The 280000-nt window shown below is 42.5% G+C and overlaps 2 protein-coding genes across 2 annotated transcripts; both read left to right on the top strand.

Moving 5' to 3' along the window:
* The first annotated feature begins 47224 nt into the window (after window positions 1–47224).
* Window positions 47225–97344, top strand: Lemd3 (LEM domain containing 3). Its single transcript, XM_052753469.1, has 13 exons — window positions 47225–49127; window positions 72728–72765; window positions 75657–75723; window positions 78137–78204; window positions 90182–90261; window positions 90351–90496; window positions 91521–91622; window positions 91733–91835; window positions 92469–92647; window positions 94072–94153; window positions 94778–94883; window positions 94977–95055; window positions 95273–97344. The coding sequence occupies exons 1-13, from the start codon at window positions 47354–47356 to the stop codon at window positions 95434–95436; spliced, it is 2988 nt and encodes a 995-aa protein (XP_052609429.1). The 5' UTR covers window positions 47225–47353; the 3' UTR covers window positions 95437–97344.
* A 27060-nt stretch (window positions 97345–124404) lies between these two features.
* On the top strand, window positions 124405–249582 carry Msrb3 (methionine sulfoxide reductase B3). Its single transcript, XM_052753467.1, has 7 exons — window positions 124405–124519; window positions 152289–152416; window positions 170994–171102; window positions 172708–172785; window positions 197593–197621; window positions 239558–239655; window positions 246400–249582. Exons 2-7 carry the CDS (start codon window positions 152341–152343, stop codon window positions 246580–246582), a joined length of 573 nt encoding a protein of 190 aa, XP_052609427.1. The 5' UTR covers window positions 124405–124519; window positions 152289–152340; the 3' UTR covers window positions 246583–249582.
* Window positions 249583–280000: the final 30418 nt, after the last annotated feature.

Below are 280000 nucleotides of genomic sequence, written 5' to 3'. Positions count from 1 at the left end.
ACATATAACTACAAATAAGCAGAATATGGCAACTTTTGACAGAAGTTCGAAGACGAAATCTGGCACCTAGAATTCTGAGCATTTTTTTCCATTTATCATTCATTCAAAACACCCTTAGGAGCTTGATATGTGCATTGTTCAGGCACAGGAATAGGAAGGCAACTTTGAAAGAAAGATGAGGGTGATTTTCCCCTGGGGAGTGGCCTTTCTGTAGCCAGGCCCAGGCTAGAATTATCTTGGTAGCTACAGGTGTTGGCGTGGAAACTGGGCACGTCAATAATACCTGAGTTACATTTGTAGCACACTACTGTGGAAAGGAAGTCTCACAAAAAGAAATAAAAAAGAGCCAAGTATTATGCATAATTTAGTTTTGTTTTTAGAATATATATCATACACAGAATAATACACAGACGAGACTTATCTATCAATCTATGTTCATATTTAGTTCTATATACCATCTGGAAGATGCTACACTATGAAATTTCCAGTGGGCGTCTCTGGAGCATGAAAGAGGGACCAGAAAATGACTTTCCCTTCATGTGCTCGTAGGACCTTCCTAATAAGATGCTCCTTTAGTTAAAAATATTTTTGAGAAAAGTGCTGTTTCTTTTGTGCTTCCCCAAGTCGGCAGCTGTCACCTGCCCAGGCATGCCCCTCCCCTTACACACTTGATCATCTGAGGACTGTGCGTCCCCACACATGACAGCTCATTACCGAAGCGCACACAGTCTGAGCACCCCTCATCACCCCACCAGCCGTCTGGCTCTGCTCGTCTCCGTGGTGCCATTGCCAAGCAACTTTGCATAGCTTGTCTTCCGCAAATCACGCCCAAAATTTCTTGTTTTCCCATGCTGTTTCATCCCCATGATATTTTAACAAAACCATTTTTTTATGATAAGGGGGGAAGTGGGAAATGATTCCACTGCCTGATATTAGAGGCAGAGTAAAACAAATTGGGATAACTTTTTCTTTTTACATAAAATGTTTTAACTTTTTAATTATGTTTTTTATCATCAAAACAATTTTAAATGTAAGTATATTTCAATCATATTCTTCCTCTCCCCCAAGCCCTTCCGATCCTCTCCTCCTCCCTAGACAACCAACTTGAAGTGTTTTTTTCCAAAAACCCAATACAATAACAAACTCTTTAAAACCAAGAAAACAAAATAAAACCACCACCACCACCCCCAAAATCCCACCAAACTGTAACCAAATAAAAACACACAAAGGAAACCGTGAAGTCCATTTAGTCAAGTCCGTTTTATGTTAGTCAATTACTCCTTAACACAAGGCCTGAATGGAATGGTTGATATACTCAGTGTCGCTCTGTTGGAGAAAACTGATTTCCCCTCTGCCTACAAGTTTTACATCAAAGAGGAAGGATGCTGTTTGGGGGGGTTTTCCATTCATCCTCAGCATGAAACTTCTAAAGTTAAAAAAAAAAAGTCAGTCCTCACATTACAGTGCCACCTGTGTTTGCTAAGAAGGAAAGAGAAAAACGAAACAAAACTGGCTTTCTTAAAAACAAAACAAAACAAAACAAAGCAAAACAAAACACTGTTTCCATTCCTAGGGAACTGTGCAAGGGAACTGTAAGGACTGGGAATGCACGTCCCCTGTGTTTTTATAAGGTGTTTGGAACAGTTCAAGGCTGTGACTTGGCTGTTAAAGGGTCTTGGTTTGGTTTGGTTGTCCTTTGTCATTTATATTATATTATGTAGCTTTCTGGAATGGCTTTGGTGAACATTAACATCTACAAATAGTCTGCTTATTGTAGACAATTAAAATAGCTAAGTGGGGGGAGATTAATAAAAGACTTTAATGTGGATAGCATTCAAATATTACGTGTCAAAATGATAAATTAACAGCTCTTTAAATTTTCTTGCCAAACAGTTAATCCGTCAATAAAGCTACACATAAGTAGAAATAACCAAACATGTAAATAATCACTGGCTGATACATATGCTAAGATCGTGCGGTTTAAATCAGTGTATATGGTTTTCTAAAAGAAAAACCAAATAAACATTAGGTTAATGAGTTTGCTTATGGTAACTGCCACTGGAATTGGATGAAAATCAAATGACTTGAAACATAAAACCAAAATCTTCCTTTGTGGATTGTAAACTGAACCATGGATTTCGAGGTGGGATGAAGGTAGTTCACGCCCAAACTGCAGAATTCCAACATCTACGGCACACTGTCAATCTCTGGGTGTGCTCCCATGGCAACCACTCATATGTGAGTTTGCCATTCTGTCCACCATCAACTTAAAATTGGTTGTTTCTATGATATACATGTCTACATAGAAGGGAAGGGATTTGTGGAGGTATCAGAACTGTACTGGTTATGAATACTAATAAGATGATTATGGAAGTGAGACTTCCTCTGTCAGCTATAACGGAGGAAATGATACTGTGCTCACCGTCCTATGAAAAACAACTAGAAAACAAGACAACTTTTTTTAATTGTCTTAAGACATTGGACAACAGATAGCACAATACTGTAGACTTGAAACTGAAGGAAACAAAGTATTTAAGTGTTGGAAGGCATTGCTGGCTGGTCAGAGGTCACAGTCTACCACGTGGAGGACTCCCTCCCCAGCAAAGCTTCCTGCTCCCTGCCCAGCCTTATCTGGAGGATGTCTCCAGGCCCAGGATGCCTGACTTATCTCAAGAGTGATCCTTGACACAGTTCCCTGCAAACGTTCCTCCCCTGACGACCCACATGGTAAATAGGTGAGTGCTCTAGCCAATAGTCAATAGGGCCAAGCTTTCTCTATTCCAGCTACATGATAGAGTGTGCCACTTACTGCAAGGGTTTGTCCCCAGGCTCCCCAATCCTGTCTGTTCCTTATACTCTGGAATAAAGTTGAGCTGATTCACTGAAGTCTGACTCCTGGAGGGCTGTCTTCGTTCACACCCACAGCCGTTTTCAACCCTGTTCCCTCCACCCTCGTGGACCAAGGGCAGCCAATGATCTGGAGGAAGAATTGGAACCACATTCAAATCCAAGGGTTTTAAAGGCATATCCCTGATTACATACAGTGTGGGGCAATGGATCCACAGATAGCAAATACGTCTCCAAGGAGAACAAGATGGAACGGAGGCATAAGAGTTCTATAACAAAAGCCTTAGAGGAGAGAGCTATGTAAGAAAAGAAAGCAAGGAGAGAGGAAGAGACAACTCAGGATAAGAGTCTTGCCTCTATGAAAACCAAGCTGAGAACACACGGGCAGAAACTTCACATGGTTGCTTAATGGTTGGGATACTGTAAGATGAAAAACCCCCAGATCTCCTTCAGAGCTAGGAGGAACTGAGCTCTTAACAAGCCATGTGAAGAGACCTCACTGAATACTGAAGGCACTGGGAGAGACTCCGGGAAAATACTTTCTTTCTTTCTTCTTCTTCTTCTTCTTTATTTTTTTTTTAAATTTATTTATTATGTAGAGTGTTCTGCTTGCATGTCTGCCTGCAGGCCAGAAGAGGGCACCAGATCTCACTACAGATGGCTGTGAGCCACCATGTGGTAGCTGGGAATTGAACTCAGGAGCTCTGGAAGAGCAGTCAGTGCTCTTAACCTCTGAGCCATCTCTCAAGCCCGGAAAATACTTTCTTAATGGTAGGATTAAGCTAACTTTATAGCAGCGGTTCTCAACCTGTGGATCATGACCCCCACATGGGTCACATATCAGATATTTACTTTACGATTCATAACAGTAGCAAAATTATAGTTATGAAATGGCACAAAAATAATTTTATGGCTGGGGCGGGGGGTGTCACCACAACATGATTAAAGGATGCAGCACTAGGAAGGTTGAGGACCACTACTCTATAGTAAAGCTTGTTATACTAGGTTTATCCTAACAAAACTTCAGATTCAAAAGGGGCTTCATGGGAGACTACTTGCCTACCACGTGTAAGGAAGGCCCTGAGCTTAAAAAAAAAAAAAAAAAAAAAAAAAAAAGTAATCAAAAGCATCAAGTTGATCTTCAAGTCATTCCCTGAAAAAAGACTTGAAGGCTTTCAAGAGAGCTGGGGAGCTGATTCAGCAGTTGAAAGCACTCTCTGCTCCCCCAGAAAATCGGGGTTTGGTTCCTAGGACCCATATCATGGTTCACAACTGGCTGTCTAACTCCTATTCCAGGGAATCGAGCACCCTCTTCTGAAGTATGTCCACACATGCAGGGATAACATGCACACACATGCAGTTCAGAGACATTAAAGACACATTCTGCAATCTGGGCATTTGGAAGCTAACATTTACGATGTCTAGTGTTTAATAAAGTGATTGGCTAGGTAAGGAAGCAGGAAAAAACCAGTGCCTATAAGAGGGGACAAGCAAGTATGGTGATATTTTACTTGTACTGAAATGTGACTTTATTTGTATGTTAATAAATAAAGTTGCCTGGGGGTCAGAGCTAATAGCAAGCCATAGCAGAAACTGGGCGGTGGTGGTGCACACCTGCTGTGGGATGTTCTGTATGGCAAATGTGTTGCTGATTAGTCAATAAATAAAACACTGATTGGCCATTGGCTAGGCAGGAAGTGTAGGCGGGACAAGGAGGAGAATAAAGCTGGGAAATGGAAGGCTGAGTCAGAGAGACACTGCCAGCCGCCACGATGACAAACAGCATGTGAAGATGCCGGTAAGCCATTGAGCCATGTGGCAAGGTATAGATGAATGGAAATGGATTAATTTAAGCTGTAAGAACAGTTAGCAAGAAGCCTGCCACGGCCATACAGTTTGTAACCAATATAAGTCTCTGTGTTTACTTGGTCGGGTCTGAGTGGCTGTGGGACTGGCAGGTGAGAGAGATTTGTCCTGACTGTGGGCCAGGCAGGAAAACTCTAGCTACACACGCCTTTAATCCCAGTACTTGGTAGGCAGAGCTAGGCAGATCTCTGTGTGTTCAAGGATACAGCCAGCATTGGAGACCCACGCCTTTAATCTCAATACCAACCATAGAAGACCTTGGAGGTCTGTACAGACAGGCAGTGATGAGGAGGTCATGTGGTTGGGTTTACAACCAATGAGAAGGCAGAATAGGAAGTCTATATAAAAAAAAAGACAAACAGACAGGAAGTAGCTCTTGCTGAAGAGGACAGCAGCAGCAGTGAAGGGTAAGGTTTTTAGCTCTGACCTCTGTGGGCTTTCATCTCTGCATTGGCTCTGTGTTTCTTATTAACAAGATGGTTACATCTACAAGCAAGTCCCGTGTTGCTTGTTCAGACAAACGCAAGAAAGGGCAGAGACAACGGGATTCACGGGCGAGGACTGTCCGTCACTTTTTGAAATACACTGAAGATCGTTGAGGAAGACAAATACAATCATGACAGAGAGCAGATGTGAAGACTACGTAACTAAAACCTCTACCATCTGATTCCCTTAGAGCCTTTCTTATTTAAAATAATAATCAAGCCGTGGTGGCACACATCTTTAATCCCAGCCCTCTGGCAGCAGAAGGAGGAGGATCTCTGAGTTCAAGGCCAGCCTGGGCTACAGAGTGAGTTTTAGGACAGCCAGGGCTACATAGAGAAACCCTGTCTTGAAAAACCAAAAATCAATCAATCAATCAACTCCATAATCAGATGGTTTTATGTTTGTTTGTGGGAGAATGATTCTCTTGCTGGGTGTTTTGTTTTCTCCACCACTCACATTTGTTTTTTATGGCCAATGTTCAAATGCAGTTTGTATGAAAAGATTTTAAAGTGCCCAAATTGTCACTCACTAGAGTAGATTTTTTTTTCTGCTGTGGTGTCAATATTATACAATGAGATTGTATGAAGTGTGGTCAGTCTGACTGTTGACACACAAATCACGTTTATAGATAAACTGTAGTGTTTTTTTTAAGCCTTTATGCTGATAACTGCAATATCTGAAGTGAAAATTTGAAAACTTTCATTGAATTCGCTCAAGAGTAGATCAGATACATCAAACATCACATGTTCATACTTATAATCTTCAAGAGCAATTGTAAGTCTTCCAATACAGATGATCATGAAAATCTCCATACTAGTACACAAAGAAAAGGTCACTGGACTTGAAAACATAAGTGTTTGAAATTACCCGAACTGAATCCTAGAAAAGGAAAAAAGACTGGTGGGTGGAGCTCAGTGGTCTGTAAGACAACATCAAACAGACTTTCTTACAGGTGATTGGAGTCCCAGGACAAGGGAGGGCAGAAAGAGAGAAATTTGTTTGAGACAAAGAATGCCAGAAACCTTTCCAAAGTAGATGAGAAGTGTAGTCATAGATCCAAGGGACTTGTCAGATCCGACAAGAGCAACATGAAGAGAACGATACCGAAGCACATGCTACTTGAATTACTAAAAACAAATAAAAAAATCTAAAAGGCAAGTAGAGAAAGAAAATGAGAGCGAGAGAGCGCGCGCGCGCAAAAGAGAGAGAGAGAGAGAGAGAGATTTTTTTTTTTTTTTTTTTTTTTTTTTTGGTTTTTCGAGACAGGGTTTCTCTGTGTAGCTTTGCGCCTTTCCTGGAACTCACTTGGTAGCCCAGGCTGGCCTCGAACTCACAGAGATCCGCCTGGCTCTGCCTCCCGAGTGCTGGGATTAAAGGCGTGCGCCACCACCGCCCGGCTGAGAGAGAGATTCTTTGCAAGCCTTAAAAGATCTGCCTGGCTGAAACTTTCATGATGCCAATGCAAACTCTAAAAAATCCAACCTAAAACTCTCTAGGTGAAAAGCCTTTTAAAATAATAACATGCAATTAAGTGGGGGGAACTCGTCACCAGAAGACCCCGACTATAAGGAAGAATTAAAGGGAATCACCATGCAGGAAGGAAATGATACCAGAGGGAAAGCAGACACGCTGAGCAGGTCGATAAACACAAAACCATCTTTTACCTTTTAAAAGTTTCCTTTAAAAAAAAATCAGCTCTTTAAAGATCAAGAACAGCGCATTGTGACATTCATCATGCGTTACAGTTGAGGATGCTGCGACAATAACACAGCGTGAGAAAAGGAAACAGATGTGCACAGATGTGCACTTCTGCAAGGTCCTTCACTCTATGTGTGACACAGAACAAAGCTGCGTGCGATTCAAGCATAAGAAGACTATTTTAAATCCTAGGGGAAAGAAAACAGTGGAGCAAAGCTAATAACTGAGATTAAGCTGGATACTAAAAAGCATGTAATTAGTCAAATAGAGGAAATGAAAAAGGAACAGACCAGATATGACAAAATGCTAGGGTCAAGGGTGACGATGTTGGTAAACGCATGAACTTCAGGTATCTGTACATTCCGTTTAAAAAGCAGAGATAAGCAGACTGAAGTTTTAAAAATGAAGACTCAGCAATACTGTCTACAAAAACAAGGGGCCGGGGGGACCCTTACTTAATATTATCATTTGTGTGTGTGTGTGTGTGTGTGTGTGTGTGTTAGAGTGTCTTTTGGTGGAGTTCTTCATTCTTTTTGTTTTTAGGAGAGGGTCACCTTGTGTAGGTCAGGTTGGCCTGTACCTTGATCTGTCACTGAGTGGGCCTTGTAGGCATGATCTTTCCACTTCAGCCTTCACGGTGTTGGAACCATAGGGGCAAGTAGTGGAAAGAGTGTTGTAACTATTTTAAGATTCATAGACTGACTCCTTCCCGTAATCCCAGCACTTCAGAGGCTGAGACAGGAGCATTGTGGTGAGTTTGAAAACAGTCTGGGCTGTAGTGTGAGATTCTGCCTCAAAACAGAGAACAAAAGCATAAAATGTCTCTGCTGAGTTAAAGGTAAAAGCTGGAAAAAATACACACCAGGCCAACACTATTCATAAGGATGCTGAAGTGACTGTGGGTACCAGGACTCAACCAACTCCAGGACAAGAAAGATTAGCAGAGATAGTTGATGATGCTGGAGATGAACATTTGGCAGTTTATTATGCTAGTCCCTCTACTTTTGTGTATGCTTACTAGTTCCTTTTTAAAAAAGAACGTCAAAAATTAAAAGGAGAAAAATATGCATTCAGACAAAGGCTAAAGCTTCTGTCCAGGGATAGGGTCCTTGCCTTGCATGTACAAGGGTCTGTGTTCAATCCCCAGTACACAAAGAAAACCAAACAAGTAAATAAAATCGTAGGGAGTGTAGACTCAATGTAACTGTCACTTATTTCTATTCATTTTTATATAAAAATAGCTTTTACTATGCTTTACATTAACAGCCTCATCCTCTAGAGATTAGCTCTTTCCTTTATTTATTTATTTTTTAACTCTAGTCTCCCTTGTAACGATTATGACACACACATTTTTGAGACAGTAACACTTACGGACATTCGGGAAGGTTCATATTTGTCTCAGAATGCAGATATCAGTTATGGAAATCTGTGAGAGGCTCTCAGCTCTTGGAGTTCCCAGAGTTACTACGTGTTGAAGTATTGTTGGTAGCTCATTATTCATATTTTTAATACATCACAACATAACCAATATTTCCTCCTTTCTTCCTCCCTCCCTCCCTCCCTCTCCCCTTCCCTTCTCTTTCTGCAAAACAAAGAAGCAGTTTGAAAAACCAGCTCATCACTTACATAACAATACAGCACAAGAGAATCACCACACAAATGGCATTTAGCAGCCTGCAAAAGAGATGTTATGACTAAACTTCCTTTTTGCCCATTATGTATCATCCTCACAAGGGTTTTGTATAATTTATCACAGTTAGATATTATTCCTAGCCTTAGGCAGTTTTCTGTAGATAAGTACTCAGCTATCACCTTCATATTTAGAAATCAGAAACAAAATATGTCTATACATATTCTCTTCTAATTCACCAGTTATCGCCTAAATTTCCATTAAGAACTGAGGACTAAACAGATTTTTGCCAAATTTACACTAGGCATAGAGCATTTATCATAGCTTTAATATTTTGCATTTTTATGGAACAATACAAAAACACGTTTGCATGGTAATACGCCAACATTTATTGAGCAAATAGCATATGCCAGGCATTTTCATGGGCAGTGTTTTATTTGTTTTAATTTATAAGCTGGCTTGCTTGAACAGGGGTTTTAACGTGTTCTAAGAAATATCACATGATTGGACTGCAGACATTTTGCAAACCTGGGGAGAGCATCCTTTCCCAGTTAGGGAAAAGGCTTGGCCTTCCTTCCTTCCTTCCTTCCTTCCTTCCTTCCTTCCTTCCTTCCTTCCTTCCTCCCTCCCTCCCTCCCTCCCTCCCTCCCTCTCTCTCTCTCTCTCTCTCTCTCTCTCTCTCTCTCTCTCTCTCTCTCTCTCTCTCTCTCTTTCTCTCTGCCCCTCACCTAATTTATTTTTGAGACAGGGTCTTACTCTGTAGCTCTGACTGTCCTGGAACTCACCATGTAGACCTGGCTGGCTTGGAACTCACAGAGATCCGCCTGCCTCTGCCTCCCGAGTGCTGGGATTAAAGGTGTGAGACACTATGCCCCACATTTGACCTTCCAGATGCTTGCCCTATTCACATCCTGTCTGGGCTAGAATTACCTGGAGCTCTTCTTAAAACCTTGCTAAGGTTTTAAGAGGACCTCCAGGGCACTGAAGCATGCCATCATGACTCAGAGACTCCACCTTGTAGCATGCACACCAGGTTTTCTCCAGCACAGCACGCAGCTCACGGGTCATCTTCTGTTACGTTGTCCCCACAGCTCAGGTCAGTAGAGCCATGGGGCTCTGACCTTGCAACACTTTGGGTACACTCCCCACTGAAGGCCTCCGCAGCATCTTCTATTCCCTGTATCTGTAACACTCACTCCCAGACATTCCCCGTATCTGTAACACTCACTCCCAGACATTCCCCACCCTTGTCCCTTCACAGGGCGACCATATTCTCACATTTAGAATTCCCTGGCTCTGTAAAGCCATGCCTCTTCCCTGCTCTGGTCCTCCATCTCCCTTTCCTGCTTTAGTTGGATCAAAAGCATGTATTTCTACTCTTTTACTTAGGCCGTTGTTGATTCTCCCTTTCTCTAATCTCCCATCGCCCCGCCCTCAAAACTTCCTTCTGCTCTGCCCACTGCTACATTCTCAGAACCCAGGACCGGGCCTCACACTGGACTGAGAAACATGTCTGTTGGAAGCTAAGAAACTAGAGACAGGCCTTTGGCGTGGGTGTGGGGATGATTTTAGGGAGACAGGGACAGCACAGCATAGCAAAATTGACCGTCGAAAGGGATAATAGTGGGAGAAGGGTTCAAACAGGTCATGGGGATGGGGAACAAAAGGACGGAGGAAGTCTTAACAGGCATGAAATGTGCATGAAGAAAGTACTTGGGAACCTAGGCTCCTGCAAGTCAAGAACAAAAATATAATGAAAGCAGACAGTAAAATATACATGCTGTTAAAGAGCTGGGGTGGGAGAGCCGGTTGACCTGAGCTCATGGGAGCTCACAGACTTTAGACCCACAGCTGGGGAGCCTGCACAGGACCGACCTAGGCCTCTGCGTGTGGGTGACAGCTGTGTAGCTTGGTCTGTCTGTGGGGCCCCTAGCAGTGGGACCAGGTGCATGAGCTGGATTTTTGGAACCTATTCCTTATGGTGGGACGCTTCACTCAACCTTCATATAGGGGGAAGGCATATCAACTTGATACGCCATGCTTTGTTGACTCCCATGGGAGACCTTACCCTTTCTGAGGAGTGAATGTATGTGTTGAGGGGGGGAGTAGAAAAGAGGTTAAGGGTGGGAATAGGAGGAGAGGAGAGGGGAGAAACTGGTTGGTATGTAAAATAAATTTAAAAATTTAATAATAAAAAAACTAAGAATGGGGCTGGGGAGATGGCTCAGAGGTTAAGAACACTGGCTGCTCTTCCAGAGGTCCTGAGTTCAATTCCCAGCAACCACGTGGTGGCTCACAACCATCTATCATGAGATCTGGTGCCCCCTTCTGGCCTGCAGGGATACACGCAGACAGAGCACTGTATACATAATTAATAAATAAATCTTTAAAAAAAAAAAAAAAAAAAAACTAAGAATGGTGTGGGGAAATGGGTGGGATTGGGATGCATGATGTGAAATCTACAAAGAATCAATAAAAGCTTTTTTAAAAAGGTACTAGGGTGGGTTATATGCTGGGAGCTAAAGGTTTAAGAGGGGATGGGGGCCAATGGGGTGGGAAAAGGAAGGGTAAAAGTAAGTTAACCAAAACTAAGGATGTATGAGGAAGCCTTATGAAACCCCACTGGTTTGTAAGCTAGTCAAAACATGTATCTTTTCAAAAAGAAGTGTGAACAGGGATATCCAATATTAGTGAGCAATGCTACCACCAGAAGACACGGGATATTAAATGAAAATCTCAGTGCTAGGCCTGGGTTACCTCCTACAAGGCATTGGTCTGGGAGGCCCCAGAGGTTCCCTGAGCAACTCAGGTGATGGCCCTGGCTTTTGGTTGCCCACCAATATCACTAGATGGTTAAGACACCGCGGTTGAAGACAATACTCTGCTAACAGGACTCAGAGAAACCAATCTTGAACATACCAGGACTCTTTCTCCTTGATGGCTAGCTTTTACGGTGCTGGAAGGTGCTATGGAAGCTGTGGCTGAAGAGAAGACATCAAGTGTTAGGCCCTGCACGTGATAACACCAACCTGTGAGGCGAGACAGCGCCACTTGTGCCGTAGCGGCCAGACTGTTCGTGGGGGTAAACAACCCCTTTCTTGGTTGAGTTTGAGGCCGCCTCCACGGGAAGACGTTTATGCCTGGTACTGTAAATGTGGTCAAAAACATGGTTTGGGGAAGTTATAGGTCCTAAGAACCTATTGGTTTTGTTTTTTTCTAACTGGCCATCGTACTGGCTATTTTTTTTTTAAGATTTATTTATCAATTTATTATGTATGCAGTGTTCTCCCTGCGTGTACACCTGCAGGCCAGAAGAGGGCACCAGATCTCATTACGGATGGTTGTGAACCACCACGTGGTTGCTGGGAGTTGAACTCAGGACCTCAGAAAGAACAGCCAGTGCTCTTAACCGCTGAGCCATCTCTCCAGGCCCGCACTGGCTATTTTTATGTCAACTTGACACAAGCTCGAGTCATCTGAGAGGAGGGAACCTCAACTGAGAAAATACCTCCATAAGATCAGGGTGTAGGCAATCCCGTAGGGCATTTTCTTTTTCTCCTTTTTTCTTTTCTTTTTTCTTTTTTTGGTTTTGTTTTGGTTTGGTTTGGTTTTTCAAGACAGGGTTTCTCTGTGTAGCTTTGCGCCTTTCCTGGAACTCACATTTTTTATTCATCTATTTATTTTACATCCTGGGCCACAGCGTCCCCCACATCCTCCCCTCCCAGTTCCTCCCCCTGTCCTCCCCCCATTCTCCCCTCCACCCTATTCCCACCCCCTAATCCCCTCCTCTTCCATCTCCATCCAGGAAAGGATAGGTCTCCCATGAGCATCAGTAAAACATGGCATATCAAACTGCAGTAAAACTAAGCACCTCCCCATGTATTAAGGCTGGGCAAGGCGACCCAGTACGAAGAGTAAGATCCCAAAAGCCAGTAAAAGAGTCAGAGACAGCCCCTGTTCCTACTGTTAGGAGTCCCACAAGGTTAGCTTACAAACTAATGGGGTTTCATAAGGCTTCTTCATACATCCTTAGTTTTGGTTAACCTACCCCTATATGCTACACAACTGGAACACACATGCAGAGTGCCTAGGTCAGTCCCATGCAGGCTCCCTTGTCTGTTCAGTCTCTGTGAGCCCCTGTGAGTCCAGGTTAGTTGACTGTGTGGGCCTTCCCGTGGTGTCCTTGACTCCTCTGGCTTCTACACTCCTTTTTCCTCCTCCTTCGCAGGCTTCCTGTAGGGTACTTTCTTAATTAATGGTTGATGTGATGAAGGAATGATTAGTGAATGATGTTGGGTGGGGCCATCCCTGGGCTGGCGGTCCTGGGTTCTCTAAGAAAGCAGGTTGAGCAAGCCATGAGGAGCAAGCCAGTAAGCAGCACCCCTCAATGGCCTCTGCGTCAGTTGCCGGCCCTGTTTGAATGCCTCTCCTGACTTCGTTCGGTGATGATCTTGTGTGGAATCATAAGCCAAACAAACATTTTCCTCTCCAACTTTTGTTCATGGTGTTTTATCACAGCAATAGTCAACCTGATGAAGACTGCCAGGCTGTCAAACTACCTTCTAAACATACATACTTATTTCCATAGATTTGTGCTGCTCTCAACCTTGGTCAGAAAAGCTTATTTCGGCTTGTAGTGGTTAATGCAGGCTCGTCATTGCTCAACGTGCTGACAATAAGCAATTGTGAGTGAAATTGTGTGTGTGGGGGGGGGGGAAGCATCTCAGCCATATATACAACACCTCTATCAACTCCATGTCTGACCGAGGCTCAGGGAGCATCCAAGAGGAGGCAACAGAAGGAATTCAAGAGCCAGAAGATGGGGAGGGGTGATGAGAAATGGCCTCCTCTGGATAGGACATGGCTGTTACAGGAACTCACAAGTAATCACAGCTCTGATTGTTTGCACAAGATCAAACCAGTTAAAAATTCTAGCATGGAGGGGGAAGGGGTCCTCGGGTCCCACCCCTAACCGAGGAACTATTGGCAGTTTCTTATCAAAGACTATGGGGGTCCAGCCCCTCCATAGTCCCCTCCCAGGGTCCAGGAAGAATCTACAACCAGCTGATAATTAATCTTTGATGAAAAGAAATGAATCTATGCACACGAAACTCCTTAGTTCATACACTTTATTATTCTGTGTCAGTTCTCTCTCTGCAAGCTTCTATTCTGCTCTCACGCCTAGCTCCTTTCTTGCCTGATTTCTCTATATTTATCTACTGTCCCCTCTGGGTTCTATCTTAATTCCTTCATCTAGTTCTGTCCCTTCTAGGTTCTCATCCATCTAGTTCTTTCCCATATCAGCTCCTCTCCCATCTCCTTCTCTCTCACCTTGTTCTTCCTCATCTTGTTCTTCCCCATCTGGCTCTTCCTCATCTTCCATCTCATTCCTCTAGTACTCTCTTCTAGCCCTTCAATCTAGTTCTTCCCCATCTCAGTTTGTTCCTCTCAAGTTCTTATCCGTCTAGTTCTTCCATTCTCTTCTCTCTTCTCTGTCCCCTTGTGCCCCGGAAGTCCTGGTATATACACACTTACATGGAGTAATCCCTTGGCAGTGCAAAGCCAGGCTTTCAGGGTCAAATGGAGGGGTGATAAGAACACAAAGAGGGGCAATAACTGTTAATTATCATTTGCAACCCCAAAGGGAAGTGACTAATGGGGAAATGAATTAACTAAAGGCTAAATTCAGGTAATATCTAAGAAAAGGGATCTTATGGGCTCAACTATAATCTTAAACGTATTTGGTAGAAAATGTTAAGAATCTGTAAGTTGCGCTGGGCAGTGGGGGTGCATGCCTTTAATCCCAGCACTCGGGAGGCAGAGCCAGGCAGATCTCTGTGAGTTCGAGGCCAGCCTAGTCTATAGAGCAAGATCCAGGACAGCCAGGGCTACACAGAAAAACCCTGTCACAAAAAAAAAAAAAAAAAAAAAAAAAAAAAAAAAAAAGATTCTATAAGTTGCTAGGTCAATGGGAGAAAATAAAACTGTCTTCTTTTTTCCTGTGGCTCCTATCTATCCAAGCTATCTGCCGTTTTTCTGCAGGGTGGGGAAAGTGTGCTCAGTCTCTAGGCAATCTATGTACAGCTAGATGCCTCTGGTGATAGTTAAAGGGAGATCTGGAACTAGAGGTAAGATATGGGAAAGGAGGAAGTTAAGCTTAATTGGCACATCCGCCAGGCCTTCTCAAATGCATAGTCTGGATGCTTAAGTCTATTCTTAGAGAGTACAGAGGTATCTCTGATAAGGTACTTTCCTTCGTCTGGGATGGACCTGGCCGGATGCTGCCAATGACGATAATTACAGGGAGGCTTGAAGTGGGGTTCTGGCTGAGCATAGCTATCAGTACAGAGGGTTATCTAAATATTCCTTTAGTAGAGGGGAAATGGTGCCCAATCAATGATGGGAAAGCTACAACAGCACACAAGAGACTCATAGCAGGGAACGGCTGATAATCCAAAACCAAATATCACCATGCCTCCTTGAGCCTCAGCTCAGCTTGACCTCTGGACGGCCCTTGGCTTCTTCCAAGTATTAGCTTTGTCATAATCAGCTGAAATCCTACTTTGTATATTTTTGCGGCTGGCAGCAGTTGCTGGCTGGGGGGAGAGCAGTGGGTAAGGGGATATAATTTTTCCTTAGGGGTGTGGCCACTGGTAGGTTTCCCAAAACCTGGTGGAAGGCTCCACACGCATGTGCATAGAGACAGCACTGACGGGATTCAATGGGTTAAAAAATAAGAACAGGTAATAAAAATAAGCATTAAAAGCGCAGACACACCACCACCTCAAGTGCCTTGTGGAAAAACGGCACGTGACGTTTCATGTTGTCTTTATCCCTGCCCTAGGGAGATGGGCAGGGGCCACTGCAAAGAGGACAACACACAGATACATCTTGGAATCTGAACCTGTCATTGTTAAAAGTATGTTTTATGGCTTTAAACAGTTTTGTCATAAAACACAATAAAAAAAATAATAAGCCGCGGGGCCAAAATATTTACTAAGTAGGATTGAATTCTGACTAAAACTAGTAAAGGAGGAAGTACTAAATCAAGGGGTGATTGTTTCCAAGAAAAAAAATGACACCCCACAAAATGCCCCTAGTACGACTGCCCCTTCTCCCCAAGTCAATTCAAATATCAAGACAACCTGTTGGAACAGAAGACATTCTTACCCTTGGCCTGAAAGCGCCAGCTTCAGAGAGTCCACAGCTGAACAACACGCCATAAGCTTCCCACCAGCTTTTCTGTAAGGTAATACCTTTGATGTCCGACTTACGATAACCGTTGCCTAGATTACTTCACAGGAATTTGAAGGTCACCTTTGTCGAAAATACTGTCTTTTCTACGAGGCCTTCAGAGAGCTGATGGGTGACTGAACCGTGAGGAGAGGTTCGGCATCTGTGCCTTCATGCTCTCTGGGACCCCTCTGTTTTCCTAACCCACAGGACAGAGCCGATTCAGCCCTGCATGTAGACACATTGTCCTGCCCTACAGCATAGGGTGTGTGCGGTCTAATTGATGGTTATGATAAACGGCGCTGGTGGCAGTGCTGGTTACTGGCGGATAGGTCACGGGCCACGGCCACGACTACCAGAGTTATAAAGAGCTTTATTAGAAAGAAAGAGGGGATAGGAGGGAGCCAGGCCTGGTGGGGGAGGGGAGCAGGGGAGGGGGGGAGGGAGCAGAGCAGAGAGAAAACACAGAAAGAGAAGGGTGGGGGTCCGCGTCCGGCTTTTTAAGACAGGGATTCCCGCCGATGATGCTGATGATGTAAGATGTAAGGCACGGGACCCCGAGCTGCCACGTACAGAATCCTAACACTAATGCCTGTCCGAGCCATGAGCGTTTTTTCTGCTCTGCCCTCGTGCTTCTCATCAGCTGAAGCATATGAAGTTGCTCATTCTTATCTAAAAGCCAAGAGCAAGACAGGAAGCCAGGTCATTTAAGCCGGATGACGACATGAGCTGCGAGAGTAATTAAGCAGCTCCTGGGTTGAGTCAACCGCCATCAACCCATAACCTTGATGGCTGGGATACTTAGGCACAAGAAGAAGAAGAAGAATGTCTTTTGAAAAACTGACCATGACCAGTGGACAAAGAGAAGACTTTGTCCACACCAGAAGAGCGGTCAGCATCACCTGCTCCCTCTGCTAGGTAAGAATCCTGGTCAATCTTTTAGATCAGTCTTAGCCCCCTTCTACTTGAGACCTCATGCCCCAATAAAGAGGCCTCGCCTGTCTTGTTCACAATATATGGTTCGACCTTATTTCTACTGTTTCCGTCATACGACCCTATTGTCTGGTATCACTGCCATATGTTTTTTTTCCCTCTGCCTAATTTTTCTAGGGTTATCTCCCTCTTGTATACGATAAATACATTCTATCCCACTGAGCATCTTGCTACTCATTTCCACCCGCAATTCTACATCTGTCGTCCTTGTCTTCTGTTGCTCTTAACTCCACCAAAACTTCCTCCTAAGCTCCCCTCAGGAAGAAAGGGGTGAGAGTAGACCACATTTCCCACTGTTAGATCTTTGTTCTCTGCCCAGCTCCTTTCATATAAAAGTAGATAGATTAGGGCCGGAGCAATAGCTTAACAGTTCTTGCGAAAGACCCAAGTTCACTTCCCAAGCACCCATGTTGGATGGCTCATCACTACCTTTACCTCCAGCTCCAGGGAATGTGATACCCTCTTCTGGTCCCCGTGGGCACCCTCACACAATGGCACACACATGAAGAAACAAACAAAAACAGGATTGTATCTATGCAAAGGCAGATATCTGTCTGCCTGCCTTAAGTGACAGACAGACATCTGTGCATTTACATTCGAGAATTTGTATAGGCTTGGATATTAGACATCCTTTCTCCTAAAACATTTCTATTAGTTCCACCCTGAGTTTCTCAGCCGCTGTCCATCTCTCTGTCCCACCAGGCTTGAGGTGCCTGCCAGGTTCTCTCTCCATGTGTTTATTCTCCTCCCTCTCACAGACTTCCTCATTATTATTTTCTACTCATTTTTCCATCAGACACAATGTAGCCATTTCTTTTTTGTTGTTGTTGTTGTTGTTTTGGGTTTTTGTTTGTTTGTTTGTTTTTTGAGACAGGGTTTCTCTGTGTAGCTTTGTGCCTCTCCTGGAACTCACATGGTAGCCCAGGCTGGCCTCGAACTCACAGAGATCCACCTGGCTCTGCCTCCCCAGTGCTGGGATTAAAGGCGTGCGCCACCACCGCCCGGCACCATTTCTTTAATGTATCTACTTCTGACACTTTTTATTTCCAACTCTTTGATAAGACACTTTTCCCACATGAAAACGGCGGTCCATCTTCTCTGATCGCGAGACTACGGTCAGAACTGTGGTGACAGCTATAGACATAATTTTTCTCCGATTAAAGATACATAAAGAAGGAAAGGAGATTAAGTGGCCTGTCCGTGATAGAGTGTCTGGGAACCAGAATTAAAACTATGATCAGTGCTCTCTTAATTTCTTAAAATGTTAATAAAGAAGTCCTGGGTTAGATAGAAATTGACATGGCATTTCCCAGTGGAAGGTAGCCCCCTCTCCAGCCATGTTCAGATTTGCTCATAATTGTGAGTTAGCTTAACATTTTCCATTATATCAAACTTTAATAAAGGCTAAAATACCGTATGCTGAGAAACTGTAATTTTAGTTATATGGGGTGTATTAGTTTCTATAACGGCAATGCTTTTGAGTAACCATAAGTTTAGGGAAATAGGTGATTATAGCCAAAAATCATGTGGCATTTACCAGGAGGCAGGCACTAAGCAGTCTAGCTGTGTTAGAGTTAGCAACTCATACTCTTTGTGACAGCCCTCGGAAATAAGAATTATTATCGTCTCCATTTTTCTAATTAAGGTCTTGTAGTCAGTAAGTGGTGGAGATTGGTTTTTAAGGCAGGTGGACTGCCGCCGGAGTATGTGCTCTTAATAATTTGTAATGCAAAGAACCCATCCCTCTGTTCAATGCTTGCCACGTTCTGAGGATTCACTATCTGCCACACTATCCGAGAGCCTTGCTTATTGAGTTCGATCATTCTTGCTGCTATCACAGTGTGCCTGAGACTGAGTAGAAGAATTTGATTCTTGATGGTTCTAGAGGCTGTAAAAATTAAGGTCAAGACATAAGCAAGTTCAGTGTCTGCTGGGGGTCAGCTCCCTGCCTCCAAGATGACACCTTGAATATGGCATACTTATTTTTTGAACAATAAATATGGGAAAAGGGAGCTAGGTAGTTTCTTCAGGCTATTTATTTATTTTTTTTTATTTTTTTTATTTATTTTTTTTTTTTGAGACAGGGTTTCTCTGTGTAGTTTTGGTGCCTGTCCTAGATCTCACTCTATAAACCAGGCTGGCCTTGAACTCATGGAGATCCACCTGGCTCTGCCTCCCGATTGCTGAGATTGAAGGCATGTGCCACTGCTGCCCAGCTTCTTCAGGCCATTTTATATTAACATGGATTCGTGAGAGAAGGGCCCTTTCCCCAATTTCTTTCTAACTTCACCCCCTTTAATGTTATCAACTGATAATTAAGTTTCAATGCATGAATTTGGGGAGATTCAGACTATAGCATATGAGTTGTTTCATTTAATTCTTACAAAGTCCTGGTAAGGTGGGTAATATTAATGATGGTTTATTTATTTTTTTTTTATTTATTTATTTTTTTTTATTATTAATTTATTTTGCAATACAATTCAGTTCTACATATCAGCCACGGATTCCCTTGTTCTCCCCCAATGATGGTTTATAAAGATAAAACCTAAGGCTCACAGACAGTGAATACTCAAATCAGCTTGTGGAGCTAAGATTTGAACCTGTGTTGTACTTACAAGGTCGTACTCTCTTATCGGGTTACATGGTGCATAAATAAACATACACATTGTCTTAGTTGCTGTTTTACTGCTGCGAAGAGACACCATGACCAAGGCAATTTATATAAAAGAAAACATTTAATTTAGCAAGAATTCTACTAGACCAGCAGCCCGAGCCACTGCTTGTTAAAGTGCCATGAGTTTAGAGGGTTTCTTCTTCATGAAAAACAATGTAGTTAATCCCAGCTCTTGGGAGGCAGAGGCAGGTGGATCTCTGTGAGTTCAAGGCTAGCCTGGACTACAAAGTTCTAGGACAGCCAGGGATACACAGAGAAACCCTGTCTCTAAAAACAAATAAAAAAAGAAAGGAAGAAAAAGAAGGAGAGAGGGAAGGAGGGAGGGAGGGAGGGATGAAAGAAGTAATAAGGAGTTTGACAGCTCATTTTCTGATTCAGAAATTCTCCATCTACGGATTGGGCAGGCTCTCTTCTGGTCCCTTCACTGTCTTCTTCTGCACCGTCTGTGGGTTAGATTCATAGGCTTCCTTGTTCTGCAGCTTTAAGCTGGATTTAGCTAAGGAAGGCACTGAAGAAATGGTACCCAGAGGGGATTCCACTCTTAACCATTCTGAGTGAAGGTACTTCCTCCCTCACGCGCTCTCCCCTGAGGCACAGTTCTAGGAGGCTTTGTGTTTCCAAGCCTACAATTCTCAGACTTCAGCATGCCACAGTCATCGGGCAGCCATTTTTTCCTCTGATTCATAGTATGATTTTGGACCCGTTTCTAAGAGGTCCTAGGTTCCAGGTGTTGCCAAGTGTGGCTTGTCTGCGAGACTGAACCAGAGAAGTTCAGGTTGGAGGTGTGGTTCCCTTTGGACAAAGCCTCTTCCTCAGCTGAGTCTCTCTTCCTGGCCTAATGGCATTGTAACCTTCTCCTCCTTTAGGCCCAGGGTGGTAAAGGCTCTGAGTGTCTCACCGTTCCTCGCTGATGACCTTAGCCCTGTTCCTACCTCTTATGAGTCGTGCCTTCACTTGAGTCTCTTGATTTGAATATATCACTGGTTTTCTGTGAAAATGCTGGTTGATGTAGGGATTTATTCAGAGTAAATTATCAAAGATAGGACATATCCCAAATGGGCAAGGGGGTTCTTTGTAATAGCAAAACCACTGGAAACAAGATACATGATCAACAGTGGGGGACTGATGAAACATTATGCAATTATGGACTCCTAACTGGATAACTGGCACATGTTCATGATTCAGTGTTCAAACAATAAAATACAAACCCATATTTAACAGGAGTACCCCTAACTTTGTAAATGCTGTATATGGTTCATGTAGATGGACGTTTCTCTCCTGCCTGCCTGTTTACAAATACCTGGCAGCCACTTCCCAAATAATTGACTTGGAGGCTTAATATTCCTTATAAATGCTCAGCTGATAGCTCAGGCTTATTACTAACTAGCTCTAACACTTATATTAGCCCATAATTCTTATCTATGTTTAGCCCCGTGGCTTGGTGCCTTTTCTCAATACAGTATTTTCATTTTGCTTTTCTGCAAGTTTACCAGCAACTCTCTGACTCTGCCCTTCTCCTTCCCATCATCCTTAGTTCCTGCCTGGCTACTGGCCAATCAGCGTTTTATTAAACCAGTTTGAGTGACAAATCTTTACAGTGTACAAGAGGATTATTCCACAGCAGGTTCAAGTTGAGATAAAATTGCATAGAAGTTAAGTGACAATGGTGATGTACTTGGGCTGAAGGAAGATTTTATGTTCAGATATATTTTTCTTATTGATAATTTTGAACTATAGATCCATATCTCATTTAGATTTCTTTCCCCCTTATTTACAGCTCATTTCTGTACATACTGAGTAATAAATAGAAATATGCTTAAATATAGAAGAATTAGAATTCTAACATGAAATTATGTCACAGCCTCATTTTATAGAACTCCTTTTAAATATGTAGCTCTCACAAGTACTTACCGAGAGTCTGTTCTGAAAGAATTTACAGTCTAGCAAGGCACATGTGATGGAATGCAGGCTATGAGAAAGAACACAGTTGGAATTACAGCACTGTAATTTGAGTCTGGGCTATGTCATAACTGTGATTAAGTGGTCTGTGAAATTTTTTGCAAGGGATGTAGTGGACCTAAATTATAAAGCTCAATTAAGTAAACTTAGGGCTCCGTGGTATAGTAAGTATGCATTTACTGATTCAGACTTAACTTAAATTTGCCTGCCCTTGTAAAGCTCATCTAGTTCAGGGTAGACGCACATGTTGTTCTCACCACATCTACATAATTATAAATTTTATCATATTGGCCATATGTAGATAAATATTGAAAAACAAGAGCTGATGGTTAAGACATTTGCTGAAGGAAGCGGTAGGCAAAAAGTAAAGCCAGATTTACAGAGTACTCGTGTGTATTGCCAACAGCAGGGTGGTAGGATCTACCAGGGACTGTTCGGAGTACGACGGTGCCCCCCGCATGTCCCATCTGCCAGATGTGGAGCTACGGGATTTAATGCTTGTCTTGCTTGGATTCAGCTTTCCATTGTCCAATCTTTTCATGCCATTTCCCCATTCCTGCCTTTGCAATGGGAATACTATATGTCACTATGTATCAGAAGTACACAACTTTCTTTTTTATTTTAGAGGGACTCCGTAGAGACTTGGGACTTCTAAACAGTGTTGAGACTACTGAGACTACGGGACTTTAGACGTTAGACTGAACATAGTTTGCGTCATGAGATGTCTGTGAGCATTGGAGGCCGGAGGCGGAAGGTTATTGTTTGAGTATGAAATGACCATCACAGACTCATGTTTTGAATTGTTGGTTCCCGTCTTGTGACATTATTTTGAAAGCTGTGGAAGCTTTAAGAGAGGAGGGGCTGAATGGCAGAGGTAGGTCACTGGGAGCAGACCGACTCAAGGGTCTCGCCTGCCTGGGCCTTCTGTTTGGTGGCCCGTGGCTTGTCAACAGCGGCTGCCTCCTCATCCTGCTGCCACAGATGCAACTGTGTCACCTTACCACGTGATGGGATGGCACTTCTCTAAAACAATAAGCCAAATTAAACCTTTGCAAAGCGTTTAGTCACCGTGATGCTAAAGTAACTAACACAGTCTCTTGTGATAGTTTTATAATTTACCACCCAAGTCCATGTACTCAAGAGGTCATTTTTTTCCCTATTAATGGATGTTGACACCCTGACTTTTAAAAATTGGCTGTAGATGAATTGGATTGATGCCCCTGTTGTGTGTGGCTGTGCTTAATGTCACCACACGGCTGTGATTACTGTAGCTTTGCAATGATCCTGAGAATGGGAAGTCTGCTTCCTCTACTCAGTTTTCCCTTTTCAATACTGTTTTGACCCTTTTGGGTTCTTCACATTTTCATATGAACTTAGGTTAGGCTCGAGACTTTGGTAGCGCTTACGTTAAGTCTATAAACCAACATATGAAGTATTTTGTCCTTTTCTTCTTTCTCTGTTTTATAATATGGCTAGAATATATGACTTCATGATTCTCTTGTTTAAATTTTGTTGAAATCATCTCCAAAATCCATGTACTTAATAATGTCCAAAGATATTTGAAAATAAAAATCTATAATCGCTTATGTGTATATGCGAACATATATATTATATGGTTATCTTTTAAATGATATCACTTAAATCTTTGCATTTTTCTTTACTTGACATGTAAATTTATACAAAGGAGTTGTTTATAGTTTTCATTATAGTGGATTTTAAAAAATCTATATTTATAACAAGTTGTATGTATTTCCGAACTGTGTGCTTAGATTATCAACATATAGCTAGTGTATCTTCGCAGTTACTTAGGCTTTTTTCAATCCAGTGATTTGAGGACATACTATATTCATTTAAAAGTTCTTCATAACACTAAATTTCTGCTTTTTTCTTTCTTATTATATTTTTTATTATTTAAAACAATTTCAAATTTAAATATACTTTGATCATTTATTTCCCCTCCCCCAAGACCTTCCAGATCCTCTCCCCCTCCCTACCCACCCATATTTAAGTTCTTTCTCAAAGCGGAAAAACATCAAACAAAAACCCAATACAACAACAGAATCTCCCAAAACAAAGAAAAAAAATAAAACAATACCCCAAAAGAAAATAAAAAGACAGGAAAGTATAACCAAATAAAAGCACACACACACACAAAACTGTGGAGTCCATTATATGTTGGTCAACTACTCCTGAACAGGAGGCCTGCCCCAGAATGGTGGACATACCCAGTGTCACTCCATTGGTGAAAACCCATTATGAATTTCTGTTTTAATGATTGACGACAGCAGTGACTCGACGTTCTTTGAAAAAGATAATGAAATCAGAAGTTCTTTCCATTCCTTTCCTCTGGCCTCCTCTTCATGACTGCCAACCTTGAAATCATCTAGGCTCCTATTTCTGGAAAATTAACTTTTATAGTGTTTATCAATAATTAATTAGTCATAGTTATAACTCACATTTTCCTTTATTGTGATAATTAATACATGGAGGATTCTTGGCATGGTCCCCTGAGCACACTAATTACTTGACAGTGTCTACAGGGATGATGGTGAGGGCCATCAATACCCAGGGACTTTTTCTCTACGGGCTTTATTTTGGTGACCTCATCAATAGCTCTTGCTAACGCTGCTATCTGGGTGATTTATGACTCCTAGTAGTGGCTGCCAGCTCCCATGATTATTTTCAGATTCTATCACCATCTAAATGTTCCACCCAAGCACCAAGCTTCCCTAATTTCTGTTGACAAAACAAATACTCTCCTTGTTTCTGACTCGAGCATTGCTTCTCCTGTCTTCTTGCCTGCAGCCCTCACTATGTGGTGGGCCCAGGACTGAAGTGTGCCGGTGCCCAAGTTAACATCTACATCCCTCTACTGCTGTGCCCCTGATGCCCGGGTGAGTCCCGTGAAAACTTATGAAGATGCCGCTTCACCTTCCTCTTTCATTTTCCCCCCAGTGATTTGTTAGTTTTTGTTATTATTATTATTATGTATAAGTATGTATGCGTGTGGTGGGTGCCCTCGGTGGTCAGGAGATTGCCTGATGCTAGAATTACAAACAGTTGTGAGCCGCCATGTGGCTTCTGGGAATCGAACTCAGGTCCTCTGCAAGAGCAGCAAGTGCTCTTAACATCGACGCCATCTCTCCAGCCCTTCTAGTTTCTTGTTTGCTTGTTTACCTAGTACTGAGTTAGACTTCTAGGTTTCCTCTTTTATCTGGGGGGGTTTCTTTTTCCTTCAACTGTTCTTGCAGCTCAATCCTCCTTAAACAGAAGACCAAACGTGCATTTGTTATACTTTGCGTAACAGGCATCTTGCTTTGAGCACAAGTTCAGTTAGTTCCTTCAGCTTTCCACTCCATGTTTTTCTGGACCTGAATCTAACCTGCATTAGCAATCATGCTGCTTCATGAATGCTCTGCCTCGGTTAGATGTACAGATTCCTTTCTGAAATCTTCCAATGCTTTCTAAACTCTTGGACTTTATCATTCATCTGACTCTGATCATAAAGCTTTCTGGAGCCATCTCTGCCTGTCATAACCCTGAATAAACTTCCAGGATCTCCTTTCAAAGCTCTCCATCCCCATGCCTGTCATCCAGCATTTAAGAGATGTGGTGGTTTGAATGAGAATGGCCGGGGTCAGGGATTTAGCTCAGTGGTAGAGCGCTTGCCTAGCAATTGCAAGGCCCTGGGTTCAGTCCTCAGCTCTGGCCTCCATAGGCTCACATGTTTGAATGATTGGTCCCCAGCTGGTGGAATTGTTTGGGAAGGATTAGGAGGTGTGGCCTTTGTCAGAGAAAGAATGTCAGTGGGGGTGGGCTTTGAGGTTTCAAAAGCCCTCCTATCCCAGTTGACTCTCTCTGCCTCAGCTTTCAGATAAAATGTGAGCTCTCAGCTACTGCTCCAGCAGCACCACGCCTTGCCTACGTGCTGGCTTGGTCCTGGCCATGATGGTCATGGACTCACCCTTTGACACTGTAAGCAAACCCCTAAATTAAATGCTTTATAAGTTACCTTGATTATATATATATATGAAAAGTAAATAAGACAAGTTTAAGCAAATGGATTGCTTTGAGTTCGAGGCCAGCCTGAGCTAAAGAGTAAGACTCTTTCTCAACAAACAGACAAGCAAACAAACCAGCAAGCACAACTCAGCCATAAATCTTCGGTTAACATGGCATTCTATGGTGTGCCCTTTCCCTAAGTTTCCATAACATGACATATGTCTCTCATAATGATAAAAATATTTTTTGCTCTAGATTACAGATTTTTAGAATTCTTTTAATCTTTCACAAGATTGTAAGATGCTTGTCCTGTTTACTTTAGTACAACACATTTCACGACATTGCTCTCAATAGACATTTGTAGATCGTAACAAAGACTCCATGATTAAAGACCAAGCGATTCCTCTTCCAAGCAGAGATGCCATGAACACTGCTGTCTGCATGCCCAAGAACGAAGGGAGGCCTGCACCTTGTATATGTGCAAAGACACTTTAAGTGAATTAAAATTTAAATGTATGACTCCAAACCATATACATATTAGCAGAAATCATAAGAGAAAGCTTTTTTGTAAGGTCTCATTGTATAACTTTGGCTGGCCTTGAAGTCACAGAGATTCACCTGCCTCTGCTTCTGAAGTCATGTGATTAAAGGTGCTCACTTTTCATATGACATTTGCACTATTATTTGGGCACTAAAACCGTGTTCAACAAAATGTGAACAGACAAATGGGATTGCCTCAAGCTAAAAGACAAAGGAAGAAATAAATAGAGTAAGAAGGTAGCCCACGGGGCATGAGACACCATTTTATAGCTATTTATCTTATGAGGTGATTATACGTGAAATAGATCTGGAACTTAATGACCCAGCAACTCAAAACCAAATGGCCAGACTAGAAATAGTCAAAGGACTCAATAGAGATTTCTCAGTTTTATACATGAAGAATTATCAATTTGACGTGTGTTGTCCAAGTAGTAGGGAATGGTCTGAAATACTAACTTTTGAAAGGGGCAAAGGATGAAAATTTGACATAAAACTGGGAAGATGTAAGAGAGGAGAGAAGAAAAGTCTATTTTAACAGCAGTCACATGAATAACCTTCCCAACATCTCTTGTCTTGACTAGGTCCCCCATAGCAACTAGGTGTAGATGAATTGCTAAACGGTCTTATTAATAAAAACAAAACAAAACAAAAAACAAACAAACAAACAAAAAACAAACAAACACAGAGCCAGAAATTGGGGTTAAAGCCTGAGAGATCAGAGGAATAGGAAAAGCCACAGTTCACCTCATCTTACCAACTCTGCAGCTTCCAAAGAGACCTACTTCCTGTCTACCCACGCCTATATGCCTTTCTGTTCTGCCAACTCATGTCCTCTCTGCCCAGTTACATCACTTCCTCTTTCAGCCCAGCTCTGTCACTTCCTGTCTGTCTGTACAGATCTCCAGACCTTTATGGTTAGTGCTCGGATTTAAGTACCAAGTAAATACAGCAAGTCCAAAGATACAGGGACACATGGGTTTATATCAGTGCAGGAAAAAAAGGGATATGATTATTTGCTCCTGGGGGAGTATCATCTGGGGATTAGGCAGGGATATGGCAAATGCCTGTGGAGGTAGGTACATAGCATGACCCTATCTTAAAATACAAAAATAATCCTGGTGGTGGTGGTGGTGGTGGTGGTGGTGGTGGTGGTGGTGGTGGCACATGCCTTTAATCCCAGCACTCGGGAGGCAGAGCCAGGTGGATCTCTGTGAGTTCGAGGCCAGCCTAGTCTACAGAAAGAGATCCAGGAAAGGCACAAAGCTACACAGAGAAACCCCACTTCGAAAAACAAAATAAATAAATAAATAAATAATGAAATTAATAAACTGGGACATAGTTTAATGATTGGAAACATGTATACTATGTAGCTAGGTCTTTTGTGGTTTAAATCAACATTATTAAGATAGAAATTTCATATAATAAAAGACAACAATTGAAATATTCTCTTGGATATATTTTGACAAAAAAAATCATGTATAATGTATCCATTGCTCCAACGAAGATAGAGACATTTTTCAGTATCCCCAAACATGCCCCTTGGTTGTTACTCCTTCTCTACCCATCACCAAAGGCATTCTGCTTTTTAGTCCTAATTTTTCATTAAATTTTTTTTTTTTTGTTGAATCATGCGATGTGTACTCATTTATGCTGGGCTTATGTAATTTAAAATGCTTTTGAAGTATGTCTAGAGCAATGTCCATGTATAAGTAGGCAAATACTTAGGGTTAATGAGTGGTTGAAGCAAAGTTATGTTTAGCGGTTCCACTAAAGTCTATTTATACGTTATCCCGTTGCTAGACACTGCCACCACATTTTGCCTGCCATGAATAAAGCTGTTGTGAACATTCATAGTTAAGTCTCTGTGTGGATATCTGTTTTCATTTCTCTTGGGCAAATTCCCAGAAGCAGAACTGCTAGGCTATATAGTAACTTCCAAAATGGCGTCCGAGGTGGGTGTAGCATTGGACATTCCCTCCAGCAACACATAAAAGTATTTACTGTTCCATATCCTTACCAATATTTGGTATGGCTGATTTTTAAAACTACCCATTCTAGTTGCTATACAGTGGTATTTCATCATGCTTTAACTTGTATTATTATCATAATTACTAATGTTCGTATTGCTATACGATTACTGACCATTTGTATATCAACTTGTGAGGTTCAAATACGTGGCTCATTTTAATTGGGCCATCCACCACCTTCTTACTGAACTATTAGACATTTGAGATACCAGGTCATTATCAGATTTACGTGCTGTGAGTAGTTTCTCCAAGCCTGTGGTTTGCTTTATCATTTTATTAAAAGTGATGTTAAAATGATAGTTTTTTTTTTTAGCTATAGCATCATCTAATTTCTCTATTTATTTATTTTGTTTTTTGTGATAGCATTTCTCTTCATAGCCTTATGTCCTGGAACTCACTCTGTAGACCAGGCTGGCCTCAAACTTGGAGATCCACCTGCCTCTGCCTCCTGAGTGCTGGGATTAAAGGCATGAGCCATCACCACCTGGCTTAATTTGCCAATTTTTAAGAAATGACCAGAGCTGTAAAAACTCTAGCTTTAAGAAAACACAAGACTCAGCTTTGCTTTTAGCCTGTCTGCTGCTTAGACACTTGTCAACTGTGGGGCGGATTTAGCATCCAGGCAAATCTTATCAAAGTCCAACAGTAAGCTAGCTACTTCTATTTATGTTAAAACTGACATTTAGATGGTGTGTACCACGTCAAAGACAGTGTGCTCGATACTTTATATAATAGTTCATTTAATTCATATGGAAAGCATTGCTGAAGAGGAATCTCTGTTAGTAGTATAGAGCCACCCACGTGCTATCAATAACAAACTAGACCTTGACTTCAAAGTCCTTAGATGTAGAACCAACTCAGCATCCTAAGAAATCTTCACATTCTTCACAGTGGCAGGGATGCTTACCTATGATATTCTCTAAGAGCATTGCATTTCGATTTGTGTTTGGGTGTGTTGGGCATTGGAGCTCATTTGTGTGTATGTGTGATGCGAAAGATTAAAATTCATTTCTCAGCTCTGCATACCTAGTTGTCCCCTGCGGGATTTGTCAAAAAGACGACCCTTTCCCCATTGTATTGCCTTGGCAATTTTCTGAAGAATCAATGTACCACGTGTGTGCTCTAATTCCAGAAACAGTGTTCTGTTCCATTGATCTTTGCCTCTGTTCAGATGCCAGTACCTCATGACATTGGCTGTGTTAACTTCTGACAATGTCTTCAGATCAGGTAGTATAAGGCATCCAACGCTGTGGGTGATTAGGTTCTTTTCTATTGCTGTGATTAAACACCATGACCAAAGCAACTTATAGAAGGAAGGCTTTATTTGGGGCTTATGTTTCTGGAGGGTTAGAGTCAATGATGGCGGAGCAAAGGCATGGTATCAGGAGCAGCTGAGAGCTCACATCTTGAACTGCCAGCAGGAAGCAGAGAGCGCTAACTAGAAACAGCTGGAGCCTTTCATTTGTTTGTTTGTTTGTTTGTTTGAGATAGGGTCTGTCTGTGTGGCCTTGGCTGGCCTGAAACTCACTCTGTAGACTGGGCTGACCTCAAACTCATAGAGATCTGCCTGCTTCTGCCTCCTGAGTGTTGGGATTAAAAGGATGTATCACCACACCAGGCTGGTCATCCCAGTAGCCCAATAGCCCCACTCCCAAGTGGCATAGGATACACCTCTTATCCTCCCCAAAGAGCCACCAACTAGTGACTGAGCATTCAAATGCCAAGACAGAAGGACATCTTATTCAAAATGCCACAGGCTTCCCCCCGACCCCCAGCATTAGTTTGAGCACTTTAAGACTTTGAATTTCCATGTAAATTTTGAATCAGATTAGAAATACTCAGTTTAGAAAACCTGCTGGGATTTTGATTAGGCCTGCATTGGCCTTAAAGGCCAGTTTGGGAAGGACAGTCATTTTAGTAATAGTAGTGGTTTCCAACACGATGAAACTCTTAATTTAGTTAGGTCGTCTCTTAGGAATACTTCACAATTTTCTGTTTTAAGCTATTATTCAGTGTGTGTGTGTGTGTGTGTGTGTGTGTGTGTGTGTGTGTGTGTGTGTAGGAATGTGTGTCTCAGAGTATATGTGGGGGTCAGAGGGCAACTTCTCAGGAGTTAGTCACCTCCTTCCATACATCACTTCTGGGCACTGAACTCGAGTCTTCAGGATTGGTGGCCAGTGCCTCTATTTGCTAACCATCTCACTAGCCTTATCTGGAAATGTTAAGTGTACATATATTATGTATATTTTTAAAAATCTGCCCTTGAATAGTTCATGTTCTCTAACTATATTGTAAATGGTATTTTTAAGTTACAATTGACATTAACTTCTGAAAGCAGCTCATGGCTTACATGAGAAAAAAATTGAAAATTGTCTTTGGACTTGCTGTATTTACTTGGTACTTGAAATGTTTTCTGTCCTTGGGGATTCCAGATGATTTGTCATGCACAGAATCATATTATTCCTTTTTAAAATTAAATATTTTAATGTAGCAAGCAGTGGGACTCACTATGGTGTTTTCATACATCGGCACCGTTATGCTTTGCTCTACTTTCCCCCCAGCTCTTCCTTTGCTACCCATCTCCTTCTGCATTAATACCCTCACTAGGATTTCCACTACTCACGAGCATGGTGTGCAGAACATGACGGTCAGCACTTATTTCCATTTCTTTCTCCCGTGGCTTTCTGTAGTCCAGCAGGTGGAAAACTAAATACTAAAATTTCCGGACATTTTTGTTCCCAGAGTTCTACATTTGATGGATTACCATCGGTGAGATCCAGCTCCACACGTTTAGGACACGGCCATGCTCTTCCTCCTCCTTATAGTCCTCTACTGAGGGCAGGTGTAGTTGGTTGCGGGCACATGGTGGTCTCCGCAACGCAGAGTTCTTAGTTTCGTGCATGCTAAGAGGCTCTGTAGCGGCAGCAGAAGCAGGCTTGAACTTCCTGTATTACAGTCACAGCACCTGCTTGACTTTGTTTTTAACTTGAAGAGTTCTAAGGGTAGATTCTCAGTTCCCTACCTTCCTAATTATAGCAGAGGAGATGGCTCCCCAGAGACAGTAGTGTCATGAGTCTTGATCTTGGCTTATCATGACTCTGGCATTTCTGGTGACTTTTGTAATGACTGAATTCCTTTCTATTTATTTGGTTTTTTACTTTTTATTTTTAAGGCATGGTCTCACCATGTAGCCCTGGCTAGGCTGTAACTCTCTATGTAGACCAGGCTGACCTCGAATTCACGGAAATCCCTCTGTGTCTGCCTCCAGAGTGCTGGTACTAAAGGTGTGTGCCACCATGCCTGGCTAATTCTTGTTACTGAATCTGTTTTAAATAGTTCGGTCTCGATTTCCAGTATCGAACTCTGACTAATACGCGTGGTCAGGACAGTTATTCCGCAAAAGTCTAGGTAGCCAGTTATTAGCAGAGATAAAGAAAAATGGTCAATAGTTAAAAAAAAAAAAAAAAATTGAACTGACGGGGAGACAGGTTGACCAGGGTCTCAAAGGGAAGCCAAAGCACTTTCCCTGCTCCCATGGTACCAGAGTCCCCGGTTCACAACAGGCTTCGTGTTGAGGTGGGAACTGTCATCCTGGGGCTCTTAAGGTTTCCACAGCTCCTATGTCTCAGAGCACACTTAGCCTCGAAGAACAGAATGATCTTTACTGTGCTCTGTGACCAAGAAAGACGGTACCTTCACTCAGGATGAAGCTACCTTAGCGAGGACAATTAGAGGGAGCCAGGGGCTTGGAAGTGTGGCAGTTCACAATCTGAGACAATTATTGGAAGATAAGTAAAAGACAAAGTTGCTTTATCATGGGTATCTATATATGTTTGTACATACATTCAATAGCCCATGTTGTCAAATAGTTAAGAACTTTAAATGTCTTTTCCTACAGAGAACCCTAAGTAGCCAGTTATATAACCCCTTTGTAGACACCTCACCAACAACAATATTCCAGCTCCTGCTTCCACTTGAGTTCTTCAAGTGACAAGGGATTTATTATGTCACCAACTCAGTTAGTCCATTCCTCCAAGTCATCAGGACATATTTTTATGTCCACTATAAAATACTTCTCCGTGATTTTTCTGCTTGAGAGTAAGCGTTCAGTCTCTTGCTACTCATTTCAGAGCATGTCTGGCATCTCACACAATACCTCAGCTCCTCTCCCTTAGGGAGTGACATCTCTTCTATCATATAGGGTTTTCTTTGGAGAAGACCTGTAGGGGTGCCTCCCACTGGGAACCCTCATGAAATCAGGCATGTGACCTAGGCTTGGCCAGCTGTTCAGTGTGTTGGTCATTATTCTGTTACTGCTGTGACCATGCAGCTCATGGGAGGAGCAGTTTATTTTGGCTCACAGTTTTAGGGGTACAGTCCATACGGCAAAGAAGGCATGGTGATGTTTAAGCCAGCAGGAGTGTGTGGCTGACACTGCTCACATCTCAATGGACCGGGACTCAGAAAAAAGGGCAATGCTGTTGCTCAGCTTTCTTTCTTTTGTTTGTTTTAATTAATTTATTTTTTTTTTAATCAGTCAGGACTCTATCCTATGGGAGGGCATGGCCCTTGTTCAGGATGTGTCTTCTCCCCGTGGTTAATCCTCTTTCAAAACAAGAATGCGAACGTTAGCCAAAGCTGTGTCTCATTAAAGTCCTACTCATTTCTCAAACTGATCGAGTTAACAATGATTGCATTCAAACTGAGATTAGATGGCTGCGTCTGAAATAAACAGTAACCAAGGTAACACACATTGATTTGGAGGCAGAAAGTACAGCAATTGTCTCATAACCAGAATGTGCAAGACCTCGGTGTTGAGGGACCTCCAATTAATACCGTTTTCTCAAGATTGAGTTTCAAGATTAAAAATATCAAGAAAGGTAGATGATGAATCTTGCTGGTTAGAATGGGAAGAACTCAGTTGAGCCGAACGAAGGAATGCCAACAAGACTTAAAGCTAAGGAAGACATAACGCCAAGGGACTCTTCAAGCCGGAGGTTCGAGTCGGTCTGTTCTCCTTTTCTAGTTAGTGAGACGTCTCATTGTAATAATGTAATACCAGTTTTATTCTTTGCAATTTATATTGCTCTTTTCCTTTTGAAATTCTATGTTTCTGACAGTTACGAATCTTTTCTCCTGTGTCAAATGTTAAGACAGAAGAGAGGAGAGGAGAGGAGAGGAGAGGAGAGGAGAGGAGAGGAGAGGAGAGGAGAGAGGGAGAAGAGGGGAGAGGGAGAAGAGGGGAGAAGGAGAAGAGGGGAGGGAAGGAGAGAGGAGGAGAGGAGAGGAGAGGGGAGGGGAGGGGAGAGGGAGAAGAGGGGAGGGGAGGAGAGAGGAAGGGAGGACAGGAGAGGAGAGGGGAGGGGAGGAGGAGGGAAGAGGGAGGGAGGAGAGGGGAGAGGAAGGGAGGATAGAAGGAGAGGAGGACAGAGGGAAGGAGGGGAGAGAAAAATGTAGTCAAGAGTGAGTTCTAGGACAACCAGGCTACACAGAGAGAACCTACTGAAAAACTGAGAGACAGACAGAGAGAGAGAGAGAGAGAGAGAGAGAGAGAGAGAGAGAGAGAGAGAGAGAGAGACTGAGAACTGCCCCTTGCTATTATTTAACTTTGAGAGATAGACCAGATAAGAAGTAACTTTTAATGAGGGTGACACCTAGCTGGTGGTGAGATGGAGGGAGACCAGGAGAGTGTGCTATGTTGAAAGCTGCCTCCTCAAAGGAAGGAGGGGGATGGGGAGGAGAGAGGAGAGGGGAGGAGAGGGGAGGAGAGAAAACAATACAGGTGAATTCCACCCTTCCATGCCAGGTCCCCTTCCTCACTCCCCCCAGGGGTCCTGGAGCTATGCTCTGGACCACAGAGATTTAAAACATTTATATTTATATATATATATGGACAGGATCTCACTCTACAGCTTGGTCTAGCCTGGAACTGACAGGGATCCACCTGCCTCTGCTTCTGGAGTGCTGGGATTAAGGGTGTGCGCCGCCATGCCTGGTATATGTTCTATGTTTTTAACTCTATGAAGCACATTCCGAATTCTAATTATATCCCTGATGCAGACACTTCTTTTTTCCTCCACCTTTCTCACCCTGCCCTAAGCAGCTCTCAACTCTTGCCGGGATTGTTGCCATAACTCTTCTGGTTTGTCTGCATGCGTCTGCCATGCCTACTCTCCACAGCATACTCTCAGTGGAACGGCCATGGCAATGTCTTGAAAACGTGTTTTGACACGTGGCTGTTCCCCTCGCTACCTATAACCTTCACCGTGGCTCCCAACCCTCTCAGATACCAGTCAATGTCTCTACAGTCACCAGAAGATGGTTCTTACTCTGTGAATATAGAAAACACCCAACTAATTTTAATTGGGTGAATTAGAACCTTCTGATTATTTCCTAATTAATAGGCTAACCCTACAGATGCTTTTGAGGATATAGCTTGCAGATTTCTACTCTGGCCAGCTTCCACACACACCTTTTACTTTTATTTATTTATTTATTTGTTTGTTTGTTTGTTTATTTAGTTTTTTTTCAGACAGGGTTTCTCTGTGTAGTTTTGGTGTTTGTTTGTTTGTTTGTTTGTTTATTTATTTATTTATTTTTCAAGACAGGGTTTCTCTGTGTAGTTTTGGTACCTGTCCTGGATCTTGCTCTGTAGACCAGGCTGGCCTTGAACTCACAGAGATCCGCCTGGCTCTGCCTCCTGAGTGCTGGGATTAAAGGCGTGCACCACCACCGCCTGGCTTTTTTTTTTTTAAGATTTATTTATTTATTATGTACAGTGTTCTGCCTGCATGTATGCCTGCATGCCAGAAAAGGGCACCAGATCTCATTATAGATGGTTGTGAGCAACCATGTGGTTGCTGGGAATTGAACTCAGGTCCTCTGGAAGAACAGCCAGTGCTCTTAACCTCTGAGCCATCTCTCCAGCCCCTTTCAGTGTTCTTAAAATGGCACCAAAACCCAAGCAATGTGATGCTTTCCCCCTAAAGCCTCTGAGCCCCCAGCTTAGGCTCAATTTGCTTTGTGGCCACATTTCACATCATTGAATCATGATATTTCCAGTGAATGAAAATATCCACATCTTCACCCTGGGCAGGGAACCTGAGAGATCTGTTTGTCCTCACTTTCTCAGTGCTAAGAGGACAGACATGCCACCTTGTCCCCCACACCTTTTTTTTTTAAAATTGAGTTCTGAGCAAACGTCATGCTTAGAAGTAAAGCTTTTTACCCCTGAGCTATCACTCTAGTCCTGTGTTCTTTTTCTTTAGAGTAAATCTGCACAGCGTCGAGGACTGCTGTGTAAGTGGTATACCTGGATTTGAGTCTCAATAACTAGTTAAGTGGCATTAGACAATTAATATAATCTGATAGGTTTTATTTTCTCAACCTAAACATTGATAGATCTTACTGACATATTAAGATGAATCTCAGCTCTTAGAATTGAAAAGAGTTCCGCTGTGAGTCACACAAGAATATTATGCACCTTATTTACACATTCATCTTCCTCAAGATACACTTCTGCTTGCTTTTAAAATGGGTGAGATGCTGTTGGTTGTTTTTGCTCTTTGGGAGGTCCACCACCAAGCTCCAAAATAATTCACACAAGGAGGCTTATTATTACTTATGAATGCCTGGCCTTGCCTTGTTTCTTGCCAGCTTTTCTGAACTTTAAATTATCCCATCATCTTTTTCCTCTGGGCTTTTTCCTTTTCTTACTTCTGTATATCTTACTTTCACTCTTACTCTGTGACTGGCTGTGTGGCTGGGTAGCTGGGTAGCTGGCCCCTACCATCCTCCTCTCCTGTTCTCCTGCTCTTTCTTCTTTTCCTCCAAGATTTCTCCTTCTATTAATTCTCTCTGCCTGCCAGCCCCGCCTATCCTTTCTCCTGCCTCACTAATGGCCGTTCAGCTCTTCATTAGACCATCAGGTGTTTTAGGCAGGCACAGTAACACAGCTTCACAGAGTTAAACAAATGCAACATAAAAGAATACAGCACATCTTTGCATCCTTAAACAAATGTTGCACAGCATAAACAAATGTAACGCTTCTTAAAATAACATTCTACAACCTTGAGATGTTTGTGTTGCTTTTCCAACAGGAGCAGAGGTTCCATCCATGGAAGAGAGTGTAGTTCTAAAGGAGTCCTAAAACATCCCACTGATACAAACTAGGTTTAGCTCAAACAACCATGGGCTAAAACTAGAAAGAATCTTTCACTTACCAAATATTAATTTTTGTAGCTCAGCTCTCTACCCCAAACTTGAGTTAAAGACTTTAATAATAATCACAAATCTCTCTAAAATGAACATAACTAACCTTTTCTTTTGAAATTTAAAAAATGCAGACAGTAGTGATCATTTAGGAAAAAATGTATCATTTGGATTTTTATGCAGAAAGAATCAAAATGTCACAAAGAGACCTTAAGTGGTGACTGATAGAAAAGAATGGCAGGTTGGGACATCAGTTCAAGTTCATTTTGTGCAGCTTATTTTTAGTGAAAACATGATTAAATATATGAGATGATTAAAATAGATGTTAGTCAGAACCCTACTATTTTAAGTCAATGATTAAATGTTTTTAAACTTTTCTTTCTTTATGATTATTATATTAGTAGTGTGTGTGTGGGTGTGGGTGTGTTATGGCAATTTTATGGAATTGGTTCTCCCCTACTTTTACATGGGTTTGGGGGTCAAACTCAGGGTGTCAGGATTGCACAGTGAGCTGTGTTGTGTCAACTTGACACAAGCTAGAGTCATTTGGGAAGAGGGAACCTCAGTCGAGGAAATGCCCCTACCAGACTGGCATGCAGGCAAGCCTGTGGGGGGCATTTTCTTAATCAGTGATTGATGTGGGAGGGCCCAACCCTTTGTGGGTGAGGCCATCTCTGGACAAGTGGCCCTAGAGTTTATAAGAAAGCAGGCTGAGCAAGCCTTCGAGAGCAAGCCAGTAAGCAGCACTCCTCCATGGCCTCTGCCTCAGTTCCTGCCTTGAGTTCCTGCCCTGACTTTGATTTATGATGGACTGTCATAGAAGTGCGAGCTAAACAAACCCTTTCCTCCCCAAGTTCCTCTTGTTCTTGCTGTTTTATCAAGCAACAGGAACCTAACTAGGATTCACAGCAAGTGCCTTTATCTGCTGAGCTATTTTTCTGCCCTCTAAATGCTTCTCACTGCTTCTTAATTAACAGACAGACATTTGAGTGATTTAATGTTGTGGGAGTCATTGCACTTGGACTTTGGTGGAGAGTCCAGTATCCACAGGATGAGTACTTGACTGAAGAGAAATTTCCAAATTTTGCGTTAGTAGCTTTCTACATAGCACTCTCCTGGTCTCCCTCCGGCTCACCACCAGCTAGGTGTTGCCCTCATTAAAGTTCTCTCTTATCTTGTCTCTCAATGTTAAATAACAGCAAGGATCCGTTCTCAGTCCTCTTCTCCCTCTCTCTTTTTCCTTTTGGTTTTTCAATAGAGGTTTTCTCTGTGTAGCCCTGGTTGTCCTAGACCTCTCTCTCTCTGTAGACCAGGCTGGCCTCAAACTCAGAGATCCACCTGCCTCTGATACCTGAGTTCTGAGATTAAAGGTGTGTGCCACCACTGCCTGGCCCTTTTCTCTTTTCTAATCTTGTAATTTCTACAACTTTAAAATTGTGCTCTGTGATGCTGACATTCATGTCCAGTTCCTTCCCTTACCCCCTCCCAGCTCTGCACTCAGTAAACAGCTGCTTCTAGAGTCCCCTTATTTGGTAATCACAAACATCCCAAATCCAAACGCATCTCTGAACTCCTCGGGAGGTCCCTGTAATAGACTGTGACACCTAAGTAAATAGTGTCTCTTTTTCTCTGGACACTCAGCCTAAAACTATGCAGTCATTGCTGATTCCTTCTGAAGACATCCTTGCCGGGGATCCATGACTCATCTGAAAGCAGACTGCTTTACACTGTCTCAAAAACTGGAGGTGGGGGGAGAAGAGAAGGTGTGCCAATGGGTACAAAGTTACAGTTGGATGGGAGCAGTGAGTTCTGACGCGCTCCTACACAGCAGGGTCAGGGAAGTTCGGATAGCGAGTACTGCGTACTTCAAACAGCTGTAAGAAAGGCTTTTTAATGTTTTCACTGTTAAGAAAAGACAAATGTTTGAGGAGACAGATACTGATAACTTGATTTAAAGATTACACTATGTATACATGTATTGAAACATCAAATGGTATCCCATAAATATGGGAACTTTTAATGATTTTATGGATCAGTCAAACAAACAAACAAACAAACAAACAAACAAACAAACAAACAAACTGAAACTGAAGCCAGGCATGGTGGTACATCTGTGGAGTTCCACCACTTCCAAGGCAAAGGTAGAAGGGCTGAGTTTGAAATCAGCTTGGATACTATGTAGCTAGATCCAGTCTCAAGATAAATTTTTAAAAAGTAAAGTGAAGTGGATAAAAATATATCCAGACTCCGATGCCTCTCACTCCATCCCACTACCATAACACTCTAAAGCATGGGTGGTGGTGGCGCATGCTTTTAATCCCAGCACTCAGGAGGCAGAGCCAGGCGGATCTCTGTGAGTTCGAGGCCAGCCTGGGCTACAGAGTGAGTTCCAGGAAAGGCTCAAAGCTACACAGAGAAACCCTGTCTCGAAAGAACCAACCAACCAACCAACCAACAAACAAAACAACAACAACAAACCACTCTAAAGCAAAACCCTTTTCAGAATCTTTGTGTGGTAGTTTGACTAGGAATGGCCCCATAGACTCAAGTATTGAATCCCATAGGGAGTGGCACTATTAGTAGGGTGTTGAAGTAGATGCGGCCTTGTTAGAGGAAGCTTGTCACAAACGTCCTTGTTAGATGAAGTTTGCTGTGGGATGTCTTTCTGTACGCTGTTGAATATGTGTTGCTACGATTGGTTAATAAAGAAGCTGCTCTGGCCTATGGCGAGTCAGGTTATAGCCAGGTAGGAAATCTAAGAGAGAGAGAAAAAAAAAAAAAAAAGAAAGGAGAGGTGGAGGAGACACTAACCGCCACCAAAGGAGAAGCAAGATGCCAGCAGACCGGTAAAGAAAGCCATGGAACATGGGGCAAAACATAGATGAATAGAAATGGGTTAATTAAAATATAAGAGCTAGCTAGCAAGAGGCCTGCCATAGACCATACAGTTTGCAATTAATATTAAGCCTCTGAATTATTATTTTATAAGTGGCTGAGGGACTGTGGGGCTGGGAAGGACCTGAGGAACTCTGGATGGAAGTGGCAGGTGAGGTGGGAGAAACCTTCCAGCTACAGTGGAGGTTGCCTAAGGCGCCTTCTGACTGGTTTAATAAAGAGCTAAATGGCCAGTAGCTAGGCAGGTGAGAATAGGTTGGACTCCCGGGGGTGGGGGAGAGAGGAACTCAGGGTTAGAATCTAAATTCGCCAGGGAGACACTGAGGAGTTGTTGGAAGTACAGAATGGACAGGTAAAAAGCCACATGGCAGAATGTAGATTAATAGAAACAGGTTAAGTTATAAGAGCTAGGTGGGAACAAGCCTAAGTTAAAGGCCAAGCTTTCATAATTCTTAATAAGTCTCCATGTCATTATTGGGGAGCTGGCGGTCCCAAAGAAAGTCTGACAAGAAAGTCCTACTACAGGCATGGTGTCTCTTCACAGCAAGAAAATCCCAATGTCATTTTGTAACAGGTAGTACCCTCTGTAAGTGTTGAATAATCAACACAGCTGTGTTGTTATCTGCTGAACAAGCAATAAGTTAGAATCAGGAAGGATGAAACTTTCCAAAAGACACAGAGAGCTGAGGGCAGAGACAGGGCAAGTTATGTATTTCTATATAAAACCCCACAACCCTAAGCAGTTAAGAAGGTGCTTCAAATGCTTTGCATCTGGGAGGCAGCTTGGTAGTTAAATCACTGTACTTCCACAGCACATTTTATAGATGAAGGAACCCAAAGCAAACGATCCAGGAACTCACTCCGGGAAATCTGAGTGAGACTGTGGTGGGCTGAAATGAAGTGAACAGGCAGCTCAGGGGCTGAGAACCCAAGAGTGGTTTTGAATTGTGGTCCTCATTTGCTTCTCAGAGGACAAATTACAGAAAATTCCTAAGTCTTAGTTTTCCCGTCTATAAAACTATGGTATTCATTTTTTCCCCCCTCAGAGTGGGTATAAAGGTGAAACGGCCTAATAAAGGATTTTTCTAGGCTATGGGCAGCATAAAAAAATGACTGCAGTGAGTGGTAGAAACGGAAACAGGGCCCGAATGTGACACTGAGACCCTCATCCATCCTTCTTCAATGTGAAATGTTCCCCGTCCCTTTTTGCGTATGATTGAGGCAATTTACTCGCCTGCCTAGTTACAGTGGGATATAAATATCAACCGTGGCATATGTGTGCTGTTTACTTGAATCCCATGACGGCTCCTCACCTGTTTGAGTTATATATAGAAAAGTAAGACAGATGCTCTCACGACAAAACTTTCTTGGCAAATTCTCACGCGCACATAGGATAAGAATTTTGTCTAACATTTCTTAATACCATGCTGTAGTTCTAGTACGTTGATTCTGGCGTCTTCCTTAGAAGTGTTAGCATTTAAACAGAAGTTGAGCAATTCAAAAGAGAAATACCAGGAACTTTGTAGACTAAAAACTAGCAAACACATCCTTGAGGCACTTCACGAAGAGTTCCAGCGATAACATCGATACAATATTGTGTTGCTTTTTGGATCCCCTGGAGAGTGGGTGATTATGCCTTTATATTTCCGTGTTCTCTTTCTAGCTGCTGCATGTAGCAACAGGACGGAAGAGACAAGGCAGTTGTCAAAAGCTTTTGTCTTCCTCCTCGCCCCCTTACAGATCCCTTCCTCTTCAGTGTGGATTAGAAGAGTGGGCATGCCTTGCCCCCAGGCGGTCACTTTACCTGTAAAGATACTGGGGAACCCTTGAAATGGTGGGGAGAGCTCTTCTAACCAGGCTGTACCCCTCAGCTTCCAGCAGGGCCTCGTGAAACTTGTTCCTCTCAACATCTGCTCAAGGGACCTTAGCAATTAGGAATAAGCCTATTTCCCAGGCGGTGCCCCCCCCCACCCCCGCCCCCGCCCCGTATGTGTTGGTCAACCCCGCTGCCCTGTGTACATTCCCTCCACCCTTAGTAGTACAACCTCACCATCACAAGCTTTGCCCTGAAAGATTAGCTAAGGTCCTTCCGGCACTCTCCGCCTCACTGGCTTCTCATCTCCAATCTTCTTGAGTCATCTTCTGTCTCGACATTGCCGGGGACCACTTAAGCACCCCTCCCTATTCAAACCTACCTCTGCTGCCGCCCGTCTGCCCCTAAGCCCCCCTGACCTTGCTAGTTTTTCCTTAGCGCCAACGACTCTTGCCTAGCCAATGTGCCATCCAGCTCATCCCTCTTCTTGCCACTCTGGGCACACTTTCAGGACTTGGGAGTAGTAGACTGAGACATTGCTGATGTTGTCATCATCAATTAATCTCTCTCACTGGGTCTCAGATCAGCTTGCTCCCCTTTCAGGAGAAACTCGATTCTTTGGCTGTTTTGGTTCTTGAATTGATGGGGTGGATCTAGCTCTCCTGGATTCAGCTAACAGAGGGTTGTGTGCCCTCCTCCAGGAACACTGCTTCAAGAAGGGACCTGAAGACTCAGGGAACCTGGCTCAAAAAATTCAATACCGGATTTCCTCTGCCTGCAGGACAGGCTCTTGGTCCCCTCCCATCCTGGCTCCTCCCCCCAGTCACTTCTTTCCTCCTTGCTATCCTCATACTTAGCTTACCCTGTCTGCTCAACGTTTGACATAAATTCCTCTTGGATCGAATCACTGCCGTCCCTTGGTCCACCCCGCAGGATGGAGTAAAACCAACACTTAGAGTCACTACAGGCTCCCAAACTTCCAAATGATGTATTTTCTTCCAGCCAGCCAGAAAACAACCCCCCCACCAATGTCTGTAATAAAATCCCCACCAGAACCAGGGCCATAAAACAAGCCCCAAGGCATCAAGAAACTTGCTGCCCATGGAATTCTGGGAAGCAGCCAAACCCCATCACATACCCTGGAGGCTAGAGGTGAGCTTACTCTGTAATAATTTGCTCTCCAGGTAATTATTCCAGCCCTGTTGAAAGTGGGCACTCACTCCCAGGAGAAGGTATGAATATATTCATGGGAGCTCTGCTCTTGCAACCCCTACACATCCCGCTGCTCTACCAATACTGAACTGCCCACACTAAGATACTAAGGAATTAAACACATAAACTGGTGGGAACAAATCGTTTTCAAACCATAGCAGTTCGTTATGAAAAACCCAAGCTTCAGTTTGTTAGATAAAAACTCTAGTTGTTGGGACAGTAGCAGGCTAATGTCTTCCTTTCTCTCTTCTTTCATTAACACATTCATAAATTTTTGTCATCCTCAAAAATTCCAATATATAATTACCATGTGATTTTTTTATTCCATTCCAAAGTACATCCTCAAAATATTTGAAAATAGATACTTAAAAAAAAAACAACCAATGTTTATGATAACATTACGAATAGCAAGCAGATGTAGAAACATCCCAAATGCTGGTCAATGGATGAGTAAATAAAATGTTACATGCTCATATAATGAAATATTATCATATAAAGAGATGTTACAACATGGATAAATCTCAAAAACATTATGCTGAATGAAGGGAGTTGGGTAAATGGTCACATAACTTTGCATTCTACTCACATAGAATATTCAGAAGAGTTATATCCACAGAGGCCAGAGACTGATAATGGTTGTCTGGAGGCAGGGGAAGAAGGAAATGGGGAGTGAGTTTTTCTTAAGTTCAGGGTCTCCTTTGGGAGTGATGAAAGTATTTTGGGGACTAGAGTTGATAGTTGTACAGTACTGTTGTTGGTTGTTGCTGCTCTTCTGGGGGCCCCCATCACCTAGCTCCCAAATAAATCACATGGAGGCTTATTCTTAATTATAAATGCCTGGTCTTAGCTTGGCTTGTTTCTAGCCAGCTTTCCTTAAATTATCCCAGCTACCTTTTTCCTCTGGGCTTTTCCCTTTTCTTACTTCTGTATATCTTACTTTCACTCTTAGTCTGTGGCTGGCTGGGTGGCTGAGTGGCTGGCCCCTAGCATCCTCCTCTCCTTGTTCTCTTACCCCTTCTCTTTTCTCTTCCTATATATTCTCTCTGCCTGCCAGCCCCGCCTATCCTTTCTCCTGCCTCACTATTGGCTGTTCAGCTCTTTATTAGACCATCAGGTGTTTTAGACAGGCAAAGTAACACAGCTTCACAGAGTTAAACAAATGCAACATAAAGGAATGCAACACAGCCTTGCATCATTAAAGTCGGTGTTCCACAGCATAAACACATCTTATTTTTTATTTTTTATTTTTTTGAGACAGGGTTTCTCTGTGTAGCTTTGCGCCTTTCCTGGAACTCACTTGGTAGCCCAGGCTGGCCTCGAACTCACAGAGATCCGCCTGCCTCTGCCTCCCGAGTGCTGGGATTAGTAACACATCTTAAAATAATATTCTACAGCACAGTACTGTGAGTGTCTTAAGTGCCATTTGTATACTTTAAAATGGCCAATTTTATGTTTGTGAATTTCATTTTAGTAAGAAAAATGAACCAAAATCAAAACTAAATCTATTGATCTGGAAAAAAACAGAACTATGTTTAGTACTAGGACCAGAAAGGATAGTCTTCTAGGAAATAAACCACAAGTGGTATCTTTGATTATAATATTAGGTTCCAAAAATTCTATTCAAAGTTGTTCGGTGAAAGCTGATGCCAAGATTGTACAGGATAGCTGATCATAAGTGCCTCCCTCAGTCAAATTTTTTGGAAGCCATGGAGCCCAGTAAGTTTAAGATTGTATTCCCTGTCAAGTATCTGGGTGCAGTTAAGATACAGCTCCATGCTTTAACACTCAGCCAGTCTGGAAGCTGGAGTAAGATCCATTTGGCAAATAAGCCACAAGTCACAGATGATCAGTGACAGGGCCGGGGTTGGGAAGGTTCTCCCGAGGAAGTGTTGTGTCTGTTTAAACACCCAAACCAAGGGGAGTTACAACCCCATAGAGTTCCCTACGATAAACCACACCCTCAGCATCTTCCAAGAAAGGATTTTGTTGTTGTTTGTTTTGTAGACCAAATGAGATCCTGTTTATAAAACTTCTTCTAAGTGCCAGGTGATGGTGGCACACGCCTTTAATCCCAGCATTAGGGCCGCAGAGCCAGGCGGATCTCTGTGAATTCGAGGTTAGCCTGGTCTACAGAGTGAGTTCTAGGAAAGGCTCCAAAGCTACACAGAGAAACCCTGTCTCAAAAAACAAAAAAACAAAACAAACCCACCCCACAAAAACCCCATCTTGTAAAACATAAATTTGCATATTAGTGTAATTGCTGTGTTTTATTTATTTATTTACTTTTTTTTTTTTCAGAACTGAGGACTGAACCCAGGGCCTTGTGCTTGCTAGGCAAGCGCTCTACCACTGAGCTAAATCCCCAACCCTGGCCATGTTTTATTAATGTGTGGCAGTAACCAACATGCAAACACCCTACTTGGATGTCATTTTCAGATACTATGTATTATTCATTGTTCTCATAAACATTTCTTAAATATTAGTTGTTTGCTGAGAAGGGAAGGCAATATGTCAGCATTTTTTTTTTTTTAATTTTTTTTTTTTTTTTTTTTTTTTTTTTTGGTTTTTCGAGACAGGGTTTCTCTGCAGCTTTGCGCCTTTCCTGGGACTCACTTGGTAGCCCAGGCTGGCCTCGAACTCACAGAGATCCGCCTGGCTCTGCCTCCCGAGTGCTGGGATTAAAGGCGTGCGCCACCACCGCCCGGCCTAATATGTCAGCATTTTAAAAGAATAAACTGAGATTCTGAGAACCTAAGATTTGCACTTGGGTATGTAACTTGGAGAACGAAGACCTTTAGTTCCTAGTTCATTCAAAACCCCAAAATTATGGTTACTAACACCTTTGATCAGCATCAACTCACAATGTGATCAATATCTTGGGCGAACTTTGAATAATTCTATTCCTGTCGTATGGTAGTGTTTTGATTGTTGTTTCATGGAATTACCAGGACCCATACTACTAAAAGAGACACACAAGCTGACCAACTTCGCATTGCTAACATGCACTGAGTATAATATTGTGCATTAGGCATGGCACTAAGTATCTCATGGACATTTAATCCCGGAGACAGTCATCTGTGGAGGATTTTGTATACACAGAAACAGCAACTTACCCAGAGTTAGAGATGGAAATATAAGTTGTCCAGCAGTCCTTGCAAGAGTATATTTAAAAGCTCAGGACAGTTGAGGTAGGATCAATAGATACTGTATTAGTTACTTGACACAGTCCTCAAACAAAATGTCTGGCTATAGGGACTTAAGAGTTTATTTTGCCTTAGAGTTTGTGGCCAAAGGTCACGGCAGACAAGGAATGAAGCCTGAGGTAGCTGATCATGTTGCAACCATGGTCAGGAAGCCGAAAGTTATGGATGTTTTGTGCTCTGTTCCCTTTCTCCTTTTCATCCCGTCTAGTATCCAAGGCCATTGAACGGGTTAAGGTGGGTCTTCTCACATCAATTAATCAAACCTAGATAATCCCTTACAGGCATGTCTAGATGCGTGTCTCCTAGGTGATGTTCACATCCAGTCAGGTTGACATCGTTAGCCATCACAGACAACCTGGAATTCAGATCTGAGCCAACAGAGTGGAGAATGAATGAATGTTGAACTAAGATGAAAACAGAAAATAAAATATCCAGTTTTATGCAACACCAAAGCCCCCAGGTGAACCACTTTGCTCTACTGAGGCCCAGTAAATTTGTGATCATTTCATTTCCCACTCCAAAACTTAAGGTAATAAACTTGGATCATTATAAGTACTATGAGATAGTGTCAGATAACTCTTGTAAGTGCTTAACAGTCATAAACTCAAGGCCATTTGTGACATTTAAAGTCTCAGTGATAAAGAAAAAAGGGAAGTGGTCTTTCATAGGAAAGCTTTGTTTTGAAGACAAAACAAGATTTCCTAGAAATCAAGAATTGAGGTTAATGGCTTTCTTTTTTTTTTTCTGATGTGGGATGCTGGGTATTGAAAAGCTAGTATCTAGGCTTGTGACTAAACTATTCTGTATAGATGTTTTTATGTTATAGGGTAAAGCAATTCAGATTAAAAAAAAAACTATTGTAATGTTTCATACATAGTCCTAGGATTGCCTACTAGCTTCGAGGGCTTAAGTACTCAAAAAAATATTACTTATGTCAGGATTTAAGAAAAGGGAAGCACTCTTTAATAAAATTGTTTCTTTGGGGGAAAGTTTATCGACCTTGCCAGGCATCTTTCCTGCGCCCCACATTTTAATCTCAAATTCTATTATAGCGTGTGGCTCACCACCTCATTCCACACATGTGTCCTGTGCTTCTAGGGTTGAAAACGATAGACCCCAAGTTCCTCTGCACATGGAGCTTACCCGCAAAGGGGGCAATAGCGTATTTCAAAATAAATCTATATTAATTATGTTTGGATAGGTGCTGGGAGAGCAGGAGAATGGTGAGCTTGTCTTCCTTCAGCCGAAATGAATCGGATGACAGACTCTTTCATTTCTCCATGACTTTTGAAAGGTCATCATCCTACTCAGAAAACAAACAACAAACAAAAACCCAAATAAATAAATAAATAAATAAATAAATAAATAAATAAATAAATAAATAAATGAATGAATGAATAAGTAAATAAATAAATAAACCGAACAAAGTTACTACTAAAGAGCAGCTATGACTTTGGACAACTTGTACTGTGAACGATCTCTTCCATTTCTTCCAAGAGAAGTCTCTGAAAAGGCACCGAGAGAAAAGTCACTTAAAGAAAAGACACGGAAAGCCAAAAATCTCTCCGATCTCGACTCTCGGGTGTCCTCGGCAGCGGGGATCCGAACCGGCCAAGCGTCGTCGCCATGAACTTCAGGGCGGATGTCCTTTCCCCGCCCGCTGCCCCGTGGCGGGAGCCCCGGGGTGGGGTGGGGATGAGGGGTGGTGGGGGTGTGGGAAGAGGTCAAGGTGTGGGTTGCGAAAAGGGGCGACCGGGGGCGCGGAGCGGTGACCGGGACAGCCGCCGCCGCCACCCTCCGGGGGCCCGGGTGGGGTGGGGTGGCGGGGACACGCGGGCGAGCGCGCGGGCGAGCGGCCACGCCGGGGCCCGTGCGAGCCGCTCGCCCGCCCGCCGGCCGGCTCAGGTGGCGCTTTCCCGCTCAGGTGAGCTCCTCCCGCGCCTCCCATTGGCCGAGGCGGCCGCGGCGCTGGCGAAGGGGCGACGCAGCCCCGGTCTAGTTCAGGGTCTAGGGCGGCGCGTCACTTCCGGTAGCGCGGAGCTTGTAAAACACCCTGGAGAGAAAATGGCGGCGGCGGCGGCAGCGGCAGCAGCGGCGCCTCCGTCGCAGCCGCAGCCGCAGCAGCCGCAGCAGCCGCTTTCCGACGAAGAGCTTTTCCATCAGCTCCGCCGTTACGGCTTGTCTCCGGGCCCGGTGACGGAGAGCACCCGGCCGGTCTACCTCAAGAAGCTGAAGAAGCTTCGCGAGGAAGAGCAGCCGCCGCCGCTGCAGTCGCAGTCGCCGCCGCAGCCGCCGCTGCTGCAACCGCAGCCGCCGCAGCACCGGGCGGGGGGCCGCGGCCACAAGACGCGGAACAGTAATAACAATAACACGGCCGCCGCCGCCGCCGCCACGGTCGCGGTCGCGGGCTCGGCGGCGGCGGCGGCGGGGATGGGACTCCGGCCGGGCTCGGGGGACCTCTCGTACTTACGGACCCCGGCGGGCCTCGGGCGGCTGTCGGCCTCGGGGCCGGAGAGTTCCGGGGCCGCGGCGGCGGCGGCGGCGGCCGTCGTCCCCAAAGTGCTGCTGGGCTTCAGCTCGGACGAGTCGGACGTGGAGGCCAGTCCCCGGGAGCAGGCCGGCGGCGGCGGCGGCTCGCGGAGGGACCGGGCTGCGCTCCACTACCGCGGCGGGCTCCGCGCGGCCCCGGCGCCCCTGGCCTCGGGCGAGGGGACCCACAGCCACTCGGGCGAGCGGAGGAAGCCCCACTCGTGGTGGGGGACGCGGAGGCCCGGCGTCCTCGAACCGTCGTCGTCGGGGAACGACGGTGCCGCGGCCGCCGCCGCCGCCGCCGCCGCGGAGGACGGGGACGAGGACGGGGCGGACGGCGGCGGCGGCGGCGGCGAGAGGGATCCCGAGGCCGACGAGCCGCGGTGGGCGAGCCGAGCGGTGAACGGCAGCCGGCTCCTGGCGTACAGCTGCCGGGAGCACTACTCGGACTCGGAGGAAGAGGACGACGACGACGACGAGGACGACGTGGTCGGGGCCTCCTCCTCCTCCTCCTCCTCCTCCGGCGGCGGCGGCGGCAGACAGGTATTAAAGGACGACTCCCTGGCCCGGCATCGACCCAGACGGAGCCATCATAGTAAGCCTTTCTCGGCGGCGGCGGCGCTGACGGCTAAATCTGGCGGCAGCCGGCAGGAGACTCCGGTTCAGGGAGGGGGAGGACTGGCGATGAATGACAGGGCGGCGGCCGCGGCGGCGGCTGCTGCGGCGGCCGCCGCCGCCGCCACCGGGAGTCTAGACAGGAGCCGAACCCTGGAGGAGGCGGCGGCGGCGGCCGAGCCGGGAGGAGGAGGAGGAGGAGGAGGGTGCGAGCGGGTGGACTCCAGCCCCGTTCCTCGGTACCGTGCGGGCGCGAAGAAGCTGGCCCCGCCGGGTCCCGACATGGACTCCTCCACCCTGGAGTCGCCCACGGGGTCCCTGCTCAAAACCAATAACCACATCGGCGGTGGCGCCTTCGGCGGCGTGGATCCCCCCAGCGTCTACCCCAACAACAGCCTCCCTCCCGGTGCCGCCGCCGCCGCCGCCGCCCCGACTTCACTCAGGATCAATCACGCCAATCACACCGGCGCCAATCACACCTACCTGAAGCACGCGTACGGCAAGCCCAAGCTGTGCGAGCCCGAAGAGGAACTTCTCCAGCAGTTTAAACGGGAAGAGGTGTCCCCGACGGGGACCTTCAGTGCTCACTACTTGTCCATGTTTCTCCTGACTGCCGCCTGCCTGTTCTTCCTCATATTGGGACTGACTTACCTAGGAATGAGAGGGACGGGAGTCCCCGAGGACGGAGGTCTCAGTAAGTATTAAGTGATCCCGGAGGGCCCAGGGTCTCAAAGGCAGCGTTGCTGCTGCTGGTGACCTTTACCTGCAAGGAAAGGGTGTAACAACCAAAATGCTACAGGATACACCACGCATCATCTTTCTTTTGAGAAGGAACAGGATTACCAGTGTCAGAGTGGTATCTTAGGACTGGTTTTTAAGTTTTTCTGCACGGTGTGGTGTTAAATTCAAAACAGCTTATCGAAGAAGGAAATAGTACGGGGTAAAAGGCACTTGAGTGTCTTAATTTCTTTTTAGTTTTAAATAACTGCAGATGTCATTTGCTCGTGAGGTTTGGAATATTACCATTTTTAAGCAGGGCCATACATGCGATGTTTTCTTTTTTCAATGCGTTATGAATGAAGAGCATGATGTACAGTTTGTTGAAGTTGTGGTACACACAATATAGGTAGTTGTCTAATTTCTTTAAAGAGAATGTGTTGTGAAGGCAGCAGGGCGCACCTCTTTTTTTTTTTTTTTTTTTTTTTTTTTTGGTTTTTCGAGACAGGGTTTCTCTGTGTAGCTTTGCGCCTTTCCTGGAACTCACTCTGGTAGTCCAGGCTGGCCTCGAACTCACAGAGATCCGCCTGGCTCTGCCTCCGGAGTGCTGGGATTAAAGGCGTGCGCCACCACTGCCCGGCAGGGCGAACCTCTTAATTGACTCTTAATTGACTTCTCAGTCCAAAGCCCCTCCCCTTCCACCCGTGAAGAAAGTCATGGTAACTTGGCACGTGGATCTTGGGATCAGCTTTACTTGGCAAATGACTGTAGGCAGGTGTGTGCATTCATTAAGCTAGAGTCTGTACTGAGTACTGAGTGATCAAGACAACAGTAATAGGTCAAACCATTCAGAGAAGATAACCGTTGTATGTTCCGTGAAGACACAAGGATGAAGTCATTGGGGTGTGCTATTTCAGATTGCGTGGTCAGAGGGGTACTGTTGGAGGTAGACATAACGTGGGGCAAAATAACCCAAAAAGGAGCATTGTAGAGAGAGGGCCATCTGGCCAGGGATGGCCAGAAGGGAAAGGACTTGAATGGGGCCAGAGACTTGCTGGAGGTTCCTGTGGTTGGAACTTCCTGTTCCTCATGTGGAAAACCATGCGAATATTGACTAGGATGAGGTTTATTAAGATTGGACATAAATTAGTGGATAATGGACTGTTATGTTTCTTCCCATTTCCCCTGAAGATTTTCTCCTAATGTGGATTTACAGTACCATGATTTGTATTTATAAAGCTGGCTTACTATATAGTTTATTTCAGAATAATGGGATGGATGCAGTTAGCGGAGTCAGTAGTGGGAGCTTTGATTTCAGTATAACCAAGTCCAAGGTAGTAAATACATAAATGACCACAATATTGTTTAATTACAGGCTTGCAAGAGCAGCCCTTGCTTTAATTGGCTCTCTGGGAGTGAGAGTGATGTACTGTGTCCTGCCTTAAATATTTGAGAGGGAAACACTAGCACTCTGGAAGTCAGACTCTGAAGTTAAATGACATTACGTGACAGTGGTACCTGCTTTTGCATGTTTTTCTGACCCTGTGTCATTTATCTGGCCGTTATCTGAACCCCAAGTGCTCTACATGGAGTGTCTTACCTAGTCTTCCCAACAGCTCTCAGAGAAAGGGATTGTCTATATCTATTATCTAAGAGTAGAAATATCTGCCAGCTTTGTAGTTGTGAGGGTCAAATGAGATGATTAAGCATGAGATGATATTTATTTAGAGGTTCAGATGACATTTGCTGTATTTTTGGTAAATTACAGTTTGTATGTGAGAAATAGTTATTAATGTAAGTTATGTTTACTGTGTTTTTTAATCTGTTAACATTTAACATCATTAATTCTGTTAGACACACCTTGGAGCCGTTGATGCAGTGGTTGAGTCACAGTATGAGGAATCACTTTGGTACTTGACATACTGTAAACCAAGGTAGAGAGAAGTGCCTGCTAGTTCTGCCAGTCTGCTAGTCTGCTCACCTAATGGCATTAGGGTTTTCAGAGTGACTGTTTTCACTCCTTATGTTCTGAATCTTTTGTCGTATTTTAATGTTTAGCCGTAGCATTCATTGGTCAAATAGTATGTTTAAGTTTTACTTTAAGCAATAATTTCACCAGAAGATTGTAGGGCTATATGTGACCATAAGCTTCTATTAGTTACCATTTAAATTACATAATGTATAATGGTCTTTTCAATGTTTTTTTTTAAAGTACAAAGTTCTTAAGTATTTTGGTCTTTGCAATTTTTTCATTAGTATCTTAATGAAACTACTTTTACTCATTACATTTCTGAGTTTGCTTTCATGTCTGTAGAGTTAGGTGTCGGCTAAGATGAGCTAAGCTTTACCAATTCCAAGGTTAGCATTTTAACTCTAAGCTGCTATCAGAACAGCTCACACGTTAGCCTTCAATAAGACTGTCCTACAGATGATTGAATCATGACAGCTCACTAAAAGAAAAGAGAGAACAGACTAGATTGCCTATTGTAGACTCGTGGTTATTATTTAAAAATCATTCTTCAACTACAAAAGACATGATTTTTGTAAACAATCTCCCCCCCCCCCCCCCCCCCAGACAGGGTTTCTCTGTGTAGCTTTGCGCCTCTCCTGGAACTCACTTGGTAGACCAGGCTGGCCTCGAACTCACAGAGATCCGCCTGGCTCTGCCTGATTTTTGTAAACAATTTGAAGAGAGATGAAGCACAAGATGAGTATAATTATATATCCCCTCTTCCTAATTTCATACCCATTCCTGGTCATTTATCACAGCAACAATAGCTCCTTCCAGAACTTTCTTCATACTTTCCATGTAAATTTAGGTGGGTTGATTTTCATCCAGATTGTGTGTGTAAGTTGTACTGTAAGTGCCTACCAGGCCGTTAGCTTTTAAACCAAGTTGAGGGTTGAACAGTATGTGGTTATGTGGCAGATGAGATTGCCTTCAGAGCCGACATCCCAGAGAGAAAGATGGACAAGTGAAAATAAGAATTTATTATTACGTTAGCCCAAGGAAATGCTGGTGTCTCTAGGTATGTGGAGGCGGGGTGGGAGTATGTAATCCTGCGTACAGGGAGGCAGGGCCTCTCTGAGGAGGTGACACATGACCCAGGATCTGAATGGCCTGGAGGGTTAGCCATCGACAAGAGGAGCACTCTGGCAGATGGAGCAGGTTGAAGGGGCAGGAAGAGTGGCCAGTGTGGCTGGGACTGTGAACGTGAGGGCGCCAGCACATGGTGCAGTCAGTTTGGGCATGGGTGAAGTCTTCACAGAAGAGTCTGAATTTTAAGTGACATCATTCTGTATGTGTTAAGCAACTTGTACTTTCATTTACCATTATATCATAGGTGTCTTTTCCATGTCCTGATTTAAGTGTAAAGATATATTTTAAACATTTCTCTCACCACAGGTCCTTTTCTTATCCTGTAAAGTGCTAAAATCTGTGCTATCCTAAAAATGTTCATTTCTATATTCTACCCTAGCTGCTGCTCTCTTCTCAGCCAAGACATTCATTCTTTCCTTCTCCGCTCGTCATTTAAGTTTTGTCTGCCCCCCCCCCCCCCCCATTCTCCTGTCGTCCGTCAGCGGGTCACCAGTTACCTAGCTTCCAGTTCACTTCCTTGGATCACTCAGGGCACTGCCAGCGCCCTTGGATGTCCACTCCTACAAACCTGCCCATGGCCGCCACTGTCCCCCAGTTTTCGTCCTGGCATCTGCCTCTGCTGTCATAGGTTTAGTCTGTGGAATTTCATCTTCGGTGCTGTCCGTCCGTTATACACCCCTCGGGTTCCCGTTCTCACCCGGGAACGACCTCTCTCTCTGTATTCTCTCATAACTGTCTCTTCCGAAGGCTGGACTTAACTCTGTGGTTATTGCATGTCTTCCGAATGTCCCAAGAACCAGCACCGTCTGGCATTCCCTGTCCTGTCCCCTTGCTTTTGCCCCTCTTCTGTTTTGATAACGGTGCTTCCATACATACATACCTACCCAGAGCTCGAGAGAGAACTTGCTTTTGCTTGGTTCCTTCCTTCCCTTCATCTCCTTTCCTGATCGATTTGGATGTCTAGTAACTCTAGCCTCCATGCATCTTTCGAATCTTTGTTGTTGTGATTGTTGTTTGGTTTTTTTGAGACAAGGTTTGTCAGCGTAGCCCTGGCTGTCCTGAAACTCTGTAGCCCAGGCTGGCCTTGAACTCACAGAGATCCACCTGCCTCTGCCTCCCGAGTGCTGGGATTAAAGGCGTGCACCAGCCCCGCCCGGCTCACTCTTTGTGTCTATCACTTCTGCTTTTAGGTTAGTTTGGCCTGAACTCATGATAACCTCAGAGCCCCTGCATCTAGGTAGTGCCCTTCCAGTGTTTCCCTGCAGAGCAGTATTTCCAAAGCATGCATGTGCCTAGTCTCTCGCTACAAGTTACTCGGTGACTTTCTCTTCCTTACTGGCCGAAGTGAAATTTGGCTAAAGTGTCCTGAGGTTACACTCGTCCTTTCTACTGCCTTCATTTCCTCCTAGTCATTGAGTGTGTAATGGCATTTTGTGTCTTTGGACATATTATTCCCTTCCTTGGGAATAGTTTCTTTTCCTCTCTACTGTTTATTCTTGAAAGTGTGCTTTGTGAACACTTCATCCTGTTTATCCAAGTTTGGACCAGTACTTTGTGCCCAAATAAGAGCTTCTGCATCCTTCACAGCATTTGTTACACTATATGATGTGTGAGTCTACCATGGCAGGCAGATTATACTCCTTCAGTTAATCTTCCTGTAGGTCAGGTACAGGCTTTATCATTCAGTTTTAGGTTTGAATTTCAGTTCTCTCTCTGTTCTGTGACTTTACTAGAAATATACTTGTCTCATGTTAAAAAATGAGAGTGTTTGATACCTCCCCTGGGTGGCTTTAAGTGATAAATGAGATAATGCATGTCAGATGTTTAGTGTTATTAAAGAGGATAGAAATCGCTGTAGTATCCTTGGGCCACAAATTTGTGACCCAGTCAGTGTTGAATAAATGATCACATATAAAGTACCCAGCACAGGCCCTCTGTATGTGTAGGTTTGACAGCCGTAGATTTAACCAAAAATATTTGACAGAAATTATCATCTAAACAGGTACTTTGTTGTTGCCTAAACAGTACGGTACAATGACTGTTTATATAGCAATTAACATAAATTTATGTGATAGTTGTATTTATGTACTTTGTGTGTATATATATTATATAAACATGTACTTTGTTATTGCCTAACAGTATGGTACATTGTTTATATAGCAATTGACATAAATTTATGTCATGATTTATATTCAATTATTTATGTAGTAGTCTTCATTAAAAGTATTGTAGAGATGATCTAGAGTACAGAAGTGGATGAATGGAAGCTATATATAAATACTATGCCATTTTACATGACAATTTTCAGTCTAGGAGCCCCAGCCTTCATTTGAACTGAACTACTGTAAATCTACACTGATGAGCACATTGTGTATCAGTTATTAGTTACTCCCATAGAGTGTATAAAAGTAACCCATCCCCACAGAAATTTGGACTACATCAAGTTCAGTCATAGGACGTTGTTAAGAAACAGGTAATTATGTGACAAGTACCATGCTTTAATAAATGGGGGAGAATTCACTGTATCAGTGACAATATCAGAGGCCTGAAGTCCAAGTTTGGCCAAGGTCAGTAGGTTAAGCAGTGGGAGCCCATGGAGGGCAGAGCAGAGAGCTGCCATGGTGAGGTTACATTGTTTCTCTGGTAATGGAGTGACAAGTTAGAGTAACAGAGACAAGGGGCTGGATGTTAGGAAACTTAGGTAATTGGGGATTGACTAGGGCTTAAGAGAATTGTTTTGAAGAAAGAAATCTGCTTGTTGCTTGTTCTTGATTTTCTGTATTCAGAATCAGAATTTGTGATCCTGAGTCTAAGTGACTTAGGAAGATTGACACCATGGAGAAGGGTTAGAGATGCAGAGGGGAGGGCTCTTGTTTGGGAAAACAGTGGTGTGGAGAAAATGCCTTTTATTTAGGAGTGTCTTTTGAGTTCAGTGGAACTGCCCTGTGGGTTACTGTAGAAACACTGGGATAAAGAAGCTAAGAGACATATGGGCAAGGACTGTTTCACAAAGTTGATTACTTGGTAAGGAAACAATCTTTTTAGACCTCCTAAGAATATTCCTGTAAATCACAGATGTTTGGATATACCAGTTTGATGATGTTAGAAATTAAAAATCTGCTCTGTGAGAATGTCTTTCTTTTGAAAATTATCTGTAGAATAATTTAAAATTAGAAACCATCAGTGAGAACTTGTTTATCCTCATGGAAGTAAGTGGTTTGAGGTCACACTGGCGGAGAGAACTTGTGTGTACAAATTGGCCCTTTAACTTGCTAGCTTTTGAACTAAAGCTAAGTTAGGTACTGTAATCCTCAGCATCCTCATTGTGAAGTAGACCAAAGTGGGGATAACAAGGAATGCATGTAAAGTGAAGCTTGGTACGTGGCCGTAGTAATCACAACATTAACCCTGTGTGTGCTGTGTTTCAGACAAAACCCTCATTAATCCTCATGTAGCTGCTTCCCTGCTGTAGAGATGGACAGACAGCGGAAGGTTAAGGAACTTGCTCAGGGTCATGCAGCAGTCCTGTATGGACAGGATAGTCAACATGCTAGATTGCCTTTATGTGTGTAAGGACATAAGTATTCATTCAGTCCATCTTCTCTGTGACTGTTAGCCAGAAAACTATGAAGAGTTGTGGGTGGGTTAAACAGATTGGTGTGTGCAATCCCAGAACTGCTAAAAATGATCTCTCAACTGTTAGGGATTGTGTGGGACCACTTACTCTCACCTAAGATTAATTCATAGATATGTGGGGAAGAGGTGTCTGCTATATATAACACAAACTGTAGTACTTAATAGATACAGCTATAATAAGATTTCTAACTTTTGAAATACTTATGCAGTTATAAAACTGGTGGGAAAGTAGTGGTCTTATCATATAGATTACCAGTATCAAACTAATTGTTTTCTAGGGTTTATCTTTAAGTGGTAGAGTTTTAGATACATAGCATATGTGGTTTTCCTTTTTAACTAAACTTTGTGTTGTCCATTTATTTTTATGTTTGTCTTCATGGATAGGAAATGTTCTACATCAACGGTTCTCAACCTGACAGTCACATGTCAGATATCCTGCATAGCAGATATTTATATTACAGTTCATAACAGTAGCAAATGTTATGAAGTAGGAATGAAATAATTTTATGGTTGGGGGTCATAACAACACAAAGAACTGTATTAGAGGGTCGCAGCATTAGGAAGGTTGAGAACCACCGGTCTACAGTATTGATATACACTTTAAAAATTAGATGTTTTTATGAATCCTCAGAGTTGTGAGGACTTTGGGTATGGTTACTATGCAACAGTGTTTGGATTTGTATATTGTAATTTTTGAAACATAACTTTAAAAAATAGTTTCTGCACATTTGAGTGCCTTATGGTAAAGCTCACCACAACATGCACTCTGTATAAAGGAGGAGTTGGATAATTCCACTGCTAAGTGTTAGTGTGGGTTGATCATTCCTTCAACCTCTTTTTGGTACCACAGTTTCTCAAGTGAGAATTGCATCTATACATCACACAATTTTAATGTGGATATTATTTCATGCAAGCTTTTAGAAGTAAGTTTTTTTTTGAAGAAACATGGAGAATAAATGTGCCCCAAATGAAAATGTTATAAATCTGAACATTTACTGCTAAGTTCAAGATGTTCTAGAAGTATTCTTATGCTTATGACAAAATGTCTTGTTTTTTTAATTATCGTTTCAATTGTCCCTTTTAGAATTTAAAGACTTAGTTGATAAGAGGGAACATTAAGAACTGTGTGTGGATGATTTAGTTTTTATGAGAATAGTTGCTGCTATCCCTGTGAGGAACTGGGATGCAGAAGAAATGAGGAGTGCGTGTGTGGGTGAGGGTCCTGCAGCTGAGTGTTAGCTAGGCCCTGGAGCTCCAGCCCAACGGAGCTGCTGCCTCCTGCCTCCTGCCTCACTATCAGGTAGCTGTGGTCGCTGGGGCTCAGCGGCTGCCAGTGTGTGGGTAAGGAAGTTACTCAGAACCCTGGAGCCTTGATGCTTATATCTGTCAGTTGAAAGCAGTCAAATAAGCCTGTGTCCAGCCAGTGACTTTTCTAGGGAATTTTACATAAGTGATTTAGAGAAACTTGAGGTTATGAAGCTGTACTTCTTTTTTTTTTTTTTTTGGTTTTTTTCGAGACAGGGTTTCTCTGTGTAGCTTTGCGCCTTTCCTGGAACTCGCTTTGGAGACCAGGCTGGCCTCGAACTCACAGAGATCCGCCTGGCTCTGCCTCCCGAGTGCTGGGATTAAAGGCGTGCGCCACCACCGCCCGGCGAAGCTGTACTTCTAATATTGTAAGGTAGAGTTCTCCGGCTATAGTAGTATAACTTAAGACACTCTTGTTAATTAAGCTCATAAGTAATGAAACATTGGTTAAATTTATAGTCCTTGATACTTTTAAACTTGCCTCTTATACTATCTGAGTAGATAAAAGGGAGCTATGGTTTCATATCAGTCACCTAATTAATGCCTTCCTTATTTCCCAGACTGAAGAACCTTTTATTTTTATAGTTATATTATTGTGATACATCATAAAATACAACCAGCAGCTAGATTTTAATGGTGCTGACCACCAGAAGGTAGACTTGCAAGTCAGAGAGATGGTACATTAATGTAAAATGCAGAACTGAATTTGAGGCAGAAAATAGATTTAAAAATGTAGGTGGGTGTTTTACTCAGATTCTTTAAAGGAACAGAACTAATAGAATGTACCTTTTAAAAAGGAATTATCCGATTGGCTCACATGACAGTGGCTGGGTAGTCCAACAGTAGCTGTTTTCATGCTAGGAAGGCCAAGGACCCGCAGCTGCTCCCTCAGAGCTCATTGCCTCCCTCAGCAGTCCCAGCCTGGCACTGAAGGCCTGGAGGCCACCCGAGCTGCTGCTGTGCAGTCCGGCTGGAAGGCCTACGATGCTGCGGTCCCTGGTAAGCAGAGGACAGTAGCAACCACAGCGGCAGCATGATCGATGCATTCACCAGCAAGGAACAAGGCAGCCAGGCAAAGCAGCACTTTTCCCTCTCTTTATATCTAGGCTGCAACCTAAGGTGCTGCCTGCCCACTTTAGGGGAGGATCGTCCTCCCTACTTCTCCTTCCTGGAAATGCCCTCCTAGACATGGCGCAGCTGGATCTTAGGGGAAGCGTCTGCTACTGTTAGCTGAGGAATAGTACCAAACAAGTGTTTGCTTCTTAGATGCTCTTCTGATAAAGCAGGATGAGTTTTCTTATACCAAAGTGGGAAGGTGAAGTTTGTCCCAGTGCATACACAGTCCTAAGTTAGAAGGAATTTAAAGTGCATTAATATCTCCAGTCTCCTAGATAATTTGTATGAGACATATAATGACAGTTTCATTCCATTTTGAATTTGAAATATCAATGTTGTGATTTATTTGACCAGAATCATTCAGTAGAAATATAATATAAGTAATATATTCAGTCAAAACTTTTTAGTAGCCACATTAAGGTATAAAAGGAAATGGGTAAACTGAATACTAGTAATTAACTTTACTTAATCTAGTATAGCTAGAAAGTCACTTTTGACATAACCAGTGTAGAAGTTGCTGATGAAATATTTTATGTGCTTTTTTGGTGTGTACTAGGATTCAAAATCAGGGAGTCTTACACATAGTATAACTCAACAGACTAGTGACATTTCCAGGGTTCAGTAGACACGTGTGGTTAGGAGATCTAGACTTCCCTGAGTTACATTATTGGTTTAGTTAGATCTCATGATTACTAATTCTGGGATGATTACAATGTGCCATGCACTTGCTTCTATATAATCTTACAGTTAATCTTTCTAGTAATATGATGTAGGTCTTGTTATCAATTTACAGATACAAATAATGGCATACAGAGTTCTTTGCTAAGTGGGATCTGCAACTCTTCTGATCTTAAAACCCTTGTTCTATTTTCTATGCTGCACTAGTTTAGAACACAGACAGAGACAGGGCAGGCGGGTGAGTGGCGTTCCGTTCTGTCCTGTGCTGTTTTGACTCAGAGACTCTAATACTTGACTTTATTGCTCCTTATACTAAGTAAGGCACCGAATGCCTCTTGGCTTGACGTTCCAGTACTGCTCCCACCCACTCTCATATTATTGGGGATAGTCCTCTATGCTTATGTTACCATTTCCAGTTTAAATTGCTTTCTATTCCTCTTGAAACGAGACATAGAAATGAGACATGGCCTTTCCAGGCGGACTCATAATTAGTGAGAGGAGGGAGAAGTCAGCTCTTGTTGGAAGAGAGAAAACTAATGACCAGTGAGTGAGGCTTGTGTCGGGTAAAGGGTTAACTTGGTCAGTATTTTGAGAAAGACTTCTGGGAAGCTGTCACTCACCATGTTGAGTTATAGACATTTTATATCGTTTTGTAGTGTAGTATGTAGCAGCCTCTTGTACAAAGAGGAAAAACAGGCAATGTCTCCTTTTTGCACTGGTCAAAAATCATGAATTATGTGTAAGACATCTTTAACTTGGAATTCCCACTTTACTATGGGGCGGTGACTACGGCTTAGCAGTAGGGCATTTGCCTTGGGTCTGAGGTCTGAGGTCAGTGTCAGCACGCCAAACAAAGTGGGAACGGATAGCAGTATTCTTCTGGTGATAGGTCACAGCTTGCTCGCTTTTTTCTTTTGCGTTCTTTCTCCCTTTGCTTCTTGTGTGTTTGTTTGATGTGTATCTGTGTACCACGTGCATGCCTGCTGCCCAAGAGGCCTGGGATCCCCTGGATCTAGAAATGAGATGTTCATGAGCCACCTTTTCGGGGCTGAGAATTAAACCCAGGTCCTCTGCAGGAGCAACAAGTGTTCTAACTGCTGAGCCAACTCTCATTCTTTCCTAAAGCAAACACCTATGTTGTTTAATAATTTTTGTTAGTTTCTATAGAGATTTAAAATAGACGCCGAGTTTCATCACTTACTGCTTAGTTATGAAAGTGTAGTATGAGTCCTAGAGGAAAATAAATAAAAATATGTGAGCATGCTATTTGAATTTAAATGTTTTAAAACTAGAGTATAATAGGGTGTACAGTTTGGTAAAAAGCAAGCGTATCACTTCAAGTGGAAGATTCTAGTCTTCTAGCTAGAGCAGATATTATGTGAATATAGTAAATAGCTTGTTTTATACTTTACAAGACTCTTCATAGATGTTCTTACACAGTTAACTCTACCCGTCTGTTACAAAGGTTCTGTGCCCACCCCATTTATATATGAGGATTGTGGTTCTTGAGAGGAAAGGATAGAGCTGAGGAATAAAAGCTTCTAAAGTTAAAATCATTTTTGCCGTATAGACCATCTTGGATTTTGAAGGAGTTTCAGAGTTGTACACTGCTTTTTGCAGAGGAGAAATTTGGGAGGACTTTGTTTATCGAAGTCTCTTCCGGTGTAAGGACAGCTGTAAGAAACCGAGGCTTCAGCCGGGCAGGGGTGGCACCTTTCATCCCAGCACTTGGGAGGCAGAGGCAGGTGGATCTCTGTGAGTTCAAGGCCAGCCTGGTCTACAGAGGGAGATCCAGGACAGGGCGGGGGGCGGGGGGGGGGGGGGGGGGGGGGGGGGGGGGGGGGGGGGGGGGGGGGAGGAGAGGGAGAGAGGGAGGAGAGAGAGAAGAAAGAATGCGCCCCCTAAAAAACAAAAGAAACTGAGGGTTTTACTGTAACTGTGGGTTTGTAATTATAAACATTTAATGGTGACTTTGTTCAAGGGGCCCTAGGTCTATGTATGTATGCCTCTGTCTCTTGAGTACTGAAATGTTTAGCTTTTGCTTACATTATTTAGTTCTTAAAACTAACAGCTGAGGGGTCCACGATGGGCATGCCACAGACACCTGCTACCTCCAGCCTTACTCGAGAAACTTCTCTTTGCAGTGCGTGTTGGTGAGTGCTAAGACTCTTGGCTGTTCAAAGAGGGACAGTGAATGTTCAGCCTTAAGCAGCTCACCTCTGCCATCCCCTTGGAATGTCACAGAGAAGGGATGGAGAGCAGTAAGAGTCAGAAGGTGGAGAGAAGGGCATGGGGCGGCAACTCAGGCATGAACTCACGGCAGCTGCTCTTGCTTCATTGCCCTGCACAAGAGTGGACCTGAAAATAGTCCAGGGGGGCGGGGGGAAGAGCTCAGGAAAACCCTCTCCCTCCTCAACTGTGGGCTCCCGAATGATTCGGAGAAGAGTCCTGTCTTCTTCAGGGGGTACCCACAGGCGAGCCCACCAGGCTCCATTGGCTAGTTGCATACCCATGTTTACAGAGACCACCCTGGTTGAACTCAGGGGGTCACAAAACACAACAAGAGGCCTGGAAAAGACCCGGTGGGGAGGCTTGACAGGAGTGGTAGGGAGCTAAGAGAGGATGGAGCTGAGAGTAATCAATGTATTTCATGGACGAAATTGCTGAGGAACAAATGCGGTTAACCCCAAGTCCAGTACAACAAAGCCCCCAGCAGCTGTATTCTGTCGTCGTTCTTGTTCTTTAGATGAGGAAAGAGAATCTTTGGAAGGTTAAGAGACTCTCTGAGGTGTGTGTGTGGCAGAACCAAGGTTTGAGTACAGATAATCCTACCAAGTGTCTTTATCCTGTGACATAAGGGGGTTTTAGTGATGGACATCCCATAGTGGACGGTGTAAAGGGACAGAAACTAAATTAGTTTTAAATCCAGGATTTTAAGGTTGCTTGCTTAGACTTTAGAGAATACAGTATTAGCCATGTTGATTTGTTCAGAGTACCGTTATGCAACTGGCAAGTTCAGTTCTTGTGTGTGGTGATTCCATGAAGTTAAGCTCTGGAAATCAGAGCATAAAGCAGAGACTGAACATGGTCAGAAATGCAGAAATGCAGTTGAAAACTCCTTAGATGTGGAGGCTCCATATGGTCTCAGAAAGGCCACTTTTTCCTTTCAATGCTAGATTAGGTTCTTCTAATACCCGAGGAAGCTTTACAACAGTTGGACTTACTTCACCATTAAGGTCACATCTGGAATCTGAGGTATTCCATAAAAGCTCTGTGGGAATAAAAGGAGCTGAAGGAACAACACAGTGCTAAAAAGCTCCACAGAGTAAAGTTTACTTGAACAAAGAAAAATTCATGAGTTGGGTGGTATTCAGAACCCGAAGAGACTTGGGGAGCTTCAGTCTACACTGAAGTCAAGGCCAGCCTGGGCAATGCTGTCTTTTATTTTTATTTCATTTTTTCTTTTTCTTTTTATTCTTATGTAGTAAATCCCACTCATCCCTTGCCTGGTGTATAAGAAGGCAATTGACTTAAAATAATACATTTTTATTTATTCTTTGAGAATTTTATACATGCTTATGATGTATCTTGATCATATCCACCCCAATCCTTTTTCCCTGTCTCAATTTCATGTCTAGTCTTCCTTTTCTTCATTTTCTTCCCAATTTTTCTTTCTCCGTTCACTTTCCTCCCTGCTGAGTCCAGTTAGTATTGCCCATATGCTCATGGGTCTAGTTCAGTCACTGGAACATGAGCAACCTACCAGGGACCACACCCCTGAAGAAAACTGACTCCTCCTAGCTGTCTTCAACTGCCAATAGCTCTTCAGCTAGGGGTGGGCCTTTGTGAGCACTTCGTCCACATGGTCCATGCTGTGGTGTTGACTGCTTTGATCTTGTGCGTATCTTACACAGACAACCACAGCTGCTGAGAGTTCATGAGCCTAACGGCCCAGCCATGTCCAGAAGACACTGTGCAGCAGTCCTCCCAAACTTTGGTCTCTTACAGTCTTTCTGCTCCTTTTTCCGTGATACTCCCATAGCACCGATGTGGGTGGAGCAATAAAAAGGTGTCATTTATGGTTGAGCATGCCACAGACAATTATAGGCCGAGTTGTATAAGGCTATCCTCTGGAGCATGAGTAACTAACTCATCAGTAGCTACATCTTCCACTTTCTTTCCACTGGAAGCCCTCAGCTGCCTGAGCTCCCCTGGTCAGGTGGGGCCGGGAGCCCTCCTCCACTGATAGCTGATGTCGATGTGCTCATCCTGTACAGGCCCTCTGTAGGCAACCGCAGTTACTGTGAGTTGTTCATGAGTGCCCTAGCCATAGGCAGCTCTGAGATGGATTGTCGTGGCTTTTCTCCCCAGTCATCCAGCTCTTAGAGTCTTCCACACTTCTTGGCTGTTCCCTGAATCTTAAAGGAGGTAATAAGGGCATCCCATCTAAAGCTAAGCTCTCAACAGCCACTCACTCTAAGCACCTTGACCATGATTCTCTGAATTAGCTGGCAGCCATTGCAAAAAGATGTTTCTTTGATCCAGGTTGAGGGCACCATGAGAAGTAGGTTCATTTCTAGGGCCTTGACCTCCCTGGTCATGGAAATTTGACCAAGAACTTTCTCCTGCACGTGGACCTCAGATCCCATCAGAAATCAGTTGGTTGCTCCCCTAACAGCCATACCACCTTCGCACCAGTGAGCACCCTTGCCTGGCGGGTTGGTAATGTTGTGTGCACAGTGCAGAGCCGAGAGCAATCCTTGTTTAGTTTGTTTTTTCCTCCAGCTGCCTGCATGTAGCAACTTCAGGCACTCTGAAGACTAGCCAGCAGGGGTGAAGCTTCCCATTCAGTTCCAGCCTGCTTTATCTAGATTCTGCAACCAAGGTGTGGGGCGTCTTTAGCGGTAGGGTCTTATCATCCCACTCCGTTGGGCAACCAAGGGCAGTGGCCATAATCTGTCTAGTTTTGAGGGTCTCTGTCGCCTTGCTAGCCAATAACACAGGGAGGTGTTCTACAGCAGGCACTGAGATTTTCATTTAATAACCCATGGCTTCAGGGTTAGCATTGTCCACCCATGCATGGTATATCTTTTCAGTCTTTGAAAAATCGTATGTTTAATTAATGTATAAAGTAGTGAGTTTCTATGTGACTGTGACCTTAATTTTTGTTAACTCCCTCCATGTACTCCATTCTCTCCACCTTTCGCCTTATTCCTGTTAAAAACTTGCAACACTCAGTTGTCCCCTCTCTCTGTTCCATGTCACATGCATTCTACCATCCCTGCCCCCAGGGCCTCTAATTCACATCCACTGCCGTCCCTGTGTCCCTTTCAGGTCTAGACATTTCAAGTTAAAACTAACAATTCCAAACTGTCATCTACAGTTGAGAGAAAACGTGTCGGCGTTTGACTTTCTGGGGTGGCTAGGTTACCTCAGTGCAGTATTTTCCAGTTCCAGCCATCTTCTCGCATGTTTTATTTAATTTTTCTTTATAGCTGAGTAAAATTCCATTGTGTACATGTACCGCTTTTTCATTATGCATTTCTTAGTTGATGAACATCTAGGCTGGTTCCATTTTCTAGCTTTTGTGAGTAGAGCTTTGTTGTCAAAAACCTGCGCTACATAATATTTGGTTGAAATGTTCTTTCTACATTGTTAGCTCTGACTTGCTGTTCTGTAGCAGATTTTATACCTGTGACACCCGTGTTCATGACAGATGTTGATATGGGAACTCCTTATAATAATGTCTGGTTTGGGTGTGAAGAGTAGTAGTCTGTCTTCTGAAGGGTAGCATAGACAGTTGGTATAAATTCTTCAAATTTTTAGTAAGATTCCAGTAAACTCACCTAGGCCTGGTGTTTTCTGTTTTGGGAAGTTATTAATTACTGATTGAGTTTCATTTTATTTTCACTCATTCCTTTCCTGATGTGCTTCATTTCTTTAGGTCCAAGTTCTGAACCTGAATCTTTCTTTTTTAGACAGGGTTACTTCTCTGTGTAGCTTTGTGCCTTTCCTGGAACTCACTCTGTAGCCCAGGCTGGCCTTGAACTCACAGAGATCCTCCTGCCTCTGCCTCCGAGTGCTGGGATTAAAGGCGTGCGCCACCACCGCCCAGCATATAGCTTTTTTTTTTTTTTTTTTTTGGTTTTTTGAGACAGGGTTTCTGTGTAGTTTTGGCGTCTGTCTTGGATCTCTTCAGTTTTATGGAGAACGGTTTACCCTGTGATATCACTTCTGTTGTGGCAGTAAGAAGAGTTAAGTTTTTTGGTTTAACAGAGTAATAACCTCAAATTTTCTCATAGGTCAGACTAAAAGCAGATTTTTGGTAGTATTAAACATCACCCATAAGTATTTCTTGTTTTGCTTTGTAAAATCGATTTTAAAGTAAAATGTTTATTTGTGTTTATATTTCCTGTATAACACATGAAAGTCTCAAACGAAGTAGGACTAGGCATGTCCCATTGCCTAGTCCTAGCTGCTCACAGTTCTGTGTTTGCTCTGTAAGAGCTCATCTTTGTTTTCTTTAGTTGTCCTTCTGTTTTGTTTTGTTTATGTAATTTTGTAATAGATCCCAGACCTGAGCACAATCATAATGTGAAATTTATGAGTAATTTCAATTACAGTTCGTAACTAATTTTTATCTGTTATTTCTTTTAAAAAGAGAAAATCTTCCAGGCATAGTTTCCCTGTGGCCCCAAGGTGACTTTCAGTTTGTTAACCTGTACTGGATGCGTGCCACCAGGCCCAGGAATCTGTTTCTGTTTTGAGCAAACACGTGACTTCCTGGTGATCATAAGGTTGAAATGGACCATAGTATTCTCTATCATGTATAGAGAATAAGAGCTAACCAAATTCAAACAGTGTAATTGGCCTTTTAAATCCTTGAGTACAGTTTTTCTGTTTTCTTTGTATTGTTAGGATTTGATACTCACATTTAAGCACTCTTTATTTTATAAAATCACTATAAACTCTTATTTGGAAGACACATGAGATTATTGCCTCTCTTAACACAGAGACAAGTGGAAAACTTGTCCCATGGAATATGTGAGCTGAGAACCTTTGCCCTTTTCCTTTTGTGTCATGAATCAACTACTTTAGGTCTGTACCTTTGGTTTCCAGGTCGGTAAATAGGCTGCAGGGCCATTTGTGACTAGAGTAAAGGGAGTGGAGTGTTCCCTGAAAGGAAGTCTTAGAGGAGTGGACTGTAAATGACCTCTGATGTAAGTATACGTTAACTGTCTGTGCTGTGGACTGAGCATGTTTAATAGGGCCAAGAGTAATCGTCAAATTGTCAGGAAACAAATATGTAATTACTGTTGCAAAAGAATGTCCTGCCTTGTTCACTGTCCCTTTTTAGATCCATCTGCCTGACGGTGGCATTCAGAAGTGCTTGCCACACAGGTGCTGTGTTCTTCAGCTGTTGGAAACATTCCCTCTTCTCCCCCTCCCTTTTACATATAGTCAGGCCATATAATCCCACTCACGTTAGAGATGGGATTCGCAGATTTGAATGTCTCTATATAGAAAGATACAGCTCAGAGAGGTGATTGTAACTTAGGTGGCTAATGTTACTGCTTAGATGACTGTTTCCTAGGACTCAGAGCTGGTGTCAGCTTACAGAGTTCCACAGCTGGAAGTGGCTGCCTCCGAAAGGCAGTAATCTCATGTGTCTAGAGTCATTGCTCTGCAGAACGAACCGAGAGGAGGGAGGGCCTAGCTTTGCTCTCAAGTCCTATAACTAAGCGTAGCTGGTGGCATAGAGCAGAGACTTGTTTGGTAATATCTTATGTTCAGAGATAAAGCTGCATGATGTATCACAATACTGAGTCCATAAGTTACGGTTTCTAAAAACTGATGTCACATGGTTAGTGCCAAGGGCAGTCCTGTGAACGAGGTGCTTTTGTCAGAGAGAGGGCTGTGTCTTCATGGGACACGCCACTGATAGGATACACTTTCCTACATTGCAGGTAGAGAGCTCGGCATTGAGGAGAACTTATTGGGAGGTGTTTTCCTCACCTGAGAGCCAGCAGCATGCCTCCAACAGCAGGCTCCCAGCCACATTTCTTGTTTTTAATGTGTTGTAGCATAAAGAGATTAAAGTTTAATAACTCAAAATCAGAAAGTGCTACAGAAAAATGCCCTTTGCAGTTTTTTCTGTTGTTGTTGTTTGGTTGGTTTTTGGAGACAAGATTTTCTCTGTGTAGCTCTGGCTATCTTTTTTTTTTTTTTTGGTTTTTTTTTTTTTTTGGTTTTTCGAGACAGGGTTTCTCTGTGTAGCTTTGCGCCTTTCCTGGAACTCGCTTTGGAGACCAGGCTGGCCTCGAACTCACAGAGATCCGCCTGGCTCTGCCTCCCGAGTGCTGGGATTAAAGGCGTGCGCCACCACCGCCCGGTGCTCTGGCTATCTTTGAACTCACCTTGTAGACCAGGCTGGCCTCAGACTCAGAGAACTGCCTGCCTCTGCTGGGATTAAAGGTGTGCACCACCACTGCCCAGCTATTCTTTGCTTTTTAAACAAAGTAAAAAATACTTGAATTTTAGTAGTTTTTATATTGAGAAGTACATAGTTTTTGTAGTCAGATATAGATTTTAATTTTGTCTTGAATTCTGTTTACTAACATGTCTATCTCAAGGAAGTAGCCTAGCCTTTCATGGGTCAGTATCTCTGAACAGAATGTAGTAATACATTCTCTAAAACTGTGGTGTTGTATTAAATGAGGTGCTTTTAAAGTATGTGTCAGCCAGATTATGCCTGGTACAAGAGCTCTACAGTGCGATTCCTTTTACTTGAGAGAGGCTTGTACAGTGTCAGCATGCCTGGACCTTTGTGCTGTTAGTGAAGCTCTAATCTAGGAGACTTGAACCTTAAGTTCGTCATGTCTGTAAGCACCAATTTCTCCACGATGTCAAGATAGGAAGAGGGTTTTGTGGTCTTGTTGGGAAAGGAAGAAGCACCAAATAGTTAACTGTCTGGTTGTAAAGATATTGAGACTACCAGGGGGTCTGAGATGAGGAAAGTCACGGTGAGTTACAGGACTTCCACACTTTCGTGTTGTGGCTGCAGACTGGACACTCAGGGTCTGAGATGAGGACAGTCACGGTGAGTTACAGGACTTCCACACCTTTGTGTTGTGGCTGCAGACTGGACACTCAGGGTCTGAGATGAGGACAGTCACGGTGAGTTACAGGACTTCCACACCTCGTGTTGTGGCTGCAGACTGGACACTCAGGGTCTGAGATGAGGACAGTCACGGTGAGTTACAGGACTTCCATACCTTCATGTTGTGGCTGCAGACTGGACACTCAAGGCAGAGAAAGAAAGGAGAGCAGAGTATGAAAATTACCAGAAGCAAATGTCTAGAATTTTCCTGGGAAAAAACATCTTTCTGTGTTCTATAATTTGCTTTAATTGCAGATACATAGACTAGAAAATGTCAGTGCACAGCAAAGCTAATTGTGTTGATCAAGAAAACGCTGGAGGAAAGCACTCAGTATACCCTTTGCTCTTTTCCAGGTTTGTGAGTAGATGTTTATTCACTATGCTTAGGACTCTTAGAATTACCCAGAAAGACTTGCTCCTTATTATAGGAGCTAGATAAGAAATGCTTCTAGTTTTCTGAAGTTTCTGTCTTTGAGTAAATAAAAAATGTTTAAGACTTACTTGCTGATCCTTTAAATCGTCTTACAACCTGACTTAAGTTTCTTACTACTTGCTGTCTGTTCCTCTGTAGAATATTCTGGCTGTCCTGGCTTCTTTCCATCCCAGGAGTAACATACCAGACATGTGACTACCTTCCAGCCTTTGTGTACTTGGCCCTTCTTTCTGCGTCTGACCTTCAAATTTCAGATATTCCCATGGCGCGGTCCTCAGGTGTCTATTGAAATGCAGGCTGAGGGTGGCATCCTCCGGTTATCTTACATAGAACAGCTTCTTCCCACCTCAGTCAAGATGCTGCTTCCATCCCCAGTACTTAGACCTACCTGGCTCGAATGTGGTTTTAGCATTTACTTGTTCGTTGTCTCTTAGAATCTGTAGAACCGAAGCCCACAAGGGCAGTGCGCTCCACTGTCAACTTGACACAAGCCTAGACGTACCTGGGAAGAGGGAATCTCAATGAAGGGATTGCCTCTATCGGATTGTCCTGTGGGCACGGCTGTGGGCTCAGCTTCTTGCCTGCCCCCTGGAGCGGTGCCATCCTCGGGTAGGTGGGCCTGGGCTGTGTATAAGAAAGGTAGCTTGAGGAAGCCAGGAAGCAGCGTTCCTTCCTTCATGATCCCGGCTTCCTAAAGGATGGACTGTGACCTGTAAGCCAGATAAACCTCCCGTTCGGGTTGCTTTAGTCTGTTTTCTCACAGCTACAGAGATTAAACTAGGACACATATATTGATTTATTCAGTGCTCATGTTTACATTGTCTAGCATGTAATATTCAAAGCACTTAGTAACCCACGTGGAGTCCTTTTGAAAGGTCATTAGCTTATTTGGTTAAGAATAGTACATACTCTGAAGTATACCAGCTCATAGATGTGGTTATAATTTATTCTGGTTAGGAATTAAGAGTCGCTGATTATGCATAACGTCCACAGATAACTGGTAAAGGAATTCTTTATTAAGGAATTATTGAGGAGAACAGCTCACTAACCCAGGAGAAGGCAGATCCGTCGCAGCATGCTGGGAGGCTGAGAGCTGCTCCTGCTCTGCTTCCCACTGCCTGAGTCAGTCTCCACTGTCCAAGAATGTGAGCGAGCGAGCGAGCGAAGGGGCCCCACGTACTGCTCTTCAGGATTTAAGCTAGCCAAGAGGCCACGCCCTAGGGGCTGGCTCCCCAAGGTCATAGGTGGAACAAATGCCCACTACAGGCTGATAAATGTTCAGCCTAAAAACTGGAAAAAGTTTACATTTAATGAAAGGTTTGACAAAACAGTGTTTTTGAAATGGTAACAGAAATTTGGAGAAGGGAAATAAAAACATGTCTTGTTAAATTTATAAGCTGAAATTTAGTTCTTTGTGGCAAAATGTGATGGGAAAGTATTGGAAGATTTTGAGGATCAAAATTAAACATATTAGGAAATTGATTTGTAGTCATGAGTTCAGTTTAAAGGAAAGATAAGTCATTTAAGGATAGGTACAAGAAGAGTTTGGTGTATCTGAAGTTTGAAATAACCTGAACCAGGAAGTAGAGAGGAAATGGCCAAACCAGGAGAATTTGAGAAAAAGCAGTGATGTGAAACTGTTGGGAGGCATAGAGTTGAAGGCAGGAAGTTTGGAGAGGGCTTCATGGCTGGCTGTGCCCTTGGGATGGCAGTGTGACTCTGGGGTACACATGGCTGGCTGTGCCCTAGGGATGGCAGTGTGACCGTGCTTGGCACGGTCACTGCTCTGGGGTACAACTGCGAACTGTAATTCATCCCGTTCTCCTAGAGAAGAGGAGGCCAGCTAGTCCAGTGATAGAGTTCTGCTGTCAGATACTCTTGAAATAGGGTCTTGTTTACAGTTAAATAGGTCACTATTGATAAGAAGGTTTGTGGGGTTTTAAACATGGTAATTCTTTTTCTCCTGAAAGACCTGACAGTTCCAATGAGGTGTATTGGTGTTTTAAAAATACTAAAATGGTTTGAGGGGAGAAAGATGTGTGAACATACCTCTTTCATGAGCTTGAGGACTTAACTTATTGTTAGTAATTGCTGTGCTTGGATAGAGTTTCCTTTTCAAACTTAACCACAAGGCTATATTTTACTCTACTCTTAATTCAATTTAGCATGTGTCAATTGTTGGCATAAAAACATTGATCTAAGGGCAGAAAGAGGCCCCCTGGCTTTCAGATGTGTTAGTTCTCAGTGTTGGCCTTGCTGCGCAAATCTAGGCTGTAAAAGGCAGCAGTAGTTTTCAACAGCCTGTTATCTGTTACCCCACCCTCCTGCCTTCCCAGTCCTCCTGATCCCCTCCTCCCGCTTCCCTGTAATTTAACACTAGACTCTGACAGCGCGGGGTAGCGTGTACCGGAGTAGCGTGTGTACCCTGTGGATGTAGTGTGGTGGGTTTAGCTTAGCCAGCAGGAAGCCTTTCCGAGCACTCACTGCTTGGCTCCATTCATACAAATGGGACAAACACCTGGTTTCAGTTGAGAGGCTCCTAGAAGAGCAGCAGTCTGGTGACGTACCACTCCTGATTTACATACAGTTCTGCTGTCACACACACACACACACACACACACACACACACACACACACACACACACACACATACACATACACACACTTGAGCTGGTTTCCCATTGGATGGTGACAAAGAGCACTTTCATAACAAGTAAGTGGGAAAGTGCTATAGCAGGGCTTTCTTCAAAGACTTTAGAACTTGTATTTTCAGGGCTGCATTTTTTTATGTTTTAAAACTTGTTTTTTTAGTATTACTTGACCAACTTATTTTAAGATTGATAAAACATTTTTGGTAGTGTATTAAGCTTTATTTCAAAGTGTTCAGATGTAACATTAAAATTTAATGCTACTTAAAAGTAGTTTTGCAACCCATGTGTTTCGATTTTTTAATTTAATATTTAAGATGTTACTTCTTTTTCCTTCTCCTGTTTTGAGAACTTCTGGTTTTCTATCTTTCAAGAATACTTCTTTCCCACTGTCGACACCTTTTTTGTTGTATGGAGACAGACCATTTGGAAAATCTGGTCACAGCATGTACTCCCCCCCCCCCCATTGCTTTTTAATTACACCTTGTCAAAATGGTCTTGAACATGAACTTTCTTAGAATCAGGCAGTTCCTGGTTCCTATGGAACTTCCTGTTTTCTTGAATAAAAATAGAAAAGCATCTCAGAAAGGAAATCTGGTCAGTGTGAACGACTTTATGAGATCAGCTGGACTATGTAAGCTGAATAAAATGTGTAGAAGTCTTCAAGTGTCTGTGAACTTTGAATATTTTTGTATAGAATAAAATAGGTGATATGGGAAGAAGTTCTGAGTAACTGTGAGAGATGGTATATATTTAGCATTGTAATCTGGCATTGTATTTTGGGGAGATTTTAGGTAGAGAAAAATAATATGCATGGAATTCCTATAAATTCCCTATATAATACTTGATTGTCAGATGCTGACATCGAATTGTCATCTGCTTTGATCTGTCTGTGTTCTCCTTGCATTTTTCTAGAGGTTAGCGAAGAGTCAGGTTTGTTTGTTTTCTTTTTTGGTAGATATTAGAAGTTCGAATCCCAGTAGAATTACTTCGTGTTGAAGTACCAAGTGAAGTTAGAAACATGATATAGTTAGTAATGATAAATGGGTAGTAAATATTGAGCCCCTAGTGGGTGATAGCTACGACTTTGACAGGCATTTTACGGGGATTATTACCTGGTTTCATCCTTGCAGCAGCTGTGTAAGGTGTGGGCCATTGTTCCCTCCCCTTCATAGGAAGATTATAGAGTGACCAGGTCATGAAGTTGAGGAGGTATTGCTAAATACTGTATGGAGATTTGAGTCACTGATTCATCGTTGCACCAGAACTCTGGCTTTCAGTCGTGATGGAGAAAGACGATGAACTTCAAGTGAGGATGACTAGCATAGTCAGTCATTCCTTTCCAGCTGTCTCCGTCGGTTTGTTTACATTTGTTTGCGTATGTGTTTTAGTTTAACTGCAGTGTATGCAGTGTATGCTGGCTTCTCAGGGTACGTGTGAGGAGGATTTAAATTCTTGAGTGATGCTAATAGTTCTCTTTTTTCTTTCTTTTCCTTGATAGTAAAAAACCCCTTTGATGAAACATTTGGAAAAATACAAGTAAGTAAAAAATCATAATGCTTATAATTTATGTCATGCTTTAAGTGATGAAAAGATTAAAGTGACTGTAAACTAAGAAAGTAGCTTTCTAAGGCCCTTTAGTTAGAAGCATTATGTTTTCTCATTCTGGGTATTCCTACCTAAAGTATAACGAAGTCTGACCTAGAGCTCCTCCTAAAACTGAAGTGTTTATTGCTTTAAAAGACAATGGCCCCATCCAGTGGGCATGGCATGCCATCCCTGACCTGGTTCTTATACTTAAGTAAGCATGCCTTGTTCCAGGTTGTCTGACGCCTTAGCAGGTGTTTCTGCTGTCCTTCCTTTGCCTCTTTGGATCTTTGTTCTGTTGGCGTGTTGACCCATCAGGAAAGCAAGGGTTTAAAAGGAAGCAGCAAGGCTTTTGAAAGATTCTTCCTCAAAGGGGGATGTAATAACTTAACCAAAATTTATTTACGTCAAAGTATTTTTGCTTGCCATATTATAGACACTTTGGATAGTTAGATGTTTAAAGCTGATGTGTATGTTATAGTACATAATTCTCTGCTAATTTTTTGTTATAGGAACTGACCATTACATAGATCTGTATCAAAAGCTAATTGTTTTATTCAAGGTCATGTAATAAAGCACAGTCAGACCTGTAGAATATTATTTCAGACTGTTAGGAGTGGAGCTTTGGAATAATTCTGTTCAGTATATTCTGTAGTGAAGACATTTGTTTGCAATGCATTTGACAACTGAGTCTTAAAAATGTGATAGTGTCATAATCGAGGCTTGGTACAATGGAGTCATGGAACCTTGGAAATACAAAACTATTTGCTTTAGTCATTTGTAATATCACAGAGTCGGTTTAAGAATCTTGGGTTTCAGCCCCAGCTTTTACTTTTTGGTGTTTGAATTATTGTATGTTTCTTTTTTTTTTTCTTTTCTTTTATCTCTTTTTGTGAGAGAGTCTTGTTATATAGCCCAACCTGGTCTTAGATTTGCTATTCTCCTGTCTTGGTCTCCTTGTCCTGGGATTACAGGTATAAACCACTATGCTCTGCACTTCGAACTTTGGGTTTTTAATTTTGTGTGAAGATAGGAATTGCCTTGATTCATAATGACATACAGATGAAGTCGGCAGAGGGTGATGTGGCAAAAAGCTTAGAAGCAAGCTGTCACCTGGAGGGATGACTCCTTTGTCATCATGAGACATCATCATCATGAGACATGGGGTGGGAATGTGGAGCCTTTTGTGAATTTGCTTCTTCCTGCCGTCACTGATCAAACTTGTTTTCTTTGTTTCCTGGACATGGATGTGGGGACAGAAGGAGAGATGGGTTTTGTGTCTCTAGACATGTGCATGTCACATTCTACACCTTCTCTGTGGGCATATTCATCCAGAAATCCTGTTCTCTCGGGCTCTTCAGACAAAAGGAAGTCGTGAAGACAGCCCCTGATACTCTTCTCGGGGTTAGAGTCTCTCACCTCCCTCATCACTTACTCTGCTTATCTTAGTTGCAGTTGTTCTTAAATTTGGATATCACTGGGTAGACTGCTCGATAGATTACATAGACCATGCCATGTTTACTCCAGATCATTTCTACCTTCTGGTCAGTAGTACTCCAGTCATACACGAGTCTGTCGACTTTTCTCCTGAATTTTCAGAATAAAGGCAAACTCTTTCTTCCTATCTAGGGTTCTATGGCAGTTGATTCCGAGCTGCTTCTCCTTCCCTTTGCTTCTGTTTATGGAAGAACTGTAGCCCGTGCTTCCGTGCTTCTTCTCTGCCTCTGCTTGTGCTGTGCCCTCTACCTGGAGTGATGTTCCAGTCCTCTCTTCCTGTCCACCCAGTGCTAATGCTCTGTTCCACAGATGGGCTTTCGCCTACCCCCCTGTTAGCACTGCCCTTGGCAGCTCTAATGGGATACCCGCATGGTGGCGGTCATGATCTTGGGACTAGGAGTACCTTGTTCATTGTGTCTCACTTAGCTCTGAGAAAACAGGTCTTTACTCCTTCATTGACTGCTTCACATTAATGGTTGGTAACTATATACAGGGTCATCTTGAAAGAAAGTCTAGGACAGGGTTATATCAGAGTCTTACTGTGATTGAGTCAGATTAAAACAAACCATGGAGAGTGGCTCAGCAGCTAAAAGCCCTTGACAGCAAGCATGACAGCCTGAGTTTGAACATACATGGTGGAAGGAGAGAAGTAGTTCCTGTTACTTGTTCTCTGATGTACATGGGGTGTGCCCATGTGTGTGCAACCCATATGTGTGTACACAATATGTGTGTACACAAATGAAACCAATCACTCCAACACAGAAGTAGATATATGTGTGTGTGTATGTATGTATGTATGTATGTATGTATGTATATATGTATGTATATATATATGTATAGGAACACACATTATATGCAATGTAGAATTGGAAGGATTGCTGTGATGACTGGGGGGGGCGTTATGTGTGAGATCCTTCTTTGTAATTTCTTTTTACTAAGATGTTCTATTTTTAATTTGTGTCTCTGTGTGTGTCTGTATGTGCACATAAGTACTGGTGCCTGCTGAGGCCAGAGACAGCAATTCCTCTGGAACTGGAGTTACAAAAGGCTGTAAGCTGCCTGATGTGGGTGCAGGGATTGAACTCTGGCCCCCGGAAGAAAAACTCTTAAATCACTGAGCCACCTCTCCAGCCCCCTGGGTCAACTTAATAGTCCTCAAGAAAGTAAAATACTTAATAGTGATAATTTGTGATAAGATTCCTTAAAATATAGTAGCTATTGTTTCCATATGGATTTGTCTCTCAGATTATGTAGCTTTAGCCATTTTAGCTTGATTTCCTCTTTTAAATAATTATAGACATTTTTTCTTGGAATTGGTATTTTATAATAACTCTTTTTAATTTTAGGAAAGTGAAAAAAATCTTCTGATGAGCACATTATACAAACTTCATGATCGATTGGCCCAGCTTGCAGGTATTATTTTGGCCTTCATTGTCTCCCAAACCATTTCTAGAGTTATCTGTGTGCGTGTGCATGCTCTGTGAGTAGAAGTAGTCCTGCCTTAGTGCAGACTTGTATTTATCCAGTAGTCTTCTTTGGAGATTTTTACAAGAAATTCATACAGATGTAATTGAGGCTGTTTTTCTGCTTGCCATATATCTTAGATATAATTTTGTATATTGTGTAAATAGTGACAAATTCTGAAGGCTTAAGTAGTTGCATTGGATAAGCAGTGGTTAATTAAAATCTTGGGTAGATACAGAGGTATAGATTTTCTTTTGGTAATTATGCAGTTGTTTTTCTGTAGTTACAGTAAATGCAGTATTCTGTCTTTAGTTGACTCTTCTCGTACTGCTCTTGTTAGGTCTGTTAGAGTGCTCAGGTATCAACACACCCGCAGTCTGAATAATTTAATGAAAATAATTAAATGAGTCCTTACTAAGTTTGATATTTGCAAGCAGTATCTGCAAAACTACTGTAGCATATCTGCTTATCCAATTCAGTATATAAATTTTTAACATTTTATGTATAATCTGAAAGAAGTGGCTTTGGATTCCTTCTTATAAGCAGTACAGGAAACATAAAAGCAGAGCCTTCCAGCCTCTGCAGGAGCAGACTGCTGTGTGCAAGTGAGGTCTTTGGCAGAAGTCTAGGGACAGGTGTGGTGACTCCTCTCGTTAAATGGAAGTACTTAAGATCCTGAGGTTTGTTTCCTGTGTCTTACCTATCTTGCTCTTTGAATCCAAACTTTTGCTTGGTTTTTTAGGTTTGTAATTCTGTGTACATCATTAAATGCTTTCTTTGTCCTGATTGATCTGCCTTTGCTAGTGACATTTATTTGGTATGGTTTAGCACTTGGGAGTAGGTTGACTATATTCCATAGCTAAGAAATCTTAATGTTGCTGACTTAAGCCTGGATGGCTCTCGGTAGCAATTTTATAAAGTATGGTCTGTGGTTTACTAAATCAGCACACAAGGGCTGCTTTTGAAGATGTAGATTTCCTCCCCCAGAGTGGCGGTTGGCAAGTTTTTTCCCATAAAGTGCCCATAGTAAATATTTTAGGCCGGCTTTGTGGACTAGACGGCCTCTGTTACTCCTGCTTTATTTTGCTGCTATAGCATGCAAGTAACCGTAAATAGTGTATTAATCAATTAGCTTGACTATATATATTTATATATATATATATTTATATATATATATTTATATATATATATATATATAGATCCATCCCAGGGAAACTTCATTTATAAATAGCAGCAGCAGGCCACATTTGGCCCTGGGCTGTCTTCTTATGACTTGTGTTCTGGCTCTGTAGAATCTGAGTCTCTGAGAAAGCATTGTAAAGTTTAAAGATGTGTTTATCCAGCAGGTATCTCTCCTCTTATCTAACTACCACCAGTACAGCCTGGCTCCTTGAGCAGACTCCTACGTGAGAACATTCTTTCCCTATGGAAAGATTGGGCAGGATTGCACGTTAGTTATTAGAACTTGATGTTGTTGGTTTGTTTTTTCTTTTTTTTGAGATAGGGTTTCTCTGCACAGCCCTGGCTGTCCTGGAATTCACTCTGTAGACCAGACTGGCCTCCAACTCAGAGATCTGTGTGCCGCTGCCTCCCGAGTGCTGGGATTAAGGGCGTGTGCCACCACATCCAGCTTATATTTTTTTGGCTGAAGAAGGTATTTTTAAACTACTTGAAAATAATAGGGCAGCAAAAAACGTAAAACTGAATTTTAGTATGAAGAAAAATATCTCTAATAACCACATGTAGTCTGGAAAAAATGCTTTGAATTCTGTTCAGTTATATTAAAGAAGAAAGTGATTTTCTCTAACTTTTATAACACACCCCTTTATAAAAACCAAGGCATAGGTTCCTAGGTAGAAATGTCGGCCTGGTTTCACTGTTGATCTGTGCTAAGTGATTTTCAGGGTGTCGCTCCTGCCAGCGATGAGCTTGGCTGTCCTCTGAAAGCAGATGTGTCTTAGTGCAGTTCTAAGTTCAGACTCACTGACTCTGGGGGTTATTAGCTTTACGAAGTGGTGTATAAGTTAGCAAAGAGAATTTTCTGAATGTTCTGAATGACAGCCTTCAGAGTGACACTGTGCCTGTGTTGCCTACAGTTCAAAACAGAGAGGAAGGTGTTCTTAAGTAGACCAAAGTTCATTTAAAAGTAGTGCTTCACTTGAAGGCAGTTGTTTGCATTAGATACTGGATTGTTCTAGAAAACATAAGTAACGTTCATCAGTCTTCACTGATTATATACATACATATATATGATTTTCTATGTAAAATGGTGTCATTTGTAAAATATTTTAAATTCTGTTTCTTTCTTTTTCTCTTTTTTTGATATTGTACTTACTCCACATCAACATGCCCATCTTTTCAGGAGATCATGAATGCGGCAGTTCCAGTCAAAGAATGCTTTCCGTCCAGGAGGCAGCTGCGTATTTAAAAGTAAGCAGTGAATCAGAACTGTAGCCGGATCCTTCAGGTTTCTAGATCTGTACCACTGCCAGAAGTATTGAGCATTTGACTACTTTAATTGTGCTGCTTAAGGCGCGGTTGTTATATCTTTCTATAACGCGTTTCCGTATCTGCATTCAGTCCTGTGTCACCCCTACCTTCAGGTTTGTCTCTTCTTCCTGTTACTCTACCTGAGTGCTTCTCACCCTTCCCAATGCTGCGACCCTTTATTACAGTGCCTCATGGTGTGGGGACCCCAGCCAGAACATGATTGTCGTTGCTACTTCATCACTGAAATTTTGTTACTGTTATGAATTATGATGTAAATGTCTGTGTTTTCTGATGGTTTGGGGGAGTTGTGACTCACAAGTTGAGAACCACTGATCTATTCACTTGTCCATTTGTTTACATATATACATGTATTGTTGGCTAGGTTCCTGGTAAGAGAGAGAACGTGTGGGGTTTTTATTTCTGTTATTGTGGCTATAAAGCTGATTGAAGTGTATTTATGTCTAAGGATATAAAGCTAATTGTTTCTCTAGTTCTACATCTGCCATGGATTTGACAAAACAATGTCATGATTGCTTTTGGTGAATAAGTGCATAAAATGGATTTGATACTGTGAGTGTAATTGATGTAAAGCTCTGAAGCCTCCATTCTGAATACCTATTCTAACTGTAGAAGTTCATTGAGTTGTAAAGACTTTGTGTATGGTTAATTTTGGCGTGATGTTTTTATTATTTGCAGCGGGTTTTTTTTTTTTTTTTTGCTATTGTAATAATAAAGTTTATAAAATTACAAAAAGCAGTCTTACCGTTTAGTATCGTGTAAGCAGATATAATAAAAGAAAGTTGGAAGTTTTTAGTGTTTTAGAAACTGTGTATAAGGAAATGCACATAAATGTGTAAAGAGCATGGATACTAACTAGGCACTGTGATGCACACCGGTGCTCAGAGCTGCCTGGTAGGCTGGAGCAGGGGAATTGCTTGGATCCCAGGTGTTGAGGAAAGCCTGGGCAGCTTAGTGAGACCCTGTCTTAAGAGAACAGAAAGGGAGAGGGACATTTAGACAGAATTAAGACAGGTGGGGAGCAGGCAAGAAAGCAAGTGAGCAGCTAGTCATTTGTTCCTGGTCTGCCTAGATCAGCTTAATCTCAGGACTAGGAAGACGTGTAGGTGAATTTTCTGAGCTGTTACAAGTCATCCCTGGAACTAGTTGAAAAATACTAGAAGGTTATAGATGGAAAATGCCATTCTGATTTGTGAGAGGGAAAAATGGAATTTAAAAATCATACTGGAAAGTTTTCTGACGGTCCAGTTCCATGCAGATAACCCCATAAAGATGTGAATGCTTGCAAACTGAAATGTGATCTAGCTTGCAGGTGGCTGTGTGGGTTCAGTGTGAACAAGCGTCCTTTCTCCTGCAACACACTCCCCCCCCCCCCCCGTCAAATATCATGGTTTTCAAAAGTAACACGAATTCTTTCCTAGTACTATTTTACGTGTATGTACAGTACAGTGTGGTAGCTGTATCCACGTTGTTACGTATCCAGTCTCTAGTAGGACATTTCATTTCATGTGACCGAAACCCTGTGCTCACTGCACAAGAGTCACCTACTGTCCTCCTTTAGATTGTGACAGCCACTGTTCGGTTTTCTGAATTGCCTTTGCCGTATTAGCTAGCTTATATAAGTAGGCTCATTGATCTTTCTCTCTGTCTGACTTACTTCATTGAACATAATGTCTTCTAAGGCCTGTCCCTGTTATAGCATGTGATAGTAGTTTTCTTTTTATTATACCTTTGTCATACGTTTTGAAGTCAAAAAGTTTATAGGAAGTACTTTACCCACCAGGCTATCTCTCCTAACACTCAGTATCTGCCATGTGTGCATATAGGTGCTTCAGGAGGCCAGAAGAGGGGGTGTTATGTCCCTGGGAGCAGGAGTTACAGGTGTTAGGAACCACCTGGTGTAGGTGCTGGGAACTGGGCTTGGGTCCTTTGGAAGAGTATCAAATGCTCTTACCCGCTGAGCCATCTCTCCAGTCCCTTAAGATTGTTTTTATTTCTATGTTTGCAATAAGTGACATTGGCATTACGGTAGGATTGATTGAAGCTGCGTTGCCTCGGGAAATAGAGACATTTTGTCACAAGCCCTCCAGTCCATGAACATTCGATGGCTTTTTATTTGTCTTCCTTTCTTTCAGCACCGTTTTGTGGGTTTGGTATATGTATTTTTTCACCACCTCTAAGTTTTTTCTTAGGTATTTCATTCTTTATGAGGCTATTGTAAGCAAAATTGTTTTCTTCATTTCCTGTTGAGATTGTTTGCTGTTAGTTGATTTTTGTACCCTGCAAGTTTGAATTCATTTACTCTAAGATGACTTTGATATAGAATCTTTAGAGGTTTTTATGTAGATGATTATACCATTCGTGAAAAAAGATACATTTCGGATTTTAAAATTTCTTGCAAAATTACTCGACTAGAGTTTCTAGTGCTGTGTTGAATAGCAGTGGTGAGAGTGATTCCTGCCTCCTTTCTGATCTTAGAGAACACAGTTCTTCACTATTGAGTATGACTGTTATGTGGCCTTTTTGTAGACCTCCGTCACATTGACATTTTCCCTTTTACTCCTGCTCTGTTTTGACTCATTCTTGAAGGCATGTTGAGTTTTCTCGTGCCTTTTCTGCATCTGCTGAAATACTCATGTGGTGTAAACATGTTTATTTATTTTTTATTGAGACTTCAATATGAGTATGGTATAACAACACATGAATACTAATTGTAATTAACAAGGTAATATAAGACCCAGATAATAATGTGGTTTTTTAATTTTTTGATCTGTTGAAGGGTGATCTCATTGATATTTTCTGTGTTGAGATGTCTTTGTATCATAGAATCCTCATTTTCTGATATTTTGTTGAGGATATTTGTGTCTTTATTCATCAATATTATTCTGAATTTTCATATCCTGTCTGTCTACTTTGATAATAAAAATCAGTTTGGAGGCTTGGGAGATGATTCAGTGGATAAAGGCACTTGCCACCGAGCCTGATGACCTGAGTTCAGTCCCTGGGACTCACGAGGTGGACGGAGAGTCCTCTACTGCCACATGTGAGCCATTGAATGTCCATGTCCGTGCATACGTGTGTACACACAATAAATAAATATATAAATAAATGTGAGCATTTTTTAATTAACTAAGGTTGGAAATGTTCCTTCCTCGTCATTTTTTGAAGAATTTGAGGTTAGTATTAATTTTCTCTGATGAAGTAAGTAATAAAACTAGAAATAGAGTCTCCTTTCATACTTGCCCAGGACCACGTGAGTCAGTGCCCTAGCACGAATGGAGACGCGCACACGAAGCCTCACCCCTATTTGAATAGTTATAGGCAGTTAACTGACTCTCCTTCCCTCAGCCGTTTCCTTCAGGTACAAGCTCCCTGATAGGTTCTCCATGACCAAGCGGTTAGCTCTGAACCCAAGTACACATGGGCAATGTTAATAAATTACACTACAATGTTCAATAAATTACACTCAAAATTTTTAGAGGGGGATGAGTTTGAGAGGGGGATTTGTAGAGGGACAGGGGAAGAGTTAGAGAGGGGAGGGAGAGGTAGGATGATGAAAACATACTGTACTCATGTATGAAATTCTCAAAAGAGGAAAAACATGGATCGTGTTCTCTGGGTGAACTGGTTGTGTCTGTTAGTGATGTAGCATTTAAGCCGTCGTCTTCCTTGATGACCCTTGTCTGGGTGTTGGGTCCATCTGTGAAAGTTGGGTCTAGTTGCTGTCTCCTGTCAACTAGTAGGTTGCTGTTTCTCCCTTCGGTTCTGCCATTGACTCCTTCATAGATGTGAGTCCTCCAGTGTCCATATGTCAGTCTAACCGCTGTGTTGTCTAAGTGGATTGAGCTGCTTATCAGGGTAGGACGTTCTGCCTTGTCTCAGATTTGTTAAAGCAGTCACCCGTGTTCCTTAGTTACCCATTTGCATGGAGTCTCTCTCTCTCTTTTCTCCTTCTCAGCCTGTGTGTATGCCCTTAGATCTAAAGTGGGGTTCTTGTACTGAGTTGTTGGTGGTCGGATGCTCTTCATTCATTTAGTCTCCAGTGTGTCTGAGGTTGCTTCCGTTTTCACCTGATGTCCATTACTAATGGAGACACTGGACTTTGGCTGTTGTTTCTGGTCACTGGAAAGTGTGGAAACTCTGTCTGGAAAACTTGTTGCCCTCTTCTGCATTCTCTTGTATAAGATTTTTGTAGTGAAATGCTTTCATTGCTTCTGCAGTGATTGTCCTTTATCTTTTATGTTATCAGTGCCGTGGAGTGTGTCCTTTAGAATGTATGTCCCTTAATAGTTATAGCTCTTCAACATTCTTACAGCTTTGAAGACATGGTTTTGTTTTTTTAAATTTGTTTGCTGGAGTTTGAAGTGATTCATGCATAGCTCACCATCACAGTGCTCTGTATTTGTTTTATGTGTACCTTTATAAGTGAGCTTTATACTTATATGCTTTTATATTGCTACTTGCATCTTTCTTTTAATATTAGATGCTTTTTGGCTTTTCTTGTAAGGCAATTTTAATAGTATTGAACTTTGCAAACCTTTTATGGGAAATATGGTTTTTGAAGGTTAGTTTTCTGGATATGGTATTCCCAGTTGACAGGGAATTTTTTCTTCCTCTTTCCGCACTTTGTATACTTCATCTTACTTTCTTCTTTGAAGATTTCTGCCCCCCCCCCCCCAGTCTGTCGATTGCATAGGTAGGTTCCCTATGCAATGAGTAGCTTTTATCTTTTTCAATTTTTCTTTGCCTTTTCATATTTGATGATAATGGTTTGTGTGTGTGGGGGGGGTTAATGTGCATGAGGGAGGAGAGAGGTCAACATTATCTTCCTTGGTAGCCCCCTGCTTTCTGTGAAAGCTCCCTTCTCTCACTGACCCTTAAGCGCCAAGGATCCACTGCCCGTGCCTCCACAGGTCTGGGATTGCAGGTGCATGCTGCCATGCCAGGCTTTTTCCATGGATTCTGGGGATCCGAACTCAGGTCCCCCTGCTTGTACAAGCAGGCACTTGGCCAACTGAGCCGTCGCCCCAGCCTCTGATGATGAGGTCTCTTGATGTGCTCTTATTCAGGTTATTCAGATCTGTCTGTCTTCTGACTTGTTGGGTTTCTTCACTCTGAATGCCTAGTTCCTTACCCACATTTGGGGAATTTTTTAATGTACCTCTAACTGAATAATATCAAAGGAAGGAGTTTGCTGATTGTTTTGTATGCTCTTGAACACTTATAATTAATTTTCAATTAACTTTATTTGTTCTGTTACACATGCTTGTCATCAGAAGTGGACTGTTCTTAATAATTTTTGCATAATTTATGTGTGCATTACAGAAAGATGCAGTAACAATGTGGTGATGAAGATCAGACTAACCCTGTGTATTTGAACGTCTGTTAACTTTTCTGAATATGTTCTGTTGAAAGTGGAAATTTTAAAAATCATTTATGTATTTGTACGTGTAAGGAGTATTTTGCTTGCATTTATGTATGTGCACCATTGGTGTGCTTTGTGCCCTTTGAGGTCAGAAGAGGGTGTTAAATCCTCTGGAATTGCAGTTATTGAAGGTTGTGAGCTGCCATGTGCATGCTGTGAATCGAACCTGAGTCCTGGTGTTAAATCCTCTGGAATTGCAGTTATTGAAGGTTGTGAGCTGCCATGTGCATGCTGTGAATCGAACCTGAGTCCTGGAAAAGCAACCAGCGCTCTTAACCACTGGGCCCTTGCCCCAGACTGGAGAGGGACTTGTTAATGTCTCAGGAAATTGTTGGGACGTTTGAGTGAGTATATAAAGAACTTAGTGCCTGGCTCTTAGGGTGACTTCCTCCCAAATTTGACTTCTGTGTTTTGCTGAAGTAAATTAGTTCTGTTCTAGACAAAGGTCTTTAATAATAACAATGATGCTTCATTGTAGCTCAACCCTGGTTTGTTTGCTTTTATCTTGAACCAGGTGAGAATTTGCCAGTCACTTGTAGATCATGTAATGCTTAATAGATTGTTAATAGCAAAAGAATCCAAAAGCCAAAAGATTTTTGACTTAATATGGGTTATGATCATGCAGCTCAATGTTCAGGGGAGAAGAATTTGCCAGGAGGGGAGTAAAGAAGGAATTTGATTGAGGAGGCTTAAAGCGACACAGAATAAAATATTTCAGAGGAGGGGAAAATCTTATAGAATCCAGTGTAATCAAATGATTCCTTAATGAAAAAATTAAAGTGATTTTACTGCTGGCACTTGGAAACTGACTGGCTTCTTCCTTCTTGTTTTTTTTTTTTTTTTTTTTTTTTTTTTTTTTTTAATCTAGTTAAGTCTCTCACAGAGGTGATAGCACAGATGTATTTGATCATACATTCTGGAAAAAGCTGTATTTATATTTTGGAAGAATACCAAGACTTAAAATTAACTACTGTACTTGAAGGGTTGACTACTGTATTTGAAGGACTAAAGAACTGGGATAGTATCTGGAAGCAGAATTTGTCTTGGAGAGGCAGGGATTGGCATGCAAAGCCTTTTCAACCTTTCTCTTTCCCAGCCACTTGATTGTAGCTGAGCCTCAAGATTAATAGAGGCTCTAAGAAGTGGGAGAAGCCCAGAGTTAGACTTGGCACAGGTGGGTCTCAGGCAGGCAGCAGCAGGGTGGAAGGGTTTGGGTCCACTGACGTGTGTGTCAGAGTCCACTGGAGTCCTGAGCTCACTGTAAGCCAAGATGTTGATGATCTAGCGGTAGTTGTCATGTTTTTCCTGGAATTATTTCATACTTCCAAACAGGTGGATTTTGTAGCGGTAGGTTTGGTCTGGTTGTTGTTGTTATTTGCTTGGTTTTGTCTCTGCAGTGCTGGGTATTGAACCCAGTAGATGAGGCCCCAGGCTTGCAGATGCTGGGCAAGCGCTCTTCCTAAGCTGTACCCAGTTTTCAGTCCATGGTACAGACTGAGCATTGGGCTCCCTTTTTGTTTTTAACTCTAGACTTCACTGCGAATTATAAAAGAGTCTAGCTTCCATTTCCTTTTTTTCTTTTTTGGTTTTTCGAGACAAAGTTCTCTGTGCAGTTTTGGTGCCTGTCCTGGATCTCGCTCTGTAGACCAAGCTGGCCCCAAACTCACAGAGATCCGCCTGGCTCTCTTGTGCTGGGATTAAAGGCGTGCGCCACCACCGCCTGGCTCTCTTTAGTCTTTTAAAGTGTATCTTTAAAATTAGTACGACTGCAAATATCTCCTTTTATAAATATTCATATATTTACCCTTAGAATTTTGTACATTTGCCTCTGCCATTTAACAGCTTAATTTTTTAAATTGTTGGATAATGTTTTATTATGTAACTGTATTGCATTGGAATTTTTTTTCTAGTCATTTCCTTAGGAAATAATCCTAGAAAGGAAATTACTTTGTCAAAGAGCATTAGCTTTAGAAAGTGCTTTTGATAATGTTGAGATCCCTTCCGAATTTAGTGACAGTCTAGCCTAGCCTCCCTCAGTTGGCTTCTTTAATTTATCTCTGTAGCAGAGTAACAACTCCTCCCCCAAACATGCTATCAAACAATGACTATAAAGTATATCCAAGCTTTCTGTTTATGGAGAAGTCTTGTATTTATAGTTTGTATTTATATTATGATTTCATCTCCAAAACAGTTAACATTATTTGGCTGTAGGGGTAAATGAATCAATCACTTCTCAGCCTCTTGGCTCAGCTCAGGTGTAGGGAAAGGTAGAACTCCCACAAGTGCACACTAACTTTCCTGGGTTCTAGTGCATTTTCAGTAGTCATGATGAATACTTCTCGGTATAATGCTCTGTCTTGTTGAATTTGATTCTTTACATTTTATTATCATTTTCTTTATTCTGCTTTCTCCTTCAAAAGAAGTCTTAATGAACTTATTTATGTAAATGTATCTTTATCTTACCTACTGTTTTTATTGATCCTTTTTCATAATGTGGTAATGAACCCTGACTTACTTTTGTGGAAAGTTAAGAGGTCCCTCTGGTGGAAGACTTAGGAAACACATGCTTTCGGTTTCCATGACAGCACTTACTGGAGGAGCATTTCCTGATGATTTCCCTGTGGGGCGATGTGATGAGTGGTTGGTCAGTGTCTACGTTGACACAGTGAGCAATATTAAGATTTGTGAGGAATGGAATAGGGAAGTGGGTAGCTGCGGGCCAAGTTATGGCCAGATAGGACTTTTGTAGTTCATCTTGGTACAGAATCATTGCTGATTAAGTCCTATGTGAAAAATAAAGTATTCTCAAGAGGCAGTGATGGAGGTAGTACTTTCAGCAGAAAATTACTTCTTCTGGTCAGTAATACTTCTGAAAATAATAGGATAGTCTGGTTTTCTACATTTTTACACATTTAACCGATTCCATTGAAGTTTGGTTTTATTTGTATCTTGATGCTTTTTGTCTTTCTGTAGTTCTCGTTATGCAAAATTAAATCTTGTAATAGGCGTTTGGGGAAAGAAAAAAGTATTCTAAAAAGTGGGACTTTTCTAACTGGTGTTATGGAGTACTCAGTTTCTTTTGGTGCTCTGTGCTGCTCTCAGTGTCACAGTGATTAACAAGGCAGGTGACATGAATCCTACTTTATGAAAACAGCCGAGGCTCAGAGTTTGATAACTGGGTCACTTGACAAGAATCGGGTCAGACTGGGAGCAGGAGAGGGTCTGCCCTCCTTGGTGTGCTGGTCCATGGTGATGGCCAACTAAGTCCGGAACCCTGTACTTCTAACTGTGGATATGAGCACTCTAAAGGGGCAGTTAAAAGTGGTACATCTTGTAGGTAATATATATATATGTATATTCTCACTAAGGGTCTGAATATATAGTTTGTAATGAAACTAAGATCTAGTCCCAGACCTGCTTGATACGAAATCAACCCTGTCTTGGGAAAAAAAAAAAATCCCAGAAATCAACTTCCCATTGAATCATGATTAAATTCAATATTACTCCCTTTTCTGAGCCATAGTCTCATTGTGTAGCCCTGGCTGGCCAGGAACTCGCAGACCAGGCTGGTCTCCAGCTCAGAGGTCCACCTGCCCTCATCTTGTGAGTGCTGGGATTAAAGAGATACACCATCACGCCTGGCCCAGTCTCGTTTCTTGGTGTATAGTGTTTATCTATCTTAAAAGTGACCAGAGTACTCTCTAAATTAAAGACACATAGCTGTTTTTATCTTGGAACATCCTTTTATGAACTGTGCACATTAGGTTTCTAATTCTTGGTGGTATTACACTGTACTGTATGTATGTATGTGCACTTACACATGCTACCCTTCCAGATGTATTTGATTTTCAGAATAGCTGCTGGAAAGGTATGTTTTAAAACCATTGTCAGATGCATCAGATGTTAAGTTTCAAAGTCAAAAAGCAAGTCTAGTGTGGTGTGATGATGACCCCTATGATCCAGAGGTGGTACATACAGAGCCTCAGACTAGCCAGCCAGGGCTACATAGCTAGATCATCTCAAAATAGAACAAGTAATAGTGCTTCATGTAAAAGACTTGGCTTACTACAGAAAAAGAGAGACCGAAAGATACCTTTTCTATAAAGCAAATTCAAGTAGGTGGCCTGTACGCTACCTTTATTATCTTAAAAATCCTGTTTTGTGTTAGGTCATGATCTCTAGCAGAGTGAGCTGGGCTTTGTACACTCTGGTGTGTTTGCACACCGGATGTGCTAAAGCAAGTTCACCAGGGAATTGGAAATGGCAAGCATGAGCCAGTGAAAGCAGTTTCCAGGGTCTCTGAAGAAGAGAGAGACCTCTTCACCTTCAAAGGCAGCCTTGGCACTGCAGGAAGTGCGTGAAGTGACTTCTGTGAAGGCTCTGTTAGCATAGGAACCCTCGGCTGCTTGGTTAGTGCTGGGCTTGTGGGACCGAGCAGAGTAGCTGGTGTACTGTGGACCCTTGTTAAATACACGGAGCGTTCAGAAACAGATTAAAAGAGAAACTTACTATTTAGAATATGTTTAAGAAATTGGATAGGGCTTGGGTGCACCCACCTACCTCCTACACATACATGCACACACCCGCGCTAATAAGTACACAGCCTACACACCACCCACACAACACACACAATTAAAAACAAAGGTTCTATCTACACAGAACTACCAATTGTTACACCTTTGGATTTTCTATAATTATTTAGGACCTTAAATTGCTTTTATTTGTGGAAATGTGCATGTACATATGTTTATGTATGAATTTATATTCTTGGGATTTTTTGAGGCAATGTCTTATGTAGGTGTGGCTAGCTGATATGGTAAATATGTTAGTATATACTTAAATATTTTATCACATTAGTTAATAAAACTGAGAACACTTAAAATTATTCATTGGAATAATAATGAACTTAGTACATGGTAAAAATACTAAAATGTAGGGTGTGTGTGTGTGTGTGTGTGTGTGTGTGTGTGTGTGTGTGTGCGTGTGCGTGTGCGTGTGCGTGCGCGCGCGCGCGCGCGCGCGCTCAAGTGCCGTGCAGGCACACACGTGGAGGTGAGAGGATGGCTTGGGAGTGGGTTTCCCCATGTTGCTGCTGGCTGTCCGCATACTCGGGCTAGCTGGCCCACTTCTTTCCAGCGATCCTCCTGCCTCTGCCTCTCAGATTACAGCAGTGTTTCTATCATAGGTGTATACCACTGCATCCAGCTTTTTCCACGGCTTCCAGAGGTCAGCTCTGGTTGTCAGTTGCACAACTGAAGCTTATCCCGAGGAGACTAGATTCTTCTCTTTGTGTTCAGTGTATTATGGTAGTGTTATGGTTGAAGCATGGCTGGAAAGTACAGCTTTGCATGAATATAAAGTAAAGCAAGATACTTAAACAACTATGTTCAGGTAATTGCTGATACTCTTCTTTGATTCCACATCAAACCTCTAAGAAGTAGTAGTAGTTAGAGTGAGAGGAAGCGGAGGAGGAGGGGAGAGAAAGAGTGTGCATGTAGAGGCCAGAGGATGTTGAGTATCTTCCTTCCTCCCTTTCCACCTACTTGGAGACAGGGGCTCTCAGTGAACATGCAGTTTAATGTTCTGGCTAGACTAGCAGCCTGCATGCCCCTGCATGTGCTTCCAGTTCCCCACTCCTTCCCCACTCTGCTGGGTGACCTGTGTATGCCGTCATACCTGGCCTTCCATGGATGCTGGGTGTCTGAACTCTGCTCCTCCTGCCTGGTTTTCAGGCTCCCTGCCATCTGAGCCATCTCCCTAGCCCAAGTGGTAATTTCAAAACAAAACAGTAGTTCCTGTTGGCAGTGAAGAGTTTGTGTTCTGTCTTATAAAGTTCTTGGATCTATCTGGCTTGGACTTTGAGTAGGCCGTTCACCTGTGTGTGATTAACCTCTTCGGAAATTGGGTGGACAACCCTGGAGTGCTGAGTTACTAACATCTCTCCGTTACTGTTTGTTATGCTGTATCAAAGCCACATTTGTTAATGTCATATCAATTGAAAGTCTAAGTACTCTGAACTCATGGTGGCAGTGACAAGTGTGAGTTTTTCTAGTTTATTCTTTTTTACTTGAAAGTTTGGATTTATCGTTAGTTATAGTTGCGTTTTTTTGAGCTTCTGGGCTCAATGGATTAACTTGTTGAAAACTTAAAGCATCCAAGTCTCAGATTTGCCATTTGTTTATTTGAATATACTGTTCCATTTATAAAAAGTAAAATAATTTATTAACACAATGATATTTGAAAACAAACTGAACAAGTAACTGAAATCTATAATAGAACCAGAAATAAAGCAGAATATTAGTAGTGGTTATATGGAAATCATGAAAAGATGGTGACTTTTCGTTTTTTTTATTTTTTGATATTGAGTTATATGTTTTCATTATTTTGTTTATGTGGTTAAAATAAAAACAGCATGTTGTTTGTATGACCGTTTACATAGAACTATTGAGAATGGTTCTCTATTTTTCTTGTTAGGATTTAGACCCTGAGTATGAAGATGTATTTAATACTTCATTGCTGTGGATTTTAAAAAATGGGAAAGATGTTGGAATAAGGTACAGGATTTGATTTACACTTTGATGATTTTGTATTGTAAGAAGTGGCTTTTTAAATTTTAACCTCTACCTCAATCATTTTCATCTAGGTGTGTTGGTTACGGGCCTGATGAGGAGCTGAGCAACATAACTGATGTGCAGTTTTTGCAGTCCACCAGACCGCAGATGTCATTCTGGTGTCGCTTCCGACGCGCTTTCGTTACTGTCACCCATAGGTTGCTGCTGTTGTGCTTAGGTAAGTTGTCAGGCTTGGGAAGCTCTTACGCTGCTGTGTCTCTAAATGTCAGAGCCCAGAGCTTACCCTACTTCTGTAGACGCCATAGATCACACCAGAAGTTTGCTCTTGTGTGACTGGGACCAAATACCTGACGGAAACGACTTCCAGCAAGAAGGTTGAGAGCTGTCCGTCCATCATGGAAGGAGGGCTGGCAGAGCAGATAGCATGGCGGCCAGGAAGTAGAGAGGAGAGAGAGAGAGAGAGAGTGGAGACAAGTATCCCCAACGACCGGCCCACCATGACTCATTTCTTCCAGCTAGAGTGCACCTCCTAAAGTCCCTAGTTAGTACTGCAGCAGGTGACCCAGCCCTTATGAGGAAACGTTTTCATGTTTAGTGATAACAGTAAAGCTGGGCTTATTTATGGCAGTTGTGGACCTAAGGGCTTAGAAAATAGTCATGCAAGAAGAGAGAGAAAACTTTGTCATGAAAAGGTCCGAAGGAACAAGTATAGTAGTATGTATATGGAAACCTACTTTTAGAAAATAGAATTGGAAAATAGAGAAGTTGAGCTTATTTTTAAGCTCTTAAGGTTTTGGTTTAAAAAGGTCACTTATGAGAATTTTTAAATTTAGGTTCTTTGATATTTTCATAACAGGAAGTAAGGAGCTATTTATTCCTCTTTTTTGTTTTCTTTGCTAGGCTTTTAAACATAATTCAGTTTGCTCTAATATTTAGTATGTTTAGTAAAACTCACTTTTCTAGTAGTTTAGTGCTGAGAGGAGAAAAACCTGAAGCAGTTATTTTTTTCTTTTTAATAGTAGGAATTTAAATACTCGTCTGTTACATAATGGAAGTACCTTTTTAGAGAGAGGTGGAATTTGGGGGAGTACTTAGTAAGTTTTTCTGTGCAGTTTTACTCTCTGGGTAATCAAACCTTTGCACTCCATTGTTCCAGTAGGGCCGTGGAGATGTCATTGTTAGACTAGCTACAATGTACAGACTGTTACTGACCAGGCCTATGCCCACTCTGAATGTTGCAGGTGTGGTGATGGTCTGTGTTGTTCTGCGTTACATGAAATACCGCTGGACTAAGGAGGAAGAGGAGACAAGACAGATGTATGATATGGTGGTAAAGATTATAGGTACGGACTTTATAAAATCCTAAACTATTTCTTGAACAGTTACCGTGTGATAAAGCTACAACATAGTTGTCAGAAGTTGATTACTTGTAAAGCTGTTGATTTATTTTCAGATGTTTTACGGAGTCATAATGAAGCTTGCCAGGAAAATAAAGACTTACAACCTTATATGCCTATTCCACATGTTCGAGACTCCTTAATACAGCCCCATGACAGGTGTGTGAATCAGTGCATGGAGCTACAGCAGAGTGTGGGTGCCTGCGGGAGACGTAGATTTTATTGAGAGTCGTGACTCCTCTTAACTGCTTGTCTGGACGGACGTAAAAGTACTTCCCCGTCCTTTCAACACGTCTACCCTCCTGATGTTCAGTGTGTACCACGAATACGATTTCTCCTCAGTCCTGCATGTGCTTATTCTTGTTGGTCACTCTTTCTCCTTGTCCCTTTCTTTTCCTTGTGCTGAAACAGAGACAGACAAAAGCGAGTGATGTTTTCAGTCATATTTTAAGTACTTAGGTTGTTCTTACTGAAGCTTGTCAGATGAAAGCTAGAGTCTAAAAAAGAATCAGCTATGATCTTAAGTCCAGTGGTGCATCTCCCTCACCAGTGGGCACCGCGGACAGCTGAGAGGAAGCACGTGCTCGTGGCGCACCTCTGCACATGGGAACTATAAACTCCGGGAGGCCAGGCAGCTACGTCAAGCTACTGTCAAGAGTGGTACTAGCTGGGGGAGGGAGAGACAGAGACAGAGACACTTGCTCGTTAACAGTAACCTACTCCACTTACTGACATTTCCAAGAGATGTCAGGCCACGACTGGGGTAAATGTGTCCTTTTGTTTGTGTGATAGGAGGAAGATGAAGAAGGTCTGGGCTAGAGCTGTGGACTTCCTTGCTGCTAATGAATCTAGAGTGCGCACGGAAACACGAAGAATAGGAGGTGCAGATTTTCTAGTCTGGCGGTGGATCCAGCCATCTGCATCCTGTGATAAGATATTAGTGATACCTTCTAAAGTGTGGCAAGGTCAAGGTATGGCTTTTCAAGCAGAACCAAAGATTTTCTCCTAATTTTTTTAAAATATACATTATATAAGTAACAGAAACACTATAATTCGAAGATATGTGAATGTAAAGCTTCCCTGTCCAGCTACCCCCGTAGAGGGAATAAATGTTAAAACAGAACTGGTTTGTCTGTACTGTAATAAAGACGGATGTCCCTTTGACCTTTCCCTTTTCATTCAACAAAGGAACTTAGTATGTAGGTCTAACTGCATTCTTGTCGATCACCTGAAATCACTGTTACATTGTTACAATCATTGTTAGTATGTATTAGTGTACATTATGTCTATGGAATCATGACTTTAATAGTCTGTTTTGCGGTTTTTAACTTGCCTTCCTCCCGTTTCTCACTAAGACCCCTTTACTGAGTATCTCCCCTTCCAAGGATTTTGTGTACTGTCTTTGCCTGGTTTTCTTAATAGTGCGTGTAGTTTCAGAAGAGATAGAGTAGAATATATGAGGAGTTTTGAAGGTTATATGCCTATACCTCTGCTATACAGGAGACACATATATGTAAAACAGCACATAAGGGAATTATAATAGTAAATCCTCTCTCCTACCAAATCACGTTGATTAGTAGTATGCCTTGAGAAGGTAAGTGACATATTCTAGAATTGCATTTTAAAAATACAATCCTATCATATCCCCCCTCTAATCAATTTTACTTTAAAAAGCTGAAAAGATGTTAATCGTGGAGTTGGGTGAATAGTGGGTGGAGAGGATCTGGGAGGAGTTGAAGGAGGAAAAAACCATAATCAGAATGTAGCATATGAGAAAATTTGTTTTCAATGTTTAAAAAAAAAAAAGTACTTTACTGTTCCAAATGCTGAGAACCAATCATTTCCTTGGAAGTTGTGTGCAGAAGGACCCTGTGAAACTAGAAACCAGTTTAATTATTTCACACGACTCTTACCCCTGTCTGGCGCCTGAGCCCTTCAAGGTTTCACTGTGGGCTTTGACAACACCTTTTCCCTGCTCTCTCTCCTACACTGATCTTTTCTTCCCGCTGTGTGGTTGTGGTCCTTCCTTCTCGTCACAAGGCTGTGCACATCCTCCTTCTCCACCTGAAGTGTCCTGGTGCTGCCTCCTCTGCCGCTCTGATGTGCTGTTCTTCAGTTCTCAGACCGAGCTTCCCTTCCTTGGGGAGGTCTTCCCTCACATCGTGAGGATGTCATTTTTATAGTCTCCTGGTTCCACAGCTCTATCCCCTGGAAGATACTATCAGTTGTCTGTTTCTGACACCAAACTATTGGCTCTGGGTATTGATGACTGTCTTAATCCACCTTAATTAGCTGGCTCATTAAAAGCACACAATAAATATTTTTTAATGAACTAAAACATTGTCTTTCAACAAAATGAAACAATTTCAAGTAACACAATTCATTTTTTTTGTAGCATTTCATTTAGATAGAAGAAATTCACCACCAAATAGTTTGACGCCGTGTTTAAAGATTCGAAATATGTTTGACCCAGTTATGTAAGTATTATGAACAGGCATACAGATAATTTTTATTTGGGGTGTTTGAGTGTAAAATACATGGTATTTCTATTATGCTGTGTGTCTAACTGGAAACTTTATTATTATTATTATTATTTCTAACTATGAATGTTATACTTCTTCCCTTTTGTTAAATTCCAAGCAAAGGAATCTACTGCATGCTTTACTAGTTAGAAAATCAGTTCCAGCCCAGCATTTGATTGCATTAGGCAGATTTAAAGTGAAGCTGCTTTTCCTTTGCCCTCCCACCTCTGACTCCCCCACGGTGAGACAGATAAGCATGTGCACTGTAGCAGGTATTCTTGAAGCTCCTGCTGAGGTGGCACGACCATGTACCCTGTTTGGCCTGGGGTGCTTTTGTTTTGGAAAGAGAAGCTTGGAATGTAGTATTTATATTAAATAAATTAAGAAGACCTGAAAATGTTACTAACAATAAAGAGAAGGGTATTCAGCTATTGCAGCTCTAATGTAACGCTAGTCTGGAAAAAGAAACAGCCTGCAAGTGTAGAGATCCACAAAATGACCACACTCGTTTGTTACACTAGTGCGACAGTGCATCCAGAGTAGGAGCAGCGCGGTTGATTCTGTTTCTCGTAATTTCAGGGAAATAGGAGATCAGTGGCATCTGGCAATTCAAGAAGCAATTCTAGAAAAATGCAGCGATAATGACGGCATTGTTCATATTGCAGTAGACAAAAACTCACGGGAGGTAAGGCAGTGCCCCGTAGTGAACATGCTGTTTTGTACCTGTTGCTGTTAAACTAACACGTTCTCTTCTCTCTCTGTTTTCTCTATGTTACAGGGTTGTGTATATGTTAAATGTCTGTCTCCGGAGTATGCTGGAAAGGCTTTTAAAGCGCTGCATGGCTCTTGGTTTGATGGTAAGAAATTTGAGTATTACAGAGATTTGGGAAGGAAAATTGGTTGCATTTTAGATTATGCCTGATTTTTAAATAGAATAATTTTAGGTTAGCATTTTTTGAATAATAATTTTAGATGCTTTTGTTTTGTATTCATTCATTCTGTACTACAGTGAGTTTTCTACAAATACTAACCATAACTCTCTAGATCTAAAATATTGTTTTTGTCTTACATCAGGGAAGTTGGTCACGGTAAAATACTTACGACTAGATCGATACCACCACCGCTTTCCCCAAGCGCTCACTTGCAACACTCCCTTGAAGCCATCAAATAAACACATGAACTCTATGTCTCATCTGCGCCTTCGGACTGGCCTAGCCAATTCTCATGGAAGCTCCTGAAAAGACTCTTCACTCCTAGACTGTTATTTAAATAGGAAAACTCCCGTTTGGCTTCCCGTCTTCCTTTTCAGATGCTTTTTGTATGTAATATTTTTATTGCTGAAGACAGCTGTTTGAAAGTTCCTGAAATCTTAAGGTTCCAAAGGGATGTAGCAGTGAGGCAGCAAGGCTGAGGAGGTAGAATAATTGTGTATTCCGTTTGTGGAGCTCAGTGAGGCCATTGCATTGGGAGTTGTGCACGAGGAACACTGGCTTCATAGTAACCGTTTCAGAGATGGTGGTTATATTTTTTGCACCAAGAAGTGTTTAGATAACCACACAAAAGCATGGCGAAGCAGCTTTTTATATTTCCATAATTTCTTGTGAACCAATGTGAATTTTTGTATGCAGTCAGCTGCGTAATTCCTTACAGGCTGCCGTGGTCAAACTGTTTATTTCCCACTTTCACGTTAGGTTTCTATTGCTTGTAAAAGGTTCATTTGCTGCAGCTGGAATATGGGGCAATTTATTTGGTTTTAATGGTTACATACATGTGTAAGAGGATGTACATGTACTTAAATTGGCCTTTGTATATATGTATAAATGCTGATGGTAGTGGAAGTCTTGTTCTGTGAGAATGTCTGCATTCGCAGTAAAATAAGCTTTCTATTTTATTCATAATCTAATTTGTGTATATATATGTGCATAGCTGTGTGTTTAGGGACATATGTCTAGTTACATATGTATGTAGACACACAGATATATACATATGGCTGTACTGTCATAGATGACCGGACAGCCAGATACCTGGAAGTATTAGATACATGTTTAAAATACCTTTTATAGATTTTATATACAAATGCCTGAGTATGATTTTGTGTGAAAGTTCTGGCACCAGTTGTAATGAGTTCAAATTTATGTGAGCAATAAAGAAGCAATTGGCAGACACTGGAAACGATGTTGTGAAAAGCTGTATGTGTTACAAATCCTGGGGCTGTGACAGAGCTCTTTGGCTGATGTCATTTCCCTGTCCGTTCACCGCTCTGCTCTGTGTCCAGGGTCCAGCAGGCACTTTGGTGCAGACAAATTACCCTTGGGTGTCGGGCCATGCATGTCTGCAGTGTAGAAAATGCACAAATGGCCATTGTTTGTGCATCAGTGTTTGTTTCAGTAAAGCTGCTTTATTACTGCTTATGATTTCAGGTCAAAATAGTTACTGATCAAGGTTTATTTGTAACCTAAAAATTGGCTTTTTGAAAAAGAACCTTCTGGATGTATCATTGTTGGTCCAAATGAGTATGTGAAACAGCTGGAATTACCAATCTTAATGTTTGTTTTCAGTTCAGTTTTCTTTTTGTTGTATATATGTTGGGTTTGCAGCATGAACTTGCACAGATAATGCACGTTTTCTGGTTAAGTAAACATGATGCACACTATTCTGTAACAGAAAACCCTTTGTGCCTTACCTGTGTGCTTTTGTGGGCACCATGTTTATGAAGAATAAATGATTTGTTATCAGAAGAGAATGAATTTTAAATTCTCAATCTATGTCTCAGATGCTAACGTGTTAAAATATAAATATATAATATATAAAAGAACCAATCTTTCTGTATTTTATGTGCATCGTAGTGATTTATTTGACCTTAGTGACCGCATCTTGTAACCTGTTGCAAGAGTGAATGTAAAAATAGTTGTGGCATTTTAACAGGTCACCTTTTGATGCAGATGCATCTTTTTCTTGCTTCTAAGATATATTTCATGTAAACATTGTACATTTATTATTGTAATATATATACTATTATGCAGCTTATTTTACCTGGAACTCTTAAGCTGACCAAGAGTCCTCCCTATAAGCAGATGGGAATGTGTATAATAATTAGGTATTTGAAAAGTTCTGGTTTGATGTAATCTGTTTTTTTTTTTTTTGTTCTGTTTAAAAAAGAAGGAAAACATTCTAATTAAAAATTTATTAGGTTTTTTAAGAATGTGTCTTTGTTTTAAAGAAACTTGTAAAGTGTCTTGTGTCTTTCTTGTGTCTCCAGTGAAAGTAGGTGTCTTCATTTTAAATCTCTTTACCTAAGGATCTATGGATGGATATTTATTTATAAAGATGAGGGCCATAAAGTTCAGTTTTTGGCTTTGGTTTTAGTTTTTTGAGATGGAGGTCTCACTCTGTAGCTGAGACTGGCCTGCAGCTCACTGTGTCATGTAGGCTGGCCTCAGACTTGGGGGTTCTCCTGCCTTAGCCTGTAGACTGGCCTCAGACTTGGGGGTTCTCCTCCCTTATCCTGTAGGCTGGCCTCAGACTTGGGAGTCCTCCTCCCTTATCCTGTAGGCTGGCCTCAGATTTGGGGGTCCTCCTCCCTTAGCCTGTAGGCTGGCCTCAGACTTGGGGGTCCTCTTGCCTTAGTCTTCGAGTGCTAAGATTACACGGGTGAGCCACCATGCCCAGTTGTCAAATCAATTGTGACCACGCATTGTCAGCATTTGTTTAGCATATATTAATTATACACGATAGTGGACTTCATTGTGATATCTTTATGCACGTATATAATGTATAGTCACCCCTCCCCCATTACTGTCTCCTGTCCTTTTCCTAGTCTCGCTAATCCCCATCTTCTGACTTTGCTTTTCTTTATGAAAATGTGCTCATTTGACCTTCAAATGTCCGGAGGAAATGGTGACAGGAATGTAAATCAACTACTAAACTAAACTGTGGTTCAGCTAGTTTTCTCCAAAAAGACAACGATTTTATGCATTCCCATTAGAAACCAATCACAATTAGTTTTTTAGCAGCTAGGCCATTAGTTTAGATTTCCCCTGGTGTTTTAATCTAGTAAAAAGATGTGCCGCATTAGTCATGTGGTAGACTTATAGCTTGCTAATATAGTTGACCCTGGTTGTCTCTGTAAGGAATACAGAGATGAAAAACAGGCTAATCCTGAAGATGGTCACATCTGGAGGAAGAATCTATCTAGTAAGTTAAAAGATAATGTGGATAATGCATTATAATAGTAACGTGAGAAGAAAACAGGCAGGATTCTGAGATACAGAGGAACTTGGATGCATCTTAGTAGATGAGATATAGAACAGGCGAGGTATGGGCTAAGGCACTGGGTCTAGCATGTGTTAGTCTCAATGGTAGACGTCTCTCCCCTGGAGCTCTCGGGAGCGTTCCTGTTCCTGTAATAAGATCATAAGAGTCGGTGTGTGTGTGGAGCCATGTCATAAAGCCCGTATTCATACTCAGTGTTATCAGAGCCTCATACAGTTTGTATAACAAGTTGTTTTTAAGTGAGCAGCATTTACATGTGCTGTGTGCCAAACATCTTTAATAAGTTTGCTTCAGCCCCTGTTTCGTATCATGAAATCATAGGTCACCTACATGGCTTCTTCGTCCTTTCCTCCTAGATCTGTCTTGGCAAATCACTTTTTTCAGACGGCTTATCAGAGGATGCCAACCCAGGCAGAATGTTGGCAACCATACTCAGGCACTTAGGAGCTGAGAATAATTAGGAACTGGGACTTGTGTTTTACAGAAACTGAATATCCTGGGTGCTCATCTTTTGGTCTTGAATCCCTGTTAAGGAAACACCCCCCCCCCCCCCCCCCCCCCCCCCCCGCCCAGACAGCATGATAGAGACATTTTGTTGATCTTTAGATTGAAAAACCAGTAGAACCTGTGTGTTTAGACTTACTTTTTCTTCTTAGACATCAGAGAACTGCACACACTCCTGAATTTGGAAAGGAGGATTTCGGCATAACGAACCCTGTAACAAAGACAAACTAAAGAGCCTCCAATCCCTAGTGTGGAAAATCTAAATGTCTAACATTTAGATCATATGGAACATACTAGGTAAGAAAGATGATAAAGTTGGTTTTGTTTTGTCTTTTTAAATTTTCCTGTGTTGCAGGTTTAGCAATCTACCTAACCATTTTTCACAAACCAAAAGGATTTCCAGTCAATCTTGAAAAAACAACAGAGACCCATCATATATAATAGTCCCGGTTTTTACCAGACAGAGACTCTCAGTGCTAGTTGCCTCTGTCTCCAGCCAATAATATCTTCCCACCGAAAGCCAAAATAGAATACAGCTCTCTGTTTTGATGTTATAGGTCTGTGGTTGAAATAGTGTGAAGTCAATTCAAATTAAGCTGAATTTTCAGTTCTTCATATGTACCAGCCGAGTTCAAGTACTCAGTAGCCACATGTGAGCAGTGGCTAATGTTGGCATTATGGATCTTGACCAAAGTCTCTCTTTCTGGTGTAGTCCGGTGCTTCCCAATCTGCTTGTGCTTCAGCATCCTGAGCTGCTTGCTTGGTTCATTCTTAACTAGTTTTCAATCTGTCCTCCATCACTTTTCCCAGGCACATGGGTTTTCTTTGTGTCCTCACAGGGTATCCCTCTCATCTTAAGACCTTCATCCTTACTGCCCTCTCTGTCTGAAGCCCTGTTGCTGTGGGTCTTCATCTTCGTATGACCACCTTGTTCAGGCTTTGGCCTACATTTCACCATGCTTCTAATCGCTCCTAAATTATAGTCTGTTTTCCTGTAGCCTTTTACTATCTGCAAGTTTATATGTTTAGTACTTGTTTCCTTTCCTAGAATATAAGTCCTACAAAAGTAGAGAAGTCAGAAATTGTGTAGGGATCAAAATGATGCTTGACCTAAATTAAGTCTTCAGTGAGTGTATATTGAATCCACCCACAAGTAATATTTTAAAAACAACATCTTGGGTCTAAATAAGTTTGTGTTTCAATTCTAGGGGTTTTAGTATAACTTAAGATGAAATTTCTCCTATGGACGGCTTAGCAGAGCCTCACATTTTTTATTATAGAAGGGGTTCATGTGGGTGCACACATTGTGGGGTGCACATGTGCTTGTAGAAGCCAGCAGTCAATGTCCAGCATCATTTCTAAGGAGGCTTGATTTTGTTGTTGGTGTGTGCATGGGTGTGGTGTGCCATGGCTTAGGAATGGAGGTCAGAGGTCAACTTTCAGTAGACAGATCTTCTGCCACCACATGGGTTCCAAGGATCAAACTCAGGTTCCTGGGCATGGCCGAGAGTGCCTTCACCTGTTGAAGTTCACCTGCTCCTTCCTCCTTTTTTTGAGTCTGGGTCTCATTAGCATAGAGTTAATTGAGGGCTAGGAAGGCCTATCTGCCTCTCCAGCCCTGGGATTAGAAGCCTGCTGTTATACGTGGGTCCTGGGAACTCATGTTCTCACGTTGTGTGGTCGGTGCTTTACCAACTGAGTTGTCTGGACCCCATCCCCTGGTCCTACAAGTTTTGGTATGTTGTATTTTCATTTGCGTTCACTTTAGAATACGCGTTTCCCTTTTAGATGCTTCTGTCTCATTGGTTATTTGGGAATGTGTTGCTCCATTTCTGAGTACTTGGAGAATTTCAGGATAACATTTTGCTTTCTGCTTCTAATTTTATTAGAGTTCGTTTTATGATTTGATTCTTAAGGTTTGAATTATTTTATGGCTCAGAACAATCTTTCTGGTGTGTGCTGGAAAAATGTTTTCTGCCATTAGTGGATAGAGTTGTGTAAATGACGAAGCTACTTGCTTTTCTGTGGATCTTCTGTGTCTAAATCTAGGTACTTGTTAATGATTATTGAAAAGGCTGTTGAAATCTCTGATTGGAAACGAGTTTCTTTTTGCTGGTCTGCTTTCATGCTTTGCAAGCTGTTTTATCTGGTACGCAGACACTTGTATTCACTTGGTGTTTTGCTACCTGTATCATCATGGCAAATGGTCTTAACTCCTCAAAATACTTTGCTCTGAGTTTACGTGGACTCATACTAGTATCATCACTCGGGGCTTCTTTGGATTTGTGATAGAATTATCTGTTTTCTCTTTTCACCTTTTTGTTTTATTTGTACTTTGTGTGTTTGGGTCCATCTGCCACAAAGCAGGTGTATATGGGAGTCAAAGGACAATTTTCAGGAGGCCATGTAGTCTCTACCACGTAGGTACCCTAGGGGTCAAAGCAGTCCACAGCCTTGGCTGCAGGTGCCTTTATCTGCTGAGCTGTTATTTTTAATTTGCGTCTTTGTATTTAAAGAATGCTTCACGTAGGAGTATTTAGGTGGCGGTTGTTTTTAAAGTCTAGTCTGTCTTTTAATTGGAGTAGATGCATGGTATTTAAAGTGACTTAATTTGGTTAGATATATATTATATTGCTTTTCTTTTTATAAAATTTGCCTCTATTCTCTTTTCATACACACACACACACACACACACACACACACACACACACACACACACAACAAATATGGTTAGCTTTTATCAAGTACAGTTACAGTATTTTTAGCTCCTTCCTGACCTGTTTGGTTTTACTTGTATCATTATGGTTTATAATACACATCACAGATTTATCGCAGTCTACATTTAAGTCAATTTTACTGCTTCATATATAGTATCAGAACCTGTAGAGTACTGCCCTTCCTTCCGTCTCTCCCTCCCTCCCTTCATGTTACTTTTTATTTTGTGTGAGAATGTCATTGCACACGCTGCGGTCAGGTGCTTCTCTTTCCAGGTGCCTCTTTCTCTTATCTTGTGCTTAAACTTTATGTTAGAATATCTTTATTAAATCCCAACTCTGGCTAAAAATACAAAAATAACTTTAGTGAATGAGTTTAGTTAAATTGCAAGATACAAGAATTAACATTCGAAAATTGGTGGTAATTTTGTGTATTGTCAGTAGTTTTGTGGACTGAAGCTATTTGAAAAAGAAGTCAAGTTGACTGTTTAATCCACAGTAACTAATGAAATTAAAATACTTAGGAATACATCACCAAGGAACTGAAAGATCTGTAACCTGAAAATTACAAAATACCGGTGAAAGAAATTCAGGAGTAATATACACAATAAATGAAAATATACCCCATCGTGGAAGAATAAATACTGTTAAAATACCCATACTACCCAAAAGAGATTTATAGAATCAATGAAGATTTTCGTTCCTTTTTTTTTTTTTTTTTTAATAGCATAGCTCAAGATAACCTTAAGCGTCCACCCCTCTACAAGTATTGGAATTACAGGCATGTGCCACTCTGCCTAGCTCAATTCAGTCTGTTTTACTTGTTTACTTGAACAACTAAGACAGTCTAAAGAAAACAACCACACAGGAAGCATCCCACTACCTGGTGTTGGGATTGTCTGCCAAACCACAGTAATCAGAGCAGCACATCCTGACGTAGAGGCAGACCAGTATGCCAAGAACACACAGTGGGGAAAGGGCTGTTTCCAGTAAAGGGCACTAGGAAGTCCAGATGACTACACGTAGAAAAATTAGATCGTCACCTCATGCCGTGTACTCAGTTAACTCCAAATGGATTAAACGCTGAAGCCGTGTAGCCTGAAACAAACTGCTAGAAGGGCAAGTGGAGTAAAGGCTGCATGGACTTGTTCTGGGCATTCTTTTTTGTTGTTGTTGTTGTTGTAATGACACCAACTCCCAGCAAACAAAAATGGAAATACACTACAGGATTGTAAGAAACTAAAAAGATGCTGTACAAGCAAAAATGGAATAAAAGGGGAACGTATGCTCTCAGAAAAGAATATCTGTAAATAATTTTTGTTTTGTTGTTTTTGTGCACCATAGGGTGAACTGAAGGAAATGTACTATGTAACCCAGACTAGCCACAAACTCACAGTCCTCTGTCTCAGCTTCCCGAATACTCTGATTTAAAGATGTGTAACACTGAAGTCCAGCTCAAACCTTGCATCTCGTGTAAGGAGTTAATATCCAAAATATATAAGGAATTCACAGAGCAGCAAGCGAACACATATCCTGATTAAGAAATGGGATAAAGATTGTGAATAGATGCTTCTCAAATGGCCATCCAGTATGTAAGTAACCAGGGAAATGTAAATTAAAGTCTTGGCAAAGTCTGCTGAGCCCATTGAAAGTAACAGGTATTGTCAAGGATGTGGAGAAATGGGAATCCTGCATACTGTTGATAGGAATGTTAGCCACCACAGTCATTACAGAAAACAATACAACGAGTAGACCTGCCCTATAATCCACAGGTACTTCCTTACTAAGCACATGTCTCTGCTAGTTAGCTTCCTGTTAGCATAACAAAATACCTAAGGCAATCAACATAGGTTTGCTTTGGTTCATGGCCCTAGAGGTTCAAGTCCAAGACTGAGTGGTCTCATACCATGAACCAAAGGGCAAGAGTGATGGCGAGCCTCACTGCAGAGCAAGCTGCTGGCCTTGTGAGCCAGAAAGCAGAATTAAGGGGACTAGAAGAGAGAAGGCCAGTGTCCCACCATCTACAAAGAGCATGACCTCAATGAGAAGACCTCCCAGTAAGCCCCGCCCAAAGGTTCCACTCCCTCCCAGTACTCCTGTCTCAAAATTCTGTTAGCAGTGAGTGTGATTTTATTCGTCTCATGGTGTTTTCTACTTTGAGTTTGTCAATTTGAAGTTTCAGTTTCTAGTTTGTTCATTGCTGTTATCAGGAATCTTTTTGGATGTTATCAAATTTTTTTATCTAATAAGATGATGTGGTTTTTGTCTTTTAATCTATTGAAAATGGGGATTGATTTTTCAAATGCTGAAACAGTTGGGTCTGTGTGATAAATCTCACATGCTGGTCATGGTTTGCAATCCTTTTTCTATGTTGCTGAATTTGATCTGATATATTTGTTGAGGATTTTTGCATCTGTGTTCATAACAGACTGTAGTTTTCTTGTGAGGTCTTGTCTGGTTTTAGTGGGTTAAGACTAGTTCCAGAGGAACAGATACTGATGTGGCCATTTAAAAGTTTGGTACTATTTGCCAGCAAAGGCATCAGGGCCAAAGGCATTTGTGGGTAGTTTATTATTATTATTACTAAATCATTTTTCTTATTTGTTGAATTGATTCAGGTATTTCTTCTTAGTCAGCTTCAGTAATTTGTCTCCTACTAGGAATTTTCCGTTCCGTCTGTCACATAATTGGTGTATGTCTCGATGTCCATCCACACCGTTCCCTTATAGCCCTACTTCTGAAATGACCCCTAACACATCATTTTCATAATTTGAGTCTTTGATTTCTTTCCCTTGTCAGTTTAGCTTGTTGACTCTTTCAAAAACCCATAATTTTTTGTTTAATTTTATCTATTTTCATATCATTAAATTCCCCTCTTGTTAATTACTCTCCTTACTTTAGGTTTTATTGTTTTTTGATGTCTTAAAGTATTATATTTAGATCATTGATCTGAAATCTTACCATTTTAATATAAACTTTTAGGCATATGCATTTCTTTCCAAACATTGTTTTAGGTGCCCCTCCCCACCTTGAGTTTTGGCAGACCGTAGCTCTTTTTTCATGCATCTCAAAGTATTTCAGTTTTTCTTGAAATTTCTTTTTGACCTGTTGCTTGCTTAGAAGTGTATTTCATGTTCGTATATTGGTGAACTCTCCAGATTTCATAATAATTGGTTTTAACTGATTTGAACCATGTAGTTTAAGGACCTACTCTGTATTGTTTCAGCCTTTTTAAATGTCCTGAGGCTTGTTTTGTGGCCTAGCATATGGCCTTTTCTGGAGAGCAGTCCCTGTAGATATGAGAATGTGTCTGCTGCTGCTGAAACCTCTTGATCACTAGAGAGCTCCAGATGCCCTTTGGCTTATTATTTTATGTTTAATCTAATAAACGAATGATTTATTCAAGCTATCTTATATCATTGTGTCCCTGGAAATAAGTGGTTAAACTGTTTCTTGTTGTGCCCATAGTTAAAAATCATGCTCAGTGTCTAAAGAAGTGGTATTCTGTTCTTAGTGTCAATGCCCACGTGTTCAGTGGAGGCATTCTAGTTTAGATAGCGATTTGATAGACAGATATACAGCCTGGGAATAAATAAATAAAGCAAGAAACATGGAAGAGCTATATGAGAAGCTTTTCCCAAGAGAACTCAAGGACAACGACGACAAGATTTTCCTTGACAGAGTGAATATAACAAATGAGCTAATTCTTCCTTTACATGAGTTGGCACAAAGCTCCGATAGGCATGGATTAATACATAGTGATTTTAATGGAAATTCTAGAACATCAACTGGAAGAATGAAGCAGGCAGGTAGCATTTTTTAATTAAGATATGATTAATAAAAGTAGACTGGCTCTACTAGATAATAGAGCTAATTAAATATGTTAAATCGCTAACAAAAACATGCAGCAGGTAAAGGGAGAACATAACTACCTTCATTGAAGTGGATCTTCATTTTGGCTTACCTGACACTCACGGTCACTGAAATCCACCTTAACCGCGAACCCGATTTTCATGATAGATTCATTAGAGCTTAACTTGAAGTACTTTACTCAAACTACTACGGCTGTTTTACATGTGACAAGTTAGATTGTACTTACACCAACTCCAGAATTTCTTCCATTTTTTTTTTTTTTTTTTTCTGACAGAAGTATTTGGAAGCAGGTGATGGTAATGTCCAAGTGTGTGGTTTCTTCTCCAAAGTCAGGGTCATTTCTGAAGACACTGCAGACTGGTTTTGTCTGAGGCTGTCCATAGGCATGTCTTCACACCCTACAGCGTCAGCCTTTGTCCTTATCGGTCTTTACTAACTGGGCTCCCCCTGACATGTTCTCTGGTCATGCGGGTCATTTGAGCTGTTTCCGGTCATTCTCATGGACTTCCTGAGACCTCACACGTTTCGAGAGGCGTGGAAGTCCATCTTCTAGGGTGTTCTCGTTGCGTTTATATTGTTGGATGGTAATTTGCAAGACACTGGAAAACACATTTGAACCGTGGGCAGGAGTAGATGGTAGGTTCTGTGAAGCAGAGGATATTCATTGAGACGGTGGCTTTCTGAAAAACCAGTTTTGTTATCGTTCATAAACATGTGAGTTTAAAGGACGTTTTGGTACATAAGAATTCAATCTATGACGATGTCTTGTAAAACTAGTGAGAAGATCGGGTTATTCTTTTTTTAAAGTTTTTACTTAAAAAATAACAACAAAAACAAGTAACAAAAGCAGAAACGAGGCCTTAATGTTGGAGCCGTGGTATTATTAATGCCAGGGCCTGTGTCTCTTGCTGCTGTCTCTTTAGAAGTGACTCAGACCCTGCAGTGTGTTGTAACTTATGTGACCTTAACTCAATATCTCCCTGGTGTGGGAGTTGTCCGCAGCAGGGGGTGGAGACACGGGTCCACCCTGTTGCCTGTGGCAGCCTAAGGAGCTCCTCTCAGACTTCTCTGTAGAGAAGCCTATGTTCTTGACTGGCAGAGGAGAATTTCAGAATGTACCAGTATGAAGAATTGGAGTTTATTAGGACATTTTTAACATTGAAGCACAGGCATTAGTAGATGCTCGGGGGAAGATATCTGAGAGTCCCATTTATGTGTCTTAGCAAGAGCTTGTGTATAATTTTTTCAATGTATGTATATCTGTATATCAGTGTGAGTATATGTCAAATGTGTGCAGATTTCAGTCGTAGCCAGGAGAGGGTGTTGGATCCCCTGGAGCTGAAGTTGCAGGTAGTTGTAAGCTGCCTAATACAGAAACTGGGAAACAAACTTGGGTCCCCTAGTTAAGAGTCCTTAACCACTGACCCATCTCTCCAGCACCCAGGGAATTTTAAGAAATTATCAAATGATAGGAAGATTCTGGAAATGCTTTGAAGAGTATTTAAAAGTGAAATATCGTGTCATGTGAGTACTTAAGTTGTATTCATGTTACCTCAAATACATGCCATGTGGGTCATTGTTGGTTGGAAGTGGCTCCATCATTTTCTCTGATATTTAGGAGAGAGAGCCAGAATGATACTCAAGGTGTTGATTCTCACAGAAGACCCTGACAAAGCTAGAGTGGATTCCGAGTCACAGTAAACAAGAGCTAGATCTTTCTCTAGGAGGCGATAGAAAGAAAGGAGCGGTCCTCACCCAGATTGCGACTCCAGTTCCCCCTCAGTGTTCTCCAGAAGCCTTCAGGCAAAGAGAGTTTGCTTGAATGTGCTCACAGTTGGAAGAAAGCATCAGCACCCTGGCAGAAATAGCCCTGAGCATAGGCAACAACAATTTATTTTTGTACTGACAGCACTGTTGACTTCCAAGTGTAATTCTTTATCACAGTTGTTGAAAGTCGAGAAACTGTCAAGAATGAATGGCATACTCGAGTAACATTGGGCAGAAAGGATTTCCAAATTAGCTTCGAGTTGCAGTCTGTTGAGTTCTGTGTTTATTTACAAAACTGCGCGTGTGCTCATTATGTTCATTCCTATAATTGTCTTTACTCGCTGTTGAAATTGGTCTCCGCTCGTTTATTTTGAATCCCTGCCAATCTTTGGTAATGAAGCTCAGACATTTAGAATTTAATCATCTCAGCACATTGGGAAAGGGCCATGTTTATTTTGGCATGAGTTGGTAGTGTTAGCAGGTATATGAAAAGTCCTGTTTGGAAAGAGGGGAAACAATGGGGGGCGTGGTCTCCGGAGTTAGAAGAGTGTTCCCCTTTCAGCTTTGACCCATGCTGATCTGTGACTTCAGGCACGTTAAACAGCGTTACAGTTGTTTGTACTGTTGACAAGACAATAAAACATTTTTTTTAATTGCCCGCTGCAGAGTGCTGCTTTTATATTTCTAAGCTGAGACTACTTGGTAATAACTTTTCTTTTCCACTGTGGTCCTTTGTATTGTTCACACATGAGAGAAACTTGATAACATATCAGCCCTTCAGTGCTTCATTTTAAAATGAAATCTCAGTTGCAGAGAAGGGGGAAGGGGTAACTTCCTGACTAGGAAGCCACGGGATAGAAAGGGGACCTTGGCCAGGCAATCTCAGCGACTAGAAACACGGGTGTCATAAGCAGACCACGTTGGTGGGAGAATGACTCGAGCGATGTGCAGTGCACAAGTCAGGTTAATCCGGGAGCAGGGGCTTAGTGTGCATTCCTATACTCATTCATCCAATTATAGAGTACAAATCACACATCACAGCCGAGTCAGGTTAATTCCATGACTGACGGGGTCAGTTTGCATTATGATACTAATTCATCAAATTTGACAGAAGAATAATATGGCTGTCCCAAATACCTGATGACATTCAGCATGCATACCTTCTTTCCCAGAAAAGGGAAACCAAGCTAGAATTCTAGTTCACAGAATCTACTGGAAGATACTTACAAACCTTACTGCAAAAAGGTCATGTGGGTTTCTCTTTTAGCCCTATCTGGCTTTCTGTTGGACTTACAATTTTGAATGCTCCGAAATTTCTTTCCTAAAACTTTTTAAAAAAAACTTCTTTGTCTCTGTCTTAGTGCACTTTCTACTGCTGTGGTAAATCAGCAATGGCCACAAGCAACTTGGGAAGGGGAGGGGAGGGTTTATTCCGTCTTAGGGCTGTAGTTCATCATGAAGCAAAGTCAGGGCAGGACTTTGAAGCAGAGACCATGGAGGACTATTCGTAGCTTACCGGCTTGTTCCCAGGCTCACCTTCCCAGGACCACCTGCCCAGGGATGGCACCGCCCACAGTGATGGGGCCCTCTCATATCAATCATTGATCAAGAAAATGGCCCCACAGGCCCTCCTAGCATCAATCTGATGGAGGCATTTTCTCATTTTTATTTATGTGCATATCTACCCTCCCTCCCCGGCTCCGTGTGTGTGTGTGTGTGTTTATATGCTGTGTGGATTGTGGGTGCTCATGGAGACCAAAAGAGAGCCTCGAGTTGGAGCTACAGGTGGGTGGTTGTAAGCTGCCCTGTGTGGATTCTGGGAACCAACCTTGAGTTCTCTGGAAGAGCATCCAGTAGTCTTTAACTGCTGAGCCACCTCCATCATCTGTGGATTCTCTTATTTTGTTTGGCTTTGAAACACTACACTTTGCTATAATTTCATCCCTTTGACTGTGTCCTCCAAAATATCTAAAACTTCTTGTGATAAGTCCTTTCGCTTCGAAAAGGTAAAATAATCAAGATTTACATCTCTTTCCTCAGCATTAACAACGTTCCGATTAGATGGCAAGTATGGCAGTTTTCCAGAATTAACAATCATTAGAACTAGAGCAATATCAGTACTTAGAAAGGTTCTGGCCCCACTAGAATGGACCAGTTGTACATGCTGGTGGAAAACATTACATCTTGAACATGGTCAGTCCTGTATTGTTGAACTGCTCCACGGTGTTCTAAACACAATGCTGGCATAATCTTTCCATCAAGCAGTCTGAAATTAATTTCCCATGATGTGTACCTTGTAGCAGCGTGACTCAGTTGTGTGGCGTACATGCCAAGAAAACAACAGAGCAAGAGCAATAAGTGAGAAGTGTGGGGTGAGTAGGCAAGACCTACTGTTTGCTGTTTCTATAAGCAGGCATGTGAGCTGTGGAATCCTAGGCTCACATTCCAGGAACTTAAAAGGCTGCTCATTCTGTTATTTATTCATTATTATACCAATATATGTAATATTCATTGTTATAAGAACTACATTTATGTATATATCTACCCTTGTTCCATGCTTAAATTTGCCAAGTTTCAATATCGCATCAACATAAAAATTGCCTTGCCTCATAATCTAATTATGTAAAAATGCATTTTCTTTTTCTGCTGTTCTTTAGTTACATGGAATATTCAAAACCTTCTTTTCTTAGTTTTCCCCAAAATTAGCTCAGAATACTTAAAATACTAGTCAGAAGTTCAAACCTTATTTATAGATATTTGTGGGGGAAATATTGCATGTACAATTAAAATGTTTAGAGACACTCATGTATTTCTATTATGTTCAGAAAAACATAAGTTTTGTAACCCTCTGTTAAAGTTGTATGTTTGTGTGTATCTGTGTGTTTATTCTGCATGTGTGTGGGTGCTCGTGCAGACTCAAAGAGGACATCAGATACCCTGGGACTGGAACTGTGGGTGTTTGTAAGCTGCCTGACTTGAGGGCTGGAAAGGCAGCAAGTGTTCTCAACTGCTTAGCCATCTCTCCAGCCCCAACTCTTTCATATAATAAATCATATTGTGCTCTGAAATCAGACCTATAGTAATTTCTGATTACTTGGAATAATAAAAATGTACTCTGATAAATTTAATATCCTAATTACCTAAGGTTTGACATATCCAGATTAAAAAAACTCGCTACTTCTTGAAGATTACAGCGATCCTGGTATTCAACGTACATAGAGCTCAGTTTACTAATGGAATGCCAAGGGAGCAACTCATTTGTGTGTTTGTAGCTAACAACCGAAAGAGCAAGTTCCACTTTGACTGGATTATTTGGATTACAAGCAAATTGTCTGTCTTGGAGAGGCTTTGAAAGGCTTGTCTTAGATGCCTGTGTGTTTTTCTATTAATCCTTCCCAGTGAACATTAGAGAAAGGAGAGACCGAAGCTTACCCCCTCCCCATTCCCAATTGGAAATTAGACATTGAACATCAATCCTGATTAGCTGGATGTAATGGTGAACACCTGTAATGCCAGCAATTACTGCAGTTAATCTAAGCCAACGTTTTAAAGAATTCTGTGTGGACCACTTGTCTATTGTCTTGGGCATTTCTTGGGATCTGAGTTACTGTACCTGAGAAAGAGCCCAGAATATTATCGCCCCCACCCCCAGAAAATTCTGGTTTTTCAGTTTGGGACCCCCTTACAGACAGTATCAGGATCTGACTGAGGGACACCTCCCTAGAGTTACCAAATCACCATGGTTTTCCCCATGAATGTTGATTACAGAGGAGAAAGGGACAAGGTTGAAATGGATGTGCACTTCCCACAAGAGAAGACCAGGAATTAAAATGGTACTCTGTTGAGCCAAAGGAAATGTAAAGGCAAAGGCAAAGTTGGAAATTGTTCAGTAGTTTTCATATGTGTATATATATATATATATATATATATATATATATATATATACTTCCCAATATATTTTTCTTTTTATACAGACATGAAGTGACATGAAATTAGCTAAGCACACTTCACTCATGTGAAAGACTTTTTTCTTGTTTTGATATTTTCTCTCAAATTGGAACATTACAGAAGCCTCTCCTGGAGTTCTTTCTCCTGAACATTTTGGGGTGTTTAGAGCTTTGGCAGTTCCATATTTTCATCCCCGTGAACTGAGACTTGTTCTTGAAACTCATTACTGGGAGCAGAATATGTTTCACGAATTATTTTGATCGCGCTCCCTGTCTGTAGGAAGGTAGGTAAGTGGCTAATGGTTTTATCTGCTGTGTTTTCTCTATGAGAATTGAGCCTTCATAAGTTCTATGCCATCACTCCAACCCCATTAAAGGGCCCACAGCATTTTTAGTGTACTCATTATACTTGGTGGAGTCACACAAGGAGGAAGGCTTGAGGTTGATTTCCAAGTTTCTCTATTGCTGAGGAGAGTCATTCAGTATCCAAGTCTTGCACATATTTCAGAATGACGTCATATAGTAGGAGAGACAGAAATTAGAGTTCTACCACTGTACTTCGGGTTTTCCTTTGCCCCACCTAAGTTTTCAAGGGCCATAGCTTTTAAATGGAGAGTCTGCCTTCTGAAGGCTCCTGCCTTTGACCTGCCTGCCCTACCTGCCCATTCTTGTTGTCACATCAAATGGATTTCCCTTTGATTCCCCCACTGAAGGGACCTCATAGCCTGGACCTTTCTTTTTCTTGCATACACCACACACTATCCAATCAAAGCCAGAGGCTGAGGCTGCGTAGACTTTTGGTGGGGGAGGGAGACCTTCCTGCCAATGTCTCATATACTTGTTGTCTACCTTCCCATGTGTTAGTGGAGGATGATGGAGAAGACCGTGGGTCTTCTGATCCACATTTCCTATAGTGTCTCTCCCGTGGAAACTGGATCAGTTGTTCCGATGCTAACTAACCTGTACATTAAGTGTGCACATGCACCCATACACATTCTTATAGACTATATAGTGCAGTATCAAAGTGGTTTTTGTGGGGGACCTGCCCCCACTTTTCCCCCCCAGGGTACTCTTGAGCAGGGAGAAGTGAGAAATATTTAGATAGAAATGTAAAAGGAGAGAGACAGTTAGAAACACAGGACAGCCTCGGGAGGGTCTGGGTCAAAACCCACCAGCCCCTTCTATCTCTACTAAAGGGCTATTTATAGAAATGCCAAGGGGTGGAGCAAAAGATCTCCCCCAGCACAGCCAAGTGCAGACCATTTCAATCACCTGTTAACCATGCACGTGGTCAATCCATCCCCTTATGCAGCCCTGCTGTGTAAAGCAAGCTCGGATCTCACTAGGACCCCAACTGTTGGACCCCAACAAGTTTTCAGTAGAATAAAGCTGTAATCTCAGAATTGGAAAGTTGAGGCAAGGCTGCCCATATGGTTCCAGATGAGTCTGAAATAAGACCCCCATCTCAAAAAAAAAAAAAAAAAAAGAATACAACCATAATATTACTGAATCAAATATCCTGACTGGAAAATAGATGGGCCTTTAGAGAAAAATGAATGGACCTGATAGAAATATGGACATAAGTGTGGGAGTGCATTTACTGATTATCTCCATGACTATAGATATAGCAAATAAAAGCAGAGTACCTAAAGTCGATTTCAGATAAATCACGGAAGGTTTGCGCATGCGCCATACAATATTTCAGACATATTCATGCTAAAAAATGATTTGCTCTATCTAAGATTCAAATGTATCTGCATATTCTACGTCCTGTCTGCTAACTATATTTCTAGGGCTCTGCTGTTATTCAATTCTAGTCTCACATTTGAGGTTTCTGGTTTCTGCAACTCCTGCCTAGGCAGCCTTCCTGCACTTTCCCCCATTGCCCGCAGCACATTCCAGCTTCTTTTTTTTTTTTTTTTTTTTTTTTTTTCGAGACAGGGTTTCTCTGTGTAGCTTTGCGCCTTTCCTGGAACTCGCTTTGGAGACCAGGCTGGCCTCGAACTCACAGAGATCCGCCTGGCTCTGCCTCCCGAGTGCTGGGATTAAAGGCGTGCACCACCACCGCCCGGCACATTCCAGCTTCTTAGAAGTATTTTCTTTACATTTCTCTCCAACGAAAAGAATTTATGATCTCTCTCTCTCTCTCTCTCTCTCTCTCTCTCTCTCTCTCTCTCTCTCTCCTTTACAAAGTAGCTTTCTCTGTGTGTGTACATATGTGTAGGTCTGAAGTCAACCACGATCAGTATCCACCTTCCTTTTGAGGTAGGGCCTCAAGATCTTGGCACTTGATTCAACTAGACTTACTAACGAACGCCAGAGATTTACTGTCTGTCCGCCACCCTCAGCGTTAGGGTTGCCAATGCACGCCTCTGCACCTGGCTCTTCTGTGGGTGCCGGGGATCTGAACTCACGCCTTCATGCTTGCACAAAGGCATTTGACTGGCTGAGCCACATCTCCAGTCAACAACGGGATGTCTGATCACTGGGCTTTGTATCTTATATTATCCGTGCATGAGTGAATAGGTAATTTAGTCTGTATCAGGCTCTTAGGGAAGCATCGTCAAGATGGGTAAAGGATGTTGGCTGATTCAAAGAAAGGGCAAATTTGGAAAACCACAACCACCCTCAACCGTGACTCCCTTCAGGTCTCGGTAGTTTTAAAGTCCTGTTATTTAACGTCATTCCCGGTATCTTACAGAATAGACAAGACAGGTATTAATTTACTTTAAGATATAAGCTAGGGGTTGGGATTTAGCTCAGTGGTAGAGCTCTTGCCTAGCAAGCACAAGGCCCTCGGTTAGGTCCTCAGCTCCAGGAAAAAAAAAAAAAAGAACTAGCCGAGGCTAGACTGCATGGTAAGATATAAGCTAAATCTCAGAGAAGGAAAGTTAATTGCGAAAGTCAGACACGACTCTCACAGTTCACGGAGCTTGGATAGATTTCTGCTACATACAAGTGGATTGCTCTGCTTTTACGGCAGCCAGCTTTAAGAAATAACGAACGTTCGTGGAATTGACTTTTCTGGGAGGAGACATGAATGGCTGTCTGTCCGTCCCAGACAAAGCACTAACCGACCAGAGAAATGAGTCTCCCTGAGTTGAGTTTGGTGAGCAAATGAGTTTGTTACTAACAGGAACATAGACGACTTAATAGCATCACAGAAAATCAGACCCAGGAAAGAATGGGTGAAGCCTCAGGAGGTTCCAGTCTGCGGCACCCCTGCCCAACGTGCGGGCGATTCTGCCGAAGTCAAGTCTACTCATCCCCAGCAGTACTTTCATGTTTATATGTGGCTGGAGAAATGGCTCAGTGATTAAGCACACTGGCTGTTCTTGCAGAGGACCAGAGTTCAATTCCCAGGTCCTATGTCAGGAGGTTCACAATCATATGCAACTCCAGCCCCAGGGCAGCTGCAGCTGATGCTTGTTTGCTTGTTTTTGGCCACCACAGGCACCTGTACTCATATGTACTCTCTCTCTCTCTCTCTCTCTCTCTCTCTCTCTCTCTCTCTCTCTCTCTCTCTCTCCATAGATCTTTGGTAGCACACACCAGTAATCCCAGCACTTGGGAGTCAGAGGCAGGAGGATCAGGAGTTCGAAGCCATCCTCAGCTGAAGAGCAAATTCAAGGCCAGCTTAGGCTATATGAGACTCGGTCTCCAAAGGCAAACAATCCAAAACGTTGATAAGCCTCGAAGTGCCTGTTAACTTCTGAGTCTTACAAGAGTCCTTCCAAGATGGACCATTTCAGTTTGGAGGAAGTAGATAGCAAGGCAGCATCCCACCCCTTCCTGTGACCCTTACGTTCTTACATGTCCTATCTTCTATGATGACCCCTGAGTATTGGTGGGGGTGATACAGCTTTCTAATCATTTATAGCTGAACCCTGCGATGCCATCCTACAGCAAGTCCCTTATCCACAACGTGACTGGTTGGGTCCCAACAGTAACTTAACCACTGCCTACTGAAAACAAAAACAGTTTCCCGGGCTGGAGAGATGGCTCAGAGGTTAAGAGCACTGGCTGCTCTTCCAGAGGTCCTGAGTTCAATTCCCAGCACCCACATGGCGGCTCACAACCATCTGTAATGAGATCTGGCACCCTCTTCTGTATACATAATAAATAAATAAATCTTTTTTAAAAAAAGGGACAACTTATTTAAAAAAAAACAAAAACCAAAAAAACAGTTTCCCTCCATGACCTAGGCTGACAGCTGCCGTAAATGTAACACAAATGGACGTAAACACAAATGTTCATAAACACAAAAGGTGAGTTGATGAGCATATCGTAAGTGTTTAACGTAACAACGGGAGCCTGTTACCTCCTCGGCTTCAAGTAGTTGCCCGGGCTTCCAGGACTAGCCAGGAGTTCCCTCTCCTAGAGAGTGCCTCGCGTTCAACGGGAAAGCAGTTAGTTGTGCTTTTTAACAGCTCTGCCACTCAGCACATGTTGTCTGGTATGTTGGCAGTTGCGGGCCGTTGGAATGAGGTATCCCCGATACGTCCATCTGTGGCACGTGACTACTTGGTTCCCAACTGGGAGGTATTATCACTGGCATCGGGCTTTGAGATGTCAAAGGATTCGTGCTATTTCAAGCTAGTTCTCGCTGTTTTCTCACTCACAGTTTGTTGTGTGAGCTCCCAGCTGCTGCTCTCACCTCGTACCGTCCGCTACCCCTGCTCAGCCATCATGGACTCGAACCTTCTGGAACTGTAAGTCCAAAATAAACTCTTTTTTTTTTTTTTTTTAAATATAAATTGCTTTGGTCATGGCATCTTATCACAGCAACAGAAAAGTAGCTAGTCGGGTAGGTAGTGTAGTATGTAGCGGGGACCGTCAGTGACAGTTCTTCCCCATCATCCCACCTAGCATCTTCTAGCATCACAAAAGCCGGCAGGCGGGGTTGGAGCTTCCCGGTCTGATATTTTTATGTCCTGCCACTGAAGCATGTGGTATCTTCAGCAACAGGGACTTACCACCGCTTCCGGCAGGTAGTAATAACTTTTATTACGTGACAGACCTCAAGGTCCTTCCTGGTCAACACCTTGCAGGAAGGTGACCTGCCCCTGGTATTCAAATTTTTCATGCAACAATATTAAATGATGAAACTTTTTTGTTGTTGTTCTTTTCCAGACAGGGTTTCTTTGCATAGTTTTGGTGCCTGGCCTAGATCTCGCTCTGTAGATCAGGCTAGCCTGGAACTCACAGAAATCCACCTGACTCTGCCTCCCGAGTGCTGGGATTAAAGGCATGTGCCACCACTGCCCAGTGAAACTTTTTTTTTAAACAGAGGGTTGGCACAGTCTCTGAAAGCCCACAACCATGCACTTCAAACAAGTGCCAATGGTCTTGGAGTTTGGGAGCTGAGGAGATCAAAATATATATATTAGCTATTTGCTATAATGATATCGCTTGTTCCTCCAAGAGCAGTGTTGGGAACAGTGACATGGATATGGGACACTACCCCATCCAGCCTTCCATAATCTACAGTCATTCTTCATGAGCCATCCCTGTTTTCCTCATCCTGGAGCACTGCTGTGGGGCTGTCACTCACCTCCCCACCCCAATGGGCTTGGTGGGGCCAGCTTGCACTGTCTGGCCTGGCTGGGGGCCTGGACTGATGGTCACACCTCTGCATGCCACTTCAGGTGACTCTCAGGTTCTATAGACTCAAGACTGGCACTGGGTGGGTGCCATCAGCCACATCTGGCTGCTGCAAGGGCCCTGGGCAGGGTGATCTATCTCTACACACCCCACTGTGTTCAACAGGGAGAAATGCACACAGTGTACACCGGGGGACTAATTAACTATCCTTCGGACAAGTTTAATCTTTTTCTCCTCTGGTGCTCTTCCACGTCTGGGTGACTGTTGCTCAGACCCTAAAGCTGCCCAGAACCTCACTAGCACAGCGCTGGCTTCCTGTCACCGCCCCTTCCAGGAACCAGCTTGTCACAGGCCTTGGCCACATGCGATTTTGAGGTGGCCCATCATGGCAGCCTCCTTTCTGGACATTCGCCCGGCTTGATTTCTTACTTCTTTGAGATCTTTAACCCCCTGTAGCAACGTTCCCTGCCTTGTTTTTCTTATTTAACGTACTAAACATCTTGCCAATTTCTCTTGTTTATGGTATATTTTGTACATTTAGCAAGCATTTGGCAAATACTTAAATGAATGACTGCAAGAGTAAATTTTCTTTGTTGGAGATTTTTTTTTCTAATCACACCATATGGTTTGACAACAAGCAATTTTCACAAAATAGCTTGAATATTCAAATGCGAGTGTAGGTTTCTGATTACTTTGAAGAAGTTGAAACATTTCAAAAATGTCACTGTTAGCAATTTTGATTATATTGTAAAATGTAAAATTTTTAAAAGGAGTTGGAAAATTGCTAAACATGTGCAGACTTCCTTAAAAGGTGATTTTTTTTTTTAAATACAAATGTAGGACCGTGGGCTATGAAAAACAACTCTAAGTCACCCAAGACAGGAAATCCAGTCAGATAAGGTTTAAAAGTAAAATGTATTTTGTAGTGATTGCAGGTTGAAAGGAAGGGATAAAAGTTAATAATATTAATGTGATATTGATATGTCCTGGTGTTTTGAATGAAAATGGCCCCCACAGGCTAGTAGGGAGTGGCATTATTTGAAAGGATTAGGACTTGTGGCCTTGTTGGAGGAAGTATAGCCTTGTTGGAGGAAGTGTGTCACTGGGGGTGGGCTTTGAGGTTCAGATGCTCAAGCCAGGCCCAATGGCTCACTCTCTCTTCCTGCTGCCTGCCTTTGGATCCTTTTCCAGCACTACGTGTACCTGCATGGCTCCCAGTCCTGATGATAATGGACTAAACCTCTGAATCTGTAAGCCAGCCCCAATGAAATGCCTTTCTTTATGAGTTGCCGTGGTCATGGTGTCTCTTCACACCAATAAGACACTGACTAAGACACACTTATTGTAGTGTTAACCTTTGCTAACAAGGGACTAATTGCTAAGCATCCTGTGTGGCCCAAAACCTTTGTGTTCCATTTTATAGATAAGAATATCGAGGCTTGGAGATGGTGTGATGTGTCCAGTGTCCCCTGTGGTAGAAGGCATACTTCAAGCTTGATCTGGTGATGCCAGAGTTCACGCCACTGACTCTGAGAGCAGCTGCATGTCACATGAAAACTGGCTCAGACTGAAGCTGCTGGGATAAACAACAGATGCTCGAGTTGGGTTGCAGTTAAGGAGAAACAGTGTGACAAAAGCATGCGCCCTTAGACGTTAGCTGCTGTACAGGAGTCGAGATGGTCCTGATGCAAGAAGTGTGTAGGCACAGCCGAAGTGGAAGAAGGGCAGCGTGAAGTCTCCCGTTAGCATTTGTCTGCACCACCTCAGGAAGCTGATCCGCACGCTCTCAGTTCATACTGGTAGCTCACTGTTCTCATAGATCACTTTCTGTGATAGAATCCGCCAACACCAAGCAGCTTTGCTGATTCAGGGAGACTTACTTATTTCTTCATAATATTGACACTCTAGCTAAATATTTATTACTTACTGTTGCACATCCAAAAAGCCAAAGTTGGAAGAATCAGACAGTATGTCAATCACTTCAAACCTCTCCAAATTAAATACGCGCGCGCACACACACACACACACACACACACACACACACACACACACACACACACACGCACACGCACACACACACACACACACACAATGGCAGGACTTCAACTGTATAAAATTTAAAATGCCCTGCAAGACACAGACACACCATTTTATCTAGAAAAGAAGGAAAACGCTCATGTTCATCCAGCCGTCTCTCTCTAGTTAGGAATCCCCTGGCTTTTGTGGCAGGCTGTTCCTCCTCAGAGCAATTGGTGGCTAGGGACCAGCAGCCATGGCCACCTCCTTCTTTTTGAGGACTGGAAACGAAAATGAAAGGGTCTACCGTAGTGTTCAGTGTTGACTCTGTCTCTGTCATGTTCTTCTTGGGCCTGTTCCCACTACGGTGCGCTGTTGTGGAATGTTATTTTAACCGGGCAAAGATGTGTTACATTTGTTCATGCTGCAGAATATTTAACCATGTAAAGGTGTGTTACATTTGTTTAACGATGTAAAGATGTGTTGCATCTGTTTGACCTTGCCTACCGAAGGCACCTGATTGGGCTAATAAAAAGCTGAGCGGCCAATAGCTAGGCAGGAGAAAGGATGGGCGGGGCTGGTGGGCAGAGAGAATAAATAGGAGGCGAAAGCTGGGCTAGAGGAACGAGAGGAATGAGAGAAGAAGGAGGAGAGAAGGAGGGACATGCCAGGGGCCAGAAGCCGGGCAGCCGTCAGCCAACCAGACATGGAGACAGCAAGAAAGTAAGAAAAGGTAAAAAGCCCACGGCAAAAGGTAGATAAAGACAAACAGGTTAATTGAAGTTGAAAGAGCTAGCCAGAAATGTATCTAACTAAGCTAGGTTGAGCATTCGACACTAATAAGAAGTCTCTGTGTCATGATTTGGGAGCTGGTTGGTGGCCAAAAAGAAAAAGCCTGGCACAGTGTACTGAGGGAGGAGGTGCGCTTCCATTAGTTAAAACCCTGCTTTCACCAGGAGTGAGAGCCCGTGCATTCTCTTCCCTGAGGTAGGAACACAGAATCTGAGAATCTTTCCCTGTTAGAACCTCCCCAAAGAACCACTCTTCCTCTTCCGCTGATCACTAACTGGTTTAAAACAGTGGCATTTGGTAAAAGGTCTTTGGATTTAAGGGCTGGTTTGGGTCTCTTGCTCTGGCTAGGGGCGTCTGAACAGTAGCAAGTGCTATTCTGTCCACTCTTCACTTCCAGGACAAGTTGGCATCCATCCAATTCCTTGAGGCATGTGGAGGTGGGGGAGGAGGGGGCAGGGAGGAGGGTGTCTCAATCTCAAAGCTTTGTGAAGTGGCCGGGAGATTTTATTAGGGAGGTGAGAACAGCGTATTAGTGAGGATGTAGCTTGGGCAGTTGTTAGGCACACACACTTTTTGAAAATAAAAATGAATTGTCTCTAGCACAACCCCAAAGAAGACTTCACTCTGGTCGGGCAGTGGTGGCACATTCCTTTAATCCCAGCACTCTGGAGGCAGAGGCAGGCGGATCTCTGTGAGTTCGAGGCCAGCCTGGTCTCCAAAGCGAGTTCTAGGACAGCCAGGGCTACACAGAGAAACCCTTTCTCGAAAAACCAAAAAACAAAACAACAACAAAAAAACCTTCACTCTGGTTCTAGTTTTTCTCGTGTTTTGTTTGTGTGTTTGGGTGGTTGCTTGGTTTTGGCTTTTTCATCCTTTTTGTTTTCTTTTTTCTTTTTCTTTTTTTTTGGAAAAGGGTCCTTGCTGTCTAGCCCAGGCTGGCCTTGAACTTGTAACACTGCTCCTGCTTCAGTCTCCAGAGTGCTAGGATGACAAGCCGCTCCACCATGCTCAGCCACCTCCCATTTATTTCATCAGCACAGCCGCTGGCGTTGTTTGGGAGCACGTGACCATTTCTTGTTCGCCGCGGCTGAACAACGGAGATAGGGTACCTTGTCCGGGTGGCCCGTGCTTCGTGACAGACTCTGGCAAGAATGGTGCAAGAGTCAGTGTTGTAGGACGTTATTTTAAGATGCATTACATTTGTTTACGCGGCGGAAATGTTTGCTTAATGACGCAAAGATGTGTTGCATTTTTTTATGTTGCATTTGTTTAACTCTGCGAAGCTGTGTTACTTTGCCTGGCTAAAACACCTGATGGTCTAATAAAGAGCTGAATGGCCAATCGCAAGGCGGGAGAAAGGATAGGCAGGGCTGGCAGGCAGAGAGAATATATAGAGAAATCTGGGAGGAGCAAGAGAGATCAAGCAGTGAGAAAAGAAGGGGCCAGTCACCCAGCCACCCAGCCAGCTACGGAGTAAGAGTGAAAGTAAGATTTACAGAAGTAAGAAAAGGAAAAAGCCCAGAGGCAAAAGGTAGCTGGGATCATTTAAGTTAAGGAAAGCTGGCTAGAAATAAGCCAAGCCAAGCTAAGGTCAGGCATTTATAAGTAATAATACATCTCTCCATGTGTGATTTATTTGGGAGCTGGGTGGCAGGCCCCTCAAAAGAGCAAAAGAGTAAAAGAGTCAAAAAACAAGCAACAGCAAGTCAGATTTTTCCCTCTAGGGCATTTGATTATGAGACATCTGGCAAGGGCCGGGAAGGTAGTAAAGAGACAAAGAACCACAGTTGTACAAAGCATTCCTGTGTTCTGAAAAACAGGAAGCATTAGAGCCGTGGCTCTCAGACACATAAGGTTAGTAGGAGCAGTTACAGCACATGAGTTAGCCAATGCAACTGGTCCCCCTACACTGTGCCTGGTGTGATATAAACATCTGCCAGTGTGGCATCGGGGCAGGGGAGTGTAGGAAGCAGGGGAGGTGATTCCTTTTTTTCTCGAAATCAAGCAAAGCTTAAAATAATAGGAATGATTATTGTCACTAAGTCTATGGTGAAAGGGCATGTGATGGTTTCAAAGGAAATGGCCCCCAGAGGGAGTGGCACAGTTAGGAGGTGTGGCCTTGTTGGAGGAAGCGTGTCACTGTGGAGGCGGGCTTTGAGGGCTCATATATGCTCAAGCCACGCTCAGTGAGACAGATCACTTCCTGTTGCCTAAGGGCTGGGATGTAGGACTCTCCGTTCCTTCTCCCGCCATGTCTGCCTGCATGTCACCATGTCACACCCTGACAGTCATGGACTAAATCTCTGAAAATGTATGCCACTCCACCTAAGTCTTTTTCCTTTACAGGAGTTGCCTTGGTCATAGTGTCTCTTCACAGCCATAGGAACCCTAATTCAGGGCATTTAGAGGTCCACAATTAGATCATGGAACTCATAGCATAGTGGTCTGTATGTAGTACCTTTCCTCTTCCCTGAGCCATCAAAGGTATGGCCCCACCTGTGAGGCCCAAAAAAGCCAGTTAAGTCTCTGACCGAATTTCTCTGTGAATCTTTACCTCCTGTATCTGAGACAACCTGAGTGCCTGCCAGATACTTAAAACCGTAAGAACCCAAGGGACACACTCTTTGAAGCTACCTCTTTTTTTTTTTTAAATGTCAAGAAAACAGACCATAATAACATGGTAAGAAAGGTGTATGTACACTGGGTTGGGGCTTGAATTCCAACACTACTCCACTGCTTCTGGAGTGGAGTAGTTCCTATGTAAGTGTTGGCAGGTGAAGCCTGCAAACTGATCCTTAACTCCCCACCTAGATGAACACAGATCGCTCTGCAATGGCATCGCCTTCTTATACCTTTGCCTCTTAACCGTCGTTGCAGAGAAATATTTTAAGCATGGGCACAATTGCCTCAGTCCTTCGAAATGTGTTTTTTCTTTATGCAGAGAGTTCCTATCTCCAGCTTATAAACGGCTGAGCTCTTTTTAGTTTTAAAGACAGATGACGGGGAAAGGACTGTGCTAGCTGTTCCTGGAAAACAGGAGAAAAACAGCTGCTTACGTAATATAAGCCGTGTGTGTGTGTGTGTGTGTGTGTGTGTGTGTGTGTGTGTGTGTGTTTGAGAGAGAGAGAGACAGAGAGAGACAGAGAGAGACAGAGACAGACAGAGACGGGGGGGGGGGGATACTAACATTTCCCATTCTATTCCAGCTCTCCGTGTTCCTGGTACACAGCTGAATAGTAATATTACAGGGTTCTTTAAAGGCCTCCTTTACTCTATTACAACATATCTATCTACTCTCAGTTTCTTTAGTCCATTTGTCCTTTGATCCACTGTCATTGCTAGCACATGAAGTGAAATCTGCCCATTTGTAGGGTGGAGTTCACGGGACGTAAAAGTTTTTTAATGCCAGATGTTTTAGGGGCCGACACACAATTGCACATGCACTGAGTTTTGGCTTATGGGCCTTCATACTTTGCCAGAATTGGATTTGTTTGGAAATGAGGTTTGCTAACTTTCAAATAAAAGCGGTTCCAAGCACAGTGTGATGTACAAATTATCTCCCTTCCGTTCATGTTAAAATAACCCATCCTCTAAATCAGTTTGACATTTACCCCTTCAGTGTTTTGCCTCAATTAATCACACTTCGTCATCCTCTTAATATGTTGAGAAGTAATTGTATAACATCCCACATCTCCAGACCCTGTCAAAAATTTGTTTGGGGGAAAATATATATTATAGTAATTAAGACAATTCTATCGTCTTGAGAGGCGAAGGGTCATTTGGATCTGATTAATCGTGGAATTAGCGCCAAAGAAAAGTCAGGTGGTCACGTGCTTGGGCCTGTAATTAAACATCTGGGAAGGACATTTTGGTCACCAAAAGAGGTAGCACTTTTTGAATGCATTTCAATGTTGCACTTTGGACAGTCTGCAGTAAATATAAAGTGTGTGTGTGTGTGTGTGTGTGTGTGTGTGTGTGTGTGTGTTTGTCTGTCTGTCTGACTATGAATAAAGGTTGGTGTAAACCAGCATTTAGCTGCTGTGGAAACTTTTTCGGTCAGCCTGCTTTGATTCCATATATGGTGTTCAAATAAGAGTTCAGGGGATGCCCTTTTGCTGATCTCACCGCACGCAACACACACACACACACACACACACACACACACACACAGTGGGAGTGGTGAGGACTCTCTCACTCCTGGGCACACACACAGTGGGGGGTGGTGGGGACCCCCGGGGACACAAGCAGTGGTTCTCTGTATGGTGGGTCTTCATCAGTACACTTAGGCGCGTTCATGTCACCTCTCAGTCTTCGGACAGGCCAGAACTTTTCATCCCGTCACCGCCCGCCGGGACATGTCATCGGGCAGGTCCTGGGCTCTCTGGCGGTTCTGACCCGGCAGGGTTCCCAGGTGGAGGCTCCCAGGCGGCTGTGCCCCCCCCGGGGTTCCCGCCCCCCGCAGAGCTGGCGCTCGGGGCGGTGGAGGCGGCGCAGGAGGCGGGAGTTGGCGGCCTCCGCGCTCCGGGCAGCGGGCCCCGTCCTCGGCCGGCTCGCCCCGCGGTCCTCCCTCGCTCGCTCGCTCGCTCGCACACTCGCTCGGCTCCTATGCTCATATTTGGACTCGGCCGCCCGTGCCCAGGAATTTCCCGTCATGCCTCCCGCCGCCCCGTCTGTCGCCCGGAGCCGGGAGGGAGGAGGGAGGCGGACAGCGGCGGCGGCGGCGGCGGCGGTTGCTCGTCTGCCCCGGGGTGTGCGGCGGCGGACCCTCCCGCGCCCTCTCGCGCTCTGCCTCGGTCTCTGCCTGGCTGCGGCCGCGGCCACCACGCTGCCCGGTGAGTCCGCCAACCCCGCCTCGTCCCATCATCCGGCCCTCCGACCCCGCCAAGTCAGGCTTGGGACCCCGAGCTCCCCTGCACCTCATCCCCACCCCTCACCCCCACCCCCACCCCATCCCGGGAGCGCCGGCGTCACCTCTCATCCCCCGGCCGCAGAGCCCCGGGCGGGTCCCAGGGACGTGCGGGGAACGAGGTCAGGCGGGAGCTGACACCTTACCCGTCCCCCTCACCGCGAACCTGAGCCGCGGGAGCCACTGTCCCCGAGCCGGGGGGGGCTCCTGGGTGACTCCGCGGGGTGGCGGGGGCGTGGGCTGCAGCACCCCGGGCGCGCTCCAGCTCCGCTCCGGCCTCCGCCTGCAGCCGTGGCCGGGATAACGGGCCGGGGCGTGGGAACGTGGGAGACGCCACCAGGCCAGCGACCTCACCACATCCCGTCCCCTGCCCCCCACGTCTCGTCCCCGGGGAGAGGGGTGCACCCGGGGCCGGCACCTCATAGGCCCCAACCCAGTGGAGCAGGTACCAGTTTTGTTTTGTTTTCAAGTGGAAGCAAGTTATCTGAGCCTTTTTTTTTTTTTTTTTTTAATAAAAAAACAACAAAACTTTTCCACTGGGCTGTTTCAAGTCAAACTATCCGAGTAAAAAAGTACGGTTCCTGCCTTTCTTTGGAGGTTATGCGATAAGGGTGGTAATTCTGAAGGCGGAACAATAAGGTTTTAGAAGAATTTTCTTTGAATCATGTAGAAAGTATTTAGGGAGTTTTTGTTTTGTTTTGTGTGTGTTCCCTCCCTTGAGTGTCAAAAAACCAATTATTTGAAGTGTGAGGGGAGATTTTAAGGGGGATGTGAAGTTGCAGGGGTTCTTGAATTTGGACGGGATCAACTTAATCAAGGCTTGGTTCTTCTGTTTTGTCCGGCGTGGCAAAACACTGTCATTATTGAAAACTGGGATAACTTGGGAGAGGCTAGGTGGTTGCTGTCTTGCCATCGGTGGACGGAACTGTCAAAATGAGATTCGGTTAACTGGGACGCACATGTTGGTTGGCAGTTGACGGCACCCCAGCACCCCGTGCAGGGTGAGAGACAAAGTAGGTTATAGAGGGTAACTTTACATATAAAATTTTACCCACAAAAGATTCTTGGGGTTATAGAGTTTACAAAGTTGTTTCTCAGGACCGAGGGCGGTAGTTAAATGTACTGAATGTGTAGCTTGTGAATACTCACTTTAGCAGGGGCAGCCGTTTTACATTTGTTCCTGAATATGGGTCTTCAGAAAGGACCCACCTTTTAAAAGATTCGTAATCCAGGAGCTGCTTTATCGTTGTCCTTGGGAATCAACAGATCCTGACTTCTCATTTTATCAGTGGACTTTTTTTAAAATATTTTTATTTTATAATTAACTTAATTTCACATTATCAGCCACAGATTCCCCCGCTCTCCCTCCAGTCGGTGGACTTCTAAAAACTTCTGGGCTGGATGATAAGGGACTGATTGTGCTGAAGGGAATATATGAATGATTATTTTTCTATGTCTGATATGTTGACTTACTTCATGCCTGTGGCCAAGCAAACTTTGAAGAACGAAATCAACTGTACTGTGGCGTCTTGGCAGTTTTGAGAACAAGTTTATATTTGGACGACTTAAACATAGTCTTAAAGATTTGTTTCTACTTGATATACCAATCAAGTTTCCGATGCTTTCAATAGTTCCCTATGCGGATGTCTGGAATTTCTTTTTTTATTATTATTATACTCAGTAGCTCTTTTCCATTTAGATTTTTGTCATGTGCCTAAATTGCCTGTCTGCCAAGGTTGCAGCATACAGTGTCATTTAGATTTTGAATCAAAGCACTGCTTTCGACTTTTAAAGGTTCTTGTTCCAATATTTTCATCAGAAGTCCTTGCTCTTTCTTTACAGTAATAAGAATGTCTAACTCCCAGCATGATGGGACACCCTTTCATCCCAGCACTCAGAGGCAGGGACAGGCAGATTTTTGTGAGTTCGAGGTCAGCCTGGTTTGGATAGCAAGTTCCAGGCCGGTCATGGCTACAGAGTCAGAAAAAAAAAAAAGTCTAAAAACTATCCCCCCCCCCAATAGAATTCATCAGTTTTTCTGATGTATTTTTCACTTAATAACCAAACATAGACTTTTAAACCATCAGAAAACAATGTTAGTAAGTAATGCTTTTGAGCTCCATCATAACTAGTCAGAGTCCTTTGATTTTTATTTCCATATATATTTTATATTTATTACATTTTGTATATATTTTATACATGTGTATATATTTTTATAACGTTGTAGTTGCAGATTTGGTGGATGAATTTGGTCCCGAAGTTTAGCCGCTTTTTCCTCAAATGCCTTCCAACTACAGGATCCTAAATTACTCTTTTTGTTTGCATAACCCCGAGGAGCCACCCACTTCATTCCTTCCAACACCTGCGTGGCAATCTTTGACTTGCTACACATGTTAAACTGGTCTACAGGTAGTCAGGTCTGATGGGCGTGGCTTCAGCGCTGGGACGCCATCTGCTCTCAGATTGGCTTGATAGATAGAAGGCACATACCTGACCAGAGCTCCTTAAAATTCAGTTGCAGATGTCCTTCCCCTTCAAGACAGAAAGGGCTGCTTGTGTGGCTGGCAAATGTCTGCCTGCTCTTTGTAGGTAAACTGAAGCCTCTGGCACATTGTGATAACTTGGTTTTGGTATTTGGGTCAGGGAAGATATCAGAGGACACTCAACACTTCTTGTCCTTGGAAAGCCTGTTGCTAGTTCCCCGGGGAACCTTCCAAATGAAATCCCCTAGATTGAGGCGTTGCTTTATAATCTGGCCTCTCAGAAGAGTCGGTCGTGTCTACCGGTGTGATGTCTTCACAATTAACCTGCCTTTGGATGGGAGCACGATGAGCCTTTTAATTCTTTTGATTAGAGTTTCTTATTGCTGTACACGGATCTCACGACTTTACCTTGAATGCCCTTTATTTTCTCTTTCTTGGTCGTAACTTCATTCTCCTTGTAGAACGTTCACTGTGGTCCCTGCTCCCTGTTAGTGTATTCAGTTGCTCAACTTTCTGACAATTTTTCCCCCCAGAAGCCTTTAAGAGAACGTAGGAGAAGTAGAACGGCGATGAGTCAGTTGACTTTGTGGAAGATTTTGATTACTACTTGTTTCAAGTGACAGAAATAAACCTGAACTAGTTTTAGTCGGAAGGAAGGAAGGAAGGGGGAAAGGAATGTACTGGAAGACCATTGGAGGCCAAGTGCAGACAGACCTTATTAGGGCCTACGATTATGAACTATCACGGAGCCTGGAACTCTCCAGGTCCCTGCCTTCACTGGCTTCACTGTTCTCTGGCTGTATTTGGATTTTGTTCCTGTGTCTGCTCTTTGCTGTTTAAAGTTACATGTTGCTGCTCAGCAGCTCTTATTCCCCTTCTGTGTCCTCTGCCCACAAACACAGAGCTCAGTCCTGTTCCTCAGAAAAAGATCCTGATACACACAGTTTGGGTCACGTGGTTGGCCTAGATTTCCCCCAAAGTCTCTTTTAGTTATAGTAAGTATCCTGTAGTATAGCCATGTAGAGAGTTTGAGTTGGCCTTTTCACATCTCAAATAGATATATACAAATTTGAGACAGGGGTTCTCTGTGTAGCCTGGTTGTCCTGAAACTTGATCTTAGGCCAGGCTGGCCTTGAACTCAGAGATCCACCTTCCTCTGCCTCTTAAGTGCTGGAATTAAAGGTGTGCACCACCACTGCTGGGCTGGGATAATTAGTCTTTACACTGAATAATTTCTTCTTGATTACAGTGTGTGTAAGGTGGGCAACATCCTCAGTGGGCACCAGACTTCATGCACTTCCTTCTCCTGCAGGAGTACTGAGGGGGGAACCTCTGGGGAGGCAACTGGGTGCATGTCACACTCAGGAATCATTATGAGCTTGGCATGGAACAGAGTGGTGGAAATCCCGTATGCTAACCATTAATCCATTCTGCAGGCCATCATCTGCACATTTTCAGGAATCCACTCGCTAAAATGTTGAGTCCAAGTGACTGTGTATGTAAATTCGTTAGGATTATGTAAATGATAGAGACATTCCAAGTAGAAATAATGTAGAGAGCATGAGTTCATGAGGTTTGGCTTGCTGCCCCGACCTTTGCTTTTCAGAGTGGTTGAAGTCTTCACAGTCTCTTGTCAGATCCTATTTTTGGGAATCCTTCTGTATCTAATAGAATCTTTAACTTCCTTCAGTGTCTATAAGAGCTGGTGCCACCTAAGACCGTATGTATTCACTATGTGGCAGGCTGGTTGGTGGCGTGCAGTTCTGAGAAGGCCCTTCGCCCTGGCGTGCCTGGTCTCAGTCATATTGAATCTGAAACCCTCACACCCACTGCCACCCTCCTCCTCCTCCTCGACACTGGAACCCAGGTGCACTATCCTCTCGTAGTCTTTGTCCATTTGTTAGGTTTTAGAAGCTTTTCCATGAACACTCCACAGTTTCCTGTATGGAGATGGAATATGTAAAAGGCCATTTCCCCACCAACGGAAGTGATGCAGGAGGGGAGGTGACCGCAGACTCACGTGGGAGGGGATCGGCTTTGGTGGGGGCGCACGCTCTTATATCAGACAGAGCGAATGCAGAAGGAATGGAGCTGCTATCAAGAGGCAGAGTGTGACAATAACGAGGTGGAAAAAATTTGCTTTGGCTCAGAACATGCAAGACTCTTAAGGACAGGCCCGAAGATTTGGGCTGGCCTAATAAGCTGTGAAATTGGAGTTTCTTGATCCCTGAAATGGCACAGTCAGCGTTGAATTGTAGGTTGCCTTTCTAACAGTTCACAGGATGAGTTGAGTTGGCAGAGAAACCACCAGGTGGATAAGAAGCAACCCGAGAGGGTTTTCAAGAAATAAAGGCCGGAATTAGGGAGTGGCAATGGGGTGGGGGAGGAGGCATTGCTGAGGTGGATTGGGCTGACACCTTTAATTGGGTATTGAGAAAGAGAGGGATAGATAAAAGCTGTTGGCAATATGTTAAGCTCCGGGGGACGGGGAGAATGTGAACTCAGAACAGGTTTGTAAACGGAACAACATAAGCGTTAGTTTCAGATCTCCTCTTTTTGGTGCTGATAGGGCACTCCCGTGGGAGTGTGTGGTAGGATTGCGTGTGGCGGAGGCTTGGAGGGGGAGAGAGCAGGGCTAGAAATAAAACATGTATGAGTGAGGAGGACCGGCATGGAGGGGTAAGAGGAGAACATTGGTTGGCTTGCGTACAAGGAGGGATGCGCAGAAAGCACCCTAAAGGAGACAGAATTTGATCAGGCTTTACAAGATGTCCACTCGGCACCTGGCCTTCTGTCTGTGAGCCGCTCTGCTGGAGGAACGTTGCTCTTCCAGTTCCTCCTCTAACACGGAACACAAGATACTGCATCCAGAAAGCCCTTAGTCTGCACAGTGGGGGCGCTCCTTCCCCACTCTCCTCCTCAGTAATTGAGACTTCAAGTCATTCAGTTAGTTCTGGACACGTATTCGCTCACACATCCCTCTTCAGTCCACCTCTGATCTCCCCCAGGAACGGGCAGGGAGTGGAGTTAGAATGGAGTATTCTGGGTTCTCTACCGACTCTGTGCTTTAGGGGCGCTTCCCATCGCCATGGTCAGGTTATGTGTCCCTTTTGATATTTTCTTTGTCTAAAATACATGATGAAGCAGACAGTCACCTCACTCCCCTTTGCACTAAAAAAATAAAAATAAAATAAAATAAAATAAAATAAAATCCCTAAGACACGAATGCCCTGTTTGTGGTATCAGCTCTCACCTGCATGGTTTCTGCACCCTGGAGTTAGCCACCCTGGCCACTGTCATGGAGAAGGGTGGCTATCTTGGCCTGTCTACTCAGAGCATCCAACTGTGAGGTGATGTAGAAGCCTCCGGGCAATGTACTGATTGATGTCTGAAGCAAAGTTCAGGGAACACCTTCCATGTGAGGCTTCATTTATGTGGGTTGTAGCGATTGATGACATCTAGAGCTGATTAAAAGTGAACCAGAGAGAGAGAGAGAGAATATGGTGGCCTGGAATGCGTGTTCTCAGGGCCCCGCTTCCACGCTAATAGTACATCCTGATTCTGAGTTTTTAAAGACAGTGCATTGGTCTTCACATGTGGGTAGTGACAGGTTTATGTACAGAGTGCAGTATTAAGAATAATTTCTTCCTCTCTAAATAAAAGGAAGCAAGAGGGCTCCCATATGCCAATAGCTGCACTTTTAGTAGCTGTTGACTGAGAGAACGCACAACAGCAGAAAACTACTATAAAATTTTGAAATTCAACTTTGAATATAAAAGCACACCCATATGCTTGCAGCGTGCACATGCAGGCATTATGACTTCCAAAGCTTGTAGGCTGCACTTGGTTCTCTGGCTTTGCAGCTAGTCTCAAGGACGTTCTGGATTCGGCATCCCCGGGTCATTGTCTCAATTTAACTATTTTTGAAAAATCACTGAAATTTTGAATCAAAGGAAATTCCTCAAAATCTTCTCACACTAACAGCCACCTGGTTTTGTTTTTATTTTTTATTTTTATTTTTTGGCCAGAAGGTGTACTGACTGAGACTGGGTTATGACATGGTCTCAAGGATGGGGAGACAGACGGTCTACTTCGGACACTGTGTTTTCACACATCGTTCCTAGGTCTGTAATATGATTTTAAGGTGAAATTTGCATGGCACACTTCTAGCACTCACTGTTTTGGTCATGCCTGCCTGCCATTGTTTTATATAATATAATGAACTCTTATAGTTTCTTGGATTGGTTATTTTATTTGGGGACTATAAAAGTACTTCAGTACATATGTTAAACACAAGTCATTATTGAGAATAAGCCTATATATGCTCCATGGGAATGTGAAGTAGTCCTTGTATAAATCTGTCTTGTTTTTATGTTTATTTTTTGTTTTTATTGTGTTTGATGACTACAGAATTTGGGCTTGGTTGGAGTTGGAAAGATTGGTAATGTGTTAATAAGGAAAAGTGTGCCCACGTTTCCTGGGACCTAGTCCAGATTAGATAAGACAGTGGGTGAGAGGCCATCAGCACTCTTGGTTCCAGTTTCACAATAATTGAAAGGGAAAAAATTCACCGTCATCGTTGCTTCTGGTTTTTCAAAAATTATATTAGGTTTTTAGTATTTTATGTATATGAATATTTTTACCTACATACATGTCTGCACCATATTTGTGCAGTACCCAGGGAGACCAGAGGAGGGCACTGGATCCCCTGGAACTGGAGTCACAGATGGTTGTGAGCGGTCATGTGGGTGCTGGGAATTGAACCTGGATCCTCTGGAAGAGCAGCCAGTGCTCTTAACAGCTGAGCCATCTCTCCAGCCCCTGATTTCTTGCTGGGAATGTGTCAGACTGCCTTAGTGTGCCAGGAAGAGAATGGGTTGAAGGGGAAGGATGCTCACCTATAGGAAGGGCAATTTGAAACAGTGCAGGTTCTTTTGTCGCCCAGGAGTGTTGAGAGGCAGTCATGCAGTGGCCTGAGAGAACAGTGGGTGGCGGCTGGAAGACTCTGTCCTCCCAGCTTGTTCCTGCTCAAGCTGTTTAACTCTCTTATGCTCCTGTTCCCATACCTGCAGAATGAACAAGCTTCCTGTGATTTTTTTTTCTTTTTTTTTTTTGTACGCATCTATAGCCTGTGGGTTGTCTCGAAAGTCTGCCAGGAGCTTCCGTAACTTTTAATGGAAATTGCATGGATGACAGATTGTCTAGAATTATGTTTTTTTTTCGTGTCACGCTTTAAGTTTTACTCCTCTGTGGACCTACCTGCAAACATTCTCTAAGATCTTAAGTTTGAACTTTGTGTCCTGGCGCGCCCAGTCATTTGATCGATAGCTAGTGTTATATAACCTTTTAAAAGATTCAGTGTTTGTTTAAAGGATAGACTGCAAGCATATTGGAAGCACCACCCAAATGCCCTGTCTGAATTCAGGAATAGCAGTAAGCATTAGAAAGGATGCCTGTTTTTACAGGGCAGCTGCCAGGGGTTGCTTGTTTACGCTTGAGAGTGTATCTCAGAGGGGAAATTTCAGGAAGTGTATTAATGGGGTAGATAACGAGCAGAATTTGCCCTCTGGCCATCCTAAAAGTAGACTGAACTCTTAAAACTGGTTAAAGGAAAGAAAACTAAAACAAAAGGTAAAAACAATAACAACAACAAAACACTTATATGACTCATGAGCATTGTAGAAGTATCTTACCCCTACGGTTTATTAGTCAGCTTTTACTCTGTTATTTGAAAATATTTCACACATGCAAGAAGGGTGTGTAAATAAGGTATCTTTTTTTTTTTTTTTCCTGGAGCTGAGGACCGAACCCAGGGCCTTGCACTTGCCGCTCTACCACTGAGTTAAATCCCCAACCCCGTAAATAAGGTATCTATATAAAGCAAACAGAGTCTGGTCTTAAAAATCTGAGTGCCCCATCCAGTTTCAGAATGGCATGTTAGAGCTGTCCGTGTGAAGTCCTCAGTCGTATCTTCTGCCGCCTGGCATTATCCACAGTGCTTTGTGATTTTCTCATTTCTCACCCGCGATGGTGGGAGCTCCTGCTGTCTTTATCCCTTTACCAAAGAGGTAGCTTCTGTTACACGTCCCGTTCTGCATGCTCTGGTCCTTTATATACCGGTGCCGTTATCTGCTTAATATAGTGTGTGTCTTGCTTTTTCTCCTGAAACATCTTTGTGTTTCTAGATTGCTGTGTACCATACATTAAAAAAAAAAAAAAGACCAGCATTTTTTAAATGTTTTATACATTTATTTATGTGTGTGGGTGCCAGTGTGTGCTTGTGTTTGTGTTTGTATGTATGCCTCTGTGGGGGGGGGTGCGTGCACACATGCTTGAGCACACACTGGTACACACACACACACACACACACACACACACACACACACCATGGTGCACATGTGAAGGCAACTTGGGAGAGTCAGGTCTCTCCTTTCACCATGGACTTCAGGGATCAAACTCTGGTGTTCAGGCTTGGTGGCAGGCACCCTCTACCTGATTCGCCATCTTGCCGGCCCAAATATCCTTTAAAAAAAAAAGAGGGGGGGATTTTTATGATCTTACGTGAATCAGTTAGCACCCTAGGGTTTTTCAGATAGCTTGCATCTGTCAATCGATACTTGCTGCATCCGTCAGCCACGTATAATTGTTAATAAAAAACCCCTTCCAATGTGAAATGACCAGAGGGAAAAATAAAGTTCTGGGTAGGGGCTGGAAACAACTGGTTTTATGCTAACCTCAAATTATAGAAGTGGAAATATTAGCATAAGGAGTTAAAGCCTTAAAAATATTTAATATTTTAAAAAGTAAAAATTTAAAGATAAAAGTAGAAACAAGAAATTAGAATTGCTTTCTTATGATTTTTTTTAATAACCTCAAGTTGTTAGGAGCATTAAAGTGTTTTTTCATTGTGTTGTTTAAGAATTTCGTAGGTACAACTGTTCCTCCTCTACCCTCCCACCACTCTCTTCCCGATTTTATGTGCTCTGTTTTTAACCCCCCAAGACCACTTGGTGCTGTCTATATATGCATGGGTGTAGGACCATCTCTAGGTGCTCAGATACCCTCTCAGGGACTCACTCTCTCCCAATGGCTCCTCAGCTAGTGGTAGGGTTTTGTGACCCCTTCCCCTGTCCAACACCAGATTTTTTTTGTTTTTGTTTTTCAAAACAGGGTTTCTCTGTGTAGCCCTAGCTGTCCTGGAACTTGCTCTGTTGACCAGGCTGGCCTTGAACTCACAGAGATCCGCCTGGCTCTGCCTCCCAAGTGCTGGGATTAAAGGCGTGTGCCACCACTGCCCGGCTCAACACCAGATTTTTGTCGGGCTTGATCTTGTGCAGGACTTGGGTGTGTAGTCATAGCTGCCATGAGCGTGCGTGCGCGTGTCCGTGCGTGCGTATGTGCGTGTGCGTGTGCGTGTATGTGTGTGTGTGTGTGTGTGTGTGTGTGTGTGTGTGTGTGTGAAAATGCCCTGCCCTGTCTGGGCAGCACCGTTTTACATGGGTCCTTCCTGACTTGTGACTCTTAACAGTCTTTTTTCCTCTTCTTCCATGATGATCGTGGAGCCTTGGGAGGAGGTCCAGGATACAGATGTTTCCTTTAGGGTGAGCACGTTGTCTAGCTGTGGCTCTCTGTGTTAGAAGCCATAGGTGACCTATAGATAGAGAGAGAAGCACCTAGGAGGCTGTTTCATACTGTGTTCATCTAGAATATTAATAGTAGTTGGTTCTCCCCTAGGTCCTGCCATCTGCCCAGTCACAGGCTCTTGGCCTTAATAAGGACGCTAGACACGCGTTCTGTTTTTTTTTTAATATGTATATTTTAAGATTTATTTATTTATTATGTATACAGCATGTATGACCGCAGGCCAGAAGAAGGCACTAGATCTTGATACAGGTGGTTGTGAGCCACCATGTGGGTGCTGGGAATTGAACTCAGGACCTCTGGAAGAGCAGTCAGTGCTCTTAACCTCTGAGCCGTCTCTCCAGTCCCCCACGCGTTCTGTTTTGTACAGTGGGTCTTCAATCCAATCAGAAAGGGGGTTGTGGTTATCATGACCTTTGTACCACTCTTACACTGGCCTGCGTATCTTTCTAGGCTACTTGCTACTGTGGATTGCAGGGTTCATAGCAGAGGAACGCTGTTGATTACCAACAGCGCCCCCCGCCCCCAACCATGGTAGCATGATGTGTATAGCATTGTCCATCACCTGTAGGAATAAAACTTCCAGGTAAGTCCCAATTTGATTTTTTTCATGTTCTATGACTCAAGTACATGATGTCTTTAGCAACTGGGGTCTTGCCTCTGGAGAATGCCAACCGCAGTGGCAATGACCTGTGATACTTTTGCGGGGGGGGGGGGGGGGGGGGCGGCTGGAGGGTGTCTATGGGATTCCATGGACCAACAACTTGAAAAGAGAGAACTCATTCCTGCCACTGGGTTTTTTTGGTGTGATAGTCTGTCGTGCTTGGGAGAGACATTATACTCCCAGCGTAGGCTGACTCCATTTAAACTCTTTTTCTATGTGCGTATGTTCTAGGAAGCTTCTAGAATGGCTTCTCAAAGGCCTTTAGAGTTAGTTATTCTTCCTATACTCCCTCCTCCGCCCTGCGCTCTCATCCCTGATCCACTTATCCCAACCCTTCCTGTTCTATTACTCTCCATTTCTTCTTCAAACTGGTCTACACATTCTTTATCTCCTTGCTATCACTCTTCTTCTGCCGTCTACCCCAAACTGTGTCTCGGCTCTTCTTGCATGTGAGGTTCTAACGTGTCTAATGTTGGCGATACCATGTGAAATAGACCTCAGTCTGAGGTTTGTCTTTTTGGTTTGAAATTGCCATGTCCTGCTGTGGAAAAAGCAAGACCACTTTGTGGTAGGAGCATGACAGAGCAGTTAGAGTTGAGACTCGAGAGTAGGGTGAGATCATCTAGGACTTTAATTTTTTATGATAATTACTTACTTAGTGTGTGCACACACATGTCAACAGCGGGTGTGTGGAAGCCAGAGGATAACTTTTGGTTACTTGGCTTTCTCTCCTTCCACCATTGTGGGTCTTGATGATCAAACTGAAGTTGTTAGGCTTGGAAGCAAATATTTGTTATCTTCTGACAGTTTCCCCAGCCACTTCCTGGGTTTTTAGAGCATCCTGAGAGTTTAGGTATGCTGAGCATGGAAGTGTTTAAGGGATGTTAGGGAGGTGGTGAGTAGCCCAAGCTTCACTCTCTCTCTTTTTTTAAAAATTTATTATTTATGTATGCAATGTTCTGCATGCATGCCAGAAGAGGGCGCCAGATCTCATTATAGATGGTTGGGAGCCATCATGTGGTTACTGTGAACTGAACTCAGGACCTTTGGAAGAACAGCCAGTGCTCTTAACCACTGAGCCATCTCTCCAGCCCTCCAAGCTTCACTCTTAAATAAACATTCTGGCTGCTCTCTGGGGAATAGATTGTAGGGACCAAGAATAGCAGTAGGTGCAGCATTTAGGACTATGTCACTGGTTCAGAGAGGGACTGATACTGGTTAGGTTTAGGAGAGGAGGTGCCAGAGGTAAAGCCTTGTTGGTATTACTTCCTTGAAATGAGCTGCTCTGGTGGAAGCCACTAATGGTGGTCTTTTAAAACCAAGTGGGTTCTGTTTGCTCCTGAACTTCCTGACTTCAGGATGTTGGATACACTAGCCACTCCCATTTCTAGAAGCGGTCCTCTGTCTTGGTTTCTGACCTGTCTAGTTGATGAAACCTATGTCTCAGTTCTTTCACTTGCAAAATGGAGGTGATAGTGTACCCATTGTTTGTAGATGGTTTCAGTCACGAAATGAAAGGGGGGTATGTGTGAGTTACTGTGGTGGCTTGAATGCAAATACTCCCATAGGCTCATATATTTGAACGATTGGTCCCCAGTTGGTGGAACTGTTTGGGAAGGATTAGGAGGTGTGGCCTTGTTGGAGGAGACGTGTCACTGGGGGCAGGCTTTGAGGTTTCAAAAGCCCATCCCATTCCCAGTGTCTCTCAGCTACTGCTTCAACTCCATGCCCTCCTGCCTGCTGCCACGGTCTCCACTCTGATGGTCATGGACTCTAACCCTCGGCTGTGAGCCCCCAGATCAAGTGCTTTCTTTAATAAGTTACCTTGGTCATGGTGTTTTGCCACACAGACATAGAAAGGTAACTAAGACAGTTACTTAGCAGGGTTCCTTTGACAGCGACTGCACAGGAAATGCTACCGGCAGCATCCCTGCCATTATAGTCATGGTCATCCTTTGCTGTTCTGGGACAACATTTTTTTTGACCTCTCCCTTTTGTGGTTAGCGCCTCCCTTCTAAATCCCGAACAGCTCACCTTGAGTTGAGCTGTAGTTGACCTATCATTCTTTTCTCACTTAGTACATCTCCTCAAATAATCGTCTTCACTTCTTGGCTGCAGTTCCAGCCTGTGTTTAGCTAACATCCTCTGTTATCTCCCCATCAGCCCAGTCCCCTGCTATTTACTTCCTTCTGGGTCTTCGCTGAGTGGATAACCTTGCCCCGGGCACCCTGACCATGTCAAAACCAGAGCTTCCTTTCCTACCTCAACTTTGGCCTCCCTCTCATCCCCCAGATTAGTAAGGCTCTTATCATTCTCACTGTTGCTTGAGCCAGAACTGTGGTCTCCTGATTGAAAATACCTGTCACACCCACAGCAGACCTTTGCCTAGACCGCTGCACTAGCAATCAGTGTCCGCCATTGGTCCTGGGTAGCTCCTACCCGTTTTCATTTTTTGTCCTATTGAAATTGAAATCTGCCTATCTGATGATAATAATCTCATTGATTTCTTTTCTTTTTACAAATCCTTATAATGGCTTCCATAACTTGCCCTGTCAACTTTATCATCTCATACCTCAGCCCCAGCACATATTCCTTCTTCATAACCTTCAGTGAGATTTACTTTTGTCTCTTGGCCAATATTTAGCTTCTTCATTTGGGACACTTCTTTCTTCCTTTCCTTTTTTTTTTTATTGGGGTGGGGTGCTGGGGATGCAACCCAGGGCCTTCCCAGCGCTCAGTGAACATGCTCCCCCGCAGCCACATCCCTGGCCACCAGATAGTATTTATTTCTTTGAAACTTTGTGTATGAGTGTGTTGCCCACAAGTATATATGTATACCGTGTGCATGCCTAGTGCGCACAGAGGTCAGAAGAGGGGGGTCAGATCCCCTGGAACTGGAGTTACCGATGGTCATGAGTCACCACCATGTGGGTGCTGGGAGCTGAACTCAGGTCCTCCGCAAAGAGCAGCAAGCGCTCTAAACCACCGGAGCGTCTCTCTCTTGACCCCTTTCTTCATTTGAACGCTGGGCACCAGTCCTATCCTTTATTGTTAGTTTAAATGTCCCATGAAGCAAACGTTTCTCATGTCTCCAGCCTGCATGCATTCCTTCTCTCGGTTGGGCGGGTCTGTGTTCCCCATTCTGCCTCTGTGGGACGGTCGCCGCCACCGCTCTTAGTAACCTTAGCTTTCGGGAGGCTTACAGGTAAGCTGCCGGAGGAGACCATGGCGTCTTGTTTTACTTTCCGCCTCTGTTTGTCAGATAGAATGAGGAGTGAATGCAGCACGGGCTTGCCCAGGTTGAGGAACGAGAGCACCCCCGAGTTTGCTCTGTGTGTGTGTGTGTGTGTGTGTGTGTGTGTGTGTGTGTGTGTGTGTGTGTGTGTCTTTCAAGCTTACAAAAGAGAAGAGAAAGCTCCGGCTTTCTGCGGATTGATTTTCACAGACACGGACTGTGAATAGAGAGGATGAGGATGGCATCGGGGCTGAAGTGAGCTCTGGAAAGGAGGGGTTGTCTTGCTGTCAGAGCTTCTCGTTTTTTTTTTTGATGGGAGCGCTAGCCGGGATTTTCAAGGCAGGAGGAGGCCCGGTATCTCCCAGTTTGGCTGTTGCTTTTGAGAGTCAGCGTGTGGGTGCTCCCTTCGTCCTTTGTGAGCTGACAGCCTGGGTCAGTCCCTTGCAGAATTAGCCACTGGCTCTAGTCGGAGCACATGTCAGTCGGTGTTTCCCATAGCTGGTGGCCTGGCTGTGCTGTGTCCCTTCTTCCGCCTCTCTAGACTCCGGTGGGAAGGTGCTGGGCTGTCACTGACTTGCAGGCAGCGATCCCATGTGACGTGAGTTGAGATCTGGCCTTTTTCTTCCGTTCTTCCTCTTTGCACTTTATCTGCCAGAAACTCTTTAGAAGAACCCTGTTGGTGTTGTTTTAAGGGCGGAGGCAGGTTTTCCTGTTTTTATATTCCATTCTCCACTTTGATGGGAGTGACGAATCTGACTACGGGCTCTGAGTGAAAAGCTCTTTTGAAAAGTATTGTTTCTCTTTTATCTGTGCCTGTGTGCACCAGATGAAAGTCTCCTTTTCTCTCTCTCTCTCCTTCAAAACCCTTCTGCGTCATTTCTTCAATCTGCAACACTACGTGAGTCACTGTTTTAATAAGCTTATTAAAATCACTCTTTTATATTTTTGTGTTGTGATGTTTTTCTCCCTGTGTTCATTTTTTTTTTTTTTTTTTTTTTGCAGCATGCTTTCTGTGTTGTAGTTGTCTTCATCTTTTATAGGGGTATTTTAGTTTCTATGACTGTAAAAAAAAACACCAGCAAACCTCATCCAATCTGTTCCATTAAAAGTAAAACAGTATTTAACTCTTTACATGGGAGGAAGGCTGAGCAAGGTTTCCTACCATAGGGAATGGGCTCCAAAAAGCCAGCTGGGATAAGTCCTGGTCCCACTGCCAGGGGTCCCACTTCCAAGGGCCCCACAAACAGATCTAGCCACACAACTGTCACTCACATTCAGAGGGCCTAGTTCAGTCCCATGCAGGTTCCCCAGCTGACAGGCCAGAGTCTGTGGGCTCCCCCTAACTCGGGTCAGCTGTCTCTGTGGTTTTCCCCATCATGCTCTTGACCCTCCTTGCTCGTATAATCCCTCCTCCCTCTCTTCAACTGAACTCCAGGAGCTCAGCCCAATGCTTGGCTGTGGATCACTGCATCTTACAGCAATTCTTATAAAGAAAAGCATTTAATTGGGCCTGGCTTACAGTTTCAGAGGTTTAGTCCATTATCATCAGGATAGGAAGCATGGCGGCACGCAGGCAGACATGGTGCTGGCGAGGTAGCTGAGAGTTCTACCTCTGGATTCACAGGCAGCAGGAGAGAGAGACACTGGGCCTGGCTTGAGCATTTGACAGTGACATGCTTCCTTTAACAAGACCACACCACCTCATAGTGCCATACCCTTGTGACCAAGCCTTCAAACCAATGAGCTTATGGAGGCCATTCTTATTCAAACCACCGCACCACCATATATTTTACATCTTAATTTTGTCAACCTTAAATTGATATTTTGACTTCTGTATCCTAAGTATCATTATCTATCATTCATAGCCTAGAGTTCATCCTTGAGCTGATACTTTTTTTTTAAAACGAGGAAAGATGAATTTGTCTCCTAAGACTGAAGGAATTCCATAAAAACTATCATATATCCCTTACAAAACATTTGATTAAAAAGATTATTAAAAGGCACAAAGAGGTTGGAATATTGTTATTGGTTAAGCTGATTGCAAGTCATAATGTATTATGGAATATATAAAAAGTCACCACCATTCTGTGCTGAAAAGGGACAAAGGACAATGGAGTTTACAGGAATTTTGGTGAACAATTCCTATCAGTCACAAGGTCATTAGTGCTGGGAGTTCAAGATCTCAAGTGGTGTGGAGAATTCTCAGGGTCATATGCAAAGTTAGTTTTAAGTCCTTGAATACTTTATCTTTGAGTGACAATAGCATTGCAACTGTAATTGATAGCTTCTGTTGGAGTTGATAAGAGTCGCCCAACTCTTTGATTTTGCGTGCATAAAGTTGGGTCACTCGGAATTGACTGAAACCACTGACTGCAAAATTTGAAATTTTATTTTTTTTGTCAAAGATGATATTTTTTGGAAAGTCACTAAGGCATAATTCCTGAGGTGGAAAAATCATCCTTGTGAGGTTAAGTGTTAATAGTCTGTCTTTTCATATCCTAAAGTAAGTGAACTGAATTTTATAACTCTAACTCTCTTTCCTTTCTCCTCCCTCTCCTCCTTCCCCTCCTCCTCCTCTCCCTCCTCTTTCTCTGCTCCCTCCTTTCTCTCCTTTCTCCTCTCCCTCCTTCCCTCCCTCCTCTCCCTCCTCTCCCTCCTCTCCCTCCTCCCCCCCTCCTCCCCCTCCTCCCCCTCCTCCCCCTCCTCCCCCTCCTCCCCCTCCTCCCCCTCCTCCCCCTCCTCCCCCTCCTCCCCCTCCTCCCCCTCTCCCTCCTCCTTTCCCTCCTCTCTCTCCCTCCTCCTCTCCCTTCTCTCCCTCCTCTCTCCTCTCTCTTCTCCTCTCCCTCCTCTCTCCTCTCTCTTCTCCTCTCCCTCTTCTTCTTCTCCCTCTTCCTCTCCTCTCTCTCCCTCCTCCTTTCCTTTCTCCTCCCTCCTCTTCCTCCTCCATTTTCTTCCTCCTCTTTGCTTCCCTTCTGGACAGGGAAAGTACAGTTGACTTCACTGCGCTATATAGTGTTACAAACATTGCATTTAACCCAAGCTTGAATGAAATAACTATTATTACCCATATTTTTGCAGGCAAGGAAGCTAAAGTTCTATAGAGATCTCCAGGAAATGAAAGGTTTCAGGGAGGAACTGAAGAGTTGGTTATAATCAGGACATAACATTTATTTGTTTATTCAACTGGTATACGCTGGCTGCCTTCTAAGAGCTAGACATTGAGTGAGGTACTAGAAATAATAGAGGCTGAGAGAGTTGGGAGCGTGTGGATGTGCCAGAGTATGATGAGGGCTGAGGTTCCAGCAAGGAAATGACTCTGATCCGTCTTGGAGATGGGACAGAGGGATGGACTGAACTTTTTTTCTCTGGAGGAGGCGGTGGGACTCGGAGCATGCTGAGTTGTGTCTGAGCACGGGCAAAGTCAGTACACAGGGCTTGCTCGCGCCGCAGACAGCACGGTGGATGTGACGGGGATCAGAAGTGCAAGACTAGTAGCAGGCTGTTTGTTCTCCATGCTAGGTGAGAAGCAGAAAGAAAAGGATGCATTGGGGGAACAAAATAGTGATACAGTCGCCATCAACTTGTGTTGTGTGGATAGCAGCCGTTAAAGGAGAATCAAGAAACTGGGTTTGTGGTTTTAGTGATGGGCAGATGGGAATACCTTGGAACAAAAATATGGAAAGAATAATACATTAGGGAAGAAAGAAAGGAGCTGAGTTTGGTTTTGTTTTGAGACAGCATCTCACGCTGGAGACCAGGATGGCCTGGCATTCCTTATGTAGCCTGGACTGGCCTTGCACTCAAAGTAATCCTCCTGTTTCAGTAAGCCTCACAAAAGGCTACATAGTGAGACCTTGCCTCAGAAAAGATACCAATCACGGATAGACACAGATACTGTAACTTATAGCCCCATGCCTAGAATTATGGTACCAATTCCGCCAACAATCAGGAAGGGTTTTTCTTTAGATGAAATCATGGTCATTTGGAACGCTGTACTTTTTCCAAACATGAATTTTGTTCTCATGAAAAAGCCTGCCAGTGACTCTTAGTACAAGGGCACAAAGCAATACCCTCCAACTTTACCTCTCTGTTTCATTCCTCCAAAGCAGAGGTTCAAATCATTATTGCTTTGACACTCACTTTCATAATTTTGATAGAGTTATAGCAGCATATGTTGATTTTTCAAACTTAGATAATATCGAGACATAAAAGAGAAGGGTTCCTCCCCCACTGCGTCAGTATTTTGTCTATTACTGTTGACTACGGTATTGCAATCTCTCCACTGTTCACTTTGTAGCATCGGTGTGTTTAATCCTGGCTTTTGATAGCCCCGGGCCAGGCTGTGGTGGAGAGAGATACAGCAGTGGGACTTCGGTAAACCAGAAGCTTAGTTTTCTTTTAGGTACTAGGTCAAACGTGACACCGGTCTCTGCTTCCTGCCCCCTTAGTGTTGTCTTCTTCATCAAGTAACTTCTGTTTCTGTCACCAATGCTATGAACTGTTAGTATGTCCCAGGAGGGAAGAAGGAATAGAGAGCAGATGACTGTGTCTTTTTTTTTTTTTGGTTTTTCGAGACAGGGTTTCCCTGTGTAGCTTTGCGCCTTTCCTGGAACTCACTTGGTAGCCCAGGCTGGCCTCGAACTCACAGAGATCCGCCTGGCTCTGCCTCCCGAGTGCTGGGATTAAAGGCGTGCGCCACCACCGCCCGGCAACTGTGTCTTTAAAGTTCGTCTGAAAGACCACACGGCCGACTGACTTACATTCCCTTTTCCACCATCCAGTCTCAGGTTCGGATCTGCTGCCAGGGCGGCCAAGACACGTGACTGTAGGTCTGGCTAATGCTCCAGGAGCTTCTCTTATGGCATGCAGGCAGGGAGGGTGGTTTATAGTGAGTGGTGTCTCCTCTGTGCTCCATGGGATGAAGGACCTGACACTCTGGGGCTTTCTCTTCATTCTCCTTCTGGCTTTCTTTGCTGCTATATCCTTTTCGTTTGGATGTGTGAAGCTGCTGATGTTTACAGTGTGTTCAGAAACAGCCAAATATCTGTCCACGGGTTATTTTTAAAAGCTTATATCATTACAACGTTGTGTGTGTGTGTGTGTGTGTGTGTGTGTGTGTGTGTGTGTGTGTGTGTGTGTGTGTGTGTGATTGCTTACTTTTAGTTTAAAAAGGTGAGCTGTTGCTGAGATTGCATTTCCTTAGGCCTGGAGTAAGTGTTTCTGGGGCACTAGAAGAGACATTATATATTTGTTTTTGGTAGCATCATGGCAAACAGATTGTCTTTTTTCTTATTTTTATTGATTGATAAGCATGAGAGCATTGTGTCTGTATGGACTTGTGGGCAGGCTCCAACTTGCTGAATCAGTAAGAAGCTGCAGCTGATGTGGTTAGTGCCCAGGGCGCAACCAGTCACTTTAGGATAAAGAATTTCATTCATTCATTCATTCATTCATTCATTCATTCATTCATTCATTCACAAATTGCTCAGCTTTGCCTCGGAGTGACCACTTTGCTCTTTGAAGGGTTAGGGTCAGTTAACTCTGTGTGTTCAGGCTAAGCCACATTCCATCTGGTCTTTAATGTCTTTCTGTAAAAGGAGAGTCCTCTCCTCCAGCCAAAGCAAGAGTCTCTTTGTGATATTTAGTAGCAGAGGGGTGAGTAATGGGAGAACCCCTACGGCTTTCTGTGTTACTGCCCTGCCCTTGGCATTGACTTCTCATCTTTTTGGACTATTTTTTCTGAAATAGGTACAGTAATCTGGAGCACCAGAATTCCTGTCTTTGAGGATTAATATATATTATTTTTCATTATGTATTTGTGGGTAGGTGCTCATGGAGGCTGGGGTATCTGATTGCCACAGAGGGGCTGGTGTCACAAGAAGTTGGGACCTGACTCTTGGGGACTAAACTCGAGTCCTCTAGAAGAGCAATACACCCTTTTAACTGCTGGGCTGTCTCTCCAGCCCAAAGGAATTTTTTAATATAGTAGAAGATATTAAAATCAACTTGCTTCTGGCTCCATCACGTGCTGCCATGGAGCTTCAAACAAGTTATTACCTGAACTTCGGTTCTTGCTGGAACAGACAATCACCAACACCAGTGGCTGGAGATGCTGAAGGCTTCGCTCTTGTTTGTAATACACATTCGCTGTGGGCCAGATGGAAAGACTGCCGCTTGTCTCCTTATTCCAGGATCATGGCTAATAGAATTACCCTCATCTAATTATGTGCACGGCTGGGTTTTGTTACAGCACAAAAGCAAGCTCTAAGGTTTCACACCAACAGTTAAGAGGCTTGGAGGTGGCACTTTTTTTTTTTTTATCTTTTTATTTTTGCTGCTAATGTATCTCCTGGAGCTTGTCACGGGGTCTCCCTCCGCCACAAGGGGGCGGGCGCAGGAACTGCGTTCCAAGCATGGGAAGTGGAGAGCCAGGAATAACCAAGGAATAGCAGTGGGAGGAACTACTTCAGGGAATCACATTCATACTCAGAGTTCAGGCGCTTGAATCTGATTATCACTTATAATCATGAGAAATGCGCCCATGCAGATATTTAAAGAATACAAAGTAGAGCAGGTTATAAAACTATGGAAGCGCCGGTAAATAAAAGCACGCAGCACAGACACAGGTTGATGTTACTATTATCTAGAAGCCGTTGGGAAATAGGGCATTGGAGCTTTGAGCAAGGTTAGCATTAGAGCTTTGTAGCTGTTTACCAAGAAGTAAGTGTGTGTGTGTGTGTGTGTGTGTGTGTGTGTGTGTGTGTGTGTGTGAGAAGTTGTAAGCATCTGGAAGGGTGGAGTCTAAAGAAGGGAGGTAAGATCCATAAGGAAGAGAGTGAGCAAGTCAGAAACCCAAAGGAGGACGGAGGACTAGACCTGGGGGCGTGGTTACTTTGGGAACCAGAAAGAAATGGCATCAGAAGTAGAGACACTACTTCTGCAAAGGGAAGAAGAAAGTGCTAATGAGAAAACCAAGGGAGATCAGCCATGCGAGATGCGGCCAGGAGGCTCTGCTCCCCAGTTCCGTGGGGTCTGTAGTATATATATGAATTATGTATATGAATTTAGAGGTGCCACATGCTCCTCTAATGGCCGCTATCGTAAGCTCCGTGTTTACAGAGGAGACTTGCAAAACTCAGAGTAAAGCCCCTCGCGGAAATGTAGCCAGCGAGGGTTTTGGTGGGAACTCCAGGACTAGAAAAGAAAAACCAAAAGCTTCCCTATGTAAGAAAACAGCAAAAAGAAACCATTAAAAAAGACTAAACCAGGCGCAGGGCTATAGAACCGTAATGTCAGCTGCCTGGGCTGTAGACTGTGTTCAAGGCCAGCAAGGCCTCATTTCAAATAAAAAGTAACAAAAAACGCCTGGGGATGAAGCTTGGCGGTAAAGTGTTTGTCTAGAAGGTGCAGGGCCCTCAGTTCAGCACCCAGTCACCCTCCCCACCTCCAGAACCCTGATAATGTGTTCTTACATAATAGTTAAAATGGTTAATGTGGGTTTTTCTGTCTTGTCAATGTTTCTTGTGAACTAAGAAAAATAGCTGGGGTCTGAAGAAAAAGAAAGAAAAAAATACAGCAGAATCTATGTATAAAGTAGAAGCTATAAACTGTGACAACGGTGGCCATTTTAGAAAACTGCGCAGGTGTGTACCATGGTTGAGAGAGTCTTAAAGCTATGGTTCTCAACCTTCCTAACGCCGGGACCCTTTAATATGGTTCCTCATGTTGCGGGGATCCCCCGACCATAACATTGTTTTTGTTGCTACTTCATAACTGTAATTTTGCTGCTGTCATGAATTCTAAGGTAAATATCTGTTTTCTGAAGGTCTTAGGCGACCCTCATGAAAGGTTGTGACCCACAGGTTGAGAACCTCTGTTTTTAAAGGATCAATTTGAGAATGACTAAATTGCCGTATTCAAATGCGCTCCTTACATATCAGGAACCGGGAAACAAAAGGCATTTCATAGAAGGGCCTCAGGAGAAGTTGAGTGTATGTCTGTAATTCTCTGCTAGTCACACCATTGGGGTCCTTTTTAACGGACCCAGCGTAACCCTGCCGTGATCAATATCGGGTGCACCTTTTATGTGCTTATCTTGCTATGTGGATTCAGTAATGAAAACGCTGCATCACATAGACATCTTTTATTTTTCAAATTGGCCGACCTGTAGTTAGTCTTTTAATATTTTCAAGATAAAAGATGTGTTTGTCTCCTGTCCTTCCTCACTGTGATGTGACGGATGCCGACGTGCTCGGGTAGTCCTGTGGAGGCCGTTACACGGTTGTAGAACAGATGACGTAGGCTGCACACCCACACATCCAGTTCAATACCCATGCTAGATCTAACTTTGTTCTTTTCCCTCTTAGGTTGGAAACAGTCAAAAATTAATACATGAAACAGACACTATTAAAGACTTTAAAATCCATCCATTTTTTTTAAAAAAAATCTTTGTTATCCAACTTTGGCTCCTAAGGACAGTTTTTAACGAGACTTCTTACAGCTGACATTTTACAGCCAGTAGGTGGTGGCTTCTGGCCTGTGAGGTGTTCTCTAAGCTTTTCTAATGAGAGACAGAAAGGGTGTGGATCCAGATGGGAGTGGAGGAGGGGAGGAACTGGGGGCGGGGAGGAATTGTAATCGGGATCTATTATGTGAGAAAAAAAAATCTATTTTAATACAAGGAAGAAAGAATTAAATCTTTAGAGGATGCAAGCTAGACCCGTCGATTTTAAGGCAACACAGTGTGAGAAGGCTCACTGATGTTGTTTCAGGCTGTCATTTCTTAATCTTCATATGATAACGAAGAATAGCCACAGTTATCGGAAAGGGTTACTACAGTCCTGTTCCCTTTCCACTGTTGGTCTGTGTGGGTGCATTTGCTTTATGTACATACTTCATCCAGATCGACATATCCCGATGTATTGACTGTAGAAGTACAAATGTGAGAAAAATTGTGCTTTCTGAAGGCAGATATCCAATAGGTTGCAAAAACATAAAACTCTCCCCATCATGTGCATATTTTTTTGTTTTGGATAATATATTTTTCACTGAAATATCAATTTTGTAAATTTATTCAAGATTTCTTATTAAAAGGTTAAAATAGTAATTTTGCAAGTTATTTATTATTTTATTGTAGCCAATACTGTGAAGTTTGTTCACTCATAATTTGTTACTGTAGTAAGTATTGATGGGTATAGCTACATAAACAAAGATATTTGAAGTTCTTGATTCTTTGGAGTGTAAAGGATAAAAATGTTCAGGAATGTGTGGACATGTCGATATAAAAATGAAAGCTGAGTTCTCCTTTATACATCTTAGTAGTTGTTTCAAATCCCAGTATTCACCAGACATTCTGTCTTCTGAAGCTGGGAGTTGCTCTCCCAAGAGAGCAAGGAGTTTGGCCACATTTTGTATTCCCGATTCCACCAGTAAGTTCTTGAGAGCACGGTCAATGGCTTTGCATCTCAGTCAGCAGCTGATGCATTGTTTCCCATGCTGCAGTAAGATTGTTTTCCGGGAGAACCGAGGAACTTAAAATTCGAGAACCGAGGAACTTAAAATTCCATGTCTCTTCCTGTCCCATCTCTCCCTCCTTCCTTCCTTAAAAAAAAAAAAAAAGTCAGATTTATTTTGGCTCATGGTTTCGAAGACTAGTCTGTCCTGATGGGGAAGGCACGGGGAACCGCTCAGTTCATGTCACAGAGAGCCAGGAAGTAGAGGAAGAGAATGTCCAGCATTCTAAAACAGTCTAAATCATCTACTTTGAAAATGCTTTGAAAGAGGATTCTTAAAAGCCGGCCTTCTGCGCAGAAGCATCTCTGGTTAGCAAAGGCCATAGGTACTCATCACTACCCATCCTGCTGTTGATCTCAAGCAGCAGCTAAAAGAGTGACCCATTCACTCAGCAAGTAAAGTGTGTGTCAGGCCCGTGGGGGTGAGAACCGTGTTTTTAATAGAGTTTTAGAGCAGACTTTGTAATCAGTGACTCCGAGGTGCTAACCAGGGTGAAGCTTCTACTGAATGAAATGGGAACGGTGGTGACATGAACCCGCGCCCCTCCGCTGAGCCTTTTCTGTCAAAGGTGGTCTTTGTTCTAGGATTGTTTCCTTGGTCCTTGCTGGTCCTTGCTGTCAGCATACCTTTTCTTTCTTGAGAGCCTGGGGAGAGTCGAATGTTACTTTTTTTTTTTTTAAAATTGTCCTTGACAACTTTTAAATTTGTCAATTCGCTTACCTTTTGTAGTTTTGGGGAGGGCGTCGTTACTAGCTTGTGAAAAGCACCAATGGATACATTTCTTTGCGTTTGTTGGAGAGGACCCTGACCTCGAGGGCTGATGGCTTTTAAGTCCACTGGTCCAGTCCACTCTATCTGGAACTAATTATCAACTTGGTGAATTCTCTGGATCCCCTGGCAGTGATCTCTCTTCAGTATGGTACATTGTTTAACTTCAGGCGAAAAGGCAGAGGGGGGGAGTCAGGGCGGATCCACACCCCAAACACTAGCAAACTGACTTTAGTCGTGATCTGGATGTTAACATTCTGGGGTGGTAGGGAGATGGGAGAGCAGAACTTGAATATCATTTGAATTATCTTTGAATTTGAAGTGAAGATGCTCTTCACCGTCCCTCCCAGCTCTCGTAGGAATTGCAAGCAGTTAGACATGTGTAACAGACTGTAATTCCTTTAGGCACTGTCAGCAGGGGACCTGGCAACATTAGAAACGAGGGCCCCAAACAACCAGTCTCGTAGGTCAGTTATTTCCATCAGATCTTCTGTGCAGGAAGTGGACAGATCGTTAGTAGTTATGTGTTGGGTAGTGGGATATGAAAATGGAACGGATCCCCTCCCCGCCCTTAAGAGCTGCTTGATCTGGAAGAAGAGGGGATGAAAGCAGACCAGTATGCCCAGAATGGTCCCAGGAGAGGCGAGAGCATGTCGGGTGCTCCAGGAGCATCAGAAAAGCTAAGTTCTGGCCAGTGGGTGTTAGGAGTGGTAGCAGAGGGCAGTGGCTTGCAGCCAAGACCCGGAGGTAGTAGGAAACAGTGGGCTTGTTTGCGGGGGATGATAAGCAGCTGATCAGGCCATACTGTAGGATAGGATAGGGTGAGAAAGAGAAAAACGAAGGTGTGGAGTTGGATGGGTGGGGAGGTGGGGAGGATCTGGGAGGAGCTGAGGGAGGGGAAACTGGGATCAGAATGTACTGGTGAAAAATTTATGTTCAAGACTTTTTTTTTTAAACTCATGTAATATTAGACACGGCAATGATTTGACATGTTTAAATAATACCAGCTCTTTCTGAACATATACCATATATACACTAGGCATTGTTGGAGGTACTTTTAGCTAATTAATTTATTTAGGGGTTATTTTAGAGTCAAAGAAACCAAGATGCTAAGAAGGTAAATGACTTGTCCAAGGTCATCCAGGTAGTGACAGGTACCGCCAGGGTTCCAGCCAGGCCGTCTGGCTCCATAGCTTGCATGCATCCATGGTGATAGGCACCTCTCTGAAAATGGATTATATGCTCTAGCTCTGTTGTCGGGGTTTGCTCCGTTCACTGCAAGTGTAAACACACACACTCTCTCTATTCCCCCCAAACTTCACAAAACCATCATTCCTGTGCTCTAGAGAAAGCTTGTCTCTGGCTTCACCCACTAGAAGCACACTTCCAGGGGCTCTTCTGCTTGATGGAAGTGGGGGCTGTGGATTTGAGCCACAGACGGCACTCTTCAGAACTGCCTTTCGAGCTGTAGCTCAGAAACATACCCTCAGCTACCGTACCGTTCACACGCATTCTGTAAGTCTGTCCGTTTTTTCCCTAACATTCTTGTGCCCATCAATGTATTTAGGGCCACACCACTTTCCAACCTATAAAGTCGTTATTGGTGAGATCTGCAAGTAGACCTCACTCTGACTGGTTCCCCATCCTTCAGCATGAAAAGGCCAGGTGCCTCCCACAGTAATTCCGCTGGTGGCTTCACCGGGTTGGTGCTAGTGTGGCTGGCCCTTCCAGGCTCAACTTGAAAAGCCCAAACCGCAACCAAACAGTTTAAACCCCCAAACTGGGCAAAACCAATTTGCCACTAGATGGAGCTCTGGCTATTTGGGTAGGAAACAGGGAGTAAGGAGGACTGTGAAATGGCAGTCCCATGGAGGCCCTGGTGTTTGCGCTCCTTGGCTTTTAATTGTAGAAGGCATCTTTGTTCTTTGCCTGACCTGCCGAGTGACGTCACTCCCTTTCTTCCTGTGTGCTGGTTTTGACACAAGCCAGATGGCCACAGTGATCCGTAGGCGCCCAGGCCGCCTGGTACAGCGGTCGATGAAACAGAATAGGAAGACATTTTATGGTCAGCTGTGGGAGCGCAGCGAGGCCGGAGCTTTGCTAAGTAATTACATTTACCGCCCATACTTTGTTCCTCACGGGGAAGGGTCTCATGGAAAAAAAAAAAAAACACCCTACATTTTTATTTATGGCGTTGTGAGGTATAGACCTTTGATCTTTTATTAGCCAGTAGTCTGCTCCAAAGGCATGCACTCTTTTCCCTGCTCTGCAGTCACTCGTGAAAATGACATGTTTATTTATGTCTAACGGTTCTCTCAGGCTGTGCATTGTGGCTCTTACCTTCCCTCTCTCTCTCTTTCTCCCTCCACTTCGCCTCCAGTTAGGAACACAAAAATGTTTTAGTTTTGTGGAGAGTTTAGTTTGTGGAAGTCAGAGTTCAGGCATGTTAATACAAGCAGATTTCCGTCAGATATAGTCCAGAGCGATTTGGTCAAATATATTACTGTTTATTATGTGTTTGCTCTTCAAGGGGGTCATGAGAGTCCAGGAAAAGACTTTTATTTTGGGGTGGGGAATGGAGGTGGTCGTGATCAGGAAATGAGCGAGACATTAATTTTATTCCATCTTTGGACATGTGGCAGTTAAAGTTACTTAACATGGTAATTTTAAATAAAGCATCAGAAATGGATAAGCACCGAGCATCCTCCACTTTCAATTGAAGCTGTTGAAATATGTGAAATGTTTAGGAAACCCTATGAGCTGAACTTCTGTCGCAAGCTGAACAGCCTACAGTTTGGGGATTCTCCTACATGGTTCATTTCCAAAGACTTCAGTAAAATATTTTTTTACCCCTTTCAATGTTGGGTCATGAGGACCACTCACAGAATTTTAGTTAGAAAGTATAAATCAGAAAATGGAACACAAGTATGTGTTCCTTATGCTTCTATTCAAATTTAACGGTGTGTGGAGTGAAATCTCTCCATTGTCCTTAGGTTTTTGGGGTTTATTTTGTTTTGTCTTAAAGCGTGAGTTTCTGCATCTCACGAAGGCCTTGTGCATAAGGACAGACTACGGGTCTGCCATCACATGGGTGTTTCCTCACTCTGTTCAAGCTCTACTGGCTTGCGGCCTTGGATCTTTGGGCCCCAGGTTCCCCTCACAGGTGTACTGGGGATAAAACCTGCCTCCTCAGTGCACTGGAAGAATTAGTGATAACAGTGAGAGTCGGCTTGCTGTCTGAAAACATGGGCAGTGTACTAGCACTGTGCGTCTGCTTAGCTCTGTAAGCCCGAAACCGTCAGCTGTTGAGTGAACGTGCCTATTGTGTGTGATGTTTTAATTCGTTGTTTCTTGTTTTCTTTTCTTTTCTTTTTTTTTTTCTCCTCCTCAGCTTTTGGCCCTGGTCTTGCCTGTGGGTTTGTTGCTGAAGATAGATCCCAGTGATGTCTGCATTCAACCTGCTGCATTTGGTGACCAAGAGCCAGCCGGTGGCCCTGCGAGCCTGTGGGCTTCCCTCAGGTGGCTGCTTGTTCTCTTTGTAGTAGGACACTGGGCCGAGTGGGTATTTCTGCTCTAGGAATTGGTACACTATTTGGTGAAACTACCAGGCCTTACTAAATTCCATCCCTTTTATTTGGACCCTAATTTGAAGATGGAGAGAGTGGCCATGGCTCTAGGTCATCACTCTGCTCTGAATGACACTCATTTCCACAGTCCTTTCAATATTAGAAGCATTGTTTCCTTGCCCAGCATCTACTCGTCACTAGTAATTCATGGAGTCTTCTTGTCCTCTAGAGCACACTACACATCTGCAAACCATAGTGCACTAGAGAGCCTGGCAGTCTCACGGAGAAACTGCCCCAAGTCATACAAAGTAGAGCATTCATCTCGTTAAAGGGAATGCCATGTTTTTCACTGTGGCTGTTCCTTACCAAAAAAAAAAAAAAAAAAAAAAAAAAGCGGGCAACTTTAAGGTAATTGTGTTACTTATACTGTAGTTAAGAAGAAAAGATTTTCTGTTTAACAAGACCCAAATAAACAGAACTAATACAACATGTTTCAAACTGGTTCATAAATTAAAACCACTATACTTTTTAAAAATGTGATTTATTCAGCATTTAAACCAATGAAGCCTAGAAGTTCAAAATTTCACCATGTCTATATCATTCAAGTTAATATTTTAATTTTATCATGAAATTCACAATGGTCAAATGTTTTATGTCAGCGAATATGATTATCAATATTATTTATATTCCCATCACTGTATATATCTCTTAATATGTTGGGTAGAGGATTTAACTATGTCATTAAATATTTACTGAGTATTAAATGCATGCCGGTCACTGTATTAAGCAGCGAGGATGTGATGATAAACAAGGCTAAGCTGATTGGTTTTCCGCAAGGAGGGGATGGAAACAAAGTGGTATGAGGCCCTCTAACCATATGAAGATAAGGCTAGACGGGCATGCCTGTGCCTTGGGTAGAGTAGGAGACCAGAGCAGAATGACCCTAGCTGTTTTCTCTAGGGAAATACGTATTGGAAGGGAGGTAGGTCTCTGGAGTTTAAGAGACTCACACAAGGACATGGTGTTTGAGCTGAATCTCAGCCGTGAGCAGCAGTTAACCCCGGGACCATGAGTGTGGGGGGGGGGCTATTGCCACTCTATGATGTAGCTTGAGCAAAACATGAAGACAGACAAGAGCAATGTATGGCCAGGAGATACAGACTCTTTATGTGGGTATCTAGGAAAGGCAAGGGCAGGTGGGAGAGGTGAGGGAGGAAACCTGGGCACACTGTGAAGTGCTGCGAATGATGTGCTCTAGGGTGCCTAGGCCAGTTGGCATTGGCATTTTATAGAATCAGTTGGTAGAGTTCGGAGGAAGGCCAACGCTGTGTTTTCCTCCATTGCTGTGATAGAGGTTGATCTCAAGTACTGGTAAGGCATTCATAAGAACTAGATTTTATGTTATTTGTATATGACAACTCATGAGTAAATACAGCTTAATGCCCAGAAGCCCCCTCCCCGCCATCACCTTTGATATTATTCTCCCTGCCCCTCCATCTCCTACACTGACCTCACATCGTAGCGGAGGCTGCATGGGGTCCTCAAGGGCTGAGCGTCTTAACAATGGCAATCAGAAGAAACATGAAAGGATGGGGTAGACCGCAGGGCAATGCGGGCTGTGGAAGCGACAGGCTTCACCTATTTCATTATAAGTGGACGCGAGGGAGAACCTCATCCACTACAGTTGTTCCGCATGTGTTTTTCATTGTTATACATATGTTCAAAAATTGGACTGTGAGTGTGTAGCTAAAGTTTATGCCTAACTGTTTTCTCATTGTGAATACCGCTTTGGGTAAAAGCACTCCACATAGCTTCATAAGGCGGGTTTGCGGTCCACAATGGAGGCTGAGCATTTACAGAAATAACTTATAGATACTTTTTGTATTCCTCAAAAAGTAAGAGGCTAGTGAAGTGTTTCAGAATGAAATTGTTTAATGGAAATACAAAGAACTTTAACTTTTGATAGCAAAAGGATGCAGAGAGAAATTCAACAAAACTGAGGACCAAACCATGCTAGTCCAGAGCTCAGCAAACAGTTCTAGATTCAGATGCGTTGGGATCAGGAACTGGCCTTGACCCTTACTGTCTAGATGTCTTAGGGTCCTTATTTTCAAAATAAAGATAGTAATAGGTTTCACCCAAAATGGTTGCTGTGAAAATTAAATAAATTAGCATATAAAAAAAACTTAGGGCACTACCCGGCACAGAGTAAGCACCACAGATGTGGTCACTAGGTTCATTATAAAAATCCATACAATTATATCCATTTGGATTCATATTTTCCATAAAAATAGACCTTTAACAACATTTAAATATGTATAATTTTTTTAGCTAACTACTTTTACTTTAATAGGAACCACAAATATATGCTGTTTGAGAAATAGCCATCTCAACCTGTTGTTTTTTTTTGAACATTGATTTATTTATATGTATGCATGTGTGTGTGTGTGTGTGTGTGCCAGCCATCGTGCATCTGTGGAGGTCAGGGTGATGACTTGTGGTGGTGGTCTCTCCTTCTGCCATAGGGTTCCTGGGATTGAACTCGGGTTGTCAGGCTTGCATGCATGCGCTTGACCTATGGGGCCATCTTGCCAGCTCCTCTCTTTTATATTTAAACCTGATCTCTTTATTTTATGTATATATTGTCTGTACCAGAATCCAAGTTCTGTAAATACACGTTTCTTTTGTACTTACCACCCAGTATTGGCAAGAGCCCAGAGGAACCCTTTATCTTTTTTCCCTGGGGCTTATAGATACATTTTACCTGGTATGAATTGGTTAGAAAATTCCTTAATTCCCTGATTTTCTTTTTTTTTTTCTTTTTTCTTTTTGGTTTTTGAGACAAGCTTTCTCTGTGTAGCTTTGCGCCTTTCCTGGAACTCACTCTGTAGATCAGGCTGGCCTCAAACTCACAGCCTGCCTCTGCCTCCTGAGTGTTGGGATTACAGGTGTGTGCCACCACCGCCCGGCAAATTCCCTGATTTTCAAGGGCCATTCGTGTTTGCAGCATAATGAATTTATTATCCATTTATTTAATGGGATTTTACACTTAGAGATAGAAATGCAGAAGAAGCTGCTAGATTTAACAGCCACGATACAAACTGTTTGAACTTTCAAATATAAAAATATCGAGATGAGAACCCTAACCTTTATTACTTGGCACAAAGAGGGAAGGAGGGCAAAGTGGGAGAGCTAGGAAATTAAAATGAAAGTTTCATTGCTTGCTTTAAATCACTGTTCTCTGGCCCAAACTCATTACAACAGAAATCTCTGTAAATCAAAAAGATTTTGGTTCCTTACCCCCACTAATTTTGAATATTGAATAATAATTCAATATTGAATAACAGATTAATTTTGAATAATAATTCAATATTGAATTATACATTGATTTTTGAATAATAATTCAATGTGAAATAACTCTAGAACTACGAAAAAAGTAATTGAAACGGGGTCCTAAAGTTGATTGTAACTGAGTTGGTCTGCAGGACGGCTGCATCTCAGAAGTGATTTATCATTTTTTGGCTCTGGCTTGCCTTTCTTCTTATTTTTTTAATAAAGCATAATTTTAACTTAGAGCTTATTAAGTGCATCTGAGTTACGGTTCACTCATGTTTGTCATTAAAGGTAATTTTTCTCACTCAGAATTCCTTGGTAATTTCCTACAACAGTTTCCTGTATTATAAAGCAGAAACTCGGACCGTGGCTCTGTCCTTAGCTTGTGTGACCTTGAACACATCTATGAACCTCTCCAGATTTCATTCTCTTCTCCTCTAAAATGAAGAGATAAAATTAGATAATCTGTTCTGTGTTTGTTTGTTTCTTAGCTACAGCTTAAACTTTTGGCTTGAAGTAAATTCATCTTAAAACTCCCTATGAATTAATGCTCTAGACTTAAAGAAAAGTCTGCTGGGTGGTGCTTGTCATTAGAATTCCTGGTCACTAAATCAAGACAAAAGGATTATCCCAGGGGAGGGATCAGGCAGCAACATTTGATATGCAGGTTCAATACCAGAGAAGTTAGGTGATGTGGTAGTGTAGACCGGATATCATGGTAGGTTGTAGTCAACCATAGGTGCCTGTCTAGCTAGGCCTCATATAGTGATAGTCACACTTTAATACCACGCACACAGTAGGCAGTTGTGACTTTTACTTCCCTTTTGGATGTGTTTAACATGCCTCTACATGACTATTAGGTTGTTTATGAAGATGATGTATCATAACATTCTAATGAATACATTGGAACTCCCAAAGGCACATTCTGAAAATGGGGCTCGAAAGACATAGACTGTCTCTGTGTGAGTAGAACCCCTTGAATCAGGGGCTTGTGACTCCCATGACACACTGTCTGGAGTCTAGTAAGTCTTTCTTAAACGAATAATAAACTTCTGGAAAGTTTATATGTATATGAGGTCATAACTATAACAAAGAGTAAAAACTCATTTGAGATTAGTTTATGTGGGAAGATTAAAAGTAAAGGTTGTAGCCTATGTGCCTTCCAAATTCATTTTCAAAAAGCAATTTATTCTCATTTTATTGTATTTTTTTTACAGTATAGTCGATGTCTTAGGGTATAGATTGCAGTATTTTAAATTAAGTAACAAAAATGACAGAAACTACACACACACACACATGTGCACACACACACATGTGCACACACACACACACACACACACACACACACACTACCTAGAATTTCTTTGCCTTTTTCTCTAACATAATTTGAGTTTGCTCAAATATTAACTGTTTGAAGTGAATAAGGAGATCTTATGCATAGTATGAGATTTAAGAACTGGTTCATTGGATCACTTCTGAGGAGCAAATTAGTATGTTTGTGCTTTAGTTTATACATTTTAAGCAAAGTTTACCACCAATGTGCACAGCAGCCTCTCTGTAAGGAAAAGGCACTATTTTCAGTTGAAGCTGTCAGTAGTTCCTGGGTAGCAACTGATGTCATAGCTCCTTTAAAAACAACCGGCTTGCCTGCCGGGACAGGAACACTTTCTGCGTGAGTGTTGAAAACCCCTGTTGAAACATGGACCTCGATAGAGTCTTTGGTCGACTCTGTGACCCGTGTCTGTGGACACAGTGTTGCAGTTGTAAAGTTTTCTAGTGTCAGGTCTTCGGAAGCTCCTCAGGGAGCACTCCATGAGTAGCTCCAGAGCCTCCTCTCTGGCACTCATGAAACCGTTTCATGTTTGAAATGGATCGGGACACAGTAGCTCTTTTTTTCCATTGGTGTCACCAGTAAAGTGCTATCTAGTGCGTTCACCATTTTGTTGTTGTTGTTGTTGTTTTATTTTTTGAGACAGGGTTTCTCTGTGTAGCTTTGCGCCTTTCCTGGATCTCACTCTGTAGACCTGGCTGGCCTCGAACTCACAGAGATCTGCCTGGCTCTGCCTCCTGAGTGCTGGGATTAAAGGCGTGTGCCACCACCGCCTGGCTGTGTTCACCATTTTTACATATTCATCTTACCTAGCTTTTTTATTAATTAACATTTTTAAGAGAGTGTGTGTGTGTGTGTGTGTGGGTGTGTGTGTTTGAGTGTGTGTGTTTGAGTGTGCTTGTGTGTGTGGTGTGTATGAGTGTGTATGGTGTGTGTGTGTATGAGTGGTGTGTGTGTGTGTATGAGTGGTGTGTGTGTGTGTATGAGTGGTGTGTGTGTATGAGTGTGTGTGTTTGAGTGTGCTTGTGTGTGTGGTGTGTATGAGTGTGCTTGTGTGTGGTGTGTATGAGTGAGTGTGTATGGTGTGTGTGTGTGTATGAGTGGTGTGTGTGTATGAGTGTGTGTGTCTGTGTTTGTATGGTGCTTGTGTGTGTGTATGGTGTGTGTGTTGGAGTGTGCTTGTGTGTGTGTGTGGTGTGTATGAGTGTGTATGGTGTGTGTGTTTGTGTGCACACAAGCGATTGTGCAGTTCTATCGGCTTGATGCAGGGCCTCATCTATGCTATGTACCCCAACAGGCCAGGAGATTTTCATTTAATTTTTTAAAGAGAAAGAACTTTAAAAACAGACACAGATTTCAGTGTAGTTTACCAAAGCACTGAAGTCGGCTGACCGAACAGTCACCCCCTTTCCAGTAGATGGCACTGGCCTTACGTTCTTTCACAGCTTGAGGTGGAGCCAAGCCTTAAACACATAGGTGCATTGTAAAAATTGGAAGGAATGTAAGGCTATCCAGTTAAGAACATATGGATTTACAAAGCAGACTTGTCCCTGCCTTTACTGTGTTCTGACAGCATATGTAGAGTGAAAACCTCTTCCGTTTTCAATAGGATCTCGACTCCCTCTGCTTGGACGTTTCTTGGAAATGTCTTTCATATGCAGACTTTCTACAAACTAAAACAAGTTTTCATAAATTAACCTATCTTGTACCAAATAGCTGCTTTAGCAGTAATTTATAGCTTTATATGCAGCTAAGTTTTCTGCAGCAGACCACCCAAGAATTAAAGAAAATTATACATTTTGTTTTGCCATGTTGTGGACTTCTACAGAGTCTTGAAATGTTATTAGTTAACATGTTGAATGTGAAGCATTGATCAGTTTTTGCATGAATGAAATATTTTAGGAAACTAGAAAAAAATTATATTTTAAATCTTGATTAATGAGTATTCTGATATTGCTTTTGGAACAAAATGTCTTAGTAGCTTTATAAAAAAGCTTGAGTTAATACTGAAAAGTTGGTATATGGTATGAGTTTTAAAAATTATTTGTAGAGAATACATATTTCATCAAGGCTGGTTTGTCCCTGAATGGCATATCTATAAATATAAGGTATTGGACATATGACTTATTAAATATGGATTTTATTAATTTTTTGTTAAGTGGCAAATTAGTAATTATAAAATGCACAACACAGTAAAACAATTAAGACAGGCATGAACAAAATCTGAAATGTATCTCAGCTTTTTTGGGCAAATTAAGTATAACAGTGTCTGTACAGAATATAAAACATCACTAGCTCCAGCAATTCTACAGGGTTAGAAATTCAAGACACTATGAACTTGGAGATACTGCAGAGATACATTTCTGTATCCAAACATGCTCACAGTAGTATTATGAGAAAGATCAGAGAGGGGTTCACTGAACTGAGTAGCCTCTCACCCTCAACACATGAGCCCAGTGAAGGCTGAGCCAGGGGGCACTGTGTAATGTCACGTGCCAGTTAATACCCATCATTTCGGGTGAACTTTTATTATCAGTCTTTCCTAACTCAGAGTTTCAACTGAAACAATTTCAGATCAGATTTTCCTGAGTGCTTTTGCTAGATACATTTTAATTTTAAGTTATTTAAACTAGATTATTGAGATGCAATGATAAGTTCTATGGAGATAGTTTGTGCCTTTGCACTTGAAAGCAACTATTTATTGGAAAATTTAGTATTTGTTCCAAAGTCCTTAATTTTCCCCTTTATTTGTATTCAATATGTTCACAGTTGTATCAGTTATTTTAAAATATGTTACAAAAGTATACATCAGGTTTTTAAAGGATTAGTATGTTACATATTTGCACACTTAAACTTATTAACTTTTATGATAAATACTTCAGCACTGCTTATGATTATTATAGTCAGCTATGTGATTGCAGAGAATGATATATTATTTTAAATTAATAGGTTATTTGAATTTTAAGCAAGCCAAGAAAATCTACAATTGTAAATATTTCTACAGTTTTTATTTTGTAGGGTTTTATTTTGTTGTCAAAAATACATATTGTTTCAGAATGATTCATTCCATTTGATTAATTTTCAGTATCTCTTGTGTGATTTTTAGATAAATAAACCTCAAGGTTTAGAGCCTTTCACTATATTATTGGTATTGATGAAGAAACAAATTGTAAGTTATTCCTTACTGGTTTGTTTTATTACCAATTTGCCTTTGGGCCCCCAGAAGTTTCCTTTTGTACTTTTTATTCCATTTTTTCATCTGTAAACTGAGAATTATATAGCACTGTTATATTATTATTATTATTATTATTATTATTATTATTATTATTATTATTATTGCAATTAGAATTCTCAAGTGTTATATTAGCTGAGAATTTCCAAAACCTGGTTGTGTAAAACCTCAGTTCCTTGCTATCAAGGAGAAGAAAGCAGAGAAAAGAAACTGTGGGGAAAAACCCCAGACTAGTGTGGGAAGGTGATGGGCTGGCCAGGCAAAGCTTGTCCTATCGCAAAAAATTCTCGGACCCTGTAGAGTGCCAGATAGACTGAGACTTGACTGTGTAAGTGACAGTTCCATTCATTGTACAACTGTGTCTGTCACGCAATGGCCATTCGATACATGTCCGTGCACTGGGATGAATGTCAGCTCATCCAAACAGTGCTACGTTGTGAGTGACAAGATCTCTGTGCTTGCAGAAGGTACATTTTTTTTTAAAGATGTCCACTTAGGGTGCATGCTTTGTTAACTATAGGATGAAGAGAATTACATTACTGACACTTTTCTGAGTCTGCACAGACACTTCCTCCTGGTTTAACTAGGGAGTCAGGAGCAGGCTGAGAAGTACCCTGCAGCCTTCTGCACCACGTGACCGAATGGCTTCCCAGGACTGGATTTCACAGTACAGTAAAGGGTGTCAAAGGACCAGGTCGCTGTAATTAGTGGGGGGTGCTGGTGGGAGCAGAGGTGAGGATGTGCTGTGGGAACATGCCTTAGTATAGGTGGCGTAAAGCATAGGTTCAAGAGAGAATGCCGTGAATGGCCGAAGGCCACAATCTGAGGATCCTGGCTCATGTCAAGTAGGCATGTGACCACGTCAGGTAACTTCTTTGGGCATGAACTTCTCCTTGAGGGATTTTGTCTAGAAGTTTGTCATTTTCTAGTTTATAACATGAGGAATACTAGTTCTGTTATTTGCCCTGTAAACCAATCATCAGATGAAGCTAGATATTCCTGTATTTCATAAGTTTGAATGTGCAGCTTTTTCCACTTTTCTAATGAGGATGAAGCTGAAAATCCCCAGTGATGGGGCTGCAGATGACTCAGCTGTTAAGAGCACTGGCTGCTCTTGCAGAGGATGGGGGGTTGGATTCCCAGCACCACGTGGCAGCTCCCAGCCTTCTACAACTCCAGCTCCAGGGGATCTGATGCCCTTTTCTGGCCTCTGCTGGCACCACACACACATGGTACAGAAGCAAATATTCAGGCCAAACACCCATGTACATGAGATAAAAAGAAGTAAATCTTTAAAACAAACACTGTGGTAAGAATATGTCATAGTTTGCCAGTGTTTCTTCCCCTTTCTAGTGGACGCATAGATAATGTATCATATTTAAAAATATACATTAGTATAAGAAACGCTCTGAGATGGACTGCATCAAGATAACCGGTGGATTTTCCTAACCTGATTGGACTATGGAAACTTCTCTTTTTCACTCTCCAAGAGGAACAACATGTTAGCATTTTTTTTTCCCCTAAGTGTTTGATAAAATGCTTTCTGGGCCATCCTGGATCAAGTGATCTCATAGTCTTACATCCCAAGAATCATTAAATGTTAGACATTGTGAGAAGATTTGAATGCGGACCTCTAGAGAAGCAATAAAGGATTGAGCAGCTTCAAAGGAAAAAGTTTTACTCTATCATTGGCCATCATTTTTTTTATCATGTTTACTTATTAAACAAATGTTACTGTATATTTGAAACTAAGATCTAAAAAGTGTTGCACAGGCATCTAGAAGACTTTTTTTGGGGCGGGGGGGGGGAGAACAGCAGCCATTGAGATGGAGAGTTAAGTAAATACAGCATGCACATTTTAGATCTTTCTTGTGAACCCACACACTATTTTGTACAGGGAGTGTAAGGATGGCTAGTAAGTATGCAGGCATGCTCCCTTGAGTTTCTGTGCAAAACTTGAGTGTAAACTGTATGCCTTTCCTTGAGTTTGCTCTGTGAATAAGAAAATGTTTTCTTTTTCTCCAGAAAATCTTAGCTTCTTCTGGGATAATCAGTGAGCTCTCATTCGCCTAGTGGAAGTTGCAGACTTGGTTTTTTGTCATTGTGCTTAAATTTAAACTCAAATTTCTTATGTGCTATAAATTAATTTTGGAAACTGGAAGAAGTTGAGTCTTCAGATACTGTTTTCTTTCTAAGGAAGTATACTCAAGGTTGTATTTAAATGACATTCTGCGTGATAGTCTAAGAGAGGGCTCCTTTCAGTGGGCGGTTACCTTTTATCTCCTGAGCAGACTATGATCCACAAAGGGGAGCGGGAGGAAGGAGAGATGGGTAGAGAGGATATCGTGTGTGTGTGTGTGTGTGTGTGTGTGTGCGCGTGCGCACAACAAATCTTTTTGATTGCATGTGAAATGTAGAATTAAAATGAGCCTGTCTGGTTTTAATTTTTTTCTTTATGGGCTATGATGTTCAAGTGAAGACCCATGCTAAAAAAAAAAAAAAAAAATTAAAACCAGGGAACTCCAACTTTTTCAGAAGTTTCACATGCAATCAGATAGAATTGAAGTTAAGTGACTTTTTCTTCCTCTATTGTCACTTGATGATGGCAGTGGTTCAAACATTCTTTTTTTAGTCATATGCTTTGCAAGCAAGAAAATGCTTTCAGGATCAAGACATGCTTTAAATATTTCTCGAAACCCTGAACTTCGTGGTCCCCATGAACATGAACGCCCTTGCTCCCAAAAGTACTTGAAGTAAGTTTGGAGGAATTGATAGAGTATTTTCTGGTTATTTTGGGGGCATTTAACCAGTGCTGATGAAATGGTGGCTGTATTTGAGTTCAACAATGAAAAGTGTACAACCTACAAGTAAATCTAGATGTGCCAAAGGTGGTTTTTATCTCACAGTCATTCACCATTTTTAACCACGGTTGCATCAGGGTGGATGAAAGGATAAACTCCTCCGTTGTCTCTGCTCAAGAAGACCCCGCAGCTGCATGCATGAGGCTTTACTATTATGGCTAGACTCTTCAGTCATAGTAATTAGGTACCACACAGCTGATCCTGGTCTCTGACCGTACCCTTTCCTGTCAGCTTACAACGGGAAACACAAACCATCCTCACATTTCCCTCCTTAGTTTTAAAATGACTTCATTTCTCAGATCCCAAAGTTTTGCGCTTTTGAATAGGAATCTACACCTTTTCCTGTTTGCTGAAGTGGTGACATCATAAAATGAGCCGATCCAGCTATCCATCCCCCATTTGCATAGTTTTCAGCAGGATGGATGCTTACAGCCTTGGCTTACACACATTTAATCCTAACCCGTCTATCAGTCAGCTGCCTCGGTGGAGTTTTCTTCCCTATTTGGACCTTTGCTGGCACTCTGAGCTTGCACATTTGACTTCTGTGAATATTTGTGCTTCCCATTTTCCAGTGGCAGCTAGACAGGGTCAATCTTTATATATATATATATATATGTGTGTGTGTGTGTGTGTGTGTGTGTGTGTGTGTGTGTGTGTGTATGTGTGTGTATGTGTGTGTGTGTATGTGTGTGTGTGTGTGTGTGTGTATGTGTATGTGTATGTGTATATGTATATATGTATGTGTATATATGTATATATGTATATGTGTATATGTATATGTATATATACATGTATATGTATATGTATACATATATGTGTATATATATGTATATATACGTATATATATATGTATATATATATGTGAGATTTTCTAGTCGTTTTACATATCAGCCACGGATTTACCTGTCTTCCCTCCTCCCCCCCCAGCCTCCCCCCCCCAATCCACCCCCGATTCCCATCTCTTCCAAGGCAAGTTCTCCCCTGGGGAGTCAGCCCAGCCTGGTACATTCAGTTGAGGCAGGTCCAGTCCCCTCCTCCCTGCACCAACGCTGAGCAAAGTGTCTCAGCATAGGCCCTAGGTTCCAAAGAGCCAGCTCATGCACCAAGGACAGGTCCTGGTCTCACTGCCTGGGGACCCCTAAACAGTTCAAGCTAAACAACTGTCTCACTTATCCAGAGGGCCTAGTCCAGTTCTGACATGGTCAATCTTGATGAGAACAGTTTAAAGTGTACCTGTCCTGTGTGTTCACTCCCTTTGCACAGAGCTCTGCGCATGCCTTCCCTAAAGACTTCAGGCTGTGTTATGTAGGAATCAGGACCTTTCTTTACTATGTTCTAAATTTCTTAACGCTCATTTCAAGTCTTAACTCAGTGCAGATATTTAATAAGTGGTTGTAAAAAGTATGAGCCAGTAGTAAGCTTAGCAATGTGTGCCTTGCAGAATTTATACTTTTTCCAGAAATGCACATGCAATGGAAGATGTTGGAGCGTGATTGCCCCTTCTGTGTTTGCTCCTGTGGATCCTAGCTTTCAGAGGGAGCTGGCAGAGGTGAAGCTAACAGGGTCCATGGAGTGGGCAGGAAGACTGGCCTGAAATGTCTTCTGAGTTTGCCTGTGCATTCTGCCAGTGTGAACCTGGAGGCCAGTTTCGGCATTACAGTGCTGTGGCAGTAGCGGTAAAATACACGGCACTATTTAATTCAAGAAATTTTATATTTGTTTACGTTATGTTACAGGTCTTTAGAGCTTGGAGCACAGATGAAATTAAACTAAGTTTGATGTAAAAATTAAGGTCATTAAAAAAAAGTTTGAAGTAATAATTCTGTGCTTCCTTGACTTATGGATGTTTCTTCCGTCACCTACGGGATTGCCCGAAAGTGGGCGAGGTGACGGTGTTTCCCAGGGTAAACTCTTCGTTTAAAATGGCCAAAAGGTTTTATTCTCTATGCTCATCCAGCTTTCGTCACCAAACACGTCTCCTGAGCATCCTCTTAAACATGACTTGAGGTTGGGAACGGAGGTCTGAGTCAGCATAGTCTGCACACATGGTGTCTCTAGAGTTTGGCCAAGTGAATAACTTTCTTAGAGACATTTTGGGTGGCGCCCCCCGGGAGTCCCCCTAGGAGCAATCGGTAGTGTTAGAAGAGTTCATATTACGATCTGTACAGCGCAGTCGAGTTTCTTGATTACTTTGCCTGCGGGCATTGCTGTTCAGGCTTCCTGCTCGCATGACCTGTCTCTGTCTCTCATGGATGAGCCTCACATTGTCTTCTCCGCCTGCCCTGGCCGTCTCCTGCATGTGTTCGGAATGTTCTTGAGACATCAGCACTACCAGCTGCCTCTCCCTCCCCAGGGCTCTGCCTAAATATCGCTGGTGTGAGACAGCCCACCCCCACCCATTCCATGAAGATTGCTGTCCCCCACCAGCCCTGTAGTCCTGGCTCTTCGCCATGCTGGCTTTTTTTGTTCTTGCTTACATTCCACCTTCTAAAAGACCTCATAACAGGCGTCCTTGCCTTGGTTACGTTCTGGGTATCTCACCTCTGCCAGAAGGAGAGGTCCAAGACGGAAGGACGCGTTCTGTTTCTGGCTCTGTGGTGAGTACGCAGAGCCATGAATGACAGTATGCAGGTAGGTACTCAGAATAATGGCAGAAGCAGTCGGTGGGTAGAGTTCGGTTAACGTCCTACCGCACACTCTGTAGCTGACACAGCATTTTTGAATACTTAGAAAAGTAGGTGTCTTGGGTCATTGCTCTCAAGGAAAACCAGGCAGGCCTGGTTTGGTGGGAGCTGGAGACCGGAAGCCACATCCTCACACCCTAGGTTATGAACAGTATGGGGCGGGGGAGTTAGAACTGGGAATGCTTCTATAGATGGAGACTTTCCCCTCTGTGACTTGCAACTCTGTTCTCAAGGCCTTTATGAATTACCGGAGTTGTAAAAAAGAAAACCAACAAGCAAAATTGTCTGTGCTATGTATTTACATTTGATTCTAAAAGTGGTATAGATTATAGTTTTATAATCTTCGACTTAGAAAGTCTAACACTACTAAGCCTGGAATAAAATAGTTTTCCAACATGGCAGACTAATGTGGACTTGGAAATTAAAGTTCATAGTAAAAATGAACAAAGGCTTTAATTTTATGGCATCTGTAAATACAGCAGCAAGCTATTTCTACACGAACTTTACTGTTTTAACTTAATGAAACTAAATCAAAACAAGATACCTATCTCTTATTATTTTGGGAAAATGGGTAATATTTTCATGTTCCCCTGTAGTCCTAGAGCAGAAATTAAAATGCTGAGATCCTTAGGTTTGGTTTTATTTTGATTTTTCACACTGAAATATAAAGCATATGACTCAAGAGTGTTCTGAGCATTTAAGTAACAGATCTGATCTACTTCTCAACAGGACATTAAAGGGCCTTTCAGGGTTTGTAGGTGTGGTGAGAATCTTGTATGTACTGAAGGGATATATATAGGGAAAGCAGATGGGGCCAGTGGGCAGATGTTGTTACTTTTTATGCACTATCATGACTACTACTGTCCTTCACTTACTGTCTTAACTTATTAGCGAGTAATTTTTTTTAAGCTGAAAATTTCTGCACAATTTGAGAAGAAAGTTAGAGCGTAATTTTTTACTGGCAGAAATAGGCATGGGTTTACAGTCCCATAACTGTATGTTTGAGTTGATGTGACTCTTTAATAAGTTATGTTAAAACCAACTCTGTGAGCCTCAGTTTTTGTGTTTGTAAAATGGGCATGATTCCACCTTCTAGAATTGTGTGTCTAGAAATGTGCATGGTAGAGAGTAGAGCTGAATTTTTAGTTCTGTTTCCCCCCCCACTTCCTTTTTTTCTTTTCATTTTAAAAAGATCACTTGTTAGAAAAAGACTTTTCTGAGAGAATTATTATAGAAAATAATTACCAGTAGGATGCAGAAGTGCACAGAAACATCTAAGCTGCTCCCTTTTAAACTGGATTTTTAGCTTCAGTGTCCTCTGATTTTGCACCCGGCGCCTGCTAAGTCCCAGGTGTTGCCATCTTTGTAGCCACAGAGCTAATGCAACACCCAGCTCATCTAAGGGCACAGTTGGCAGCAGGCAGGATGCAGCAGACCAGAATGCAGCTCTTTTTTAGAAGTGGGGGATGGTGACAAAACCTTGGGACTGCAGGTGTGTCCTACCTCCAACTCTCAGAGAACTCTTGTGTCTGTGTAGAGAAGAGCTTCCTATTGGGGTTTCAACACAATTCTTCCCTTCAGTAACAACATGGAAGATGCCTTGGTATAAATAAAAAAAAGACACTGGGCATATTCCAGCATTTAAATACCTTCGGATTGGGTTCAAGGTAGATCTGACCCACATAAAAATGACACTGTAGAGAATGGGCTATGATTAGATACAAAGGGGGTAATATTATTCCCTCAGATGCACCGTGTTGTACGTGTATATATACTGACTTGTGCCTTCAAAGTAATGCTATTAAATGTTTAAAGAAAGGGATACCTCCCTCTGTTGCATACTTCTAAGCTAATTCAGAAGTCATTGAACAGATGTCGTATAACACTAATGTTAAATTACCCTGTGTAATAAGAAAATTACAGTCCCTAAGTGAAGATAGTAAAGGGGAGCCACCCAATGAATTACTCTCCAATTTCAAAATGAAATGATGTCTGTAGAATTAACAGTGGCACCATGTGACTTTGGAAAAGTCAGTCTGGTAGGGGGCAGAGGATGCAGGGACAGAAATGAAGCTTTTTTTCTGTACCTGCCAAATTTTGGTTATATTAGAAGAATTAATACATTAGTACAGCTTTCAGTTGTCCAAGAAGTATATTATTATTATTGCACTGGGTGGTGAGACTTTTATTAAAATCTGACTGACTTCCCATTGAGTTGTTTAGTACAAAAATCACAACTGGTTTTTTTTTGGGTGTGTGTGTGTGTATCTTCCTTTTGCTTTTAGATATCCTTTAAACACCTAATTACTTGGAGAACACAGTATGGCCAGAGAATAAAAATATCTGAAGTTTGACCTCCTTAAATAATCACCAACATTTTCTCAGAGAATAAACCTCACTTACAGTTAGGGAACAACATTTACATTTAAGGTTGAAAAGCCAGGATGTAGGAAAATTTTGCTAATTTGGAAGATGACCTTTAAGTGCACCAAAACCAAATAATCTGTAGGCTGTGACACAGGGCAAATTCCTCCAAAATTTGTGTGAATACTGCTTTCGTGGTTCTTGAAAGGCAAACAAAGGAAGCTGCAAGGAAAGCTTTTCCCCCTTCCAAATAAGATGGGGGCCGACAAAGAGTCCAGCGGGTCCCTTTCAAAGTTCACCATTAAAATGGGGTCTCTGTAGCACAGCTAATGAGATGGCTCATAGCGGAAAACAATCTGTTTTTAAGAATGTTTAGATCAAAAGTAATTTCTAATCTATGAAATAAGGTCTCTTCAATACCCTTCATTCACCAGTGAAGCTTTTATGTTTGTATTATTTACTTCAATCAGATGTTTTCAATTTTACCTTTTTTCCCCCTCGACAAATACATGACATGGTTCATCAATACTGACCAACAGTCTTATTCTTTTTCTTCAGAAAAGAGATTCTGGGGAGAGGTAAAATGAAAAAGAGAGAAACATCTTTGCCTAAGTGATTTGCAAGCATCTGTGCTTGAAGCTACTTTTTATGAACACTCCTTGGTAAATGACTCAAGGTAAAAAAGCAGAAAAGCATCCAATGTTAGGAAATTGCAATCCAATACCATGTAATTTAAACCTGCGGTTGCTTCTCTTGTACTAAATGACATACAGATGGCTAGCTTAGCTCTCGCAACTTTGGAAACACAATTGGTCTTTTTGTATGAATGAACATATAGTAACCCAAAATATTTTGGATGGATTTGCTTAATTCTAATTGTTCAGATCTTAATTGTCAAGCCCATTGGAACTAATAATTTTAACCATGATAATTTGTCACATTAAGTTTGTAATTAATGAACTTCTTGACAAAATTAGCAAAGATACCATTCTAACAGATAAAGTAAAATAATTTTTTAAGAAGTCCCGAGGGAGGTAAACAGAAACTCACCCATCTCTGAGCACTGACTGAGAAAAGGCCCTTCTACATTCGAGCTGAACAGACCAACCAGGGAGACATTTCTGTGTATGCCTTGGAAGTACTAGGATTTCTCACAGGGTTTCTCACACCATGATGAACCTGGTGTTAACTGGGGTTCAGTGAGATGGGAGGCCCTCAGTGCCATTTCCAATGTGCCAGTTGCTCCTGGGTCCCTTCCTAGACCAACAGAGGATCACGAAGGCCAGCAGAAGTGGAGTCTGGCTTCTGCAGGCCTAGGCAAGGTTATCTCCTGTTTGGCTCTGGTTTGCTCTTTCTCCTCCCTGTTTTCTGGTGGAGAATCAACCATCTATCTAGGAGACCCTAGTTCTGGAAGCTGATAGCCCTTCTTCAGCGCCACACTCAGGGTAGGTAGGTAGTCTTCACTGGGTTTAATTCGGTAATCTCATATTCTACATTAGGTACCGTAGGAGTAAACAGTGGGAAGCATTCCCACTACTAAATCAAAAGAAGTTGAAGTTAATGCTCAGGACACTAAGAAGGCCAACTTCAAAACACAGTAGGACATCTTTGCATGGAGGGCCATCTGCACACTTCTTTCCTACTGTAGTGGGAAAGAAAAGGCATTTTACGGCAGTGAGTCACGGCTGTCCTGTCTCAGACTTGTATTTCTTTGCAGCTGTTTGCTTGAGGAAAATAAAATAACTACAGGTAAATAGGTGTTGTCTGAACATTTTGCCATTTGCATACATTCAAATAAACTACCCTAGCTATGAGTCACATTAGAATCATTTCATCATTCAGATACTCCTGAGCAGTGAAGTCCTCCCAGCTGAACTGTAAGAGGACAGTACAAACCTCGAAGAGAAATCACACTCACTCTTCATTTCTCTGTGTCTCGCTCCTCCTCCCCCCCCCCCCCCCCCCCCCCGCCCACCTCTCTGGAATTCTTGAATCTGCTTTAGTATAAACAAATGCCTTCTCCTGAAGTCTATTGAAAGTTTCACGCTAACATCGTAAGATAATGGTCTTTAGAAAAACATGCATTTCTAAAGACTACTTAGAACCCAGTGAAATATCTGATAGACTCACAGAAAACAGCAATTCCTACTGTAGAAAAAAAAAATATATATATATATATTTTTAGGGTTCTCAGAAAAATAAATAGGATGGTATTTAAGTCATCTTGGATGAAAATGGAATGGTGATGGTTTCAAGCTATTCTACCAAGTTGCAAAATTATTGAATGGGTCTTTATGTGCCCATTCTCATACATATGTGTATGTATATGTATATATACATATATATGTATGTGCATATATATAGTGAATACTTACAAATATGTGCATGATATTGAATTCATCTTTTAAAAAGTAGTTTCAGGGTTCAGGTGGCATATAGGATGTACCACCATGCTGGGAACAAGTACCCAGTGAGTGTTTAGTATCATCTTCTAGAAGCTTTGGCTCTAATGCTGTGTTGCTACTCCAGAGGAGTCAGTTGGATCTTAAGGTACATTCCTTTTGAACTTGGAGACCAGCTGCAGCTCAGGGAAGATTTTGTAGTCTGTTAGGGACTGGTTTGGTCATTGACAAGTGACTGTAGAGACTGCACTGTGGTGACCAGCCAAAGCAATTATTTAGGATTCAGGCTAAAAAGGCTCTTTCTCCCATATCCTCTCTTTCCAGGGTCATGTAGGGATAAAAAGAACTGTAAGGTGGTCTTTTCCCAGCAGGAACTGAGGAAGCGGCTGACACCCCTCCAGTACCATGTCACTCAGGAGAAAGGAACAGAAAGGTAATGTGTGCTGTAGTAAAAAGCCAGCAAGCAAGTACTACTTTTCTCCTCGCTCCCTGGAGTCTCCTCTTCCTTGTTAGTTCATTCAAAGAGTCCTATACATACTGGCTAATCCTGCAAATGACTGGCTTTGAAAAGGTTGGAACTGGGACGTTGTTTAGGTTGAGGCTGAGTCTTATTTCTGCTCTCCTCCACTCAGTGACCCTTCTATCTTATATAGAGTCACGGGGCTTTTGTTAAGGGCCTGTTTTTAGTTTACAACAAAATGTGTGGAAGTAATAGTGATTTAGGTACTTTTTTTTTTTTTTTTTTGTTGAAGACATCACAGTGAGGAAAACCATGAGGGACGTGGAGCTATGCCAGGATGCTGGCATTTTTGAAGGTGGCCATTGTAAGCATAGACATTTTGGCTGCAAAAAGAAGGTAGCATAATTTAGTTCCTTTCTACCCCACTCCAATTTCTTTTTGAAGCACATGTGGAGAGAGTATTTATTGGCTCATTTGTGGTTGGAATGTCAAAAATTTTCAATAACTGCCCTCACATGGCTTTGGTCCTTGGAAGTTCGCCCTACATCCTGGAAGGAAAAAAAAAAGTTTGTTCACTTCCAAGACTGTTTCTAGTGATTAAAGTCTCTCTCAGCTGATTCCAGCTAAAAAGTAACTTGCCAAGGCCCAATGATTTTGTTGTTTAATTTATACCATGGAGCTTGGCACAAAGCTGTAAATGTACCTCTGATCCAGATTTATTAATGATGTAACTTAGTGTTTTCATTCATGAGCTGAGAGCTCTTTCCCACACGGGATCCTTGTTAAGAGGCAACATGCTCTTCCTGTCACAGAATCTACTATTTACTGAGTTGACTAAACGTGGAGTCTCTGACAAAGCGTGCCCTCGTTGTCCACTGGACCCGGTGGTGGGCTGGATTCTCAGCCAGAGGACTTGCCCGCCCTGTAGTGTGCATGGCTAGCGAAATGATTTAATGCACACAAACAACCAGAGATTAGGTCATTCTTAAAAATTCTGTTTATAAAAAAAACTGGACCTCGTAAAGAGGCTGAAAGGATAATAAGAACAAGCTGCCGAGCACACAGACTTTTTGTGGGGCTACCACAGCTGATTTGTGTTAGCCGAATGACCTCCTCGCCTTGAAGATCGCTAACTTAGAAAAATATTCCCTTAAAGCTGCAATATTCCTTTTCAAACTGAAAACTAAGACTCCTTCCACGGGAAGACTTGGACCCTGCTGCATTTTCCAGTCCGCTCTTGCACAGTGCGGAGTAGTAGAAATCTTATGTAATAATGTTCATTATGTGACTCAAACAACGGGCTTTTTTTTTTATTTGAAAAATATTCTAAATATTACATACTAGATGGCTTGATATTTTTACTTGTACTGGTTTGGAGTAGTTATATGCACATTATATATATGTATATTTGAAGTGTATTAGTATGGTTCAACTTTCCATATGTTTAGTCTGTTCTCATTTTAGGGCCCAAAACCCTCGAAAGATTTACTAGAGAAATGTATTTTACACCAATGTGTTCTCTAAGAACACTAGCTTTGTTAATATTTTTTGATGATCTGTTTATTTTTTTTTTATCAGTGCTTTTGAAGGAGAATACACGCACCACAAAGATCCTGGAATATATAAATGTGTTGTTTGTGGAACTCCATTGTTCAAGTAAGTGTACTGCAAGCTGGTAGGTATGGCTGGGTCACATGGCTGCAGACTCCTTTTTGCTCATTTACCTTTGAATCTTTGCTGAATTTGATTCTATCTTTTTCTGTTATAAATACATAATATACATGTATATACGTGTGTGTGTGTGTGTGTGTGTGTGTGTGTGTGTGTGTGTGTGTGTGTATACTCCCTGAAAACAAGAATAATTACAGACTTTCCTGGTTAAATACTCTATGACAGCCTGGTGAATTTTGTACTGTTTGGACATTTAAAATACCCAGCATTAAGTTCATCCCACCTTAGTAACCATTGTTCATAGCCGGAGTACGAAGGAAATTTTGGTGAGCAGAGATCTATCTGCTCATGTATTTACTGATTTTTCTACCTTCAAGTGATACCCTTAAATCCATTTATGGACCGTTTTTGCAAGTCACTCATGATATTCTTGATGAATAAAACATACTCATCAAGAAGTCTAGTTACAGTTCCACAATGACGGGAAATACCTGTACGTAAAGTAAATGTGAGCCAGACAACAGATTTTTATGTATAGGCAACACTATTGTATATTTGAGGTTAACATTATTTTTGCATTGGTCTAAAATCATCTTCTTTTTTTTTTTAAACTTGTTTTTTTTTTTTGTTTTTGTTTTTCGAGACAGGGTTTCTCTGTGTAGCTTTGCGCCTTTCCTGGAACTTATTCTGTAGCCCAGGCTGGCCATGAACTCTCAGAGATCCGCCTGCCTCTGCCTCCCGAGTGCTGGGGTTAAAGGCGTGCGACGCCGCCACCGCCACCACCACCACCCAGCTTAAAATCATCTTCTTAAAAGATCCCAGCAGTTCACAGTGATGCAGGCATCACATAGACTTTTTGGAGAAGAGTTAATTCTTGGTCTGGATAGGATAATCTTACTTAGTGAAGGATAATCTTTACCAAAGAAGTTTTAGCTAGGTGAGTAAAATCCTAGAAGCCTTATATCCCCCAAACAGAAGGCTTACTTGAGAGTGAGCATCATTTATCTGACACAGGATTACAAAGTTTCACAGAAAGAATGAGTAAATAAAAATCTGATAGCTGTAGCATGGAAAACGCACTTTAACTTGCTCCATATTTCTCCTTTAAGACACTAACATTTGCAGATATTTCTGAAATAACAGGAAAATGGTAGTTTCCTTAAAATTTTTTAAGAGTTTTGAACTTTTCTCCAATTACATAAACCTTCTTGCACGTTAGTGTTGGTTGACAATCTGTTCTGAATTCTTATGTATTTTTTTTCATGTTAAAAAACTGACCCTTCAAATTGTCACCCATTTCCTCTCAGAAAACACACATCCTCGTATTTCAACACCTTTGGCTTATGTCATAATAGTTGACAGAACACTTAAGATAGCCGCTGAGCCGTGCTAAACTGGTTAATACCCCAAATGGTAAAAGCTGCCCACATCCCCTTCACTTTTTGTTCAAGATGCCCCACCTCTTCCCAGCCGTGCGATTTCACTGAAGGACTCGGTTGAAGGAAAACTTGCAGTTTTAAATAAGAAACAGAGCCACTGTAGAGGATGGATTTAACCCTTGTGAGAGTTTGAATCACAAACCCTGAAAGCAAGACCCTTATCCAAACATGAGAGCCGGCGAGAGTCACGTTCACTGTTCGCCGTGACACGGCATCATTTCTTTTGAGCATTCCCGTCAGCTTCTATTTCCTAAAAACGCGGAGAAATCGGATTGGACTTTTCGTTCACACTTTTGCCGGTTTTCATCATTCGCTTGGCTCTTCTTGCTTCCGTGTATACTCTGAGAGAAAAGCATCCCTGCTCCTCTCTTGTTGGAGATGGAGTAGTTTATTGGCCTGCAAGTTGTCTTCACTTTCAAAATATGTGCCCTGGGTGCCCACGAAGACGTCAGGGGCCACAGGGCATGCACAGTTTTGAGGAAGTCGATTTTCCCGTCTTCCATTCCTCTAGGCACATCTGCTGAAACTCAGAGGTCAGTGGTCTGCAGCTTCTTCCCTTCCATCTCTCTTCTGACTGCTGCCTCACACTTCACTTGGGATGGTACACCTTTCATCTGTCCCAAATATTGCTGGAATTTATTGTCCTCAGTTGTTGTATTCAGGCATCGAGCAAAATGATAGTCCAAGGATGCATGACTTTTGAAGACAAACTCCTCGAAGGAAAACAAACAAACAAACAAAACATTGAGATAGTGTTGCAAAACACCTGCCATAGGTCAGCAACTCTACCCCTCACTGCCAGCTTGTATGTCTATCTGTGTAGCCATTTTCTACCCAGGGACTTACATGGGTAAGTGTGAGAACACATATCCAATGTGTTTATACAAACGATAGAAAATGAAAGTTTGGGGTGCTTCATTGTCGTTTGTAGAAAAAAACCAAATCTGATGTGATTGATGTATATGTTGCTAAGGACAGGCTTTATTAGTTCATATGATTAATTTCTACACTTATATATGATGGAAATATGTAGGTCTGAGGTTTTGACAGGAATACTGTAAGCATATGTACAGAATACAAAACAACTGGAAATTCATCTTTTGTAGTTATTTACATTTCTGGTAATGTATTCCCATTGTATCTTCGTAAAAGATACAAGGGAAAATTATTATTCAGCAAGTCCAGACTTAAAACCCACATAATTGCTTGAATAAGAAAGTTTAAAGGATTCTAAACTATAACATAGAGTTGGGATAAAGAGGAGTTTGCTAGTAAGAAGTGAGAGGAAATTAGTAAGGGTATAGACACAGCGGAAATAGTGGTCATGAGTACAGACAGCAGGAATGGAGGTCATGAATACAGACAGCAGGAATGGAGGTCATGAGTACAGACAGCAGGAATGGAGGTCATGAGTACAGACAGCAGGAATGGAGGTCATGAATACAGACAGCAGGGATGGAGGTCATGAGTACAGACAGCAGGGATGGAGGTCATGAGTACAGACAGCAGGAATGGAGGTCATGAATACAGACAGCAGGAATGGAGGTCATGAATACAGACAGCAGGGATGGAGGTCATGAGTACAGACAGCAGGAATGGAGGTCATGAGTACAGACAGCAGGAATGGAGGTCATGAATACAGACAGCAGGGATGGTGGTCATGATCTCTAGTATGGAAACAGAGAAGTCTAGAAAGATCCTCCCCCTCAGACCTACACCTACTTCCTCTCTCTGGGGTTGAGAAGGAGATGGTGGGATTTCAGCTACTATGTGGCCGAGAACTCATGGCTGTGTCCCAGGGGTGTAGTGTACTGGAAATACAAGTTTGCCCTGGAAATCTGCCTGTCAGAATTCTTTGGAAAACTCCCCTTTTGAGTGGTGAGGAGAGCTGTTGGCTGAATGGCGTCTTCATGGAAGCTGTTGGGAGGCTGCTGGCTCTTCAGTCCTGCTGCTCGAAGCCCACCGAAGTCTCCTGGCATTGTAGGAATCTGGCACCCGAGAAGCTCCTCTTGCTGCAGTGGTTGAACTCTTAGATCTTGAGTTTGCTGGAGCAAAGGGTGCCGGAGACACTGTTCTTCAGGAACGAGGTACTGGAGAAGCGGTGAATGCAGAGGGAGCCTGGCATAGGAGAAACTGTCTACAAGGCAGGCAGGAGCCTGGTGCCAATGCAGCTGCCCATGTTTCAAGAACTAGACAAGGAGTCATTTCAATATTCTTTTTTTTTTTTTTTTTTTTTTTTTTTTTTTTTTTTTTTTTGGTTTTTCGAGACAGGGTTTCTCTGTGTAGCTTTGCGCCTTTCCTGGAACTCGCTTTGGAGACCAGGCTGGCCTTGAACTCACAGAGATCCGCCTGGCTCTGCCTCCCGAGTGCTGGGATTAAAGGCGTGCGCCACCACTGCCCGGCTCATTTCAATATTCTTTTAAGGGATCCCTGATCAAAAGTTTGAAAAACACTCATGATGCTAGTGAATTAGTTGTATTACTGCTAGGGATTCTCAAGAGGCAGTTTGTTTCTCCCTTGAATACGAAGTATAGAAAGACATGCTGAATGCTGAGTGAGGTGTGAGAAAATGTGGATTTGTGGTTTTTTTTGTTTTGTTTTTTTAGAAGGAAGGGAATGAGGGATGAAGAGAAGAACAGACTAACTAGGAATATTCTGAGAAAAAAAGTCGGGAAACAAGTGAAGTACTGAATCTGGAAATGTCTAAATGCTTCCCAAACGTTCGCTTTCATTCTCTGGTCCATACTTACTGCATGCACATGCATGTATGTGCATAAGTTTCTCTTTAAAGCTTTTTTTGTGTGTCTGTCTGTGTTGAGGTTTGTGAGTGAGAGCACCTGCCGTTCCTTACATGTGGAGGTTGGAGGGTGACCTTGAGTGTTGGTCCTCATCTGCCATCCTGTTTGTGAGCGGCGTCTAGCTGTTCATTGCCACGTGTGCTGGCCTGGCTGGCCCATAAGTTTCTGAATTCTCCTCTCTCTGCCCCACTTCTCCTCATAGGAGCACGGAGATTACAGACTCGCATTACGGCATCTGGCTTTTACACGGCTCCTGGGAATTGGGACCCAAGTCCTCACACTTGGGTAGCACCATACCCACTGAGCTATTTCCCCAGCCCATAATCATCTTTTACTTGACTGACACACATATATTATACTTCCTCGCAAAAATGTCTATTTAATTATTTTCATTTTATTTCCAAACTTGTAATGTAAACCCTTTCCTTCTTTGGACAATACGCTGCTTTCTTTCGGCTTCCTGAGTACAAGAACCTCATTCACAGCCTTCCTATAAACCAAACATGTAATTCATCCCCCAGTTCATGTTTTCTTCACATTCACAAATTTTACCAAGCTAGTTTATGTCTCACACGGTCCTACCGACTTTCAGTTAGTAGATTTACTGACAGACGCAAGAATGTTCTCACCTCCAGTTATTTGCACTCTTAAAGTTTCATAAAGTGAATTTATTATGCATCAGATAAACCAGAGAGAGAATTGGTAAAACAGTCAGATTCCGAAAATACTTTAGACCACTTACATTGTGCTGTGGCTGATACCTGTGCTGTGGGATAAATAAAACAACATTACAAAGTATTTTTCTCACTGTAGCTATGGTTTTGTTGGGAGTCTGAAAAAAATGACAAATGATTATAAGTATCACAGTGCTGTCGCTTGAAACGCTTTCATCTGTAATTGGAGGAAATATGACTGTGTCAAGTTAGCAAGGGTTCATGGGACATGAGGCCACATTTTACTAGGGGGAGGGAGAGAGAGGGGAGAGGAGGCGTGAGCTCGGCTTTTCTCTGGTATGTGGCAGACCAGCCGCCACTTTTATGACTCATGGTACTCTTGAGTGGGGAGAAGTGAGAAATATTAGTTGGAAGGGAAGATACCTAGATGGCGAGAGGAAAGACAGAAAACACAGGATAACCTCGGAAGGGCCTGGGTCTGAACCCACCAGCCCTGAACTTTTCCAAAGGGCTTTTTATGACAATGCCAAGGGGAGGGGCAAAAGACCTCCCCCCTTGCTCAATACAGCCAAGTGTAGACCCTTCCAAAGACCTGCACTCAGGCCCATGGTCCACTCATCCTCCTTATGCAGACCTGCTGGAGAAAGCCACCAGGAAAACCTGATGGGCTCCAATGCTGGTGCAGGATCCTGACAATATCAGGTGAAAAGAGGAATTAGAGATAAGATCCAAGGTGTATTTTTTCAAGAAAATGGGGCCAACAGGAGTGGACAGATGGACTATGTTGGGAGCGATGGGGGATGTAGCTGAAGAAAGGCTTTTAACCTACTTGAAATCCTGTAAGGCCCAGCGTCCTGTTCTCCATCAAAGTCTTTGTTTCCCCCTTCCAGAGTAAACGTCGTCTCACATCTCTGTTCCTTGGCATGTCCCCTCCATCACTACAGTTACCGCTTTGTTCTGGTGTGTGTGTGTGTGTGTGTGTGTGTGTGTGTGTGTGTGTGTGTGTGTGTGTGTGCGCGCGCGCACGCGCATATGCACATGCATTTACCTTCCTTCTTCTAAGTGAACTTGGCAGTGGAAAGACCAGACCCTAGTAATATTTTTTTCTCTTAGCTCCAGGCCTGTAATAATCACTAAATATTTATTGGTTGCTCACATGCATGTCTCACTATGGTTGGGTTGATTTTGGAGAAATTTTGAGTAAAGGAATAGCATGATGAAACATGGAAGTCAGTCATAACAGTGCACAAAATGGATTTCTGGGAGTCAAAAAAAAAGAGGATGTAGGGTTATAGAAGAGTCATTGGGAAGCTCTTTCCAGGTTAGCTGATAAATTGCAGCTTTATCTATGTGCACTCATCCCCTGGTCCCTTTGTTTGTGGCTTTGAAGACCCACACGGACTGTCCATATTCTGTGTACATAGTCATCGTCTTTGAGCAGCTCATTTTGTGATGCAGGCTCATTAACGAGAATAACAACACTACTAAAACAATATCTAATGCTCACATAGCAGTTATCATATACCTGGCATGGCCCTACGTGCTTCATATGCAAATCATGTAACCTCTACAGCTCTGCATTTTGTGTAGATAAGGGAACTAAGTAAAGAAAACCTATGAGGATCACAGTTAGCATGTGAGTGTCATTTAAATAGTAATGCTCAATTTCAAAAAAACAAAGGTTAAAGAATTATATAGGACAATGCTTTATATCTTATTTTGGCCAATCAGGCATGATTATTTAATCAACATCACTAGAACAAATGGAGCACACACAGCTCCATTCTTTGTAAAGTGGTTTTTTTTTTTTTTTTTGCTTGTTGAATCGGAAATCATATCTATTTAGAAAAAAGGGTAAGCTCTGTTGTGACCAGTTGTCAAGAATGACTCTGTTCGAAAGACTCTTGGAACCACCCCAGTAAGATGTCCTGAAGGTGCAAGAAGCCAGTAGCCATCCAATCCCTCGCAGGCAGAGCTGGGCTGACTGGGAAGGATCGGAGCAATGGAGGCACAGTATTTTCACATACTGGTTTCTCGTCGTCTTTTTCTCAAGTAGCTTGATTTCACATTTATCACTTCTTTCCATTTTTTTTTCTTGCTGTAGTTCGAAGAAGACCAATGTCAACTGGCACAAGTAATTCTGAATGCCTTCTCTGTATTTCCATCTTCACTGAGGAACCAGATAGGGACTGGCCAAAAGCAACTCATAGGATATGTAGGGTGCCAGCCTAGATAGGTAAGCTCAGATTCGTTTTCCATAAAAAGGGAAAAGGGAAGCCAAACAGGGTAAAAGCTCAATGCACAAACATGCCTAGTATACTATTCTAGTTATTAAAATAATGTTAAATGTGGGTGGCTTGAGCGAGTTTAGGGGCATATAGTATCACAACAGTCTAAAGGGGGTCTGTGAAACGCAAGAGCATTAGAGCTTGTCAGAGCAGGTCTATAGGTGTGACAAGTGACTGCTTCCACCCTGCGCTGCCACCATTCAAGCGGAACTCTGCTGCCGCCACCGAGCTGTGCACACATGCTATATTTCACATGCGCCCCCCCCTCCGATATTTTATTCTAGACCACCAGAAAATTGAAGCCATTTTTCAGCTCTTTAAGAACATAAGCTCTTTCATTGAGAGAATTCCAGTCCAGTGCCACACGCAGCTGACTCACCTATGCTGTTCCCTGCACATTCTTCCACTGAGCACTACAGGAGACGTTCAACGTGACCCCTTCGCCCAGTTGAACCACTCGGTGCCTGTGTGGCAGGGAGAAGATGGAGTGAGGAGGAAGATGGGGTTGTTTATGGTTCTCCTCTATTGAGAGCTTGCTTCCTCGACCCCATCAGCACTATTCCTGCGGTCTTTAACATTTCAGCCACGGTAGAATTCTGGAGGCAACATGCACTTATCTTCAAGATTGCTTCTTCATGGGATTCTGTTGGAATTGGTTATAGTTCTAGAAAGGTGCTAACCATCACCGCAATGCATTTAACTTTGAAGTTTTAAAGAATTAACTTGCCCATTGCCAATATCTAAATCCTTTAAAGCTTTTCAGGGAAGGGAGCATACTCTGAAATGAAGCAGAGTCTGAGCGGTGGCTTTACATGAATTTTGTTTAACTGAACAAGTTGTGTGTTTTTGAAGAGAATATGGAATTGAGTTCCTGAATCCCGCTGGCCCTTCTTGTCATCTTCTTATACACTCCTGTGACATGCAGGAGTGGTGTTTGTAGCAGGAGTCCCTTTATACCTTTGTCTCATTGGAAAGCTCAGGATGAGACCACAGATGGGTTGGGAGAAATGACTTTCTTGGCCTACCGCAAGGACGGGGAGTAAAAGTCACCACTGATGTCCGACCTTGAAACCACCGTGGGCAGGGAGAGCACGTTATTCAGAGGATGGAGAAAACCCGTATTCTAGAAACTACAAAACTATAGCAAGATGTCATTCAAGGTATGGTGATATATAAACAAAGCTACATTTTTCTTTTTAAAAGTTATGTACATATACATACAAAAAAGCTTGAAACTATAGTATACACAAAATGCCAAGATACATGAAGCTGTGTGTGTGTGTGTGTGTGTGTGTGTGTGTGTGTGTGTGTGTGTGTGTCTGTGTCTGTGCACTGTGGAGAGAGGAATATGGAGAAAGACATTTTACCTTGTATTAACAAAACAATGATATTAACTTCCACATATAGGTAGGAATGTTTTTTTCTCAGCAAATTATGGCGTATGTGTACACTGTTTACATCTGAATAGTGTATGTGTACACTGTTTACATCTGAATAGTGTATGTGTACACTGTTTACATCTGAATGGCGTATGTGTACACTGTTTACATCTGAATGGTGTATGTGTACACTGTTTACATCTGAATGGCGTATGTGTACACTGTTTACATCTGAATGGCATATGTGTACACTGTTTACATCTGAATGGCATATGTGCACACTGTTTACATCTGAATGGCATATGTGTACACTGTTTACATCCGAATAGTCTATGTGTACACTGTTTACATCTGAATAGTGTATAGCTACACTATTTACATCTGAATAGCGTTTATGTACACCCCACAGTGTATATGTACCACACTGTCATTATCCATTCATTATTTGAAGGACATTTAGGTTGTTCCCATCTCCTAGCTGTTGGGAATAGACTTGGCTGAGCAAGCAAGCATCTGTGGAGTAGGATGTCTAGTCCTTTGGGCAAATGTCACGGAATGGTAGAGCTGGGTCAAGTGGTAGATTTGTGTTTCTTTTTAGCTCTTCGAAAATTCTCCACACTGATTCCTGTATTGGAATTCCTGTAGGTATTGGATGCACTAATTGCAATCATACCAACAGTGAATGAAAGTCCCTTTCCCTACACTCCCTCTGGCATTTGATGTCAGTTGTTTTGTTGATCTTTGCTATTCTTTTGAGATGAAATCTCCGTTGTTTTGACTTGCATTTCCCTAATTTCTAGGGACAAAGAACATTTTTTTGAGATACTTCTTCTTTTGAGAAGTCTTTGCTCAGGTCCCAGGTCCAGTTTTCAAATGGGTCATTTGCTTTTTCATTTTTTTCTTTTATTCTTTGCTTTTTGAATTTTTTTATATATATTCTGGGTATTAGTCCTCTGTCAGATGTATAGCTGGCAAAGATCCTCTCCCATTCCATGGCTTCCTCTCCACCCAACTGGTTGTTTCTTTAGCTGTGTGGAAGCTTTTTAATTTTATGAAACCCCACTCATCAGTTGTTGGTCTTCATTCTTGAGCAGCTAGAGTCCGATTCAGAAAGACCCTTCCTACACCACCTGTATCCTGTAGGGTACTGCCTATGTTTTCTTCTAGAAGTTTCAGTGTTTCGGGTTTCGTATTTAGGTCTTTGATCCATTCGGAGTTAGTTTTTGTGCAAGGTAATAGATAATGTGTGTAATTTTCATTTTTCAGCATGTGGACATCCAGCTTTCTGAGCACCTGTTTCTGAAGATGTTTTCTTTTCTCTAGCTTATGTTTTTGCCATCTTTGTCAAATATTGGACGGCTTAAGTTATGTGCACTCATTCTTGGGTCTCCAGTTTTCTTCCTCTGGTCCACAAGTCTGTGTTTGTGCCAGTACCACATTGTTTTTGTGACTATGGCTCTGTAATATAGCTTAAGATTTAGAATGGTGATCCCGCCATCATTGTTTATTGTTTCTAGACGTTTTCATGTAGAATTTTGGGGATCTTTAAAAGTATAGGGTCATGTTACCTGCAATAGGGGCTATGATGATATATTGTGTACCCTAATAAACTTGCCTGAAGATCAGAGGACAGAGCCAGTCACTAGATTAGACATAGAGGTCAGGCAGTGGTGGCACACACCTTTAATCCCAGAACTGGGAAGCACACACACTTTTAATCCCAGGAAGTGATGTCTGGGCAGAGAAAGGTATATAAGGCATGAGGAAACAGGAACTCACTCTCTTTTAGGCTGAGGATTTCGTAGAGGTAAGAACTAGTGACTGGCTGTTCTGCTTCTCTGATCTTTCAACTTTCACCCTGATATCTAACTCTGGGTTTTTTATTAAAAGACCATCTAAGATTCCAACAACAAGGGGCCGTTTGACTTCTTTCCCTATTGTATTCCTTTAATTTCCTTCTCTTGCTTTATTGCTCCAGCTAGTGCTTAGAGCACAATATTGAAAAGTATTGGGGGCAGTGCATGTCCCTGTCTTGTTCCTGATGTTAGTGGGATCGCTACCAGCTTTTCTCCATTTAGGATGACATTGACTGTGGGTTTCTTATTATAGCTTTTATTATGTTGAGGTCTGTTCCCTCTAGCCTTACATTCTCTAGGACTTTTACCATGAAGGCATGTTGGAGTCTGTCAAGTCAGGTCCGTTTATGTGACTTAATACATTTATTGACTTATGTATATGTTGAACCATCTTTGCATTTCAGAGATAAAACCAGCTTTGTCATGGAGGAAAATCTTTTTGATGTATGTCTGTACTCCGTTTGCAGTGTTTTATTGAGAATTTTTGAGTTCATGTTCATCAGGGATACTGGTCTGTAGCTTTCTTTTTTTTCATTATGTGTATTCTTTGGTGTTTAGGTGGAATATTCTGTAGATATCTGTTAAGTTCATTTGATGTACGGTGTTATTTGTTTCTGCTATTTCTCTGGTTTTGGTCCAGATGACCTGTTTATTGGAAGTAGTGGGAAAATGATGTTAATCTGAATCTTCACATCTAATAGAATACTTTTATGAGACTGAGTGCCCTAATTTTGGTGCATAAATATTTAGGATAGCATTGTCTTCTTGGTTAACTATTCCCTTCATCCAAATGAAATGTACCTCTTTATTTCTTCTATTTAGTTTTAATTTGAAATCTATTTTGTCAGATATTAGGATAATAACACCTGCTTGCTTCCTGGTCCCATTTGATTGAGATACTATTGTCCAACCTTTTACTCCATGGTGGTGCCCATGTTTAAAGCTCAGATCTGTTTCTTTCTTTTTATTATTAAATTTATTTATTTTACATACCAACCACAGTTTCCCCTCCCTCCTCTCCTCCCATTCCCTTCCCCCACCTCCTTTCTACCATCCCCTCACATCCACTCCTCTTCTGTTTCCACTCAGAAAGGGTAAAGGCCTTCTGTGGGAGTCAACAAAGCATGACATATCAAGTTGAGGCAGGAGCAAGCTCCTCTCCCCTGCATCAAGGCTGAGCGAGGAATCCCACCATAGGGAATAGCTTTTTAAAAGCCAGCTCATGTACCAGGAACAGGTCCCACAAACAGACCAAGCTACACAACTGCCACCTACCTGCAGAGGGCCTAGGTCAGTCCTGTGCAGGCTCCCTAGCTGTCTAGAGTCTGTGAACGCCCATGAACTCGGGTCAGCTGTCTCTGTGGGTTTCCCCATCATGGTCTTGATGCCCCCTTGCCCATATAATCCCTCCTCCCTCTCTTTGACTGGATTCCCGGAGCTCAGCCTGGTGCTTAGCTGTGGATCTCTGCATCTGCTTCCATCACCTACTGGATAAAGGTTCTATGCTGACAATTAAGGTAGTCACCAATCTGATTACAGGAGAAGGCCAGTTCAGGCACCCTCTCCACTATTGCTAGGAGTCTTAGCTGGGGTTGTCCTTGTGGATTCCTGGGAGTTTCCCTAGCACCAGGTTTCTCCCTAACCCCATAAGGGCCCCCTCTATCAAGATATCTTTCCTTACTCTCCCTCTCCGATCTGTTTCTTAGAGACAACAGGTGAAAGGACTTTGTTTCTTGATTCATCCAGTCAGCCTGTGTCTTTTGAACAGGACGGGGAGGACGTTATTTAAAGTTTTTATTGAAGTGTGTGTGTTGATTGTAGTCATTGTTTTGTTGATTTCTGGTATTGTCTGCCTTCTCAGTGGTATTTTGTGTTTTAATGATGATGGCTTTGTATTTCCTTCCACAGTCTCTCTGCTCGGCTCAATCCTCTGTTCAGTCTGAAACATTGCTTCCCGTATTTTCTTTACGTTTGGTTTGTTGGGTATAATTTTTTTTAGGTTGTTCATATTATGGAAAGTTTTTCCTTCTTCTTCAATTATTGTGGGTAGTTTTGCTGGGTATATCATCCCAGGTAGCATAGTCTTTTATGTTTGGAATACATTGCTCCAGGTTCTTCTGGCTTTCAAAGTTTCCGTTGAGAAATCAGCTGTTGTTTTGATGAGTTTTCCTTTATATGTGACTTGTGGTTGTTTTTGTGTTTTTTTTTTTTCTTCCCGTAGCTTTCAATACACTTCCTTTGTTATGTATACTTATTGTTTCAGCTATGATATGCCATGGGAATTGTCTTTTCTGGTCTTGTCTCTTTGGTGTTCTGTGTGCTTCTTGTACCGTATGAATGCATCTTTCCTTAGTTTGAGGAGGTTTGCTTCTTTGATCTTGTTTGATATTTGGTCTATGCCGTTGACTTTCCCACATCTATGCCTATGACTTCAAGGTTTGGTTTTTCCACGGTGTCCTCTGTTTCCTGTGTTCCCCCTGCCTCTGTGTGTGTATGTGCACCTGTGGGCCAGAGGTCAACTTTAGGTGTCATTCTTCAGGTAGCATCCACCTTATTTTGGGAGACAGGGACCGGCCTTGGATTCACTGTGCTTGCTGGCCAGCCGACCCAAGAGATCTGCCTGTCTCCACCACCCCAGTGCTTGGGTTACAAGCATGAACCACTGTGCCCAGCTATTTTTTTGTGGGTTCTGGGGATCAAACTCAGGCTCCCATGCTTGCAGGGTATACATGTTACTGACTGACCACCTTCCCAGCCCTTGTTTATGTTTTTGCTTTTTAAATTATCTCAATTTCCTGGCTGAATTTCTTACTCCTATTAATACCATGAATTGTTTCCCTAATTTCACTGAATTGTCTCATGATGTTTTCTATGTCTTGCTGAGTTTCCTGAGGATCATTATTTTGGATTCTTCTCGGGCATTGTGTAGCTTGTTTGCTCTTTGGAGTTTTTACTGAAGAGCTGTGTTCCTTGGAATGGACCGTGTTATTTTTTTTTTATCTCTCTCTCTCTCTCTCTCTATGGCCATGGGAGGGTAAACTACTCAGACCTTATATTTATCTTCTCTTGGCCTCTGTTTTAGTTACTATTTCAAAACTTTCTCCCTCCTCCTGACTATATTTCATCCCTTGGGTCCTGTTCTCAGAAACCTAAGGGTAATTGGTGAAGGATGACCCACCGTGATCAGAATATTTGGATTTGTTTTTAAACAGATGTTTTTATAAACTGTTGGTCATCCTTGACCAGACTATATTTTAAAACAACTGAGGGCTTACTATGTGCTCAGTTTTATGCTAATAACCTAAAAAAATCTTATCTTTTATTCTTTATAACAAAACCAGAAGGCTACACAGGCTGTGTAATTCAGGAAACGTTGGGAGTAGGACCCAACAACTCAGGTCTGACTGGTCCCCAGGCCTGGCTTTCTCAGCTCTGGCATTACAACGCTTCTCTGCATTTTGTCTTTCCACTCAGCAATTCCCCATCTGGCAGCTCTCACACTGCTGTTAATTGGTGCTAATTTTCTGAAGATGGCCAAGGCACTATATTTGGATGCTGAGGTAGGGAAAGCTGTGATTAAAGTGTAAAGAAGTGAGGCGAAATTAACAACTGTCCTCACTCTACTGAGTAGAGCCGACTGATAGACTTAGCCTCTAACAGCTGGCGTTTTCCTCATTTGTGAGGCAAGGATAAAACCCATGTTACAAGTACTTTTGAGATGCAGGAAATAATGTTTTAGGAATAGAAACACATCACTATAAAGGTGAAGCATTGCTATTAAAATAGTTATCAAGGGTTAGTCTAATGTTTTCTGGCCCAGTGTTCATTGGTGAACAGAGGCCAGGGTTGAGTAACTGCCGCTTCAGAATTGTGGGGTGTGGCTTGCATGCCAGTGGCTATTTCACATCGAGCTTGATGATGAAGAGTAGTAATTTGCTGCAGAGGATGGGTAAGAGAGAGAGATTGATTTACTTGTCCAAAAATAAAGAGAAATCTAGATAAACCCAGAAACCAATAGATCACAGATGATCCTCGTCTTTCAGAAATTGGTCAGTCTATAGCCAAGGTATTCATTGGGTTGGTATGAGGCATCCGTTTGAAAGGTTAGTGGGCCCAATGGCCAATTTAGAAGAAGCCCAACTGATTGCTTGGACCCCTGAAAGCCATGCCACTTTGAAGAGGTGGTAGGAGGCAGTAAAAGGAAGTGCAAGCTCAAGGGGATGACTAGTCTTGAGGCCACACGAGGAGCTTCATACAGCAACTTGCAAACCTAGATGTCCCAGAGAACTGCAGCTGCCCGTCATGCCTCACCCTGGCAGGGTTCTTACTTAGGGAGGTGGCTGTAGTTCCAGAGCCTACTCTGTGTTTTGCAAAGTTCCTCTATGTTTTTTTGAGTCCGATGGGAGATATGATTTGAGTGGTATCAATAGCGATTTAACACGTGCTGCAAAAGCACGCACGCAGCGAGAAATCAAAATAGCTACCAGCTAGCTGTGAAATTGGAAAGCTCTTCCTCATGATTAATTAGATGGTTAACGCCTTGTCTGGGAAGGAAGCTAATGAATGCAGTTTTGGAAGTCTGATAGACTTGAAGTTATAACTGAGAATGTAGGTCTATATGGCAGTGTCCTGCAAATGGGTTCTCTTGAATATTTGTGTCATTATAATATTAGTTTTGCACGATTCTATGTCAATGAAATATGAATTTATGTTCTGTGCAAAAGAGGACAAAAGTGCCTTGTGTTTAGGGACAAATTACTGAGAAACTTAAACTAACAGAAATCAAATGAGTATAACACACCCATGTTCAGAGTAGAACACAGTGAGTAACGTTTTCAAAATCTTTTGGCCACAGAATCAGTCTCTCAATTGAAAGACGTATTTCCGAGTCTGGTGTTTCTGATAATGTGAACTGTGAGATGCTGTAGCTGACATGGATGCATAAGTCTAGAACAAAGAGCATGCTAGCAGCATTGATATCACAGAAAGCTAGGGAAGACTGTGGAGATGTGGAAGGATGGGGATCTCTTACTTGGTATGTCAGTATTGGAAAAACACTTTAGTAGAAGGGGTTTCAGATGTTGGGAGATGGTCTAATTTTCAAGCTCTAAGCACAAGTGGAGGATTATCTCAGAGAACGCAGTAGTCATAATCCGGTCAAGAGAGCTAAGGAAGGAATGTGGTAAGACCCATCCCCTACAGTGGTGGGGAAGGTGGGCTCAAGGAAATGCTTTACTTTTTTTTTAAGTGAAGAAAATGGAACAGAGGGAGACATTGAAGGGAAAGAGAACTCAGGGTCATAGGATAAGCTTTAGGAATGAAGATTGGGCTTCTTCCAGAAATAGGAGCTTCTCAGGTGGGTAGTTGTCCATCCCCAAGATGAGTTTCACATTGTTTTAGTTTTCTAGACTAGCTAGTATCCCTGCTGCCTAGACGTGGTTGCTGGAGAGCAGGACTTGGAACCTGGCAGCTCTTACTTGCCATCGTTTCCACTGCCTCATACACCAGGGAATGAATAGACACAGCAGCTCCAAGCCAGGTAACTGTTGCATCAATCCTGTATTCCATGATCATGAGTTAGCTGGAAAGGGGCCGATGCCTCCTGCGGCTCATGTTTTATGTTTACTAGCTGGCATGGTCCGCGAAACAAAACACACTCCCAAAAACTCACGCATTGCTTTGGTTTTCAGTGGCATCCAGTTGCAGCATTTCTGCTGGAAGGAAAATTGGCAGTATACCTCTGGGGATTTGCACGTTTTACTTCCGTGCATTTAGTTAAGTGTATAGTGTTAATGGCAGTTCCATGACTCATAGTCTGCATAACCATAAATTAACTCTGCTACCTCTAGTGTGCCTTCTTTGAGAATGTTCTGAAAGACCACCCAGAATGTGGAATTTACGTGGACTGCAAAGACTCATTCAAGTTGAGACACTAGTCACCACGGACTGACCAATTACACCTGCCTCCTTCAGTACGAACACACTCCCCGTTTGCTCTTCAAGGAGGTTGAAGCTATTGATCTTAAACTATAAAGGGCTTTTACGGGTTGAATTATGGCAACTTTATAGAAGGCCTCCTCTTTCAAATAGAGTGCTTTGTACATAGTAAGCACTCCATAAATGCTCTCAACTATGACTTAATGTGTGTTTCGACCTTCCAGTGAACTTTTCTGCCTGGTTTCCAGATTGGCGGGAAGGCTTCTGGAATTGTGTCTTTCATATGTGTTTTTGCTTGGGGGCTTTGATAGAGTATAATTTTACTGACTATATGAAACTTGTCTTTTTATTGATAAGTCATTCTAGGTGGTTTGCTGGCCAGTCCAAATTCTTGCAATCCAAGATGTCACTGTTTGACTCAGGTTCTCAGAGACAATAGCTATACAATAAGACAGTAGTTTTAATAAGTTCACTAAGACAGTGGTATACACACAGTGGTACACACACACACACACACACACACACACAAACGTGTGTGTGTGTGTGTGTGTGTGTATGTATATATTTCTCAACACATTTCTACTTCCTTACTGTTTAGTTCAGTACTTCCCACAAAGATAACTTTATTACAGTGATATGGAAAATATTTTCCATGTGAAATTTCATACAGTGTGAGGGGACCTTCTTTAGTTCCCCACTGGTCAAAATGTTACTTTGAAAATTAGTAAAATAAACAAGTTGGAATACTTAGGAAGGCAAGAAGCTTTGCAAATGTAAATAGGAGAGGTTTTCTTCATGTTAAAGGAATGCCAGTTCAGTTAGAAGGTCTCAGGATTACTTGGAGAACTTACAAACATGCATTTTCAAACCCAACTCTGCTTTTTAAAAGCTTGACGTGAGCTGGAGAAGTTGATGACTTCTGGGGTCATTGACGCAGGCCTTTGGAACTGGTAGTCCAGTGCACTGGACCAGGTCTTCCAGTGATGGTGAAGAGACATTCCACCTCTTTGCTTCACTCCCACATCAATCACTAATACAGAAAATGCCCTGTAGGCTTGTCTAGAGGTCAATCTTACAGGTCAATCTTACATTTTATGGAAAAGAAAGAACCAGGGTGCTTTACTTGTCCAGAGCCACCTAGGAGTGTTTCCCTAGCTTCAGCCGTGTAGGCACTTGGAGGCTGCTGCCGCTGTGGCTCAAGGGTGCCATTACATCTCGAGCTGGCAGCAGGACTTGCCATCTACATGGCACCGATTTGGCAGGCATTTAGAATACAGCACTGACAGGGTCCTGGGGCCTTGTACTAAGGTCACAAGAAAAGCCTATTGTTGGAGCCCACTAGGTTTCCTAGTGGCTGTGTCCAGCGGGACTGCGTAAGAAGTTGATTGGACCACGAGCCTGGGTACCAGGTGACTGTAACTAGCAAGGGGGAGATCTTTTGCTCCATCCCTTGGCATTGTTATAAATAGACCTTTGGAATAAAGTTCTGGGCTGGTGGATAAGGATCCAGGCCCACTCGAGTCTATCCTGTTTTTTCTTCTCTGTTTCTCTCTCCTTACTTCTAACCAAGTCTCGTATCCTTCAATCCTCAAGGAGTTCCTGGGGTAACTAATGATGGGGGCTGGTCCCCCCCACAGCCTGTGAGTGCAGACAATGTGTAGCAAGGTTGAATTCTCTATGTGCTGCCCCTGAGCAGGCCTGGTAATGCTGTGAGGATGGAGCTCAAGGTGCAGTGGAGAGCCCAGGATGCTGGAGATGCCAGGAATATACAGAGTCTGCAAAGGAAAGCTGCAGGCTCACCAGAGGGGCCCTGGGGGGGCAAGGCTGCCCTAAATACTAGCACTCAGATGATGCTGCCAAGATGCTGAACACAGACGGAGCTGCAGAGTTTAGAGTTTGTCCTGTCGGGTTCTCACTCTTGTTTTGGTCCTGGGCTTCCTTGCTATGCCCCATTCCTCCCTTTTGGGGTGGGAATGTGCCAATGGATATTAGAAATACGTACCTTTAAATATTGTTATTTTACGGAGACTCACAGCTAAGTGTTCGCCTACAGTTTCAGAAAGGACAATGGACTTTGGGGCTGTGAACAGTGGTAGGACTGTTAAAACGAGGGAGCCTGGACTGGATGCATCTTGCATTGTGAGATAGCCTCTGGGGACAGGAGCAGAATGTTATAGTTTAAATATTAAATGCCCTCCGCGGGGTCGTGTGTTTGAGCTCTTGCTCTCCAGCGGATGGTGCGGGACTTTGAGAGGCGGGGCCTGCCTGACTATTGTAGGTCCCTGGGACAGGCTAGACCTGTGCCTGGCTCAAACTATCCGCTTCCTGATCCGCTAAGACGTGAACCGTCACGTTGAAAGCTCCCACTGACTCGGACATGGTGGCCCCGGCCTCCATCAGTAGGGATCTCCTTAAGTGTGACCTGAATTAACCCTTTCCTCCCTCGAGTCGCTTCCGTCGAGGGTTTTGTCAGAAAACCAAGTAACGTAGAGCCATCCTCTCCGTCTGTTCTCTTAAACAACTCCATTTCCGGTTATTTTTATTCTGTTCTTTTTTTTTGTCTTTCCCGTATCATTTCACACTGCACCCCTGTAAGATCTTAACCAGACCAATAGTTCTTTTTTAATAGTACAATGCTGTTCTTATTTAGATGAAATATTGCTAATTGAGCTTGTTGTCATAGGTTAATTCTGCATAGTATTATTGCTTAGAAAGCTTTTCTTTGACTTCTCATACATACCAGGACCCAACATCAGCTCTTTTAGGATCATCTTAATCTATGCAAAAGTTTTTAAAAGTAAGTTTCTCAGCCCATTCTATGGGCAGTAAGACAACCCTGGAGTGGTCATGAATGAATGTGTCCAGGGTCATTGGGGTTTGGCTTCAGGCTGTCTCCTTTACACGTCTCCCTCCGTGTGAAAGGAGGGTCTGTTGGCATCTCTATCCCTCGAGCTCACTAAACACCCATGAGATGTTCCCAGGGCATGCAGTTCCTAGCAGGTTTTATGCAGGTTTTGTTTCTTGCCTTCTTGTCATTTTTGATGTCTCAATTTGTTTCCCCAGATATTAATGTTTTGTAATGAATTTAGGCTTATCTTTTGAACGTGATTTGTTTTTAATATTGTCAATTTTTTTTAATTTATTCTTCTCTCATACATTACATCCCGACCACAGTTTCCCCTCCCTCCAGCCCTCCCAACTTCCCCTTTCCCCCAGATTGACTCCTCCTCTGGTTCCCTTCAGAAAAGAGCAGGCCACCCAGGGATGTCAACCAGACGCAGCATGGTGAGTGACAATAAGACCAGGCACAAACCCTCCTATCAAGGCTGCATGAGGCAACATAGGAGAAAGAGGGTCCCAAGATTAGGTGGAAGAACGAGAGACACCCCCACTCCCACTGTTAGGAGTCCCACAAGAACACCATGCTGCATAACCATAACATAGATGCAGAGGGTCTAGTATTTGCAAAATTTTAAGACTTTAGCACGTTTCCATTCAGCAATATTTCCTAACCAAGTAACCGCAAATCTGATTTTCATAAGGAAGTGGAAGATAAACAATGCAATACGTTGTGTTAACTGCATAATTCATCACAGTGGTTCCAAGTGTATCTTGTTTTCACCATGGCTTGGCTCAGTTCTTGCTGCTCTTTTACTAATGATTATTTTGATTTAAAAATTTCCGAGCATTTGTGATTGATTAAAAAAAAACTATACAGCCAATAGACATTTTAGCATTTTCTTGGGTTTGGGTTGTGATAGCCTATGTGTATCTAAACATTTAAGCTGACCGTGGTTTGTGTTTGTGTGGTTTGCGTCTTGTCTATATCTTGTAGCATTATTGCCAAAAATTTTCAAACACAGGGATCGATGAGGAATAATCTCTTAATGCTCAGATTTAAAAGAAACAGAATGTATTTGGTTTTGGATAGAAATCCCCAAATAAAAGCAAGGTTAATGCATCTAGGCATTAGCTGAGCCGGCCTGAGTGACACTGAGGCGCCCAGATGCTTTTCTGTGATTGTCCTGGGCCTTTCCCTGGGGGCTGCAAGACACTGGCCATTCCCACTGGCGTCTGCACACAGCCACTTTGAAGGCAGGAAAGGTGGGGAGAGCCTGAGAAGGGCCTTCCCTCTCAATAACCTCTCTCTCTTAAATGAAGAACGACCTTTCCGTGAACACTCACCCACAGACTTTACCTTTCAGGACTCAGCTGGGCTAAGGGGCTGTCCTTGAACCGGTCATCAGAGCATGCGCAGAAATCAGCACTGCAGTGGGCATGTCTTAGCCCCTTTCAGGAACTGCTGTTCAGTTACTGGGGAGGAGACAGACTAGCTGTCGGGTAGGCAGTTAATAGTGTCTGCTGCCATTGTTGAACTCTGGGCATCCTTACAAAACAATGTGGAAATGCCACACTGAAGCCTACGTGTATTCACAAGTAATATGTAATTAATAAGTATTTTGAAAAACCACTAAGATGCAGTATAAGAAAACTTCCTTTGAACAGATACGTTATAGGCATAGGAAGGCATGGTAGTGCTATGGAGCCAAAGAATTAGCCTGGTCTGGTAATTTTTTTTTTTCAGAAAACTAATTATGAAGTTGATATGTGCAGAACATTTCTGGGATTAGGTAGCAGAGAGAATGGGAATATCTCAAATAGAAGAAGTGTACTGTAGTTACACTGCTTGAAAAAACACATGGATGCTCACTACGCTTATCTATTCTAAGAAAAGCCTTTGCGTGGCTTGTGGGGGCAGAAAGAAATTCTGAGATTAGTAGGTAGGGCCCTGAAATGTTATAATTTCTGCCCTGAAACAATGTAGTTTTCTCCTCATCTTCCCCAACCTTTCCCCTTCCTCCTTCCTCTTATTCTGTACTGTCAGGGTTTCATGCAATTCAGGGTGGCCTAGAACTTGCGGTATAGCTGAGAAAGGCCTTCACTTCCTAATCCTCCTGCTTCAACCTCCCAAGTCTTGTGCCGCCGCCACCAGTCCAATCCAGTGTTAGGGATCAGATCCAGGTCTACTCACGCTGGGCAAGTATTCTCTGCTGTATCAGACTGTATATCCTCCGCTTCAATTCTTTTCATTTTGACTTACATAGAATGTTCTGTGGAAATAGAAAATGATAGTTTCTATTCCTCCAGGAGCATACAACTCTAACCGCTGGCCAAATCTACCCTCTCTTGAAAAGCTGCCATTTTGCTATAAAAAGAATGTATATGTTATATATTTAAATTATTTAAAAAAATTTGAATGAAAACTGAGTTTCTTAGTGTCAACCTCTCTGGCTTCCCATTCAAAGGATCTTTGTTTTCACACTTGGACATTTGTCAACGCCAGTGTAAGACTTTCTGTGATTTGCCTGTGGATGCAGTACGCCCACCAAAAGTGCATGAGCTGGAACATGGGTCCCCAGTGTGATGTGTCCAGGTGTTGGGTCTTTAAGAGATGGAGCCTGGTGCAAGATAATTAGGTCACATGGTTGCAATGAGCCACGAGAGAGGTGCTAAATAGAGGTGTGGAAATATTATCTCACCTATGCGGCCATGTGCCTGCTTAAAACTTTGGAAAAGGAAAAAGGGGGAATGCATGTTGGAAAGCGAGGATAGCTCCCAACACCTTCCTTTGGGGATTACTGAAGGAACCAATGAAATCATTTTGACTGTAGTCTAGGAATAGAATGGGTATCTTTGGAACCACCATGATTTTATCCATTTCGTGTCCTGTTTTGTGCTTTTTTTGTATTCTGGTATCTTGTTCAAATCTTAGATGGTCTTATTAATAAAAAACCCAGAGCCAGATATTGGGGTGCAAGCTTGAAAGATCAGAGAAGCAGAGCAAGCCACAGCCCACCTCACCTCACCAACTCCTCAGCTGATCCTGTTTCCATGAATCCTCAGACTGAAAGCCTCTGAGTCCTCACCCGAAAGGGTCTCAACTGAACTGCTTTAGTTCCTGTTTCCTCAAGCCTTATATACCTCTCTCCGCCCAGACATCACTTCCTGGGATTAAAGGTGTGTGCCACCACTGCCTGGCTCTGTTTCCAGTGTGGCTTTGAACTCAGAGAGATCCACATGGATGTCTGCCTCCTGAGTGATAGGATTAAAGGTGTGTGCCACCACTGCTTGACCTCTATGTATAATCTAGTAGCTGGCTTTGTCCTCTGATCCTCAGGCAAGTTTATTAGGGTACATAATCTATCACCACAGTATCTAGTATAGCTACTAGAACTAAGCCTGCCAGGAATGCTTAGAATGGTGACTGAACGCCCTGATCTCCTTCTGCTGCCCATGTCTGTATGTTACACATTCTTTTTTTCCCCCTGTGGATTGCTTGTTCCTGTCTGTATTTTATTTTATGCATGTTCTCAAAGAGCTTCTATGAACAGATTATGGTAGCAAATGCTATGATACAGTAGGACACAACAGACTTCGTGTCTCTGACTGTGTGAGCACATAAAATCTCATAGGAGTTCGAAAGAACACATGACATAGGGCCAATTTCCCCTAACCCCAAATCTGACCATATTAATTTTATGATCATGTTTTAATTATTCACAATGTATTTTTTTAATGTTTAATACTATGTCTGAGGATTATGAAAATGTTTTCTACTTTTTAATTGATGACGGGGTGGGGGGTGGTAATTGGTTTGTGGAAATGTTTTCTGTACATTTTATGGGTATATATATATATATATATATATATATACACACACACACACCCATATATATCTATATCTATATCTATCTATCTATCTATATGTATATATCACACTGACCAGCTGTCTCAGGACAAGGTAAGATTCTTGGAAGGTTTTTTGACATAATTTTTATATCTCAAAATGTATGTTTTATCAAGACCTTTGTTGTTGTAGTTTCTCTTGAGAGACATCTGATTATGTACACCAGGTATATTTGGATGCCCTGGTTACAAAGGTTAATACCGCCTAGCTGAGGTCTAGGGAGGGAGTAGGTAAGGAAGCCAGTAGAGAAACATACTAGAGACTTTGGGTTGTCCTTGAGGATGGTGTAATCATGAAGCAAGGCTTTCCAGAATCATTGATCTCAAAGAGTGACGTGAATTTGCATTGGGAATGGGAGGGCGCAGAAGAGAAGAACAGAGATGAGGCTTAGGTCTGGGAAGGAAATTGGGAAATCTACATCATAGATTTGTTTGCTAAAACCTATGATTGGCTGAACTAGGGGTAGAGTTAAGGGGCAGAGTGCTTGCCCAGCATGCATGAGCCCCTAGATTCAATTCATAGCACTACACAGAGAAATCCCCCACAAAACCAGGTCTGTGGTTACATACATACATACATGTGTACATACATACATACATACATACATACATACATACATACTTCTAGCTGTGTTGTATACCCATATATACTTATATATAATATGTATATGAAAAGTTGTTGATTCTGTTTAGAAATAAGGGGAAATTTGAGAGCACTTGAGAAGATGAATTTTTGTGACCAAAGAAGCCCCTTATTTTCCCCTCTTCTTTGATGGGTTCTCTGGAGGCTAGCTTAAGTGAGGAGAGCCTCTCCTAAAATGCTTTGGTACTCTGGCATAATTTCAAAGAGCTCTTCTTTCCCAGTTAGTTAACTGCATTTTCCACAGAGGGGAAAAAAATCTCCTCTGTCCACGTAACATCCCTAACAGGACTCCTGCTGTTTGGTTCTTGTATCTTGCTGCGGCAGCTGTGAACATATATGCCGTTGATGGTTAATGTGTGATATAAATCCAACTGAGCATGCCCACTAATTGGTTTGTGAGCTAGATACAGACAATGCGGTCTTAGAGTGGCCTGTGTGGATCGGCCCAGCCACGGGGTTAATTCTGCTTGACAGCGCATCGGCGGCATCTTGAGAGTAATTACCAACAGCAGTTTCCCACAGCCAGACCAACGGCTTCAAAGGCTTCTGGATTTACAGCCCGTGTTAACCTGTATCTGAAACATAATGTTCCCACAAGGCACCGTTTTCTTCCTCCTCCTTATTAAGTGTATGGGGTTACCAAGTTCATTCACTGTGTGCTAAGGACCTACTTGGTGTTAAGTAATTGAAAATCTTTCATAATAAAGGAAAAGGCATAATTATGGATTGGATTTTTTTTTTTTTTATCGTTCCACAGTACTATTGAAGAAAGTTTATCTGTAAAGAAAGATTGGGTATTTTGAAAAAGAAGACCCCTTTTCGGAAAAGCTAACTTTGAAAGTTATTTTTTTTCTTATTATGTAATCTGAATTAATATATTGCATTCAATTGAAATGGTTGACATAAATATAGCTTTACATTAAAGGAAATGATTTTATTTCTTGACCATTATGTAGAAATCTATAATTACCGTACCTCCCCACCTCAGACCTTTCAAAATTTTTATATTAATTTCTTTTTTTCCTTTGCAGATCAGAAACCAAATTTGACTCTGGTTCAGGTACGTTTATATTAATAATGCTATTTCTGAGTGTTTTTTTTTACGTTATTCTCTGAAAAAGTAAGTCAATACATCAAGAACCATTTTGATTTTAAATGACTGAGCAATCTCTTTTCAAAACATGAGCCCCACCTCAAAGAAGGGCTATGGAATGCTTCAAATCATAATTTGAGAAGTTCACTTTAGGATCTTTCATAATTTTAAAATAAGCATGAAATGCTCTGTGTCTGCAGGGGTAATTGCAGTATATGCTTGCTGCTCACAGCAGAATGTTACTTTGTAAATACACAAAGCATCTTAAATATTTGCAGAGTCTCTATAAATCATTTGGGGGGCAGATACACTAGAGATGGAAATTCATCTGTGATGTAGGCTTTTCAATGTTTCATTGGGGGGCTGATAGAAAATTAAAATCACCTTAGCTATTGTTTTGTGTCATACAGCGGCATTATCAGTCACATTACATGTTTTCTTGTCATTAAGCATGGATGAAGTTGCATAATCCTTGGGATTGGCTGTAACTTTTACCCCTTGCTGAGATTTGTGTGCTGCAGAGATCCTGGTTGTGTTTACAATTAGATATGCAAAAATTGTCTCACGTTGGGCACTGAGGAATTATGTCCTTTGATGGATTGCTAATACATCAACATTAGTTTCCAATCCTAGGAGACAATAATTTGCCGGGGGTGGGAGGGATTACATAAGGTGTTGGATTTAAAAGTCACACTCTTACTCATGAGTTTCACTGCATCTTAGTCTCAATGTGCTTGCCCGTTGAGCACAGAGAAACCAGTGGCTGTAAATTCCTCTAGATCATGGTATCACAGAGTTAGCTTGCTTTTCTTTCTGATGGGCCTGGTTGTCCTTGTGTGGTACAATTTTATGAGTTTCTCTAGTTTGGAGGGACTCTTGTCTCAGCTGATGAAGTCCGTAGATCTGACCTAACAAATTCATCTAATTTAAATACCAGGATTCCACCACTCTTTCTAATCAGAGTGTTCTGGGCTTCTGGTCACGTGATGTTACAGGTAGACATTTTTGGTTTAAAATAAAAAATCAAACACAAAATGGTAACAATATGGAGACTAACGATGAAATGACAACTCTGGGATTCTTTTATTGACCCAAACAGGGTGAAAACATTTTAATAGTTGAAATCTCTATGTGTAATAATAAAGAAATTGATGAAGTATTAAATTTTTCACCCAGAAACTACATGCTTTAACAAATTCTCTGTCAGTCACCAAGGAATAAGATAATAAATGTTGCTTATTGATTATATAATTTACTTCACTAAAAAAAAAAAATCAGGCAACCTGGTGTTAAGGTACAAGACCTGGAATGGGGCTTTTAAAAATGAAAAAGTCCACTAGGTTCATTTTGAAAGTGAAAACTGGAAATAGTACACAAAACTGAAATATTAGGCTATTGCCAAAGATAAAAATAATTTATGTTAAGATCTTTAACCCACATTAAAGTATGCTGCTACATTCATGCACAGAAGGCTAGTGTTTATCATGGAAATAGCTATAACATCTGTACAGGCTCACATTTCACTCTCCTGACTTAAGACTTCTGTCCACAGCCCTTTTCTTCAATTTCTGGTGTTTTTTGAATGTCTGTCTTAGACAACATCTGCATATCTTTGAAAACGACAATTAGAGATGCCTAAGGTCTTAAGGGAAATACGAATTAAAAGTTTGTACTTTGATTTTGCATTCAGCTATGGAGTAAATTTAGATGTTTTCAAACTAAGAAATAAGTCATTGTTTTCTCTTCTGAGGGAAATAAAAGCTCACCATTAGTGAGGAATGAGACAAAGGAAGTGTGGTGGTAATTCGTGGGTATTTTACATCATGCAAATTGTGGTGAATACGATATCATATGTATGACTTTGGCTCAGATTCTTTATTGTTCATCAAATACAGAAGTTGTCTAATGTTATACACAGTTTGACAAAGTAAGATCTTTAGCTAAAAAATGGTGCCACTCTTACGAAGGAAAAATAAACATTAAATGTGATGGTCAATAACTGGCCATAAAGAAAAAGGTTTTGAAGTATGTGTATGTGTATGCATACATATTTTGCTTATATACACATATTATTTGTTAAGGAAAGTATCCAGTTTAGGCCTTGAACTTACTCTGCAACATTTGTAGTTTGTCCAGCTGAGTTTCAGGCTGTTCAGTGAGATTTAGGAGGAAGGAAGGACTTAATTGCCATCCCACAGTTAAAAAATCAGTGGTTGAGTACACATCAAATGATCAACCAAGAAACTAACAAAGTTTTGCTTATTAGTTTTTTAAAATAAAAATAAAGCCCACAGACAACCTCCTGCTAATTTTTAAAAGTGTGTGTGTGCGTGTGTGTGTGTGTGTATGTGTGTGTGTGTGTGTGTGTGTGTGTGTGTGTGTGTGTGTGTATGGAGGCCAGGGGATAATCTTTGCTAGATGTCTAGCCTCAATTCTCCAGCTGAGAGCTTGTCAAGTAAGCTAGAGTGATGTCAACAAATTTCAAGGATCCTACTCTCCCCGTGTCTAGACTGCTGTGATGTGATTACAAGCACATGCCACCAGGCCAAGCTTTTTTTTTTCCCCCCCTCTAATATATGGGTTCTGGAGATCAAGTTCAAGTCTTCATGTTTGGAAGGCAAACATTTTACTGACTGAACCATCTTTTTAGCTTCTTAAATTCATTTTTTAAAATTAAGAATTTATTTAATATATGTGTAGGTGTACCTACCTGCATGAGATTATGTCCACCATATATGTGCAGTGCTGGTAGAGGCCAGAAGAGGGCATGGATCTCCCAGAGCTTGAGTCACAGGCAGTTGAGACCTGCTGTGTGGGTGCTGGGAACCAAACCCGGGTCCTCTGCAAGAGCAGTAAACGCTCTTAACCACTAAGCCATTTTTCTAGCTCCTAAAATTAAAATTTTTATACTGAAAATTTCAGCCATACTTAAAAGTAGGGAGTATAGTATTCCCCAAAGAGCACCACATAACTATCATCTAAATTTTACTGTTATTAATAATTTGCAATTCATTTTGCTTTTTCCTCACAATATTTTAAGGGACGGTACATTTTATGTGGTATTTAAAAATCTGACAATTGCAGATTGTTTTGCCCTCCTGAATGGGGGCAACTAAGTTTTCAGGATTGTTACCTGTTGTGGAAGTTTGGGCCACACACGGATTATGAATCAGAGGGTTGTGGCACTTGCGTGTTCATACTCAGGTGCAGAGAGTGAAATTCTGCTTCTGGTAAGTCATCTAATAAGGAACCCCTGCAGCTGGAGCAGAGGCACTGAGTTTATTCTGATCTGAGACTCACAGAAACTCCCTGTCCTCGTGATGAAGCGGGACACGATTGGAGATCCTGCTTCTCTCTGTGATTTCTACGTGCCGAGTTTTACACTGATTTAAAAATGTGTTCTGGTGATTTATGACTCAATGACCCAAAGTTTGGCTTTGCCAGTTGAGAAGAGTGAGCTGGCCTTCTTTCTAAAGAAACCTGAAGGTTTTGATGTTAACACGAGTTCCTAATTGATGTCTCTTGCCTAAGAGCGTGCGGACCTGGAGATCTTACTAAGAGAGTGAAACAGTCTTCCTTTTATGTTCAGAAGGAGCAAGAGGCTGGGCCTGTCACCCCACCACCCAAGCAGGGAAGTTAGTTGACGCTGGAGGAAGCAGAGCATTGAGTTTAATACGGTGATCAAACGTGAAAGCCGTATCTCAAATCTCCGGAGAAACATGCTTTTGAAAGGCAGAGAACTGTAGAACATTCTGCATGATAGGCTGTATAAACAGAGCCCTGGAGGTCAGTGCGTGGATGCAAACCTATTAAAGAACTCTGGCTTTGCTTTCTGTCATCTGGATGGGGAGGATCAGAAAGCAGCGTGGACAGAGCTGAAGTGTAAGCTCTGCTGGAGGAAAGTTTGGCACCTTTGGAAAATTCATTAACTCTTTCAGCTCACACACCAAAACAGTGTTTCTATACAAAGGCTCCCAGAGAGTTAGAAATAAAGTGGAAAGCACATGTTTTTGTTATGTTTTGTTTTGTTTTGGACATTCTGGATATACCCCTTCACAGAAGTGTCAATGAATGGAATGGAGAAAAATGAGGATGAGTGGTTGAAAAGACCCAGGTCTTCAGTGAGATTGTAGGACATTGGTAGCATCCATGCTCCTGCAGAATAACTGAAAAAAAAATATTGGTTTATTCTTTTCTAAATTCTAGGGGTAATGCAAAGATATAGTTTGGATTTACTAATCAGCAGGGCAGTGGGATGTTGTTTTCGATCTAAGACTGATGCTTGCACATTAGTGATTATCTGCTAAAGACTGCCGATAGGCTTATGCTGCAGTTTTAAACATCTCAGACAATGTTTGGGTGAAAAAATGAACTACCAAGTTAAAAGGTATAGTCTCACGGCCCATGAACACTCAAAACGAAGTTCTCTATAGAAAACGAATAAGCCGATGGTTGGCGCTTGTGGCTTCTGCGCTTCTTAGAATACTTATACAAGCAATGGCTGTAAGGAAATGGGCGCATAGAACACAGCGTCTGAAAGGCATAAGACTTCATGAAAGCAGATTATGGAGGATTAAGAGACCTAATGAGCATGGTTTAGGGCGGAGAGCAGAAGCGGGCGTGTAGAAGGCTAGCAGGTCCAAAGCAACACAATAATAAAAGGCACGAAAGAGTATAATTATCCCGAAGGGTGGAAAAAGAAGTCCAAGGAACAAAAAGCAGCTAGTGTCACTTTTATGATCTCTAGTTAAAAGGAATCCCCACGCCAGGGTAAGGCAATCAAAGAATACACTCAGTTGATGCCCAAAGGTGCTGAAATGCAGAGTGGAGTATCGGGAGAGGCAGGAAGCTAAAGGAGATGGAGAACTTGATCTCAGCACAGCTAGAGTGTGAAACTTGCCAACAAATAAGGCCGCTTCCCCTTCTCAAGAGATGTGGCTAAGGAAGATATTTTCCGTTCTTGTATGACTACGTTGACAATACATTTTAGTGATAATAAATTTGTTATTTTAATGACAATGGAGGAAAAGGAAATAAAATATGAGTCTCTCTGTAAGAATATTGAAATCCACATTTGAGCATCACTCAATAGAAATAAAAATACTGGCAATTCAACAGTTCGTTCATTCAACATACGTTTCTTGGGCATGCTCTGACCCAGGTGTTGAGGTCGTAGCTGTGAACAGGGCAGACACAATTCCCCCTCTCATAGAATCTTACTGTACTTGGTCCGGTGTGTGAATTCCCTGGATTTCTCTGTCTATTTAGCAGAGAAAGGCTGACAAGTCTAATTTGAGATCCAGATGGTAACTTAAGGAGCTCTGGTATTTAAGCTTGAGCCAATATATTTGAAGTTTAGACAAATCCACTTTTCTTTACATTGTTCAGCGTTTCCTACTCAGCTTTTGAGGACAGCCTGATGGTAAGGACTGTAAGGACCGACATTGCACAACCCATGGTCACCGAGAGATTAACTAGAAGATAACAGTAATTTGTGTTTGTAAACTCTGCACTGTGCGTTCATTCATTTGTATGTCCTGTTCAAGGTTGGCATGAGAAGTCAGGTCCTTGCTGGTTGTGTAGAAGCAACATAGCACATCATCATTTGTCTTTCAGAAACTAAGTTAAGGCAGGAAGCAGCCGAGCCCGGGCTGAGTGCGGAGGCTTTCTTTGAAGGAAAGTTTTCTTGTTTCTAGCACTTTCTAATTGGATTTTTGACTTTTGTGTTTGCTACTAGATCAGAAATTTAAAATTTGCAATATCTTTTTTTTTTTAAAAATTTGGAATTAAATCCTTTAAAGCTATGGATTGCCTCCCTTGAAATTATAGCCGACTCGTAGAAGGATTTTATTTAGTCTTTTAAAACATTGCAGTCTTGGTTTTCTTTGGGGCACATTAATGTTTAGGAAAATGTTCTCACTGCTATTACAGGTGTAAGTGTTCTTCCTCCTCTGTAAGAGGAGTGTAGATAAGACACACAGCACAGAGCATGTGCAAGAATGGGCATGACTAAGAGTCCCATAACTCAACCCATGGCATTGAGCATATCCTACTATTTTTTTTTTTTTTGAGACAGAATTTCACTGTGTAGTCTTGACTGTCCTGGAACTCACTTTGTAGACCAAGCTAGTCTCGAACTCACACAGCTCCACCTGCCTCTGCCTCCTGAGTGCTGGGATGAAAGGCGTGCGTTTCCACTGCCTGGCACGCCTCCTGCTCTTCAGTCAGTTTCTTTATAAAAACATGTATAGGGTCAGAGTGATGACTGCATTATTGAAATAGATTCAGTTCCTTCTTATCTCTCATTATTTGGAAACCCAACTTTAGCTGTGGTATTCATGACATGTAGTGATGAAAATATTTGCATAGTACTTTACCATTAAAAAAAACATTTTCATAAATCTGTTCTATTGGGCCATGCTCATCAGTGAAGGAAGAAGAGCTGCAGGAAGTTATGCAGCTTACTTAAAGCCACATAGGTATTTGCAAGTACTATTAGTTATGACTGAATAGTGTAAGTTTGGGTACCTGTTGGCCCAAGTATGGATGGCAGTGATGTGGTTGTGCTTATAATCTGTTAGTTTTCGGTCCTCTGGCCCAGAATAATACTATCAAAGCATTGGAACAGTATGTCGATGTTTTTATTCCAACTTCTTCTTGGACATGTGTCTTAGAGTTTCTATTGCTGTGAAGAGACACCATGACCATGGCAACTCTTATAAAGGAAAACATTTAATTGGAGTGGCTTACAGTTCAGAGGTTCAGTCCATTATCATCATGGTGGGACATGGTGGCGTGTAGGCAGACATGGTGCTGGAAAAGGAGCTGAGATTCCTACATATTACAGGCAACAGGAAGTGAATTGAGATACTGGGCAGTATCCTGAGCATATAAGACATCAAAGCCCGCCTCCATAGTGACACACTTCCTCCAACAAGACCACACCTACTCCAACAAGGTCACTCCTTATAGTGCCACTCCCTTTGGGAGACCATTTTTTTTTTTTCTAAACCACCACATTCCCTGGTCCCCAAAAGCTTGTAGTCATACCATAATACAAAAATGCATTCAGCCCAACTTCAAAAGTTCCATAGTCTATAACAATCTCAAACTTATTTAATGGTCCAAGTTTCTTCTGAGATTCATGCAATCTCTTAACTGTAATCACTTGTAAAATCAAAATCAAAAAGCAGATCACGCCGGGCGGTGGTGGCACACGCCTTTAATCCCAACACTTGGGAGGCAGAGCCAGGTGGATCTCTGTGAGTTCGAGGCCAGCCTGGGCTACCAAGTGAGTTCCAGGAAAGGCGCAAAGCTACACAGAGAAACCCTGTCTCGAAAAACCAAAAAGAAAAAAAAAAAAAAAAAAAGCAGATCACATACTTTGAACACATAACGGCACAGGATAAACATTACCATTTCAAAATGTAGGAAAAGGAGCATAGTGAGGAAATGCTGGACCAAAGCAAAACCGAAAACCAGCCGGGCAAACTCCAGACTCTGCATCTCCATGTCTGAGGTCAAAACGCTCTCCAGATCTCTAACTCCATTCATCTTTGTTGACTGCACCACATTTCTTTCTCTTGTGCTGGTTCCACTCCCTGTTAGCAGCTCTCCTCAACAGGAATACCATGACTCTGGCATCTCCAACATCTTGGGGTTCCAAGGGCAATTGAGGCTTCACCTTCATAGCTTCACACAGTGGCCTCTCTAGGCCTCTATTCAGGTACATTCCTGATGTATGCCTGGCCTCAGTGGTTTTCCTTAGTCTCGAAGGGATATTCCATAATGCCTTCCTTCTATCCTTGACTCTAAAGTCAGAACCATGTGACCTCAGCTGCCAAGTTCTGATGCTCGCTGGGGGCTGGAACATGGGCCCCTCGTTCAATTACATCTTCACCGGCTTTCTGATTTTGATGGTTAACTTCACTACCTAAGCTTGGCTGTCTGTGAACTTGCTCTGTAGACCAGGCTGGCCTCAAACTCAGAGATCTGCCTGCCTTTGCCTTGTGAGTGCTGGGATTAAAGGTGTGCCCCACCACACCCAGCTCTAAACTTTTCTTTAATTCCTTTTAGAAGTTGGAAACTTAGTTGGGTGGGATCTTGCCCTGAGGTCACCACTCCCTTTATTCCGTTTCTTAATCTGTTTATCTCCTTGAACACAGGACTTAGCTCCATTCTACTTTCTGGTGCTCCTTTTCTCCTCAAATATTTTTCCTTACTCAGCTTGCTTCTTTCTATTATACATCTTCATAAGTGTTAACACCAATAACCACACAGCAGAATCTATACCTCTGCCAACAGAATTAATCCAAAACTCTTCACTTTAGCCTCAGGTGAATTTTTTGGACAAGGGCAAAAAGCAGCCACATTCTTCACCAAATTATCACAAGAACGATTTCTAGGCAACATAGACACTAAAATTCTAAAATTCTTCTCCTCTGAAACCTCTTGAGCCAGCCAGCCCAGCCCAGTTCAAATCACTGTTAGCACTACTGTCTTCCATGCTTCTACTGGTATACAGCCCATTAAACAGCCCTTAAAGCATTCTACTGCATTCCTAACTGAAACTCCCAAGGTCCATATTATTCCAAACAAAAACATGGTCTGGCCAATCATAGCAATACCCCAGTCCCAGCACTATCTTAGTTTCTCTTGCTGTGAAGAGCACTCTCCACGACAACTCTTATAAAGGAAAACATTTAATTGGGGTGGCTCGCTTACAGGTCAGAGATTCAATCCATTATCATCATGGTGGGACATGGTAGCATGCAGGCAGACACAGTGCTGGAGAGGTAGCTCAGAGCTGTACATCTTACAGGCAACAGGAAGTGAACTGAGACACTGGGTGGTATCTTGAGCATGTATGAGACCTCAAAATCTGCCTCCACAGTGACACACTTCCTCCAACAAGACCAACCCTACTCCAACATGGCCTCACCTCCTAATAGTGCCACTCTCTTCAGGGGGCCATTTTCTTTCAAATCACTACAACATATAAGACATGGAGGAAGACATATGACATTTCTTACCTTCAATGAACCTTATAATCTTATTGAAGAAATGGTATCTATAGGTTCAAGGCAACATGATTGGTTTTCACAATGGAATTCTGGGAGAATCTTTAGAAAGGAGTTACTTTAGAGTGTGGAAGGTCTTCAAGAATTGGGGTTGTTAAGAATAGAAAGAACATTTTAAATAGCCATTTAGGGCCAAGTGCAGAGACACAGCACCAAGTATATTTCAGGATAAATAAGTAAATCATGCACCAGAACCAGGAAATTTTGTTGAAAGGTCCAGGTGGTATTGAGATTTTATTACAGGCCACAGGGTAAAGAAAAAAATTTGGGCCCAACTCTGTAGATAACAATAGCGTTTGGTAATGTTGACTTAATATGTACTAAGTTTTTAATAATTACTGGCGAGCTGGGCGGTGGTGGCACACGCCTTTAATCCCAGCACTTGGGAGGCAGAGGCAGGCGGATCTCTGTGAGTTGGAGGCCAGCATGGTCTACAAAGTGAGTTCCAGGAAAAGCACAAAGCTACACAGAGAAACCCTGTCTCGAAAAACCAAAAAAAAAAATTACTTGCATATTTAATTTGAATAGATCATATATTGTTTGCCCAGGTAGTTGATTATTTATTGCAGAGTCAATCAACTAGTGATAGACTTGGGTTAGAGCTTAAGTTGTTTGATTTCACAATTTACAGTATCATGCACTAAATAAATCTAAAGACTTTGAGTTAGTATGGTAAAAATATCTAATCCATTTATTTGTATTTCCTGCTCATACATAATACAATTCCTTTCATGGATGTACATGTTTTTTTTTTGACATTTTTCTAATTCAGAAAGTATTTAGATTTGGTAGGCTGTTCAGGAATACATTTTGAAAGTGACGTGGATTCTTATTTTCTACATATGGATTATCCTACCAGTATGAAATTACTTGCTGAAAAGGTTCTTTACACAGGATATGTTATAAAGAAGTAGTTGAGACAGAATTGGTTCCATAGAAATAATTGCCACTTGTTCTTTGAATTCTCTTAAAATACAGGTCCCTGTAGTTTTTGTTGGTAGTGCAAGTACTTGCCTTATAGTGGAAACCATTGTCCAAAGCAATCACTGACTATGGCCACTTTCTTTAGGAAATAGCACAAAGAACATTCTTGGGACATTCATATCTTTGACACATCTTGTTCATTCCTGGGCAGAAATACATTACATCATCCCGTGGCACCTCGAAACTCTGGTGTGACATGTTTCTTGTTGTAAGATTAAGAGTTTGGCAGCTTGTTTCAATATGAAAAGGGTTTATTCATTAAAGAAAAAGCATATATAAACAAAGCTATACCTTGTTTTTGTCTCTTATATTAAAACACTCTTTTTCATGTTTTAAAAGTACTCTTTTAGGTTTGCCTTGTTTTATACGGGTTTCAGTGTAGCTCAGGATGGTCTGCAGTTGGCTGTCTTCTTGCCTCAGCCTCTCAAATGTGAGGCTACAGTTTACCACACTCTGCTGGATTTTTTTTTTCTTTTCTGTGCTGCAGTTCTAACTGAAGGCTGTGTATTTGCCAGGCAAATATCCTGCCACCAGACTCCATATTCAGCCAGACTTTTAAAACTTTTTATGTAGAAATAGCTTCCCTTTTTCTTTTATATTATGTATTACTACAGAAAAGAACATTTTATAGGAGATTCTTTGGGGGCTGGAGAGACAGCTCAGTGATTAGGCATGCTTACTGCTCTTGAAGAGGACCCAAGTGCTGTTCCTAGCACCCAAGGCTCACAACTGCCTGCAACTCCAGCTCCAGGGGATCTGATGCCCTCTTCTGGCTTCTGTGGGCACCTATAACTCATAGATACATACCCTGGCACACATAGACATAATTAAAAATGATAAAAATAAGTCTTTTATAAAAAAGTGCTTTCTATTGTTTAAATTCATTTCCCAATTTCTCATGATAGGAACTAAATAGGACTACATTTTTTTGTATTACAAAATAAATTATTACAAATTAATTATTGCTTTACAACCTCTGGTCTTGTGATATTTTCAATTTATATAAGAGATTTACATACTGTTTCTTAAGAATGTGAGTAGACGTCGGGCAGTGGTGGCACACACCTTTAATCCCAGCACTTGGGAGGCAGAGGCAGGTGGATCTCTGTGAGTTCGAGGCCAGCCTGGTCTACAAAGAGAGTTCCAGGAAAGGCGCAAAGCTATGCAGAGAAACCCTGTCTCGAAAAACCAAAAAACCAAACCAAAAAACCAAAAACCAAACAAAAAAAGAATGTGAGTGGACAAAGAGGTGATTATTTATTTATTTAGGTGGGTTTGTTTTTTGTTTTTTGTTTTTTGTTTTTTAAGACAGGGTTTCTCTGTGTAGCCCTGGCTGTCTTGGAACTTGCTCTGTAGACCAGGCTGGCCTCGAACTCACAGAGATCCACTTGGCTCTGCCTCCGGGTGCTGAGATTAAAGGAGTGCGCCACCACTGTCTAGTTTATAGGAATCCATTTGATGCATTATCCGTTGTGCCTTGATTTAAGTCACTTTTAATGTACATACTTGTTTTCTTGGTTATACAGGAATTAATTCAATGTGTTTTCATCACAGTTTACTATTTGTTCATCAGTTTTCCTTGAGATATTGTCGGGATATATGGCTTTGACTGATGTATTTATTAGAAAGTCTGTGAGGTTTTGTTGATGTTCTGTCTGCTAGAATATTCATTTTCTTCATTGTTTGATTACATGATTTTTCAGTTGTTATAGAGGACTGCATGGCTAGATCTTAGAATTGTCCATTGTTGTTAAGATGTGTTCTTAGTAGAGTTATCATATATATGAAACAATTGACAGAAAATATATTTGAATACAAAACTTTCCCCCAAAGTTTAAAAACTACGTTTAGTTATGGTGAGCTACATTTACTTTCTCAAATTTTTCTTTGTAATATTGTTGTGCCTTTATGCCACTTAAGCATTTGAAGCTACCAAGTATAGGCGTGAGAGCTATAGAGGTCACTTCATGGATATGCAAATATACATTATGATGTTTTGGAAAAAGACATTTTCGTAAGTGGCAATGAATTCAAAAGGAGATGTTACTGCCAAAATGGAAGCTTCATCAGCTTGAATGTTTAAGTTACATGTTCAGTTCCACACGGACTTTGAACACAAGCTAGGATCGAGGCTCTGCATTGCCTTGACTAGCTGTGAACTGCTTTAGACTTATTTGGTGTCCAATAAAAGTAACTCTTAGAACAAAATTATATCACTAGTTCAGTGTTCTTACGTGGTGAAACATAAAGAATGTTGCCTCTCTCTGCTGTTTATTTTGTAATTAACCAAGCCAGACAGGTATTTCGTTACTTTGTACCTGTTTGCTTATCCCTAAGGAAACAGGAGTCCTAGTCCACTATCTGGTTAATTATCCAGGTGACTGAACAGTTGTTTCAATGATAGTTATAGTAACAATATTTTAATGTGTCTACACTCCTTGGTGGAATGGATGAATGTAAAGTTAAGCTGAGGGGATTGCCTTTCTCTAAAGCAGGCAATGGTCGGAACAGAGGTGCTTGGTCAGGGTGATTTTCAGTATCTCTGCAACTGTGTCTCTCCACAACTTCATTGTTCGCTCCGCGGGGCTCTGTGCATTTGAGAGAAATATTGAAAGACACAGATAAAAACTGCAGTATTAAACATGGTAATTCCACTCTGTTTTAAGTGAGTTGCTCTGAAAATAATCTTGTGTGGCTTTTCAAAATACATATTTGTCTTGATGTTGGGTGGGATTGTGTATAAAATTGCTTGTTAACCACTTTAACATTTTATTTTTCCTGCTGCTAGATTTATGATTCTTCTCCTTTGACATTATTTTTCTTAAGTATGTTTTCCTAATTCATACGAATCCTGATGCGTGATGCACCATAATTCCGGACATGAGTCTATGTGACAAAACACTGAAGGCTTCTGTGTTTATCCTTTATCTGAGTTTATCACCGAGTCAGTAGGGTGGCTTTCTATGGAATGATTCAAAACAGGAAAGCTATGGTTTAGAAAATGTCTTCATCTGCTCTAAATAGCTTAGAGAGGGAATCTAGTAAAACTGACATGATTAATGACTGAAGATTAAAATATTTTCACATTCTGTTTTTAATGACCACTATCTTGTTTCTGCCCTAAAATTTACAGCTAGTAAAACATTACAGGAAAAATATATCAATTATAATCCACTCGAAGTTGTTTAACCTTATCAAATTGTGCCTGTTTTTTAGTCAAAAAGCGTAAATTAAGCATGAATTTCAACTCAAATGTAGCTTTTGTGATATCTTTAATATATTAATTAAAGTGTTAAGATTTATTAGGCTTAGCATAAAGGACCTGAGATGATTGTTTTCAATTAGTCAGTATGTAATTTAAAAACTTTATTTTTAGCGCAAGACAGAGCCTTGTCCCGTGGAAACAGGCCATCTCAGAGTCTCTTGGGCCTCAGTAGGTAGCACAAGTGTATCTCCGAATGTTGGATGTTTGCCCACTGCCTCTAGCTGCTCTGCCTTTTAAATCCCCCGATAATGATGTGTGTTCATTCTCTGCCATATTTACCTAGAGGAAGTCTGTCCTAATCCCTCATTTTCCCCCTTCACTGAGGTTCTATGTAAATACTACATAAAATGGTAAATGGAAGGAAGTCTGTTGTGTCTAAAGATAACCATTCATCTTAGGCGAGCACATCAGCCTGCCTTTGAAAGGATGGTGATAGTGGGTGGTTTGCTGGGAGGGAGAGAATGGAGCAGACCAAAGCCAAAATGTTGCCAATCAAATGAACTGGTAGTGAGTCTCGTTACAGTGTGGATACATTTTTCTGCTGCAAGTCTCGTTACAGTGTGGATACATTTTTCCGCTGGCTGTTGTTACAGTGTGGATACATTTTTCTGCTGCAAGTCTTGTTACAGTGTGGATACATTTTTCTGCTGCGAGTCTCGTTACAGTGTGGATACATTTTTCGCTGGTGTCTGCTCTGTCCCACCTTACATTGTTTCCTCACGTTTTGGTTTCTCTGAGTCCCTGCAGAGATTTTCTGTGAAGGCCTGAATTGATTTCTGGCAGGTATTGGAAGGCAGTCGGCACTCTGATACCTTCTAGTTTTCTGACAATTGATGTATAGTGGCTTATCAATCCAGTTGAGGGCAGAGAAAGCGTTGGTTTTTCTCCATTCCTTGTTTTTACATGTGGGGAAACAACAATACACAAACCCAAACATAACCCCTTCGGCCTCATTTGCTTCTGATGCATTCCCTTTCTCACTGAACACAACGTTTTAAGTACAATATGGCGAACTGAACCTTATTTGTGGGAACAACCTAAATTTAAAAAAAGATAAGAGAGAACTGAATAATTATCAGAGAGCAATAAACATTTCCAAAGTTTAACCAAATTGGGAATCGTAGAAATGTAAATGGTCCGTCCCAACTATTAAATGCCTACCCAAAAATTTAGGGCTTCAAGAGTATAGTTAAACAAAGCTCAAATGTTAGTAATGGGAACCGTATTTGATGCAAGTTTTTTCTGATGATTGCGTAATATAGAAATTCTAATTTCAGAAACTTTATAGAGAAACTATTCAAAGGCAAATGTGAAAGAATATCCATAAAACATAATCACAGAAAAAGAAAAAAAGAGAAGGGGAAGGCAGGAAGAGGGGAGAGGGGACCTAGATATTCCAAATCTCCATGATAGGGGCAAGGCACTGTATTTTCTCTATGTAGAATAATAATAAAAGAATCCCCAAAAGAAATACACCAAAATGTTAATGGTGGTTACTTCAAGGAAATAAGATTATGGGTGGCTTTATTATCTTTCTTATAGTTTCTTGTAATTTTATAGTTTAATTTGCAAAAACAGTCATTGCATTTATAAACAGAGACAAGGGGAAAAATTATATGTAGCCTTTTCTAGCTCGCTATGACTCCATCACTTATTCCCCTGGCAAAAGATGAGTGTTTTCTGCCCAGTGGCTTGCTAGAATGTTCCGCGGTTGTTCAGTGGGGTCCTTCTTTGAAACATTGGAACTCACGACGAAAAGGAAGGAAGGTGATTTGCACAGGCTTTCCAGCAAGTGAGCAGTGGTAGGGATTTGTTACCCTGTGTGGATGTTGTGGGAGAAAGAAGAGGGACTTGCCAGGACCGAAATGTGGAAGCAAGAAGATGGAGACCCTGCTGGAAACAGGAACCCTGAATTCTCGAGCCAGAAGGTGGTAGACTCACACCAGTGTTGGGTAGCGTTTCTCATGGTGATTTTCCTGAATATTCAAATGAACAGCTAAAACATGGCTTAGTTGACAGTAAGGACAGACTGACTTTTTCCCCAGAAAAAGAGAGCAAGTGGTCACTGGCAGCTGTGTGTTCTTCAGAAACAGCAGTCGGTGAAGGAGACTCCCACACACATGCTGCTCCTGGATTTCATCTGTGACTTTGTAAAGGTAGTCTAGAACTCACTGCCTCTCAGACTCTGCCCTTTGCTTCCGACTCATGTAAGTAGTGTCACCTCTTGCACTGGCTGCCGCGTGATCTACAGACACTCTCAAAGAGGTGGCTGGGTTGTTTATTCAAAAGTTTGCTTCTGAGTTCAACTGCTTTGAGCTTCGAATATATTTTATTATGCAAAAATAGTAGTCTTCAAGGCCGGTTTCCCAGGCTTGGAACCTGTACGGTACTTGTTATTCCATAACAGTTTTAGTAGACAATTTATCGAGACGGTCAGGGTGGGATGACAAGAATCAGTTTCCCATTTGTGGGCAGGAAAGGAGGCTTCACTTGGCCCCAGGCTTGCTGGGAGTTGGGAGCAGTGTTTAAAATGATTGGTATTGGATTTGCACCAGCTGTTCAGCAGTGGAGGCCTGAAAATGAATGTTGTGGAGACCGAGGAAGCCAGGGTTCTGAGAGAGTTATTAACAGCACGGTGTAAGCTGTATGTGAAAGACCATGAAAGGTTGGATTAGAAGGAAAACTTGAGCTAAGTGCTAAAAGAAAATGGGAGCGTATCCCAGGGATCCACCGTCGGAGGGGAGGAGAGGATAATTGAAGACTTGGGGAATAGAGTGTTTCTAGAGATTTTCAGCTAGATTGCCTGCACCTGGATTGATTTACACACCCACTTTATCCAATTCCTACCCTGCTTGCTAGGCCCTACTTCATTTGGACAGGTTTTCTCGACCTTATGCACATGTCAGAATAACCTAATGAACTTTTAAAGATGGTTGGTCCCTGGGTTCATTGGTGACCAACTGTCTTAGTCTCTGGTGCCGGAGCTGAGATATGCATTACTTCAAAAGGTCCCCAAGCAACTCCAGCATGTATCTAGAGGGCCTGATGGCTGGCAAGTCCCAGAAGTAATCATATATGAGTGAAGACAATGTTGTCTGTTTCCTTCACTATTTTCTCTGCTTCCACAGGGATTGGCTCTTACAGGAAGTTCAGTGAACATTTGCTTGAACTCAAGAATGAATCAAAGAACGGAGAAGGGATGGAGTTAATTAGTCTCTAATTCCATGGATTATAGTTCAGCCTCAGGTCACGTTTGTGGCAAGTCTCCTTCTGACCTTGTCCCAGTTCAGACAACTGGTCTTCTGTGTGATTCCTAAGAGCCCCCTTTTGGCACTCCATGTCTCCCGGGGCCTTGCTTCTCAGTCCTCGTTGTCAAGAACCTGTCAAGAACTGAGATCACAAGCGGGGCTCAGTTTCTAAGGCCCAGAATGCTGCTACTGAATCTCAGGCCAGAAGCTGAGGGTTTTGAAGTTTGACAGCTTGGGCTCTTTGACACCACATTTCCCAGATTCCCCCTAGTGTGGTGTTTCTTCCATTTCAGCTTCCCCCCGGTTGACCTGTTGCTCTAGAACTAGTTGTAGTTGGTAAATGGATAGGAAGATCCAGTAAGGCTTTATTTCTTCCCAGGGCTTAGGGTCAAATCTGTGACCTTGTCCATGTTAGGTAAGAGCCCTCTCACTGATTGCCATTTCCTGCCAATATGGCTCCTGATGCAATTCATAACATTTTTGTCTCCTTTATTATTATTGTTTGCCTTTTTTGTTTTGAAATATGTACATTAACAGCCCTTACAGTGAGAGTTACTCTGTGTGTGTGTGTGTGTGTGTGTGTGTGTGTGTGTGTTCCTAGTAACTTTTGTTTTTATACACTTCACAGCTCTGTGATACGTAAGAGGACATCAAAGGTCATGTGCTCGTGAACTATCGCCCTTTATTAAATTATTCCCCTTTATGCTAGTTGATGCTTTTAGAATTGATTTTGTTATTGTTTTGGTTGTCAGGATTTGTGTCCACTCTATGTTTATCTGGTGGAGCTTGCTATTTTTGTATATTAACCTCTTTTGTCATTTTCTGACAATTCATGGGACCTTCTTATAAAATAATATTGCTAAATTTTTTTTTCCATATTTTTTACTCAGCATGAGATTCTATGTCTGCAAATATTCAGTTTGCTATGAATTTAAATGTCTGTTCTATTATGGAGAGAGAGTCCCTGAGGATATCTGTCATCTTACTTATGATTTGTGTGCTCTTCTTTTCATGAATGTTTGTGCTTACCTGTTGGTAAAGGACATGAACATGCACACAATACAGACACTATAAAATATGAAAGCCACAGAACCATGGAAACTGACTCCCAGTTCTATTAGCCTTTTGCTTTCATGCTGGTATATATTTATTGTATTCAGACTACTTTGTGTTTTGATTTCACTGAGAAAAGAAATGTGAACATTTTATACCACTAAATCCCAAGTTTGGAAATTACAGATGTATGTCACCATACCTGACTTTTGTTTTAGATATAGATATTGATTCCTGAAACTTCCCACTTAGAACTGCTTTTGATATATCCCATAAGTTTTGGTGTGTTTTTATTTTCACTTGTCTGAGGTTTAAAAAAATTCCTTTTGTAAAATCTTTGGTTGTTTGGGGGCGGGCATGTTGTTTTTACATACTCACAAGTTTTCTGAGCTTCCTGCCCTTTCTGGCTTCTGATTTTATGTGTCATAGTTGGTGAGGATGTTTGGTGAGAGCTGCATCATGGATTCTTGGGCAGGAAGAGCAGCTGAGTGGCAAAATGTCTTTATTAGTTTTCTCTTCCTTGCCTTTTCTTGGGTGGTGGGAAACTGCGTACGTTCATCTTGTTTTGGCCTCGGCGTCTAGTCGAATTTTAAGCTTATCCACCCGGTAAATATTTACTTCTTTAGGCTCAGGAGATACTGTGGTAAATAGTCAGGACAGTTGACATACTAATCTCTGTCGTGAAACCAGTCAAGAAACATGGCGGTGGCAGATAAGAACCATGGAGGAAACGGAAAGGCTGGAAGGACAGGAATGCTAGCCCAGCGTGGGAGGGAGGAGACACTAATCTGGGTTGAAATTTCAGAGAAATCTCTACTGCGTGGGTGTGATATTTGGGCTAAGTTCTGAAGTGTGAGAATTGAACTATATACAGAGCTTGGGCGTTCTAAGCACAAACACTTGACACTTCGGAGAAACAGAAAGATGACCGGTGTGGCTGAAGAATAAGGGACGTGTGGTTTGAGATATGCTTGGAGGGGTAAGCAGGGGGTCCGGGTGATGTGAAGGTGGACCCGACCCCCCACCCCCATGTTTCTTGAATTGCATGTGTTAAACAATGGAGTCTAATTTTGCATGTGTGTCCTTACCATCCAGGATTTACCACAGAATAATCAATCCCCTAGCGCCTGACACCAACCACCTCAGCGGCTGAGTTATATCAGGATCTCTCTAGCTTTATTAGTGGAAGGTCATGATGTCTGGGAGATGCACAAGATGCAACTTGTTTTCAGAGTTTAGTCTGGTGAGGATAGCCCCTCAGCACAGCCACGTGCTTGGGATGATGGACGAAGCAGGCACAGAGCAGCAGGAGCAAGCAGAGTTCACATTGACCAGAGCCTTCCCGGGCTTTTGTGTCTGGACAGCCCGAGAACCTACAGAAGACAAGAATGAAACAGAAAGAAGGAAGAGCTTCCTGTCCAGTGACCAGCCCGCCCTACACTAATTTAGAGTTTGCCCTGAATGTAGAGACCACACGTGAGAGAAAGTGGACTGTGTTCTTCAGAAACAGCAATAAATTAATTTTCTTCACTTTCCTGACTTTCTTTTAACATGGACATTAAAGGATGCGACTGCTGGTTTGTGGAAACCGGAGGCTCCAGGGGACAGTGAAGTGGCATTCTTCCTCCAGCTGCCGCTGTTCACAACACTTTTGACAGTTAAAATAGGTCACACATTCCCCTGTCCTTTCAATGTAAACATTTACTGTTTTAAGTGGTCTATAGAAGCCAACCCAAAGAGAAGGATGCAGACCGAAATTTCAGAGGTGAAGCTGAGCACTAGACTAAATTAAATAAAAGGAATCTGCCATCCCATTCATAGTTACATAGTCTACATTTCACCATGTTTGGCCCTGAGAACGATTAAACAGACTGTTTCCATTGCTTGCTCTATTTTTACAACCTGTTAGGAGAAGGAAATTTAATATAGAACAGACAAAATTTTGAATTAGAATTGTTAGAAAAAAAAAAACTGGGACTAGTTTAAGGTCAAGGTGGCTTTCTTGGTGTTGATTATGGGCTTAAGCCTTCTCTAAAAGCCAAGACAACACCGTTGGCCCTCACTCTTTGTTGTGGATTTCCCTTGGAAAAACCCGACTCTCTTCCTGCTTAAATGGTGTTAGCATCAGTTTCAAGACTTTATCTTCAGTGTTTACAGCTTTTTTTTTCCCCAAATGATATGTAATTTGAAGAATAAGAATCTTCAAAATGATTTAAAACTGAATCCCAGGACTAATCTTAAGATGACTCACTCTCTGTCCACATTCTGAATGAATATGAAATTTTGATTAAGATCCTAGATGTTTCAAATGTGGCATTCTACAGAATGCCATGCCATGTGGGAAAGTGTGTTTCTGAAGTTAGTTTTATACAGAAAGGGAAAATGACAAATGAAAACACGTCTAAGTTTTTTTTATTTCAAGTTCCTGTTTTGCCTAAAATTTCCCTGCACAATACATACATTCATCAAACTTCTTCCCAGTGACAGTCCCTCATTCGATTACTTCTGTGAGTATTCAGGAGATTTTCATCTTATGAGTCATAAGATTCTTTTATTCCCTAAGGAACTTCCCACATCTGACTGGAATTCAACGTCTTTGTAGTTTCAGCTAGACTCCTTGAAGCACTTACTTCCTGAATGATTCTTTTCTTAAGGCCGGCCTGTATACCTGGGGAATAGGTCAGATTGACTCCTGAAAAATTAATCCCTTCCATTACCCTAGCTCTCCTCATTTTCTTCAGAAGTTCTCCCAAGCGTTTAAGCTGGTACCCTCGTGGCAGAGCACCTTCACTTGTGCTGAGACCGGTCCTGCATTTGGTCTGTCTGTGCTGACTTGGGCTGTGTGTCTGTTGTCTGTCGAGAATCCACAGATTTGATTCTCGATCTTGCCAGCCTGCTGTCACGTTTGGTACAGAGGGAAAGGAGACGAAGCTGCAAGTACGCTGGACTATTTAGCAGCTGATGAGAAAAATCTCTGGGTATCCTTTTTCCTCTCTGTTGGTATTTATTGATTGCTTTTAGTCCTTTTGGAAGTTGATGATAGAAAAGCCAAACTCCAATGTAAACGGCTCAGGAGTGAGGACGCAGGGCTTGGGTGAAGCACGGGCATGCCTTTGTGTGTTCTAAAAGGTAACGCCTCTCTGTGATAACGGGCGATGACTGTGGCGCATGTGCCCAAGAAACTGCTGTTCAGGTCTGGATAAACTGTTTGGCAAGCAGAGGATGAACGGAAAAAATAAAAGGCTAGAAGAACATCAGCAGTAACAACAAGAAAATTTTCAGAGTTTGATTACTAGGAAACCTTTCATTAGACTTCAGTACAGTCAATATGGTAGCTTAGAATATGTGTGTGTGTGTGTGTGTGTGTGTGTGTGTGTGTGTGTATGTATATGTATGTATTATTTCATCCATAAAACCAACAGGGTTTGCTCTTAGATCTACCTTCTCATTTTTCAGCACAGGGTTTTAAGAAAATTCAAGTCAACAAAAGGGTTTTTATATGTAAAAATCGCAAGAGAATATGTGTACCAAGTTAGTGTTTTTGTTGACTTGTTATTACACTGTTTTTAGAGTAGTGGAAATTAATGTAGTAATTGCTTACTATTTACATATATACAGAAAGTATAGCCTTGGAAGGTAGTACACCCTGTCATTGCATACTCTACATCCATAGACTGTTCTTAACGGGCTGAAATATTAGAGCTTTGAGCAAAGAACCAGTTACGACACTGGTACGGGAAAATGAATGGATTCCCAAGGGGCAAGGGGAGCAAAAATGCTTCATGTGAACAGGATTTAAATAGACTAGAACCAATGTATTGTGTACACAGACTTCCTCTATGATAAAACCAGCTACTGAGAAGGCCAGTCAGCATATCTAACTCCAAATCAGGAGAGCTAGCTGTACACACAGATAAAAAAGGAAATTAAAGGTTTAGTGTCAGCATGTGCTAACCTAGACAGCTGGGAAGTACCATTTCCTCCCTCTTGTCCCTCTGAGCATGCTCCTGATGTGGCTAGATATTTGATCATAGTAGAAACTGTCTTTCTCCAAGCAAATATTACTCAGCTACATGTATAAATGTGAGGCAAACTGGTTTGTAAATGTGAGAATAACTGATCAAATTATTTTAGTCTATTAGAATATAAGAAAAAAATAAGCAGAAAATGTGTGTTGGAGTGTGGGAGCCCACAGAGGCTTCCTAGTGAGAAATTACTCAGGGTCAGAGAATCTGAGCTTGCTTTACCCAGTGGGGCTGCATAATGGGATGATTTGATCATGGGCATGATTACCAGGTGTTTGGAATGGTCTATACTTGGCTGTACAGTGTGCTTTGATCTTGCAAGGGGGAGGTCTTTTGCCTCTCCCCGTGGCATGTTATAAAAAGCCCTTTTCAATAAAGGACGAGGCTGTTGGATATTGATCCAGGCCCTCCCAAAGCTATCCTGTGTCTCTGTCTTTCTTCTCATCTTCTAGGTCTCTTTTTCTATCTGATATTTTTCCATTCCTGTCTCTGCCACCTAAGAACCCTTCAAAAGATGGGAGAAGGTTGGAGCTGGTCTCCCACGGACTCCCACATTATAGAGACTATGGAGAAACTCAGATCCTATAAAGACTCCCCCAGCCTGGCAGTACTTTGACCTTTGAATTTTCAATTTTACACTGGTGAAGTCAAATAGAACCCATACTTTAAATTTGAATTGTGACTTCTTTTCTGGGCTAATACATGGTAGCATAGTGATGAGAATGTGTTTAATGCCATTGAATGTATAAGTTTTATGTTATATATTATCACAATTCTATATCTATTTCATTTTACTTTAGATTTTTTTAAGCTCTATATAAAGTCTGCTTAAAACCATTGGAACTAGAGGTTAGAGAAGGACAGACAGACAGAGTGTGGGATATGATGGCAGTGTAGAAACATGTCAATTCTTTCCTTAATCTTCCACATCTCAGTTAAAATATTTCAAGGCATGTATTTTTTTTTAAGCCTTGAGAATTTCTACAAGGCAAGGAAGGTAGGATGTAATTAATGTAAGATGCTTAGGAAGAGTTACCACTCTTTGTGACCCAGTGGCTGGCTGGAAGTTAGGGTGGTCCCTTCGGAACCCACACAGTATGTCTAAAGTTGGAGAGTTGAGGGGCTGAGCCTAGTCCACAGGAACATTTTGGAGATCCTTTCACTGCTGTAAAAATACTCCATGCTCTAAACAAGTGGGGACGCCGGAGTTACCTTTACACACGAGAGGAGACAGGAGTTTGGGTTCCTCCCCGCTGAACAGATAACAGCTAGCAACCCCATGGGTACCACAGAGGGTCTTATCATCATCCTGTGGGAAAGGAAAAACAAAACCGGGCCAAAATGTAAACTGGACGGACTTAAGATGTTTGCCAGGCATGATGGAGAGCAGACAGAGACAAACATCCCCGTGGGCATACACCGGAGCCCCTTCGCAACTCACTTTTCCTCCATGTGCCTGATCACCAAACTGTCCATAGAAAGCTAAATTTGTCATGACTCCGGCTTTCCAAAGACCAGTACATCAATGTTAGTTCCCATAACCGTAGAGTAGAGAAGGCAAAAAGGCTCATAATAATGTCAACAGCAGGACCAAGTCACCTTTCCTCACTGTTGTGGCAGAAAGACATGAACAAACATGGCACCTACAGAGTATTGAGCAGTGTAAGCCAAGGAAACTAGCAATGCTCTAGGAGAAACATGCATGTTAAAAGTATGGAAACACATGAAAGATCGGAAAATTTGTAATGTGACTGGAGACTAAAATATAGCAAAGCTGGTATAGTCAAGAAGATCTAGCAGAGGGACTGGGAAGAAGGCCTTGAGTTTGATTCCCAGCAGAGCAGAGAAAGAAAGAAAGAAAAAAAAAAAAAGCAAAGGGACAGGATGCCCCAAACTTCGTAATCCCTTGAGTCACAATCTTCAGTAGAAGTGGAGGAACCAAATTGAAACTGTTATTAAATATATAATTAGTAATGTGAGGAGCAATTGAAACTACTACCTAATAACGAGGAAAAGGAGAATAATCGGAAAGGAAAGCTGATAGGTGTGGGCTATGGAAAATAATGAGTCGACCAACTGCGTAGCTGATGTCCTCCAAGAGGAGATCAGGAAAAGGCATCACAGTGCAGGAAACACTGAGATACACAAGGAATGTAGGGATTTCAGATCTCATAGACTGTACTCACTCTGCGCCTGCCACAGGTCGTGGGAAAACACCAGTGCCTCGACACGCATGCGAAGTTCTTGAATTTTAAAAATCTGTTTTTTCATCTCCTACTAGTCATGACAGAGATCTTATTGTGCTGATTTCAGCTATTTCAGATTATGGTCATTAGATCACTGTGGGTGCTGCCTGCCTTGTCTCTGTTACAAATGTGGTTTCCTGCACTTTGGAAACACTGTATAAAGGTTTTGTTTTGTTTTTGGTAAGCTCATGATTCATGCATTCAAAAGCGTTATCCCAGGGGATTCATAGATTTTTACCCAACTTTAAAGATCCATTAACAATATAAAAAGCATCTGATGATCCCCAATATGAGTGTTACATCGTTTGTAGAGATCTTCTAGAACATGGACATAGCTGAAGATTTCCTCAGATTATTCTACGCCTCTTTTACAAGAAAATCCAGAAAATCTGTCCTCTGGCAGACTATGAAAGTTCCAGATTCCAGGAATTATCGACAGTTTCTTACTTTTTGTGTGTGTTGTGGGGGGGGGGGGCAGTTTTGAGACAGGATTTCTCTGTGTAGCTTTGCGCCTTTCCTGGGTCTTGATCTGTAGACCAGGCTGGCCTTGAACTCACAAAGATCTGCCTGCCTCTGCCTCCCGAGTGCTGGGATTAAAAGTGTGCGCCACCACTGCCTGGCTACTTTTTTTTTTCTCGTCATGGATTGTTTCAGCTTGACCTGAGCTGCTTCGGAAAGAGTTGAGTATAGCATTAGGAGCAAGGACAGTATTGGATAGAACACAGTAACGAGACCTTGGAAAGAGCCACACTGTTTAAATCTGTCTCTTCCCCTGTGAAGTAGAGCAGGAAGATTTGTATCTACAAATATTCACACTATATGCAGTATATATTATCTAATAATGTAATAATTCTATAATTATATGTGTAGAGTAGTAATATACATAACTATGGAGTTAGGTAAGACATTTGATCTCATCTAACCAATATCAACAATAACACTCATTGGCGATAGTCCTGAGCGTTGCTTGCCATCTTTATACTTTGTGTTTCAGTCTTTCTCAAACTCATGACCTAAAGAGTGGTAGGAATTTTTGCAAGAACTGTTTGAGTACAATTCTTCCCTAGTGGATGAAGGGGCCCTAGGGTAGTGCCATAGATCACAATGGTGAGATTTTGGTAATAGCGGACCGTGGGAGGGGGTTAAGCAGTTTGTGAACACCAGGAGTAAAGATTGGCATACCCACTCGTGGTTGTACCCAGCCTTCTCCTTCCCAGTGAGAAGCAGCTACGTAGCTGAGTTGGTCCTGCTTCTGATACAGGAAGCCGCCTCTTATCATCTTCTTCCCCCAGCAGGGTCTGGCATCACATCTGGGTGTGCACATCCATCTTCTGAAAGCCTATCCATTTTTTAATTATTTTACTAGCTAGCGATGAGCCTAAGTGAGCCCAGTCATCATCATCATTGTCATCATCATCATCATCAGAGCCTAATAAAGAATTGATCAAAATATATAGGTAATAGTTCTCCCATATGAAAGACAATATTGGAATATTTTACCATATACTGAAGGAAAGTCAAGATGGATTAAGACCTAAATGCAAAAGAAAGCAAAAATCCTCCATAAAACTCTACAAAGGAGTCATCAGGGGTGGAAGGGAGAAAAGAAATTAAGGAGAGAGGAATATGATCCCAATACATGTATATATGTATAAAATTATAAAAACAAAAAAAACTCCGAGTTTAAGTCCTGGCACCCACTGATTTTTCCCATTATTTCCCTGTAGCTTTTCATCTAGGGCTGGGGCCTTGTAAGATTTTCCCCAATCCACACTGCCGTGTCAACTGGTGATGTCATTGTGCTGGTCTTATTTAGGTAGCCATATCGTTGAGGATTCGCGGGGACAGCTCCTGTCTGTATATAGAAGGACACTGTCGGCCAACATCCTGGTCCTCGGGCTCTTAAAGTCTGTCTGCCTCTCTTCTGTGATGTTTCCTGAGCTTCAGGTGGAGGTTGTGTTGTGGATGTATCAGTCAGTGCTGGGCACCACACAGTCCATTGTTCTCTGGGTTTCTGCAGTGGTCTCCATCTGCTGCAAAGCAGGGTTTCCTTGATGAGGGCGAGAGCTATGCTTACTTCGAATCAGTACTAAATGTCGGCAAAGAATATGGAGCTACAAGTCCCCAAAGACCTAATTGGAATGGCCAACAGACATCAAGACCTGTCTGTTTTAAGGACAGTGAGTGAAATGCAAAGTACGATGAATTGAATTAGTGGAAGTAATTTACTAGAAAAAGAAAATTATGACACCTACCATTGTTGAAAATATAGAAAAAAAAAGGCATTAAATTGTATTTGCTTAGGGAATCAATATTGAAATTTAAAAATGCATTTGGTCTAGCAACTCTATTTTTATAAATCCTTCCCATAGAAAGAGAAGTCTAATGTGTACAGAGCCTTTGTGCCAGGATGTTGTTGTGGGATGGGCATCTGGCACTTTTTTTATTCATTTCCCCCCCCTTTTTTTTAGCATTTGTTAATTGTATAAAATAATGAGTTTCATCATAACAATTAAATTCTTTATTATTTATATGTATGTGCCTATTTCTCTGTGTGTATGTGCACATGTATGTAGGTGCCCACAGAAGCTAGAAGAGTGTGCTGCATCCTCTGTGGCTCGAGTTACAGGCAGTGGTGAGGTACCTTGTGTGGGCGCTGGGAGCCAAACTCGGGTTAGCTGAATGAGCAGCAAGCACTCCTAACCGAACCACTGAGCCATCACTCCGGCGCCTCCATTATAAGATGTTAATCCATGTATACAGTGCAATATGATCGTATTCACCTCCTCATTACTCTCTCTTGGCTTCCTCTCCACACTCTGTTTCCCTCCGACCTCCCAAATGTTACATTAAGGGGGTGTGGGGGGGGGGAATTAGAAACCAAGTCATTGCTGTGGCCCGGGAGATGGTTGCATGGTGGAATGTTATGTTTTTGATAGGGCATTCGTGTTTTTATGTGTGTGTAGATGTTTATGATTTTATATGGCTGTTAGAACAGGGGACAAGTATGCAGTAGAACCATGATGAGGTTGTTAACATAGGTTTCCTATGGGAAGGGAAAATAGCCGAGAAAATAAAACAGGAAAAAAGTTGTACATAAGGTACGTCTGCTATATTTCCATTTATGCATCTCTATATGATTAATAAATGTGTGTGTGACTTTTTCAAAAGCAGCAGGAGTATGGTAACAAGGCATTTAAAAAATAACGACATTGTGATATCTCAGAGACCAGGAACCCAGGGCAGTTCTAGGAGCTGAGTAAAAAGTTGAGATTAATTGGTACATATAAAGTTATGTGAAAGGAACATTGCAAATAAAAATGAATAAAAATAAAAATCTGTTAAAGATCAAAGAGCTATTCTCTTGGCTCTTGGTATACCCTTAAATTCAAGCAGATTATTATTATTTTTTAATCTTTCACATACATAGCACCAGACCTTGATAAAACTTTCCCTAAGGAAGTTTTTCAGTATGGGAAATGTAATTAAAATTCATTTTTCATATAGTGTTTAAGATGATGATTTTGACCACCTTATAGTATGTACCTAAGACTTTTTAATTTAAAAAGACCCCCAGTGTCTTTGGTGCTGTTTTGTGTTTGTGAATGCTGAACAAAGCTTTCCGAAAATTTTGCTAACAAACTAACCGAAAATCAGAGACTTTTCATGTTCTTATAAAATGCTGCCAAAATAGTATTCCATGGCACAACATACTGTCATTTAGTGACGCAAGAATGTAAATGCTTGGGAAGTGAGCTTTCTCAAAAACTATCTGTGATATTAAGAGGGTCACCATTATTAACATGTACTGTTACTATGTAATGAAATTCCCGCATCTTGACCTACTGTCTCTATTCCATATATACACGTGATGTTTTCTGGGTTGCTATTCTGTTTCATTATTATTGGGTACGTTCATCTATACATCTCTGAATTGTTGTAGCTTAAAAGCATGTTTCAGGACTGGTGAGATGCCTCAGTGGGCTGAGGGATGTGCTACCAAGCCTGATGACCTGAGTTTGATTCTTGGGACCCACATGGGAGAAGGAGAGAACTGATTTCTACGGACTGTCTTCTGACCTCCACGAGTGTGCTATGATACACACACACACACACACACACACACACACACACACACACACACACACACAGAGAGAGAGAGAACATTTTAAAGTCTTATAGAGATAGTCCCCCAACATTAATATTTTATCAATTTTTATGGTCATTCTTAAGCAGTTTTTATGGTGTTTTTTGGTTTTTTTGTTTGTTTGTTTAAGACAGGTCTTGCTATGTACCATAGGCTGGCCTTGAACTCTAGGCTCTCTTGCCTTCATTTACCAAGGCTTAGGTTTATAGGTGTATGTTGCCAGGCCTCTATAGAAGGTAAAGGTAATTTCAAAGGTAAATTTCACACTAGTTAATCAGTTCTGGGACTTTTCATTCTATATATTGGATATTTGAAGTGTATGATGTGATTTTATTTGATGTTTTCATTTTTTAAATTAGCATCTATTAGTATTATAGCACAAGACAATGAGCTTCATTATGAATTTCTATACGTGTATACAACATGGTTCAATTGTATTCACCCTTCAGTCCACTGCTCAACATTTTGTTGTCATATTTTCCTCAGGTTAGTTTGGCTTCAAATGTTTAGGAAGGTATAGAGATATGCACCGCTGTCCTCTGCACTTGGGAGGCAGAAGGAAGTGGGTATCTGTGGGAGGGGCCAGTGAGGGCTACATACTGACATCCTATGCCAAAGAAACCATGAGGAAAAAAAACCCATGGATTTTCTAGTGCCCACTAATACTGTGTGGCCATGTCTTGTACCTAGTGTAGTAGGTCAATTCGAACATCACTGTAGAGCTGACAAAAATGTTGTGTTGGTCTGTAGGGTGTGGAGTATGTTCTGGAAGTGGTTAGATCTTCATGAACTTTTATTCCTGGGCCCCGTTTTAGAGTGTGTGCTCCACTCATGTTTAGATAAACCTGTCCTTATGGAGGTTAGCTCTTCATGTGGTACATTCTACTTTGAGAGCTTCCGATTATCGTCAGTGGTCGGAACTAAAATCACCAAAACTTTCAAACTGCCAGGGTCTCTTGTCCTCCTGGATCTTGACGAGAGGGGTCTTAATGAGTCTCCATTATGGAGGCCTGGTAACATGTTGACAAGAGTTTGGAACTAAGAGAATGGGACTCTCTTGAGGTATCAGGATGGTTAATAAGTACTAAAAAATGGTGGGGGTTAATTCTACCACCTGGAATCCCAGGTTTCCAGAGGAATGGGACTATGTATAGGAAATTCATTTATTCCGGTCAGGAATTATTGAATGATAGGACCCATTTGGGAGCTTGGAATATTTTGGCAGGAAAGCAACTATATATCCCCTCATTCAAACTGAGGAAATGCAAATAGGAGACAAAGAGAATATGATATGGTATATTAGAAAGGAATAACTTTTAGGAGAGGGAGGGAGGGAGAGAGGGAGAGGGGGAGAGAGAGAGAGAGAGAGAGAGAGAGAGAGAGAGAGAGAGAGAGAGAGAGAGAGAGCAGAGTAATGGGGAATTGGATGTTGACAAAAAAGTTTCCCTGAAGAATTTAAAAAGCTATGAGGATATGCCTTGATGTGACATAGGTATCTTCCCTGCTGTGTGTGTGTGTGTGTGTGTGTGTGTGTGTGTGTGTGTGTGTGTGTGTGTGTGTGTTGTGTGGATGTGTATGAGTGCTTGTGGATCATTTGAGTAGTGGCATGGGGTCTTTCTAAGAGGCAGTTTAAAGAAAACCAGTTTAATCTAAACTTTTTATTTTTAGTAGTTTTTTGAGCAGTCTGCTCTGTTTCAGTTTTTTTTCAAGATGACTTTTCAGACATTTGAATAGTAGTAGGTGAAGCATGTCTTGACACATGAACAGTTGGTGCTGACCATAAAGAATCATACATTCACAAAAACAAGGAGATATTTTATTTCCACCTTCTTTCTCTGTGACCAGGTCTGTAACTGAGCACGGGGCGCAGTAGTCCAGCTGGACCAGTACTCATGGCTAGTACTCGTCGATCGTCCGTTTCCCCTTCCCTAATACTGGGGTTGTGTGTACTACCACGCCACCGGGCTTTTTACATGGGTGCTGGGAATCCAGCCTCGGGTTTTTCCTGCGTGTGTGACAAGAACTTTAATTAACAAATGACCTCCTAGCCTGCTTCATGCCTTTTTTGATGTAGACTATTAATTTTTTTATATATATTAGGAAATGCTTAGTGTTTTGACAAATGGCTTCAGTTTTTTCCTGTGTCTGCTTCAAAGGCAAAATGTGTTTTGTCATGCAAAAAAAAAAAGCCTAAAGAAAACCAGTTTAATCTAAACTTTTTATTTTTAGTAGTTTTTTGAGCAGTCTGTTCTGTTTCAGTTTTTTTTCAAGATGACTTTTCAGACATTTGAATAGTAGTAGGTGAAGCATGTCTTGACACATGAATAGTTGGTGCTGACCATAAAGAATCATACATTCACAAAAACAAGGAGATATTTTATTTTAAAGCGTAGTTATTTATGCTTCTATTATAAAGATCAAATGCCCAGCTGCATGTTTAGAGGGACCCGTTAAAGAGAAACATCAGGAGAAATTTGAGACGAGTGAAAGAATTTTGATACTCAGAAAACAAGTGTGGTTTGAACGTTTTCTCCAGGTCCATGCATTTAGACAAGGAATTATTGTGAAATGTTCATGGGCACCAAACTGAAGAATGAATGTAAGTTCTGGTTTGACCCTGCCGGATGATGCTCTGTCGTGAATGGTCCTGACTCAGGACTGCACTTGGTGGGAGCATTATTTTCTTTCAGTCTAGAGTACACACTGCTAGGAATAGAACCTGTATGCCTTTGAATGTACCTGTTTTATTTCTCATGGTATTTCTAAAGTCAGTTAAACACAGTTAATAACCTTCACTCAGTGAGCAACCCAAATCGCCATCTTCCTGTCTGGCGTAGCTAATAAAATCTAAACAAACTGCAAACTCCTTGTGGAGCATCCTTACTGGACTCAAGAGCTTTTGGAAGCAAAACAAAAATGATCATCTAAAGTTGAATGTTTTGGGAATCAAGGTTACTAGGTCAATACTGAATTTAAACCCAGTTTGAGAGACATTGTTTTAATGGCACTTAGAAAGTACGGCTAAAGGCGGGCAGTGGCGTATGATGGAGCTGACATCCTTTGATGCTGAAAGTCTTCAGCTGATGCGTGCAAGATGCGTCTTTTAAAACACTGACTGGGATTTAAAGTAGCAAGAGACTGTGCTGAGGCCAGGGAAAAGAAAGGTTTCCTCTCCAGCCCTTTAGTTGAAATGGTTTGTTTGAGTGCCGTAATTTTATTGAACTTGAAAAGAAACTAGTATTAATAGCTGCCTCCACTAAGGGAAATAGGGAAGCTGGCCCCTGTCAATTCTTGCTTAGGAGTTAGATGCAGCTTGAGAGTATAAGAAAAACTGTGGATGAGTTCTTTACTAATTAGAGATCATGTGTGTTTGGAACCATTTAAAAATGCTGTGCAGGACTCAAAGGAATTAGTGTGAAACCTGTGCAGTACAGCTCCGTTATGAATCTCTAAAGAGAATAGATGCCAGATGTTTATACTGTCCAAAGGACACTTGGTGTTCTCCGTAGTCTGTGGTCATAGTGTCTTTAAATAGACTCAAATGTGTGGAATGACTATGGGTGATAAGGCCACATTATTTTAGATCTAAAGTTATTGATGAACATGTTTGGAAAATGCATTCTTTTTGATAGGAAAGATAACTCATGTTTAATTGGCATTTATTAAAAAATGCCTAAAGAAAATAGAATTTATTTGGCTATTTTGCATATTTCTTCTGTTGGTTCAGTAACAGATACATTCAAACATTCCTTTTCCCTTCCTCCCTTTCCACTCCCCTTCTTCACCTTCCTCTCCCTCCCCTCTCCTCTCCTTTTCTTCCTCTCTTCTCTTTCTTGCTTAAAAGAATAAGGTCTGTTTTCTCCAGTTCAGAGATTGGGAAATCCAGCACTGGTTCAGACACTGGTTCAGTTCCTGTTGAGGGTTCTCCTTCACAGGTTGAGATGGCACATGCACATAAACCAGCTGGGCGTGGTGGGTTCATGCTTGTAACCCAAGCACTGGGGAGGTGGATCTCCTGGGCCTGCTGGCCAGCAAGCATGGTCCGATACTCAGTGAACCCGAGGCCAGTCCCTGTCTCAGAAATAAGGTGGATTGTACCTGAAAACTGATGCCCAAGGTTGACCTCTGGCCAACATTTGCACACACACACACACACACACACACACACACACACACACACACACACACATTTTAATTATGGTAAAATATAGTAAAATTTGCCATGTTAACATTTTTTTTTGGTGTGTAGTTCAGGGAATGAAATAAATTAACACTGTTGTGTAAGCACCACCATCATTGCCCAACTACATAACTTTTCACCTTATACAGTGGAAACTCCAAACCATTAAAGAATTTTCCTTCCCACTCCTCTAGATCCATAAAACACCACAATAGCATCTCTCTGTAATTATCATCACCCTAATTAGGGATCTTTTGCCTTTCACTGGGTTTAATTTTTTTGTTAATGAAATATATTCTCTTTATTATTTGATTCATTTAAGAATATCTTATGGGTTAGGTATTAAAAATATATTAGTAAACAAAGCAGCCATGATCTCTTGGTGCTTAAACCATCGTTAATTTTAAATGATTCATTATAAATAAGTTATTACTAACTAAAAGACATGATTTGAAGTAAAAGTACTGGGTTCAGTGAACAAGTTCAGTGTAGAAACTTGTCTCTGGACTTATTTATTCAGCCACATTTATTTCTGCCTACTTTGTTTTTTGTTGTTGTTTGTTTTGTTTTGTTTTGTTTTTATGTTTTTTTGAGACAGGGTTTCTCTGTGTAGCTTTGCATTTTTCCCTGGAAATAGCTCTGTAGCCCAGGCTGGCCTCAAACTCACAGAGATCCACCTGCCTCTGCCTCCCTAGTGCTGGGATTAAAGGTGTGTGCCACCACCGCCTGGTATCAAAAACAAAACACAGTGGTCCTTTAAGGCATTCCACTGATTTGGAGTATCTTAGATTCTTAGACCATAATATATTAGAAACAACAGAAAAAATATAAATACAAAATTCAAGTTCTCTCTAAGTCTTTTTATCACTGTTGTTTAGTATCTTTAGGAGCGTTTGAATAATGCTTATAGTTTTAGCATTTCTAAAGCTTTCATATCTCTTACTCATTTTTATTTAGAAATTCTAGGGAAGTAATGTTTCTTTAACATGCTTTGGCAAACAGAGAGACATGGAATGGATGGGAGGGGCCACCAGAATCCAGACAACACAGACATTGTGTGTCCTCTGTGTAGCCATCACCTACCTGCTTTCCCTTCCTTCCTCTCCACCCCGGGTAAAGAGTGTGTTTAGTCGGTCCTCACAGCACTCAGTCTCCCACCTGACACTAATTCTTGAATTCAGGCCTTTCAGAGCGCACTGGACTTTCCACAGCTGATGTCGCTACCATAGACCCTCTAACCTTAGAATTTCCTTTTTGGAGTCTGACCTAATTCTTGAAGCGTCTTTATCTTCTTCCACTCATTCTCAGGCCACATTTCAACACGTCTGGATCACCCCTCCCCTTATAGTTACCTATATACTCATTTCAAAGTAGTCCCTCTTTTATTTTGCAGCCTGTTTGCAGAACCGTCTTTTCAAAAGACAAATAGGAACATGTTAGCAGTCCACAAAGCCTCTAAGCAGCCCTACATTCTCGGATCATCCAACCCCTAGAATACAGGGTTTAAAGAGCAGGCAGGCTGGGCTGGAAAAGATGGCTCAGCAGTTAAGAGCACTTGCTACTCTTGCAGAGGACCTGGGTTCAGTTCTCAGCACCTCCACTTGGCTGGCTTACAGCTGCCTGTAACTCCAGCTCCAGGTGATGTGATGCCCTCCTGGGACACACATGCATACATAAATAAAAAGAAATATTTTTAAAGGTATGTGCTCTAAGTACCTTTGTATTTTTCAGGTACTTAATAAAGCTAGATGAACTATGGAGGAATGTTTGACAAAACCCTAGCTTCCTTTTTGTTTGCTTGTTTGCTTGTTTGTTTGTTTTTGTTTTTTTCCTTCCGTGATTACTGTTAACCCTTTGTCCTGCCTGGGTCTTTTCCTTCTTGAGACCATTCTTGTCTGCAGAAATGAAATCCTGTGGTCTTCACTTAGGGGGTTCTTATTCTTATATTTACAATGGCAAGAGAGAATGCAGCAAATTCTCAAATGATGTGAAGAACCATAAACTTGAAAAGTTGTGTAAGTCATGTCTTTCACAGACTCGGTGAGAATATCCTGACTGCTGATTCTGAAGGAGCTGGCCACACCAACGCCTTTGAGTATTAATCTCACACACTTGTCTGCAGTCAGTTCTTAGCCACAGGGCTGAATGGAAGCCAATTATAGCTGCTTATCATAATGCTGACTTTAGTTTGCTCTGGTCATTTTGTTGCTGAGACGCTAACCCAGAGCCCCCTCACACCCTCTCAGCAAATGCTCTTCCACCAAGCCATAAACTCGGGCAGACTTTAGTATTGTTTGTCAGAAAGATAAACAAAAACATAATTCTTGTTGGTTGACCAAACCTTGAAGCCTTAAATCTGCTGCTTCTTAACGTAAAATATTAGATTGTGGCAAAAATCTGCAATTTTCTTTTCTAAGAGCTTCAGTTTCTTATACAAGGTAGATAGAATGAGATGAATGTTTATTTATTTCTCTCCCAAGAAACTCCTTAAAATTAGTCAGGAAAGAAATGAGAAAGGAAGAGTCCTGGAGTTTGGGGGTGCCTGTTGGGCACACAGGAAAGCCTAAGTAATCTTTCTGAGGGAAAAATGTGATGGAAATTTGTATTCGTGGATAGCCCTGATTCTAAAAAGCTGCAGCCCAAAGTATGTTCAGCAGCTGATGCCCATCAGAATTGCAAAGAAGCTCAGAGCTCTGGACTGGCAAGAAGTAAATGGTGGGGTGGGGAGGAAAGCCTAAAGAGTAGGTAGACCAGTTCTCCCTCACTTTCATATTTGAAATGACAGATCATCAGTTGTCTACCTGGAAACAAACCCTAGAATACTGTTCTCATAAGATATTATTATTTGGGGCGGCTACTGAGGTTCTGGTCCTGTGGTATCAACTCTTTTCCTTTTAGGTATTGAAGGAACCCCAGAATATACCCTTGTCTGCCAGCAACGTTTCTATTCAGAGATAAGACTCACTGAAGGAACAGACCCACATTGTGCCTGATAGCAGGAGCAACTGTATCAGGCAATTTATCCAGCCTCCATTCTTAAATAGAAACTGTGATCAAGGATCACCAGAGAAGGGAGAAGACAGCCAAGAGCTTGAATGAATAAAACCAGAATTGCAGTTGCCCCAGAAAAAAACCAAACATATTTTAGAAAGTTTAAAATTAAACAACCCTCTAATTCATATTCTTGGAGGTATTTGAAAGGTATTACATTTATAAAGTTAGAGGGTACTGTTAAGAAAGAGCAACCAGAGACCAAGAATGTCAAGAAGAATGAGTCCTCAGAAGGTAGGCCACAATGTGATGCCACTTCTGTAGACTTTCAGTAGGTATAGGTCATCTGTGGATATAGATGCTCATGGGATCCTAAGGAGCGTGGGTGTGGTCCACAGAACAATTGTCTTTGAGCCATCAAAAGGCATAGATGTGGAGAGCTGGAGTCAGATCCGGCTTGTGTAATTATAACATTTGTTTGGTAACGAGGAGGGGGAAATATCTGAAGCAGAATTGTAAACTGAGCTAGCTGTTAAATCTGAGTAGTTAATATACAGGTACCTACTAGCCTGTATATTTTTATACTTAACATATTTTAATTAAAAATTAAAAAATGAGCCGGACGGTGGTGGCGCACGCCTTTAATCCCAGCACTCGGGAGGCAGAGCCAGGCGGATCTCTGTGAGTTCGAGGCCAGCCTGGTCTCCAAAGCGAGTTCCAGGAAAGGCGCAAAGCTACACAGAGAAACCCTGTCTCGAAAAACCAAAAAAAAAAAAAAAAAAAAAAAAAAAAAATTAAAAAATGAAAACCTTGACTGATAGAAAACTTTTGTATCACTATACTATAAAAATATTTATAACGCCCCCATGGGGGGAGGGAAGTATACCTTTGAACAGTGATGAAATGGGGGGGGGAGGAAATACAATTTTTACTTTGGTCAGCCTGGGCATTTGACAGTTCAGTATGGGAGAAGGAAATGTAATCCTCATTCTCTAGCTGTATAGTAGCAAGGGTGTAGAGAGCAAACAGGTACATACTTCCCGTTCATTCGCTTTCAACTTTGAAAGTCTGTATGAAGAGAAACACAAAAGGTTTAATTATACTTGGTCACCGGAATGAGTGAAGGAGCAGGTCCAGTGTGGGAAATCAAGGAGTACTACCCTAAATTACAAGTCTTCCATGCATTCCTTTGTTCTTTCATGACACAGTGTTTTGGAGGACTGTTGGTGTTGGTAGGCACCAGGCTGGATGGCTAGAAATTAAGTGGTGACCAGAACAAATCCCCTGATGCTATTGGACGTTTATTCTGGTCCCAGAGGCAGATATCTCCAAGTGAGGGTGTTAAAGGGAAAATAAACATAAAAAGTTGGAAATGGGCACGCTATTGAAGATGGGGATACTAAATCTCCATCTTTCACAATGAGAATCAGCTCAAAACATCTAAAATAGCATTATCTAGTGGTAGAACTCTTCCGTACTGTGGAAACCATGGTAAGAATGTTCTCTATGGGTCTGGACCATCCATGTAACAGCCATCATCTGTAATGTTCGATTAAAGTCGAGGACTTGGTAGGTGGCAATCTCCAAGTGGCTACTGTATGGAACAGCATAGGTCTAAAGTGATCGAATCAAGAGATGCTAGAATAAGCACCTTTAAAAACAAGTGACACAGGAAAACTATCAGTCATGGCTGCCTGTAGGAAGGTGGGGGATTGAGAGGAAACATTTCATGAGAAGCCGTTGTCTTGTGAATCTCCGCTACATGCATCCATTTCGTTGATTACTCATGCTTTCGGGAGATTAGATTGCAACCAAATGGGGCCTTTGAAGGAGAGTTGAGAATCATCCTTTTTAAAAATGAGATAGAAGTCACACTGCAAATGTCTGTTCTGGTGAATAATTTGGCAAGGATTGGGGACCTAAGCCCCGAACAGTCCTTGTCAGCGGGAGGCCTCTTATTCTTTGTGTTGGTCTAGCTGAGAAGATAAACTGTGGTCAAGGAGGCAAACAGACTCAGGCTTTTGAAAACCTCACACTTAGACACTTTGAGATATTTAGACTGACAGAGCTGTGAGACCTGGTGTACACTGAAAATACGAATCTTCACCGAAACTGGGCCCCAATAAAAGCTGTCATTACTAAATACCGCTCAAGACCAACTGGAATGTAGCGTGTTCAGGCTTCGTGTATGTTCAGATGACATTTTAGAATTACCTTTTGATTCAATGAATTCTTGTTCAAGTTTCTCCTGTTGCCTACTGACTGATCATGCAGCCACCTTACTAAGATTCCCACTCTGGTTTAGCAGGGAGGGAAGAATTCAGGGGTGGTGGACGCTGCATACTCATCCTTGTTAAGAACGGAGGACGAGCCGGGTGGTGGTGGCACACGCCTTTAATCCCAGCACTCGGGAGGCAGAGCCAGGTAAATCTCTGTGAGTTCGAGGCCAGCCTGGGCTACCAAGTGAGTTCCAGGAAAGGCGCAAAGCTACACAGAGAAACCCTGTCTTGAAAAACCAAAAAAAAAAAAAAAAAAAAAAAGAATGGAGGACAAGGGTCACACTTTGTGGACATGGTGCATTCAGCTTATTTATAACCTGTTGCTAATTTTAACAATTAGTTTTTTTTTTTTTAAATCTTTGAAAGGATTGAAAGGAAAGAGGAAGAGATAGGCCTGGGAAGCTGAGAAGGTTTTTTCCTAGGAAGACATTGAAGTGGAACCTCTCAACTTTGTCCACACTACTTGAGGAGCATCAGGCCCCCGTTGGGTTCTAAGGGGAATAGACTTAGAACAACTATGTCACGCTGCATTGCGGATAAGGGTGGAATAATTCGTCTTACTGTCATTTAAAAAAAGACTGTTGCAGTGTAGAGAGCAACCACTGAGGGACAACTTAGTGACATAAATTTGGATCCTTTGCTTTGGGTCAGAGATGTCAGTGAGCATGTCCTGAATTTGCCCCTTACATACAAGAAGACTTAAGACCCAACTGCAGATGACGTGGCCTGGTTGTTGAATGAAATCAAGGCAGAATTGTTGTAGTCCAAGTTGTCAGTTTTCCTTATAGTTGCTGTGTTTATTTGCTATCTTGAGAATTCCTCCAGGGGAGAATATATTTGTTAAAAATAAGATGTTCTTGATACTAGTAGGCTGTGATCTAAAAAACACAGCTTATGCTCTTTGAAAATGAAATGATAATAGGCCCAAATCCGACCTCATCAAGTAGAGACAAAGGGGCGGACTGGGGGTGGAGGCAGCCCACTGTTTATACAGGTTTTCACATGACTTTTCTTTTAAAAAGTGCATGGAACGCATCCAAAACAAATGATGTTTTGTTGGATGGGAAGACCAAAAGGAAAAGCCTAGAAAAAGGAGGAGAGATGATGTTTCTTTAATGTCAAAACTGACATAAACACACTTCCCTTCCCCCACCCCCTCCCTTTTGCTCAAGATAATTTTCTCAACAAGGCGCAGATTGCTTCAGTCTTTGCCTATCACCCTTTGAAGCACTTTCCTCGTTATTAGCAGGCGGGCGGGCGGGGGCAGGGTCTCCTTTGAGGATTTTTACAGCAGTGAAGAGTCCCTTCCTTTAAATACTTTCACATGATGAGGGAATTCCGCTTTCAAAGCGCTGTCATCACTCTGGGCTCCCTGTCACAAGACAATTTATTCCCGGGTGATGGTCGTCCTCAGCGTGATTGTCGCCAAGGACGTACCTCTCCGATGGATTCGGTTTCTGGTGCCATGCGCTGTCCGAGAGACTCAGCCCAACAACTGGTGGTCTCCTCTGTCGGCCTCGCCAGGGAGGGTGGCCACCGTCCTCTTTAGAAATGTGATCCGTCACAGGAATGTGACGCTTGTTTCTCTTGTCGCTGTCCACTGATTGAGAATTGAACGGCATACTGAACATCTGATTTGTAAAGCTGCCTTTCTTCCACAGTGACCAAGGACACTGTAAATTGGAGAAGTATTGACATATCTTTACGGGGTTTATTTTTAGTGTCTTCTCCAAGGTTCATAGCATAGTAAACAACAAATAAACTATTCAGACATCATTAGTTTCCCAGCAACGATGGAATTTGAGAACCTCCTTGCTTTTTTTTTTTTTTTTTTTAGCCCTCCTTACCATGCTCTGTTCTTGAATATGGTCTTTTGGAAAATGTTGTGAACGCTTAATTCAAGTTGACAAAATGCACATCTTTATGGCCAACCAGATCACTTGAATTGAGATACAAATATAATTAAGTCTCCTCATCGCTGTTGCTTAAGGGGGAGTTGAGTTTGCTCTGTCTTTGCGGTGGTTTAAATAAGTGAACAGAAATGTATATGGCCTCCGTACTAGATCCACTCCCATCATGACTTTTGGATTTTTCCCTTTGAATAGTTGTGACATATGAAAACAATTAGTATTTGTTATTCATTCATTATTGGCTTCCAGAGGCAAAGTCCATGTCCTGGTTAACCTAGTGACATGGGACATTAAACCAGTTCCATACAGCACACGGCCTCCTTCCTAGTAGTGTGTTCAAATGAAAGACCGCTTAGCATTTTATAGAGGAATAGGTGGGATGTGAGAACAGAGTCTTAGGCGAATGTCAAGTTTTCCGATTCTAGCTTTGGTTCCTCTACTCAGCACGTCTGTATTCTCCGCTCTCTCCCAAAGAGTTCTGCAAAATGAGTGGCCTAAATGTTCAGCGTGTTTCTGCTGCTCCGTGTACGCAATAAAACAATTCCCTCCCTCTCTGTGCAGAGACCTTCATCTTCATCACAGGGACAGAGCTAAGTTGGCTATTGCCCTGTGTTAGAAAGGAGTGTGTGCGCACGCGCATGTGTGAGGACACACACACACACACACACACACACACATACATATTCATTTCCTCCTTCTCATAGGCCTCTGTGATTTGCTTCAATCATTCACCCCCTTGCTTTATGCTTACTGGGAAGCGTTCGTGCTCTACTCTGAGCTGGGCCACAGTGAGTCTCGACCGCTTTCAAGCACATACCCCCTAGTCAGGAGGAAGGCATGGAACAAAGTTGGCAAACCTCAGGAGCAGATAAACAGGAAAGATGCAACTGTATAAAAAGCAGAGTGGCACGGAGTGGGAGACCCATCCATATCTCAGTTCCTATCTTGAATTTTAGAAGTAGGGAAATGTGGAGTCTCGTCTTTTATCTTTGTGCTACTGAATCAAGTGCCGAAGATTCTACACACCCCTCCTCACCCCCATGCTGATATCAGGTGCCTTGAACTGCTTTCCAATGTGTTATGCCATGCAAGGTTTAAAAAGGACAGTACACCGCCATTTTCCTCCTCCCCCTAGATAAATGACTTCATTTATCAATGTCCTTAAGTGTCACCATGAAATTTACCCTCGTTAGCAATTGGCACTTCTGTGGTTTCACAAAGAACACCTGCATGTGTGGAACGGTCATTGTAAACCAAATGGTGCAGCCTAGCATTTGTTCAAGGTCTTTTTAGAGTTTATAGAGCACAGTGGGTAATGAGTTGCTTACAGCATCGAGTCGAATCTCGGAAGAGTGGAGCAGTGAGATGTTCAGGGTAAGACTTTCCTGGTGGTTAGCAGTCCCGAGTTCACATAAAGGAACTCAGAGTGTTTTAGCTCCTGCTGCTAAGTTTCGCGATGGCTGTAAAGCCTGCACTCTTGTGGAGTTGGGGAATGAGGAGTCTGGGCAAGTTTCTGAGGAAAACTTGGCAAGGAGCTAATTTGTTGGAAACTGGAAATCCTGTTGTTGGAGTTTGCGTGCCGTTTCCTTTCAGGGTGTGTATCAAAGTGAAACGCCCTGTTTTTAAGTGGCTCTTACTTTCTGTGGGAACAAATGGCCTCGGAAAGAGAAAACACTAGTTACACCGGAGCTCAGCAGCCTCTTTTCTCTTTCCTCACTAAACTTCAGGACCTCGCACATCTTTGGGGGAAATGTTACAAAAACAAAAAAACCAACAAACACAACTGTGTATTCGAAGTGTACTCTGCTCACTGAGAGTTTCTTAAAATATGATTTTTTAAAGAAATGATCAGAATGCATGGAAATTGGAGGGAAAAGTGCTATTTGAGAAATAGTGCTCTCTCTAGCTGCCTGGGCATGCTGTTCTCTGGACTTTTCCTAGGAAATGAGCAAGAGGTTCACCCACAAGATTCATGCTGTGTACCAGACATACTTTAGACAAAGAAAGAAAGTTGATGGAGCTAGTTAATAGGATAACCATCCTTTTTATTTTAACCATATAAAACTGAGAATTGAAAAGACATGCTGTTCTAAAGAAGTCTGGAATAGTTGGAAACAATAACATCCGGATCAATCAGTTGCTTTGGAAAATGCCACAATGGAAGATTAATAGTGCTTCTAAGTCATGCCTCGTGACTCTGAAGACAAGAGAAAGTGGTGACGGGGAGCTTTGGAAATCTTGGAATGCTCTCAAACTACCAGCTAAGCCAAGGCTGTCTCAGGAAACACAAACACACACCATCTCAGCTATGCTGTTGTCTCAGTGCGAGGAAAGGGTTAAACTGCTATGCAATTGTATGACCCTGTCTTCCAGGCTGAAGAAGCCTAGCGCTGTCACAGCCAAGGCTTTCTTTGCTTGCTTCATCGTCCTTGAGACTGGAAACTAACCCAAGGTTTTGTCTCCTCCCTTTGGGCCCACGTGCCTGTTGTACCCAGGTTGGCCTTCCTTTCACGACGTGATCAGTTCTGAGGCCATCGAGTTCACAGACGACTTTTCCCATGGGATACACAGGGTGGAAACAAGCTGTTCTCAGGTGAGTTGACCCCTACCTGCATCCCCAGGAGGGGCCCACTGTGTGCTGCAGACACATTCGGGGCTCCTCACTGTGCTTACACGTAGTAAGGATAGGCCAAGGGACTGTTCACAAGAGGGACAGACAAACATGCTGGACCCCTTTTAAAGTCTGAATGGCACCTCCATCTTTAGATGTCTAGCAAGACTCGCGCAGTGTCAGTCATTGGCTTCAGTAACATTGAACAGTCATTGACTGGTAGCGGGGAGTTCTTTCATCTGACCTACCACAGTGGTGAACGGGGCATTTGCGGGGTATGCGATGGTTTCACTGTCTAGCCTTGCGTAGGCTCATGTAACGAAAGCTTCTCCTCTGCAGTTCTGTTACCCAGTCTTTATTTGTAATGTCTCTAATGGCTGTGACCCAAGCGCAGTCTGTGAAGATCTCTGGCGTGGCTTTTCCTGGGTAGAGGTTGGAGAGAAGCCATCAGAAGCGGAAGTTCAGTGGTAGGCTCGTCAGCCCGCTCTTTCTGTGTGCGCGCTGGTGTGTGTATGTGTTCCTATTTCCAATGATGCTCTATTCGGTTCTGCCCCGTTCTTCTGTACCCAAGTTAATGCTCCCTCTAAGGAAGAAAGTGAAAATGCTTTGAGAGGGAAGTGAAAGTAGTGAAAGCGTTGAGAGACTGAAACTTCCTGGTATTTTGTGGCGTAACAAGAGACAGAGCTGAAATGGCCGTCCGAGAAAGGGCCCCCGCATACTCTCCAGGAGGTAGTTCAGTTTGCATCTGTCCCCGCAAGTGAAAGGAAGGTTCTGAGGACTGGGGTACTGACTGGAAGATGTCTTTGTACAGATGAGGAGAGAGAGGTACTGTTGGGCAGCCACACAGGCAGAGTGGCCACCCTGTGGGCTTCCCGTGGGACTCATCTGCCTATCCTTTATCCGGCTTCTCACCTGCAGCAGGTGCAAGATTCTTAGACAGTAAGTGGTGTTTTTATGGCTGAGAGGGAAGGACAGTTGTTTGAACCTCACCATCTGATGAATTTTTGTGTTCTCTTTTTAATTACTAAATTTGTTCTTAGACAACTTCGTACATGTAGATGATACATGCTGAGCATTTCTGTTTTCAGTTAAAAAGTAAGCTTATCAAGTATACCATCTTCCACATAGGAAGATTCCCCCCCCCCCCGAAAAGCCCAATTCCTCATTTATTTAACTCATGTTTCTAGTTTGCCCAACTCTGAGAAATACATCTCATCATGATAATGGAACTCTCTCATGCTGGGTTTGAGCCCCAGAAACCCTAATTCAATTGTACCGAGCATCGCCTACGCAGCCTCATTTTCTAGTGTCCTCCCGGCTAATGCACATAATAACCTTATTCTCCTCATTTTACAGTTGGGGAAACTGAGTCCCAGAGAAGGCAGTTGTTTGGGTTAAGTTGTGTAGCTCTAATGGCAGAGCTGAGACTTGCACTTAGGTAACCTGATTCCAGAGCATGCTATTGAACAGGGGTGTGCATGGGGGAGGGGAGTCACTACAAAAAGCCGCGTTGGAAGAGAAGTTTAAAAACTTCACGATTCCCCAGCATTTGCTTTAATGTGATACAGTTTTTTATTAAATTGAATTATTATTGATAATGCAATAACTGTCACAGAAATCAACTGAAATTACCTATTCATGCATCTAAATTTTTTGACAAAAGATAGTCATAGAAGCAGGATGGTACTCTGCAATTTGTAGTGTAGGTAAATAGCTCTTACGGCTAATAGCTCTCTCTCATATATACGAGGGGGTGTGTCTGTGTGTGTGTGTGTGTGTGTGTGTGTGTGTGTATGCACAGGTGTGCATGCATGTGCAACCCCCTTTCAAATATATACACTGCAGCCTGTGTGTGTGGAGGTCAGAGAACAACTTGCAGAAGTCATTTCTCTCCTTCCAATGTGTGGATTCCAGGGATTGAACCCAGATTCCCCTGGGGCTCAGTGGCAAATGACTTTACCAAATGAGCCATCTTACCAGGGTCCCCTCTTTTTAAAAACCGCTTTAAAGGCTACTACACATCTACTTTCCTTTTGCTCATAACATTTTAAGTTCTAAGTTCTCTAAACAGTTTTTAAAGGAAGGCATGGGGAAACTGAGTCAGGAGAGACTGACTCTCAAGTCCCTCATTTCTGGTGCTTGTGTCTAATTCCTATAATTCATGATTGCAATAATCTTCCTCCTGTTCCTGTGCCTGGCAGAGGGGCATTAGTAACAGCTAAGGAAAGGCCTTTATTAAGGTGTCTTGAGGTGACCAAAGAGACAGTCAAAATGAGGTACCTCTTACAAAAGGTGCCCAACGCTTGGCCCTGTGGCAAAGGACACGGTTTCTCTCTGTTGTCATAGGGAGCTAGCAGGGACCTGTCCCCACCACTCTTCATTTCCACCTCCTCCACCCTCCATGTCTCCTCACCAGACTGCTTGACTCTGCCCTCAAAAGGCCTTTGCCTTTACGCAGAGGGACACACTGCTTCTCTTCTGGGTTCAGAGGCTCCAGGAGTACTTATCTGGCCCGGTCTCCCCAACCCCTCCAGCTGGTAAGTAGCACTCTGCCAGGGGCTTAAAGTGAGTCAAAGAGGTACACTTTCAGAGTTAGTGATAGTCCGGCGAAGTCAGCCTATCCCAGCAATATCGGAAAAAATTCAGGTTGGAATTCTCCATCTGAAGTGAGCGCAGGCCTAATGCATGGCTTCACTTGGTTTAATAATCTTGAAGGAAACCATCAAAACCAAGATCACTCAAGCTGTAGTCTTTTGGCTACTGATGCCATTGCTGCTGTCACCTAGCCTAGAGTCCTTTCAATTTGTTTTAGATCATTTATTAATTCACCTCATTAACCAAATCTACAGGAAGGCGAATATCCACAAGTAGGAAGAACGTTTCAGAAGTGAAGCAATTTTCAGTAAAACTCTAAGCCTTATTAATCTTCTCCCGATGACAACGCCTATATTGCTGATGATTAAAGACACCCGGGTGTCACGGTGGGGCTTCAGACTCGCAGTCCATCTCTCTTTTTCTTGATCTTTCAGTAAAACCATAATCCTAACCTGGTGACTTCACAATCGTTTCCTTGACAAAAGATTAATATTGCAAGCCCGGAGAAACGGGGGCCCCCTCTTGCACACAGGTGCCCTGAGGAACCATGGGAGGAAACAGCACTAAACGCAGAGTAAATTGCCTTTCTTTTGAAAACCCTTTTCTTCTCTTTCTCTTCTTGCCCATGTGCCCGAGTATAAAAGCCTGGCTTTGAAAGTTCTTCCTGCTGCAGATCAAACGCTCGAGAGAAATTGACAGTCAAAAAGCCCACGCATCCCGGAGCAGCGGGGAGAAAGGCCCCTCGCCCAGTGGGAAATCCGTCAGTGCCGTGCCACTCTAGGGAATGCACTGCTTGGGTTTCTTAGACCCATAGTCGAGACCTGCAGGCAGGTTCTGAGGACTCAAGTTAAACTGGATTCTTGGTCTCTTCTCTAGGAGGCCCTTTCTCTGGTTCTTTGCAGGCTCCCTTCCTGAACATTCCTGATGGTGAGCCCAAGGGAGGACGGACTCCCCCGCCCCCCACCACCACCTCCCGAGAGACTTGATTTTCCCTTTTGAACTGTTTTCACGTGCACCTTTGGAATAAAGACCAGAGTGCTCAGGTGCAGTCTTCCCCCGGAAAAATTAAAGAGCTGCGTAAGCACGAAGAGAACTCTGAAAGCACACACACTCTAGAGATTCTATCCTGGATGAAATCACTAACAGCAGGTTTCCGAGATTTCTTCATCAGGCCACCAGTTTGTTTCAGTTACTACCATGTGTGCTGAGTGATCCCAGTGCGTTGCCAATTGGCCGGGGCGGGGGAGGCAGAGCTCGCAGGCGGCTAAGGAAACAATGTATCACTGACAACTTCCATCCATCATCACAGACTCGGGCCGGCGGGGCTAGAAGCTGGAGGGAATGGGCTCCATGTGCGCTCCCTTTGTCCTGTGTACTCTTTATGCCCAGACCTGTATACCTGAGAGGAAGCCTGCTGGGTGGGTAGTCATTCCCGAAAGACAGCAGGCCATGAATGGCAGGCACCCGTGCGGTGGCAGAGAGAGACGTGGACACCTGTGCTACCCTACTCTCTGCCGCCTGGGCGTGCTGCGAGCCTGGCCGCGGTTTCTCAGCCTTCCGAACCATGTCACTCTTGGACACGGCTCCTCATGCTGTGGTGACCCCCAACCGTAAAATTACTTTCCCAACTGTCATTTTGCTACTGTAATGAGTCATTATGTAAATCTCCGATACGCAGGATATCTGGCGTGCGACCCCGAAAGGGGTGGTGACCCACAGGTTGAGAACCACTGCTCTAGAGAGTCTCTTGTGGCAGGCACCCTGACGTCGTCATCTGTGGTTTGCTGGCAGATAGCTGCTGCTGCCTCCTGTGTCTTTTCTCTTTACCTTTTACCTGTATCAGGGATACATTTTGAAAGTGGAACTTGCTTTTCTGTTCAGTCAGAGGACCGGTTACTAGTTAGCAGACAAAAGGACATATTGAAAATCAACTTAGTTCAACAGATTGAATGTCTGCCATTTGGTTTTCTGGAAAAAAAAATCATGTCGGCAGCGAAGACCACGTAACTTCCAACTGGCTTCAAATCTGTCCTTATCACACTTTTTTGAGAGGGAGGCGAGCTCGTATGAGACGGTTAATGAATGGAAGCAGCGTGGTTTGTTTTGCCCAACAAGCTGTGTTCCTTCGATAACTGTTGATGCACACGCGTGCACACCTGCACGCCTGCGTGCACACGCCCCACCTCGGGCTTTTATGTGCAGGCCTCCCCTCTCAGATGCTGAGTGATCAAAGCGCCCGATCTGCACATGAGATCAGTCACTGCGAATACTCGTTCCTGTCGGCCTGCTCCTTGAATGCCGTGGCAGGCAGAAATAGGTGTTTTCCTGTGTCCACAGGGCGAGCATATGGAGTTTTCCTTCTGTATCTTAGCTGCTGATCCCTGAATATTTGGCCACAGTTGTTTATAGAAAGGAAAAGCAATCTGAACTGTCATCTTCGGTATTACCTAAACCTGCACAGAATGTGGTAAAATAATGGAAGATTTGGTGTTTTTTTTTTAGGCCTGTTTCATATTTTCCAGGCAATTGATCAAATCAGTTCAGGGTTCATTTTTAGTTCTTTAATAAATGGACACAGTATGTTATCAGTAATATAGGATGCCCCTCTAACATGGAAACGCCAAGGAGCCAGGGCTGCTGTTGGTGCTGGTTATTGGTGACTAGAGGACCCTTTTGGATCAAGCTTAGCACCTTCGGAGGGAGTAACTGAGGACCTAGGCATTTCTGCTGTGATGAGAACCCTCCATCATTTCTGTCTCCTCTGCATTTGTAGTTCAACCCCAGTCCCTTATCAATCCATGCGCCCTTCTCAATGGGAGGAATAGAGTAAACCATCCATAAGCCGCCCTGTCGAACGTTTACCTAAATCTTCACTCCTTCCTCCCATGGTCACTTCCCTCACGTGTGTTTCCAAAGCCACCAAGGAGGCCTTCTGACACCTTGATACATCCTCCCCCCACCCCCATCTGCTCCCCTAGGCTCATTTCTACCGGCCACACTTTGAGTGATTTTCTAGTTTACTGTTGGTATCTCCCACTGGTAAATAAGTGTGCAGAGGCCAGGGATTGTTGCCTGAGTCTTCAGAGTGGAGGGCAGTGCCTGGCACGTCACAGGTGTGCCGTAGTTGCCATTTAAACAAGTCAGTGGAAAGCATTGAGTCCAGCCATTGGCTTCTTGGCTGCATGATGAGCGAGTCTTCTGTTTCCCAAGCCTGTTGAAGGCAGTTCACTGATGCCTCCATCTCCTTCCCCTGTCCCACACACATGGGAGATGTGTGTGTGGTGCATGTTACCATCTAGAGCTCTACTCAGATTCAAAACAGTGAGCACAGGTGTTTATTCAGTAGCCAGTCTTTGCGGAGAAGCTGCATCCAGCCACTGTATCCCGTCTTTTAGACTCAGCATAACGACTGCCCTTCCCTCTGGCTCTCTCTTTTCCTCGGTGTTTTGATGAACAGCCTCTTTCTTCTCTGCATATTTAGTTCATTTGGGGGTGGGGCAGTGTGACAATCCACCGATTGGATGCTAGGAAAAAGCAACTGTGTGGCCTGGGGACTTTCCACCTACACACTTGCAGCTTTGGCGACCATGACATAAATCTCCCGAGTCTTGCCGCCGCTTCGCTGGGTTCCAAGAGCATCCAGTGCTGATGTTAAGTTTTACTGCCCATGAAAACAACCATCGCCCTCTGTCATGGCCAGTTAAACAGTATCTTTTCCAGTGGACTTCCGCATATCTGAAACCCACCCATCCAAAGCCAAAAGTCATGCCAGGGGGAAGAGATTTCACTCTTCCCTGTTTCTTACAAGGGGAGATCAAGGGTCAATTCAATTCAAAAAAAAAAATTGCTGCAGCCTTTTCCCAGCTGGCTGAGAGAGTTCACAGATCAAAATGTACAGTGGCTCCAAAAGGATTTCTGATACGCACAATTTCAGTGTTTTTTATTCTCGGCATGTGGTACAAAGCCTGTCTGAAACCGTCTCAGCAGCTATGGATAGGCAGATTAGAAATGGTCCAGGATGCTTTCCATCATTTCTACACAGGCCAGCCCTCCACTTGAAATGCTTACCACGCATTCCCCTCAACCTACTCTGTGCGTGCGTCTGCCTTAAACAGCCTTTCCTTCTTGCAGTGTGGCGCCCATCTCGGGCACATTTTTGATGATGGACCTCGTCCGACCGGCAAAAGATACTGCATCAATTCGGCCTCCTTGTCTTTCGCGCCCACAGACAGCAGTGAGGCAGAAGGAGGCGGTGGCGGCGGCGGCAGCAGAGAGAACGGCAGCCCAGCATCGGCAGACAGAGCAGAGCTGTAGAATCCGGGAGAGTGGCGGGAACAAAGTGTACTTAATGCACAGCTGATTGAAAAACCAAAAAATGGTTTATCTTAGCAGAGTTATTTTTTTCAGAAGCTATAAGGGCAGTTTATGCTATTGAAATTGTTCTCTCTCTCTCTCTCTCTCTCTCTCTCTCTCTCTCTCTCTCTCTCTCTCTCTCTCTCTCTCTCTCTCTCTCTCTCAGATGGAAGTTCTGCCCATCCATGTATTCTGCTGTTGGCGAGGTCAAGAACTATGTGTGGGTCTTGCCAATGGAGCTAGCTTTGTGGAGCTTTTCCACAAGCTTCTAAGTGGCCTTGGCTTTGTTTTCTTCCAGCACATACCTTCCTTTGGTTTTGTGGTGGGTATACCCCTTTTGCCTAAGAGGTGGAGGCTGTTTGGTCTCCTCAGGAGAAATCAGAGAGCTGGTGCTCAGGGGCAGAGAGCAGAGCTGGGAAAGCCAGGGCATCCAGACATGTGGCCTTATGATAAAGATGGAGTGATGTCTTAGATTTCTAGGCTCTGTGGAAAGTCTGAGCTAAGGTTTTTTCTCACTAAAAGGGTGTGAAGGTCTAAAGTCGTTCCTTATGTTAGATTGTTGCCAGATCTGAGCGGGCTCTCTGAGGGTTGTGGCAGAGACGTAAACGTTACCTCGTGGGCAGGTCTTTATTTTATATTATTTCCCATTGACAATAGTGGAATGCAAGACAGCTGTAAAATGCTGCACCCTGGTTTTGTCCAAAGCTCACAAAGAAGAATTCTTGCCTGTTGCCTTTGTATAAGCATTTCTCTCCACACCTATGAAAACTACATCTGGGTGAGCATTTTGGAAGATTACCCAGTGCAAAATAAAATATGAGGGACAACATACTTCATCAAGGCGGTAGAAAAGAGAAAGATCAGAGACTAAATATGAAGTCTTGAGTACTAAATAATCCCATGCTGTGCAAAAAAGGCCAATAGAATATTACAGGTACCACACCTAAACCAAACTTATACATAGCATCAGGCAGCCTGTGGAAAGATGTTGGGCATTAAGACAGGATAGTCAGGCCCAAGTTCCACACTTCACTGTGTGTACAAGGGACAAGCCATTTAGCCTCATTGTGCCTATACCTTCATGTAAGCAATAGGACTCATATGTTTATAAAATATATTGATACTCTCAGGGCAAAATGACTATATTGCTATACAATTAAGATCAGTGTTTGTAAAGTCACAATGATGTGGTTTAATCACCTCGAAGGCCATAGCATAGGCATTCACAATGGGAAGAAGCAGAGGTGGATTCGGTTGGTTGGCATGGAAACAGATAGACTGAAAGCCAGACTTCTTCCTTGTAGCAATATGGCAAGTTTTGCTTGGAGAAGCTCTGCATGGTTGCTTGAGGTTTTCACAGTGCTGAACAAAGATGATAGATGTTACCAAACACTGTAGCCAGGTGTGAGTGTCATATCTCAGAAATCTTCATTGTGATTTTGAATGCTGATTCTGAAATTCTCCTTTAAAAGGTATTTATGTTTCTAATTTTTTTTTTGTGGAGACTGGCATCTTTCCTCATAAGCACTAATGACAAATGACGAGGGTGAACATGTGACAGCTGTAGACACAATGAGAAGCAAGCAGGAAAAGTTGGGACAAATCAAGGTGAGATGCCCATGTCTGGAAGCTTCTGGGCTTCTCCGGGTACCTCCTGGGGGTCCTGGCATCCTGATGAGTCTTCACTGTCCCACAGTTCTAGAGAAGTTCACGTTAACAGGGACACACAGGAAAGTCACCTGAGCACCAGTCCCTGCCCAACCAGATGTTTCACCCCAAGCCCAGGGCTACTCCGGACTTCCTAGGTTTCGCTCTCCTCTAGAAACAAGAGGAAGATTTAAGACAAGGCATCCAGATTACTGTAGGAGTCTTTGCAACACCATGAAGGATCCCATGTAGGGTTGCTAAGGACAGACATGGGTCTCTCATGGCATTGGCACAACTTGGCATCTATCCTTCAGAGACACACACAGCCCTTCCTGCCCACTCCCATCTGTAGCCTCCCCAGGGTTCCTTGGATATAAGCCACAGTGTTGGAGTCGACAAAAGAAGATAAATGAGGAGTTTCTTCCTCCCCAGAGACTTTGGGTTCTTACTCTCCTTTCATTTTTACAGTACTGTAGCATTAAACGCGCTCGCACGCGTGTACACACACACGCGCGCACACACACACACACACACACACACACACACACACAGACCATAATAATAACAAGAACCCTGCTTTCTAACTGTTACTGTTTTGTTTTTTTTTAACAAAAGCCAGCTTCTTCCAGCACCAACTTTTAAAAAATATATAATATCCATTGAAAGAAAGATGTGTGTATGCTGTTTAATTCCAGATTGCTTTTTGGGCTTAAGTGGTATCAGATTTCAGTATATTTCTGTCTAACGTTAAAGAAATATATTGCTAAAATGTCAGTGAGCAATAATGTCAGCTGTCGAGCGGTTAGATTTACTTTCTCAGGATATGGAGTGCAGGGAACTGAGGCAATGTGGTGAGGTGTATGTGATCTGCGAGAGTTCTGCCATTTAGCACAGGGATGCATGGTCTTCCGTGTCCGCATCCCCAGCTCCAAGTGCGCCATTGGGCAATGCAGAGACTTGCTGGTAGGCAGGAAGTGTGTCCAGATGAGCATCCCGAAGAGATTGGAAGGCAGCAACATCAGTTGTGTTCCGTGGACTCAGACTTTTCATTTCTAGGTATTTAAAATCTCAATGCAAATGAGAGAGCAGTTGGAACCTCCTTACGTTGTCTAAACCGCCTTGCTTTTGATATGAAAAAAATGATACGAATTAGTACAATTTGTTCTGAAGGTTGTGTATGACTGACTCTTGGCTTAGAATGCTTTTTAACAACTTTTCTCCTAATAGTTTAAAACTTTTGAAAAGTAACATGAAACCTTTTCCTACATTTGTCGTATACAGAAGTTAGGTAATAAAGTTTCTTTATAAAAATGCCTCTCTTCTCTGTTTCCTGAAGACTGTTTTACTTTCCAGTATGGCTGCCCACCATGCAGTGACTACTGTAGGCTTCCTTTCTGGCACATCTGCCCTTTGTGCCCTAGGAGACTTCTCTTCCACTATGGCCTTTGGAATTTGGGGACTCCTTGTACCCCAGGCCACAAGAAAGCCTCTAAGAATCCTCAAGGCCAGGGGAAAGGAGGGCATTCGTACATTCCTTCAGCCTTTACCTCCCCACAGCAGTCTTTAGCAGCTCCTGGGTGTGTTTGTGTTAAAATATGTTCCGGAAATTTCCACCGTGGACTACAGGTATGAGAATGCAGGGCTGGTGCCGTGCTGCCTAGGCTCTGCTAAAATGGCCAACACTTGCACAAATGTCAAGGGCTGGTCCCTGGAAGAGGAAGTGCAGATGTCTCCACTGCTCGTGGATTAATTTTTACCTTGAAAAGTCATCTCTACAAATGGGGCAATAGTGTCTCATTCTGTAATCCCAGAATTTAGGACACTGAGGCAGGAGAATCATTGAGTTTCAGGTCAGTCTGGACTACCTAGTGAGTTCCAATGTAGCCTGGGCTACAATGTGAGACCTTGTCTCTGAGAACCAAAATAAAATAACTCATCTACAGATAGATTTTGATATTATTTGTTCTTGAAATGTTTGGAGGTTTTTTTGTTATTTTTTTTTATTGACCTATTTATCTGAGAGGAAAAGCAGGGCTACTGGAGACTTGTTTTTCAATCAGTTCTCCAGGTCATATTCCCGGGATCCCAAACACTGACCAGCAGTTTCATGCAGGGAACCTCCCACAGCATGTCTCATTTCATGGCCTCCATCAGCATCTGCCTCACCTGGGAACTCACTAGAAATGCAGCTGCTCCATTTGCCTCGTCAAAACTTCTGAGTTGGGGCTTTAGCCAACATGCTTTGTAGTAAGCCCTCCATGTGGTTCTGGCATTTGCTCTGGGAAACCGTTGCCTAATACCTCTCCTGAGCAAACGTCCATGAGCTTCTATAACTATACTCTTCAAAAACAACTAGTTCTTCTCCTGGAGCCAATGTGTGAAGGTGCAGCCAAGCCCCCGTGCCTGTAACTGCTCTTGCCCTTCCTTGCCCCTCACATGTCTTCACCAGCTAGCTGTGGTTCTCGATTTCCCGCCTGCATCCTTGGCTGAACCAGCGGAGTACAGCAGGCTTTTCCAGAGCCACAGGCTGTTACAGCGGGGTTCAGTCCAGTAACTTTTCTGAACTAGATGACAAACCTCATGCATGTATCCATACATGGTCTTTCCACCCCTTGTTTTTCCTGTACCTACGCCATTGAGAGTCCTACAAAGGTACTATGTACTATCTCTACCATATATATATATATAAAGGAAACACACACACACACACACACACACACACACACACACACACACACACACACACACAGTCTTAGTTACTGTTCTGGTGCTGTGAAGAAACACTGGCAGAAACTAAGGCAGCTTATAAAAGAAAGCATTTAATTGGGGGCTTGCCTACAGTTTCAGAGGTTTAGTCCATGATCAGCATGGCAGGCAGACACGTTGCCAGAGTAGTAGATGAATATTTACATCCTGCTCCACAGGCGGAGAGGGAGAGGGAAAGAGAGAGAGAGAGAGAGAGAGAGAGAGAGAGAGAGAGAGAGAGAGAGAGAGAGAGAGAGATGGCCTGGCAAGGGCTTTTAAAGCCTCAAAGCCCATCCTCAGTGACACAACTTTTCCAACAAGGACACACCTCCTAATCCTTCCTAAATGATCCACCAACTGGGAAACAGACATTCAAATAGATGAGTCTATGGGGCCATTCTCATTCAAACATCATATATAGACACTTTTAACATTTTCCAAAGTTCAGTAATAAAATGACTTCTAGACGATATTGGTGTGGTAGTTTGAATGTCATTGGTCCCCATAATGTCATAGGGAGTGGCACTATTAGGAGGTGTGGCTTTGTTGGAGTGGGTGTGGCCTTGTTGGAGGAAGTGTGTCACTGTCGGGGTGGGCTTTGAGGTTTCCTACGTTCAGGAAAACATATAGTGTCTTAGTCAATGTCCTGTTGCCTGCAAGATGCAGTACTCTCAGCTCCAGCACCACGTCTGCCTGCACGCCGCCATGCTCCCTGCCATGGTGATAATGGACTGAACCTCTGAAAATGTAAGTGAGCTATACCAATTAAATGTTTTCCTTATAAGAGTTGCCGTGGTCATGGTGTCTCTTTACAGCAATAGAAACCTAACTAAGACAACTGATATCCCTTGAGGGTTAAATGTACAAGCTATCCATGGGACAGTCTCAAAGGCACCTAGTACTGATCCTAGCCATTGTTTCTTGTATTGGTCAAAGCTGATTGATATTTCATTATTTTGACATGGGACTTGAAGAAGTACCATGTGCTACCAAAGAATATTCTGACATGTACTCTGCCCCGCCCCATTCAGAGGTTGGTCGTCTCCTAGGCCAACCTTGAGAGAGATCAACTTGGCAATGCCTGTACCAGGCAAACTGTGAAGCCTCTCAACCCCAAATACCAGAAAAGTTATCATGTGACCATAGAAAATTCTGCAACAATTATGGGTCAAAGCTACAGACACCTTAGAGTTTGGAACTGTCTTAATTAGGGTTTCTATTGCTGTGATAAAACACCAAGCAACTTCTGGAGTAAAGGGTTGATTTCTCTTAGACCTCCACATCACAGTCTGTCATGGAAGGAAGTCAGGGCAGGAACCTGGAGACAGGAACTGATGCAGAATCCATGGGGGATCGCTGCTTACTGGCTTGCTCAGGACCACCTGTCCAGGGGTGAGACCACCAACAAAGGGCTATAACATCACTCACTAATTACGAAAATACATCATAGACTTGCTCACAGGCCAGTCTAGTGGCGCCATTTGTAGCTAGAGTTTTTCTGCCTGGCCCACAGTCAGGATAAATCTCTGTCACCCGCCAGTCCCACAACCGCTCAGACCCGACCAAGTAAACACAGAGACTTATATTGGTTTTAAACTGTATGGCCGTGGCAGGCTTCTTGCTAGCTGTTCTTACAGCTTAAATTAATCCATTTCTATTAATCTATACCTTGCCACGTGGCTTGTGGCTTACCGGTACTTTACATCTTCCTTGTCCTGATGGCGGCTGGCAGTGTCTCTCTCACCCAGTTTCCTGTTCTCTCAATTCTCCTCTCTGTTAGTCCCGCCTATACTTCCTGCCTGGCCACTGACCAATCAGTGATTTATTCATTGACCAATCAGCAACACATTTGACATACAGACCATCCCACAGCAAGTCTCTCAATCCCACTTCCCAAATGACTCTAGCTCATGTCAAGTTGACATAAAACTCACCTGTACAGACACCAAGTCAGACCCTCACCCCACACACAGTTTTCCAGACTTTTAATCTGATTATAGACAATACTAATGTCAAATTGTGGAGCCCACGGGGCCTCTGTTATCTGAAGGTTTCCAAGCCCTCCCCTGGAATGTTCATCTTGAGACTCCCAGCAAACACAAACATGTTCTTACTATCTACCGCCCAGACATGGAGAGCACCTTGACAAGGTTTCACGAAGGGCAAGTCAAGTAGTGATTGAACCAGCACATTCAGGACAAGGTGAAGAAATGTAACTACAAAGTGAAAGAAGAAAGATTCTGTCTCAGACAGCTTAACAGAATTGTAAGGACTGAGATGGGGTTTTATTCCTAAGGACTTCAGTGTTAACATAGGAGGTTACCCTCACCTTAACGGCACCGTAGTCAAATAATCCCTATGTCAACCATTTGCTTCATTACCTCCAATAGGAGATGGGTGGTCTTCTTAAAGCTGTTCCACTAAAGCCAAAACAAGATATGTCACATTGCTAATAATAATAATAATACACGGCCAATCACAAATGGTGCTCAAGTCCATGTGACCTCAAAGGCTCTGTCCCCTACTGCCCAGTCCAGTGTAGTTTACTGATTATTCTTCGTGCTCAGTTGTTGGTAGACTTGACCCAAGGATAGAAATTTTAAATGATTTATTTATCGCAAGTTCAATGAAAACATTTTCTTTCCAAATATATCCTGTGGTGTGACAGTTATTTCAGAGGAAGCTAAAAGAGTGAAGTACTTGGTAACAAATACTGTGTCCCCTGCCCCAGGGGGTGTCTTGACTACTTCTCCTAATTCTGGTTGCTATAGGAAACGGCCACATGTGAACTTAAGTGGAAACAAGGAAGAATAGAGGGGACATTGGAAATGAGTATGACCAAAACATCCAGTTCCTGGGAAAGCTAGCCCAATGATCTGTCCAGGTGATGGAGTGGGGATGGGCACCCTTCCCAGCATCACTAGGACCTATCACACTCTGCCAATGAGAGAGAAACAGCATGTGAGTGTGGGACACACAAGGATCTATCCCAGGAACCATGGGCTAAAGAGAATTGTCTCTGTTTGATTATGATGCGTAACAGATTGATAACTGCAAAGGCATTCCGATTTGGGGTTCTGCCCCCCCCACCTCTCCTTAACACTCTAGGCTGTGAGGTTGGCCAGGCATCTGGTGTTTGTTAGATGGCTGGGGAACATCTCCTAGCATTCGATCGATTGCAGAGAAGGCTGGGGGGCACAAAATGGCCTCATCCGGTTCACATCTTCATTACCAGGCTCCTCACATACCTGCTTACATCTGGAACGAATCTCCAGGTAAACCTCTTGGGCTCTTTCTCTGAAGAGTAACCGTAATTATTAGGGCTATACCCAAATTCAGCTTAGACCAGGTATGTGGCTGAACTTCAGCCAATAGCCTGTGTCCAACTTAAAGAGATTTTCTTTTTCAACATCCAATTACATAGGAGGGTCTTCTCCCCATGCACAGGCAGTGGGATTCCCCCGATGCTCTTTGCCCAGGGCTTCTATTTATGCCCCGAGGGAAAAGGCAAGAGACTTGAGGGAGGAAATAGAGATCTTTAGGAGTTGCCAACAGTGTTTCTAGTACCAAATCCCAAAATATATGGATTACACAACATACTAACATTTTACAAATGCTGAGTCTTTGCCCCTGTAGGCACCCTAAACTTCATATTAGCAGTAACATTAAAAAAAAAAAAATGTCTGTGAATAAATCAACGGCTGTGCATTTCCTGATTATCCCCTGTGGATGGGCAGCATCCATCCACTCAACACATGTGTCTCGAGCACTTACTGGACACCAAACAGCACTAAGCACATCGAGGCAGACTAAGACTTAGAGCTTGCAGTCACCTGAGTAAACAGACGTGCAGCTAACTGCACATACCCCGGTATGTCCCTCGAGGCCGGGAAGAAGTGTGAGTACACAAGAGAACTGAGTGGGAGGAAGAATGTATGGTGTCTCTAAGAAAAGGATGGAGCCAAGAGAGTGGCAGATGCAAGCTTCCACTTGGAGATGGAGCAGTCGTAGAGTATGATGCAACAAGACAAGATGGTCCAGGAATGTTGTTAGGGATCTGTGCGGTCCTTATCCTTTCCAAATACACCCATTAATTTTAATATGTTTCTCAAGATCCTCTCCAGGATGCTTTTCCAAAGATGTTCTTGCTTCTCTTTACAGCATCCATCTTCAGAGAGGAATGCACACGGTGTTTATTGGACGACTTACCTACTTATTTTTGTTGTTCTTCCTCTTCCAACTTTCTTTTCTTCTCTCAGACAGGCTGGCCTCAAACTGACTATGTACCCGAGAGGGACACTGGACCGATTCTCCTGCCTTCCCCTCCCCAGGGGCATGATTACAAGCATACCGTGCTCAGCATAAGTCACATCTGGGATTGAACCCGAGGCTTCAAGCATGCTAGGCAAACACTACCTCCTGAGCTTCCTCTCCACACCTGCAATTTATTTGCTTTTTATTTTTATTGTGCATGTTAAGGGAGGTTCAAAAGGAGGAGAAAGACGAGAAGGACCTTAGGGAGGCTTCGGCAGGCACCCTTGCCTTTTCTGTGCCCACACAGCCAAGGAGAAGGTGGCCTCTGTAGGTGGCCCGTGCCAGTTTTTACCTCAACTCCGAGCCGTTCACTCTTGAGGTGATCTGGGTTGCACCCGAAATTGTCACGCTGGCTCGCGTTCCAGGCTCCTCCCTTCCTCCGGACTCCAAAGGAGGTGAGGCAAACACGCCTATTATGTATAGATTAGGTCTCTGGTGGTTTCTCATCATCCTCACAGAGTTTCTGCATTCTTTCTTGTTCCATTTTACTTTTGCGTCTGTAATTGGATATTTCAAATGTTCTCTCTCTCTTGGCTTGATTGAGTCTATTATTGACATTCCTGTTGCTTCCCTTTTATTTATTTCATTAAATGTATCCAGGTTTCTTATTTTTTTTATCTCTTGGATATTCGTCTTTTACAAATTTCATTTAGGTTTTTAATATATATTTTTAATACATATATTCTACTAGCTTTCTGAACTTCTCTAAGACATTATTTTACATTGTTTATTTGAGACAGGGTTTCTTTGTGTAGTCCTGGCTGTCCTGGAACTAGCTCTGTAGACCAGGCTGGCCTTGAACTCACAGAGATCCACCTGCCTCTAAGATATTATTCTGAATTGTGTGTCTTTCCCCCTCCTCCTTCTTTTTCTTCTAGTATTCTAAGTATCAGGTTATTTTTTTTACTTCAGCAGAAGTATTCTTGTTTAGGATCTTATGGTTAGACTTACTTATCTTTGCCTATTATCTCATTTAATTAGTTGTTTCTTTATAAAAGAAGAATATCGTTTCCTACTTGATGAAAAGCGCTGATCTCCATGTTGACAAACCACGTATATGTGTGCGTATTTTCTTTTTAAATGCCTTATTTGTAAGTGTGTGTAACATACATGTGTTATCTTTTTAAATGCCTTATTTGTAAGTGTGTGTAACATATATGTGTTATCTTTTTAAATGCCTTATTTGTAAGTGTGTGTAACATATATGTGTTATCTTTTTAAATGTCTTATTTGTAGCTCTTCTTTCTGCATTCTGGACATTCATCTTTCATATATGAAGTATCTATTACTTTTCTCAGTCCGTTGTCTCTCTTTGTTTTGTTTGTGGGAACTTCTTTTCCCTATTAATTCTTTCATTGCATTGTATTCATGGAGAACATATGGCTATTTAAACTTTGACAATGATTTCAGTCACCTGATACACTCAAGTTTAACTTGCTTTTTACCGTTGTAGATACAAAATTAGGCCTCTCACAGTCAGGGGCACAGGAAAATGGGTGTAAATGGGTGTTACGATACAATTCAGAACAAAACAGAGAGGTCACGCATTCCGATCCTTCCACTCCCCGCCCCCTCCTCCTTAACCTCCATCATGTTACCGTGCCCAGGAAGAGGGTGATGGGCGAAGAGCAGGAAGGACACCAGGTGCAGAGCGTCCTCCTGTTAAGTACAGACAGCAAGTGAAGTGGAAATGAAGTCCAGAGTGTTGGGCTGGTTCAGGACACTTGAGGACTTCCTCGAAGAATAGGTTCTGGGATAGGGCTGCTAAGGAGCAAAATCAAATAAAAAATAAAATAAAAAACAATGGGCGGGTGTTTTAAAAAAGAAATAGGACGGAAGTTCAACAACAAGGAGACAGTGGCATTTCTATGCTTTACTCTGGCCCCTTGGTACTAAAGACTCCCCCCCCCCCCACCGCCCCGCTCCCCAATAGTTCAAAAGAAATAAGGGAGGTTCATAAAAATAAGTCCTACCCTATCTTGAAAAACAAAAACAAAAACAAAAATAAATCCTAATGAGTCAACAAAGCAAGTCCTGCACTTCCCGAACAAAAGGCTTTGGAAGGAACCTGTCTCTGCTAAGACCTTTGCACCATGCCACGGAACACCATACCAGGACTCAGCTCTCACTCCTGGAGGCTCTTCGTGGGTTGAATCCCTATTGGTTGAAATATTAAGGCAACTCCATGTAGTTAAAAGGGAGGCTTATTTTGTGGGGTAACTTAGAAGTGAAGGGATAGGTTGCAGGGTCCGAGAAAGGCGTAGCGCAGTCTGGCAGTGTTCTCTGCAGAACTCTGCTCCATCTACCTCCAGTGTCCAGGGTCCAGGAACCAAGAGCTGGCACATCCAGATCTCGGGTCTCAAGGGCTCCTCTCTTCGCTCTGCCTCATAGGCATGACAGTTACCAGAAACCTCAATGAGGTTAGGACTTCCAGAGCAAAGCGGAACAGCTACCCACTATAGATCCCCTTTGGTCTGTCCCATTCACAGAGCTTTCTTTTATTTAAGCAGAAAGTCCAAAATGACTTTTTTGGACTTTCTGCCAAATGTAAGGTTCTAGAACAAGAAAGAATTGCTCGGGTAGGATCATGCTGACACTGCTCCTGAGTTTGAATCCTCAAGATGTCATGTACTGCACCAGGTCAGGGCTGGCCTCCTTGTCAGATGTGTCTTAGGCTCAGGGAGAGATGTCGGAGTGTGCATCTGTGGCCTCATGTTCTTGCCAGGACCAGTGATGGTGTCTCTGTCTCAGGGATGCATAAGGAGCCAGAGCATTCGACTCTCAAAAAGGTCAGTGTGGGGTAAGCTACCTTCTCTCTAGTCTTCATTTTCAACCCTGTCATCTCAGCCGAGGCTTCAGCTGTGGGTGCCCAGAACATCCCACCTGCTTGCCCGAGCTGGCAAGCGAGAGTAGGACTCAAGACCATTTACCACACCTCCCTTGTCCACCCCCATAATCTGCAGGACCCGGCAGGATGGTTACTCCCAGTGCCTATGCTGTCAGTACCACAAACCACAAGCCCACCCTTGGGGCCACAAAAATTGACATTGCTTACTGTGGCATTATCTTTGTAACTTCTATATCTCTCAACATACTGGACCTCATCCCTGGGGCAGGAGATGTAAAAGTTAAGGACTTCATCATTGTAACTCGCTCTGTGCCATAGCGATACGATGATTCTCTTTATCCTCGATAATGATTTTCATTATTGTCTATTTTACTCAGTAAGAAATACAAAAATTCCAGTTTTCATTGTTCTGATATATATGTATAATTGATTAATTCAAATTATGTGTGATATATAATTTATGTATTTATATATAACTATATGATCTATATTGTTTATTATTGATATATGCATAAGTGATAAAACAATTATTGTTTCTGTCACCTGATGTACTGATAATTTGTGTGTGTGTGTGTGTGTGTGTGTGTGTGTGTGTGTGTGTGTGTGTTAAAATCACACAGACAAGATCTTCTTTCTTAGCAACTTCCAAGGACACAGGGTCTTGGCAGCTACAGCCCCTGAGTTGTTCAGTTGGTCTCTATAATGTATGTAGCTGAAACTCCACGCCATTCAACCAGCATCCCTCCACCCTCCCCACCAACACCTGTCAACTGCCATCCTATTATTTGCTCCTTTGAATTCAACATTTTTAGATTTCCTAAGAGAGATCATGTAGCATTTGTCATTTTGTGCCTGTCAAAAACATCATCCAGATTCATCTATTTGTTATTGCAAATGACCAAGTTTGTTCTTTTTTTGTTTTTTGTTTTTTTGTTTTCTTGAGGCTGAACAGTATTGTGTGTGTAAAACACATTTGACTTTTGGGTTGACCTGGTGGTGACATTAGACTGATTCTGTGACTTGGTTCTGACTTGGTTCTGGTGACTAATATGACAGTGATATGCAGCAGGTTTGATGAACTGGTTACACTTCCTTTGTCATTCTACCCTGAAGCAGAATTGCCGGACTGTATGGTGAGCCTATTTTTATTCTTTAGAGGGAGTACTGGTTTCCGTAACAATAGTATTAATTTCACTCTGCTTAGTGGTATAATGGTTCCCTTTTTTTATTCCTCCTCACTGGTGATTGCTGTCTTCTACCTTTTTGGATAATAACCACGTTAGTAGACATGAGTTCTTGCTACACCGTGGCTTTCATTTTTATTTCCCTAAAGATTAGCTGTGTGTGATATATTTATTCTAATGATTTATTGTTTTGTGTGCGTATGTGTCAGTGTATCCCATGTATGCAGTTCCCTCAAAGGCCAGAGTAGGGTGACAGGTCCCCTGGAACTAAGCCACCATGTGAGTGCTGAGAACAGAACCCAGATCCTCTGCAAAAGTAGCAAATTCTTTTAACTGCAAAGCTGTATTTCCAGCCCCTGAGATCAATTGATTAATTCCTTCATCCATTCACTCTTTTGATGTCTTCTCTTGAGAGTATCTATTCTTGTATCTTGTTCATTATTTTTTATTGATTGTTTGTTTTGAGAAAATCTCCCTGTGAAAGCTAGAGTGGTCATTGGTGTCTTTTTATTGAGTTGAGTGCCTTGGATATTTGGGTAATAATTCCTTTTGGAGATCATAGTTTGAAAATATTCCTCATCATTCTATAAGTTGCTTTTTGATTATCTTGACTGTTTGTTGTTGTTTTGAGACAGAGTCTGTCTGTGTGCAGCCCTGGTTGTCCTGGAACTTTGTAGACCAAGCTGGCCTCAAACTCACAGAGATCCACCTGCCTCTGCCTCTCAAGTGCTGGGATGAAAGGTGTAGGCCACTATTACTGGCCTTCAGTGTTTTCTTAACTGTGCAGAAATGATTTAGTTTGATGCAAATATCTTTGTCTACTTTTTTTTTTGCCTCCGCTTTTTATATCTTGTCAAAATGTTACCAGATCAATTTCATTCTTCTCCATGTGGATATTTATCACCCATCATCGTTGGTTAAAATGTTTTGATCTACAAGTTGCATTATATAAAAATAATTGACAGTAGGTATGTGGGCTTACTGTGAACTGTTGATCCATTCCATTGGGTTAAATGTCTGTTTTTAATACCAGCATAGTGTTGTTTTGATATGCAGTACACTTAATCTAACTACTTCTAATATTGTGTAGGATATATTAATGTTTAATGCTCAGCATTTCCAACTTTGTTCTTGGTGCTCAGACTGCTTTGCTAATTTTGTGGATCCATATGAATTTTAGGATTATTTTTTGTCATTTCTTTGAAGATACCATTATAGTTTTGATTGAGGTTTGAAAGATCTTAGTATAATTTTGATAGAGATAATATGGAAGGTACAGATTTCTTTAAGTAGTTTGGACATTTAAACAATACTAAGTTTTCCAATCAGTGATCATAGGTATGTATTTTTTAATGCATCTTTTACATTGAACTCTACAATGTATGTGTGTGTGTGTGTGTGTGTGTGTGTGTGTGTGTGTGTGTGTGTGTGTGTGTATGTAACACGAATCTTAAAAAGGTCTTATTAATAAAAAAACAACAAAAACCTGGAGCCAGATATTGGGGTGAAAGCTGAGAGATCAGAGAAACAGAACAAGCCACAGCCAACCTCACCTCACCAACTCCTCAGCTGATCCTGTTTCCACAAATCCTCAGACTGAAAAGCCTCTGAGTCCTCACCCCTGAGGGTCTCAGTTCAACTGCTGCTACCACTAGCTCACCTCCTCCAGGAAATCCTCAGTCTAAAGAGCAAGTGTTCCTGTTTCCTCACCCCTTATATACCTTTCTCTGCCCTGACATCACTTCCTGGGATTAAAGGTGTGTGTACTTCCCAAACAAAGGCATGAGATCTCATGTTGAGATTAAAGGGGTGTGCCACCATGCCTAGCTCTGTTCCCAGTATGGATCCAGATGAATCTCTGTCTCCCAAGTGATAGGATTAAGGGTGTGTGCCACCACTGTCTGGCCTCTATGTCTAATCTAGTGGCTGGCTCTGTCCTCTGATCCCCAGGAAAGTGTTGTTGGGGTGCACACCAAATGGATTATTTGTGCAATTGTTATTTGCCTTAACCATTTTATTTTACACCTTCTACTTTTCTTGCTCTTTTGCTGCCTTTTTTTTCTCTTTCGAAGCTGATTTTGTTTTCCTTTCTCTTGTCTTTAATCTGGAAGTCATGACCTCTCCCTTGGAATTTATTGTAAACGACTAATACCTAACATTTCAGATCTGAATGACTTTGTAATCTAAGTGCTTTGACATTGACCGTCTTCCTCTCAACTTAGTCTAATTATGGAGAGTGAGTTCTACTGATTTCTTTATCTTAATGCATGAATATTATTAATTATACTGATTGCATAGAGAGACTGATGGTATAGCTACACATTCACTAATTTTGGAGTTCATTAATTATTTTTGTTTCTCATACTGTTTTTTTCATAGGGCTTTCTTCTAACTCCTGAAGGTTATTTATTTGCTATTTATTTATTTTGGAAGTTTCTTTGGTCAATGACTTCTTGAAGACTATGGTGGTTTGAAGAAAATGGACCCCATAGGCCCACAGGGAGTGTCACTATTAGGAGGTGTGGCCTTTGTTGGAGTGGGTGTGGCCTTGTTGAAGGAGGAAGTGTGTCATTGGGAGTGGGTTTTGATGCTCAAGCTAGACTCACTGTCTCTTTCTTCCTGCTGCTTGTTAATCTGAATGTAGAGCTCTCAGCTCCTCTCCAGCCACCATGTGTGTCTGCACACCGCCATGATTCCCCCCATGACGATAATGGACTAAACCTTTGAACTATAAGCCAGTCCCATGCAATGTTTTCCTTTATAAGAGTTGCCGTGGTCATGGTGTCTCTTCACAGCAATAGAAACCCTCACTAAGACATGGATAAATCTTCTCTTTCCTTTTTGTTGTTCTTGCTTATATGAAAAATACTTTCATTTTTTTCTCCTTCTTAAAAGCAATATTTATTGTTGATATATAATTCTCATTTAACTCTTATTTTCTCTCAGTACTTCTCACACTATTCTTTCCTTTCTGGTTGTCTTTACTCTGTTCCTTTGTGTATAGCCTCTTTTCTCTCTGTATGTGTGCTTCTTATATTCATTAGAATTATTCATTTCTGTATTTTCAAAGAAATCTTGCTGAGTATACGTTATATTGCAGTGAATACAAACTGGTACTCAGCTCACTTTCTTCATTTTAAATAGTTAAGGATCCTCTTCCCAGGGAATGGTCCAGCCCAAAATTCAGATAGGTCTTCCCATCAATTAATGCAATTAAGATAATCTTCACAAACATGCCCATCTCCTTTCTAGATGGAGATGGGCATGTTTCTAGATCTTGATTCTAGATCCTGTCAAGTTTACAGTAAACGCTGACCACCACAGAGGCCAAATCTGAGTTTGCCACTTGAGCTCTGTGTTAAAAGTGCCCCTTTTCCTTTTGTGCTTTGTAACTTTGGCTCATGTGCACATTCTTATAGACCCCGGTCTTTGGGAATTTGAGGATGCATTCTCCTAGAAAAGATTTGCGTTCACCGATGAAGCCATGTGTGTATTTTCATAGCCCTGAATTAATCAGGAACCTCATGCCCATCTCTCCCTTGCTGTCTTGACTAGTTTCCCAATATAGATTCAGTTATTCACGAATTTACTTGCACAGCCCCAGGGCAATCAAAATAGGAAGTTTTTTTATTGACATTTGTGTGCTGTCATGGCTCTGCGCTTGAACTTCATCTAGGTCTTATTTGAGTACCAGGGGAGCAACGGGGTACCCCCCCTTTTTCCTACTCCCCACATGCATTAAAACCGTCATTGTGATAGCACTTTCTGTCTCGAGTTGCATTTTGGCGGGCGGACATTTTAGTTCAGCAAGCCTGGACGGAGGTTTCCTTTAATCGAGTCTTTTAACCAATCTTCCGTTTGCTTTCGGTACCCGTCTTCTCATTACAAGGAAGAAAAATCCTCCCTGCCTAACTGGCTGCTTCTAATTCAGTCTTTTTCTTGCAGACTACCGTTACTGTAGTTGTGGTTCTTAATGGTGGTGAAATGGGTGTTACTCTGTAGTTCTGGCTCACTTTGGCGTTAGCTGTTCGGACCAGGTTGGCCTCTAACTTGAGGAATCATCCTTCCTCTGCCGTTTTGAGTGCTAGGATTGTAGGCCTCCGCCATCACACCAGCCTCCATGCTGCCTTTCAGCTGTGGTTCCTCCTAAAGGCTCTTGGGTTGCGCCTCAGGTTTCTGCTCTGCCCTGTCTCTTCTTGCGCCTGCACTCAAGCTTTGTGTTGTCTGTTGAGGCTACGCATGTCTTCCAGCCTAGACTCTGTAGGTTTTCTGTTTGTCCTTTTTGTTTCAGGAAAGTTTTGAAAGGAGAAAGAAGTGAATAGTGAATTATTCTGCTATCTTCTAACACATATTTTAGTTTAAAACCCTCAACATTGCTTATGGAGCCTGAAAAACTGCAGCCGGTAAGCAGTTTGCATTCTCAAAGAGTAGCCTCTTCAACCCTGGGATCCATTGTGTTGAGAGGTAAGTGGTTGTTCAAATCCAAAGAGATCTTTGCTCTAGATGAGTCTGTAGAGTTTTGAACCCGTGCTCTGTGCTAGATCCCTCTGTCCTAGTTAGGGTTTTCATCGCTGGGACAAAACACCATGATCAAAGCAACTTGGGGAGGAAAGTGTGGTGGTAGTGTGTTCCCCAAAATACTGTGCACCCTAATAAACTTATCTGGGGTCAAAGAACAGAACAGCCACTAGATACAGAGGCTAGAAAATGGTGGCACTCACGCCTTTAATCCTAGCACTCCAGAGGCAGAAATCCCTCTGGATCTCTGTGAGTTCAAGGCCACATTGGAAACAGCCAGGCATGGTGACACACGCCTTTAATCGCAGGGAGTGAGCCTTTAATCCCAGGGAGTGATGGCACAAAGCAGAAAGGTATATAAGGTGTGAAGACCAGAAACTAGAAGCATTTGGCTGGTTACACTTTCAGGCTTTGAGCAGCACAGTTCAGCTGAGATCTATTCTGGATGAGGACACAGAGGCTTCCAGTCTGAGGAAACAGGATCAGCTGAGGAATTGGCAAGGTGAGGTAGCTGTGGCTTGTTCTGTCTCTCTGATCTTCCAGCATTCACCCCAATAACTGGCCTCAGGTTTGATTTTATTAATAAGTACCTTTAAGATTTATGCTACAGGAAAGGGTTTATTTGGCTTACACTTCCACATTGCTGATCATCACTGAGGGAAGTCAGGACAGGAACTCAAGCAGGGCAGGACCCTGGAGGCAGTAGCTGATGCAGAGGCCATGAAAGGGAGCTGCTTACTGGCTTGGTACTCATAGCTTGCTCAGCCTGCTTTCTTGCAGAACCCAGGACCACCAGCCTAGGGATGGCACCGCTACAATGGGCTGGGCGCTCCCCCATCAATTGCTAATTAAGAAAATGCTTTACAGCTGGATCTTATGGAGGTGTTTTCTCAACTGAGGCTCCCTCTTTTCTGATGACTCTGGCTTGTGGCAAGTTAACTTAAAAAGAGCCAGGACAACCTCTAACTGGTCTGCAGAGACAGAAGAGAACCAGAACAAATGTCTCTCATGGAAGCTATTCTAAGGTATTATTAATGTCTGCTACTGCTTCCTGTCTTATCCCTAAAGAGACATGTGAGTGAACAAGCTTACGTTCATTCTGAATGGGTTTTATTTTTTTTTTGAGTCCCAATCTCTTCAGAGTTTTGTTTTTATGTCACTTTAATTTTCTATAATCCTTGAATTTACTTTGGCTACTCACATCAGTGATTTCCCCCACTGAGTGCAAAAGATTGGCTCCTATTCTTTTATTTGGGTGTCACAAAGGGCGTTGACTTTCTTAAGTTCCTTACCTGGTCTTTGGGACCCTTGGAAGGGAGAAGCACTCTTATTTTCCCTTATATATGAGTTCTATTACGAAAAATTCAACTTTAAAAAGTGTACCTACTTTTACTTCCTTGCATCAGCAGCCTAGAGACAGCAGAAATTAAGCAGACATCAAGTGATATCTCTCTAAGTACAGAATATAGCTTTTCTCACTGGTAGAATTATTTTCATGCATATGACTTTCTCTAAGGTCTTAAATTTCTGAGGGAAATTGTCAGTTTTATTTGAGGTAGGATATAAAGTTTTATAGGTGAAATGTTTCAAAGCAGCATTTAAAAAAAAACCCACCTAATTCAAAACAACAAAAAATGTCATCTGTGAACATATGTAGCATTCTTCAGGAAGTGTGTCCATGCTGAGCAAATGTTTTTGTACCAAATAACCATTCATTCATAATCTCTGTTGTTGAGGAGACCCGTCTCAAAGTTGCTGGATGGAAATATGTTAAAAATGTCCTGAAATCCAATCTAATAAAATCCCAACATTTGATTTCAATAATTGGAAGGCATTTAGAGGCCCCAGAATGTTCACAAAATATGTCCATCTAGGTAATTATGAATGCTGCATATTGTCACAGTGCCAGCAAGAAGAAATCATCATAACTCAAAATGTAAAATAAACCGTGCCGGGAAAGTACTATTACTCACCACCCCCCTCCGCTGCCCGGCCAAATCAGGTCCAAAGGAAACTCCATTTCCCCAAATCCTGGTGGTTAAGACAAAAGCCAGCATTCCTCTGGAACTTGTGAAGCTGGTCTCCCCCGACCCCCACCAAAGGTGCCATTTCCTTTGTCACTGACAGAGGGGACAAATGGCTCTCCATGGCGCCTCTTAGCATGTGGACACACGTGCTGGCCTCCCAGCTCCCTCTGTGTCACAAGTACCCAGCTCTTCTCACCTCCGTCCCTGCCGGAGACTTCTCCAGCTCATGGCTTCCCTCCCGCAGCTGCTCCTTGGCTTTCATAGCCCTACTAGTTTGGCTCTGTTCCTCTTTGGCAGCTCTCTTTGTCTCCGTCTCTCACCCCACCCTCTCTCTGCTCTGTTCCTGCTTCTCCCCTGGCCAGGTCCAGTCTGCTCACCATGTTCAGTCTGCTCCTTTTATTGTCTCTGCTCTGGACTCTTCCAGATACCTCTGGCTGGCTTCTCCCTCGTGTCTACAATAAAAATCTTCCCCTTAACCATACCATGGAGCAGTCATGTAGTAAAAAAAAAAAAGCCATAAGAATTCGGAGCTATTTGGAATTTAACACAAGGATTGAAAGTGAACATGAAGACTGGCCCTTTGACTGACTGTTGGGACATTGCAGGCAAACAGTGTAATGGACAGGATGGCTCTCCAGAGGCATGCATCGAGATATGGGCCCTCCCATTCTCCCTGCGACTCTCTGTGGGTGTGTTTGCTGCGGGAATGGGGAGCCTCTCCGTGCTGGTCCAACAGAGCAGGTTCTATGAATTATTAATTCTTGGTATCTGTCTCTGGGGAACAAAAGAAGAGAATAAATGGGTCAGAAGATGATCAGATCTCTGAGCGCAGGTTCTGTCTGCAGATGCGTTTTTATCTCAGCACCTCACACAGAGCAACAGGAAAATGAGAAGCTGTTCGGGGGTGCCTCCTGCAATGGCAAAGCACGTGTCAATAGGGAGGCGGTGTCTGAGAAAGCGGAAGTCAGGGAGACCCTGAGCCCTTGATGCATTATTCTCCATTAGGAGAGTAAATGGTACTTGGTGTGAACTTGCTGTTTAAGTACTTTCATTTATTTTTTAAAAAAGAAAGTTTCTATGTTTGTTAGTGTTTTGTCCTGTGATGAAATATTTACTTATTCTGGTTCATAGTTTTCTAAGTCTCGATCCATTACTCCATTACTTTTAGGTCATTTTGGAGGAAGGGTATAAGATAGGAAAGCTGTTTGCCTTCATGGCATCCCAAGAACCAAAGAGAAGAAGTACTTAGGACAAGATTTACCATTCACAAGCATATCTTCCATGCCCGCTTGGTCATAGTTATGAACTTATCCCCTGAGGTGGGCAGTGCCAGAGGAGGCTCTGCCGTAAAGAGATCTGATGGAAAAGGAGGCTGATTTTCCTGCCTGCGTCTTGCTGGTGAGTGCATCCACTCGGGTTGGCCTACTGTTGCTGGTATCCTTTGCTGATATTGGAGTCCAGCTCCTTTAGTTCCCCAGGGTCTACTGAAGACAAATGGCTCTCCTGGATCATCTAGGCCTTCAGTGCCTGACGGGGACTGTGGAGGCAGCCAGCCTCACGAACTGAGCAGCTGTCTGGTTCCTCAGCCTTTCCAGTGTGAAGACAGTCATTGATAGATCACTCAGCTCCTATCACGTAAACCGTGGTAATGGATTCCCTTTGTCATGTCTGTTCGTTCTGTTGGCCTTCTTCCTGTAGAGAACCCCAAGTACTACAAATGCCCCCAAAGCCTCAGGTCTTGAGGCCGGTGGTATTGACTGAGAAGCGGTTGAATAATGAAGGTATCAACCACATCAATGGACCATTCTATTGATGATTTCATAGCTGAATGTGCTGCTGGGAGCTGTGTCCTAGCTGGAAGTGGTGGGTTGGGATGGTGCATTTGAATGGTTGATCTTGCCCTGATCCACCTGCCATTACCCAGCTTCAGTGAGGTCAATAGTTCCGCCCCCCCTCCACCTCTTTCCTCCATGGTGCTCCGTATGGATTACTTTTCCTGTGGCTACAACCGAGCACCAGACAAGAAACAGTTTGAGAGAGGGAGGCTTTGTTTTGGCTCCTGGTTTGAACCAGGAAGGCATGGCAGTGGGGGGTGACTTGCAGGCTTGGCAGCAGGAGCTTGGGGCTGCTGTTTACATCTCAGTGGACCAGGAAACAGAGAGGAGGGAATGATGGAGCCCAGAAGCTTTCCTTCTTTCCCAGTTTTATTCAGCTCAACTCCCTAGATCGTGGAATTATTTGTCCTACATTCAGGGAAGGTCTTGCCCTCCGAGTTGGTCCTCTCTAGGAAAAGTCTCACGGCTCTGTTCAGAGGTGTGACTCTGTTTCATAATCCAATCAAGTCGACAACCAGAGTTAACCGTTGAATATTCTTAGCCGAAAGGAAACCGTTCTCCTTTAAAGTTGTTCTTAGATATTCTTTGTGTTTTTGTAGCACCTACAACTAATGTACAGTTATCAACGTATAGATTTGTTTCGCCCATGCGTTGATATCGTTATGCTCTTCACTTATTATAGGATGCAGCCAGAGTCTTCAGTAGATGTTGGGGGAAGGTCTGAGGCTGACCAGGGAATAGAATTGTGCCCGGTTCTGCCCATATGACTGTTCAGTTATCTTGGGCTATGTCTTGTTTTTCCCTTTGGATAAACATTTTGTCACATTGGAAAACACAGCGAAGGTTCATTCCTGCACTAATTTAACAGAACCTGAAGCCTTAGAAGACACCCAACCTGTGGGATTTCTGACTATATAGAACACATCTGTAACATATGCCTTTACAGGAGCAATCGTCCTTTTCTTCCTGGTCATGATGGACATGACCATGCGAACCAAGGCAGCTCTTGGGTGCTATTCCAGACACTGGCATGATGCCAATTTGTGTCTCTGCACACCACCCACAGATGCCTGTCGTCCTTATCTCTTTTTACAGATGAGGAAATAGAGCTGCAGCCAGGCCGTTCGGGAATCTCCCAGCTAGGGAGTGGTGCACAGAGAGAGAGCTGTACCACCAGAGGTCTGAGCCTTTCACTTCCTGGGGTGGACCTCTTAGGTCGTCTGTTGTGCTGCAGGGAAGAGGTGAGGAGTTGCTCGGGAAACTCTGTGGCCTTTTGAGTCTGTCAGCATGGCTCCCCGTTCATTAAAAAAAAAAAAAAGCTGCTTCATTCAAAGCTCTGACTTCAGAAGTCTGGATGCAGTCCGCCCCTGACTGTCTGGGAACAAGGAGTTAAGTTGAAGCTGGATCTGCCTGCATGGGTCCTGCCAGCAGCTGTTCATCACGAGCAAGGCCCTTTCATCCTGACAGCTTTCCTTCCACTCAGGGGGAGCTGCCCTGGGAGGACTTGACACTGGGAAGCAGGAAAGACGAAAGACGGAGAGAGAGGAAGGGGTCTTGTTTATTTCCTGGGTGGATCACCCCCTGCTTGGCAGGCCTCCAAGAAACGAGTCTTTTCCTGTCCTAAAACATCGGGGAAATAAATCTCTCTTGTAGAGAACAGACCCGGGAGAGGCCCCAGGGCAGCCGCGTGACATCCGTCAGGTCCAGCAGCTTGGCTGCCAGAGTGGCCAGTGTGTGGCCTGGGTGGCTATAGCTCGGGTGTGTGTGTGTGTGTGTGTGTGTGTGTGTGTGTCCCTTGGAAAACAGGAGTGATGTCAGAGAGGCCTATGGGCTGGCAGCCAGAGGGAAATGGGTATCCCGAGGTTGGCCCGCAGCAGAAGGAAACCTGAGAGAAAGAGTGGACTGATAGTGAGCCTTCTTGCAGAGGTCACCCAAGCAGGGCTGTCCGTCCTGTGTGAACTGGAGAGGTCTCAGAGGGATGGCGAAGGCAAACCCTGAGAAGCAGCTGGGCACTTAAAACACAAGAGGAGCAGAGCCATGTAGACAGGGTGCAGGGTGCAGGGTGCAGGGTGCAGGGTGCAGGGTTGGGGGGTGAGACTCAGGCAGCAGGCAGGTGTGGTTACCCCCTGGGGGTATTTGATTCATTCTGCTGTCTTCTGACTTGTCTGTGGAATTTGACCAATTTGATCTAAAGCAATCTCCCTGTGCAGTTCCAGCCATTTATTGTCACCTTGTCTGCCACAGGGACAAGGACAGGGCAGAGGGTGGAGCTGTCCCAGTGACAGAGAGAAACAACTGGACTTGCTAGGACTTGAAACAAATATTTCCCTTGACTCCTCAAGCCAGCTCTGTGTGTCCCTGTTGGGACTGGATGGAGGAAGGGCCCTATTAGACACAATGGCTCAGACATTCACCATTTTATTCCTTCCTACATCTGTGAGAGGAGTCAATCGCTGAACCTCGAAAGTGGCATACTTTATGATGAGCAGCCCTTAAATCCAGGGTTGGCCATGAGACTCGCTTTGGCCAATGACGTGTTAGCAGATGTAGCCCAAGCAGAGCCTTGAAATGCACTTATACAGTAGTGTTGTTGGTTGCTCTTTGCTCTTTTGGGGGGCCCACCCCCAGCTCCCAAATAAATAACACATGGAGGCTTATTCTTAATTACAAATGCCCAGCCTTAGCTTGGCTTGTTGTTAACCAGCTTTCCTTAACTTAAATTATCTACCTTTGGCCTTGGGGCTTTTGTCTTTCTCTATTCCTGTATACCTTTCATTGTGTTTTTACTCCATGGCTTGCTGCATAGCTGGGTGACTGGCCCCTGATGTCCTCCTCCTTCCTTTCTCGTTCCTTCTACCTTCTTCTCCCAGGTTTCTCCTTCTATATATTCTCTCTGCCTGCCAGCCCCGCCTATCCTTTCTCCTGCCTCACTATTGTTGTTCAGTTCTGTATTAGACCCTCAGGTGTTTTAGACAGGCACAGTAACACAGCTTCACAGAGTTAACACAAATGCAACATAAGCAAAGATAACACACCTTAAAATAGTATTTCCCAACACAGTAGATTTTGGTCTGTGTGTTTCTACACTGACAACAAGAAGATCTCTCCAGGGAAAGTCCTTCTTTCTCAGTTGATCACAAAGTAAATCCCCAGCCCACACTGAGTATGAAACTTATGGGGAATCTCATGTGAAGCAATGCCATCGAAAGCCCAATTTATCTAGATCCCCCAAAGGGTGTGATTAAGTCCAACATTAGATGACTACAGATATGTGGTGGAGAGGGGGTATTTCTGGTTGTCTTTAATATTCGTTGCTGACTAGGAAATATCATTGTGACAACAGTGTGGATAAATTCTTTTAGGGTGAAGGCATCATGGCAGCATAAAGGCTAAAAAAATAGAAATAAACAAGTCCTTGTATTGGTCTGTTTTTCATTACTGTAACAAAATAATGGAGGCAGGCTAGCTTATTTAGTTCACAGTTTTGGAAGTTAGCATGGCATAGATCAGCTAAGGGACCCCCTCGACATTGTTACCTGATGAAGATCCATCATAGGAGCATGTGTAGGAGGAAGATTAGGTCCTTCCATCCCCTCTGAGGGCATGCCTTCAATTGATGAGAAAGACCTTCCTCTCTAGACCTTATCTTTGTAGCCCAGGCTGACAAAGTTGGAAAAATTCTCTTACAGTCAGAGCTATGTGAGGCCAATGCTGTTGCTTACTATGCTAGGGAAACAGGTTATTCTCCTCTGGAAAGCACCCTTTCCTTGTCTTTGAAGTCCTTGTTTCCTCTCTTCCACCCTCTCCAGTGGTGTTCATGGCCCCCTGGGTGCAGGCTTAGACCGGGAGGAGGCACATTGCCTACAGTTCCTCCGGCTGAGAGATTTTGCTTTTTGACTTTTCAGCACCCTTATGTGGAAATGTGCTAGTTACAATGCCTAAGATACTCGGGGTAAAAGTAATATTGCTTCTCGGGAGGCAAGCAAAGTAATAATATTAGCAACACATCATAAATCTACAGAGACAGGGATACTTAAAGTGAAAATTAAGGACTTTGGGAAACATCCGCGATCAGCCGGGAAGAGGGCACTGTTGTAAAACATGTGAGGACTGTTTTCTTTTCTTTTCTTTTTTTTTTTTTTTTTTGGTTTTTCGAGACAGGGTTTCTCTGTGTAGCATTGCGCCTTTCCTGGAACTCACTCTGTAGACCAGGCTGGCCTCGAACTCACAGAGATCTGCCTGCCTCTGCCTCCCGAGTGCTGGGATTAAAGGCGTGCACCACCACCGCCCGGCGAGGACTGTTTTGTTAATCCTGGTGTGCACCGTGGAGTAGAGAGTGCTTGGGAGTCACAGCATCCATCGGAACATGGATTTCAAGTGAGTTTAGCATTTCACCGTAATCGTTTTGACATTTCCAGACACTGGCTGATATTGGTCCCTACTCTACAACAACCCATTTCCCATTCTCCATGTGAAGGCAGAGCTGTTGAGCGTTGCATCTTTGTTGGAGTTTTACCAACTGTTTGTGTGAAGTATGAGTCCGGGGTATGCAAGAGAACTACAGTGTTTATTTCTGCCTGGTCTAAAGCTTGGAAGTGAAGAGTCCGAAGGAACTCGTTCTGTGAAGGAAGGATGGATGAGAAAATTGCATTAGATTTACACAAGTGGGAATTTTTTTTTTGGGGGGGGGTTGCAGATTGAACCCAAGACCTCACACATGGGAAGCAAGTGCTCTAGCATTGGGCTACACCCCCACTTCTCTGAAAGTAGAACTCAAGGTTTTCAGAGCCAGGTAAAGGCACTTGCCTACAAGTCTGATGACCTGTGTTCTTCCCCCTGGAACCCACATGATGGGAAGAGGGAACCGACCCCCAGAAGTTGTCTTCTGACTTCCACATATGCCATGGTGTGTGCATGTATAACACACACACACACACACACACACACACACACACACACACACACACACAGAGGAATAAGTGTAATAACTTTAAACAATAATTAAATATTTTCTTCCCTTTAACAGTACATGAAATTCAGCATCTACCTTGTGTTTGGGCTCTCCCACTGTCGCTGCTATCTTTATTTGTGTTGTTGTTATTATTGACTTTATCTCAAAATAATCATTCCCAATTTTTACAGTTTATAACCATAAAAATGAGATCCCACCATGCTAAGATTCAGGCTCATTTTCTTGCAAAAAGCATTTTTTTCTATAGATGTTTTGGAAATGCAGCAAAAGCAGAAAAACTGTGGTTAAAGAAGAAAAGAATTTCATTCTGAATTCTCAATGGTTGTTATGAAACTGATGTGCGTTCTCTGGATTTTACAGTTGATTAAAAATCCAGCATCTTAGCCGGGCGGTGGTGGCGCACGCCTTTAATCCCAGCACTCGGGAGGCAGAGCCAGGCGGATCTCTGTGAGTTCGAGGCCAGCCTGGGCTACCAAGTGAGTTCCAGGAAAAGGAGCAAAGCTACACAGAGAAACCCTGTCTCGAAAAAAACCAAAACAAAACAAAAAAAAAATCCAGCATCTTTACTAGGGTGTAATCCCAGCAGCAATAGGATGAGAGAGTTCTCTTCTTCCTCCATCAAGAGGAGCTACGTGCACTGCTGAGACAGGGCCGACCTGAGAAAAGGGAGCACACTATCGACACCGGCAGTCCTGTGACCCCGCCACGCTGGGTGATGGTCTCCAGCATAACAATAAGACAAGAAAATCAAGAAATGATGATGATCGGAAATTGAGAGGCCCCTGTGTGCCTAGACACTCCACCACAAAGCTCAAGGGAGAGAAACATTTGAACTGGCAAAATCGTTCCAGAAGGTCACCACATCACAGGATCTGGAATGTGGAGTGATAATCAGGGGCTGTCAATGGAAACAGGCCCTCCTTGCAAACTTGATCAAGATCTGTATGAAGAAAACTATAACGCAGGTTGAGCATCCCTATCTGAAATGCCTAGGACCAGAGGTATTTCAAATCTCAGAAACATGTTGGAATGTGAAATATTGAGTTATGCCTAATGAAAAGCATTAGGCAGGCAGCCTACGTCTCAACACAACATTCATCTGTGTATCACGTACACCTCGCCAGATAGCCTGAAGGTAAGTTCATATAATATTTTTAATGCACCTACATTTTGAATGAGACCTATTACATGAAGTGAGGGAATTTTTCACATGTAGCTTCAAGTCAGTGTTTGAAAAAAAAAAATTGCAGAATTTTGTACGACCTTTTTAACTGCTATAAGTGAAATCCTGAATGAACTGGGAGTCATAGCACATCCTTCGATAGGAAGACGTGTTGAATCTCCCTCAGTTAATGTTTGTTCATTGAAATGTCATTCAAAATAAGAAGCGTTTCCAGGGCAAAGGAAGGGGGTTTAAAATCAACAACTGCAACAACAGCAACTACAACAAAGCTTTTGGGGGAAGTGGCAGAGCTGCCTCGTCACCAGGGTACACACACCCCAGCCACAGTTCCACTAGGGATGCCAGCACGTCCTCTCTGACACTGTGTGATGGAGAGTCTCAGGCACTCACTACATCCCAGGCCGGGCACCCCCAACAGCGCAGGAGCTGTCTCTGTGTGTGAAAGCACACCTCACCACAGCAATCAGAGACAGCTGCAGACTCGGTCCTGGTGTCTCCAGCAACTTGAGAGAGGGTATCAGGGATGGAAAAGGAAATGCTGCTTTCTTGTTAGCAAGACAAGGTTTTTTTGTTTTTTTTTGAAAGAATTGAAAATCTACTGTTTTATTTTCAAAGTTGAAGAAATGGGCAAATTTTTAAAAGACTTTAAAAAAAGTGTGTGTGTGTGTGTGTGTGTGTGTGTGTGTGTGTGTGTGTGTGTGTGTATTCCACAACTTCAGAAGTGCCCAAGGAGGCCAGAAGAAGATTTTGGATTCCCTTAGCCTGGAGTTACAGATGGCTGTGAGTTCCCCAAAGTGAGCGCAACTTTGGGAAGGAACTGAACTTGAGTCCTCTGTAAGAAAAGCAAGTGTGGTCTTAACTATTGAGCCATCTCTCCAGGCCCTGAACAGAATTCTCCATTATTGTAAAGATAATTCATCTATCAACTTCTTTACTTTCTCCAGAGATCACCCTTGTCTTTGTAAACAACACACAAGCCTGTGCCGATCCCCTTGTCCTTAATGAGATCCCTGACATCACTGTGTCTTCCTTTTGGAACACTGATTGATGCTAAATAAATTTTACAGTGAAAAACATCCAAGACAGAAAGTCCAGGGAAATGGTCTAGGAGTGCTGATAACATCATCTACTCAAGATTGTTCTGGAAACATCTAAAGTACAGACTAGATGCCAGAAAGTAAGAGAAATGCAAGGATGTGGTGAATCTTCCAAAGACTTAAGCTGAGCACTTCCTTTTGAGTTACTCTTCCTCACTGTCAGCTTGGAAGACTGGGGACTAACTATATAAAGCTGAAATATAAGAAGACACGCAGTCTAACAAAGCAACTTGAACTTGAGTATGGGTTTATTTAAAAAAAAAAAAGGGATAAAAAGACCGGCCCCCCAGATGGTCACTGTACTTCTTGCTCAAATGTATTGCCTGCCAAGACCCCATACAACCTCATTTCTCCCATTCCTTACACTTGAAGAGGCAATCATGATGACTTCACTCACCTTAACCCCCAAAGCAGCAAAAAACAGTAAGGGGTGCAGCTGGACACGCCAGAAGTGATAAGGCCAGTCAACTTGGTGAAGTTTGATATCATTTAGAGTGATCAGGAAAGGTCAGAGGACTGCACTGTCTAGAAAAAAACTCCAGTAGACTTGGAAGTTTGGTCAGGAATGGGGCAGGCGACTAAGAGCCCCAGAAATGATTTGAGAATCAATGGCAGTAGAAGAGAGAGCTCTGGGCAACCAGGCCCCTGGCTTCTGCAGGACCGGAGAGCACTGTGTGACTAGGCCCCCTCTGAGTGGCCTCAGAGGTTGGTACAGCACTGAGCTTTGGCTCCAGTGTGCCCAGGATCCTCTGAGAGACGACACTTTGGTTCCAGCGGTATCTGTGGACAATATGGAGGCAGGATTCTGATATCTGGGGTGCTAGAAGCCACTCCAAGACCCAGAGTCTATTTTTCTGAAGTCCCAGAGGTTACTTGGTGCCTGTGTCTCTAACCACAGCCCTCTGATAGCACAAAGGCTTCACTGGGTCTGAAGTTGATATTCTGCCTCAGGAAGGTTCATAGGATCCAAGCGTGACCAGGGTTTTGACTCTAAAAACCTTGATCCTGTTGGCACATAGCCAAGTCTGAATCACCTTGCCAACTCACTCAATAATTCAATAATCAATACTAAGTTCACCAGTCCTCCTGTCTGAAGCTCACTTCATGTAGATATTTCTCTAAGAAGAGCCACAGTACACAGAATATCCCAACAGGCTTGGAAAAAGAGGAAATCAAAACATACCTACTCCAAAAGATTCACAAAACATGATGAAGCAATACAAAAAATACATGCCACAACCACAACCCATGACCCAACACCAACTGACCAACTCCTGGACGAGGGAGTCCAAAATTACAGAAATAACCAAAGTGTCTGAGAAAGGATTTAGAGTCTCACTTTTCAAAAGAATCAAGGCTCATGTAGAAGAGTTGAACAAGCAGATGTGTGAATTAAAAAAAGATATCCAAGACCTTGACAAGACAGTCTCATTAGAAATAAAAAAAATTTAACAAGGAGATTGAAACATTGAAAAATAATCAAACAGAAATACTTGAAATGAAAGAGATGGGCAATCAAATGAAAACCACAACAGACATTATCCATAACAGACAAGACTCTGCAGAAAAATGAATTTCAGGTGAGTGTGTGTGTGTGTGTGTGTGTGTGTGTGTGTGTGTGTATTCCATATATACGTATATGAAAAAAATGAGGATGAATGATTTCTCAAGAAGCCTGGAACACCTTTGAGAAGTTCCACATGGTAATTCCTGGTGTAAAAGGAGGAGCAGAGGTAAAATCCAATGGAATAGAAAGACTGCTTAGTGAAATTATCGCAGAAAATTCCCCAAACATAGAGAAAGAAGCAGGCTTCCAAACACAAGAGACATATAGAACTCCAAATAGATGCAACCAGAGAATAATCTCTCCACAATATATTACAGTCAGGATGTCAAAAATACAAAGGAAAGAAATAATCCTAAAAGTAATAGGGGGAAAAAAAAACCAACTCACATGCAAAGGCAGAAATACCAGAATTACCCCAGACTTTTTATCAGCAACCATATAGGTCAGTAGATTATGGGAGGAAATGTTCCAAGCGCTGACAGTAAACAATTGTGATCTGCAAAACATCTATATCCTGCAGAACTACCTTTCAAAACTGATGGAAAAATAGAGGTATTTCAAGGCAACAAGATTGAAGCTGTCACTAAAAGCCTCCCCTTGAAAAGCCCAGGACCAGGCAGATTCACTGTCAAATCCTATAAAACTTTCAAGGAAGACCTCACACCAATTCTTCTTAACTTATTCCACAAAATAGAAAACAAAAGAATACAACCAAATTCATCCTATGGTGCCAGTAGCAACTGAATAGCAAATCCAGGTAATGGCACCATTAAAAACAGAGAACTACAGACCAATTTCTTTGATGAACAGAGATGCAAAAATTCTTGACAAAATACTTGCAAACCAAATTTGGGGACACAAAAGAAGATTATACCTTATGATCAAGTGGACTTCCTCCTAGGAAGGCAAAATTGGTTCAAATATGTAAGCCAATAAACATTGTATATCATATAAACAAACTTAAGGACAGGAACGACATAATTATTTCAATTGATGCTGGAAGCCTTTGGCAATGTTCAATGTGCTTTCATGATAAAAAAGCATTCCAGACTTTTGGAGTGGATGGAACATATGCCCAAATAAAGACTGCACACACAAATCTATAGCCAACATTATATTAAATGAAGACTGGCTGAGAGCACTTCCTCTAAAATCAAGAACTAGACAAGGATGTCCACCCTTCCCATCTCTTACTCAGTATACAGTTGGAAGCCTTGGTTACAGCAGTTAGACAAGAGAAAGACATTATAGGGAGAACAGGAAGGGAAGAATCCAAACTATTTGTAGGTGATGTAATTATTTACTTAGAGACCCTACTGAGTCTACTAGAATACTCTTGGACCTAATGAACACTTACAGTAAAATTGATAGATTCTAAAGTCAGTGGGAGGAAATGAATAAAACAGTTCAAGACCTGAAAGTGGAAATAGAATCAATAAAGAAAACCCAAACTGAGGGAAATCTGGAAATGTAAAATTTAGGAACTCAAACAGAAACCTCAGAGGTTTCCGAAATTTCAGAGTCTCACCAACAGAATACAAGAGATGGAAGAGAGAATCTCAGGCACTGAAAACATGATAGAAGAAAGGGATATGCTTGTCAAGGAAAATGTTAAAAGTGAAATAATTCTGGCACAAAACATCTAGGAAATCTGGGACACTACAAAAACACCAAATCTAAGGATAACAGTAGTAGAGGAAGGAAAAGAAAGCCAGGTCAAAGACCCAGAAAATATTTTCAACTGAATCATAGAAGAAAATGTCCCTAACTTAAAGAAGGAGATGTCCATTGGGGTACAAGAAGCATACAGAACACTAAATAGACTGGACCAGAAAAGAAAGTCCTCCCAGCACATAGTAATCAAAACACCAAACATACAGAATGAAGAAAGAATATTAAAGGTTACAAGGGGAAAAGACCAAGTTGACATATAAAGGCAGACCTATTAGAATAATACCTGAATTCTCAATGGAGACTCTAAAAGCCAGAAGGGCCTTGACAGATGTTCTACAAACTCTAAGAGGCCACAGACGGCAGCCAAGACTACTATACTCAGCAAAACAATAGATGGAGAAAATAAGACATGCCGTAGTAAAATAAATTTAAGCAACATCTTGATGGGTGATGTCACTCTGTATGCTGTGACTATGTGTTGCTCTGATTAGTTGATAAATAAAATGCTGATTGGCCAGTAGTCAGGCAGGAAGTACAGGTGGGATAAGCAGACAAGGAGAATTCTGGGAAGAGGAAGGCTGGGTCAGGAGTCGCCAGCCAGATACAGAGGAAGCAAGATGTCAAGGCAGAACTGAGAAAAGGTACCAAGCCATGTGGCTAAACATAAATAAGAATTATGGGTTAATTTAAGTGTAAGAGCTAGTCCGTAATAAGCTTGGGCTCATGACCATACAGTTTGTAATTAATAAAAGCCTCTGTGTGTTTATTTGGGTCTGAGTGGCTGCGGACCAGGTGGGACACAGGAAAACTTCCAACTACAACATCTATCTACAGATCTCACCCTATTGGAGCACTAAAAGGAAAACTTCAACCTAAAGAAGTTAACCACACCCAAGAAAGCACAAGGAATAAATAATCCCAGACCAGCAAATCAAAAGAGGGGAAAACACACACACACACACACATCAGACCCCGACCACCACCACCACCACCAACAACAACAACAAAATAAAAGGAATTAACAAACACTGCTCATTGATAACTCTCAATATCAGTGATCTCAATTCCCCAATAAAAAGGCACAGACTAACAGAATGGATGTGAAAACAGGACCCATTCTTCTGTTGCAGCCAAGAAACATACCTTAACATCAAAGATGGATATCACCTCAGGGTAAAAGGACAGAAAAGGATATTCAAAGCAAATGGACCTAAGAAGCAAGCAGGTGTAGGCATTTTAATATCTGACAAAATAGACTTCAATCAAATCTAACCAGAAGAGATAAGGAAGGGCACTACATACTCATCAAAGGAAAAATTCATCAAGAGGACATTACAATTCTTAAAATCTATGCACTAAATACAAGGGCACCCAAGTTTGTAAAAGAGAATACTACAGCTTAAACCATATATTGACTGTCCCTCACACACCAATAGTGGGAGGCTTCATTACCCCACTCATGCTAATACACAGGTCATCCAGTATGTATGGCCTTATGTTGAGGTCTTAGATCCATTTGGAGTTGAGTTTTGTGCAGGGTGATATGTATGGATCTGTTTGCATTCTTCTAAGTGAATTCCATTCTACATGCAAGCCATTCAGTTTGATTAGCACCACTTTGAAGATGCTGTCTTTTTTTCCAGTGCATGTGTATGTCTGCCTTTTTTTTTTTTAAATGAAAATCAGGTGTTCGTAGGTGTGTTTGTTTATGTCTGGGTCTTCAATTCAATTCCATTGATCAATGTGACTTTTTTGTTCCAATACCATG

The sequence above is a fragment of the Peromyscus californicus genome, unplaced genomic scaffold (assembly GCF_007827085.1).
Source record: "Peromyscus californicus insignis strain IS unplaced genomic scaffold, ASM782708v3 Scaffold_24__1_contigs__length_46423439, whole genome shotgun sequence".
Classification (NCBI taxonomy): Eukaryota; Metazoa; Chordata; class Mammalia; order Rodentia; family Cricetidae; genus Peromyscus; species Peromyscus californicus.
Note: the sequence above shows the minus strand (reverse complement) of the source record. Positions and strands in the feature narration are given on the sequence as shown.

Coding starts and splice junctions, on each gene's coding strand:
- Msrb3 (XM_052753467.1), top strand. CDS start 152,341: ATGTCTGCATTCAACCTGCTGCATTTGGTGACCAAGAGCCAGCCGGTG. Junction 152,417..170,993: donor AGCCTGTGGGCTTCCCTCAG/GTGGCTGCTTGT, acceptor CTCTCTTTCCAG/GGTCATGTAGGGATAAAAAG. Junction 172,786..197,592: donor TGTGGAACTCCATTGTTCAA/GTAAGTGTACTG, acceptor TTTCCTTTGCAG/ATCAGAAACCAAATTTGACT.
- Lemd3 (XM_052753469.1), top strand. CDS start 47,354: ATGGCGGCGGCGGCGGCAGCGGCAGCAGCGGCGCCTCCGTCGCAGCCG. Junction 49,128..72,727: donor CCCCGAGGACGGAGGTCTCA/GTAAGTATTAAG, acceptor TTTCCTTGATAG/TAAAAAACCCCTTTGATGAA. Junction 92,648..94,071: donor TAAAGTGTGGCAAGGTCAAG/GTATGGCTTTTC, acceptor TTTTTTTTGTAG/CATTTCATTTAGATAGAAGA.